This window comes from Anguilla anguilla, chromosome 17 (assembly GCF_013347855.1).
Source record: "Anguilla anguilla isolate fAngAng1 chromosome 17, fAngAng1.pri, whole genome shotgun sequence".
NCBI classification, from domain to species: Eukaryota; Metazoa; Chordata; class Actinopteri; order Anguilliformes; family Anguillidae; genus Anguilla; species Anguilla anguilla.
Window position 1 is genome coordinate 4,792,832 of NC_049217.1, and position 288,358 is coordinate 5,081,189.

Sequence of the window (288,358 nt, forward strand, 5' to 3'; positions counted from 1 at the left end):
TTAATGCATACTGGGAAGTTCTTCAGAGCATAAGAGTGAGCTTGTGTTTAAACTTGTTGATTAATCTTCAGTAATTACAATAACTGGGTATGGAGGAACCACCTGTGATCATTACATTGAATTGCACACACCTGCTGGACTGATGGACCTCATCATTGTTCCTAAAGAAGCAAGGAAGACACAAGACACTGCCAAATTTAATTTTTATTTTATTCTTCATAAATGCCTTCATACATATGCAATAGGGGTGGAGGGCAAATGCCACTATTTGTATTTGTAACTGTATACAAACTGAATGAGCGCCACCCCTACATACATTACATAACATTTATTTAGCAGACGCTTTTATCCAAAGGGACATACCAAAAGTGCAAATCATGGTCTGTAAAGGTGGGGGGTTTTGGAGAACCAGAAGCGACTAATAACGGGGTACGAGAAGCTAACGCTACAGGAAGCGTTAGCCGCCAAGTCCCGAAGGACAAACCTGTCCAGCCGCAAAACTGGCTCGAGAAACCAAAAACAACCCTTTACAAACCAGGGCGAAAAGAAAGGAACCAGTGATACAGAGACAGAGCTCTGATACCAAACCCTGAGACTGGTCTCAGAAATAAAAGGACAACTGAGTGACAAAATACTCCGCGAAAAGAAAATCCTGAGACATAGCTCAGAAAGAACAAACAAAAATACAATACCAGGGACAACGTCCCAGTACTAACCGGCTCACACAAGCTCAAAATAAAAGTTAAAATACTCTTCTCTTAGTGGGGCACCATAATGTAGAAGATAAACATCTATATCCTCACAGGTGCCGCCAGCCTGTAATAATCAGGCTCATAAATTAAATATACACAATGAATTATTATTATGAAAATTGCACATTAATAATTCATCTTAACCAAATCATGATATAATACATTCAGATAATACCAAATTAGTATAAATGATTCAGCTAAGCGGTGAAGATATTCATCTACAAAGTTCTTTTGACTACAAGTGGCTGACTCAATTCAACACAAGAGTAATATCAATACCAACCTTGTAAATGTAGTAGAGTGAACACAAAGTACCAAAAGGCACAAAGCACAATTCACTACTACAGGGTACAACAAACTATGTGAGTGCACGTGTGTGTGTGGGTGCTTGTGTGTGCATGCGTGTGTATGTTCTCCTGTGTGTGGGGTTGCGTACCACAGACACATGTTTTTGAGGGGTTTTTGAAACTAGATAAAAATAGTGGCTAAACAATGGCACATTGTATACCAAACGGATTAAGGATAACCATATGACTATTGGTGTGTGTTTCCCGAGATCAACAAGCCATGTTATGACCAGTTAGTAATTAAAATAGATCACATGCAAGATCTGTTCTGTGTGTGATATATATTAAAACTAACGCTTAAGAGCCAACCACATGAAAATGGTACCACATGAAACGTTTATGTTAATCATTAAAACAACAACTGTTAGCACCATCATGTACATCCAATCATAAATGTTGTTACATCGAGTCCGTCGATAATCATGCTATATGCCCAAAGTTATAGCCTTACTTGAGTCCTTGATATTTGTTCCATTGTTGGAATGCTTCCTGGTTTCCAGTGTGAAATATTTAGGAGTTGTTGTGGAAAGGGGGAAGCCGTTCACCCTTTTCTTCAGTTCTAAGACACGCAGCTTGATCCTGGTCACAGGCCGCTTGCCTCGTGTGACTTGCTCTGCAGGATATGTCCGTCATGCGTGGCTTCCCGAGTTCTTCGACCACCGCTAATCGCTTAGGGACACGAATGCAATTCCTAATGAAGACCAGCCGTGGCCAGACATTTTGCCATGGTTGAGTCATGACTGCCTTTTTTTTTAAAGCTATCAAGTTTTTCTTTTCTAAGATCCAGTTTTGATTGACATTGATTTGCTTCTTTGTAGCTAGGACTCCTTGTGGAGCCAGAACTCCAATAGCTGCAGGAAAGGCCTGTGAGGTAGAGACTGCAGGTTGGTTGGAGTTCACTGAATCAGTGTCAGTGGCTGCAGGTTGGTTGGAGTTCACAGAACCAGTGTCAGTGGCTGCAGGTTGGTTAGTGTCAGTGGCTGCAGGTCGGTTGGAGTTCACTGAACTAGTGGCAGTGGCTGCAGGTTGGTTAGTGTCAGTGGCTGCAGGTTTGTTGGAGTTCACTGAACCAGTGTCAGTGGCTGCAGGTTGGGTGGAGTTCCCTGAATCAGTGTCAGTGGCTGCAGGTCGGTTGGAGTTCACTGAACTAGTGGCAGTGGCTGCAGGTTGGTTAGTGTCAGTGGCTGCAGGTTTGTTGGAGTTCACTGAACCAGTGTCAGTGGCTGCAGGTCGGTTGGAGTTCACTGAATCAGTGTCAGTGGCTGCAGGTTGGGTGGAGTTCCCTGAATCAGTGTCAGTGGCTGCAGGTCGGTTGGAGTTCACTGAACTAGTGGCAGTGGCTGCAGGTTGGTTAGTGTCAGTGGCTGCAGGTTTGTTGGAGTTCACTGAACCAGTGTCAGTGGTTGCAGGTTGGGTGGAGTTCCCTGAATTAGTGTCAGTGGCTGCAGGTCGGTTGGAGTTCACACGACCAGTGTCAGTGGCTGCAGGTTGGGTGGAGTTCACTGAATCAGTGTCAGTGGCTGCAGGTTGGGTGGAGTTCACAGGACCAGTGTCAGTGGCTGCAGGTCGGTTGGAGTTCACTGAATCAGTGTCAGTGGCTGCAGGTTGGGTGGAGTTCCCTGAATCAGTGTCAGTGGCTGCAGGTTGGGTGGAGTTCACTGAATCAGTGTCAGTGGCTGCAGGTTGGGTGGAGTTCCCTGAATCAGTGTCAGTGGCTGCAGGTCGGTTGGAGTTCACTGAATCAGTATCAGTGGCTGCAGGTTGGGTGGAGTTCCCTGAACCAGTGTCAGTGGCTGCAGGTCGGTTGGAGTTCACTGAATCAGTATCAGTGGCTGCAGGTTGGGTGGAGTTCCCTGAACCAGTGTCAGTGGCTGCAGGTCGGTTGGAGTTCACTGAATCAGTGTCAGTGGCTGCAGGTTGGGTGGAGTTCCCTGAATTAGTGTCAGTGGCTGCAGGTCGGTTGGAGTTCACTGAATCAGTGTCAGTGGCTGCAGGTTGGGTGGAGTTCCCTGAATCAGTGTCAGTGGCTGCAGGTTGGGTGGAGTTCACTGAATCAGTGTCAGTGGCTGCAGGTTGGGTGGAGTTCCCTGAATCAGTGTCAGTGGCTGCAGGTCGGTTGGAGTTCACTGAATCAGTATCAGTGGCTGCAGGTTGGGTGGAGTTCCCTGAACCAGTGTCAGTGGCTGCAGGTCGGTTGGAGTTCACTGAATCAGTATCAGTGGCTACAGGTTGGGTGGAGTTCCCTGAATTAGTGTCAGTGGCTGCAGGTCGGTTGGAGTTCACTGAATCAGTGTCAGTGGCTGCAGGTTGGGTGGAGTTCACAGGACCAGTGTCAGTGGCTGCAGGTCGGTTGGAGTTCACTGAATCAGTGTCAGTGGCTGCAGGTTGGGTGGAGTTCCCTGAATCAGTGTCAGTGGCTGCAGGTTGGGTGGAGTTCACAGGACCAGTGTCAGTGGCTGCAGGTCGGTTGGAGTTCACTGAATCAGTGTCAGTGGCTGCAGGTTGGGTGGAGTTCCCTGAATCAGTGTCAGTGGCTGCAGGTTGGGTGGAGTTCACTGAATCAGTGTCAGTGGCTGCAGGTTGGGTGGAGTTCCCTGAATCAGTGTCAGTGGCTGCAGGTCGGTTGGAGTTCACTGAATCAGTATCAGTGGCTGCAGGTTGGGTGGAGTTCCCTGAATCAGTGTCAGTGGCTGCAGGTCGGTTGGAGTTCACTGAACCAGTGTCAGTGGCTGCACGTTGGTCAGGAGTTTGCTGAATCAGTCGCTGCAGCTGCATGTTGTTTGAGTTCAGGGATTCTGGGTCAGAGCCTGCAATGAGAAGCTCAGTCAGAACCCCAGTTCAGCAGAGCACAGTGTGGCTCATATCACACACTCAGCTCATATCACACACGCAGCTCATATCACACACTCAGTCTCATATCACACACTCGGCTCATATCACACACTCAGACTCATATCACACACTCAGGCTCATATCACACACTCAGCTCATATCACACACTCAGTCTCATATCACACACTCGGCTCATATCACACACTCAGACTCATATCACACACTCAGGCTCATAGCACATACTCAGCACATATCACACACTCAGGCTCATATCATACACTCAGCTCATATCACACACTCAGACTCGTATCACACACTCAGGCTCATATCACACACTCAGACTCATATCACACACTCTGGCTCATATCACACACTCGCACATTTTACATGTTTAATCTCATTCTACAACCAACCAACTCACTATGAGTCCAGAGTTTAATTAAGGTACAAGTTACCTCAGTAACATTCATTTCAGCCAATTAAAAACTATCCCAGAATTCCAGACCTGATTAAGATACAAACATTCAACCAAAACACACACACATACACACACACACACACACACACGCACGTTACACACACACACACACAAGGGACAACACTGCAACACACATCAAGACATGTAATCAGGAGTAATTAGTCTGAACCTTGAGCATTTACACTTGATTATAATGACATTCATAAGCACTGAGTAAAGAATAGGAGTAAATATACTCACTGCTGGTCTTCCCGTAGCCTGGAACAGAGACACACAGAGTTAGAATCATACACACAGCATGTCTGACTGTAACTGTGAAACTATTAAACTCTGAAATGTATTAGTGTGCCAGCTTTATTATGTGACTGTGCTGGTGTCTCTCAGAGTAAAGGTGTGTCAGTGGGTTTGTGTCTGTTACTCAGTCTCACTGTGTCAATATCTCTGTGTGGCAGTGACTCTCACCTGAGCTTCTCTTCTTCCACTTGACGACACCGACGGCACCGATGACGGCGAGGATGAGAGCGCCCACCACACAGCCGATGATGACGCCCATGGGGGGGCTGCTGCCTTCAGGAAAGTGCACTGCAGTCAGGGGGAATAACATAAAACACACACACACACACACACACACACACACGCATGTACACGCATACACACACACACACACACACATGCATGTACACGTATACACACATACACACACATGCACACACATAAACACACACACACACACACACACACACACACACACATGCATGTACACACATACACACATACACACACATGCACACACACATAAACACATACAACAATCACGCAATTCTTGATTAATACATTACATATTTCACATCTTCTATAATGAACTTGTGTCTAAACCATCCCTGACTATTTGTGTTAATCAGCGGTGAGTGTAGTGATTATACAGCTCACAGTACATAGTGTAGTAAGAGTCAGAGGTCCTACAGAGTGAAGCCCAAATGTTTTTCTGCACAAATTATTTACAGATCTATTCCTGAATCCTGGGTATCAGTACCATGATCTCACATCTCTCTCTCTCTCACTGTCCTCTCTCTATTTCCTTCCCTCTCTCCCTCTAACTCCCTACTTCTCTCTCTCTCTCTCTCTCTCTATCCCGCTCTCCCTCTTCCTATCAGTGTAGTGATTATACAGTGATTATACAGCTCACAGTATATAGTGTAGTGAGAGTCAGAGGTCCTAAAGACAGAAGCGCAGTGTGTTCCGGCTAAACCTCTCTGTGTGTTCGTCCTGTTTGTGGCGTCAGCAGGGGTGGGGGTAAGGATGTATATAGCAGGTCCAGGGGCCCCTAGAGGTGGGGTGTGTGTGGGGGGGGGGGGGGGGGGGCTCTTTCTCAAAACATTTTCTGCACAAATTATTTCTACATCTATTCCTGAATCGTGGGATGGACACTCGCTCACTCACTCTTGATATCTGTGTTCCTCTTGATGTTCTCCTCTTTGACAGGCAGAACGATGTCCTGTTTCAGGCTCTTGTGTTGTACAGTACAGGTGTAATTCTGGCTCTTCCAGTCCTCAGGCTTCACTGTCAGACTAGATGTGGTCTGGAAAGTTCCATCCCCATTGCGCACCATCTCCCCTGGCTCTACATCCAGGTCCTCTCCGTTTCTCTGCCAGGTTACCATGATGTCACGGGGGTAAAATCCGGTCACATGACAGGTAACACCAGGAGAGGAGGAGTCCTTCTGCAGCAGAGAGACCTCAGGAGCAACTGAGAGAGAGAGAGAGAGAGAGAGAGAGGGGAACAAATTCTATTGTTCAATCTAATTTACACAGGCAGTGGATGATTTTTGTCAGAGCATGCGTTTGTAAACTTGACAAAGGTGAAAGTTTTGATTTAATGTGTTGAGGTGGAATGGAACACAGGATTTGTAATGTTTTACTGATAATTGTTTTTTATTTTTGTTTTCTGTTTTGTCTTTTTTATTTTTACCTTTTCCTTTCTGTTTTTGTAAATAGTGGGGATTTGGGGGTATCTTTTCTGTTTTTTATTATTAATAAAGAGAACTTAAAAGTCAAAGTCTCTCTCTCCCTCCCTCTGTCTCCCCAACCTCTCTCTCTCACTCTCTCTCTCTCTCTCCCTACCCTCGCTCTCTCTCACTCACTCTTGATGTTCTCCTCTTTGACAGGCAAAACGATGTCCTGTTTCAGGCTCTTGTGCTGTACAGTACAGGTGTAATTCTGGCTCTTCCAGTCCTCAGGCTTCACAGTCAGGTTAGATGTGGTCTGGAAAGTTCTGTTCTCATTGGACACCGTCTCCTCCAGCTCTACGCCCACATCCAGGTCCTCTCCGTTTCTCTGCCAGGTTATCGTGATGTCACGGGGGTAGAATCCGGTCACATGACAGGTAACACCAGGAGAGGAGGGGTCCTTCTGCAGCAGAGAGACCTCAGGAGCAACTGAGAGAGAGAGAGAGAAAGAGAGAAAGGGAGAGGGAGAGAGAGAGAGGGGGGGGGAATAGAGGGAGATTTATTTGAACATCACACAAAATATAATTTCAGAAACAAATACATAAGCAGTAACCTTCATTCCATGGCAATGTTTGTAAAATGGACAAAAAAGCCAAAAAAGATTTTTAAATCAACAAATGCAGTCACAATAAAAACAAAACAATACAATAAAACCCTCAGAAAACAGACAACCAGTAAGACAGAGGTAAAATCAATAAATTAAATAAGTAAAAACACAATAAAATCAGAGTAAAAAACAAAACCATTCCAGTTTGAACCTAGTCCTACATACTGTTGCTTAGAAGCATACATTGTGGCCCCCTTTATCATCCACCACACAAATAGCTTCATTTACGCACCAAATTTTCTGGAAACTACTTACATTGCTATGCAAGCTAAAATATGTGTGCTGTATATGAAGACGTTGTAAAACCATCCCCCTAAATACCTGCAATAGATCTGTTACTGTTTTATCCTGTTCCTCCTTGTGATCCAAATTTCAAGCTTTGCTTGCCCAAATAGGAAATTAAACAATGAAACTTGTGTTTTGCACTGTACCCCGGACCCAGAATGAAGACTCTCATGTCAAAAATCACCCCAAGCCTCCCACACGATCACTCAACAAACCAAACAATGATGACAGACGATTACATTGCACAAACAGGTGGTGCACAGATTTCCCCCTCCCCACAGAAAGGGCAGCCCTCCCCTAGGGGATGGTCTACATGTGCCAGGTGTCTACTAGTGGCTATGGCTCCAAGGATAAGCCTCCACTGGAGGTCTCCTGACCACTTTGGTACTGGTGTCTTATACAGCAATGTCCAATTCCTTAAAGCCGGTATAAAAATTGGTCCCAAACCCTGCCAAACACCTGCCCTCACCTCCCCCAAGGAAAGAAGGTGCCGAACCTTCACACAGACAGTGTACAATGCCCTCTTGCTCACAGCCTTAAAAACCCCCAGCAAGGGCATCCTGAAGGTTAAAAGCTTCCCCTGTTCCTCCTGCCAGTCCCCCACCGCTGCGGGAAAGCAGGGGTCTTTATACACTGAAACACAAGCACAGCACCGTCTTTTTCAGATGACGTGGGTAAAGCTGCCCTTATTCCCACTAGGATCCTCTCCAGCAGCCGCACTGAGCGTGTCCCCACCGGTGCAGCAATGGCAGCCGTGTCTGTCCAGCCATTGTCCTCCAAGCTCCACAAGTGCGCCAGCTTCGTCATATAAGCCCTTACATAGTTTCCTTTGAGGCCAGCCAAGACTTGCGGTGACACCCCCAAAGGTCCCCCCGTTGCATAATAAAAATGTCCGACCATGCCCTCAGCATAGAGTAACAGAAGTCTGGAAGGCCTCCAGCTCTTGCCCCCCGTAAGTTCATTAAAAAAAGGTGCCGGTCCAGCCCCCAGCCCCTTGCCTTCCTCAGCAGAGCACAGGCGGTCTCCCTCCAGCTCACATCGGCATGATAGAGAAGCCTCTGTGCGGCCTGCAAGCGTAAAGTCCTCACACGGCTCTCCAGGTCAATGGTACTAGTGCGTTTCCCTCAATGCATTGACAAGCTTATGCCCTAGTATAATGAACAATACCAGGATTTGACGTGACGATATTTGCCATAGTTAAATGAGTGTAACATGGTTCTGTTTGTTCTACAAATACTTTTTTGCTTGTTTTCTGATTCACAGTGGTGCAGTGGGTAGCACTGTCGCCTCACAGCAAGAAGGTCCTGGGTTTGAATTCAGCCTGGGCCTTTCTGTGTGACACTTGAATGTCTTTAGCCTAGGTGTATGTAAACTTTTGGCCTCAACTGTATTTAGCTTGTTAAATGTTTAGTTGGCAGAAGTGCTGTGTGAACAATGGTGTAACTGATTTAGTCTAACAAACAAACCTGCTGTAGGTTATAGTCTAGGCTACTCCCACAACTAAATTGCCTAGCTATATCAATACAATACATTTCATCTTCATATGCTTTAGTGTAACAACACTTAAGCTGAGATATGAACCAATAATATTATTATGTACAAGACATAATTGAAATTGCCTTTATAATCGTTAGCTATCATTATCTAGCTATAGAGCTAGTTAGACTAGGAAATTTGCAAACTACCATGTAGCCAACAGGTTATATAGATGCTGTTCTCCCTTGGCCTACAGTAAATAGTCTGATAACACGTAACTTTAGATGTTCTGTCTTTGGAAATATAACTCACTTCAAAGCATTTGAACTTTTATTATTAACCACAAGGAAAAACACGAAGTTAGCAGTTGCTAATTCATAACTGTTAGTTGATAGCGAGTTATTTAGTTGTACCCAGTTACGCAAATGCAGTCTGAGAAGAAAATGAAGCCACTGTGCATATAGGCCCCGTCACATGATGAAGCTGCTATGGTTGTCTCTATGGTTACAAATCTCATCAGTTTTGTTCTTAACCAATCAGGGATCAGTGCGCCTAGTCAATGCATTTGGAATAGTTATCTCATGGGAGACAGATTATCAACCCAACCCCCCCAGGCTACCCATCCACAGGCCCAGAGCCCACCAGGAGCAGCAGCTCAACTATGCGGCGATCCTTAACCAACCAGCCCCTCGACGCCCCCCAGCCCCCGCCTTTTGAATATTTTTTGTCATATATATATAATGCCTTGAAAATATTTCCTGTACACATTTCTTGCCAATGAAGCATATTTAATTGAACTGAAATTGAGAGAGAGAGAAGGGGGGAGAGAGAGAGAGAGTACTGCAGTAGAAATCTGCTCTCAGTGATGCTGTACCTGTCTTCCCCAGGGCGATCATCCTGTAGCTCACGTACTTCTTCAGTGCCTCAACGCAGATCTGGGTCAAGTACTGCGTGTCATTCTTACACTTAGCTAAATTCCACTTCACTGCACTGATAAACATCTGCTGTGCAGGTGTAATGAAAGGCCAGCTTTTCATGTCTTCAGTAAGAACGTCTGTCTCATGGTATTCATAATGTTCAATCTGTCCTGGATCTCTGGTGTCATCATCCCGCTGACAGCCATACTGGAAAGTGTGCACAACTGAGGAGAGAAAACACACGGTCACTGCACACATCCCACACACACACACTGTCACTGCACACATCCCACACACACACACACACACTGTCACTGCACACATCCCACCCACACACACACACACACACCCATTCTCTCTCTCCAAGTCACCTGCAGCACACTCACTCACAGAGCTCTGATCCCACTAAGACTACAGCATTAAGCTCTGATCCCACTGAGACTACAGCGTTAAGCTCTGATCGCACTGAGACTATAGCATTAAGCTCTGATCTCACTGAGACTACCGCATTAAGCTCTGATCTCACTGAGACTACAGCATTAAGCTCTGATCCCACTGAGACTACAGCATTAAGCTCTGATATCACTGAGACTACAGTATTGGGACTGATTGTGAAATTATATAATCCTTCAGGACTTTAATTACTTCATATTGCAAATGCTGAGAGCACAGAGGGAGCTGTATATTTAGTCGTATTTTTTTTATTGAAAAGATGGAACAAAGAGCAAAAGTCAATACCTTGAACATATTGGGATGGCAGGTATGCCATCCCGCCAAGTTACGCCTTGGCAGGGGCAGGCCCCATACCTATACAGCACCGAGAGTTTGGCCACAGGCACTCAGCCCTTAAAAACATTAAATTCTGTACATTCTGACCCCATTTCAACAGACAGAATTCATAAACAACTTCACATGTCCACACAATAAAGCCCAAAACTAAGGGGATTTTGCGTTTTCTCCTTCTTCTTCTTCATCTCTTTCTTCTTCTACTTCTTCTCTTTCTTCTTCTTCTCATTCTTATTTTTCCTGCCGCCTATCCCACTAGCAACATGTCTCCCCATTGGACATTTCACTGACACCAGCCAAATCTTCACCTACACGACCCAATCAAAAACGCGCATACACACGCAAAATACCCATACCTTTTTACTCTGAAACATTTCTCTCTCTGTGTATGTGGACATGGTCATAGAGATGCTCATGTCGGATGCTCCGGTGGTGTGCTACACGCACATAAGGGATCTGAGCACAGTTCCTTGTGACTTCCATGTTTATCTCATTGATAATCCTCTGAGGTACGTCTGTTTGAGGCAGGAGGGTAGATGCGATGACTTTAGCTGTAGGATAGGTCTGTGTAGCTGTCTTCACCACAGTGGTCAGGGCCTTGGCCACATTAACTTTACTTGTGCTGAGGTCATTGGTCCCTGTGGGTAAGATGATGTGGGAGGGCTCTCCCAGCGATGTCTCTGTTAGCAGGCGCAGGGCAGACTGAGTGGTGGGACACCAGAGCTTCCTCACTCTTCTCCCAAGGAACAGCCGTCTCTCGTCTAGATGTTTCCCGTTAGAGTCACACAGGATGACAACACGGTCCTTTCTCCGCTGTCCTCTCTGTGGGCTGTTGGTGAGAGCAGTGCTGGGTGGTGGTCTGTTCTTTGTGGTGGTGGAGCCTCTTTTTTTAGAAGTATTATGAGAGACTGGGGAGGCTGGGGGGCTGGGGGAGAGGGTTTGGTGATGTGTGTTTGTGTGCTGGTGTTGTGGTTGTTGTGTGAGTTGGTGTCATGGTTGATCTGTGAGGGTGTTGTTTCTGTGTGGTTGGTAGTGGTAGTGCTAGTGGTAGTGTGTATGGGAGTGTGAGGAGGTAGATTCCTCTTCAGCTCCTCTAGCTGGTACTCCAGAGCCTGGCTGTGCTGCTCCCTCCTGAACAGTTCCTCCTTCACTCTCTTCAGCTCTCTACAGATCTCCTGGTTGGACTCTTCCAGCTGTCTGACTGTAGAGAAGAGCTGTTGGAGTTGGTCCATAGTGGGGTTTGTAGGCTGGCTGTGGATCAGGTTGAGGCTGCAGGTGGTGTCCTCTTTGAAGAGTACGTAGTCTCTCTCCAGTTCAGAGCAGGACCCTGGGGGCACATCTTCACTGTTAGGCCTCACCTCTGACTCTTGTTTGAGCTTCTGGGCCTCTGCTTTTAAAGGGAGGAATTTGGTTTGGAAGTCGCTGAGGCTGGACTCTGGCCCTTGTACCGTGACTGTTCCATTGTGGTAGATGTTGACAGTCATCTTGAAGTCATCTTCTCCTTCCAGAGTCAGCTGTCTTCCTTTACTGATGCCTCCTTTCTTAATACAGATCATAGCAGTACAGATAGCACTGTGCCATGCTGAAGGGTGGTGGGTGAAAAACAGTAGGTTGCACCTGGTTCTATTTTCTGTTGGCCAAACAAAAATGTCTTAAACCATTGCAATATTATATAAAACTAAAGATATCTTGAATCAGAAATCACTATATATACTGTATTGTTCTCTCATAGTTCCATACATTACCTACTGTGTGGAGGTATGGGGAAATACATACAAAACCAGCACTTATCCAGTTTTCACCCTACAGAAGAGAGCTATAAGAATTGTAAATCGAAAGGATTATTACGAACCAACCAAGGTACATTAAACTTAACTTACATGCTTTAAAATTTTATGATCTAGTTGATCTTAAAACTGCACAGAGAATGTACAAAGCACAATATAATTTGCTTCTTAACTGTATTCAGAGGTTGTTTGAAATTAGAGAGAGCCAGTATGAAATTAGGGGAATAGATATGTTGAAAAAATCAAGGGTAAGGACAAATATAAAGATGAGATGTATAACTGTCAAAGGGGTTAGTTTGTGGAATAGTTGTGACAAGTAATTAAGAATGTGTAGTTCACTTTGCAAATTTAAAAAAATGTTTAAAAATAATGTGATAAACAAATATAAAACGGAGTTATGATCATTTTTGTGTATGAAACGTTTGGAACTTTTGTTTTTGTTTCTGTTCTGTTTTGTTTTTGTATAGCCTAAACCTAGTAGTGAAAAGGTTGCCTATTAGAATATGTTATGTAAAAAGGGTAGGTATAATAAGCTAAAGCTTCAGCCTACACCTTTTCGGTCAATATTTTTTCTTTTCCTTTTAATTTAATTTAATGCCTTATTGTTATTTATTTATTTCTATGTGCATTATTTTTGTAAAATTGTTAATAAGGACCGAAATAAATTACTACTACTACTACTTCTACTAATGAATGAATGAATCTGCAATGTGATGTCTGAGAAAATGCACTGAATGAACAAATGAATAAGATCTGAAAAATGAAGGCCTGATCAGGAGTAAAAGTCATTAGTCAATGAAACAGTTTCAGGAGGTTTTCATCACAAGTGTGGTATACACGTGTGGTATACTGTATACACAGGTGTGTGACAGCAGGTGTGAGGGTTAAGGTCACTTTGGGTGTGAGTGTTGGGGTTCGGGTTAAGCGGAGGGGTAACGTTGCTGTTCTCCCATGATGCATCGGTGGCTGGTCTCTCGCCCTCCCAGGTGGAGGCCTGTTTGGGCTGGTGTGCAGGAACAGCCGTCTCAGACGCACGTCCGTGGTCTTCCTGGGTATGGTGGTGCACTTCGGCGCCTTCTACCTCATCTTCCTCAACATCCCGGATGACGCCCCTCTAGTGACGAGCAGCGTCACGCAGCACGAGCCGTACCTGCTGCCCAGGTTCTCCACCTTTTTCACCTATTTTAGTCTCCTCAAGTAGTTTTCTGAAAGTTCTAATAAAACCAGAGAGCAGAGGAGAAGGCTACGTTTGAAATGAGATTTGAACTCGAGCCTTTCTAGTGCATCTGTTTTGCCCTCCTGTCAAGATGATCATAGGTAGATGAGTGAGCACAAGATCAAAAGAAAGTTTGGTGACAAAAAATGTGTGTCTGTGTGCATGTGTGTGTGTATGTGTACCTGCATGTGTGTTTGTGTGTGTATGCGTATGTGTGTGTGCGTGCGTGCGTGCATGTGTGTCTGCTCGTATGTGCGCATGTGTGTGTGTATATGTGTACGTGTGTGTGCGTGCATGTGTGTGTGCGTGTGTGTGTATATGTGTACATGTGTGTGCGTGGTGTGCGTGCATGTGTGTGCGTGTGTGTGCACGTGTGTGAATGTATGTGTGTGTGCGTGCGTGCGTGCATGCGTGTCTGCTCGTATGTGCGCATGTGCGTGTGTGTATATGTGTACATGTGTGTGCGTGGTGTGTGTGCGTGTGTGTGTATATGTGTACATGTGTGTGCGTGGTGTGTGTGTGTGTGTGTGAATGTGTGTGCGTGTGTTTCTGTTCTCCAGCATATCCATTGCCTTGCTGTGCAGTTTCTTGCTGGGGCTGGGGGACAGCTGCTTTAACACCCAGCTCTACAGCATCCTGGGCTGTGTGTACGGAGAGGAAAGTGCACCTGCCTTCACCATCTTCAAATTCATCCAGGTAACAGCACTCACCTGTGGGCTCAGAGCCAGCTGCAGGGAACAGTCAGACAGACACCTCACTACTCAATATGGTCGTCAAATATACACATTATTTTGCACACTTTTTACAAAAGTACACGCTGTGAAATATATTTATGTTTTTGAATGTCATTTATTATACTCATTATTATTATACTGTATGTTGCTGTGTATTCCATGTCCTTAAAGTTGATCCTTGGGCTTATTCTCTGAAACATGCTCAGGGCCGGGTTTACTAAGGAAATGGTCACAGTTCAAAAACATTTTGTATATTGCGACTCCGTTGTCAAATAAATTATGACTAAATTAAAACTATGCTACAACATAAGTCAAGCAAGACACAGGTCCAGCCAAGAAAAGAACCGTTTCCAAATCTCACTGTCAAACACAAACACACATACCCAGGGTACCACGTAGTGACACCCCCATCATATGTTTTCTGGCAGTTATGAATATGTAGAATGTGTGATCTGAGGTTGTCATGGCAGTGGTGTGAAATCAATGAAGAGAAAGAGATGTTTGTTTTCAGGTTACTGTCACTTCCTGTCACAATACCCAAGATGGATGAAGGAACCAGTCAGATATAATAATATTACGCAGAATTATAGGATAAAGAGACACAGCTATGAGCTCTCTTGACAGCGAAGTGAAATCAATCCTGCAGCTATAGGTTGGAATTTGAAAGGTGACACAATTTCAGCTAATAATGATGTGTGAGTAGAAAGCACATTTTTAAGTGAAATATATATATTTACACTAACATCAAAGAGACAGACAGCACTGACAGCCAACTACCCCCAGTTTAATAATAGCAAAGGTGATAATCATAATTCTATTGTCACTGTGTAGTTGTGCATGTGTATCTGCACATATGTGTGTGTGTGTTTGTGCGTGTGTGCATGCGTTAGTGAGCGTGTGTGTGTGTGTGTGTGAGTACAGTATGTGGGTTTGTAAAGTAATTGTTTCTGAGTCAGTGTGCTGCAGCCGGGTAAATGTATTGTGTAAAAAAGTAGTAGTGGGTCTTAGCTAGCCTGTGCTAACGCTACATTAACACCCTGCTGAAGCTGCAGTGGCTCTGGGTTTAGTTAGCCTGCGCTAACGCTACATTAACACCCTGCTGAAGCTGCAGTGGGTCTGGGTTTAGTTAGCCTGCGCTAACGCTACATTAACACCCTGCTGAAGCTGCAGTGGCTCTGGGTTTAGTTAGCCTGCGCTAACGCTGCATTAACGCCCTGCTGAAGCTGCAGTGGGTCTGGGTTTAGTTAGCCTGCGCTAACGCTGCATTAACGCCCTGCTGAAGCTGCAGTGGCTCTGGGTTTAGTTAGCCTGCGCTAACGCTACATTAACACCCTGCTGAAGCTGCAGTGGGTCTGGGTTTAGTTAGCCTGTGCTAACGCTGCATTAACTCCCTGCTGAAGCTGCAGTGGCTCTGGGTTTAGTTAGCCTGCGCTTTGCTAACGCTGCATTGACGGCCTGTTTCTCTCTCAGTCCATATGTGCAGCCCTGGCCTTCTCCTACAGTGGATACCTGCTCCTCTCGTGGCAGCTGCTGCTCATGGTGCTGCTAGGATTTGTGGGAACTCTCTGCTTCTTCCTGGTGGAGAAGATTCAGAACCTGACCGAAGCCTTGGAACAACCGTAACCGTCCTGGACATCTCATCCCATCCGTTCACTTTCCGTTATACGGGGCCAAAGTTTGGTATCGTCTCAAACGAAGGATATGCACTATTTTATATCAGCTTTAAATGAAGTAACTCAGTGCAATACACAAATAATATTATTATACGAGTTATTTATGTGTGTGCAAATGGTCACTTGAGAAAGACTGTACATTTCAGTTTAATCTTTGTTAGGCTCATCATGCTGGCCTTCCTTGTACATTTTTCTCAGGGCTGTATAAGAATCATGACCTTTCTGCACCAGAGACAGTTTTATGCTCTAATAGTACTTTAACGTCAGATATTATTGGGACAATCACATAATAAAAATGATACTGTGTGCAGGAAGATATTTTTCACTTTAATGGATTTTGGCAGTTATGGTAATTTATGATTGTACTTAGCAGGTAAGTTATGGATATGTCCAGCTATGAAAGATGAAAGTCAGTTTGGCACCAAAGACACCTGACAGTAATGGAGGCAAATTCACTATGAATTCACTGTTAAATTCCTTTTAATTACTCCAGGAAAACACATTCTGAGGTTCTGCCGATTTTTACCAGTGCAATTGCTATATACAAGACTTCATAACTTCACAATGATAACTTTACTACATAATAATACATTTCACTACAACAATCAGTACCATTTCAAAAAAAAAAAAAAACGCAAAAATAAAGGAACATTGTTCGCAGTTCTTTTACACAAGGTCACAAGGTCAATGTAATATCACAACTTATGCCATTTGTTTTTGTTCACTGTAATGCTACAAGTCTAGATCAGAGTGAACATTTTAAAAATGTTTGTTAGTTATGCTTATTTTTATGACAGTATAGAGAGCTTCTTAAAGTGTGACCAAAATAACATTTTAATTTTGTGTTTCGTTTGTTTAATCAACTGACATTGGCCTAGATGGCTTATTTGTGTTTATTCATGTTAGTGTTTTGTAATACTGACATTGGTGTTTTTTATTGTGTTTTTTTGTGTATTTTTACACTTTTATATTGGAATAAAGATGTATGCCATTTATTTAAATACATTGAACTGTCCTGATTTGGTAAATCCTCTAGGTGGCAGCATAACATCTGGAACAGCATGTTGTGGAACCCATACATGCGAGACTGACACATCGCTGTAACATGTTATTAACCCTCTGGGGTCGAGAGCTCCGCCGGCAGAGCTCGACAAGATGAAATTAACTTTAGTTTCTATTTGGATGATTAACTTCACGTGCTGTTATCATACAGACGCAACAAAAACATTGACAGAAACCTTAGAATCGCGACTTTCCAATGCGCCCATTGGCAAATAATATAAATTGTTTTAAATGTTCCAAATTTGATTAATTAGATCATGTATGCTTCGCTAAACTTTACTCATTACTATGTGGATTTCGCTCAGCAGGAAGTCCGCCCAAATCGCATTCACATGTTAACAACATTTTAATTACTCTCCATAGAAGGAGACTAAAGGAGGGGCGATGCGAGATCCATGTGAGAAATGATAAGGCTAAAGCGGGATAGAATATCACAGAGTGTCGCCTAATTCACTTCTTTTGAGGTGAACATTTCGTTTAAGCTGTATTGTAGACTGATTAGCAGAGCGATTGTTGGCTGTGGCGCAGTGCAGGGTCTGTTCTCCCTCTGTGTCACAGGTGAGGCATTCGCTTCCCCTGCCGCACTTTTTTCATAACGTGGCCTATCTGTGCCGCTAGTGCTGTGTTGTTCTCCATATGATGTGCACTGTTGTGAGTCCCTGCAAAATATGTGTTTGCAAGTGACAAAAGTGTTTGCAAGTGACAAAATTTCATATTGTAAATTTGTAGGGCATTTGCTTAGTGCATCAAGTGGAGGACTAGTTTTAACAGTGTGATATTATAGGCACATCACAACCCCGATAGATTTCAGGTTTTCTTAAGGGGATGAAGATAATCTAATGACAGGGCTTAGGTGAAGGTATGGGCTATTAAACAGGCATGGGGCGGCTGTGTAGCACAGTGGGTAAGGAACTGGGCTTGTTGGTTCGATTCCTGGGTAGGACACTGACATTGTACCCTTGAGCAAGGTACTTAACCTGAATTGCTTCAGTATATATTCAGCTGTATAAATGGATACAACCTAAAATGCTATGTAAAAGTTGTGTAAGTCGCTCTGGATAAGAGCGTCTGCTAAATGCCTGTAATGTAATGTAATGTAAACAGCTATGTGGATGAGATATGGACATTTGGATGAGACATTAATTGAACAAGTGTGTGTGTGTTTGTGTGTGTGTGTGCGCGTGCGTGTGGTGACACCCTCCCTCACCCCCCAGTGGTCATCTCTCTGTTCGGCTGCTGTCCAGGCCTCTCAGTGGGTTGCTATGGAGACCTGTGCCCATCATTTTACGGAGCAAAGTGGCCGGCTCTGGCCAGCCCAGCTGCAGCCCCCTTCTCAGGGATATTAAAGCCGTGCGTTCACAGCGCTCTGCTCTGTCAGGTGATGCAGCACCTGCACCTCACACAGATCCCCAGCCACTCAGCTTATACCCAATACAGGCTGGGCCTTGTGAGTCACTGCAGATTTGAGCCCTGGTTGTGTCATTGGCTGACTACGGCCTGGAATCAGCGCTGGCAGGATGTAATTGGCCCACCCTGTTGTCAGATAAGGTAGGTTTAATTCCACCAGGGTTCCATGGGTTACCACTACATTAGTTTCTACTAACTGTGTGTCAGGAATCTGCTGACTCCTAGCTGTCATTAGTGAGAATTATAGGACAACCTCTCCTCCAATCAAGACGTCCTGTGTTCACGGTAAGATAAGCCTCTCTTCCAATCAGTACTTTCTATCTTCACAGTAAGGTAAATCTCTCCTCCAATCAGCTCTTTCTGTCTTGACAGTAAAATAAACCTCTCTCCCATCACCACTTTCTACGTTCACACTTAGATGAACTTCTTCAATTAGCACTTACTATGTTGAGTCAGATAAAATCTCTGCTGCAATCAATACGACAGCAAATTTATAGTAAGATGTTGAGTGTTAAATAGAGTTCATGTGGCTCCTGCTGGGCTCACATAAAGTCTGTTATACCCCTTCCACACTGAAGCAAAGACTCAGGTAAAACTCATGTTTGCTGTTTTTGCGGTGAAAGGGTCAACCCGCATTATCCAACTCGGGTCCAGGAGCCCTGCTCACAGCCTGGGATTTACGTGGGTTGGGCATGTCTCAACTTCGGTATGAAAGGGGGGATGCGGGTTACTCTGTTCAGCACGGATAGCTGACCAACCCTCAGTCTTGTCATGTGTTTTACTGGCCCAAATATCCTCGGTGCTCTATGTGTTTCAGTTGCCCTCGTGTAGAAAACAATGTTCCCGAAGCTTTTATACAAATTATGAAAACCATATTCATGTAAAGGTACACTATATGACCAAACATGTCTGGGGCTGTTGTTCATGGTTTAGGCTAGGCCCCTTAGCTCCAGTGAAGGCAAATCTTAATGGTTCCACATGCAATCACATTGTAGACGATTCTGTGCTTCCCCAACAGTTTGGGGAAGGTCCTTTTCTATTTCAGCTAGACAATGCCATGCCATGCAGGGAGGTCAATGTAGAAATGTTTTTTTTTTTTTTTTTTTTTTTTTTTTAGAACAGTGCGGAAGAACTTGACGGGCCCGCAGAGAACCCTGACCTCAACCCCATCCAACACCTTTGGGATCAATTGGAAAGCCAACTGTGATTCAGGCCCAATTGCCCAATCAGTGCCCAATCGCCCAATCAGTGCCCGTCCTCACTAATGCTCTTGTGGCTGAATGGAAGCGAATCCCCACAGCCATGTTCCAAAATATAGTGGAAAGCCTTTCCAGAAGAGTCGAGGTTGTTATAGCAGAAAAGTGTGAACCAACTCAATATTAATGCCCGTAATGCTGGATGAGATGTTGGACGTCAGATGTCCACATACTTTTGGCCATGCATATTAGAACAAAAGTCCTCAGGAATGATCTTAATTTTTGCTAGCTAGATTCACAGCTATATTTGTGCAAGAAGAGGATTGCTTAGTTGTAAAAGGCAAATATGTAATAGTGTATATTAAACAACAAATAAATATGTTACTTAAAATTATTTGTGACAGTTTTCACAAAACATTCGTAGCATTTGGAGCACATCACTGGGCTATTGGTTCAGGAGTTAGCATAGTGAGTTTAGCCAGCATAATGGCAAACTATATTATCTCCGTTAGCTAACTGGCTACATAGCTGTATTAGCAGGAAGAAACCAAACTACTACAGAAATACATTTGCAGACCCAGGTCTTGTGTGAACAGCGAGGACCTAGTACTTACCCATGACCATAGTGTGGTGTGAACTGGCCAAACGTAGGTTGAACCTGCATTCAGTATCCCCTGTCAACTCAAGGTTTATCGTTTGAAAGAGTAGTTTATTAAGGGGCTGCTGGGTAGTTCATTCTGTTAAAGCCCCACACTGTGGTGCATGGATGAGCCTCATGGTCTGGGATTGAATCTGGACTGGGCCAGTACTGTCTGTGGCTGATAGCTCCATTGGGCGATGTGCAATGGCCGATTGTATTGCCCAGGAAATGCGTTTCATTGCTCTTCAGCGACCCCCACTGGTCGATTGGCTGCCCATGTAAGGTCTCCTCCAATCATGCTCAGTGCAAGCTTAGCTGTAGTCTGTGGTGTAAAAAAAAGCAGGTGGCGACACCAAGTGTTTTGGAGGAGAAACGCAGACTCGACACTCTCCAGAGGTTCCCACGTAAACACGACTGCGCTTGCAGATAAGTGGAACATTCCAGATTTGGGCGGGAATTAGACATGTTCAGCCCCACGTTGGATGCTAAATTTATTTTTAAAAGAGTTCAGTTAATGCTGAAGGTTTTACTGTGGAATGGAAAACAATGAACTTAGAGGAGCAGAACAGTGCTAAGCCCAGGGGCTCCACCTCCATGTTCACATTCGGGGACAGCCCTGAAGTGCAAAATACAAATACAAAAAGAAAATGCAAAAAGGAGCAGCCCTGAGGTGCAAAACACAAACAAACAAAAACTAGCAGTCCTGTGGTGCAGATGTAACATGCAAAAATAAAAACTAGTACATACAAAAACAAAAACTAGTAGCCCCGAAGTGCAACAGTGCACTTCGGGGCTACTAGTTTTTGTTTTTGTATGTTGCATCTGCACCTCAGGGCTGCTTGTTGTTGTATGTTTCTGTTTTGCACTTCGGGGCTACTAGTTTTTGTTTTGTATGTTGCATCTGCACCTCAGGGCTGCTAGTTTTTGTATGTTTGTGTTTTGCACCTCAGGGCTGCTCCTTTTTGCATTTTCTTTTTGTATTTGTGTTTTGCACTTCAGGGCTGCACATTTTTGTTTTTGTATGTTGCATCTGCACCTCAGGGCCACTCCTTTTTGTTTTTGTATGTTGCATCTGCACCTCAGGGCCACTCCTTTTTGTTTTTGCGTTTTCTTTTTGTTTTTGTGTTTTGCACTTCAGAGCCACCTTACAAACATTCATCATAGCAGAATGTGTGTTAACGTGCGTTAAAAAAATGAGCGGCGTTAAAACGAATTTGCGTTAACGCGTTATCACGTTAACTTAGCCCTAATGTATTTATTTAATTTTGTCCAAAATATTCCTCTATATTTCTCATGTAATACAACTGGTAACTTTTAATGATTAATGAGTTTATGATAATTTCAGTCTTCCTGTATAATGAGGATATTTTTGATTAAACTCATTTTAATCTTACCAAAGTCTCCGAGTATTATTGAATGTACGCCTCCTTGTAGTTGAAAAGCAGATTAAAAGTCTGAATGTGGTCAATCGTTGTTATAACTTGGCACTTAAATCCCAGATGTAGTTGTATACCAAAAAATCATAATTCCTCAGGAAATTATGCAGCAGTGAGACACGTTACATTTTTAATAGGCTTAATAAAATGAGGCAAAAGATTTTCTTTAATCAAACATTCAAAAATAAATAAATTAAATTATACAGAATAGAAACTGGGTTTACCCTAACCCTAACCCTGGTGACACAATTTATGAGAGCAGCACATGCATTTGGGCAAAGATTGAGCAGAAGGCCGAGTTCAGTGGCATTTCCCCCAAGTGTGAATTCCAAGTTCACTGGATGGAAAAACTGTTGTAATCCTTTATTAAAACAAAAGGCATTTCTTAATTTAAAAAGTGTGTAATCTCATATGAATGTACACATATAACACAGGTAACAGAGCTGGGGTTTTTGTTTGTTTTGATTTCAGTGCTGTACTTTGAAAAATGCTCATTGTTTGCTTTGGTGATAGTCATTAAGTTCATGCCTTTTTGATGGTTATACACATAATTCTGAATATGTGAAAGGACTGCTGATTCCAGTGTTTTGCTAACTGAATACAGCACTAGCAAGCAACCCCAAATACAATTTAATGCCCACTGGTAAGTTCTTCAGAGCATAAGAGTGAGCTTGTGTTTAATCTTGTTGATTAATCTTCAGTAATTACAATAACTGCGTATGGAGGAACCACCTGTGGTCATTACATTGAATTGCACACACCTGCTGGACTGATGGACCTCATCACTGTTCCTCAAGAAGCAAGAAAGACACAAGACACTGCCCAATTTCATTTTTATTTTATTCTTTATCAGCGTCTTCATACATATGGAATAGGGGTGAAGGGAAATGCCACTATTTGTATTTGTAACTGTATACAAACTGAATGAGCTCCACCATCACCCCTACATGAGGGACACTGAAGTCAATTATAAACAGAAAAAATAAATTCCCAATTTAAAAAATAGTTTCCCATCTTCATTATGAACCACTGGATGCCATGATCTTTTAATGAAATAAAAACTACAGAATGTAAGGCTAACACATTCTCTTTACATTTGCAGGACAGGCAAATGCAAACGGTCAATGCATAGCTGTGATATTTGTATTCTCAAATGTATGTGCATAATCACAGTCCATTCAACCAAAAAAACATTTAAACAGAGGCATTTACACGCTAGACATTTGACAAATATAAACATATAAAAATAACACATTATCAGACATGTAATTCACCATTTGGCCGTTCTCAGCCATAGGAAGCTTCAAAGTGCTCGGCCAGCATAACCTGGAGAAGACAGGGCAGGAACTGGGGGGTTACCATCTGAGGTGTGGTATAGCCGCGTTTCCACCCAAACGTACCCAGGCTAACACATTTGCTTTACATTTGCAGTACAGGCAGAGGCTAACAATACATGGTGAAGCAGCAGTAAGGTCAAAGTACCCCGTGAAGTTTTTTGTTTTTTTTTACAGCACCCGTTCCCACAATGCAGTGCAAAATATGAACAGTGAACAAAAAATAAAAATACTAGAAAATAAAAACTACCTAACAAAAGGAAAAATAAAGAAAAATATAGCTGCAAGCAGCAATGCGGGGCCCTACGAACACGTCCAAGCCGGGTAAATACTAGGCGAAGGAGAAAAGAGTGCAAGTGGCATAGATTTCAGGATTTTGGACAATCTACATCCAACGATCCAACTTCCGGTTCATGAGAAACATTACTTCAAAATATGAATGTGCATTAGCATGACGTGCTAACTTTGTCACGCCACAAATCAAGCAATTTTTAACGAAACGACTTTTCCTTATCACCTTTGATGGAGAGAATATCCAAGAGTACACATGTGCGATGGTGACGGAATCAGGTAAAGCGTTCATGAGAAGATGACAATTTTAAATGCCTGTAATTTCCTTGTGTTTTGAAATATCTGCAAATGCGCCAACATTGTACAACATGGTAGGATCCTCTTCATGCCCAGTCCGTTTCAAGTCCCTATATTATTGTTTTAAAAAGTTATAAGCACTTGAAATTTGCATTATATTAGCATTAGCATTAGCTTCACGCCAAAATTTCAAATGCCTGTAATTTCCTTGTTTTTTGAGATATCTACAACTGCTTCGACATGGTACAACATGGTAGTGCCCTCTTCATGCCCAGTCCGTTTCAAGTCCCTAGATTATTGTTGTAAAAAAGTTATAAGCACTTGAAATTTGTGGCCAAATTTTGTTTTTGTAAAATACCAGATTCTCCGCCATTTTGGAATGGATCTCTTAGCTGTTAACACCCTATAGGGAGACATGCACCATACACGTGCATGGCCAATTTCGGACCAATCAGACTTACGGTTCTTTAGAAGAAACTTTTTATAGGTTTTGCCAAATTTTCAATCTGCAGGAAAATCCATCATGGCGGACTTTATGGGTTCTTACTGATTTAGTGTCAGTGGCTGCAGATTGGTTGGAGTTCACTGAACCAGTGTCAGTGGCTGCAGGTCGATTGGAGTTCACTGAATCAGTGTCAGTGGCTGCAGGTCCGTTGGAGTTCACTGAACCAGTGTCAGCGGCTACAGGTTGGTTGGAGTTCACTGAATCAGTGTCAGTGGCTGCAGGTTGGTTGCAGTTCAATGAATCAGTGTCAGTGGCTGCAGGTTGGTTAGAGATTACTGATTTAGTGTCAGTGGCTGCAGGTTGGTTGGAGATTACTGATTTAGTGTCAGTGGTTGCAGGTTGTTTGGAGTTCCCTGAATCAGTGTCAGTGGCTGCAGGTTGGTTGGAGGTCACTGAATCAGTGTCAGTGGCTGCAGGTTGGTTGGAGTTCACTGAATCAGTGTCAGTGCCTGCAGGTTGGTTGAAGTTCGCTGAATCAGTGTCAGTGGCTGCAGGTTGGTTGGAGTTCAATGAATCAGTGTCAGTGGCTGCAGGTTGGTTAGAGATTACTGATTTAGTGTCAGTGGCTGCAAGTTGGTTGGAGTTCACAGAACCAGTGTCAGTGGTTGCAGGTTGGTTAGAGATTACTGATTTAGTGTCAGTGGCTGCAGGTTGATTGGAGATCACTGAATCAGTGTCAGTGGCTGCAGGTTGGTTAGAGATTACTGATTTAGTGTCAATGGCTGCAGGTCGGTTGGAGTTCACTGAACCAGTGTCAGTGGCTACAGGTTGGTTGGAGTTCACTGAATCAGTGACAGTGGCTGCAGGTTGGTTGGAGTTCACTGAATCAGTGTCAGTGGCTGCAGGTTGGTTGGAGTTCACTGAACCAGTGTCAGTGGCTGCAGGTTGGTTGGAGTTCACTGAATCAGTGTCAATGGGTGCAGGTTGGTTGGAGTTCACTGAATCAGTGTCAGTGGCTGCAGGTTGGTTGGAGTTCACTGAATCAGTGTCAGTGGCTGCAGGTTGGTAAGAGATTACTGATTTAGTGTCAGTGGCTGCAGGTTGGTTGGAGATTACTGATTTAGTGTCAGTGGTTGCAGGTTGTTTGGAGTTCCCTGAATCAGTGTCAGTGGCTGCAGGTTGGTTGGAGGTCACTGAATCAGTGTCAGTGGCTGCAGGTTGGTTGGAGTTCACTGAATCAGCGTCAGTGCCTGCAGGTTGGTAAGTGTTAGGATATTTTGCCCTTATTCGTGGAGTCAAATGCAGGGCGATGAAGAACACGCTGACAAAGTTTCCTCAGAGGATTTGATGTTTAATTCAATGTGCAAGGGAGAGACAGACCCAGCACACTCGGGCGCTGCGCTGAGAGAATCTCTGCCGATCACGCTGTGTGGTGTCTGGATATACAGTTTGCAGTCATACATATCAAAAGGTTGAGTTAAGTGGCGGGCCGGAGACAAATGGTCTTGTCCCTTCCTGGGAACCCCCGCAGCCATTTAGCATAGGAATGTGACATCCTTGCCGCAGACACTAGAGGTGTTATACGGAGACACACTACAGAGGTGCTAGACATAGAGGCATGCAAACTACAGACACAGTATGGTATGAAAAGGAAACTTAATACACTACATACAGTCTAATATATATACATGGTGCTACATAGTTACATGAAACCTGTAACTAAAACAGGTGTCGTGTCTAGGAACCGACAGACTTCCACGCCAATCTGTAGAAAACAATTTCACGAGGGAAAAGACACAACAGCAGCAAGCTCTTCAGAAAGTTTAGACTTTATTGTACAGGTGCACAAAGCCGGATCAATTCAGGGGAATTGAACCTCGATTGTCAGTTTTGCATACATTTTATACACAAATTGTGCCCACAACCCCCCTTTAACACATTTCTAAAAATACTAGCCATCTGGTCTTTTCTGGCACAGTAAGGATCTTTTTTGGCCGTGTAAGGATTTTCAGTTTCCTGCTCGTGGGTCAACCTGACTTTCTTGGCACCACAATGATTTTCGGTTCTATGATGATCTTATCGTATCAATGGTTTTCGGTTCTATGGTAATCTTATCATAGTGGACAGTTACCCCAATTTTCCCTTACTCTGTACTTTCTCACTATGCATACACGTCATTGCTGTCTGTATTTTTCCAATTTTCCCTTACTTTGTACTTTTCCACTATGCATACACGTCATTGCTTTCTGTAGTTTTTCATTACGCCTACAAGTTCACAGAGTTATAGCCTCCTGTACCTTTCTACTGTATTCAGGTTACACAGGGGTCACTGTAAAGTATTAGTTTTCTAGCATGTCTATTTGGCACTAATTTTCTGCTGAGTAAGTATGGTTTTTTTTAAGCCTTCTGCGTTTGCCTTTTTTCTACGGTGGATACTGTGGTTTCTTGCGTTACCATAAGCTTTGCTGCAACTACTGATGTAGAGTTATTGGATTACATATTGATTATATTAGTATATAGTTATACACGTGATATATTTTTATCATGCAGCATCGAGAGTTTGGAGGAAACAGTCTGATCAACATTGATGGGAATACCTTAACTTTAACATGTGACGTCATCACACTCATGGGGAGTCTCACAATTCTCCTACACAGGGAACCTATCATAAGAGATTACTGATTTAGTGTCAGTGGCTGCAGGTTGGTTGGAGATTACTGATTTAGTGTCAGTGGCTGCAGGTTGTTTGGAGTTCACAGAACCAGTGTCAGTGGCTGCAGGTCGGTTGGAGTTCACTGAACCAGTGTCAGTGGCTGCAAGTTGGTTAGTGTCAGTGGCTGCAGGTTTGTTGGAGTTCCCTGAATCAGTGTCAGTGGCTGCAGGTTGGTTGGAGTTCACTGAATCAGTGTCAGTGGCTGCAGGTTGGTTGGAGTTCACTGAATCAGTGTCAGTGGCTGCAGGTCGGTTGGAGTTCACTGAACCAGTGTCAGTGGCTGCAGGTTGGTTAGTGTCAGTGGCTGCAAGCTTGTTGGAGTTCCCTGAATCAGTGTCAGTGGCTGCAAGTTGGTTGGAGTTCACTGAATCAGTGTCAGTGGCTGCAGGTTGGTTGGAGTTCACAGAACCAGTGTCAGTGGCTGCAGGTTGGTTAGTGTCAGTGGCCGCAGGTCGGTTGGAGTTCACTGAACCAGTGTCAGTGGCTGCAGGTTGGTTAGTGTCAGTGGCTGCAAGTTTGTTGGAGTTCCCTGAATCAGTGTCAGTGGCTGCAGGTTGGTTGGAGTTCACTGAATCAGTGTCAGTGGCCGCAGGTCGGTTGGAGTTCACTGAACCAGTGTCAGTGGCTGCAGGTTGGTTAGTGTCAGTGGCTGCAGGTTGTTTGGAGTTCACAGAACCAGTGTCAGTGGCTGCAGGTCGGTTGGAGTTCACTGAACCAGTGTCAGTGGCTGCAAGTTGGTTAGTGTCAGTGGCTGCAGGTTTGTTGGAGTTCCCTGAATCAGTGTCAGTGGCTGCAGGTTGGTTGGAGTTCACTGAATCAGTGTCAGTGGCTGCAGGTTGGTTGGAGTTCACTGAATCAGTGTCAGTGGCTGCAGGTCGGTTGGAGTTCACTGAACCAGTGTCAGTGGCTGCAGGTTGGTTAGTGTCAGTGGCTGCAAGCTTGTTGGAGTTCCCTGAATCAGTGTCAGTGGCTGCAGGTTGGTTGGAGTTCACTGAATCAGTGTCAGTGGCTGCAGGTTGGTTGGAGTTCACAGAACCAGTGTCAGTGGCTGCAGGTTGGTTAGTGTCAGTGGCCGCAGGTCGGTTGGAGTTCACTGAACCAGTGTCAGTGGCTGCAGGTTGGTTAGTGTCAGTGGCTGCAAGTTTGTTGGAGTTCCCTGAATCAGTGTCAGTGGCTGAAGGTTTGTTGGAGTTCCCCGAACCAGTGTCAGTGGCTGCAGGTTGGTTGGAGTTCACTGAATCAGTGTCAGTGGTTGCAGGTTGGTTGGAGTTCACTGAATCAGTGTCAGTGGCTGCAGGTTGGTTAGAGATTACTGATTTAGTGTCAGTGGCTACAGGTTGGTTGGAGTTCACAGAACCAGTGTCAGTGGCTGCAGGTTGGTTAGTGTCAGTGGCCGCAGGTCGGTTGGAGTTCACTGAACAAGTGTCAGTGGCTGCAGGTTGGTTAGTGTCAGTGGCTGCAGGTCGGTTGGAGTTCACTGAACCAGTGTCAGCAGTGGCTGCAGGTTGGTTAGTGTCAGTGGCTGCAGGTCGGTTGGAATTCACTGAACCAGTGTCAGTGGCTGCAGGTTGGTTAGTGTCAGTGGCTGCAGGTTTGTTGGAATTCACTGAACCAGTGTCAGTGGCTGCAGGTTGGTTAGTGTCAGTGGCTGCAGGTTTGTTGGAGTTCCCTGAATCACTGTCAGTGGCTGCAATGAGAAGCTCAGTCAGAACCCCAGTTCAGCAGAGCACAGTGTGGCACATATCACACACTCAAGCCGCGTTTCCACCAAAATTACCCGGAACTTTCAGTCCCAGGAACTACTTTACCAGGAACTAAAAGGTTCCTTCAGCCAATGGTTGTCTGCGTTTCCACCGGGGTCTAAAGTACCGCGAAGATTAGGCAAATTAGCCCACTGACGTTGTCGTCGGTCCATCTGTCATATGATTTCTTCTGTAACCCCATACTACCACCGAAGTAGCCTACATTATTTTCTAATAACCGGGACAGCCCGGAGGGGTTTATTCCACTTATATACAACGGGTTACCAACAATGACTATATATGGTTACTTTTGTATTTATTGATTTTCATATATCCTCTCACATTCATTAACAGCAGAAAACATGCACACGTTGTAAACAATTTGCTGTTTTATTACTTTCTCGTCGTCAATTCCATATAGGCTAATTGCAAAATGACAAGAATAGAACGAAAACTCGGACTTGCGTGAAAATGTAAATTAGTAGTGGTACAGCCACCGTTTGCTTTCCTTCGAAGTTACTGCTAGCCGAGCAGCGAAGTGTGCCCTCCAGATGCGAACCATGCACCATAAATGAGTCCATAGTCTTCCTGGTCTTTTCGTGGAATTGAAAAATGGCAGTAAAATTGAGTAAAATTACGGCAGTCTGAAAAAGCTAAAGGTAAGATTACTAAAATTAACCTGTTATTTTACCCGGATAAAAAGTGCGGAAGGTGATTTCCAGTTTGCTTGTACTGTATCACCAATGTTAATTATGCAGAACTACCGCATACCTCACATAACTGTATCAAACGTTTTGAGTCAATTACAACGGGCTAACAAAGAAAATCCGGAAGAAAATATTCAGCAACCGAATTAATCCGTTTGAATGTTTTGGTAGCCTACGTAATATGCTGTCCCAGCACGAATGCTTAGCATTTCATAAAACGAATACTAAAGCAAGAAAAGAACAGAAGAGCACACGTTATAATTCCAAGACGTTATAACCAAGAAGTAGGCTACTGCGCCGCATAACATACAAGTTTGATTTGAAGTTATTATGAAAATAAATTGGTTTGCCGCTGCATATTTTCAAACATGGCGGGTAATGGCGGAAAATAAATACAACACAAATGCTACGAGTACTCGACCAATCAGAAATGTTCAGCGCTGCAAGCTCCACCCAAAAGGTTCCTGTACTTTCGGAAAGTACTACCCCCCGAGCAGGAACGTTTTGGGGGGTAAAACAAAGCCCCCAGAACTAAATTTAGACCCTAGTTCCTGCGGTGGAAACGCACTGAGTTCCTCAAAAGGTTCCTAGTTCCGGGGTATAGTTCCTGCGGTGGAAACGCGGCTTCAGACTCATATCACACACTCAGCTCATATCACACACTCAGACTCATATCACACACGCAGCTCATATCACACACTCAGACTCATATCACACACTCAGGCTCATATCACACACTCAGGCTCATATCACACACGCAGCTCATATCACACACTCAGCTCATATCACACACTCAGACTCATATCACACACTCGCACATTTTACATTAATCTCATTCTACAACCAAACAACTCACTATGAGTCACTCAGTTATTCTATACATGTCCAGAGTTTAATTAAGGTACAAGTTACCTCAGTAACATTCATTTCAGCCAATTAAAAACTATCCTACTATTCCAGACCTGATTAAGATCCAAACATTCAGCCAAAACACACACGCTACACACACACACGCACACACACACGTTACACACACACACACACACACACACACACAAGGGACAACACTGCAACACGCATCAAGACGTGTAATCAGGAGTAATTACAATCTGAATCTTGAGCATTTACACTTGATTATAATGACATTCATAAGCATTGAGTAAAGAATAGGAGTAAATATACTCACTTCGGATCTTCCCGTAGCCTGGAACAGAGACACAGAGTTAGAATCATACACACAGCATGTCTGACTGTAACTGTGAAACTATTAAACTCTGTGAAATGTATTAGTGTGCCAGCTTTATTATGTGACTGTGCTGGTGTCTCTCAGAGTTAAGGTGTGTCAGTGGGTCTGTGTCTGTAACTCAGTCTCACTGTGTCAGTATCTCTGTGTGGCAGTGACTCTCACCTGAGCTTCTCCTCCTCCACATGACGACACCGATGGCGGCGAGGGCGAGGATGAGGATGACAGCGCCCACCACACAGCCGATGATGACGCCCATGAAGCTACGTGCTGCAGTCAGGGGGAATCATATTAAACACACACACACACACACACACACATGCATGTACATGCATGTACACGCATACACACATACACACACAAACACACACACATGCATGTACACACATACATACATACACACACACATAAACACATGCGCGCACACACACATGCATGTACACGCATACACACATACACACACATGCACACACACATAAACACATTCAACAAACACACAATTCTTGATTAATACATTACATATTTCACATCTTCTATAATGAACTTGTGTCTAAACCATCCCTGACTATTTGTGCTAATCAGTGGACAGTGTAGTGATTATACAGCTCACAGTACACAGTGTAGTAAGAGCCAGAGGTCCTACAGAGAGAAGCGCAGTGTGTTCGGGCTAAACCTCTCTGTGTGTTCGTCCTGTTTGTGGCGTCAGCAGGGGTGGGGGTAAGGACGTATATAGCAGGTCCAGGGGTCCCTAGAGGTGGGGTGGGTGGGCATGTGTGTGTGTGTGTGTAGGGGGGGGGGGGGCTCTTTCTAAAAACATTTTCTGCACAAATTATTTCTACATCTATTCCTGAATCGTGGGATGGACACTCGCTCACTCACTCTTGATATCCGTGTTACTCTTGATGTTCTCCTCTTTGACAGGCAGAATGATGTCCTGTTTCAGGCTCTTGTGCTGTACGGTACAGGTGTAATTCTGGCTCTTCCAGTCCTCAGGCTTCACTGTCAGGTTAGATGTGGTCTGGAAAGTTCCGTCCTCGTTGGGCACCGTCTCCCCCAGCTCTACATCCACATCCAGGTGCTCTCCGTTTCTCTGCCAGGTTACCATGAGGTCACGGGGGTAGAATCCGGTCACATGACAGGTAACAACAGGAGAGGAGTCCTTCTGCAGCAGAGACACCTCAGGAGCAACTGAGAGAGAGGAGGGGGGGAATAGAGGGAGGGCAGAGGGTGGGAGATAGAGGGATTGTTCAATCTAATTTACACGGGCAGTGGGTTAACCTCAATTACAATACTCAGTCAGTGCAGCTCACCCGTTTTTCCTTTTTATGCCACAATAAACAAAATTTTATCAGCGTTGTACGACCATTTAAAATTTAAAGTCAACTACTCATCATCACCAAGCTGGTGCTGTTTTTCCTAAAAGTCTCATCTAGAAAATAATTCCATCTCCTGCAACGAGTAAAGCTGCTCTTCAGTTATCTGAGAACCATGTTTATACATACTTAAAATATCAGAAAGAGCATCTTGACCCTTTTTTTCACCATCATTAACCTCTAACGGTAACTCGACAGACACCAACAAATCAGTATTTGTCCCCAATTTGGTACTCGTCTCTGGATTGGCTATGTAAGGTTAAATTCTAACTATCCGTGGATTTTGATCTTTGCCTGCCTTCTGGTGGAGTCGTAAAAATCAGAAGCCTGTAAACACAGCTGATAAGACAATTTCCCCACAATCTGGAGATTGCTGTGGGACAATCTCACAACCTTTTCACCCCACCAACACTTGTGTCGACAGGAACGAGGATAAACAGATGACCAGGACAGTGTCTGTTTTCATGTCGTAAAAGCACCCACAGGCACCGTTGGTTCAGACAGGAACCTGGTTGACCATTACCCACATTATGGACTGATGAAAGCACTATATGTATGTGCATGTAAAATACAGAATTATATGATAAATGTGGTGGACTGTGAGTAATATCATCTGAAATGCAGGGGATATTGTATGTTACACAGACAGGCACACTGAGCTGTTATAAGTTGGTACAGGGAGGTTTATCTGAAGTATGTATTGCCTACATAAGTGTTTGGATTATAGAAAGACCACTACCTTGGGCCTCCATAGAAAAGTATCTAAGAGCCAGATTAAAGCATAAGGTCACGTTCCATCATAGAAAGTATCTTATTACTGTCACTACTTTTTAATGGTTCCCCTGTGTCTGCAGGGGAGGGGGGTATGCTCCCTGGAGGAGAGTAGTAGGGGGGGTCTCTTGGTGGTGGGGAGGGTGTTCCTGTCCAGACCTTATTTGGGCATCCAAAGGGAACTGTGTAATGTGCAAGGCTTGCTCAGGATTGCATTTAAGGGAAGTCCAAGGAAACATTCAAGGAGAATCTGATTAACAACGCCATAAAACCGCCATAAAACTGGCAAAGCCAAAAACAAACACAACAGCACTAATCAACAATTTTGATAAATCTAAATGTTCACTCCTTTAGTTCACTTCTAGTGCTCAGCCTAAAAGACAGAAAGAAGAAAAGGGGAAAAAGAACCCTTAACAATCGCCATCTTACCAGCTCCCACCAGCTCTTAAAAATGTCATCTTTTAACTATATTCTTGATGAAACAAAGTCATATTTCACAACAGAACGCTGAAGACAGAAGCACTGACCATATTTAGAACAGGAAAATTAGTATACAAACTGAAAAAAAAAATCATATAGAACACAATTTTTAACAAAATTAGAATAAATTATGAAGTAAAGCTAATTTGTAAGCAAAGCTAATTGGACTGGACACCAGTAAATCAAAGAAAGGAGAATAAGTCAGACCAAAACCGAACACAGAACAGAGATGGTCGGCCTCTAAGATATATTAATAACAGAAATACAACATAAAAAACGAAAGACTCAAAAACAAGTTAGCAAGCTCGCCTACTACTGTAAACATTAGCCAGCAAGGAGCTTAAGAAAGTGACAGTTGGAGTTCCTCAATATAACAATTTTGGTTACCATGGCAACAGAATAGGCCAGGAAATAGTATAAACTGTCCATACTGATAAACAGCCCTGTACTGTAATTATGCTCACACAGAAGACAGGAAGACAACCTGATCTTCCACACAGAACACTCAAAAGCTTGGCACACAGCTCTGTGTAAACACTTGGGAGACATATTACCAGCCCAACCCCCCCAGGCTCCCCATCCACAGGCCCAGAGCCCACCAGGAGCAGCAGCTCAGCTATGCTACAGTCCTGAGCCAGCCAGACCCCCGACGCCCCCCACCCCCACCCCCAGCCTTCGCCCTCAGAAAAATCTAAAACCAAAGGGGTCAGCCCAGCAAAGTGTCCTCTCAGTCAGCTGGTTCTGAACTGATCTAAACTAACCAATACGAACACAAACCAGCTTCAGATCAGCATTGCTTCACAGCTGCCAATGAGAGTCAACCAGACTATGAAACAAATCAAAAGCATATATTTGGAACACTGGATGACCAGTACCAAATCACAAAATAAACTGAATTGTTATCAGGCCCTAAACATAAGCCGCGTTTCCACCAAAATTACCCGGAACTTTCAGTCCCAGGAACTACTTTACCAGGAACTAAAAGGTTCCTTCAGCCAATGGTTGTCTGCGTTTCCACCGGGGTCTAAAGTACCGCGAAGATTAGGCAAATTAGCCCACTGACGTTGTCGTCGGTCCATCTGTCATATGATTTCTTCTGTAACCCCATACTACCACCGAAGTAGCCTACATTATTTTCTAATAACCGGGACAGCCCGGAGGGGTTTATTCCACTTATATACAACGGGTTACCAACAATGACTATATATGGTTACTTTTGTATTTATTGATTTTCATATATCCTCTCAAACACATTCATTAACAGCAGAAAACATGCACACGTTGTTAACAATTTGCTGTTTTATTACTTTCTCGTCGTCAGTTCCATATAGGCTAATCGCAAAATGACAAGAATAGAACGAAAACTCGGACTTGCGTGAAAATGTAAATTAGTAGTGGTACAGCCACCGTTTGCTTTCCTTCGAAGTTACTGCTAGCCGAGCAGCGAAGTGTGCCCTCCAGATGCGAACCATGCACCATAAATGAGTCCATAGTCTTCCTGGTCTTTTCGTGGAATTGAAAAATGGCAGTAAAATTACGGCAGTCTGAAAAAGCTAAAGGGAAGATTACTAGAATTAACCTGTTATTTTACCCGGATAAAAAGTGCGGAAGGTGATTTCCAGTTTGCTTGTACTGTATTACCAATGTTAATTATGCAGAACTACCGCATACCTCACATAACTGTATCAAACGTTTTGAGTCAATTACAATGGGCTAACAAAGAAAATCCGGAAGAAAATATTCAGCAACCGAATTAATCCGTTTGAATGTTTTGGTAGCCTACGTAATATGCTGTCCCAGCACGAATGCTTAGCATTTCATAAAACGAATACTAAAGCAAGAAAAGAACAGAAGAGCACACGTTATAATTCCAAGACGTTATAACCAAGAAGTAGGCTACTGCGCCGCATAACATACAAGTTTGATTTGAAGTTATTATGAAAATAAATTGGTTTGCCGCTGCATATTTTCAAACATGGCGGGTAATGGCGGAAAATAAATACAACACAAATGCTACGAGTACTCGACCAATCAGAAATGTTCAGCGCTGCAAGCTCCACCCAAAAGGTTCCTGTACTTTCGGAAAGTACTACCTCCCGAGCAGGAACGTTTTGGGGGGTAAAACAAAGCCCCCAGAACTAAATTTAGACCCTAGTTCCTGCGGTGGAAACGCACTGAGTTCCTCAAAAGGTTCCTAGTTCCGGGGTATAGTTCCTGCGGTGGAAACGCGGCTAGAGAATACACAGAGTATCTCTTCTCTGTCAGAGATACAAAGCAGAGACAGATCCTGACCAAGTACAGGCTGTGGAAGTATGGGTTTTCTTCATTCTTTTAATGTTTTTACATTTCTTCTTATTAAAGATTGTACTGATCAAGAATATATTTAAATGTATGTGATTATGGGATGATCTCTGAAGAACAATAGGTATTCTGTGTTATGTCTATTTGTAACTAAGGAAAGACAGTGGTCTCCTTGTACTCTGATGCATACTACCTAGAGAATCTTTGAACCCCAGTTGTAGGAGAGAAAATTGTAAACATTTACTTGAGTGGAATTTTGTAAGTAACTTCTGGTGGGAAACAGTCTTGTGCAGAAGACCTTTGAGTTGTAAGAGAAGAGAAAGGATACTGATCTAGAAAGAACTGATTTGCTATATCTAGTAAATGTATAGATTATATTCTATTAAAATGAATGAATGAAAATCAAAGTAATCACGGCAACAGTAATGATATAAACATAGTTTGTTAGAACATGGTGGTGTGTATATAAGTCAATATTTCAGTTGGATTACAGCATGTAGTGAATGCATGTAAAGTGCATGTACTTTGGAACTGGAAGATGGAACAATTGTTAACCATGAGGACAAATACTTGTTATTCAAGTCATGCATATACATTTATCTGTAAGTGTGTGTAGTGAAATATCTGTCATTGATTAAAATGGAAGATTATATAATAGTTATTGTTAAACTAACTTATGAAACATATGTTTGACCTAGGCTGGGATTGGTTATTTTAAAGGGAAGATACATCAGGGTAGGAGGAGATCTGGTTGTATAAAAAGGATGTAAAAACATAATGGGAAGAAGCTCTCTATGTATCTTTATCGTACTAGAGACCTCCCGTAGGCCTACGTACATGAAAAAGATTATTGATTAAAGAGAATAAAAAGGTTATTAGAAGAAATCATAAGTTCTAGTCTTTATTCTTGCATCACCGACTCACCCACCGAACCTAAGAAGGGATTTTCCTCCACAAGGCTCAGTGACCACACCTTAGCACTTGAAAAAGGTAGACATAAAAAGTCATGGTTGCCCAAAGAAGAACGTTTATGTGGTCACTGTAAGACAGGAGAGGTGGAGACAGAGACGCACTTCCTCCTAGACTGTGAGAAATATTCTGAAATCAAAAAAACATATTTCAGTAAATTTTCTAAATCCATAAATATATTTCCTTCCCAGAAAAGCTGCAAATCTGCCCAGGAGAAGGGTGAACAGCCCCACTTGTTTCAGCCTGTAACAACCTGAGGGACAGTGAGTAAGCTCCCAGCAAATGTACCAACCATCTATCGATCCATCCATTATCTATACCCGCTTATTCCTGGTCAGGGTCATGGGAGGTGCTGGTACCTATCCCAGCATGCTTTGGGTGAGAGGAAGGAATACACCCTGGACAGTTCGCACACTCATACTCATACCTAGGGGCAATTTGGACTCTCCAATTAACCTAACCTGCTTGTCTTTGGACTGTGGGAGGAAACCGGAGTACCCGGAGGAAACCCACACGGACACGCAGAAAACATGCAAACTCAACACTGATTTTAACCAAAACCTTCTTGCTGTGAGACAACAGTGCTACCCACTGCACCACCGTGCCGCCCTGCTAAAGTACCGCTCCACAGATAAACGGTACAAGGTTTTACCTGTTCAACGTGTAAATGTTACAATTACAGTTAACTAAATTAAATAAAATAGTTAATATATATAGTTAATATGCATTTAATGCCTGTAAAGCACACATAATTGAACTGAAATTGAGAGAGAGAGAGTTCTGCAGTACAGTTGTGCTCTCAGTGCTGCTGTACCTGTCCTCTCCAGAGTGCTCCTCCTGTAGCTCACGTACTTCTTCAGTGACTCAATGCAGGTCTGGGTCTGGTTGTAATTCTCAAGCTCAGCTGGATTCCATTTCACTGCACTGATAAACAGCTGCTGTGCAGGTGGAATGAAATTCCAGTTTTTTATGGCATCAGGAAAAAACCTTTTCCAGTCGTATACATAATGTTCAATCCCTCTTGTGGTCCTGGTCATATTATCCCACTCACAGCCAACAGTCCACTCGAGAAGGTGTTGACCTGGAGAGAAAAAACACACACTGTCACTGCACAGATCCCCGCCACCCCCCCGATCCCACTGAGACTACAGCATTAAGCTCTGATCCCACTGAGACTACAGAATTAAGCTCTGATCCCACTGATACTACAGCATTAAGCTCTGATCCCACTAAGACTACAGCGTTAAGCTCTGATCCCACTAAGACTACAGCATTAAGCTCTGATCCCACTGAGACTACAGCATTAAGCTCTGATCCCACTGATACTACAGCATTAAGCTCTGATCCCACTGAGACTACAGCATTAAACTCTGATCCCACTGATACTACAGCGTTAAGCTCTGATCCCACTGAGACTACAGCGTTAAGCTCTGATCCCACTAAGACTACATCATTAAGCTCTGATCCCACTGAGACTACAGCATTAAGCTCTGATCCCACTGAGACTACAGCGTTAAGCTCTGATCCCACTGAGACTACAGCGTTAAGCTGTGAGCAGGGATTTGTATCCATATGTGTATTTTAATGTGTGTGTCTGTGCTTACCTTGAGTTGACTTGTAATGCTGCATTGCAATTCCAATATTGTCTTTGAAGATCTGATCTGCATAGAGCGCTTTCTGAGTCTGTTTGTCCCAGTACTGCTTGTCCACTGATTTTTCCATCCACTCAGTCTTGGAGATCATCCTCCTGATGTTGCTGTCATAGTGCACAAACTGCTCATCATCCACCAAACCCATGATGGTGAAGTCTAGGGAGTCAGTATCCCCAGTGACAGCAGTGTAGATGTACTTCAGAGAGTGAGAGGCTGTGGACACAAACACACCTTCATTAGAATCAAGTACAACATAAATTACAGCATATAGCAGACACGCTTACCTAAACAGCATCAGACTACACTTAAAAAAAAAAAAAAAATGTACCCAGTAATTTACCCGGATTCATGTAATCCAAGGTCATGGTTTAATACTCTGCGTATTCTGATACATCTATGGCATCAATTTAATGCCAAAAATCAGGGCGAGCAGATATTCACCGCGCGAGTAAAAAAAGCAGCCACGCGCGCAGATATTCACTGCGCGAGTAAAACAAGCAGCCGCGCGCGAGCTAGTTCTACTCCATAGCAAAATATTTATCCTCGCTCACGAAGAGCCACTTTCTCCTCGCGCGGAGTAGTTCCTATGCCTTCTAGCGGCAATGTTCTTGTTAGCTAAGGGACGATATAGAGACAAGTTGTGAGAGAGAGACTGCTTAGAGAGTGGCTGCTTAAAGAATGAGCTCTTAAAAATATCAAACAAATACAGTGTTTAGATGTGAAAAAAAATACATATAATCGATAAAAAAGCAGAATTAAAGAAAAGAAGAACATAGAAGAATATAATTTAAAAAAAACAAAAGAAGAATAGAAAATAACTTAAATACGGACATAACAAGGGAAGGTACAAAGCTAGGAGAAAGCTAGGAGCAAAGCTAAGCCAAAGTTAAAGGAAATAAAAAGCAAAGGTAAGCCTTGGGAGAAACTGTACACATTAGTCATAAATTAGAACATTTGGATAAATATATACATATTTTCTTTAATTAAAGTAGTAATATAATATTTAATACAGTAAAAAGAAAAAATCTGATCTGATAGCATTAGCATAGCTCAATAGCTCAACCCAAGGCTAGAAGGAGTGGCAGTTAAAGCTGTTGAATAGTATCAATTTTCTGAGCTGTCACCATGGTAACCAAGCACGCTGCTGTGGAGATTCCGTACCCTCCTAAGCTGAGAAGTGCAAAGGCTAAGAAGAAACATAAACTAACTGTTATGAGAAACAACCCCGAAACCCTATATGTGGACTTTGCTGAAAAGGCAAACAATAAGGTTAAAAACAATTTAATCTTTTTCACAAATAACACCAAGGCCTGGCACAGTGTTGTATGTAAGCACTACCCTCATATTCAGAAGGGAGGGATAGGAAAGGGGAGCAAAATAACAGTTTGTGAAGATGAACATTTGGACAGTATAGTGCTAAATGTGAACATTTACACAAATGGGACTGTTCTCATACAAAGTGCTACTGAGGCCAACCTGGATGCTTTTGAGAAACACTTCCCTGCCCTGAAAGAGAAGGCAGAGAAGGAAAAGTGTCCCCTCACGCTCCCCACAGAGCGAGAGGATTCAGATTCAGAGGAAACCACACCCACCACTGTACCTAACCTGCCCTGTGCTGCCCCCGCTTCTCCCCGATCTGACACCCAGCACATGAGGGAGACCCTGGCCTTGCTTGAGCTGGAGTTTGCAGAGTTCAGAGAGCTCACTATGGCCAGGCTCTCCGAGGCATATCTCCCTCTGCAGCAGCAGGAAGAGCAGAACCAGCAGAGCAGAGAGATCAGCACAGCCATCGCTGCCCTGAGAGCAGAGACCACAGAACTGAGGCAGGACAACCAGGCCCTGAGAGCCCAGCTGGCCTCTGTGAAAGAGGAGACGCAGCGCAGGGAAAGATCCTTCATCATGGAGCTACAGGATCTGAGAGAGCAGCTACAGACACACACATGCACACCCTGTACTGCCCATTCAAACACAGATACTGACAAACACTCCACTCCCCTCCAAACCACAGCCCACGCCCCAGCTGACCTGCAGGCTCATACTGATGCCCCCCCTGACTCACAACATTCACCAGCGCCAGAAAACCCCCCCAGCACACAGACCAACACCCCCTCAGACACTCCCCCCCTCTCTGACGCACAGCCCACCCCCAAGGCACAGCCCCCTTCTGCAACACAGCCCCCCACCAGCAGAACACCTGATCCACAAGTGGTCCTTCTCATGGACTCAAATGGGAAGTTTATTGACCCCAATAGGCTTTTTCCTGGTAAGCAGGTAAAGGCGACCCGCTGCAGTAACACAGCCCGCGCCCTGGAGCTGCTCAAGCGGGACACGCTGGGAAGCCCTCACTATGTCATACTGCACACCGGCACCAACGACCTGCCCCGCCTGTGCCAAAACACCGCCCACGCAGTGAGGAGGATGGCGGAGAAAGCCTCCCGAGAGGTCCCTGAATCTCGCGTGGTCATCTCCACACTGCTGCCACGGAATGATGTCCCCCCCCATGTCATCAGGGACATTAATGCGGAGATCGCCAGAGGCTGCGCTGCACTGCCCAATGTGCACCTGGCTCGCCACCCCACCATCGGCCCCTGGTACCTCTACGATGGATTGCATCTAGACAAGGAAGGTATCAAAGTCTTTGCTAAAACGCTAAAAGACGTAGCACTGGGACGCAATCCATCCAGCCCCGCCTCCACCATCAACAGGCCCCATCTCAGGCATCAGCCCCCCCACGCCATCGGTCACCATCCTCGGGCCCCACATCGGCCTGACAGCAGCGGTCATCACTCCAAAACCCCGCACCCACCCAGCACCCCGCAGCCCCCCATAAGGCCCCCGCTCCCCAGGGCTCACCCCCACCAACACCAGCCCAGCTACGCTGCAGCCCTCACAATGGCCCCTGTCCCACCTGCCCCTCCTTCTGAGTTAGGTGTGATCAAACACCTGCTCAGTGTGCTGTGCGATAGGTTGCTAAACTAATATGAATATATGTGATGTGAATATATAATCTAATATGTGAGTATACAGTATAAACCAGTTATACTGTGTACTATACAAATAGTAAGTTAAAATAAAAAATAAAATTTTTAAAAGACAGTAGTTTATTATCAACTATGTATTTTGTTTCACTCGAAATGCTGTGAATGATTAAAATGAGTTCATTCTGTGTAAGCTGTTGGAACATACAGGGTCTGTGGTCTTCTGTGTTTGGGCTGAAAAGCACAGACCCTGAATTCCTCAAAAACATTTCTAATGCTGACATTTTAATTTTTGTTGAAACTTGGTGCCGAGAAGATACCGTCACCCACTGCCCCTCAGGTTATGGCGAAATTATAGTGCCCTCTATAAAATTAAAAACAGTGCGACATGGCAGAGACTCCGGAGGGATACTGGTGTGGTACAAAGAGGAACTGGCTAAATTCATCACAGTAACCAAAAAAGAACAATCCCACTTATGGTTAAAATTGAACAAAGAAATTGCAGATTGGGAAAAAGATATATTCCTGTGTGCAGCTTACGCTGCCCCACATGAATCCCCCTATTATAATGAGGAATTCTTCAACGCTCTGCATACAGAAATATGCCATTTCCAGGCCCAGGGAAATGTGCTACTGTGTGGCGACCTTAACGCCAGAACAGGAACAGAACCCGACTGTATCGATCCCCAAGGAAACAATCATATATTTGGAAACACCCATTTGTACATTACACCAACCACTACAAAAAGAAATAATCCGGACAATATAATAAATAAGAATGGTAGGGAGTTAGTGCATCTCTGTCAAGCCTTAGGCCTGTACATCCTTAATGGCAGGATCAGAGGGGACTCTTTAGGAAGGTTCACATATTGCTCAGCTCTTGGGACTAGTGTTGTGGACTATGCTGTCACTGACATGGACCCTTCCTCCTTTAGTGCATTCACTGTCAGGCAACAAACCCCCCTTTCAGACCATAATCAAATAAGTGTATTTCTGAAAAGATTTGGACAATCCAGAAACTCAAACACACAGCCCTGTAAGCTGTATAAACTTAATAAATCGTACAGATGGGCTGAAACAAGCACAGATGAATTCACAAAAGCAATGAGATCAGCTGAATTAACTAACTCTATTAACACATTCATCAATACTCCTTACCAAAATAACAGAGAAGGCTTAAATCTGGCTGTTACTAATATCAATTATATTTTCCAGAAAACAGCAAATAAAGCTAAACTAAAAGTTCATAATAAAAGGAAGCTGAACAAAAATGAAAATTGGTTTGATATTGAATGCAAAAATATTCGAAAAAACCTAAGAAAATTATCAAACCAAAAACATAACCAACCATACAACTCTGATTTACGCCTCAGGTATTGTCAAACTCTTAAAGAATATAAAAACACCCTAAAACAGAAAAAACAAAAATACATAAATAAAACTCTGAATGATATTGAAGAATCAGTTAATCAAAACCAGTTTTGGGATTTGTGGAACAATTTAAGCACAGAAAAGCAACACGAATTAGCCATTAGTGATGGAGCCATTTGGAAACAATATTTTGAAAATCTATACTGTGAAATCAGTCAAAAAACACACCATACAATGATTAATAAACAACTAAACAAATTGGAATCAACCATCAAGGATAATCAAAATCCATTGGATAAACCAATTTCCCACAAAGAACTGATCGAAAAGCTCCAGTCTCTAAAATCAAGAAAATCATGTGGTCTTGATAGAATTAGAAATGAAATGCTCAAAAATAGCACCCCAGAAATGCATGACGCTCTGCTTAAATTGTTCAACCAAGTACTGAGTTCAGGATGCTTTCCTGACATTTGGAACCGGGGGCTTATATCCCCAATTTATAAAAGTGGAGACAAATTAGACCCCAATAATTACAGAGGCATTTGTGTAAGCAGTAATCTGGGGAAGGTATTTTGTAGTATCATCAATTCAAGAATTGTAACCTTCCTTAACGAACACAATGTCCTGAGTAAAAGTCAAATTGGATTTCTCCCAAATCATCGTACCACCGATCATATTTACACCCTACACACCCTAATAAATAAACACGTCCACAAAACAAAAAATGGAAAAATCTTTGCATGCTTCATTGATTTCAAGAAAGCATTTGACTCGATTTGGCATGACGGATTATACTACAAAATTCTCCAAAGTGGTGTAGGGGGTAAAGTTTATGATATAATTAAATCAATGTACTCAGAAAATAAATGTGGAGTGAAAATTGGCGACCAAAGAACAGAGTTCTTCACACCAAAACAGGGAGTAAGGCAGGGCTGTAGTCTGAGTCCAACACTGTTCAATATTTACATCAATGAGTTAGCGGTGCAGTTGGAACAGTCTACAGCCCCGGGCCTCCTCCTACATGACACGGAAGTAAAATTCTTACTCTATGCAGATGACCTGGTTCTGCTCTCTCCCACTGAAGAAGGGTTACAGCAGAACCTAGCTCTGGTAGAGGATTTCTGTCAGAACTGGGCACTGACAGTAAACTTAAAAAAGACAAAAATAATGATCTTCCAGAAAAAAGCCAGATGTCAGGAAAACAGGTTCCAGTTTTTTCTAGGCAACACCGCCCTAGATCACACTCTAAATTATACGTACCTTGGTCTGACAATTACAGCATCAGGGAGCTTTAACATGGCAGTGAATGCTTTAAAAGAAAAAGCTCGAAGAGCACTCTATGCTATAAAAAGAAAACTTCAAAAAATTGTTATACCAATTAAAATCTGGTTAAAAATATTTGATAGTGTAATTCAGCCCATTGCACTGTATGGAAGTGAGGTATGGGGTCCACTCAGCCAGCAGAACTATTCCAAATGGGACAAGCATCCAATAGAGACCCTGCATGTAGAATTTTGCAGAAACATCCTACAAGTACAAAGGAAAACACCAAATAATGCATGCAGGGCAGAATTAGGCCATTATCCATTAATGATTCACATCCAAAAAAGAGCATTAAAATTCTGGATGCACCTCAATTCAAGTCCTCAAGACACATTGCAATTTAAGGCAATGAAAGCCCAAGAGCTCAGTCATGAAAAGAGTCCCCTCAGTCAGCTGGTAATGAAGCTGACTAACCCATTAACCCAACTAACACAAATCACAGACCAGCTTCATACCAGCACTGCTTACCAACAAATCAAAGTAAACGAAGTAATGAAACAGACCAAAATCTCTTATCTGGAATATTGGGATAATGTAACCAAAACACAAAACAAACTAGATTGCTACCGGACCCTAAAAAGAGACTACAAATTGGCTGAGTATCTCTTCTCTGTCAGAGATACAAAGCAGAGGCAGATCCTGACCAAGTACAGGCTCAGTGACCACGCACTTGCAATTGAAAAAGGCAGACACCGGAATACATGGTTACCAAAAGAACAACGTATATGTGGTCACTGTAAGACAGGAGAGGTGGAAACAGAGATGCACTTTCTCCTACATTGTGAAAAATATTCAGAAATTAGGACACATTATTTCAACAAATTCTCTCTAATTATAAAGGACTTCCTTTCCCAAACAAAAGAGGAAAAAATGCAAATCCTGCTAGGAGAAAGGCCAACGGCTCCACTAGCAGCAAAGTACATCTCGGCCTGCCATAATCTGAGGGACACTGGTTGACCACCACAAATATATTTATTTTAATTATTTATTAATTTCTATCCCTTTTTTTTTTTTTTCCTTCTACATTATTATTATTATTACTATTATAATCACAATTATTATTATTTTTTTTTATTGTTATTGTTGTTGTTGTATAGCCTACTCGCTATGGGCATTGCCACACTGTTGATTGCATTGTTGTTTGTATTTAATGTTTCCTATTCCTGTTTCTATGTGTACGCTTTGGCAATAAGTACAAGTGTATTTCATGCCAATAAAGCATTTTGAATTTGAATTTGAATTTGAGTAGCCTACCGAACACAATGCAGTGTCTCTTGAAACCCAGCGTTTAGGTGGGTATTTAGTGGGTCGGCTGTAACGTCTTGACAGTTAGCTAACGTTACTAGCTAGCTAGCAAGTTAGCAACCGCTAACGTTTTTAGCTAGCTTGTAATCGTTATAAGTTATAAGTAACGTTATCTGAGCTGGCTGCGCTAGCTAACGTTGTTAACGTCTCTAACAACGTTAGCTATCTAAGTAACTAGCGATTGCTAGGCAGTTACTGCAGCTAGCTAGCTAACCAGTCACTACAGCTAGTTAGAAACAGGCCTAACAACGTTAAAAAATAATAATCTGCGGTCTGTAACAGCCGTTGCCCTAGCAATGACAATTCGCTTATATCACGCCGTCGCCATTTTGAAACTTTCCTGTGCGAAAACGAGGCTATGGTGGGAAGCGTTCTAGGAGCGGTGCTTACATGAAGCAGAAAAGCGATTTTGAGCCGGTGATGCTACTATGGCATATTGTTGTGTACCACGCTGTACGTCGTATCAAAGGCGAGAATGTGATCAAGGCTTGTCTTTCCATCGATTTCCGAGTAACCCGGACACCCGTCGCCAGTGGATTGCCAAGATAAGGAGAGATGTTGGACCTTATTTTCAGGTAATGTAACGAGCTAGCTAAGCTAGCGTCTAAGTTGGCTAACTTATCGTTAGCTTACCCTGATAATAACCTCCAAAAGTTCGTAAGATTAATTTATACGTCAACACTCACCTTAACACATCTCTCATCTCAGATCACAGACAACACAAAAGTGTGCTCCAAACACTTTCCCAAGGACTGCATATTAAGATCGCTTACCGGTTTGAACAAACTGAAAAACGGGAGTGTGCCGTCTTTGTTTACATGGTGTCAGCCCAAGACCAGAAGGACAATTCAACGCTTCCAGAGGTAACTGTCATCTGACATTAGCCAAATCATTTCCGTATCAGCATGAAAAAGATAATAAATGCACTGGTATTTGTCCCCAATTGTCATGTCTGTATAGGGATCCTGTTTGTGTCAAAGGGGCAAGAGCATCAACATCAGGATCAGAAAGGGAACCATTGTGAGTATTTGCAGTTATGTTTTTAAACCTTAGCTATACTGATAGGAACTGCCTGAGATCACTAAGATCATCAAGAATAATGTTTTTGCCATGATTTTGTAGTGCGACTGGTGACTTTGGTGAGGAAGAGGAAGAAGTGGACGTTTCAAATCTGCATGAGGAAGAAAAGTCATTACCAGTTATGTACAGGAAGATCAGGCTGTGCAAAATAATAATCATAGGATGAAAGTATACTGCATATTTGTATCTAGAATACTCCTGCGATATTTATCGAGTCTTCTGATTTCCTTCTTCACATGGATTTTTTTTTAGAGTAGTGTGGCAATAGCTTATCTACTGCCATATGCTCCCTGCCTCACAAAGCATGAATAAGTAAATCTGGTAAAATAAAAATTTGACCATTTTTACTTTTGCTTTTTTTAGTTTTTTTTTTTTTAATTATGTGTTAAGTTTTGCATTACTTTTATTTATTGTTTATAAAATATATTTGGATGGTTCCAGTCTTACTTTTACAATAACTTTTTTTTTGGTAATCCCATTTTATTTTCTCTCCTCTCTAACACACGGTTCTAAGCAGGTTTTGGAGGCATTATGCGATCATGACTATGAGGAGGAGACCCTGTCTGTGGAAGAACAGCTTGATGCAGCACAGAGGGAGATTGCTCGTCTGCAGGAAGAAAATGAAACCCTGAGAAGTGAGCAGTTTCATCTCCAACGCTTCCAATGTGAGCCCAAGTTGATCATGTTTTACACAGGATTTAAAGATTATGACACCCTCAAAGCAGTCTTACTAGCTCTAAAACCTACAGCAGAGTCTATGGTTAGATGGAGTCAAATGCAAAGGCTAAATCACACAGAAGAACACATTGTGAAAGCTGGGTTCCATGCACAACACCTATGCCTCTTCGACCAGTTCTTCCTGTTCCTTTGTCGTGTGCAGCAGGGGTTTTTCACTATGGATTTATCTGTGCGGTTTAAGGTATCACAAGCCACAGTAAGCAGGACTTGTATAACATGGGGCAACTACCTGTTCTTTATGCTTGGCACACTACCAATATGGCCAAGTAGAGAGGCTATAGATGAACTGATGCCACCACTCTTTAAAAATACATTCCCCAAAGCATGGGTGGTTCTAGACTGTACTGAGATCCACATCCAAACTGCAAGCTCAAAGGTTATGAACACGGTCACATACTCCCATTACAAAGGTACCACAATGCTAAAGTCACTGATTGGCATTACTCCTTCTGGGTCAATTTGCCTAGTCAGCAACCTGTACACAGGCTCCATCTCGGGTAAGTGTATAATTCGTCCAGGTGCGTAGAACTGCCGAGATCCGTCCTGCTAGAGTGGATAAGTATCTGCGTTCATTTACTAATTACATACCGCGTTAGATTTTAAACTTTTCCCTGTGTGGAAACTGGTCTTTGTTTTTAGGTTGCGTTAGGTGTCTTTGTTTTTAGGTTGTTGGGCTTCACTTTGATTCTTAGAATTGATAGATTGCGATTATTGCACTATCACAAACTGTTAACCTCTGTAATCAGTGCGTTATTCGACTCAGCTTTTCAGCTGCTAATTAGGTACACTCGGAGCGACGCTTTATTAGCCCTGCTAACTCCCAGTTTAGGCAGTAAGTGTATAATTCGTCCAGGTGCGTAGAACTGCCGAGATCCGTCCTGCTAGAGTGGATAAGTATCTGCGTTCATTTACTAATTACATACCGCGTTAGATTTTAAACTTTTCCCTGTGTGGAAACTGGTCTTTGTTTTTAGGTTGCGTTAGGTGTCTTTGTTTTTAGGTTGTTGGGCTTCACTTTGATTCTTAGAATTGATAGATTGCGATATCACAAACTGTTAACCTCTGTAATCAGTGCGTTATTCGACTCGGCTTTTCAGCTGCTAATTAGGTACACTCGGAGCGACGCTTTATTAGCCCTGCTAACTCCCAGTTTAGGCAGTAAGTGTATAATTCGTCCAGGTGCGTAGAACTGCCGAGATCCGTCCTGCTAGAGTGGATAAGTATCTGCGTTCATTTACTAGTTACATACCGCGTTAGATTTTAAACTTTTCCCTGTGTGAAAACTGGTCTTTGTTTTTAGGTTGTTGGGCTTCACTTTGATTCTTAGAATTGATAGATTGCGATATCACAAACTGTTAACCTCTGTAATCAGTGCGTTATTCGACTCGGCTTTTCAGCTGCTAATTAGGTACACTCGGAGCGACGCTTGCGTCGCTCCCTCCTAGTTTGAGCCAGTTCCCCATTCCAGTCTGTGCTCTCCCCCTCAGAAGGCGCTTCCAGCGACGTGGCCCCTCTCGACAACGGAACCCCTCTAACCTCTGCTACCCCCCGCTGACCCCCTGTGAGAACTTCACGGTCACAGGGGGACTATGGAACTGCCAGTCTGCTACGCGCAAGGCAGACTTCATTTCCGCCTATGCCTCCCTCCAATCCTTGCAGTTCCTTGCCCTCACAGAGACCTGGATCACACCAGACAACTCTGCCACTCCTGCTGCCCTCTCATCCTCCTACTCCTTCTCCCACACCCCCCGGCGATCTGGCCGTGGTGGTGGTACTGGTCTTCTGATCTCCCCCACCTGGAAATTCTCTGTTCTCCCCCTCCCTGACCTGTCCATATCCACTTTTGAATTCCATCCCGTCTCTATCACCTACCCTGCTAACCTTTATATTATTGTTATTTATCGCCCCCCGGGGCCCCTGGGAAGCTTCCTGGATGAGCTAGACACCCTGCTCAGCTCCTTCCCTGAGGACGGCACCCCGCTGATCCTCCTTGGAGATTTTAACATCCACCTAGAAGCCTCCCAGTCTGCTGCCTTCCTACCACTACTTCACTCCTTTGACCTCTCCCTACAACACTCTCCTCCAACCCACAAGGCAGGCAACCTCCTAGACCTGATCTTCCTGAGGACCTGCTCCAGCTCCAATCTTACGCTTACCCCCCTGCATACGTCTGACCATCATTTCATCTCCTTCTCCCTCCCCCTCTCTCCACACCCTCCCTCTCCCCCTCCCATCCCCACTGTCACTGTCTGCCGTAACCTCCGCTCCCTATCACCCTCTTCTCTTGCTCCCAGAGTGACTGCTTCCCTCCAATCATTTTCCAAGCTCCCCACTAACTCTGCATCCTCCACCCTGACGTCATCTCTCTCCTCAGCACTCGACTCCCTATGCCCCTTCGTCCCTAGGCCAGCACGTTCATCCCCTCCCAGTCCATGGATGTCTGACATCCTACGCACCTCCAGGGCCACCCTCCGCGCTGCTGAGAGGAAGTGGGCCAAATCCAGGGACCTATTTGACCTCTCAGCCTATCAGTCTCTCCTGACAGAGTTCTCTTCTGTCACAAAATTCTACCAAACAAAAATTCATAACTCCATTTCTAACCCTCGTCAACTTTTCTCTATTTTCTCTTCTCTCCTCAGCGTGCCACCTCCTCCACCCCAGTCTTCCTTCACTGCAGATGACTTTGCAGCATTCTTTGACGAAAAGATTGCAGACATCCGCAGCTCCTTTGCCCCCTCTGCGTCCTCCGCCCCCTCTGCGTCCCCCTGTTTCTCCACATTTTCTCTCCTCAGACACTGAAGTCTCCCAGCTTCTGCTCACCCACCGCCCTACCACCTGCGCCCTCGACCCTATCCCCTCATCTCTCCTTCAAGCAATCACACCAGACATCCTCCCTTTTGTCGCCTCCCTCGTGAACTCATCCCTATCTTCTGGATGTTTCCCCTCATCCTTCAAGAAGGCCCACATCACCCCGCTGCTGAAGAAACCCACACTAGATCCTTCAGTCATTCAGAACTACCGCCCGGTATCTCTCCTCCCTTTCCTATCCAAAACACTTGAACATGCTGCATCTAACCAGCTCTCTGCTTTCTTCTCTGAGAACAACCTGCTTGATCCCCACCAGTCTGGCTTCAGGCCTGGCCACTCGACTGAGACTGCACTCCTCTCGGTCAGTGAGTCACTCCATGCCGCACGAGCAGCCTCCTCCTCCTCTGTCCTGATTCTTCTAGACCTCTCCGCTGCATTTGACACTGTGGACCACTCTACCCTCCTGTCCTCCCTGGCAGCAACAGGGATCCGCGGCACAGTCCTTGACTGGATTGAGTCCTACCTCTCTGACCGCTCCTTCCAGGTTGCCTGGGCGGGTAAGGTATCACCACCCCGTCCCCTCACCACCGGAGTTCCCCAGGGCTCAGTCCTTGGTCCCCTTCTGTTCTCCATGTACACCAGATCCCTCGGCCCTGTAATATCTGCCCATGGCTTGTCCTATCATTCCTATGCCGACGACACGCAACTCTTTCTCTCCTTCTCCCCATCGGACACACAGGTCCCTGCCCGCATCTCCGCTTGCCTGAGGGACATACAGAGCTGGATGGACAATCACCACCTGAAGCTCAACCCGGGAAAGACGGAGCTAATCTTTATTCCTGCTCTAACCTCTCCCCTCCTCGACTTTTCCATTTCCTTAGGGGACACCGTAGTGACATCATCACCCTGTGCCAAGAATCTCGGACTGATGATGGACAACAGGCTGTCCCTCTCCAACAACATTGCAGCAGTAACCCGGGCATGCAGATTTTTCCTATACAACATCCGCAGAATCCGCCCCTTTCTCACCACCTACTCAACCCAGCTCCTGGTCCAAGCAATGGTTCTATCCCGCCTGGACTACTGCAACTCTCTTCTGGCTGGACTACCGGCATCTGCCACCAGACCCCTGCAGCTCATTCAGAATGCTGCGGCTCGTCTGGTCTTCAACCTCCCCAGACACTCCCACGTAACTCCCCTGCTCACTACCCTCCACTGGCTGCCTGTTATAGCTCGCATCAAATTCAAAACATTGGTCCTAGCATACCAGGCAGTCAACGGATCAGCCCCAGCATACCTTCACAAGATATTCAAACCCTACATGCCAGCCAGATCCCTCCGTTCTGCTACCTCAGGACGCCTAGCACCTCCCCCTCTTCGCACCTGCACTTCCAGAACACGTCTCCTGTCTGTTCTGGCCCCACGATGGTGGAATGACCTCCCTGTGGAGGTCAGAACAGCTGAGACTGTGACCCATTTCAAACGACGACTGAAGACCCACCTCTTCAGGCTACACCTCTCCCCATTCCTCCCTTCCCCCCTGTAAATGACTAAACTTAGGGTTGTAACTAGGCAGCTGTTTCATAGGTGACTTAGGCGCATCAACTGTCTTAACGACTACTTGTATTTTTATTTATTTTTATTTTTCCATAGATTGCGTTGTTGCCGTTCTCGTTGTTAGTGTTAATCAGTTTAACCATCAGGGTCCAAGTTGAACTATGCGGTTGTTCCCTGTACTTGGACCGGTACTTCTCTCTAGGGGTTTCGTCATACTTGTTCCTGGTTATGGTTATACACTTTGTTGTACGTCGCTCTGGATAAGAGCGTCTGCTAAATGCCTCTAATGTAATATAATAAGGAAATTACCAAAGAGTCCGGCATTCTGAGCCTCCTGCAACCAGGTGACGAGGTCATTGCAGATAAAGGGTTTCTTATCAGAGATCTCCTCACTGACATAAATGTCAAACTTGTAATCCCAACATTCTTGGGGCCAAGTGGGCAGTTCAGTAAAGCAGAAATTACACACACACAAGAGATTGCTCGCTTAAGGATCCACGTAGAGAGGGCAATCAGGCGCATCAAAGAATACCATATATTTGACAGTGTCATACCCCTTTCACTGTGTGGTTCAGTTAACCAGCTATGGACTGTTTGTGCTCTGCTTACCAACTTTCAGGCACCTCTCTTTTAATCCTGTGGTAACATCTATTTGAAGGGGGTTATCCAAAACTCATTCTGCATTTTCCTAACAATATACATAGTTCATGATTACAATGATTATAAACACAAAATATCAATTTTTTTTCTGAATTTCAGTATTATTTTTATGATTTCTTTTTAAATGCAAAAACTCTCCAATTTAAAATAACAAAATGTGATTTTTTTTCTCCCCAAAATGCATCAAAGTGGATTTTGTAAGTTCTGGATAATTATTCAGAAACTCATTGTAACACAACATTGGCAGTTCAGCTCTTATGTACTTTTATTGAACTGAAGATAATTAAATGTGATTAAATGTTTTTATAATTACATGAATTTAAGACAACCTGTATGCTGGATAATACTGAAACAATAAAACAATGCATTGACATTTTTTAATGAATTCTCATAATTCTCATAATAAAAAAAAAAGAAAAAATGACGATAGAATTGTAAACAGCCCAGCTCCAGTGTGTGAATGGTACCCACCCACTAAATACCCACCTAAAAATGCTGGGTTTCAAGAGAACAATGGACATTCCATTAACCCAGGTATTACCCACTTAATCTGATCTGAATGGGACATTAATTAATTAACATTTAATGACACAGCATTGTGTCGGTTCTGTGCAAGCAACTCTGAATTCAACTCGTTTGTGCATCACTAGACTACAGTTGAAAATCTGATGTTTTTCTGTCTACCGAACGAACCCGGTCGATAGATGCTCACACTATAAGTAGTAGGCTATTACTGAATATTATGATCTAGACTAACCAGTAATATCAGAAACTTTTTGCGAGTTAGCCACTTCAATTGAATTCTCCTTTTTGCTGTCAGAAGAGCAGTGGAAGGCAACGATAGCTTGGAAAATATTAATTGCGGTTTGGATAGCTTTCAGTGTACTGTCAACTCCATAATAAAGTTGCCATTTCATTGTAAACAGTCGTGTCTGTTTTTTTCATTATTTTCGCGCTGTATACCAACTGTGTGCGAACAACTGGGTACTCAGTTAGGCAACATTTATGGAGCCTGCCATGTTTGTGGTGGCTACTCCATAGGCAAGGGGTGTATTTCAAATTAAATGAAAAGATGGGCAGTGGCGAGGATAAAACGGCAGTTTATAATTCAAAACGGGACCCGACGATTAGCACCGATGTATTCAATATAGCTCGCTACATACATAAACTAAAAAAACAACTTTACATATTGCGTTATTCATTAACACTGTACCACTTTATTTATATACCAACTCCTGTGTACCATTTTCCTATAACATGATTTCAGTTTCCAATCCGAGAGAGTAGCCTACACTAGACTGTCATCCGCCATTACCGTTGGTTTTGACCGTTTTCGCGAAAGAAATTATGGGATTTTCCCCAGTCGGAGCATGCACGGATGCACGCTTCAAATTTTGATCAAATGGAGTGCGCATCCGGGTACTTTATCCGTGCTCCGCACTACCGAACTTCGGTTTGGACCAAGCGGCCAAAAGCAGACTTCGTTTCTGAAGCTCATTTCCTGGTGTTGTAGTTCCTGGTTGCTCACTAGCGCCACTACGGATGGCTCCAGTATAGGTGTTTTCATATCCGGTTTCCATGTCAGTCTACGGTACAAATGCGATCAAAATACAAAGTCAATAATTTTTTCTCACAATAACAAATAGTCATAATAGGTGTATTTTATTCGTCTTATGACTGTCCATGGGTCGATTTCATGATTTATTGCGTCATTTGGGCACAGTGCCAATATTTGTTCTGGACCAATGAGGTACAGCTTGCGTCACTTCCGGATTACTGCGGAGGACTGAGCTACAGTAAGGGCTACAATCAGAGACTGTAAAAAATATGGACAAAGCTACTGTGACGTCACCCATTGCCTCTCCGTGGGTCTGTAAAACCAAGCGGCCAAAACCAGACTTCGTTTTTGAAGCTCATTTCCTGGTGTTGTAGTTCCTGGTTGCTCACTAGCGCCACTACGGATGGCTCCAGTATAGGTGTTTTCATATCCGGTTTCCATGTAAGTCTACGGTACAAATGCGATCAAAATACAAAGTCAATAATTTTTTCTCACAAGAACAAATTGTCATAATAGGTGTATTTTATTGGTCTTATGACTGTCCATGGGTCGATTTCATGATTTATTGCGTCATTTGGGCACAGTGCCAATATTTGTTCTGGACCAATGAGGTACAGCTTGCGTCACTTCCGGATTACTGCGGAGGACTGAGCTACAGTACGGGCTACAATCTGTGGTCACTGGAGTGGGAGGTGGCGTCTCTTGGCCTTGACATTGCAGCTCCGACCACGGTCCACCTGTGCGAAGTCAGAAAATGCAGGCATCCCATTCTGTAGTGGTTTCATTATAGCGTGTGCTATTTACAGCTGCACTAGGTGACCATAAAATAATCCTCCTCTTAAGTTTTTCGGTAGCCGAGTCATTTTTACTATTTCCTTTAGCTTACTTAACCAAATAATTACTTGGCAGAAAGAGTAATCAGCGTGCTATATTTGGTAGTCCAGTAGTAGCCTATGCTAAAACAGTTCGCAACTTCGGCTACCAAGCCATTTGACTAGCTAGCTAACCTTAACCGGCAAACATTCAATCTGTCAGACGTGTTTGGCGGCTTGTCAGTCGTGTACATTCCGTAAATGTCTACCTGGGCCATGCTTCACGCATGTGACAAAGCTACTATAATCCCGATTTTGGGATAAACACTTTTTCAGTTTCACGAAGCGAATTAAGAGTCTCACGGTTCATTTGCTGAATATACAACACACGATGAAATCACACACAGAGAATTTAACGAAATTAACCATCTTTGCATTTAGAAAGGAATATGTTTTTAGCATTTAAGAGACCGACAAGCTAGGCATTTAAGACAGTGGTTCTCAGAATCGGTTCTGGGGGCTCCTCGCGTATATTGGCTTTTCTCCATTGGTTTTGATGATTTACAAGAAAAAAATAATAGCCTAATAATAATTAGAAATTCAACGTAGGCTACATTATTTTTGTCTTCATGCACCAGGTGGAAAACTTGCTGTACAAAGTGCGTTGTCATGTTTACACGCCTGCAGATCAGTTATTAAAATACTTGGTAGATTTGTTAATCACCGCTGACAGTGTTAATTTTTATTCGGTAGAAAGTGATTTGCGAACGATCGGTCAGCTAGCGTCACCCAGCAAGTGAACACCACAAACGGCGATGGAGTAGCTAGTAGTAGCAGTTACTGGCTCATTATCTGACTGGCGAAAACCTACGACGATAACTTGCTCGGTTAACAGCAGATCTACCAGACAGTTATACGAAAATTTGCCTAGTCAAATCACCAGTAGCCTACACATCTCCGATTGATTGACCATCAGTGTAGTCAATGTTCTTCCCCTGTGGTTCATATTGCTAACGCGTGAGCTAACCACGGACAGCCTACCTAGCTCACTGGCAAGCTGATATGCTAGCTAAGCATATTCGTTTTGCTGAGAAACATAAATTGAAGATAACTGAACATAGCCTAATTGTATTTTTAATGTCATACATAACGTGATTACATGACACAGTAAAGTCACGGATGGAAATTAAACTCCGTAAACATCTGATAATATATTTTAAAACATAACGGCAGACAGTCAGCTAGCCTCGTTCAGGTTGAGGGGCTTTTCCGCACCGGACTGTCAATCAAATTGTAAAAATCACAAGACCGCTTAACTCTATGGTTTTGGCTCCAAATCGAGAAAATGGCCGCGCCCGCCATTGAGCTTCAAAACGTGTTTTAGAGCCCCATGGAGAGTCAATGGGTGACGTCACAGTAGCTGTGTCCATATTTTTTACAGTCTCTGTGTAAAACACGTTTTGAAGCTCAATGGCGGCGCGGCCATGTTCTCGATTTGGAGCCAAAACCATAGAGTTAAGCGGTCTTGTGATTTTTACAATGTGATTGACAGTCCGGTGCGGGAAAGCCCATTAACCTGAACGAACGATTGCAGAACGAACTTGAGGCTAGCTGACTGTCTGCCGTTATGTTTTAAAATATATGATCAAATGTTTACGGAGTTTAATTTCCATCCGTGACTGTACTGTGTCATGTAATCACGTTATATGTATGACATTAATAATACAATTATGTTCAGTTATCTTCAATTTATGTTTCTCGGCAAAACGAATATGCTTAGCTAGCATATCAGCTTGCCAGTGAGCTAGGTAAGCTATCCGTGGTTAGCTCACACATTAGCAATATGAACTACAGGGGAAGAACATCGACTGCACTGATGGTCAATCAATCAGAGATGTGTAGACTACTGGTGATTTGACTAGGCTAATTTTCATATAACTGTCTGGTAGACCTGCTGTTAACCAAGCAAGTTATCGTCGTAGGTTTTCGCCAGTCAGTTAATGAGCCATTAACTGCTACTACTCCATCGCCGTTTGTGGTGTTTACTTGCTGGGTGACGCTAGCTGACCGATCGTTCGCAAGTCACTTTTTACCGAATAAAAATTAACACTGTCAGCGGTGATTAACAAATCTACCAAGTATTTTAATAACTGATCTACAGGCGTGTAAATATGACACCGCACTTTGAAAAGCAAGTTTTCCACCTGTTGCATAAAGACAAAAATAATGTACATTGAATTTCTAATTATTATTATTTTCTTGCTAGCTTCTAGCTTTGTCACATTCGTGCAGCATAGCCCAGGTAGACATTTACGGAATGAACACGACTGACAAGCCGTCAAACATACGTTTGACAGATGGAATATTTGCCGGTTAGGGTTAGCTAGCTAGTCAAATGGCTTGGTAGCCGAACTGTTTTAGCATAGGCTACTGGACTACCACATATAGCAAATAAGCGTTAGCTGATTACGCTTTCTGCCAACTAATTATTTGGTTAAGTGGGCTAAAGGAAATAGTAAAAATGACTCGGCTACCGCAAAACTTCAGAGGATTATTTTATGGTCGTCTAGTGCAGCTGTAAATAGCACACGCTATAATGAAACCACTACAAAACGGGATGCCTGCATTTTCTGACTTCGCACAGGTGGACCGTGGTCGGAGCCGCAATGTCAAGACCAAGAGACGCCACCGAGTCAATAACAGTCTCATAATCGTTCATGCGCGGTTATGCTCCGTGCTCGTCTTAGTAGGTACGCTCGCTGTGACGTAAAACTATGCGGACCAAATTGGAATGAACTAAATCTTATGTGGTTTATATGGAATTTACAAGATTGTATGAAGTACGGCTACAGGCCTACTGACACCTCTCTCCTCTGGAATTAGCCATAAAACAAACAAACAAGTGTTTCCTCCTCCTCTATTGCTATTGACTAGAGCTTCATATTACAGTAAAGGATTTTTCTTTGGTGAGAAGAATGCTGTGTAATATACAAATCAAAATTTAGGGATTTTGGGTTTCTGTCTATTTTGCACATGAAAACAAAAAAGTTGAAGTCAGGTACACCTAAAAAAAAAACATGGATTAAACAATATAATGAATCTGTCTGTGCTGTCACATTCTTGCATTGATGACCAATAGACTAGCTAGTTAGCTTCCTCGCTTCTAAATTAGCTCTCAGGATCTTTGTCTCACTTTAATCCGACATTCTAAACATTTTTACATTCAGAATTAACAACGACTTCCTAAATAGTTGTAAAAATGCTTCATGTAATGCGTATGCATTTGGTGTGCTGTGCTGTTGCATTTTGCCGGGTGCTTGATCATAAATGTATGTATTTACTGTCAATGCTATTAGAAATCCAGTACCGCCAATTTAATTGGCCTAAAAATTATCTTAGGCGCGATCACTCATGTAGGGAGGATTCTCAGTAAGAGAGTCGCTTTCACCACTCAAATCTTCTCATAACTGGTGTCAACAGTGTAACAGCTGGTCATAATAATAATAATAATAATAATAACCAAAATCTTGAGGGAAATGCCTTAATGGGTTAAATCTGAGAGAGCAAAAAGCACAGGAAAAATTTTGTTTTACTTAACATTTGGTAGGCCTACCCCATAAAATCCATTTAAAAATCAGATCGTCTGCCACAAAGACATCGTTAGTTTCGCCTCTATCAAATGCTGCAAGAATACAATATGTCTCAGGATCCTACATTGTCACCTCACTTCCGGAGACAAGATCGCAGAGGACCTTAATCTGCACCAGAGACTGTAAAAATCTGCATACATGATATGCGCTCAACCAATCAGTAGTGAACTTTTTCAGTTACAGTATACATCCTGTAATATGCGCTGAACTACGCCTGTAGTTTTGGGAGCATAAAAAAGACGAAAAAAATGTAATTAAAAACGAGAACGATTTTTAAAACTCAACAACCTTTGCTTAAACTATATTCCATTTTTTGTTATCCTACTGCGTAAATACAAAACATCTCAAACTCAAATAGAAAAGACGGCAATTTTCCGATTCCGTACGATGACGTCGAACACTAAACTGCATGCATTTCTAATCTAGGCTATGCATAATTCAGTTGAATTGACCCGAATACGGGTTTTATGGATGATTAAAAGTCCGAGCTAGAATATTTCAATGTTCCGAATCGTGACATGCCGATTGCCTCCAGCACATAGTCACTAAAAGCTGATTACTTCAATCCAATCCAGTTACGTAGTTACAGGTTGGAATGGAGCAAAAACCAGGGATGCCCATCCCCGGGACTACGTGTTCATGTTACTTTATTTTTATGTACAGCAAGACTCTTAGTGATCTGTAGTCACGTGGGTCACATGCCAGGCAATGGCTAGCAGGACATTCGCCATTTCTTTACTTCACTTAGAATTTGACATTTTTCTGGGTTCCCCCAGAAACACAATGACCTTCCGGAGGCTCGATCGCAGAGTACCTGAATCTGCGTCCATGATCTGCGCTCGAACAATCACTAGTCTAGCTTCATCAGTTTAGAATTTCAGGCAGTTTTCCCCCTTGCATGTCCGATACAGGCTTCGCGTATGCATCCTGTAACACGCCCTGAACGCAACAGGAATCGGTAGCTGCGAATCGGGAGCTAACTTCAGCGTCGTATTTATTTCTAATATAGGCTATGTATAAGTCAGTAACTTACCCGCATTTCCACCGCAAATGCCACATTTTACGACACAAAGAAGAGCGAGGACTCTCGTTCCGAGGAAAAGGTTCAGTAACATTATTCAATAAAACATGATCAGTTTTTGTTCTTCAGGTCTTCCGCGAACTCAGTGAGTCTTTATGAAAGCGATAAGAGCGCTTTGCCAATAATAAACACGCAGAGACGAAGCGTCACTAAACTCTGGGGAAATTTATGAAAATAGGTTCAGCACCGAAACTGAAAGTAAAGTTCGATTGAAGGCGCTCATAATAATAATAATAATAATAATAATAAAAGAAGAAGAATATAGCCTTCTTTATTAGGTAGCCTACACCTGCTCTTTAGCGCAAATAATCCTCCCAATAGGAGGCTGCAACTCACTATAAAAAGCATGCAGACATGATGAAGAATTGAGGCTATTAACGGCAAGGTTGTGCAGTGGGGAAGGAACTGGGCTTGTAACTGAATGGTCATAGGTTAGATTCCTGGGTAGGACACTGCTGTTGTACCCTTGAGCAAGATACTGAACCTGAATTGCTTTAGTATATACCCAGCTGTATAAACAGATGCTGTGTAAAAGTTGTGTAAGTCTCTCTGGATAAGAGTCTGCTAAATGCATGTAATGTAATGCTATTTTGGAGGCAAAAGGGGGTCCTACCCTACGTACAGTGCAGTGTGTAAGTATTGTGGTGACACAGTTTTTATTATTGTGGCTAAGTACTCCTGCACATGGGATTTGAAATGAAGCAGTCACTATGGGGCTATGACTGTCTAATCTGAGGGTATTTACGTCCATATGGGTGATCCATGTAAGAATTACAGCCCTTTTTATACATAGTCTCCCCTGTTTTAGGGGAGCAAATGTAATTTGACAAATTAACGTAATCAGAAATAAAGCTCTCATGTTTAGTACTTGGTTACAAATCCTTTATATTCGATGACTGCCTGACGTCTGCGACCCGTAGACATTACCAGACGCTGAGCATATTCCTTGGTGATGCTCTGCCAGGCCTGTACTGCAGTCATCATCAGTTCCTGTTTGTTTCTGGTTCGTTTTGCCTTCAGTCTTGCCTTCAGCAAGTGAAACGCATGTTCAGCTGGATTCAGGGCAGGAAATTGACTTGGCCAGTCAAGGACACCATCCACATTTTTTCCACAACTCATTTGCTGCTGTAGCAGTATGTTTGGGGTCATCGCCCTGCTGCAAGGTGAAGCACTGTCCAGTCTGAGCTGATAAGATATTTCTGTCCACTTCAGAACTCATCCTGTTGCTGCCCTCAGCAGTCAGTGAAGACAAGTGAGCTGTTTCAGTGACCGCTACACATGCCCAAGCCATAACACAACCTCCGTCATGTTCCACAGCTGAGGGGGTGCTTTGGATCACGAGCAGTTCTTTTACCATACTTTGTTCCTGAGGTTTATCAACGGTTGGCATGTTGCGGTGAACCCTCTGTTGTTGCAAGGCAATAATTAAACAATTTCAAATATACATGAAATAAATGAAAAGATGCAAATAAATAAATACATTTAAAAAAATAAAACCGTAAAATACGTAATTAACTAATTAAACTAGGACCATTCAGCAGAGTACATGGGTTTGGTTGACCAAGTTGAAGTTTTGACCAAGTGGTTTATAAATTACAGTGTGGATGTAGCTGTATTCCTTAAAAGATGACACGCCATTATACATTTTGCACAAAGCTCTGTTATTTCAACATGTTCTCCAAGGAGAATGCCCATTTTTTCATCAGTTCCTAAATATTGGAAATGTTTTATTTTTTCAGAAATATTTGAAAAAAGTGCTGTTCTAATGGCTTCATATTTGGAACAGGAGAGGAGAAAATGTTCCTCATTCTCTACCTCTCCTGAAGTACAATGTTTACATAGTCTGTGGTCTCTAGGTAACCAGGTTCTTTTATGCCGGCCTGTTTCTATGGCTAGCTGGTGGATGCTGAGTCTGTACTTTGTTAATAGCATCCTTTTTGTGGGGTCCCTAATAATGGTGAGATACTGTGCCAATTTGTAATCTTTTTTCAAGTTTTGGAAGCAATTAATTTTGTTTATTAGTTAGATTTTGTCTTGCCAATAGTGATAATATTCATTCATGCATTGTTTTTTCTATTTGTTTGAATTTTGCCAATGTGGACTATGTGGTTGCGTTTAGCTGGTGTTTTTGGGCCAGGTATTCCACTCTCTGGGTGTTGTGTCCTATATAAAAAAGCACTACTACAGTAGTTCTGTGGGGCAGTATGGGCCAGGTGGGTACAGAACTTTGCTGCTCTCTTCTCTATGTGGAGCAATAGAGGGAATCTCCCAAGCTCTGCCCTACAAGCCAGGTTTGAAGTATTTCTGTGTACACCCAACATGTTTTTACAAAAATCTAAATGAAGACTTTCTGTGGGGCTTTTATTCCAGGCCTCATGACTGCATTTGAAAGAGGGGCCCCATATTTCACAGCCATATGTGGCTATTGGTTTAATTATACTGTCAAATATTTTCATCCAGATCCTTATAGGAGGGTGAAATCTATACAGTGATTTTCTAATTTTGTAATATGCTCTACGTGCCTTATCTGCTAAATTTTTTATTGCTAGATTGAACCGCCCTGAAGAAGTGATTGTCAGTCCCAGATAGTTGTAGTTAGTTACATGACTGATAATTGTTCCACCCAGAGTGAATTGATATTTAATTTCCTGAGAATGTGATTTTTTCTCATTAATTTTCTCCATATTGATTGATAGTGCCCAGTTTTTACAGTGATTTTCTAGTAAGGTCAGGCTGTGATGCAGTCCTTGTTCAGTTGGAGATAAGATCAGTAGATCATCTGCATACAGCAGACACTTAATTTCCCTGCCCTCTGATTTTAGTCCAGGAGATGATGACTGCTCCAGTGTTGTGGCCAATTCATTGAGAAAAATATAAAATAATGTTGAACTAAGACTGCAACCTTGTCGCACTTCCCTACCTTGATGGAAATATTGTGTCCTGCTGTTATTAATTTTAACACAACATTTGTTTCCTTTATACATGTCTTTGATGATGTCATAGACCTTTCCTCCTATTCCACTCTCAAGAAGTTTAAGAAAGAGTCCATCATGCAACACCGAATCAAAGACTTTATGAAAATCAATAAAGCAACCAAATATTTTGCCTTTATTGGTTTGATGGACATGTTTTTCTACGAGTGTGTGGAGTGTATACATATGATCAGTTGTTCTATGGTTGGGGAGGAAACCAATTTGACAGTTAGTTACATTACATTACATTACAGGCATTTAGCAGACGCTCTTATCCAGAGCGACTTACACAACTTTTTTTTTTTTTTTACATAGCACTTTACATTGTATCCATTTATACAGCTGGATATATATACTGAAGCAATGCAGGTTAAGTACCTTGCTCAAGGGTACAACGGCAGTGTCCTTACCCGGGAATCGAACCTGCGACCTTTCGGTTACAAGCGCAGTTCCTTACCCACTGTGCCACACTCCGTCCTACAGTTAGAATATTGTTTTCTTTTAGGATGAGTAGTATTTTGGCATTGATAATGCTACAGAATAGTTTCCAAAAGTTTCTGCTTATTGTGATGCCTGTGTAATTATTTGGGTCAAATTTGTCACCATTTTGAAAAATTGGGGTAATATGACCTTCATTCCACATCTCAGGAAAGCGTCCTTCTTTCAGAACTAAGTTGAACAACTTAAGAATGGCTTCTCTGAGCTTAGGACTACTGTGTTTCAGCATTTCATTACATATGCCATCTGGTCTACATGTCTTTTTAGTTTTAAGTGTCTTTATTTTTTCATTTAGTTCAAATATAGATATAGGGGTTTCCAATTGGTTTAGCTGATTTTTTACTGATGATTCTAGATTGTATAGTTTCTCAATCACTGATTTTTGGGTGTGATTGAGTTCACTCTGTTGGGCTCTGTATAAGTTTCCAAAATTATGTTTCCAAATATTTCCATAATTAATGGTCATGTGTTTTTCTTCCGTAGAGGTGTCCAGTTTCCCCATAATTCCCAGAAAGAATTTTGGTGGATAGCCTCTTCTGTTTCATTTAACTTATTTGACATATAATTAGCTTTCTTTCTTCTAATTAAGGTTTTGTATTGGTAGAGTGTCTGTTGATATATGAGGTGCGTCTCTTTGTTTGTAGGGTCTCAATGTTTTTTATTTGATAATATTCGTAGATCTTTTTTTGATGATCGACGTTCTTTGTCAAACCATTATGTTTTGATACTTTTTTCTTATTTTCTTTGTAAATGTTTACTTTTTTCTAATTTGATTTCCTAGCCAATTCAGTGAATATTTGCATTAATATATTTGTTGCTGAATTGATACAGCTTTTTTCTTCATCAAATTTGAAAAGAAAGCTGTATATCATGTTTTCAGCATGAAGACTGTTGAGTGCTGCCTCATATTGAACAGGACTGTCTTCTCTCCAGATGAATCTTGTTGGAAGAGGAAACAGCTTAGGCACCATCTTGGAAGGTAAAGGTTGGTTCACTGCCTTTTTTTAGATTGAGTACAATCTGGCAGTGGTCTGACAAGGGCAGTTGTGGCATTACCATGAAATAATTGATGTTATCAGGATCTATATCTGTTATGACATAGTCTACTGTACTACTACCAAGAGATGAACAGTAGGTAAATCTACCCAGAGAGTCACCCTTTGTTCTGCCATTAACTATGTACAGATCCAGGCCTTTACAAAGTTGTAGCACTTGTTTCCCGCTGCTATTCACCATGCAGTCATAACTCTGTCTTGTATTTAGAAATTTATGCCTGGGTATCTCCGTGTTATACACATATTTATCTCCCATTGAATCAATGTAATCCACTTCTTTCCCAGTTCTTGCATTCATATCCCCCATTGGCAGCACTGATCCCATTGACTGGAAGTGGAGGATTTCAGACTGTAATGTCTGGAAGATATCTCCACAGTAATAAGGGGAGTCAGTAGGAGGGATATAAATGGTACATAGGTAAATGTCTTGGTCTGATGTAACAATTTCTCTTTTTAACTTTAGCCAGATATGTGTTGTCCCTTTCTTCACAGGGGAAATGTCATCTAGAAAATGTTCTTTAAACCAAATGATAATTCCTCCTGAATCTCTTCCATGTTTAGTGTGAGTGGTGTTTTACTGAAGGTATACACAACTCTCTGTAGTTTAGAGGAGTGTGTGTGTGTAAATCTTCTCTACTCCATGTCTCTAACAGTATGATCATGTCTGAATTATGTACAATATTTAAAAAATCAGGATCAGTGCTCTTTTCTCCAAAAGTGGAGGAGTACAGCCCCTGAATATTAAAGCTTGTGATTTTAAACCCTGAAATTGTGATTCAATTCTGTCTTTACCAGTAAATATATGTAGTTGTTTTTTGTTTGTTTTTTCCAAATCACTCAGTCCATCTAATTTAAAAGATTATTACATATAAATGTCAACATGTGTTTTATCTGACTAAGTTCAGTAGCAGCTTTGGTACCTCCCTTTGACACTACAGCAGCTAAGCTTTCTGTCTGTCTCTTAGGCTGGAGCCTGTTCATCTGTTCTCCAGTGTCAGGCTGCCTGGGCTGGTGGGAAGAGAGTCTGTTGTCTCAGCTTCATGTCGCCTGGTAGTTGGCCATGGACTGCAGGTCCCTGATGAAGATCTGTCTTCCCTTGTGGCTTTCTGTCCAGTGCTGTGTCTTTGAGCACTTCAGCAAGAAGTCTCATGCCCTCTCTGTGTATGTGGACATGGTCATAGAGATGCTCATGTCGGATGCTCCGGCGGTGTGCTACACGCACATAAGGGATCTGAGCACAGTTCCTTGTGACTTCCATGTTTATCTCATTGATAATCCTCTGAGGTACGTCTGTCCGAGGCAGGAGGGTAGATACGATGACCTTAGCTGTAGGATAGGTCTGTGTGGCTGTCTTCACCACAGTGGTCAGGGCCTTGGCCACATTAACTTTCCTCGTGCTGAGGTCATTGGTCCCTGTGTAAGATGATGTGGGAGGGCTCTCCCAGCGATGCCTCTGTTAGCAGGCGCAGGGCAGACTGAGTGGTGGAGTAATCTCTCATGTTACACAAAAACTTTTTAGGGTTCCATAACTCCCCCAACCCCCCCTTTCTCTGTTATTGTAACGCATGCAGACACCGGAAAAAACAGTACACCGCTCACACACAAGTGAGTTGAAGAGCGAGCCTGTTGCGTTAGCTCCGTCTACCCTCTCTGGCGGACCAACCACTGATGGGTGATGAAAAACGCGTCACTAACTGTGCGCCACTTGTGATTTTTTCCCGGGAATGTCGCCACAGACACCAAGTTTTTTAATCATGAATTATGATAATAATAATAATAGTATAAATTAATATAAAAATAGTCTCAATCACCATTGTGTTACCCAATGCAGCGATAGATAGTGACTTAAAAGACATTTATTTTAATGAAAATCTTCGAGATTATTACTTTAATACACTTGATTTGTTTAGGGTAGATTATGTCAATCTCCACTTCATTTTTGAAAAATGCCTCTGCTTCAGCCTACTCTAGATTAACTTGGGCCTCCATTGTGACATCACACATTCTGATGCTAACCGCTGTTGTTGTTTTTTTAGCTGTTAGCTAGCAGTTGCCTTTCTTCTTTTGTTATTTTTATCTCTTTCCAAAATATTTTCTGAGGTCTTACCGTGGTAGTTTTCTGCCTCTGTAACTTACAGTTCTTTGGTAAATGAACTTGATGTACTTGGAATCAAAAAAACATACATTTTCCAGTAAAAATTTAAATGTTTTGCAGGAGCTCATGTTTGTTGCTGCCAGTTGCCAGGTACCTCTCTCTATCTCTTTTCTCCCCCCTCTCTCTCTCTTTTCTCCCCCTTTCTCTATCTCTTTCCCTTTCTCCTCTCTTTCCCTCTCTCCCCCCACTCTCTCTCTCTCTCTCTCTCTCTCTCTCACTCTCTCTCCCCCCTCCCCCTCTCTATCCCTCTCTCAGGAGAGAGCAGCCGATAACAGTAAGGAAGTGGAGGACTTTCAGGAGCTGCTCCTGGCTCGGACGCAGGTGAGGAGGCGCGAGGCCGCTGGACTGAAAGGGTTAAATATGACCTTGCTTCACCCACAGGAAGCAGAGACTGTCTCACACGCGCACACACACACACACACATACACACACACACGGGGGGGGGGGGGGGGGGGGGGGTGAAATACTGAACTCACTTCAGCTCCCTGCTGTTAGTCTCTCCAGGTTTTTGCTCTTGGCCTATTCTCTCTCTCTCCTTTTTTTTCCATACTCTTCTCTCCTTCTCTTTATTTCCCCCTCCTGTCCCCCCTTTATATGACTCTCTCTCTCTCTGTCTATGTAGAGGGACTAGGCTTGGGGGGGTCGGATGTGGATGTACAGGGGATGAAAGGGTAGGAGGGTGGGGTGGAATAAGGGAGAAAGGGGACGGAAGAACAACTGAACAGAAGAGGGAGGGTAGTGGTGGGAAAAAGAGGCCCTGTGAAAGGCGAAGCTACCCTGAGGCAGCTTTTCATTGGTCTGATGCCCGTGATTGACAGCTCTCTATATCTCCTCCCACTCTGGGGTTAGGGAAAACCAGTCATCATCACTGAGTCACTGCACAGCTTATTCCAGGTTCCTCTTTCCTCCCTCCCTCCATCCAACTCTGCTTTCCTCCCTTCATCTCTCCTTTCCTTTCCTCTTTATCTCACTATTCCATGCCTTTCTGACCAGGAGATTTTATTGGAATTCTCAGCACTGTAATTATAATCAAGTAATGAAGGTCAGAGGTCATAGGTCAAAGCTCATAGGTGATAGTGTAAGAATATCACATTGAAGACACTCCAAACATCTGAATCAGTCAGTGTCTGTGCAAATATTGGTTCGGCCACGATAGCTAAAAAATACATCACACCACATCACAGATGCCCTTCAGAGCATGTATTTTTTTAATCATAGTTGTTTTTCCCCCCCACATGAAAGGTTTTTTTCAGGGCATGAAAATGCCACTATCTTATTCTGAAGTGGGGGAAACTGCCCTGGTGACACAATTTATAAGAGTAGCACATACATTTGGACAAAGATTGAGCAGTTGGTTGAGTTCAGTGGCAGTTGTACACCCTTTTCCCCCGTAAGTGTCAAATCCAAGTTAATTGAATGGAATAACTGTTGTAATCCTTTATTAAAACAAAATATGTTAAAAATTGTGCAATCTCATATGAATGTACACATATAACACAGGCTGGTAACAGAGCTGGGGTTTTCGTTTGTTTTTATCAGTGCTGTACTTGAAAAATGCTCATTGTTTGCTTTGGTGATAGTCATTAAGTTGATGCCTTTTTGATGGTTATACACATAATTTTGAATATGTGAAAGGACTGCTGATTCCAGTGTTTTGCTAACTGAATACAATACTAGCAAACAACCCCAAATACAATTGAATGCATACTGGGAAGTTATTCAGAGCATAAGAGTGAGCTTGTGTTTAATCTTGTTGATTAATCTTCAGTAATTACAATAACTGCGTATGGAGGAACCACCTGTGATCATTACATTGAATTGCACACACCTGCTGGACTGATGGACCTCAAGAAGCAAGAAAGACACAAGACACTGCCAAATTTCATTTTTATTTTATTCTTTATCAATTTCTTCATACATGTGCAATAGGGGTGAAGGGAAATGCCACTATTTGTATTTGTAACTGTATACAAACTGAATGAGCTCCACCATCACCCCTACATGAGGGACACTGAAGTCAATTATAAACAGAAAAAAAAAATTCCCAATTTAAAAAATAGTGTCCCATCTTCATTATGAGCCACTGGATGCCATAAACTTTTAATGAAATACAAACTACAGAATGTAAGGCTAACATTTGCAGTTCAGGCATTCAGCAGGCTTACACAACTTGATTTCCTCATAGCATTTACATTGCATCTGTATGGGTAGCACCGATAGCCAGAGGCTAACAAAACGCGGTGAAGCAGCAGTGAGGTCAAAGTACCCCATGAATTGTTTTTTTTTTTTTTTTTTTACAGCACTGGTTCTCACAATGCAGTGCAAAATATGAACAGTGAACAAAAAATAAAAATACTAGAAAATAAAAACTACCTAACAAAAGGAAAAATAAAGAAAAATAATACAATGTAGCAATTTGCAAAATTTGGCTATGCCTACTGGCCCAAAGTTTGCGACGCAGGTTTAGTCAGGATTGGCTGGTGGAACTCTAAACTCATAACTTTATACTAAGTAGCTCCACCCCTGACATAAACCACCATATATTAAATCAATTAACTTAACAGCCAAACTAAAATAAATTAACAATACAAAAAACATGGTACCAATAACAGAAATAATGTATAACATAAGATCAACGGACTTGAAATGAATTACACGCAAATTATAAATAAATAAAAAATTCCCCCCTTTGAATGTAGACTGCAGTGGTAGCTGCCATCTACCCCCGCCTACATTAACTTGGTTTGTCCTTCGCCCCCTTTGGCAGTGCATGGAGCTGAGACGTGGAAGTGAGTAAGAGTTTACCCCCCCAGACTTAATGCTAAAGCAAGAAAAGAACAGGGGGGGGGGGGGGGGGGGGGTTAGGACCCAAATGCAGACGGGGAAAAACTCAAATTCCAAAAGGTAAGAACAAAAGACCTTACTTAACAAAAAGGGAACAAAAGGCCTCGCAGGGCAACTCTTCAAACAACACAAAGGAAAACTTCAAAAACACAGGGAACCCAGGAAATCCAAAAATCCAAAAGCGCGTGGAACACAGAACATGGCAGGAACACACAGGGCAGGAACATGAGCGACCAAACACAACCAGACACAACCAAACAACCAGGGATCCAGCCCCTGAGTCTGGGAGACGGGAACTTAAATAGACAAGACACTGACGAGACACAGGAGGGCACCATGAACAATCAGGCCACAGAGAGGGAAGGGAAAACGAGACAACCAAAAACCAATAATTGAACAATTAAAAACAATAATACAATTAAACAAGGTACAAGCAGGACACAAAACAGAAGTGCCGCCATCTGGCAGCCCAACAAGGGAAACACAGACAGGAACACAGAACCATGACAGTACGTACCCCCCCCCCCCCCCCCCCCCGCCCTCGGCATTCACGTCTTACTTCTTGAAGTATTTATGACATAAAAGAGGTAGTCCATCATGTTGGATATCAGCTTCATGAGCTTGACAGTTCAAAGCCAGACCAAAAGCGCATATTTAGGGTGGAGGGGGGAAAGGTCAACTACAGGAAAGGCCAGTGAGATAGAGACTGCAGGTTGATTGGAGTTCCCTGAATCAGTGTCAGTGGCTGCAGGTTGGTTGGAGTTCCCTGAATCAGTGTCAGTGGCTGCAGGTTGGTTGGAGTTCCCTGAATCAGTGTCAGTGGCTGCAGGTTGGTTGGAGTTCCCTGAATCAGTGTCAGTGGCTGCAGGTTGGTTGGAGTTCCCTGAATCAGTGTCAGTGGCTGCAGGTTGGTTGGAGTTCCCTGAATCAGTGTCAGTGGCTGCAGGTTGGTTGGAGTTCCCTGAATCAGTGTCAGTGGCTGCAGGTTGGTTGGAGTTGTCCGTCATGTGTAGCTTCCCGAGGAGTTTGCTCCGCAGCCACACGTGGATTGAGTTTGGGGATTCTGGGTCAGAGGCTGCAATGAGAAGCTCAGTCAGAACCCCAGTTCAGCAGAGCTCAGTGTGGCTCATATCACACATATCACACACTCATATCACACACTCTGGCTCATATCACACACTCAGACTCATATCACACACTCAGCTCATATCACACACTCAGCTCATATCACACACTCTGGCTCATATCACACACTCAGACTCATATCACACACTCAGGCTCATATCACACACTCAGTCTCATATCACACACTCAGCTCATATCACACACTCAGACTCATATCACACACTCAGGCTCATATCACACACTCAGTCTCATATCACACACTCAGCTCATATCACACACTCAGGCTCACACACTCAGGCTCATATCACACACTCAGACTCATATCACACACTCAGGCTCATATCACACTCTCAGCTCATATCACACACTCAGACTCATATCACACACTCAGGCTCATATCACACACTCAGACTCATATCACACACTCAGGCTCATATCACACTCTCAGCTCATATCACACACTCAGACTCATATCACACACTCAGCTCATATCACACACTCAGACTCATATCACACACTCAGACTCATACCACACACTCAGCTCATATCACACACTCAGACTCATATCACACACTCAGGCTCATACCACACACTCAGCTCATATCACACACTCAGTCTCATATCACACACTCAGCTCATATCACACACTCAGGCTCACACACTCAGGCTCATATCACACACTCAGCTCATATCACACACTCAGCTCATATCACACACTCAGACTCATATCACACACTCAGGCTCATATCACACACTCTGGCTCAAATCACACACTCAGCTCATATCACACACTCAGGCTCATATCACACACTCAGCTCATATCACACACTCAGACTCATATCACACACTCAGACTCATATCACACACTCAGACTCATATCACACACTCAGACTCATATCACATACTCAGCTCATATCACACACTCAGGCTCATATCACATACTCAGCTCATATCACACACTCAGGCTCATATCACACGCTCAGACTCATATCACACACTCAGGCTCATATCACACACTCAGCTCATATCACACACTTAGGCTCATATTCCACACTCAGACTCATATCACACACTCAGCTCATATCACACATATCACACACTCATATCACACACTCTGGCTCATATCACACACTCAGACTCATATCACACACTCAGACTCATATCACACACTCAGGCTCATATCACACACTCAGCTCATATCACACACTTAGGCTCATATTCCACACTCAGACTCATATCACACACTCAGCTCATATCACACACTCAGACTCATATCACACACTCAGACTCATAGCACACACTCAGGCTCATATCACACACTCAACTCATATCACACACTTAGGCTCATATTCCACACTCAGACTCATATCACACACTCAGCTCATATCACACATATCACACACTCATATCACACACTCTGGCTCATATCACACACTCAGACTCATATCACACACTCAGACTCATATCACACACTCAGGCTCATATCACACACTCAGCTCATATCACACACTTAGGCTCATATTCCACACTCAGACTCATATCACACACTCAGCTCATATCACACACTCAGACTCATATCACACACTCAGACTCATAGCACACACTCAGGCTCATATCACACACTCAACTCATATCATACACTCAGCACATATCACACACTCAGACTCATATCACACACTTGCACATTTTACATGTTTAATCTCATTCTACAACCAACCAACTCACTATGAGCCACTCAGTTATTCTATACATGTCCAGAGTTTAATTAAGGTACAAGTTACCTCAGTAACATTAATTTCAGCCAATTAAAAACTATCCCAGAATTCCAGACCTGATTAAAATACAAACATTCAGCCAAAACACACACACACACACACACAAGGGACAACACTGCAACACACATCAAGACGTGTAATCAGGAGTAATTACAGTCTGAACCTTGAACATTTACACTTGATTATAATGACATTCATAAGCATTGAGTAAAGAATAGGAGTAAATATACTCACTGCTGGTCTTCACGTAGCCTGGAACAGAGACACACAGAGTTAGAATCATACACACAGCATGTCTGACTGTATCTGTGAAACTATTAAACTCTGTGAAATGTGATACTCAGTGGGTTTGTGTCTGTAACTCAGTCTCACTGTGTCAGTATCTCTGTGTGGCAGTGACTCTCACCTGAGCTTCTCTTCCTACACATGACGACACCGATGACGGCGAGGATGAGGATGAGGATGAGCACGCCCACCACCCAGCCGATGATGACGCCCATGAAGCTACGTGCTGCAGTCAGGGGGAATCACATTAAACACACACACACACACGCATGTACACGCATACACACATACACACACATGCACATAAACACATACAACAAACACGCAATTCTTGATTAATACATTACATATTTCACATCTTCTATAATGAACTTTTGTCTAAACCATCCCTGACTATTTGTGTTAATCAGCGGTGAGTGTAGTGATTATAGTGATTATAGAGCTCACAGTATATAGTGTAGTAAGAGTCAGAGGTTCTACAGAGTGAAGCCCAAATATTTTTCTGCAGAAATTATTTCTACATCTATTCTTGAATCGTGGGATGGACACTCGCTCACTCACTCTTTATATCTATTGCTCACTTACTCTTGATGTTCTCCTCTTTGACAGGCAGAACAATGTCCTGTTTCAGGCTCTTGTGCTGTACAGTACAGGTGTAAAGCTGGCTCTTCCAGTCCTCAGGCTTCACTGTCAGGTAAGATGTGGTCTGGAAAGTTCCGTCCCCATTGCGCACCGTCTCCCCCGGCTCTACATCCAGGTCCTCTCCGTTTCTCTGCCAGGTTATCGTAATGTCACGGGGGTAGAATCCGGTCGCATGACAGGTAACAACAGGAGAGGAGGAGTCCTTCTGCAGCAGAGACACATCAGGAGCAACTGAGAGGGGGGGGGGGAATAGAGGGAGGGCAGAGGGTGGGAGATAGAGGGATTGTTCAATCTAATTTACACGGGCAGTGGTTAACCTCAATTACAATACTCAGTCAGTACAGCTCACCCGTTTTTCCTGTTTATGCCACAATAAACAAAATTTTATCAGCGTTGTACGACCATTCAAGTCAGCTACTCATCATCACCAAGCTGGTGCTGTTTTTCCTAAAAGTCTCATCTAGAAAATAATTCCATCTCCTGCAACGAGTAAAGCTGCTCTTCAGTTATCTGAGAACCATGTTTAGACATACTTAAAATATCAGAAAGAGCATCTTGACCCTTTTTTTCACCATCATTAACCTCTAACGGTAACTCCACAGACACCAACAAATCAGTATTTGTCCCCAGTTTGGTACTCTAGGGTTAAATTCTGACTGTCCGTGGATTTTGATCTTTGCCTGCCTTCTGTTGGAGTCGTAAAAAATCAGAAGGTTGTGAACACAGCTGAAAAGACAATTTCCCCACAATCCGGAGATTGCTGTGGGACAATCTCACAACCTTTTCACCCCACCAACACTTGTGTCGACAGGAACGAGGATAAACAGATGACCAGGACAGGGTCTGTTTTCATGTCGTAAAAGCACCAACAGGCAGGAACCTGGCTGACCATTACCCACATTATGGACTGATGAAAGCACTATATGTATGTGCATGTAAAATACAGAATGATATGATAAATGTGGTGGACTGTGAGTAATATCATCTGAAATGCAGGGGATATTGTATGTTACACAGACAGGCACACTGCGCTGTTATAAGTTTGTACAGGGAGGTTTATCTGAAGTATGTATTGCCTACATAAGTGTTTGGATTATAGAAAGACCACTACCTTGGGCCTCCATAGAAAAGTATCTAAGAGACAGATTAAAGCATAAGGTCACGTTCCATCATAGAAAGTATCTTATTACTGTCACTACTTTTTAATGGTTCCCCTGTGTCTGCAGGGGAGGGGGGTATGCTCCCTGGAGTAGAGTAGTAGGGGGGGTCTTTTGGTGGTGGGGAGGGTGTTCCTGTCCAGACCTTATTTGGGCATCCAAAGGGAACTGTGTAATGTGCAAGGCTTGCTCAGGATTGCATTTAAGGGAAGTCCAAGGAAACATTCAACGAGAATCTGATTTAAAATGCCATAAAACCGCCCTAAAACTGGCAAAGCCAAAAACAAACACAACAGCACTAATCAACAATTTTGATAAATCTAAATGTTCACTCCTTTAGTGCACTTCCAGTGCTCAGCCTAAAGACAAAAAGAAGAAAAGGGGAAAAAGAACCCTTAACAATCGCCATCTTACCGTGAACACACCCCGCCCCATCCCCCCCTTGCTCGCCCCCAACTTACCTGAATTCCCCAATCTCAGAATGCAGAAAGAAAGAGAGAGAGACACACCAACTCTTAAAAATGTCATCTTTTAACTATGTTCTTGATGAAACAAAGTCATATTTCACAACAGAACGCTGAAGACAGAAGCACTGACCATATTTAGAACAGGAAAATTAGTATAGAAACTGAAAAAAAAATCATAGAACACAATTTTAACAAAATTAGAATAAATTATGACGTAATAGAGCATTGCGTAGTTCTGGCAGGCCACGAGAGTCAAGCGCTCCGGCTGAATCAGCTGATGGCTCAGCTGAGTGATGTTCGCCTATCACAGTACATTCACTAACAGGGCGGTCTACTTAAACAGCCTCCCTCTACTCATTCGGCTGCTCCTCCTGCATGCAAGCGCTGCACGTTGCTTCGTAAATCCCCTCCACCACCCCTGCTCCATCCCCATTCGTCAAGAATTTGCATTTCTCCATTCCTATGTGTTAAGAATTTGTATTGCTCCATCCCTATGTGTTAAGAAATTGCATTGCTCCATCCCTATGTGTTAAGAACTTGCTTTGCTGCTGGATCTGTTCTGTGTGTACCCCTCTAGGGGGGTTTGGCTGCTGGCCTCCCGGCCTTATCCACGCGGGCTGCGTGGTTGGCGGGAGAGCTCCAGAACAGAGCCATACCGCCAAACATAACTGTATTGCCTTATTGTCAATAAAGTTCTACTTTGATGACAGTGGTCCTGACAGAAAAGCTCATTTGTAAGCAAAGCTAATTGGACTGGACACCAGTAAATCAAAGAAAGGAGAATAACACAGATGGTAGGCCTCTAAAGCCTACCGCAGGAACTTTACCCCGGAACTAGGAACCTTTTGCGTTTCCACCGCAGGAACTAGGGTCTAAATTTAGTTCCGGGGGCTTTATTTTACCCCCAAAAAGGTTCCTGCTCGGGGGGTAGTACTTTCTAAAAGTACAGGAACCTTTGGGGTGGGGCGCAAGCACTGAAAATTTCTGATTGGTCGACTACTTGCAGTGTTATTTTTTTTTACTTTCAGCCGCCATGTTTAAAAATCTCCAGCCGCAAACCCAATTTATTTTCATAAAATCAAACTTGCATGTTATGCGGCGCAGTAGCCTAGTTTTGGTTATAGCCTGCCAACGTCTTGGAATTATAACGTGTGCTCTTCTGTTCTTTTCTTGCTTTAGTATTTGTTTTATTAAATGCTAAGCATTCGTGCTGGGACAGCATATTACGTACCAAAACATTCAAACGGATTAATTCGGTTGCTGAATATTTTCTTCCGGATTTTCTTTGTTAGCCCGTTGTAATTGACTCAAAACGTTTGATACAGTTATGTGAGGTATGCGGTAGTTCTGCGTAATTCACATTGGTGATAGCCTACAGTATAAGCAAATTGAAAATCACCTTCCGCACTTTTTGTCAGGGTAAAATAACAGGTTAATTCTAGTAATCGTCCCTTTAGCTTTTTCAGACTGCCGTAATTTTACTCTGCCATACTTCAATTCCACAAAAAGACCAGGAAGACTATGGACTAATTTATGGTGCATGGTTCGCATTTGGACGGCACACTTCGCTGCTCGGCTAGCAGTAACTTCGAAGGAAAGCAAACGGTGGCTGTACCACTGCTAATATAAATTTTCACGCAAGTCTGAGTTTTCGTTCTATTCTTCTCATTTTGCGATTAGCCTATATGGAATTGACGATGAGAAAGTAATCAAACAGCAAATTGTTTACAACGTGTGCATGTTTTCTGCTGTTGTTGCCAGTTATACATATAAATGTGAATGCATTCTGTCGCTTCGGATGTCAAGACATGAAAGAGAATGTTCGCATAAAAATATAATGAAAGTGTTTGAGAGGATATATAAAACAGTTAAAATCTGACTATTGGCCTGTTATATCCTATTTGTTGCATAACAACGGTCCAAGTTCAACTACCGACATTTTTGCTTGACAACGGTAAAATATGCCCAAATGGCTGCAGAAGAATCTTTCAATTCCAGGTGATTAAATCGAATAAAAAAAAAATAAATACAAAAGTAACCATATATAATCATTGTTGGTATCCAGTTGTATATAAGTGGAATAAACCCCTCCGGGCTGTCCCGGTTATTAGAAAATAATGTAGGCTACTTCGGTGGTAGTATGGGGTTACAGAAGAAATCATATGACAGATGGACCGACGACAACGTCGCTTTTTCATACGTCAGTGGGCTAATTTGCCTAATCTTCGCGGAACTTTAGACCACGGTGGAAACGCAGACAACCATGGGCTGAAGGAACATTTTAGTTCCTGAAAAGTAGTTCCTGGGACTAAAAGTTCCAGGTAATTTTGGTGGAAACGGCTCAATTTTGGCTTAAGATATATTAATAACAGAAATACAACATAAAAACCGAAAGACTCAAAAACAAGTTAGCAAGCTTGCTAACTACTGTAAACATTAGGCAGCAAGGAGCTTAAGAAAGTGACAGCTGGAGTTCCTCAATATAACAATTTTGGTTACCATGGCAACAGAATAGGCCAGGAAATAGTATAAACTGTCCATACTGATAAACAGCCCTGTACTGTAATTATGCTCACACAGAGGACAGGAAGACAACCTGATCTTCCACACAGAACACCCAAAAGCCTGGCACGCAGCTCTGTGTAAACACTTTCAAAATATCAAAAAGAGAGGCATCTGTCATGGGAGACAGATTACCAGCCCAACCCCCCCAGGCTCGCCATCCACAGGCCCAGAGCCCACCAGGAGCAGCTATGCTGCAGTCCTGAGCCAGCCAGACCCCCGATGCCCATACTCATACCTAGGGGCAATTTGGACTCTCCAATTAACCTAACCTGCTTGTCTTTGGACAATGTTTTACCTGTTCAACGTGTAAATGTTATAATTACAGTTAACTAAATTAAATAAAATAGTTCATATATACAAATTTTTATTTTCTTTCCTTTTGAATATTTTTTGTTATATATGATATATAATGCTGTTGTGCTCTCAGTGCTGCTGTACCTGTCCTCTCCAGAGTGCTCTTCCTGTAGCTCACGTACTTCTTCAGTGACTCAATGCAGGTCTGGGTCTGGCTGTAATTCTCAAGCTCAGCTGGATTCCATTTCACTGCACTGATAAACAGCTGCTGTGCAGGTGGAATGAAACTCCAGTTTTTTATGGCATCAGGAAAAAACCTTTTCCAGTCGTATACATAACGTTCAATCCCTCCTGCGTTCCTGGTCTTATCATCCCACACACAGCCAACAGTCCACTCGAGAATGTGTTGACCTGGAGAGAAAAAACACACACTGTCACTGCACACATGCCACACATCCCACACACACACTCTCTCTCTGAGTCACCTGCAGCACGTCCACACACAGCTCTGATCCCACTGAGACTACAGCACTAAGTTCTGATCCCACTAAGACTGCAGCATTAAGCTCTGATCCCACTAAGACTACAGCATTAAGCTCTGATCCCACTGAGACTACAGCATTAAGGTCTGATCCCACTGAGACTACAGCATTAAGCTCTGATCCCACTGAGACTACAGCATTAAGCTCTGATCCCACTGAGACTACAGCATTAAGCTCTGATCCCACTGAGACTACAGCATTAAGCTCTGATCCCACTGAGACTACAGCGTTAAGCTCTGATCCCACTGAGACTACAGTATTAAGCTCTGATCCCACTGAGACTACAGCATTAAGCTCTGATCCCACTGAGACTACAGCGTTAAGCTGTGAGCAGGGATATGTATCCATATGTGTATTTTAATGTGTGTCTGTGCTTACCCTGAGTTGACTTGTAATGCTGCATTGCAATTCCAATATTGTCTTTGAAGATATGATGTGCATAGAGCGCTTTCTGAGTCTGTTTGTCCCAGTACTGCTTGTCCACTGATTTTTCCATCCACTCAGTCTTGGGGATCATCCTCCTGATGCTGCTGTCATAGCGCACAAACTCCTCACCATCCACCAAACCCGTGATGGTGAAGTCTGGGGAGTCAGTATCCCCAGTGACAACAACGTAGATGTACTTCAGAGAGTGAGTGGCTGTGGACACAAACACACTTTCATTAGAATCAAGTACAAAATAAATTACTGCATTCAGCAGACACGCTTACCTAAACAGCATCAGACTACACTTAAAAAATATATATATATTTACCCAGTAATTTACCCGGATTCATGTAATCCAAGGTCATGGTTTAATACTCTGCGTATTCTGATACATCGGTTCTGTGCAAGCAACTCTGAATTCAACCCTTTTGCGCATCAATGAGTCAATAACAGTCTCATAATCGTTCATGCGCGGGTATGCTCCGTGCTCGTCTAAGTAGGTACGCTCGCTGTGATGTAAAACTATGCGGACCAAATTGGAATGAAACAAATCTTATGCGGTTTATCTGGAATTTACAAGATTGTATGAAGAACGGCTACAGACCTACTGACACCTCTCTCCTCTGGAATTAGCCAAAAAACAAACAAACAAACAAGTGTTTCCTCCTCCTCTATTGCTATTGACTAGAGCTTCATATTACAGTAAAGGATTTTTCTTTGGTGAGAAGAATGCTGTGTAACGTACAAATCAAAATTTTGGGATTTTGGGTTTCTGTCTATTTTGCACATGAAAACAAAAAAGTTGAAGTCAGGTAAACCAAAAAAAAACCAAAAAAAACCCCAATAAATTAAACAATATAATGAATCTGTCTGTGCTGTCACATTCTTGCACCGATGACCAATAGACTAGCTAGTTAGCTTCCTCGCTTTTAAATTAGCTCTCAGGATCTTTGTCTCACTTTAATCCGACGTTCTAAACATTTTTACATTCAGAATGACAACGACTTCCTAAATGGTTGTAAAAATACTTAATGCAAAGTGTATGTATTTGGTGTTCTGTGCTGTTGCATTTTGCCGAGTGCTTGATCATAAATGCAAGTATGTACTGTCAATGCTATTCGAAATCCAGTACCACCAATTTAATTGGCCTGAAAATGATCTTAGGCGTGATCACTCATGTAGGGAGGATTCTCAGTAAGAGAGTCGCTTTCACCCATGAAATCTCCTCATAACTGGTGTCAACAGTGTAACAGCTGGTCATGATAATAATAACAATAATAATAATAATAATAATAATAATAATAATAATAATAATAATACGCAAAATCTTGAGGGAAATGCCTTAAGTGGGTTAAATTTGAGAGAGTAAGAAGCACAGGAAAACTTTTACTTGACATTTGGTACCCCATAAAATCCATTAAAAATCACATCGTCTGCCACAAAGACATCGTTATCCTATCAAATGCTGCAAGAATATGAACAATATGCTCATGTCTCAGCATCCTACATTGTCACCTCACTTCTGGAGGCAAGATCGCAGAAGACCTGAATCTGCGTACATGATATGCGCCAACCAAGCAGGAGCGAACTTTTTCAGTTACAGTATGCATCCTGTAATATGCGCTGAACTACGCCTGTAGTTTTGGGCGCATAAAAAAAGACGAAAGAAATGTAATTAAAAACGAGAACGATTTTTAAAACTCAACAACCTTTGCTTAAACTATATTCCATTTTTTGTTATCCTACTTGTGTAAATACAAAACATCTCAAACTCAAATAGAAAAGACGGCGACTGTTCATGCATTCCATGATTTTTGCATGCATTTCTGAATCTGCGTCCATGATCTGCGCCCGAACAATCAGTAGTCGAACTTTATCAGTTTTGTATTTCAGGCAGTTTTCCCCCTTGCATGTCCGATACAGGCCTCGCGTATGCATCCTGTAATACGCCCTGAACGCAACAGGAATCGGAAGCTGCGAATCGGGAGCTAACTTCAGCGTCGTATTTATTTCTAATATAGGCTATTTATAATTCAGTTTAACTTACCCGCATTTCCCCCGCAAATACCACATAGCACGACACAAAGAAGAGCGAGGACTCCCATTCCGAGGAAAAGGTTCAGTTACATTATTCAATAAAACATGACCAGATTTTGTTCTTCAGGTCTGCCGCGAACTCATCGAGTCTTTATGAAAGCGATAAGACCAAGAAATAAACAGGTTGGTAAATGGGTAGCCCTTTGCCAATACTAAACACGCAGAGTCGAAGCGTCACTAAACTCTAGGGAAATTAATAAAAATAGGTTCAGCACCGAAACTGAAAGTAAAGGTCGATTGAAGGCGCTCATAATGGAATAATAATAATAATAATAATAATAATAATAATAATAATAATATAGCCTCCTTTATTAGGTAGCCTACACCTGCTCGTTAGCGCAAATAATCCTCCTAATAGAGAATCCTGTGGCTGCAACTCACTATAAAAAGCATGCAGACATGATGAAGAATTGAGGCTATTAACTGCAAGGTTGTAAAGTGGGGAAGGAACTGGGCTTGTAACCGAAAGGTCATAGGTTTGATTCCCGGGTAGGACACTGCTGTTATACCTTGGAGCAAGATACTTAACCTGAATTTCTTCAGTATATACCCAGCTGTATAAATTGATACAATGCAAAATGCTATGTAAAAGTTGTGTAAGTCTCTCTGGATAAGAGTGTCTGCTAAATGCATGTAATGTGATGCTATTTTGGAGGCGAAAAGGGGGTCCTACCCTACATACAGTGCAGTGCGTAAGTATTGTGGTGACACAGTTTTTATTATTTTGGCTAAGTACTCCTGCACATGGCATTTGAAATGAAGCAATCACTATGGGGCTGAAGTGCAGACTAACCTGAGGATATTTACGTCCATATGGGTGATCCATGTAAGAATTACAGCCCTTTTTATACATAGTCTCCCCCATTTTAGGGGAGCAAATGTAATTTGACAAATGAACATAATCAGAAATAAAGCTCTCATATTCAGTACTGGTTACAACTCCTTTATATTCGATGACTGCCTGACGTCTGTGACACGTAGACATTACCAGACGCTGAGCATATTCCTTGGTGATGCTCTGCCAGGCCTGTACTGCAGTCATCATCAGTTCCTGTTTGTTTCTGGTTCGTTTTGCCTTCAGTCTTGTCTTCAGCAAGTGAAACGCATGTTCAGCTGGATTCTGGGCAGGTCAAGTCAAGAACACCATCCACATTTTTTCCACAACTCATTTGCTGCTGTAGCAGTATGTTTGGGATCGTCGCCCTGCTGCAAGGTGAAGCACTGTCCAATCTGAGCTGATAAGATATTTCTGTCCACATCAGAATTCATCCTGTTGCTGCCATCAGCAGTCAGTGAAGGCAAGTGAGCTGTTTCAGTGACCGCTATACATGCCCAAGCCATAACGCTACCTCCCTCTTGTTTCACAGCTGAGCAGGTGCTTTGGATCACAAGCAGTTCTTTTATCATACTCTAACCTGGCCATTTTGTTCCTGAGGTTTATCAGTGGTTGGCATGTTGCGGTGAACCCTCTGAGGTTATGCTGGTGTGCCCTTCCCTTTAAGGTAGTCTATGGTAATGAGCTGCTTTACGCATTCTGCCAAAAGCAGAGCATGCCCTTCTCTCCCAGCTGATGAGTCATGGGGCCGGGGGGGGGGGGTGTGAGCCTATGCAGGGGCATATACATCTCCCATCCAATCAACAGGCACTCTGGGTAAATGACTAACAGTTAGCTGGCTTGTCCAAGAAGGTGCTTTTCTGTGTTCCATGTGTGTTATTTGGAAGAGATGGCACATACCAGTAGCAAGCTTGCCAAATGGTTACACACCAGTAGCAAAGTTACCACACAATTACACACCACTAGCAAAGTTAAAACACAGTTACACACCAGTAGTAAACTTACCACAGGGTTACACACCAGTAGTAAACTTACCACACGGTTACACACCAGTAGCACACTTGCCTGACAAACTTGCCTCATGGACCAGGTAGCTGCCAGTGAAACAAGGTATAGTACATTTACATGGCCTTAATGTTTTTATCAGATTAATTTTGACACACTGACTTGACTGACTGAAATGTATCAGTTTGCCTTTAATCATTTAGCAGATGCTCAGTGTAAATATCCTGAGTTAGTTAATTAGGAGTTAATCAGGAGTGACTCAAATGCATTGTGCCTGTGTGTGTCAGTTTCCCCCCTGGTTTTAGTTGGCCTCAGAACGTCTTCTGTTTGTTTTTGAAAAGACATTTTCTTTTTCTCTGCTTCGGGTCGAAGTAGTTTATTCTTCTTTTCTTTTCCCTGTTCCTTTATTTTCTTTATATACTCCTTCTTCCTCAGTTACCCGTTTAGGGGTTTATTCATTTTTTGGGATACGTCCCTTAGGAGTATAGCACTCCCTTCTTATTTTGTCTCTCACGAGACTCAGTGGTTACTGGAGTGCCCCTTTAGTAACTTATAGATCCCCTGTTTGGTCGCGTCTGGTCTTCACACTTCCCCTCCCTCACAGAGTGGTGTTTTACTGAAGGTATACACAACTCTGTAGCTTAGAGGAGTGTGCGTGTGTAAATCTTCTCTACTCCATGTCTCTAACAGTATGATCATGTCCGAATTATGTACAATATTTACAAAATCAGGATCAGTGCTCTTTTCTCCAAAAGTGGAGGAGTACAGCCCCTGAATATTAAAGCTTGTGATTTTAAACCCTGAAATTGTGATTCAATTCTGTCTTTACCAGTAAATGTATGTAGTTGTTTTTTGTTTGTTTTTTCCAAAGCACTCAGTCCATCTAATTTAAAAGATTATTACATATAAATGTCAACATGTGTTTTATCTGACTAAGTTCAGTAGCAGCTTTGGTACCTCCCTTTGACACTACAGCAGCGAAGCTTTCTGTCTGTCTCTTAGGCTGGAGCCTGTCCATCTGTTCTCCAGTGTCAGGCTGCCTGGGCTGGTGGGAAGAGAGACGTGTCTGTTGTCTCAGCTTCATGTCTCCTGGTAGTTGGCCATGGACTGCAGGTCCCTGATGAAGATCTGTCTTCCCTTGTGCTTTTCTGTCCAGTGCTGTGTCTTTGAGCACTTTAGCAAAAAGTCTCATGCCCTCTCTGTGTATGTGGACATGGTCATAGAGATGCTCATGTCGGATGCTCCGGTGGTGTGCTACACGCACATAAGGGATCTGAGCACAGTTCCTTGTGACTTCCATGTTTATCTCATTGATAATCCTCTGAGGTACGTCTGTTCGAGGCAGGAGGGTAGATACGATGACCTTAGCTGTAGGATAGGTCTGTGTGGCTGTCTTCACCACAGTGGTCAGGGCCTTGGCCACATTAACTTTCCTTGTGCTGAGGTCATTGGTCCCTGCGTGTAAGATGATGTGGGAGGGCTCTCCCAGCGATTTCTCTGTTAGCAGGCGCAGGGCAGACTGAATGGTGGGACACCAGAGCTTCCTCACTCTTCTCCCAGGGAACAGCCGTTTCTCGTCTAGATGTTTCCCGTTAGAGTCACACAGGATGACAACACGGTCCTTTCTCCGCCGTCCTCTCTGTTGGTGAGAGCAGTGATGGGCGGCGGTCTGTTCTTTGTGGTGGTGGAGCCTTTTTTTTTAGAAGTATTATGAGAGACTGGGGAGGCTGGGGGGGCTGGGGGAGAGGGTTTGGTGATGTGTGTTTTGGTGCTGGTGTTGTGGTTGTTGTGTGAGTTGGTGTCATGGTTGATGTGTGAGGGTGTTACATTACATTACATTACAGGTATTTAGCAGACGCTTTTATCCAGAGCGACGTATAACAAGTGCATCAGTTCAAGGTGCAGAGGTGCAGAAAAACACACTAGAGTGAAGTAGAGATCATAGTGCCAGAAGTGACCACATAGATCAGGACTCCAACCCTGTAGGGTAACCTGTTCAGCAAATAAACAAGACAATCCTGCCAAGTACAAAACTAGCACTGAAATCACATTTGCCTAATCAGAATCTGTGTGGTTGGTAGTGGTAGTGGTAGTGTGTATGGGAGTGTGAGGAGGTAGATTCCTCTTCAGCTCCTCTAGCTGGTACTCCAGAGCCTGGTTGTGCTGCTCCCTCCTGAACAGTTTCTCCTTTACTCTCTTCGGCTCTCTACAGATCTCCTGGTTGGACTCTTCCAGCTGTCTGACTGTAGAGAAGAGCTGTTGGAGTTGGTCCACAGTGGGGTTTGTAGGCTGGCTGTGGATCAGGTTGAGGCTGCAGGTGGTGTCCTCTTTAAAGAGTACATAGTCTCTCTCCAGTTCAGAGCAGGACCCTTGGGGTACATCTTCACTGTTAGGCTTCACCTCTGACTCTTGTTTGAGCTTCTGGGCCTCTGCTTTTAAAAGGAGGAATTTGGTTTGGAAGTCGTTGAGGCTGGACTCTGGCCCTTGTACCGTGTCCGTTCCGTTGTGGTAGATGTTGACAGTCATCTTGAAGTCATCTTCTCCTTCCAGAGTCAGCTGTCTTCCTTTACTGATGCCTCCTTTCTTAATACAGGTCATAGCAGTACAGATAGAACTGTGCCATGCTGAAGGGTGGTGGGTGAAAAACAATAGGTTGCACCTGGTTCTCTTTTCTGTTGGACCGCTGTAGTCAGAGAGCAGAGTCTCTGGGTGCTCTCTCAGGATCCTCTCCTTTATTGCTTTTCTGGTCTTAATACACTTGATTTGTTTAGGGTAGATTATGTCAATCTCCACTTCAATTTTGAAAAATGCCTCTGCTTCAGCCTGCTCTGGATTAGCTTGGGCATCCACTGTGATATCACACATTCTGATGATAACTGCTGTTGTTGTTTTTTTAGCTGTTAGCTAGCAGTTGCCTTTCTTCTTTTGTTATTTTTATCCCTTTTCAAAATATTTTCTGCCTCTGTAACTTATTGTTCTTTGGTAAATGAACTTGATGTACTTGGAATCAAAAAAACATACTGTGGTGGAGTGGGCGTGGTTTGAGCGTCGGCTGCAGAGAGAGAGAGAGTGAGAGGAGCGGCTCTCGGACCCTTCGTCACAACTGTCAGCTGGAGGTAATCAGCGCCGATAATTGTTAATTGTTTAATTGCGCTGATTGCCTCTGATTGCTTTCAACAGTGAGCCTGGGGTTTTTAAAAGCACGACCGGAAGCCGGAGGGAAGGAGAGACGCGCCGGCGAGAAGACGGCGAGAGAAAGAGCGCTCTTGATTGCTTGTAACGGAGAAAAGCCACGGGCTTTAAATAAAATAGCACGCGAGTGCTACGAACTGAAAACAGTGTCTCCAGTGAGTGTGTTTGGGTTAGGAGGGGTGGCACTCATTTGCCACAGTGGTGGCCCGTGCGGGGGGCTCGAAGTAAACACACTGCACAAAGGAGAAAAAAAAAAAAAAGAAAATAAAAATGGAACACAGCCAGGAGCAGGGGGAACCGGCACAGCCAGTGATAGCGCTTGCGAGGATGCTGGAGGGGATGGCAGCAATGCAAGAGAGACAGGCGCTGATGCACGCCGAGCAACTTGAAGCTCTGCGAGCACAGACATCCCTGCAGACGCAGGCTCTACTGCAGCTGGCTGCTGCGGGAGAAACTAGCTCCCGCGAGCGACAGAACAAACCCCCCGTAGCTCTTCACTTGCCTAAAATGACCCCGGAGGACGATGCTGAGGCATTCCTGGAGGGGTTTGAAGTGGCAGCGAAGGCGAGTCAATGGCCGGAGGAGGAGTGGGTCGTCCGCCTCCTGCCCCTCTTGACTGGGGAAGCCCAACAGGCGGCGCACAGCTTACCCCCCACCGCGCGGGCTGTCTACCAAAACCTAAAGAAGGCGGTCCTGGACCGCCTGGGGTACAGCCCGGAAGAGCACCGGCGGCGGTTCCGTCAGACGGCTCTGGCAGGAGAGGACCGGCCATTCGCCTACGCCCAGAGACTGCTGGATATGGCCCGACGGTGGCTCCGACCGGAACTCCGGTCAGCCGACGGAGTGGTAGAGCTGGTGACACTGGAACGATTTATCGATGGCCTCCCGGGGGAAACAGCGAACTGGGTGAGGTGCCATCGACCGACCGGGTTGGCGGCCGCCGTCACCCTGGCGGAGGACCACCTGGCGCTCTACCCCCGCGGCCAGTCCCAGCACCAGCAGCAGCAGCAGCAGCAGCAGCAGCAAGGACGGGCAGACACGGCTCCGCGCCGAAGAGCCCCTCCTCGTTCCCTTCCTCCCCCCCTTCCTTCCTCCCTTCCCCGTGCCCAAACCCCTTCCTTTTCCCGTAACAACCCTTTTTTTGTTTCCCCAGCCCCAGGCTCAGTGGCGGCGGGGTTCGAACCACAGAGAGCTCCTCAGACGCCCGGACCGGGGTGTTGGCGGTGCGGACAACCGGGTCACCTGCGCCGAGAGTGCCCGCTCATGGAGGTGGGGCAGGTGGTTCGTGTTGTCGGCCCGCCCACCTCCGCTCCCGACCCAGACGGAGCGTACTGTATTCCGGTAAGGATTCAAGGGAGTGAACACCAGGCGCTGTTGGACTCAGGGGCTATGCAGACCATGATTCGACAAAGCCTGGTTCGACCCGAGGCGTTGTTAGAAGCATCAAGGGTATCTATAAGGTGTGTGCATGGGGATCTACACGAGTATCCTATTGTCTCAGTGGAAATTCGGTGTCAAGGGAAAAAGCATAAAATAAAGGCTGCGGTTAGCTCCCGCCTCTCGCACCCTCTGATTTTAGGCACTGATTGGCCGGGGTTTCGCCAGGCAGCTGGTAAGGTAGGGGGGGTGCGTTCACGACGGGTAGGGCTGTGTGATGTGTGTGCTGCTGTCAGCGGTGACGCGGGGTCGTCCGACACGGCAGAGGGGGAGCCGGCACCAGTGGAGCCTCCGGGGGAGACTCCGCAGGTACCGGTGTTTCGCCCCATGGAGGATTTCCCACTCGAGCAGTCTCGTGATGACACCCTACGCTTTGCCTTTGACCGCGTGATGTCCATTGATGGTCAACAGGTGCGCCCTGATGCAACACTCACTCACCCGTATTTTGTAATAATTCGGGATAGGTTATACAGAGTGTGTCGTGACACTCAGACTAACGAGGAAATCACCCAATTGCTGGTGCCTAAAAGCTCTCGGGAAATGGTTTTTCAGACGGCTCATTTTAACCCCATGGCTGGTCATTTAGGGTATGAGAAAACACTGAACCGGATAATGGCCCGCTTCTATTGGCCGGGCATTTGGGCCGACGTGCGTCGGTGGTGTGCGTCGTGCCCTGAATGCCAACTCGTAAATTCCCCGGCTATACCAAAAGCGCCGTTGCGCCCCCTTCCGCTAATGGAGGTCCCTTTTGAGAGAGTGGGGATGGACCTCATCGGGCCGTTTGATCGGAGCACGCAGGGATACCGTTTCGTGTTAGTTCTGGTGGATTATGCGACAAGGTATCCCGAAGCAGTTCCTTTGCGCAGCATTTCGGCAAAAAGTGTTGCGCAGGCATTGTTTCAAATAATCTCCCGAGTCGGAATCCCGAAAGAGATTCTGACTGACCAGGGCACCCAGTTTATGTCACGCACACTACGCGAACTGTACGGGTTATTGGGCATTCGTTCTATTAGAACTAGCGTGTACCATCCCCAAACGGATGGGCTGGTTGAGCGGTTTAATAGAACGTTGAAGTCTATGATCCGGAAGTTCGTTCATGAGGATAGCCGTAATTGGGATAAGTGGTTATCTCCTCTGGTGTTTGCAGTGCGGGAGGTTCCCCAGGCCTCCACGGGATTTTCTCCCTTTGAACTACTGTTCGGTAGGAAACCCCGGGGGATATTGGACCTAGTTAAAGAAAACTGGGAGGAGGGTCCGAGTCCTAGTAAAAATGAATTACAATACGTGCTGGACCTGCGAGCAAAACTCCATACACTGGGTAAGTTGTCACGGGAGAATTTGCTCGAGGCGCAGGCACGTCAGCAACAGCACTATAACAGAGGAGCTAAACTACGGCAATTTTCACCGGGAGATAAAGTTCTTGTGTTACTCCCTACCTCTAGTTCTAAATTACTCGCCAAGTGGCAAGGGCCCTTTACGGTCACACGGCGAGTGGGGGAGGTTGACTATGAGGTAGAGCGTACTGATAGAGAGGGGGCAAAACAGATTTATCACCTCAATCTCCTGAAAGCGTGGAAGGAGGTAGTGGCTGTCTCTCTGGTTACGGTGGATAAGGAGAGAGATGAGCTGGGTCCGGAGGTACCAAATTCACCCTCTGTTCGGACCACGCCCCCCTCCAATGGCTCCACCGCATGAAGGATACCAACGCCCGGATCACTCGGTGGTATCTGGCTTTGCAGCCTTTTAACTTCAAGGTGATCCATAGACCGGGTGCACGGATGGTCGTGGCGGACTTCCTCTCTCGCCCCCAGGAGGAGGGGGGGGGGGGGGGGGGGGGGTTGGTCATCGGCCGGATGGCTCCCCGGCCTAAGTCGGGCGGTGGGGGTATGTGGTGGAGTGGGCGTGGTTTGAGCGTCGGCTGCAGAGAGAGAGAGAGTGAGAGGAGCGGCTCTCGGACCCTTCGTCACAACTGTCAGCTGGAGGTAATCAGCGCCGATAATTGTTAATTGTTTAATTGCGCTGATTGCCTCTGATTGCTTTCAACAGTGAGCCTGGGGTTTTTAAAAGCACGACCGGAAGCCGGAGGGAAGGAGAGACGCGCCGGCGAGAAGACGGCGAGAGAAAGAGCGCTCTTGATTGCTTGTAACGGAGAAAAGCCACGGGCTTTAAATAAAATAGCACGCGAGTGCTACGAACTGAAAACAGTGTCTCCAGTGAGTGTGTTTGGGTTAGGAGGGGTGGCACTCATTTGCCACACATACATTTTCCAGTCAAAATTTAAATGTTTTGCAGGAGCTCATGTTTGTTGCTGCCAGTTGCCAGGTTACCATGACTACACTACATCTCTCTCTCCCTTCCAATGTCTCTTTCTCTGCCCACCTCGCTATCATTTTTCTCCCCCCTCTCTCGCTCTTTTCTCCCCCCTTCTCTATCTCTCTCCCTTTCTCCTATCTCTCTCTCCCCCCTCCCCCTCTCTCTCCCTCTCTCAGGAGGGAGCAGCCGATGACAGTAAGGAAGTGGAGGGCTTTCAGCAGCTGCTCCTGGCTCGGACGCAGGTGAGGAGGCGCAGGGCCGCTGGACTGAAATGGTTAAATATGACCTTGCTTCACCCACAGGAAGCAGAGACTGTCTCACACGCGCGCACGCATATATGACTGAATGTACGGTGAAATACTGAACTCACTTCAGCTACCTGCTGTTAGTCTCTCCAGGTTTTTGCTCTTGGCCTACTCTCTCTCTCTCTCTCCTTCTCTTTTTTCCGTACTGTTCTCTCCTCTTTATTTCCCCCTCCTGTCCCCCCCTTTATATGACTGTCTCTCTCTCTGTCTATGTAGAGGGACTAGGCTTGGGGGGGTCGGATGTGAATGTACAGGAGATGAAAGGGTAGGAGGGTGGGGTGGAATAAGGGAGGAAGGGGATGGAAGACGAACTGAACAGAAGAGGGAGGGTAGTGGTGGGAAAAAGAGGCCCTGTGAAAGGCGAAGCTACCCTGAGGCAGCTTTTCATTGGTCCTATGTCTGTGATTGACAGCTCTCTATATCTCCTCCCACTCTGGGGTTAGGGAAAACCAGTCATCATCACTGAGTCACTGCACAGCTTATTCCAGGTTCCTCTTTCCTCCCTCCCTCCATCCATCTCTGCTTTCCTCCCTTCATCTCTCCTTTCCTTTCCTCTTTATCTCACTATTCCATGCCTTTCTGACCAGGAGATTTTATTGGAATTCTCAGCACTGTAATTATAATCAAGTAATGAAGGTCAGAGGTCATAGGGCAAAGCTCATAGGTGACAGTGTAAGAATATCACGTTGAAGACACAAACATCTGAGTCAGTCAGTGTCTGTGCAAATATTGGTTCGGCCACGATAGCTAAAAAATACATCACACCATAAATGAAAAATCTGATTGCAAGATGCCCTTCAGAGCATGTATTTTTTTTAATCATAATTGTTTTTCCCCACACATGAAAGGCTTTTTTCATCTTATTCTGAAGTGGGGGAAACTGCCCTGGTGACACAATTTATAAGAGTAGCACATACATTTGGACAAAGATTGAGCAGTTGGTTGAGTTCAGTGGCAGTTGTACATCCTTTTCCCCCGTAAGTGTCAATTCCAAGTTCATTTAATGGAATAACTGTTGTAATCCTTTATTAAAAGAAATAAAAAATTGTGCAATCTCATATGAATGTACACATATAACACAGGCTGGTAACAGAGCTGGGGTGTCAGGGTCCTGTGTCTTCCCCTTGTTATTCCTGGTTGGGCCGCCAGATGGCGGCACCTCTGCTTTGTGTCTTGTTTAATTGTTTTATTGTTTCCAATTATTCCATTATTGGTTGCTTATTGTCTCGTGTTCCCTTCCCTCTCTGTGGCCTGATTGTTCATTGTGCCCTCCTGTGTCTCGTCTGCGTCAGATCTATTTAAGTCTCCATTTTCCCTGACTCAGGTGCTGGATCCTTGCCGGTTTGTTGCCTGTTCCTTGCCTGCCCTGTGTCTGCTCCTTGCCTGTTGCCTGTTGGTTGCCTGCTCTGTTCTCTTCGTTTTTTGGGACTTTGGTATTTTTGTTTTCTCGAGTTCTTTGAGGTTTTTCTTTGTGTTTGTGATAACCGCCCTGCGAGGCTTTGTTCCCTTTCCCCGTTAATATCAGTAAAGTTTTTGTTTTGCCTGTGTTGGAGTTTTGCGTTCTTTCCCCGCACTCTGCATCTGGGTCCATTCCCGCGCTCCCCTGACATGGAGTTTTTGTTTGTTTTGATTTTAGTGCTGTACTTTGAAAAATGCTCATTGTTTGCTTTGGTGATAGTCATTAAGTTCATGCCTTTGTGATGGTTATACACATAATTCTAAATATGTGAAAAGACTGCTGATTCCAGTGTTTTTATAACTGAATACAGTACTAGCAAACAACCCCAAATACAATTTAATGCCCACTGGTAAGTTCTTCAGAGCATAAGAGTGAGCTTGTGTTTAATCTTGTTGATTAATCTTCAGTAATTACAATAACCGGGTATGGAGGAACCACCTGTGATCATTACATTGAATTGCACACACCTGCTGGACTGATGGATCTCATCACTGTTCCTAAAGAAGCAAGAAAGACACAAGACTGCCAAATTTCATTTTAATTTTATTCTTTATCAACTTCTTCATACATATGCAATAGGGGTGAAGGGAAATGCCACTATTTGTATACAAACTGAATGAGCTCCACCATCACCCCTACATGAGGGACACTGAAATCAATTATAAACAGAAAAAAAATTCCCAATATAAAAAATAGGTTCTTCATTATGAACCACTGGATGCCATGAACTTTTAATGAAATACGAACTACAGAATGTAAGGCTAACACATTTGCTTTACATTTGCAGTACAGGCATTCAGCAGGCTTACACAACTTGTTTTGTTCATATAGCTAATTTACATTGCATCTGTATGGGTAGCAGCGATAGCCAGAGGCTAACAAAACATGGTGAAGCAGCAGTGAGGTCAAAATACCTCATGAAGTTTTTTTTTTTTTTTTTTTTTACAGTGCTGGTTCCCACAATGCAGTGCAAAATATGAACAGTGAACAAAAAATAAAAATACTAGAAAATAAAAACTACCTAAAAAAAGGAAAAATAAAGGATGCCATGAACTTTTAATGAAATACAAACTACAGAATGTAAGGCTAACACATTTGCTTTACATTTGCAGTACAGGCATTCAGCACGCTTACACAACTTGTTTTGTTCATATAGCTAATTTACATTGCATCTGTATGGGTAGCAGCGATAGCCAGAGGCTAACAAAACATGGTGAAGCAGCAGTGAGGTCAAAATACCTCATGAAGTTTTTTTTTTTTTTTTTTACAGTACTGGTTCCCACAATGCAGTGCAAAATATGAACAGTGAACAAAAAATAAAAATACTAGAAAATAAAAACTACCTAACAAAAGGAAAAATAAAGGATGCCATAAACTTTTAATGAAATACAAACTACAGAATGTAAGGCTAACATTTGCTTTACATTTGCAGTACAGGCATTCAGCACGCTTACACAACTTGATTTCCTCATAGCATTTACATTGCATCTGTATGGGTAGCAGCGATAGCCAGAGGCTAACAAAACGCGGTGAAGCAGCAGTGAGGTCAAAGTACCCCATGAAGTTTTTTTTTTTTTTTTTTTACAGCACCGGTTCTCACAATGCAGTGCAAAATATGAACAGTGAACCAAAAAAAAAAACCCCCAGACTTAATGCTAAAGCAAGAAAAGAATGGGGGGGGGGGGGGGGGGAATTAGGACCCAAATGCAAAGGGGGAAAAACTCAAACTCCAAAAGGTAAGAACAAAAGACTTTACTTAACAAAAAGGGAACAAAAGGGAACAAAAGGCCTCGCAGGGCAACTCTTCAAACAACACAAAGGAAAACTTCAAAAACACAGGGAACACAGGAAATCCAAAAATCCAAAAGCGCGTGGAACACAGAACATGGCAGGAACACACAGGGCAGGAACATGAGCGACCAAACACAACCAGACACAACCAAACAACCAGGGATCCAGCCCCTGAGTCCGGGAGACGGGAACTTAAATAGACAAGACACTGACGAGACACAGGAGGGCACCATGAACAATCAGGCCACAGAGAGGGAAAGGAAAACAAGACAACCAAAAACCAACAATTGAACAATTGAAAACAATAATACAATTAAACATGGTACAAGCAGGACACAAAACAGAAGTGCCGCCATCTGGCGGCCCAACAAGGAAAACACAGACAGGAACACAGAACCATGACAAGAAGAGCACACCTGTTATAGGCCTGAATCAGTGTCAGTGGCTGCAGGTTGGGTGGAGTTCCCTGAATCACTGTCAGTGGCTGCAGGTTGGTTAGTGTCAGTGGCTGCAGGTTGGTTGGTGTTCACTGAATCAGTGTCAGTGGCTGCAGGTTGGTTAGTGTCAGTGACTGCAGGTTGGTTGGTGTTCACTGAATCAGTGTCAGTGGCTGCAGGTTGGTTAGTGCAGGTTGGTCAGGAGTTTGCTGAATCCGACTCTGCAGCTGCATGTTGTTTGAGTTCTGGGATATTGGGTCAGAGGCTGCAATGAGAAGCTCAGTCAGAACCCCAGTTCAGCAGAGCACAGTGTGGCACATATCACACACTCAGGCTCATATCACACACTCAGGATCATATCACACACTCAGACTCGTATCACACACTCTGACTCATATCACACACTCAGACTCATATCACACACTCAGCTCACATCACACACTCAGACTCATCACACACTCAGGCTCATATCACACGCTCTGACTCATATCACACGCTCAGACTCATATCACACACTCAGGCTCATATCACACACACAGACTCATATCACACACTCAGCTCATATCACACACTCAGGCTCATATCACACACACAGACTCATATCACACACTCAGCTCATATCACACACTCTGACTCATATCACACACTCTGACTCATATCACACACTCAGACTCATATCACACACTCAGGCTCATATCACACACTCAGCTCATATCACACACTCAGACTCATATCACACTCAGACTCACATCAGACTCATATCACACACTCAGAGTCATATCACACACAGACTCATATCACACACAGACTCATATCACACACTCAGCTCATATCACACACTCAGCTCATATCACACACTCAGACTCATATCACACACTCAGACTGACATTCATAAGCACTGAGTAAAGAATAGGAGTAAATATACTCACTGCTTGTCCTCCCGTAGTCTGGAACAGAGACACACAGAGTTAGAATCATACACACAGCATGTCTGACTGTAACTGTGAAACTATTAAACTATGTGAAATGTATTAGTGTGCCAGCTTTATTATGTGACTGCGCTGGTGCCTCTCAGAGTAAAGGTGTGTCAGTGGGTTTGTGTCTGTTACTCAGTCTCACTGTGTCAGTATCTCTGTGTGGCAGTGACTCTCACCTGAGCTTCTCTTTCTGCACATGACGACACCGAGGATGAGGATGAGAGCGCCCACCACACAGCCGATGATGACGCCCCTGCCTTCAGGACTATGCGCTGCAGTCAGGGGGAATCACATTAAACACACACACACACACACACACACACGCATGTATACGCATACACACACATGCACACACACATAAACAGGGTTCATACACTTTTTCACCAATGTTTTTCAATGACTTTTCCATGACTTCTCCACAACCTTTAACTGAATTTCCATAACCAAAACAAATGACTTTCTCAGTCGGACGATTTAAAATTATTTAATGTAACACTAAGTAAAATTAGGTCTGCATCTGAAACATATGGTGCCTCTCTAAAACAAATAAACACCAGACAGACACACTTAGATACATTCTCTCATATTTTAATTCGAATAGTTGAACATTTCTGCCAATGTCTCAAAAGATAAATAAAAAATGGCATCACATTTTCTATCAGAGAGCATGAGAAAAAGAGAGAATGGATGAGAAAGACAGAGAGAAATAGTGCATTGGGGTAGGAATGCCAGTGCTAACTACTGATTCCCCAGCTCACAGTATATGAGTTGTCAAAATAAAAAACACATAATATAAATAAAATAAATAATTCTTCCAAAGTGAACTTCCACTCCTAAACTTAGAGATGGAATATGCAAAGTCTGGAACTCAATGTGGAACAAATCTTTGTACTGTGAGTGTCCTTGTATTCACTTTTAACAACATTTTAAATGGTAACAGTCACATGGCAGCTTAGTGCTTCATCTCAGCGAGCTTCTCATCAATTTTCTTTTCAAGGTCTTGAAGAGATGCCTTCTTTTCTTTGGCAGTGCGACGCAAACTGTTAGATTTTGTGATGAAAGTCAGTTTACCAATGGATTCAGCTTTGTCAGCGTACTCATCTGCCGACTTCTCCAGTGCACTAATGTCGTTCTCTACTCTGGCCCTCTTCTTTTTAAGTTCATCCAGCTCATCTGCAAGAGCCTTTCTTTTTTGCACACTCTTTTCCTTATCAGTGGCCCTCTTCTGGTCATCCAAGTAGCTGTGGTACCTTTGTCTTGCTCCAGAAACCGAGATCAAAAGCTCTTTGGTGAGTTGCACATTAGTTACACCACCAACAGATCTGATATGGCCAACGATGAGCCTCTGAGCAACCAGAGAGGCCTCCTTCTGATTCTCCACAATCAGCTCCTTGTTGATTGAGAACCCTCTCTCAACACTCGCCTGTCCATGAGAGAGAACTAGCAGCATCTTCACCACATGCCATACCTTGGAGAAAGCTTTGTTGGTTCCCATTGTCTCATGTAGTTGAGTGTCCACTCTGTCTGTCTTGGGGTCAAACTCCCTGAAGCTGGCTTGAAGGGCAGCAAAATCACAAAACTCTCCAAATTCTCGAAGCATGTCATCGCACGCTGACTCCTCCACATGGTTAGCCCCAACAAGGTGGTGTAGCATCCTTTTCATTTGAGCCAGGCACACTTCTTTGGATTCAGCCATGCATCTTGGGTCAAGGCACCGCATACTTCTCACTAGCTGGTGGTTCACAGGAGCCTTATTCTGTAGCTTCTCCAGTATTGTGATCAAGAATGTTTTGCATTCCATCTTAAGTTCCAGTACCTGCCTCTCTGATATATTGTTGGTGGATTTCAGTTGGTTAAGACAGGTTTCAGCTAAGAATCCCGGGTTGATTTTGGTGGTATCCTTGTGTAGGCTGCTGTCCTGCAGAGGGATATGGAGAAGCTTCAGGATTGAGGTGGCCTCCTTCAGGGGTTTCTCTTTGCAGAATCGCCTCATGAGTCCTGTGAATGACATAGAGTTGAAATTAGTGTGTAAAATTCAAATGCAACTGCCAATATGTACACAAAGAGATGGAAAAATATTTAGTCTATCTATACAAATGAAATAAAATAGCATATTCTGTACCAACTACATATTTAAACTCACTATGCTGAAACAATTAACAGAATAGATTAATCAACAGAAAATGTATTTAAATTTTATTTTAATAGTTTTGTAATGTGTTTTTTACATGTAATCATGTAAAAAATTCTGATATGTGCCATTTACAACTTCATCAAAATTGTGTTTGTCTTTGTTCCATATAATAAAATGAAGTTAGGTTCCTGACTGCTGGATAAAAAATAAGTTATTTCAAGATGATTGTTTTATCATAATATTGTACTTTACCACCTTATTTTTCTGGCATTTTATAGTCTAAATCAATTGCATAGATTACATTACATTACATTATAGGCATTTAGCAGACGCTCTTATCCAGAGCGACGTACAACAAGTGCATAGGTTTCATGATGTAGAGGCGCAAAAGAAACACTAGAGTGAAGTAAGGATGAATCAAACAATTGTTAGTTGCAGCCCTACTCACGCTTACTCTGAATGGAGTACTCTGTTTGGGGTGTGGTTTTTAATCCAGGCCTTCATCCCTGCCCTGATTCTGCTATATTTTAATGTGATTATTTATATTTGTATCTAATTTTGTATGTATTATAATGCGTAATGTAACATTCCTACTGGCACTACCATTTCTTGTACCAGGTCTCTACTGAAAAAGAGATTGCATCTGAATGACACCTGGTAAAAATATAGGTTAAACTTTAACTGTATTACTTTCATAAAGCCATATTAAAGGTTTGATTATTTCAAAGGTCTGTCCGATGCTGAGCCACGCTCAAGCTGATTAGTCAAAACCTTCAAATTAAATTCTAACGATTGACGCTGAACCTTTATCCAACCTTCAATAGGCTATGGCTTTAGGAAAGTAATCAGGATGAGATCTCTAATGTTTAGCTAATTACGAAAAAGAAGAAACCAATTAAGCCTTGTTTAAAACCTTGAATTTAACCAAGCTAAAATAATCTAAACCAGACAAAATAGCTTCTCTATTTTGAGCAGAATTTAACCAACATATGTAACCATAGCTACATGCTGAATCGGTAGCCAACTTAATGGAAGTAGCCTAGTTAGTACCTGCAAAAAGTTTTATTTTGAGGGAGAATTACCCAAACATATTATCGACCTGTCTATATTTTAATATTTGGTCTGTCGGACAAATGGGCAGTCACTCTCTCCCGCCATGATTTAGACTATTTTCCAGGGGGGAAAAATAGGTGCGTCGACAGTGCGTCTAGTTAATAGAATGAATAGAAACACAATGCTAATATGGAAAATTCACTAACCATTAGAGTCAAGAAAATAAATACAAAGATGCCCATAATCGCCTAAAATACTGCTTTTGTGCTTGCTCACCACTAATTTCGAGAAAATACCATAGACACAGGTCAAACTAAATATTAGGCCTATAGCTACATATCTTCAGATAAACAGAGGGAGAGACAGAAACAGAGCACACACATATGCTATGAGATTCCTTACCTTTCATCAGTTGAAACATATCCTCGCTGAGGAAGGGTAACATAGGCTTATCCGTCTGATAGAGGGTGAGGAAGGGGGCGATCTCTCTTGCGATGCTGTTGAAGATCATCACTTTTGGGATGAACAGAGGATCCTTGGAACTGTTTTTCACAGCCTCAAAAGACTTAACCTTAGGATCCGTTAGATCACCCTTACACACCATCTCTACGAAGGTTGTCACGTAGGGCCAAAGCTTCAAAGCTCGGTCAGACACACTAACATTTTCAAGCCAACGGTGTCTTCAGAGCTTGAGCATCACGATGCTGCATCCAGTGGCGGTGACAAAGTCCTCATGACGAGCAGGACAATCGTGGAAAAGCCAGTATAGGCTTGAGAGTGTATGCTCAATGTCCCAGCCGGTAGCTTTGCATCCATCTCTGAACGCGTTGTGCAAGATATGCAAACCGCAAGAACCAATGTTGAGAAGCGATTTGTCCACCTGCTTCTGCATCTCTTTCTGTGTAAGTTCAAATGCTTTCCAGTTCACGTGTGGCCCGTCCATAGACAGCTGGATGAGGTTATTAACTCCTGTCTCGGACAGCGCTTTGCTCATCTTTTCTACGATATCAACTGCAGTGGAATGTCCCAAAAATTCCGAGCCAATGTATTTAGTCTTTACTTCTGCTCCATCCCACAGCCTCGCGTGTAAATACATTTGTTTAGACTGCAAATGGTGGTTTAGGCTTTCGTCAAACAGCACTACATATGCCGTTTGTTGGGACACTTCTGCCAATAAGAGTCTCTTAAAATACGGAGCAAGCCCAAATGTGCAGACATATGCACACTTTCTCTCACCGCAGGAAAATCTGGCTGCAATCTGGCTGTCCGGGAACATGGCGACGAAAAGACGGCTTGTGTCCTCGGATGACTTGAATGAGTAGTGCGAATTCATGATTTTTAATGCCCACAGTATCTCCGCTTTGAGCGTTTTTTGTTGAAACGTCTAAACGGGTCTGTTTCTTTGCTGTGGAAACTGCAGTAGCGTCACTGGATGTCTTTGCAGCATCACCGTTCATAAACTCACGAATGGGAATTGCGCGGCTAGCAACAGCGGCTGCGGCCTCATGCTTTTCCCCTTCATGTGGCTAGCAAGCGCCGCCTCGCCCATATTCGAAATATCGAATGTTTTACAGCATAGTTTGCATTTAGCACGTCTTGGGTCAGTGTCTTTTGTCAGCCATAATTGGTACTTATCCTTAACAAGCCATATATTACTGAAGCTGCACTTCCCAGGCATACTGTGGGCACAGTAGGCCTACGTTTCCTGACTGCTACATTAACGGAAACAACTGTAGGCTAGTGCGCGTGCCTGTAAACAGACTGAGCCAGACCGAATTAACTTCTCACACCACCAAAATACCGCGAAGGTTACGTGCCAATTTACGTTTTATTACTAGCCTATACATACTATTTTTTTATGATTGGATTAATTAGTAATTATATTTGGTGCAACTTTAGCTATATTTCCATTACTTTTCCAAAACTTTTCGAAAAATATTATTTTACATAACTTTTCCAGGGCCTGGAAATTGCATTTTAAATTTCAATGACTTTTCCAGGTTTTTCATGACCGTACGAACCCTGCATAAACACATACAACAAACACGCAATTCTTGATTAATACATTACATATTTCACATCTTCTATAATGAACTTGTGTCTAAGCCATCCCTGACTATTTGTGCTAATCAACGGTGAGTGTGGTGATTATAGTGATTATAGAGCTCACAGTACACAGTGTAGTGAGAGTCAGAGGTCCTGAAGAGAGAAGCGCAGTGTGTTCCGGCTAAACCTCTCTGTGTGTTCGTCCTGTTTTTGGCGTCAGCAGGGGTGGGGGTAAGGACGTATATAGCAGGTCCAGGGGTCCCTAGAGGTGGGGTGGGTGGGCATGTGTGTGTGTGTGTAGGGGGGGGGGGGGGGGGGGGGGGGGCTCTTTCTAAAAACATTTTCTGCACAAATTATTTCTACATCTATTCCTGAATCGTGGGATGGACACTCGCTCACTCACTCTTGATATCTGTGTTCCTCTTGATGTTCTCCTCTTTGACAGGCAGAATGATGTCCTGTTTCAGGCTCTTGTGCCGTACAGTACAGGTGTAATTCTGGCTCTTCCAGTCCTCAGGCTTCACAGTCAGGTTAGATGTGGTCTGGAAAGTTCCGTCCTCGTTGGGCACCGTCTCCCCCAGCTCTACATCCAGGTCCTCTCCGTTTCTCTGCCAGGTTACCATGATGTCACAGGGGTAAAATCCGGTCACATGACAGGTAACACCAGGAGAGGAGGAGTCCTTCTGCAGCAGAGAGACCTCTGGAGCAACTGAGAGAGAGAGAGAGAGAGAGGGGAACAAATTTTATTGTTCAATCTAATTTACACAGGCAGTGGATGATTTTTGTTGGACCATGCATTTGTAAACTTGACAAAGGTGAAAGTTTTCATTTAATGTGTTGAGGTGGAATGGAACACAGGATTTGTAATGTTTTACTGATAATTGTTTTTTATTTTTATTTTCTGTTTTGTCTTTTTTATGTAACTTTTTATTTTTACCCTTTCCTTTCTGTTTTTGTAAATAGTGGGGATTTTGGGGGTATCTTTTCTTTTTTTTATTATTAATAAAGAGAACTTAAAAGTCAGTCTCTCTCTCCCTCCCTCTGTCTCCCCAACCTCTCTCTCTCTCACTCTCTCCCTACCCTTGCTCTCTCTCACTCACTGTTGATGTTCTCCTTTTTGACAGGCAGAATGATGTCCTGTTTCAGGCTCTTGTGCTGTACAGTACAGGTGTAATTCTGGCTCTTCCAGTCCTCAGGCTTCACAGTCAGGTAAGATGTGGTCTGGAAAGTTCCGTCCTCGTTGGGCACCGTCTCCCCCAGCTCTACGTCCACATCCAGGTCCTCCCCGTTTCTCTGCCAGGTTATGGTGATGTCATGGGGGTAAAATCTGGTCACATGACAGGTAACACCAGGAGAGGAGGGCTCCTTCTGCAGCAGAGAGACCTCAGGAGCAACTGAGAGAGAGAGAGAGAAAGAGAGAGAGGGAGGGAGAGAGGGGGGGGGGGGATAGAGGGAGATTTATTTGAACATCACACAAAATATAATTTCAGAAACAAATAAATAAGCAGTAACCTTCATTCCATGGCAATGTTTGTAAAAGGGACAAAGAAGCCAAAAAAGATTTTTAAATCAACAAATGGTAAATGGTAAATGGACTGCATTTATAAAGCGCTTTTATCCAAAGCGCTTTACAATTGATGCCTCTCATTCGCCAGAGCAGTTAGGGGTTAGGGGTTAGGTGTCTTGCTCAAGGACACTTTGACATGCCCAGGGCGGGCAAATGCAGTCACAATAAAAACAATACAATAAAATAAAACCCTCAGAAAACAGACAACCAGTAAGATAAAAAAAAAGGTAAAATCAATAAATTAAATAAGTAAAAACACAATAAAATCAGAGTAAAAAACAAAACCATTCCAGTTTGAACCTAGTCCTACATACTGTTGCTTAGAACCATACGTTGTGGCCCCCTTTATCATCCACCACACAAATAGCTTCATTTACGCATCAAATATTCTGGGAACTACTTACATTGCTATGCAAGCTAAAATATGTGTGCTCTATACGAAGACATTGTAAAACCATCCCCTAAAAACCTGCAATAGATCTGTTACTGTTTTATCCTGTTCCTCCTTGTGATCAAAATTGCAAGCTTTGCTTGCCCAAATAGGAAATTAACAATGAAACTTGTGTTTTGCACTGTACCCCGGACCTAGAATGAAGACCCTCATGTCAAAAATCACCCCAAGCCTCCCACACGATCACTTAACAAACCAAACAATGATGACAGACGATTATATTGCACAAACAGGTGGTGCGCAGATTTCCCCCTCCCCACAGAAAGGGCAGCCCTCCCCTAGGGGATGGTCTACATGTGCCAGGTGTCTACTAGTGGCTATGGCTCCAAGGATCAGCCTCCACTGGAGGTCTCCTGACCACTTTGGTACTGGTGTCTTATACAGCAATGTCCAATTCCTTAAAGCCGGTATAAAAATTGGTCCCAAACCCTGCCAAACACCTGCCCTCACCTCCCCCAGGGAAAGAAGGTGCCGAACCTTCACACAAACAGTGTACAATGCCCTCTTGCTCACAGCCTTAAAAACCCCCAGCAAGGGCATCCTGCAGGTTAAAAGCTTCCCCTGTTCCTCCTGCCAGTCCCCCACCGCTGCCTGCACACAGATGGGTGGGAAAGCAGGGGTCTTTATACACTGAAACACAAGCACAGCACCGTCTTTTTCAGATGACGTGGATAAAGCTGCCCTTATTCCCACTAGGATCCTCTCCACCTCGCATACCCACCGGTGCAGCAATGGCAGCCATGTCTGTCCAGCCATTGTCCTCCAAGCTCCACAAGTGCGCCAGCTTCATCATATAAGCCCTTACATAGTTTCCCTTGAGGCCAGCCAAGACTTGCGGTGACACCCCCAAAGGTCCCCCCGTTGCATAATAAAAACGTCTGACCACGCCCTCAGCATAGAGGAACAGAAGTCTGGAAGGCCTGCGGCTCTTGCCCCCCGTAAGTTCATTAAAAAAAGGTGCCGGTCCAGCCCCCAGCCCCCTGCCTTCCTCAGCAGAGCACAGGCGGTCTCCCTCCAGCTCACATCGGCATGATAGAGAAGCCTCTGTGCGGCCTGCAAGCGTAAAGTCCTCACACGGCTCTCCAGGTCAATGGTACTGGTGCGTTTCCCTCAATGCATTGACAAGCTTATGGTATAATGAACAATACCAGGATTTGAGTTGACGATATTTGCCATGGTTAAATGAATGTAACATGGTTCTGTTTGTTCTACAAATACTTTTTTGCTTGTTTTCTGATTCACAGTGGTGCAGTGGGTTGCACTGTCGCCTCACAGCAAGAAGGTCCTGGGTTCGAATTCAGCCTGGGCCTTTCTGTGTGACATTCCTTGAATGTCTTTAGCCTAGGTGTATGTAAACTTTTGGCCTCAACTGTATTTAGCTTGTTAAATGTTTAGTTGGCAGAAGTGCTGTGTGAACAATGGTGTAACCGATTTAGTATAACAAACAAACCTGCTGTAGGTTATAGCCTAGGCTACTCCCACAACTAAATTGTCTAGCTATATCAATACAATACATTTCATCTTCATATACTTTAGTGTAACAACACTTAAGCTGTGATATGAACCCATAATATTATTATATACAAGACATAATTGAAATTGCCTTTATAATCGTTAGCTATCATTATCTAGCTATAGAGCTAGTTAGACTAGGAAATTTGCAAACTACCTAGCCAACAGGTTATACATGCTGTTCTCCCTTAGGCTACAGTAAATAGTCTGACAACACATAACTTTAGATGTTCTGTCTTTGGAAATATAACTCACTTCAAAGCATTTGAAACTTTTATTATTAACCACAAGGAAAAACACCAAGTTAGCCCACCAGTAGCAGCAGCTCAACTATGCGGCAATACTGAGCCAACCAGCCCCCCAACGCCCCCCAGCCCCCGCCTTTTGAATATTTTTTTTTATATATATAATGCCTTGAAAATATTTCCTGTACACATTTCTTGCCAATGAAGCATATTTAATTGAACTGAAATTGAGAGAGAGAGAGAGAGAGAGAGAGAGAGATAGAGAGAGAGAGATAGAGAGAGAGAGTTCTGCAGTAGAACTCTGCTCTCAGTGATGCTGTACCTGTCCTCCCCAGGGCGATCATCCTGTAGCTCACGTACTTCTTCAGTGCCTCAACGCAGATCTGGGTCAAGTACTGCGTGTCATTCTTACGCTTAGCTAAATTCCACTTCACTGCACTGATAAACAGCTGCTGTGCAGGTGTAATAAAAGGCCAGCTTTTCATGTCTTCAGTAGGAACGTCTTTCCCATGGTATTCATAATGTTCAATCTGTCCTGGATCTCTGGTGTCATCATCCCGCTGACAGCCATACTCGAAATGGTGCACAACTGAGGAGAGAAAACACATGGTCACTGCACACATCCCACACACACACACACACACACACTGTCACTGCACACATCCCACACACACACACACACACACACACACACACACTGTCACTGCACACATCCCACACACACACTGTCACTGCACACATCCCACACACAAACACACACTGACACTGCACACATCCCACCCACACACACACACACACACTGTCACTGCACACATCCCACCCACACACACACACACACTGTCACTGCACACATCCCACACACACACACACTGTCACTGCACACATCCCACACACACACACACACACACAGTCACTGCACACATCCCACACACACACTGTCACTGCACACATCCCACACACACTGTCACTGCACACATCCCACACACAAACACACACTGACACTGCACACATCCCACCCACACACACACACACACACTGTCACTGCACACATCCCACACACACACACACACACACTGTCACTGCACACATCCCACACACACACACACATTGTCACTGCACACATCCCCCCCCACACACACCCATTCTCTCTCTCCAAGTCACCTACAGCACACTCACTCACAGAGCTCTGATCCCACTGATACTGCAGCATTAAGCTCTGATCCCACTGAGACTACAGCATTAAGCTCTGATCCCACTGAGACTACAGCATTCAGCTCTGATCCCACTGAGACTACAGCATTAAGCTCTGATCCCACTGATACTACAGCATTCAGCTCTGATCCCACTGAGACTACAGCGTTAAGCTCTGATCCCACTGATACTACAGCATTAAGCTCTGATCCCACTGAGACTACAGCATTAAGCTCTGATCCCACTAAGACTACAGCATTAAGCTCTGATCCCACTGATACTACAGCATTAAGCTCTGATCCCACTGATACTACAGTATTGGGACTGTTTGTGAAATTATATAATCCTTCAGGACTTTAATTATTTCATATTGCAAATGCTGAGAGCACAGAGGGAGCTGTATATTTTGTCATATTTTTTTTTATTGAAAAGATGGAACAAAGTGCCGCGATCCCATCTCTAACTGTAACTCCCCTTGCATTCCACCCATCTGAATAATGTACACGCAAAAGGAGAGCTGTCCACTCTCCTTTTGTGGGGAAAATACATGGAAACTGGTGTTTTTAACATGAGAAGAAAACAAGAATAGAGAAAAGTAAATAGTGATATACGTAAGACATAATCCCCTACGAGGTTTGGTTACAGAAGCAAAGTTCCCGATAGCTGACCACCTCTGAGGGAATTACCCTGCTGATTACATGGCTAATTACCTTATACAACAATATACGTTCAGACATCAAGCTACGGGGTCAGTATGTGTGTATACACATGTTTTTGTGTGTGTGCGTCTGTGTGAGCATGTGTGTCTGTTTGTGTGTGTTTAGGAGTCTGTGAATTTGTGAGCAGGAATATGTATGATCCACATGTGTATTTTAATGTGTGTGTGTCTGTGCTTACCCTGGGTTGAGCTGTAATGCTGCATTGCAATTCTGACATTGGCTTTGAAGGTCTGGTGTGCATCAAGCGCTTTCTGAGTCTGTTCGCCCCAGTAATCTGCTCCCTCATTCTCTCTTATCCACGCAGTCGTGGGAATCATCCTCCTGCTCTTGCTGTCATAGTATGAAAACACCTCATCATCCAACAAACCCTCGATGGTGAACTCTGGGGAGTCAGTACCCCCAGTGACAGCAGTGCAGACGTACTTCAGAGAGTGAGAGGCTGTGGACGCAAACACACCTTCATTAGAATCGAGTACAAAATAAATTAAAGCATTTATTAGGCACGCTTACCTAAACAGCATCAGACTACATTTTTCATTAAATTAATTTACCCAGCTTGACATTTCGGAAATCCTGGTCCTGTCGCACAAATGCGCACAGATTCAAAGGTACGTCTGAGAGACTACGCACGCCATCGCTTGGCAAACAGGCCAATGGATGCCTGTTCTGAGGTCTCCGGGACCGTCGCAGGGCGGCGATATTAAAAAGATGCCGGACTATATATTTACGATCTGCATCTTTTTAAGTTAGTCTTGGTTAACCTTAGCCTACAGTTCGGAGTTGCCTACTGCCTACGGTCCACGTTGTCTGGATCTTGTTAACGACCACTTCAGTAACGTGTTAAGTTACTAATAGTATCCTTTGTGATGCTTTTTAGTTATAGAGAGTGCATATTGTAGTGATTACCCCAGTTTCTGACTCTAAACATCTGTAAGGAACAGGAGGACGGCCATTCAGGCCAGAGGATCATCTTGCTGGGTTACGTCTACCTGCCCGGTGAGATCCTGCATCCTGTGATATACCTGTACATATGCTTATATCTCCTTTAGCACAAATAGATCTACTCCCTGCTTTCCTGTAAAATAAACGCCTTCTCGCATTTTACATATCACTTTATGCTTAACTGGGTCTTCGTTGATACTGAGGTGGCTTAGTGTCACGTCTGGTAGCGTACACCTGGTTATTAAACGCAGGTGAGTTACAGGTCGTAACAGCTACTGAAACCTGCTTAACCCATTCTATTTGCTGTGACAGATCCCTTTTTATAGCGTTTCTGCTACATTCCAATCTACTGCTACTTCACACCAGGCTGGCCAGTGGAGGATGGCCTCCCCCTCTATAGCTGGGTTCATCTCAAGATTTATTCCCATTGAGTGTTTTGGATGGCCCCACTTTTTTCCTTATGTACTTTCTTTTTGCTCGGTCACTTGCCTCGCTACTATGTAAAGTGTATTTGTGACAGCTTGTGACTATACAAATAAAATTGAATTGAACTGAATTGAACATACACACAAACACCAAAACAGGAAATGTACAGGGTGCCATATTCAAAAGCAGAAAGACAGGACTGTTCCCAAAAAAGATGTGAAACTGCAGGACAGGGAGGTATAGCAAAACCTCCGAAAGACACACAAATGCCCATGTGTCCCCACAAACAAATATAATGTTGAGAATTTCCACGGCAGATGAACAAAATTCCTGCCAAACCCACACCCAAGTAGCGCGTATATGTGTGTTAAACCTGTTCAGTGATAATCCTTAAATACTGTAATGCTACTTCCTCAGAAAGGTGCTCTTTAAGGTAAACCACTGGTCTTCATTGAAAACTTCTACAAACATTAATCTTTTTAATCTTATCTAAGATAGTATTTCAAGAGGTATATTAGATTACATTTCCCTTACATACCACCGGGATGTGTGTCATTACCAAAAACCTGAAAAACTACATTTACGGAGTGATTTCACGGTGCTAAACTAAGGGCTACGAATCTAGTCCAGAATTATTCCTACACACTGCCATTGGTTACTAATAATTACCTTTAACGCCGGGCACCCACCGCACGCGTAGCGTAAGCGGCGTGTAAGCAGCACGGCGAAGCAACACGGCGCGGCGCGTAGCGTGTCTACACAGGTTCCGCTTGTGTCGCGCAAAGGCTTGCTTAAAGCTCTATATTCCTAGTAGCTCTCGCAGTCTGCAGTGGGATTACATCGTGTATTTCACGTTTGTTCACGACTGTTGATTATGGGTTAAATGAATACTTGGTGAGAGACCTTTTTCAGTTTAATTTGGTAATATTTTGTTAACTCATGTAAATACGTGAGAAAGTAGGCCTAAACGCTTTAAAGAATTACCATAAGCTTAAATCGCAACGTAGCCTACATAATAATCAAACAAACTGTATTAATTTATTTGCTTGGTTAACAAGTGTGCCAACTTTATGAAGAATATGTAATGGTCATAATAATAATAAATAATCCATAATCAACCATTGGGAATTCCCGTGTCGTCTTGTTATTCACGTCAAAACATTTATATGATCAGATTTAGTAAAATCAGTTAATCGTCAAAAAGATAGCGTAACAGTTTAAACTTGAAGGGATATGAACACCACAACGCCATGAACACCGGAAGCTTTGACGTAGCCTACAAGTGCAATAAAGGCTTGCTTTACAACTTAATTTATAAATAAAATAGAACAGAAGCGAACAGAAGCGAAGAACTACGCTTCAGTTCGCTTGTGTCGCACAAGTTTCGCAGCCGGTCCGCGACCCGTTCGCATCTGGTGTAGAGGACGTCGCCCGCTGCCGTTACAAGTAAAAAAGATACAAATGAATATTATCTATTGTTGGCTAGGGGGACTGTTTTTTTTTTTTACCTAAGTCTATAGGGTTGCATCCTACAAGTGTTTGCACCTTTATATGCACTTTTTCTTTCCAAATTCAATTCAAAATTCAAAATAACTTTAATTATCCGTTAGAAACTTAATTTGTGTAAAAACGTCAGTGCATACAGAACACATTACCGGACAAATGACAACACAGGGTAGACAACATACAAGTGCAGCTTAAAACAGTTTAAGATGTCCACCAATAGGGTTAAGTATGCTTACAAAAATGTCCATAAGTAAAATAGTAATAAATAAGGTCAAGCACCCAAGCTAGCTCAGGCATTAATGAGTCTGACGGAAGTAGGCACAAAGCTTAACATGGCCTGCTTGGTCTTGAATGGGAGTGACCTGTATCTGCGGCCTTAAGGTAGGTGGCTGTATTGGTTGTGTAGTGTGTGTGTAGTATCCAAGGCTATTTGTAATCCTTTTATTTTAGCCCATCTGCTGCTTAGTGATTCTAGGTCCAGTCCAATGATTTTGCTGCTCATTCTGATGATTTTGTTGAAAGGATTAAGGTGGATGTTACTCAAAGCACCAAACCAGGCTGTTATGTTGAAGGTGATAGTGGGTTCAATGAAGCACCTGTAGAAAGCTAATAGAACTGATCGGTGGACCTGGAGTTTATGGAGTTTCCTCAGAAAGAAGAGGCGTTGCTGACATTTGGAGAAGATGATTTCACTATCAGAGATATGATATGCGAATAAATGCAGTTTAAAATACGTACTCTGACAAGATGCAAACTTAGAGCGGACAGGCAGGCGTTAAATAAACTAATTAAAAGCCCTGTCATGGTAGTGCACTGTGAGGACACCATATTTACAGCCCACGTTTTTTCACAAAAAATACAGAAAACGACAAAACTGTCCCCATGCAATTTGTCTATATTCTCACAATCCTTCTAACTGTTTATTGCATTAAAACAGAATCTATATGCCCACCCCTCCAAAAAAAGCAATTATGCGACATTCTTTTCTCTCCACAATATACATATAAAATAGTCAAACTTTTCCCGGAGGAGGCAGCGTGGATGCCTCAGTGCCAGGAGAACCAGCTTTCCCATTCTGTCGAAAAAGTCACTTTTAAACCGGTTGCCTGCATATGAACAAGCTCAGACGTGCAAGCTCAGAAATGCCAACTCACCAAAAGCCTCTCGTTCACCAATATAAAATAAAGAAGCGAACCAGCGTCATCAAGCTCTAGGGCCAAATCAAACAGGCCTACGATACAGGCCTACTGGTGTATCCTCCATGAAACTATTTTATTTTGTTTATTATTTAATGGTGTATTTGTCTATGGGCTAAATTGCTCTTCCTTTCTTATTGGTTACACTAGTAGGCAAAATAATTTACACAACTAAAAGTTACATAAATATTTTTAAGCAATGAAGAAACCCTTTTTCACAATTTAGAACGACAGCACTATGCTGTGGTTAGTATCCTGTTCAGCCACAAGTCAGCTATATTTCTCACAGATTAAAAGATCATTTTATTGAGAATGATTGATTAGTAATGTTTACACTTCCAATATTCTGATGGGCTAAAAGGTTTGACGTTCATTCAGAAAGTGAGTTTGATGGATTAAACAACATAATTAATCTGTCTGTGCTGCCACATTCTTGCATTAATGACCAATAGACTAGCTAGTTCCTCACTTTCCCTCACTCTCAGGATCTTTGTCTCACTCTAATCCCACATTCTGAACATTATACATTCAGAATGACAACGACGTCCTAAATGGTTGTAAAAATACTTAATGCAAAGTGTATGTATTTGGTGTGCTGTGCTGTAGCATTTTGCCAGATTCTTGTTCATAAATTGATGTATTTATTGTTCATACTAATCAGAATTCCACGTAATTTCTTTATTACCAATGTGTTTACATAATAATAATAATAATAACAATAATAATAATAATAATAATAATAATAATAATAATAATAATAATCCATGATCTGTGCCCTACCAATCAGCAGTCGAACTTTTTCAGTTTTGTTCTGGGCACGATGTTTTAAATCAACAAGCTTTGCTTAAAACTATATTCCATTTGTTGTTATCCCATTTGTGTAAATAAAAAAACATTTGAACTCCAATTAGAAAAGACGGCAATTTTCCGATTTCATACGACGACTTCTAACAATAACCTTGCAAGCGTACTAGCTTGTGCCATACAGCCACTACAGATGATTCAGAATGCCGCTGCCCGACTCATCTACAACCTTCCCAAATTCTCCACGTCACTCCTCTGCTGCGATCACTCCACTGGCTACCGGTAGCTGCCAGGATCAGGTTCAAAGCCCTGACCCTTGCCTACACTGCAGCCAACAGGACAGCCCCCATCTACTTGTAGGACATGATTCGATCCTATGTGCCTGCTCCACCACTCCGCTCTGCGGCAGCAGGGCGCATTGTAACCCCTCCCACCCGCCCAAAGGGATCACAGAGCTTCTCCACCCTAGCTCCCCAGTGGTGGAACGAACTCCCCGTTCTCATAATCCTCACTTTGCCTGACATTATGTACACAAAACTTTCTGCATGTATTACTGAACCTGTGTTTAGTAGTTGTCTATGACCATGAAATGCACTTTTTGTACTTTTTGTGTATAAAAGCATCTGTCAAATAAATGTAATGTAAATGTAATGTAATAACCTGCATTTATTTCAAATAATAGGCTACGCATAATTCAGTTTAACTTACCCGCATTTGCCGCGAAAATGCCACACAGCACGACCCAAAGAGGAGCGAGTACTCTCATTCCGAGGAAAATGTTCAGTTACATTATTCAATAAAATAGGACCAGCTTGTGTTCTTCAGGTCTTCATGTCACCCCTCGCCGAGTCGCTTGAGGAGCGATAAGTATGGCGTCAATTTGCATCTGCACCTTAGGACCGCTCCTTTTTTTTTGTATGTTGCATCTGCACGTCAGGCAGAAAGTTTTTGTTTTTGCCTTTTCTTTTTGTTTTTGTGTTTTGAACTTCAGAGCCACCGTACAAAACCACTTTCACGCACGCAAATTTCAACACCGAGAGTAACGCCGGGCACCCACCCACGCGTAGCGTAACGCCGGGCACCCACCGCATGCGTAGCGTAAGCGGCGCGGCGCGCGAAGCGTGTCTACACAGGTTCCGTTTGTGTCGCGCAAAGGCTTGCTTGAAGCTCTATATTCCTAGTAGCTCTCGCAGTCTGCAGTGGGATTACATCGTGTATTTCACGTTTGTTCACGACTGTTGATTATGGGTTAGGCTAAGTGAATACTTGGTGAGAGACCTTTTTCAGTTTAATTTGGTAATATTTTGTTAACTCATGTAAATACGTGAGAAAGTAGGCCTAAACGCTTTAAAGAATTACCATAAGCTTAAATCGCAACGTAGCCTACATAATAAATCTCAAACTGTATTAATTTATTTGCTTGGTTAACAAGCGTGCCAACTTTATGAAGAATATGTAATGGTCATAATAATAATAAATAATCCATAATCAACCATTGGGAATTCCCGTGTCGTCTTGTTATTCACGTCAAAACATTTATATGATCAGATTTAGTAAAATCAGTTAATCGTCAAAAAGATAGCGTAACAGTTTAAACTTGAAGGGATATGAACACCACAACGCCATGAACACCTGAAGCTTTGAAGTAGCCTACAAGTGCAATAAAGGCTTGCTTTACAACTTAATTTATAAAATAGGTGCATTTTCATCGGCAAGACCACTAAATCTGATTTTTTAAAGCTCTGTGGATTATCTGATTTTTATTAACAAGCCCTTTTTGAAAGCACGGCGAACGAAGACATCGGAAAAGTCAAATAGGCTGAGCAATGGTTGGTTAAAAACTACCTTCCAACACTCGAGCTAACAAACCGCTGCTCGGTGCATTCACTTCTACATCATTCAATAGTCTACGTCTTTCTGTGGTGTATTTTCAAATTTACCCCACCCCCTCGGCCAAATAGCCTAAGATAGCGAAACTAAGTTTGCTTTTTTTTTTTCTGCAAGGACAATGCAAAAACGAAAAGGCTTGTGTTTTTTTAGCTGCTTATAAAATATATGGTAGGGAACTAGGGACACACCCCCAATAGCCTAATATAAGGATTCAATATAAATCAGAGCATGTATACCTAGCATTTTAGAGCATATTTCTGTGTATAAACAGGTCATCATGACGCGCGGCAAGCAGAAAAATAGAACACAAGCGAAAAACTACGCTTAAGTTCGCTTGTGTCGCGCGAGCTTCGCAGCCGGTACGCGACGCGTTCGCATCTGGTGGAGACGACGTCGCCCGCTGCCGTTGTAATAACAGTACTTCAACTACGCTTCAGTTACGCGCGTAGTGCGCTCGCGGTCGATACGCGTGCGGTGGGTGCCCGGCTTTAAAGAACCGTGTGTCTGTGGCGACATTCCCGGGAAAAAATCACAAGCAGCGCATAGTTAGTGACGCGTTTTTCATCACCCATCAGTTAATTAACACAATTTAATGTCAGCTAACAATTAGAAAAAACGCTAGCTAATGCTACCGACTGGTACCGATCTCGCAAAACGTCTCTCGAATGCAATGCTACCTTGTTGCAATGTAGCTAACTGAAGGTCAGTTCAGATCACAACGAGACTGGATGCAACTTGCAAAATTCCAAGACGTCTGATTGTAAACGTTCTAACTGCACTTGGCAATTTGACAAGGTGGGTCTTTTGAGACCCCAGGCAACGGCTTCAGACGCTCTGCAACTAACCAGTTCACACCGCTGCAATTTTCTCTGCAACATTCTAAAACCGCTTCGTCTCATTGCGAATCATTGATCTGAATTGGCCTTAACGTTACCGTTATTTACGTTGCCATCAAGTTCATTAATATATTATAATGATCGGAATAAAGCCGTCTTTACACAGAGCATTAACCAGGGGTATAGGTGGAGCAGAGCCAGGTCTGATTTCAGTGTAAAGATGTCAAACCGGAGAAAACTAAATAAAAGAATACAGCAGTGTGGATTAGCGTTATTATTTTATTACGCTTCCTCATATGGTCCTTCAGCCTTGCCCTTTTTTGATGAAATCTCCTTTGTTGTTGTTTTATTATTCTTGTTCTGATTGCTAATTTAACACACAGCTCAGCTTTATTCTCGAACAGTTTGCTAGCAAAACCAGAAACACCAGCGGTAACATTATGCAAGGCAGTTGTTTCAAAAATATCACACAACAATCATTCAGGAGAAAGACTGTTTAGTGTGCACGAGATACATAATTGTACGAGCCGCAGCGAATCCCGCAAATTCTTCTCTGCACTGTAAAGATGTTCATACCGGGCAAAAGGTGGATAAAGAACGTCTGTGGAAATTGATCATCACTGATTCTAACCCAGGTCTGCTACAGCATTTTAACCCAGCTCGGCAGTGTAAAGGCAGCTTAAGTTAACCTAATGTTAGACAATGAATGAGTGTGTACATAACGTTACTCTTATAACAACCATTTTTGATTCAGTAAATAGTAAGTGTTATAGTTGGCGTGTCCCAGGTGCCAACTGACTGACGTCACACAGGCGACACTGGTTGGATCCGGTTGGATCTCTGGGAAGTGAGGTCCAAAAACACACCGGCAATTACTGTTTTTCGCCATTGGTACCGCCAAAGAGAACGAAACAGAAATCTTCGAGATTGTAACTTTAAAGCCCCATTCAGATCACATTTAGTGGGTAATACTTGGGTTAATGAAATGCCCATTGTTCTCTTGAAACCCAACATTTAGGTGGGTATTTAATAGGTCGGTACCATTCACACACTGGAGCTGGGTTGTTTAAGATTCTATCGTCATTTTTTCTTTTTTTTTTAGACAGTCAATGTGTAATGCAATTCCGGAATACATCATTATAGAATCTTACAAAAATGGACAGTGGTTATATTACAATATTGAATTATAAATAAAATAAAGGGAATTATAAATTTAGTGTTTATATTCTTGTAAACTGTGCATGCTAACAAAATTCCGTGTGACAACATGCGCGGTGAACTGGCGGGAGAAGCCGAAACCTGTGGTGGAGTGGTTAGTAGGCCATAAGCTAGCTAGAACATGTCTCGGAAGAAGTCTAAAGTATGGAGGCATTTCGAAATTTTGAAGGACAACTGAACTGGTGGAGAAAAAATGAGGACCGCTATCCAAAGCTGCCAAAACGTGTGCTCTGTATCCCCATCCACACCATTGGAGAGAATGTTCTCAAAGGCTGGCTTCATCGTTAGCAAAACCCAAAGTTCACTTCTCCCAAGTAACGTGGACAAGCTTGTGTTCCTCTCCCACAACATGTCAAGGTTCAAGAAGAGCACTGCATAACTTGGGAAAGTAAGACCACCCCAGTTAAATCGTTCATTTTATAGGCCTATTATTTATTTTGTTGTGTACTGTTTTAGCATACTGGACTACCAAATATAGCAAATAAGCGTTACGCTTTCTGCCAACTAATTATTTGTTTAAGTAGGCTAAAGGAAATATTAAAAATGACTTGGCTACCAAAAAAACTTAAGAGGAGGATTATTTTTTGGTCGATCAGTGCTGGTGTAAATAGCACATGCCATAATGAAATCACTACGAAATGGGATGCCTGCATTTTCTGACTTCGCACAGGTGGACCGTGGACGATGAGTCGGAGCCGCTATGTTAAGGCCAAGAGGCATCACTTCCCACCCCAGTGACCATAGACTGTAGCCCCTACTGTAGCTTAGTCCTCTGCAGTAATCAGGAAGTGAAGCAAACTGTACCTCATTGGTTCACGACAAATATTATAACAGTGCCCAAATGACACAATAAATCATGAAATCGGCCCATGGACAGTCATAAGACACATATTGTGACTATTTGTTCTTGTGAGAAAAAATGATTGCCTTTGTATTTTGACCGCATTTGTACCATAGACTTACATGGAAACCGGATATGAAAACACCTATACTGGAGCCAACCGTAGTGGTGCGAGTGAGCAACGTCTCTCAAGAACACTAAGAAGTGAGCTTCAAAAACGAAGTCTGGTTTTGACTGCTTGGTGCCAACCAGTGGCTCAGTTGTACAGCACTGTACTCCGAGAGGCTCTCGTTTTAAGCATGCACTGTATGTACCAAGGGGCCCAGGTGTTACGCTCAATGTATGCACCGAGGGGCCTGGGAGCCCTAGTGGTCAACTCACACTGTAAGCACCCAGGGACCCGGGGGCCCTAGTGTTCAGCTCATGCTTTAAGCACAGAGGAGCCTCACACTGTAAGCACCCAGGGGCCATAGTGGTCAGCTCATGCTTTAAGTGCGGAGGGGCCCAGGGACCCTCACACTGTAAGTGCCGAGGGGCCCAGGGGCCCTAGTGGACAGATCACGCTTTAAGCCCCAGGGGCCTGGGGGCCCTCACACTGTAAGCGATGAGGGGCCCAGGGGCCCTCACACTGTAAGTGCTGAGGGACCCAGGGGCCCTAGTGGTCAGCTTACGTTTTAAACACCAAGAGGTCTGGGGGCCCTCACATTGTAAGCGTCGAGGGGTCTGGGGGGAGTAGTGGTGAGCTCACATTTTAAACGCCAAGGGGTCTGGGGGCCCTCACATTGTAAGCGCTGAGGGGTCTGGGGGGCCTTAATGGTTAGCTCATGCTATAAGCACCCAGGGGCCTAGTGGTCAGCTTGCGCTATGCGCACTGAGGGCCCTGGCGTTCAACTTCTTTCGGAAGTCTTGGGCCACGCATCGCGCACAGCCTGAGGAGGCCTGGAGGCCCCCTGGCAGTCCGAGGCCCCGGGGCACTGACCCCACTGGCCCGGTCCATAATCCAGCCATGTTGTTTTCTGAGGACAAATAGAGCATGCTGGGTATTTTATTATGGAAGTAAATGTAAGGGCCTCTCCCAAAGTGCCATGCTTCAGAGGCAGTCTGTGAACCCATACAGGCTGTTTTCACTCCCATGAGCTACTGTGCATGTGTACCTGTGCATGTGTTCATGGCTGTGTGAATGTGTACATGTGCATGTCTACATGGCTGTGCATGTGTACCTGTGCATGTGTACATGACTGTGCATGTATACTGTGGTACCCCGAGCCACACTCGGTGTCCCACTGGAGGAGCCACAGTCAGCACAAGAGCACAGCGCTGGAGAAGGCCTCTAGGCCAGGTAGTAGAGGAGAGCCAAGGGAAATCCTGGAGAGCATTAGGACCCTGGGGGAGACGGTCAGACAAGGAGAGCACAGGTGAGGCCCCTGATTCAGTCAGTGACAGGATTAACTCTCCACACCTGTAGACACACCTTGACACACCCCCCACCACGCCCTACGAGCAGCGGAGCTGCGTTAACAGAACAAGGCAGGAGAATTTAAAAAAGGCCAGAGACTTCAGGAGTGAAGAGAAGGAATGAGGGGACTGAACTACAAGGCAACTTTCTGTTCTTGTGTTCTCAACTACAGACTGTGAAAAAAGGAGAAGGACTGCTTAGGCGAAGTTGGAAGCCGGGCACCTCTATGGTGTTTGTTTTGTTTTGTCTCTCTCACCTTGTCTCTCTCTCTCTCTCTCTCGCTGGTTGCCACAGAGCCAGCCCCTGAAGCCTGATGGAAGAGGTGATCCCCTAGAAGAAGTGCGACCTTAGTTTCTATATTTCCCGTACCCCTGCCCTTTATTAATAAATAACAACCTTGATTTTGAGCACTAAAATTGTGTGATAGACTGATCTGTTGGTCATTGTTGAGCTTGGGGTGCCACAATACCTGTGCATGTGTACCTGTGAATGTGTACATGACTGTGAATGTATACCTTTGCATGTTTACATGACTGTGCATGTGTACCTGTGCATGTGTACATGACTGTGCATGTATACCTGTGCATGTGTACATGACTGTGCATGTGTACACGGCCACGACTGAGAAACTGAGGACCCAAGTGCAGAGATGACTCAGGAGGCCAGTTAAGTAAACAAGTACAATAAACCAGGACTTTACTAAAACAAGGCAAAATAACATAACGGAGAGAAACACAAGGAATAAACTCAGACCATGATATACAGAACTGAGCGGCTAGGAAACCAAAAAATAAAAGCAAAGACCACAAAAAGAACACGCAAAAGATAGGGAAATTAAATACAAGGAAAAAAACAGGCGAACATACTAGAACCATTGACACAACACATGCAGCGCAGAGCTAATAATGCATTATGAATGGGAGACTGCCGACCTCTGGTGGTCATCAGCCGGAACTGTGACACAACATCTGTTAATCATCGGTTTTTGAGTAATTTCCTATTTACTATAATACTCACAGACTGTGAGAAAGCACCAGGGTCATTGCATTTGCAAAAATACCTTATTTAGGGAGGTGGTTAAGACAGTTAGTGTAGCAAAGCTCCTTGTTAGCATTGCCTGGCTTTTTCATAAACATTTGAACTTCATTCAAAGTCAGTTGTTGCTTTTCATAACAAGTCATTAATAATTCAACAGCAGGTGCTGATCACATGCTTGAACATGTAAAGCAATTAAGTGCTCAACACTTTTGAGAATGACTTTCTGCATGTGTTAATCAATGTATTTGTCTTTGGAAGTTTTTTCCTATGAAATTGATTTTGTGGCAGTCTAAAAATGATTGCTGTGTGTTTGTCATTGTTCTGACCATACATACATGTTCTAAAAAGCTAAAAACAGAAGCCAACAGACTCCAGGACCAGGACTGCAGACCTCTGTCTTATGGTATGGTATATTTCCTTATGGTACACTCACTGAGCTGTACAGACAAGATGCACCAATAATTAAACTGAACTGGTTTGATTGCCTAGTTTTTTATTTATTTATTTTTTTACCAGATGATGGATTCTCACAGTTAATGATTTGATTGTCTTCTAAAGTTGGACAAGGACCAACCTGTGCAAGACCTTTTAATGACTGACATCAGATGGAAGATTGACAGGCAACCACCTTTTCCAACTTTTAGCTTTACCCCCTACAGACAGTGTTATGGAGAGACTACAGAAATAAACCGACAGAGTTTCATCCATTAAAAACCATGTCTGCTGCCATGCTGAGAAAAAGAATCAGGAAGGCCTTTAGAAACACTTCTTGCCCGGCAATTTGGATTAATTATCTTGCTGGGAGTACGAGTCAAGACCAGTTCTTTTTGCCTACTTTTTTTTTTTGTTGCCATTCTTCAACACTTGCCTGACGCCCTTGCATTACAATCACTTAGCAGATTCAGGTAAGGTTAATTACTGCCTTGGATTTCCGTGACTACGTGGTGCACAGTGGCTCGAAAGGATTGAAATGCCAGCGATTTGCATAATTGTCGCATTGCTGCATTGCTTTGTGTGAGCTGGTCTTTCTTGTGGAAAAACAATTGCAAAAAGCCAAAAGTAATTTGCTCTTGTGTTTTTGCCTTTCAGAAAAGTTTTTGTGCTCCCACCCCCAGCAGCCACCTTTCAGCTCTGCTTCTCAATGGGGGGGGGGGTGCCAAAGTGGAATTCCCATTAGTCTCAATAAATATCGCTTCATTCAGCGTAATACTTTATACTGAGTACTTTACGCCACTTTGCTCTTGATATTTAATGCCAGTTTATTCAATACGTGACACTCCATTCCACACTTAACTCCACATTTTATACTTTACTTCATGCGTTACTACATGCTTCACTGCATACTTTACTCCATACAATCCTCCTAACTTTAATCAATACTCCATACATCAAGCCACATTTATTCCATACTTACTTATTCCATACCTCACATTTTACTAAACACTTGAGTCAATATTTTGCTTCACGTTACTTTACTCCGTACTTTACTCTGTACTCCACACTTTGCTAATCACGCTGCACCTGTTGCCGCTGGTGCAACATTATCGGCCTCACACACTATGTACCAGCGGTCCCGTATATATGCACCCCGCTGACGGCTCGAGAGGTTCCCCTCCGAAACATGCACTGCCAGCCCGCTGCTTCTGTTCAGCACCGCAGCCTCAGGCCACACAGGCCTCAGAGCGGGAGCGGAGGAGACCCAATCATACGCGTGCCCTGAGAGACAGCCAGACGGACGGCAGCGGTCACGCGAGCAATGAGCGCTGCTAATCCCTGACCGCTAATCCCTCCCGTATTACCCCTCAGGAGACGCGAACCCAAGCGTGCGGCGCCCCTGCGGGGTCACAGCTGGCACGGGCACGGGCACAGGCGGGATCTGATCTGATCTGAGACTGCGGGGCTCGCTCACGCACCGCCAGCGCCACCTTTACCGAATGCGCCACCCAGCAACCCCGCGTTCGCCACCCTCAGAGGAAAGGTGCAGTTCACAGATTTTACCTCATTCAGATTCAGATTTATTTGAAAACATCATTGCATACAAATATGAATTAAGATGCTTTTTACAAGTTGTTGAGGACCGCTCTGGCATAATAACTGAAAATAACACAATAAAATAAATTAACAGCACGCAGTAGAGCTACATGATAGATTCCCCCCCACCCCCACCCTTTATTGTACTTTAAGTTTTTTCAGGAAATCATGCACTCTAAGTTGAAGTAAACAATGAGAGTTTGTGTTACTGCTTGTGGAGCTTGTATGCTCTTGGGAGGAAGGACATCTGGTACCTTTTGGTGTGACTTCTAGGCTGTGTGAGTGACCTCCCATTTCGTAAATTGTGGGCCAGTCTGACATTTGAGTTTGCAGAAAAATACGAGACTGTGGAACAAGCAAAAATCCGCAGGTCACTGCTGTTTCGCTTTTTTATCATAAAACAATAACCCTCACCCGCAGAGCTGTTACATACCACACAGAGCGGTTTACACACAAAAAAATTATTAAGAAGATTAAGAAGAAAACCGAATATAGACAATAAACATTGAATAAAACAGAAATCCAGCTGACATAGTTTCATCATTGTTGAAAGCAAATTTCAAGTACATCGAACTCAGAGGCCTGGATAAAACATGGAAAATCTCAGAGCCCTGGCTACAAATGCCATGTCTCCTCTTTTTAAAAAAATCAGTGGCTGAGACAGTGACGGGTCTTTATTTGAGGCTGTAAGGGAGTGTGTGGAGGGGTGTGTGCTTTTAGGGGTTCGACAATGTGCGGCCAGAGGAAGCACTGCCTTAAAAGTGCTGTGCAAACTTTTGAAATAAACTCTAAAAGAAACTGTAAGGCAGTGTGGTTATTTTGGTAAGAACCCTAGCTGGTGAATTTTGAGCTCGCTGCAGATGGGGTAAGGCAGTTTGGCTCAGGAATGAGTTCAGAGAATTGCAATCACGCTGAGAATTAAACGCTGTCTGACCTTCTCAGTATGAACCACAGAGAGGAAAGGCCTAATCTTAGATACTGTATAATTCTCACATCGCAGGAGTGGACTAACTTTTTTTGTGTGGGTGTGGGTCATAGCATAGAGAGGTTCAGACCATAACAAAAAGTCTAGCTCGTCAGTGAAAAGTGTTACAATGAAAACATATTCTCTACCACCCTGCAAACCTTAACGCCCTAAAAAGATGATGAAAAGTATACACGTAAAGATGGCGCAGCACTTTTGCTTTGCTCTGGGTTTGGATGAGTGTTTTTCAACTGTTTCCTGACTCTAGGTTTGTATAAAATCTAAATCAAACTAGAGTCCCCTTCCATTTTTGAGCCTAATCTTGAAGCTCCAGAGCTGATTTGAGTCACCTCTATGAGTTAATCAGTAACCAGCTTACAGAGAACAGTTAAACATGAGCAGAAAACTGCAGTGTTATACTCTCTGGTAGGAGCTTTCAATGATAGTTTGAATAACAGGAGGAGTATTCAAAGCAGAATGAGGGGAACTTTCCATGCTACTTTTTGGCGTACATTGGGACAGGAAATGGCAGGGAATGACGGAATGTGGAATTCCCCCTTTGGGAATCTGCGGGAGGTTCTGATCTTGTCCGGTGCAGCTTTCCGGACCTTCCACTGACGATGCCTCCAAATCTGTTTTGCCTGGTGCTAAAAACTGGTGTTCTATGTGTTCATCCACGGTCCGGAGCATCTGATAGCCTTCTTCACAGGGGCCCAGAGTGCATGCTGGGAAATTAGCCTGGACCTGAGAACTTCTGGCAACAGCTTCACCAAAGGACTCGTATCCATCATCTGCTCGGCAGGGAAGCACGCAGGTGAGCGCACAGGTGTTCTGCAGCAAAGTCTCTAAGGTATCTCCTTTGAAGGAGGAGGACAGATCGGCGCCCTCTGCTGGAGGAGCGTTGGTATTGCCGCCGTTACACGACCGGTACTCAAAGTCTGTGGACACGCTGGGAGCTTCTGTGAGCGAATCAGGGGCGTGCAGTTTTCTCTGCAAGTGCGTGAGCAGATCGGGGGTCACCAGCAGACCGGGGTCGCTGCAGACCAGGCAGGGGTCGGCGTCTGGCCCGGGCAGGGCGGCGGGGCTGGGGGTCTCGCAGCCCGCGGGCTCCGGGGGGGGCGTGCCAGGTGACCTGAGGCACAGGACGTTCCTGTAACCGTGCTGAGAGGAACCGCGGGAGTCCGCAGAGCCTCCCGGCCCCGCCCGACTGTTCGCGCTGTCTGCCGCCGGCTGGAGGATGCCGACGTTTTTATACAGATCATCTTGGTCACATTCCGAACTCTCTGGAGGATCACTGAGAGAGGAACACAGCAGGAGCCTTTACATTAGATGAGCAAGCTCAAGGCTAATCAGCAGCAGCTAATAGAAGCAGCTGTCCTTCATAGAACTAAATTTCCTTTACAATGTAGGCTTACAGTCTTTGGGTGAGATTCTTAAGTATTCATCAAATTTAATTAATAATAGTGCATGACTTGAGATAGATCAATTTGTGCAGTTAACCCATCGCAAAAGACACAAACATGCACTTTAAATACAGCATATTACTGCCAATAATAAATATATTGTTTATTATTGGAAGTGATATGTCTTTTGGCGATTTCACTGCAGTCTCTGGTCTACCCTGCTAATGCGCTTCTGTATCCATACTATGAATACCGTAACCGTCCTCTTCCCCACCTCCTCGGAGTACAGTGGGTCCTGGTCAAAAAAGGGCCACAGAGGGCACAGAAGAGCAAGTCCACTACGCTAGCTAGCTCACAAGCTAATACTATTTACAGTTAATTAACAGCAGCTACCCCGAATCTAACCTGAGTTCGGTCAAATGCCCCTTTCGCATACATTGGAGGCATCTCCAAATTCAAATTACCCACCCATTGTAGTTTTTCCAGAAATGAGGAACTACTATATCTCTACCAAAATGTCCACCTGTAGATGACTCTGTACAGAGATTGCTTTGGCTAGCTGCACAGAGAGAATTCATCAGTTACACCTTGATCTGTTAAATGAGTTAAATGTCGGTTTGCAGTGGAATTCCCCTTTAAGTAATACAATGAAATCAACAGAAGCACCCGTTCCCCAGACACCCGAAGTAATGTCACCCAGCTCACCGTGACTTTTCCTCCGCGTTGGCAACGGTCAGTGCATCAGGCTGGATGGACCAAGGGTCATAAAGCTTTGGGGCAAAAACCTGGCCGCAACAACAGGGCAGAATTGCGATCAGTGGTGCAAATCTGGAAGGCCTAGATAGGTTAATTTTCCCGATAAGCCACTCTTAGTACAAAGTTCTCAGTTCAGAACACACCTGGCTGTATCCCTACTTTACTAAAACGCTCGCTGGCCTCGTGCCGCCTTTACCTTGGGATTCCCCGGAAGCATGTACTTTATGTCGTTCTCGGGGGAAGGAATTCTGTCCCACCACTGGGTCTTGAGTCTGCAAGACAAAAGGGGGCATTAAGGATAATATTTCTGCTTAATACAGTGTTGCTTTGGCTTCATCTTTGCGTTTGCTTGACCATGAAGGCTTTTAATAACAGAATTGTGAGCTCGAGTCACATGACTTGGGACTCTAGTCTGACTTGAGTCACAAATTTCGCAACTTGCGACTTGACCTGGCAGGGAAGGAAATGACCTGAGCCTTGACCTGGACTTGCACTCCCAAGTCTCGATACTTTACTTTAAGCTGTGGCATGAGGACTGGAATGACTTTAAATTGTATTTTAAAAGCAACTTGCTTTCCAATTATAGAATAAATCGCAGCCAGTCTGACAGTTTTCTGAAAGATTCTGAGCAGACTGCCCTCAAAAGCAACAAGGCCAGGTGGTGCAAAGCAAGATTCCAGCCCTCTGATTGGACCAGCAGGTTTGTGCCCTCTGCAGGTTTGTGCAACTCTGTGGTGGTCACATGGTGCATTTTATCAAATCAAGCTGGAAAGTGGAAATTATGCTTAACAAACCGAAGGGCAAACCTCCCCTGTATGGGCTACTTTGTAATAATGTATCCTCTTTGCAAAAGTAGCAATACTAGCATAAACTACATTTAGCCAAATTCCATCTCGTGACTCAACAAGAACTTCCATCAGTCACAGTAGCTAAATGCAAAAGTAGCTCATATTCACTCAAGAGCTCCATAAATTACTCTAAAGGAAATAGGAAGGCATTTTAGAAAGAAAATCAAAAGATTGAGACTTCACTTGTGATCCAAAATCACGCTTGACTTGAGACTCAAAGAAGACTTGCGATTTGACTTCCAAAAATGTGACTTGGTCCGACGTCTGTTAAATAACATAAAGCACAAGCGATGTGGAAACTTAAAGGCGACAGGATTGTTCTCTTACCGAGTCCAGCACTGATAGGAAGCACAGATGATTATGACGAGGAGCACAGAAAGCACAGGGATGATGGTCTTCCACACACTCTGCACTGAGGCAGCTGGAGGAATCAGACAAGAACAGAGCATCTGTCATCGAAAGCAGGAAATGACTCAGTAAACTCAGTGAAAGATAACAGTAAGCTGCAGAATTTGCGCAGTGTACCTTCCAGAGCAACAGCTCGATACCAGGTACAGGGAGTCTCACACTGCCTGCGCTACTTCTGCACAATAACAACATCGGGGCTGCGCTCCAATCCAAATTAATATGCCCCCTACACTTGTTCCCTCCACTGCAGGGAGCCCTCCAGTGACGTATCGTATGACGTTTATGCGAGGGTCCCCTTCCTGAAAAAGTGGAGAGATCGAGGGGAGCGGTCGGAGCTGTTTCAATTCGGAACACCCTCACGCTTATTCTTCCTCACTTCAACGTTCATCACCAGAAAAAAGGACGTTTCTACAGCTGGCATTTGAGGACATAGGTTTTAAGCATTTGATGTCATTATTTATGTGTGATACAATTTATATAAATGCGTATGCAACAACATCAAACATGTAACTTATTGATTAAAAAATGGGTATGTTATAAATAAGTATACATAAAGCTACTTGCAAAAAGACAATGATAAACATGCATTTATATTGTCAATAAATGTGTTATCAAACTTTATTAACAAGTTTTAGTATTAGTACAATAGTATGGAGATCATCGATATGCTGCTTAACATTTCTATTCTTGCTGTAGCTAGCTCTTGCAAGCAGTTAGTGAAGACTGCTAACTTATGTTCAAAACGTTATTGCGAACAAACAAAAAACGGATATTCTCCCCAAAAATAACACTTTCATATATTCCATGTTGACAAACTAATGTCAACGTCACCACACTTCTTACACTCGTAACTTCGCTTATCCGAGAATGAAAGATGGCGTCAATTAAAACCAAAGTCATAAAAAGCGAAGGGAGCATCGCAATGCATTCTGGGAAATATCACCGCTCAGAGGGATGTTTTTTGTTGGCTCCCCTGGAGGGAGGGAAATCGAGGGATTGAGGGCGTCTGGATCCTCCCTCCACTCGCTTAATTTGGGTTGGAATGCCCTTCTAAATGCTGCCATCTTACATCCTGGTCACTTTGTGGATTCCCCCCTCCAAACTAGGGTGAGTTTGTTTTCGTATTGGAATGGGGCACTGGCCCTTTGTGTGAGCCTCTCCTCTCTCAAGCTCGGCGTCTGACTTACGAACAGTCCACTCCAACTCCCGGCTCCAGTCACTGAACTGGGTGTTGTAATCGGGGGAGTGTGATCTAGCCTTCACAATGTATTTGCTGTTGGGCTCTAAATCACCGCCTGGTATTTCCTGGGATGGCAATGTGGCATTGATGGTCCTCCAAGACTGCAGGAAGATACAGAAAGGCATCTCGTACTGTAAAAACACACTATGCACTGCCTCTGTGTGGGCATTTGATGTCCTGAACTATGTTACAAAACCACAGACTTCAAATCGCCTTACATGGCCAAAAGATTATACGAAGCAGATAGTATGAGAGAGCTAGAATTAGAAAGTTAGTATGAGAGAGCCAGAATAATAAAGTTAGTATGAGAGAGCTAGTATTGGAGAGTTAGTATTAGAGCTAGTACGCGAGAGCTAGTATTAGAGAGTTAGTATAAGAGAACTAGAATTAAGGAGCTACATAGTATGAGAGCTAGTACTAGACAGCTAATATTAGAGCTAGCATAAGAGAGCTAGTATTAGCTAGTATGCTGACAATGTCAGAGCTAGTATGAAAGAGCGAAGTATTAGAGACCTAGTATTGCAGCGAAACTATGAGACAGCTAGAATTTAAAAAAAAGATTTTTATGAGACAGCTAGTATTAGAGAGCTAGTATAAGAGCTCCTAGTAGAGAGCTAGTGTGGGAGTTAGCACAAAAGGAGAACTAGTATTAGAGCTAGTATGAGAGAGTTGGTATTAGTGAGCCTGTAAAACAGAAATAGCAAATGATGTAAGATTTGTGGGTTAGCGCTGGGGAGTTTACTGCATGAGCTTGCGTACCGCGTCTGCTTCTCCTTTCTTTCTGTAGCTCAGCTGAATCTCCAGCCTGGCATACAGGAAGCTGCTCTCATTGTAGCGCAGGTCGCACAGGATGTTGTAATTCCCATTCTCCGTTCGTGCCACAGACAGTATCTCAGGAGCTCTAGGCTTGACTGCAGAGGAATCGGTTATTGGTAATGGCAGCTTGCAGCACAACTGTACACTGTATAAGGGTGGTTCATTCATGCACAGCAAAACGCTCAAAGTTAATTTACTCTTACAGATTTTATATGAGACTAAGTGGGACAAAATGTACTCTAATAGAGTAAATTGCACTCTGTCTGAGTTTATTTAATACTGACTGCTTTACTGTATAATAGAAAGCAGATCCTGCTTTTCTTTTGAGTGTCCAACATTATAAAACTGATCATTTTTTAAAGTAATTTCTGCTGGTATTTGCTACTATGGAAACACATTTCTGACAGATAATGCCCATGGTCCTGAACAGTCTGAAGAACAGCAGAGATAATTAATATAACTGAGATTACAGCTTCTGAGGTATTCATAACAGGGATCAGCCAGTAAATCCTACTCACTGTTGTCAAGCGCGGTGATAGTCATTGTATTTATGACCCTCCGTCCTTCCAGAAGGTTTCTGGTGTATTTTTGTTCGTTTACCATCAAAGGCATTTCAACTGTACATCCACATCTGTACAAAGAGTCTCTGCTGCTGTTCACGAATGCACACATGAAATGCCTGAGGGGAAGGAGATTGATATTTTTATTTGATTCGTAAATCATCCTAATACAATGGGCATATCTGAATCAAAAGTGTAGGTTATGACATATTTTCCATCTCAAAATTACAATCTGAATACAAACACACCTGCACACACATATATTAAAATAACATATGAAGTAATGTTATCACCACTAGAAATTGAAAGAGTCAACAAATAATTAAATTATAAGAATCTAAGAGACACAGATAGACATAGAGATATAGATACACAATGGATAGATATGTAAAGAAATTATAGGCTATAATTTACTTTACATTCTCAGGAATTTAATCCCCCCATACATTTTCCATTAAGGTTCAATCATCTCCAAAGAACCATGTCTGCCTTTTTCTACTATTTTTTTTATCAACAAATTAAAAAAGGAAAACTTACTCCTGATCTTCTGACACAAAGTCTACGCTGTAGGCACTACAGTTGAGAAGCATTTCAGAGGTGAACTCGCAAACCATTGTGCATTCATAGTCATTGAAGCAATTTAGATTGGAAATATTCAAATGTGCTGTAAAAAAAACACAAAAAAACTGTGAGCAGTGTAAGACAATTCCCTTGGGATTCTTGCATGATAAAACTCAAAGAAAACCCAATTTAAAACCAAACAGAGCATTATTTTAACATGTATTCACAATTATTCATAGCTGAAATAAATGGTTCACCTTTAACACTTACCCACACAAGTGTAGGTAAGGAACAAAAAACACTTGTAATCCACCCATGTCCTTACTGGGATTGCACAGTACTACTGCCCATTGTCAAAACAGTAACTACTTTTAAATAGAGCTTTTTTTATAGAGAGTATAATGGGTTTTGAAAATAAGGTATGAAAGTACAAGGACAGATAAAACGTTTCACAATAAATTCCTCTAATAATGTATGGTTGAACATTGAAATGCCACAGAATTCAAATAGACATGACTCACCATAAGACAGTGAAACTAACTCAAGTAAAAACACCAGAATTATAAACGGCATGCTTGAAATATTTCTTCTTTTTGAGGGAGGTGTGACGTTTGTTTCTGAAGACATAAGAGAAAAGAGAAAAGCCTATTCATTTAATATTACATAAGTAGGGAAAACATTACACAATTCTCTGAACATGTCTCACACAATAATGTACAATAAAAATAAAATTACAGAGTTGACCCTAAACCAGGGCACAGTAAAGCACTTCTTGCTATTTTGATCTCTCTCTTACTTGCTCCCTCTGTCTCTTGCTACCTCTCGCTCAATTTCAAAGCGCTTTATTGGCATGACAAATATAGGCACTTGTGTTGCCAAAGTTGAGGTTACAAAATAAGATATGTACAAAACAGATGCTAGATATAGATTACAGATTAAACTGCAAGATTATGGATTAGTTAAGAAGAAAAAAAAACAAGCCTGTAATGAAAATGGCAGTAAATGATGTGTGTGTGAGAGTGTATGCATGTCTGCTTGTACGTGTGTGCATGTATGTGTGTGCGTGTCACTCATTGTCCCTCAGAGTACGGTAAGAGAACACAAATTGTGCTGCTCGTACACAGCAATAATTTCCCCCTTAATAGGAAGGGTAGCCTATCTGCATCAATGCATGTGCTACTGAATTGGGGACATTTCTATTTCTGGCTAATTTTGGGGTAGAATCTATTGCGAATTCGGCACATTCTATCGGGAAATGTTTCTCTGTTTCAGTTTCGTTGTCTTTGCATTGTTGGCACAATCTTCTTTCTTCTGGCACCCATGACTATTTTGTACCTGCCAGTCTCCATGGTTAGGTGGAGCTCTGTCTCTCTCTCATACACACAAACTGCAGAATTCTCTATAGCACAGTATATAATTTATTTGACTCAGTTTTGTTATATAGTATTGATATTATAGTACACTACATAATGTAACTAATCGCTTATACTGTTTTGTTATGTTATATAGGATAGGCCTCTTGATATTGTGGTACAGTAGGCTGATGTATTTGATTAAGACCAGTTTCGTAAAACAACTAATCTAACCGTAAACGTAAACAAAAACGAACACTCTGACAACAACAAAAACAACATTTTACCTTAAGCGTTGCTCCAATTAAAGTTTGGGAAAGAGCTTCGGTAAAGTTTTGAACTCAGTATTGAATTGAATTAAAATCGGTTAGGACTCTTTTAACATTAGCATGCTTCCCTATGCTATGTTATTCTGGAAGGAAAGGGGAAGTGAGGCGCTTTTAGTGGGCGGATTTACTCGGTTCCAGCGAAATTACTGAGAATAATCCTCCCAAATATGACGTGGGCATATTTTACGATCGCCCCAGATTGTTCGAAATTCTCTATAATCTTTGAGTTAGCTATTGTTTGGAGAAACAATACATATTTAAATTTGCAGTGCTTTTAATTTGATAAATTGAAGTCTTTTTCTCGAGTGAATGAAAGTTCAGGACCTTCGCATCGGTATGATTAGCCTACAGCCAACTAAACCCTGCTACGGGATTGGGATCATGGCTGGACATGCTTAGGCTACGGGCGATTAGAATTAAATTTGTGGGATAAACTCGGGTCCGCGGGATGATGGGTCTGTCAATTTTAACCTTGTGAAATAATATGTTTTAATTGCGGCTTAGTGAAGCTGCCCGTTCTGTTTTAAATACATGTTAAAATGCCCCAGTGTAGGCATATATTGCTGATTCATATTAAAACCATATTAGGAGACAGCACATTGTTTTATTCAGTGTGCTTGGCCACAAAAACTCTTGCCCAATGTAGACTCATAGTACTTACACAAATGTTCCTCTTTCTGAGTACAATTGCGAAGGTATAATTAAGCAGAGGTTCAAATGTGACACGTACATTTTGCTGTTCATCTTGTATATCGTTTTTGGCAGAGACAAAACAGCTCTGAGGCAATCTTACGCTCAGAAAACCATGTTTGTTGTGCCAAAATGCAGTTCCTGTGTCTTTGGACTCTTCACAAGTCGCACTAGTTGTTGCTGAGGGGTATACAAGTATTTTCCCCCTTCCCAATTTCCTCTATTATTGCATATTAGACACACGTCATGGTTACAGGTATTTGGACAAAATGTGAAATTAGACAAAGAGAACCTCCGTAAACACAAAACACACAAAAAATATATTATTTCACTTATTTTATGAAAAAGGTTATCAAGCGCCGACATCACCTATGTGGAAATATAGTTGTACCCTTAAACCTAATACCTGGTTGCACCACCTTTATTGGCAATAACTGCAACCAAATGCTGCCTGTAATTTGATATCAGTCTTTCAGTCACATTTCTGTGGCGAAATTTGGCTCTTTGCAGAACTGCTTTGATTCAGACAAATTGGTACATTTTCCAGCATGAACTGCTCGTTTCAGGTCCTGCCACAGCGTCTCTGTTGGGTTCAAGTCAGGACTTTGACTAGGCCACTCCCAAACTTTTAATTTAGCTACATTTCAACCATTCAAATGTGGACTTGCTTTTGTGTTTTGGATTATTGTATTGCCTCTGTTTCAGCTCACTGATAGATGACCGGTACATTCTCCATAGAAATGTTCTTGTACAGGGTAGAATTCATGGTTCCTTCAATGGCAATTTGTCCAGGTCCTGAGGCAGCAAAGCATCCCCACACCATTACACTGCCACCACGTTTCACTGTTGGTATGAAATGCTGGATTTGCTTTACACCAGACATAATGGGACCTACAGTATTGTGCAAAAATCTTAGGCACCCTAGATTTTTAAATATGATATATAGTATATATTTGGTCTTAGATGTTTATTTTTTAGTTTTCTGCAGTAGTGTGTCAGTAGAAAAGAGAAAATTTGAGAGTTCCAAACATGGATTTTCCAAAAAATGGAATTTTACAGATGCATTTTTGTATTTTGTTAAATAAAGTAATATTTTAAGTAATAGACTACTTTTCAGATAAAAACTTGATCAAGGGTCTCTGGGATAACCTGGAGAGCCAGAAGCAAGCGAAACAACCAAAATCTGCAGAAGAACTGTGGCAAGTTCTCCAAAATGCTTGGAACAACCAACCAGCCGATTTTCTTATAAAACTGCCGGACAGTGTACCTAAGAGAATTGATGTAGTTTTAAAAGCGAAGGGTGGTCACACCAAACATTGATTTTTAGTTTTTAACTATTTACTGCTATTTATATTATTTTTTCGATATTTATAACCTTTCATTTCATTATTTTTGAAAGCATCTTAGCTGTACAGCATTTTTTTTACAGGTGCCTAAGACTTTTGCACAGTACAGTATGTCGTCCAATAAATTCCACGTTTGACTCCTGTCCATAGAACATAATCCCAAAATGCTTTGGGATCATCTAGGTGCTGTTGTGAAAATGCGAGATGAGCACTGATGTTTCTCTAAGTGATTAGCAGTGATTTCCACCTCGCTACTCTCCCATGAACCTCATTTTGGCCCAGCCTCTTTCTTATTGAGGAGTCAACCTTAGCGGAGACAACGGAGGCCTGTAGTTCTTTTTATGTCTTCTGGGATCTTTTGTAACTTCCTGAAAGAGTTGGAACTGTGCCCTTGGAAAAATGTTGGTAGGCCGGCTCTCCTGGGATGATTCACCACTGTTCCATGTGTGCTCCATTTATGGTAAGATGGTAAGAGTGGTTGTCTAGCAGTCGGAGGGCTGCCGGTTTGATCCCCCACCCTGGGCGTGTCGAAGTGTCCCTGAGCAAGACACCTAACCCCTAATTGCTCCAAATGAGCTGATATTATTATTATTAATAATAATGCTAACCATCCTAGTAGAGTGATTTAGCAAAATGCATAATATCATCATTAAGTCAAAAATGGAGGAAATTGCATATATGACAAATGAGAACAAACCTGGTGCGCATATCTTGTGCGGGTAAGATGTGATGCATGGAGGTGGGATTCAGATTTTCATGGTGTTGCTGCTCCAGCTTCAGTGAGCACATCTGTCCAGCCACTCCCCTCTAGCTAGGTTCCTGCAGCCTTCCATTCTGCCATTTCCATATGGAGCCCACCAAAGTCCGGCACAAACCTGTCCTCAACAAACTGTGTGAGCCATGTCCACTGGATATTTTTAGCAATGGCAAACAGGCAAGGATGGGTGTTTGATTTGGATTTAGATGCTGCACTGCATTTTGCACCAAAGTCATTTCATGCCTTAGCATCGCAGTTGTGCATGCAGAGTCCTCAAAGAGTGGGAGCAATGCACCAGAATTCTTAATTGTACTTTCCCCCCCACATTTGTTTTCATGATATGCAGGCCACAAAATCTTCCAATCGGTGTCTTTAAAGGATGCAACTGTGATATCCACATGCTCTGGCCACGCATGTTCCTCCTCAATATAAGTGTGGTTAGAGGAGTCATCCCCACTAAACAGTGGACTAATGGGAAACTCTGGGTGACATTTGTGTAGCAGGAAGGGAGATGGTGAACCTGCTTTGATGGGCTCGATTGCATTAACCAGATGTTGATATTTTCAGTACTCTCTCCCTGGCCACTGTAACCAGGGTGCTGAAGGAGAGCTATTTCTGTTCCATGGAACAAGCCAGTGGCTGTGGCTGAAGATGAGTTGCGATCTAAGTTGTCTGCAGCAGCTGCTGTACAGACCCAAGTCCACAAACCACATGGAGCCACGATGCCTGTTTCTGTGAATTTCCCACAAACAGCATTTCAGTCAGGACAACTCAGATATTAAAATATTTACATTAATATGTAAATACATTTTTGGTTTGGCGTTGGATGGATCTTCTTCAGGTATTAGTGCACGCATACAGGATTGGGGACACCCTGTGTGGTAGGGAATAGTCACAGTGGAGATGCAACAGCATGCGCTGCCCTATGTAACAGGGAGTACTATACATCTCTCCTACTGAACTGAAGGAATACCAACCCAACCCACCCCCCCCCCCCTCCCCAGTAACAAACAACAGGTGGTGCTGGGGTGGTGGAGGCCAGGTGAGGCCTGAGAGAGGTCAGAGAGGTCTGACTGTCGGTTTGAAAAAGGAGCTCCATTGATGATGTGTGCCTGTGATTGGATGGGTAAGAGAAGAGGGTTGTGTTTATGCAATTGGTTGATTGTGGAAACACATGAGTATGTGGTTACTGGGGTCGACCGATTGGTCGGCTGTAATTAGAGTTTCTTGACAGATCTTGCTTTGCACATTCCATGCGTGCCGCTCCTATGCCAAGTCTGAGGACAGTTTTGAGAACTCTATCATAAGAACAGCACATTCCCATTTCATGCACATTATCAATTATCCCTTTCTTTCTTGTTTTGGCATTTATCATCAGTCCGTTGTAATCATAATCGTTTTAATGCATTTTTGGCCATAGTATTACTCTATCTCCAATGTGAAGCTTATTTAAAACTGAGGAATCACTAAATTAATATAATTAAAATTAAAACATGGATAAAAATAAATAAATGTTCTTTAATCATGTAATGATTAGGCCTTCAAATAAATCTTGCAGTCATGACATGTTAAAATGTTGTTTAATTTCAATTCATTTATTTTTAATTTAATTGCCTATTAGCTATACATGCTGTCGTTATTTTCTCCCATAAACGCACCTTCGGCTTCTCTCATAACCCACGGCATCACGTTATCCAGATCTCCAACGAGGGCGTGAAAATGTGACGTAAGCTAAAATTGATGAAAAACTGATATTTGTGTCAGTGTGATGAGAAAAAAATTCACATCGGAAAAATAATACTTGATTTTTATTTTTGATATAATGCACAGAGTTAACATCAATATATGAATGGAAGTATTTTTATTTTGCTGTCAAAAATGAATTGAGCCCAATGGGGAAACTGGTTTTTTGAGCAAAAATGATACATATCAGCAGGGGGCGATATTATATCCGGTGGTGAGGTTGAGAAACGAAAGCTGGCCACTAGGGTTGTCATAGGTTGAATGGAACCCTATGACCGCGTTTCCTTTCCATTCCTGTGACAGGTAAGCGGAAGCTGTCGCCAGTTCCTCTGTATCTCAATTTTTTCGCGGCAGTCTGGTTGTGGTCATTAACTATTTGAATCAAAGCGTCCTTGGGAATAAAAGATATAGCTCAAGCTTTGGTGAGATTTGTGCGTAGCATTCAGTATTTATTAGGTTCCGTGATTACCATGTTGCTATCAACCATGATCAACCATAGTTAACGTTAGGTAGTCAGCTGCCAGAGTAATTTGTTAAATTTATGTTATTAGTATAGTTACAGTCCATAAATTAAAGCGTCTTTTCGATAGCTTGTGAAGTGTGGTTGCCTGCGACTTACTTGTTTTAGCTAGTTTGTCTACTAGCTTGCTAGCTGGGTATTTTGCTACAGGTTCGAACAGTTCAACTTGAGCAAGACAATATTTAGGCTGGTAGCAAGCTTCCACAGCACTGAACATCCGGTGGATGTGCAAATAAGTAATCAACATTACGTTTGCATTGGTTTTATTAGTGAGCGGAACTAAAACCGAAATCTAGTCCTGTTTAATTAATGAACGTTTACTAAGCCGTATCGCCCCGCTACCAAACTTACTCACTTGCTCGGTTACAGATCTAACGAAATGACAGAAAGTATTGTCGGTGAGCAGTAACTAACTTTATATGTACTTATTTCGGCGTTAAAAGTTATCAATGTGCTTGACAGCAGTTGCAACGCGGAACGACCGCTGGGTTCGTATTCTGAAGCATGGCCAGACAGATGACAGACAGTCACCGCAGGTTTCTGCAGACCATGATGAGCAACGGAGTTATGGAGTCCTCCAAAGCGAACGCTCTGTGTCTACATTTCTGTCGGGACCAAAGCGGTGAGAGAGAGAGCCCGCCCGTCGCAAACGCCCCCACGCTGGTATAGCAGCCATCAGTCACCCGTAAACATGAGGCGTAACTGCCAACATTAGTTTTCCTTGGTTTCAGCTTTCCAAAGAGAACTAGACCTCTTGCCAAATATGTTGTAGTAGTTGAAATTCGTATCTTTACTCGTGCAATAAGATGATTTTAAGGATGCCCAAAACCATGTCTGACAAATGGCAACACCAGTCCAAATGGACCGCTGCAGTGGTCTGCTTGTTTTTGCCTTAAAATTAGCAGCCTATTTAGGAACCAAGGGGGGTTAGTTACTTGTGTAAACTGCTTCTATTGTTCAGTTAAATGCTGAGTGAAACCTAGTACACCTGGTAGCTCTCTGGCACCAGGGCTGGGGACCCCAGCAGGCCTGGTGGCTGTGTGACCAGGGTTGGGGACACCTCTATGGTAGGGAATAGTGACAGTGGGGATGCTATTAACATGAATTTGATCCTTAAATAAATTTTACTTAACATTCTTTTTTTGTTTGACCTGATGGGCCTTTTAAGGTCACATGGCTCTACTTCCCTTTCTAGAGACTTCTATATGATTTGCTTATGTTTAGATTCATGATTTTCTTTATTACGTTTTTTGGTAAGGGAGGACGTGTAGCTGTGCACACTGAATAAAATGAATCTGATGTTTGAAGCGGTACTATTGTTTAATATTTAACATTCAAACAGTGCGCTTTCTCTTTGTACCTGAGAGATAAACACATATTAGCTTGTTTCTCAGCAAATGTGAACTGAAGTTGAAGTGTTTGTTTTGCATGGTGTAGTGCCTGCCCAGCTGGATGAGTTTATCGGCGTCATCAACACGGAGCTGCAGCCGATGTTCATGCACATCAGGAAAGGGATGTGTGAGGACAACGGGCACCAGTACTACGCTTTGGTCAGTGGAACAGCTGATCCGGCTCACCGGGCCTACTGGTCCATTCCCGCTGTTTCTCTGTGTTCTACACCAGGGTTATTTCTCACTGCCGTGCCTGTGATCACTCTTATCTGTACAGCTATGGACGTGGCTGCATGCTTCCCTTCTTTAACTCGATCAATGGTAACCAGCCCAGTTCCTGGAGATCTTCCATCCTGCAGGTTTTCACTTCAGCCCAAGCAAAGTGCACAGCGAGAGGTCTTGTTGAGCTTCTAATTAGTAGAGCCAGATGCGCCGAGCTAGTTTTGAAATTAAAACCTACAGGATGGTAGATCTCCAGGATCAGGGTTGGTTACCACTGGTCTAGATGCATTCTGTTCCTGTTGCTATGGTCCCTAGGAGGCTGTGCTAAATCACGTGTCAGGTGAAATTATAGCCTAGGGAAGAGGCTATGCTAAAGCACTTTAAAGGTTAAATTAGCTTGTATGACTGAGCCAAGAGGCTATGCTAAAACACTTTTAAGGTCTGAAGTGGGTAGTGACTGTTAGCATCTGAAGCGAAACCGCTGTCTTGCCTGGTCTCGTAATGCTTTCAGCATTTAAGCATGGCTGTAAATTCTGGCCGAGCCGAAATGGGAAATACTCTCAATGGTTCCACATAAGGGCCACTTTGCATTTTTGTTGGTGTTATAGTGACTTAGCCAAATCTCTCCTTATCGGTTGTTTTTCTGACACCATAATGCGTGCGCAGCCGCCGTGCGGTAAACGCACCATACGCTCCAGAACGATCTGCGAGCGGGTCCTGGAACGAGTGTGTCACAGCGAGCAGAGACTGAAGTCCTTTCAGAGCCTAGTGTTTCAGGTGAGAGGTGTGAGCCTCTGTCCCTGCTATTTTGGCACGCTAGATCGGAACCTTTCTTCTCTGCTCTTTGTGCCTCTCAGGTGAACATGGCGGAGACGGACATAACCAGAATGTCTTCCGATTACGCGGACAACGAGCTGGAGCTCTTCAGAAAAACGGTGAGTGCCAGTCCCTTGCATACATATGGTACATTAAAGGGGTTATTTAATTTTATTCAGTTTGTTCTTTCAAATGCAGTTTGTTACTTTTGTGTCTTGAACATATTCTTTGTTACTGTAAGGATAGGAATATTATATTAGGCACATTTAAATAACACTGTTTTGAACCTACCTTCACACGGGAAAAGTAAAGACACTTTTAATATCCTTTTAATGTTTGTAATTATTGTGCATACAAATTTGTCATATTTACACTCCTTATAATTAATTTCCCTCCACCAACAACGATAATGTAATTCACTCAGCAGTTGACTAACTCTTCCCACACACAGGGCTAAGGTAATAGGGGAAATAAACTATTGCTGACAGTATTGAGGAATTATCTCTGGACTAAACTCGCCTAACATTTATGCCAGTATGTTGCAGATTTATGTCATAGAAAATGGACATTTCAGACAACATATCCAAGATGTGAATTGGGAGTAAATTTGACTGATCGGTGAAAATCCCTCGATCGCAGATGGACTTGATTGTGGATTCTGAGCGAGGAAGAGCCAGCTCCACTGATATTCTCAACTGCGCCGACCGACTCCAAACCAAGAAGATGAAGAAGAAAGAGGTGGAGAATCTGCTGGACAGGCTGGTCCAGGACAAGTGGCTGAATGAGGTATGTAGATATTAAGGATGGTGCTTTTCAATTATTTCACAGATCGAGTGGTCACATGATGCGTTTGATTCCAAATCGATTGCTTACTTGGGGAAGAATCTATTTTTAGAATGCTTCTTGGCCGGGCAGCACCACAGGTTGTATAGAAAATGTACAGTACTATGCGAAAGTCTTAGGCACCTGTAAAAAAAAAAATGCTGTACAGCTAAGATGCTTTCAAAAATAATGAAATGAAAGGTTATAAATATCGAAAAAATAATATAATGAGCAGTAAATAGTTAAAAACTAAATAAAATCAATGTTTGGTGTGAACACCCTTTGCCTTTGAAACGACATCAATTCTCTTAGGTACACTGTCCTGCAGTTTTATAAGAAAATCGGCTAGTAGGTTTTTCCAAGAATTTTGGAGAACTTGCCACAGTTCTTCTGCAGATTTTGGCTGTTTCGCTTGCTTCTGGCTCTCCAAGTAATCCCAGAGACCCTTGATCAAGTTTTTGTCTGAAAAGTAGTCTATTATTTTAAATATTACTTTATTTAACAAAATACAAAAATGTATCTGTAAAATTTCATTTTTTGGAAAATTCATGTTTGGAACTCTCAAATTTGCTCTTTTCTACTGACACACTAATGCAGAAAACTTAGGTGCCTAAGACTTTTGCACAGTACTGTATGTTCCTGTAAGAAGGCACATCAAGACCCACATTTTTCCATCATAATGAACCCTTAGTGCTTAGCCTATTGGGTCAATAAGCACCAACAGTTTTATTCTCAACTCACAAATGTTGCGCACCCACAGAACCACTATACAAGGGCTTGCCTGAATACTCAATTCTGATTGGTTGGGACATGTGCAGTATTTTTCCATATTCGGCGGGCTAGGAAGTAGCACCCGCAAAAGTTCAGTCACCATTCTCAATAAATGTGCTTTGGTCTGACTCGATTAAGTGGAAATTTGTAAGAGCTAGTGAGCCAACAGTTACAACATCATACTTGCAACAGTGTCAGCTTGAAGTCCATGAATGAATGTAGAGTAGCTCATGATAGCTTGACTATTTTTACAGTTTAGCCTCTGTTTTGAATATAATTCAATAGTTGGCTAGCTCTCCGTGATAGCAAACGTGCTGTGAGACCATTTAGAGAGAGACTAGAAAGGTGCTAAGTGGTATAGGGCATGGGGTATTGCTGTAATACTTAAGTAACATTTCCACTGCAGTGAAATCACATATTTTCAAATGTTTTGATTGCAATTATGTTTTTTGTTGGTAAGCCGTTGTATAAGTGCGGTAATGACCGAGTGGCTGGGCGGTAAGCAGTTTGAAAGTCTGATGGGGAGGAAGTAAATTGGCAATTTCCTTCAACTCAGGGCATTCAAACTGCATAATGGCCAGCTTATACAATGGCTTACCAACAAAAAGCATCATTGTAATCAAAACCTGCTTTTCAAAATATATCTTTGCTTTATTCTGTGCACATGAGCTAAAGTATGCTCTATTTTAATATGTTTCTCCTTTTTTGCATACTGTATGTTAAATTAATGAATGGAGCCAAGTTCATACACCTAGTTGTGCATGCATAACCTTTGTGAGGGGAAAAAAAAGATTGAGTCGGCACGTGTCCTGCAGGTAATCGATTCACCCGTTGCTCATAACCGTCTGTAGCAGATGTGCAAAGATGCACCACATTTTCAGAACAAACAACATAAAACTTTGTACCGGTACATTCAATCCCAGTGGTTTTTTTAAACTTCCATTGTTACAATAGAACCGAGACAAGGTCTGCAAGAAGTGTTAAATGTTTTTCTGGCGAGTGGGTGTGTAATGTTGCTGTGAGGAGCAGGCTGAGTGGGTGTGTAATGTTACTGTGAGGAGCAGGCTGAGTGGGTGTGTAATGTTACTGTGAGGAGCAGGCTGAGTGGGTGTGTAATGTTACTGTGAGGAGCAGGCTGAGTGGGTGTGTAATGTTGCTGTGAGGAGCAGGCTGAGTGGGTGTGTAATGTTACTGTAAGGAGCAGGCTGAGTGGGTGTGTAATGTTACTGTGAGGAGCAGGCTGTGTGGGTGTGTAATGTTACTGTGAGGAGCAGGCTGAGTGGGTGTGTAATGTTACTGTGAGGAGCAGGCTGAGTGGGTGTGTAATGTTGCTGTGAGGAGCAGGCTGAGTGGGTGTGTAATGTTACTGTGAGGAGCAGGCTGAGTGGGTGTGTAATGTTACTGTGAGGAGCAGGCTGAGTGGGTGTGTAATGTTACTGTGAGGAGCAGGCTGTGTGGGTGTGTAATGTTACTGTGAGGAGCAGGGTGAGTGGGTGTGTAATGTTACTGTAAGGAGCAGGCTGAGTGGGTGTGTAATGTTACTGTGAGGAGCAGGCTGAGTGGGTGTGTAATGTTACTGTGAGGAGCAGGCTGAGTGGGTGTGTAATGTTACTGTGAGGAGCAGGCTGAGTGGGTGTGTAATGTTACTGTGAGGAGCAGGCTGAGTGGGTGTGTAATGTTACTGTGAGGAGCAGACTGAGTGGGTGTGTAATGTTACTGTGAGGAGCAGACTGAGTGGGTGTGTAATGTTACTGTGAGGAGCAGGCTGAGTGGGTGTGTAATGTTACTGTGAGGAGCAGGCTGAGTGGGTGTGTAATGTTGCTGAGTTGCTGACTGGTTTGTTTGTTCCACAGAAACGTGGCGAATACACTCTGAGTACGCGCTGCATCATAGAGATGGAACCGTACATCCGGAACATTTACCAAGACCTGGTCAAGCCCTGCGCCATATGCCACAGCCTCGCCTTTCAGGTAAAGAGTCTCGGGCCAGCTTTTAAAGGGGAACTGCATCTAATGAAACTGTTTACTTATGCTGCTTGTGCATAGAGTGGAGGTCGTGTCTGCATTGGTCTGTTTTCACCTGTAATGAGGATATCAGAAAAATGATCTTGAAATTTTACAGGCCTTTTCAAAATGCGACAACAACAAGAGTGTGATGGTGTTTGTTGAGCGCTGCTGTATGTTGTTAAAACGCATGGCAAGCTGGCAGCGTTTTTGTTTCTTTCTTCTGTGGTCCTAAATTGAAATATAACCTAATTCACTGGCCAAATTTGCTGATGTCGATAGCACCCTTTTTTTATATAGCGCAAGTGCAAACTGCAATCAAGTTTCCATATTCATGGAAGACCATCAGCACAGCTGTCAACTTAAGAAGGATAAAATGGAGCTTTATTAAGCAGAGCTACTGACAGTGCTTGACAGTAGCTTTTTTGTTTAAGGAGCATGTGCTCCTGAGTTTTTACATTTAGCAGCAACTATTGCATCCCAATTAGTAGACTAGAGCTTCTAAAATATTATTACAGTTGGCACACATGCATTTTCAGGATCCGGTTCTTCTAAAATGGGAGCACTGACTCCATCTCTTTATAGCTTTGCTTGTGTGTTGGGCTGGCAAAAATGATACATTAAGTTTTATAAGAGGTTTGGTTGATTATGATTCAGCTACTTTTTCAGTATGATATTTTCACTTAATTTACAACATCAGTGGCGCATCAAACGCGTCACCTCTGGCCCAGGTGTGTTTCGTCATCACAATGCCCATAACTTGGGTCGATATTGCTATCATACTACCCAGCACCCCTGGCATTTCTCTTTTTTTTGGAGGGGTGGGGGTAAATGAATATTAAAAATCTTTAATAAATATAAAATCTTCATTTAAGCCCTGGTGCTCATGCCAGTTGGTAGTCTTATAGGCTCCCGCTGGTCACGGTGTTCAGGTCAGTGAGTCAGGCTTCATAAAACAGCCGTCAAATATTCTCATCACACGCCCATTCGGTATATGAGCGTTCTCTTTCCAGAAACGCACCGTTTTATAAGCTGCGGTTGCACGTTAAACGGATTGCAAGGCACGCTGCTAATACTTTCCCTCCGAGAAGCCCAGCTGTAAAGTTCAGCAGCCCTGCTTTATCTGTCAGAAATTCATCAAAGGGAGGAAGGCCCTTATTTGAATACGTCGAACCAGTGCCCCCTTCCCTTTGGAGACAAAATCATTTCCCTGTTGCTGGTGAAAAGAGCCTCAGGAAAAAGCGAATGGTTTGTCTCTTCGGTGCCGACGGAGAACAGAAAAGACTGGAGCGTAATGTCCCTCTCCCCTCTCCAGAGCCAGACGTGCGAGAACTGTGGCGTCCGAATCCACCTCCCCTGTGCTGCCAAGTTCTTTAAAAACAACACTGACCCCCGGTGCCCCAGCTGTAAAGACTACTGGCCGCACGAGATTCCAGGTAACAAACCATTTTATCGCTGTGAAAAGCCTTTGAATAGGAACAGTTGTAATGTAAGGTGCTAAATTTAGGGCGTTAGCGCTTTGCGGGTCTTAGCAGCTGTAATGTAAGGTGTTAAATTTAGGGCTTTATCGCGGTTGCGTTGCCCTGGGTACGGGCAGGAGTCGGTTAGGGTTCCACGTTTCGATTGGGTGCCTGTGGACTGCGTGCCAAAGCTGCGTATGAAAGGTCTTCCTCTGACTCCACTCTGTATGTAAGCTTAGCTGCATTCTGCGGTGTGAAAAGAAGCAGCTTTGTGACATGTTTCGGAGGAGAACCGTGGATGTCTACGCTGTGCCAAATCGGCGGGGAGGGATCGCACAGGAATTCAGCTGCTAATTGCTAATTGGAGATTCCAAATTAGGGTGGGAATTGAACATGTTGAGCCAATTGTTGGGTGCTAATTAGAAGGAATTTTTTTCAGGGCATTAAGCACTTTGCTTGTCTTAGCAGCTGTAATGTAAGGTGTTAAATCTAAGGCATTAGTGCTAGCGCTTTGCTAGTCTGAGCAGCTGTTAATTTGTGATTTCATGCCTCGATGTTCCTCCTGGGCAGGTGTGTAATTGCTAGAGAATGCTCTGCTTTATGATTGCTGATAAATCCTTTTAGCGCCATGGCTACCGCAAAGTAATTACATGCACAGCAATGCACCTTGTAAAACACCGGTTTAGTGCTCATCACATTATCAAATCTGAAATTGGTTATAATATAGCTGGAAATGATTCAGGAAAAGAAATAAAAATTGAAAAATGACTCAGATGATCTCCCTTGTTTGCCAAACAGTTGCAATTTCTCTCTGCTATCCAGTGCAAACAGTAAGAAATGAAAATGTCAGTATGAGTGTCTAACAAGGAGTGTGTTGTTCTCAGTCTTCCAGTCTCAGACTCTCAGCCAATCAGCTTCCTCCCGAGCCAGCACAGCCCCTGCATCTACAGCTTCCCGGACACGCAGGAAGTGATGTCACTGGCGCTTTATTCTGTTCATTTGGCTTCTAAGCCTTTTCTTTCCCGGTGTTAAAAGTCCAACTGTGTCCTTATTAACATCTTAGGCCCTGGAGGCTTCTTGTAGATTACAGTTTTACATGTAGAACATATTTTTGTATACCTGCACTGTGTTTCAGTTCGTTTTTGTAGAAGAGTTGAATGAGACTCTAACAGAACATAAGTAGGGGGTGGTCTGCCCCAACCACACACTGCTTATTATTTATACTTTGTGATAAATTGCATTAATGTCAACAAGTTTCCTTCACGTTCATTTGAATTCTTACCCATTCAGTCAACTATATTAAATGCGTTCATTTTTCTTATGTTCTTATTAAAAGAAATTAAAAGCTCTGTTTTCAAAAATGGGTGCACCTGAAGTTTATTAGACTGTATAATTTGATTCCTGCTGGCACAGATTACAAAAACAAATGATTTAATCACTACTGAGTGCATGCAGGAGAAAAGAAAGCACAACCCAATATTTTAATGACATAGATCTATAAACAGAAGTTTTTTGCACGTGTCTTTCAGCAATTACCCCAGACACTTCGATATAATCTTAACTGACACAAAACATGAATGGAACCAATCCTGCAAGATTGTGTTTCCGCTAAAACAAAAAGCCTGCAAGAGCTTCACCTCAAACTCGGAGTGGTGTTATCTGTAGCATTGAATAATGCAGTGGTGACCAACCCCGTTCCTGGAGATATACCATCCTGTCAGGTTTTTACTCCAGTCCAAATAAAGCACGCCTCATTCAACAGCTAGGGATTGACCGTCCTCTCACTCCAACCCTAGCAAAGCACACCTCATTCAACAGCTAGAGATCTGCCGTCCTGTAGGCTTTCACTCCAATCCTAACAAAACACACCTCATTCGACAGCTGGAGATCTGGTTGAGCAGCTAATTGGAATCAGGTGTGTCAAATTAGGGTTCAGATGAAAACCCACTGGATGGTAGATCTCCAGGAACAGGGTTGGTTACCACTGACCTGATGAATACTTTCACTCTGTACTAGTGAAAACACAAACGGATACTTCATCTAAACTGAATAGTAAGTGTTGTCCATACTGAATGGTACATACTGAGTTCTGAAAGCTGTGAAACTGTTTCCATCACTGTGTTTTACCTTTTTTGGAAGTACTGTCAGTTGAGCAGGATCCACATTTTTAACTAACGGTTAAATAACGGTATGAGGGAGTTCTAATGCAGCTTGGAGTTTAATTTAATTTGTTTCCCCTTTGACTTAATGTGCGTTTATCGCTCATATAGCACTCTTCCCACAAGCAAACGGTTTAATTACTAGGGACTGTTTTCAAAAAATGTATAAATAAAGATGCATTAAAGATGGAGATTGGTGTTAGTTCATGCCACTGGAGATGTAGGTAATGAGTGCCAAAACATGACGACGAGAGCACACCAACATTCGTTTGGAAAAATGTTTTTATTTTCTGCAGGGTAACGCATCTATAGAAACGCACCCTTAATGAAGAGTGGGTGGGGTCACTTTTTCAACTCTGAGCGCACATAATGCAGTAACAATCTATGTGCAAAGCCACACTGTACCTGTACCCCTGTATCTTAAAGTACAATGGGGACCAAAAGTCTGAGAACACTATCAACAAGAATTGATTGTTTATCATTAATTAACAAGGGCTAATACTATTATGACGCTCTGTTTATGCTTCTTGTTCAACACGTTTTGTAGGTATTTGAGAGCACTAAAAAATAGCAACATCAAGTACAATGGCAGATTCATTCAATTAAATAGATGGTTTTAGTTAATAGCCAAGATGTATACATATTCAGTTTTAGGAACACATTTGTTAATCAAAAGACAAATCAGGAACCAAGGTACCCTGTCCACATAGTTAAAATGACTTTATTGAACTGGCAACTATAAAATCAAAATAGAAACTATAAAATACTCCCAATGCATTTCGGTTACCTTCATCAGGGAGTAGACCAGAGTTGCAGAACTATGGTGTTTAGATGACAAACAATAAACCTTCATTAGCTACACCTCTCTCTAAATCAATAAGCAGAGGTGTGGCTAACGTGTTAACCTGTAGAATTCATTCGGCAAAAAGTTCCCGATAAGTGAATAACTCACCGGCCTAACAAACCATGCATCAATATTGATTCACAGTTTGTTATTAATTCTATAGGTGAACATGTTAGCCACACCGCAACCTCCTGATTTAGACAAAGGTGTAGCTAATTAAGGCTTATTGTTGCTGACGTACCATTGTTCTGCAGGTATAGCTTATTCCCTGTAGTCAAAATGTGTTTGAGTATTTTATTATTTTTATTTTGAACCTGCCAATGCAACAAAGGCATTTTAACATTATATTGTCAGTGCCTCTGTTCTTGTTTTGCTTTTTGATTAACGTTTTTCATCCCCACAAAAAAGCTCTTCCTAGCCACCAAGAGTTCTTTTTTTTTGCTGTGTACCCATGTAGCACTTATTTCTCACGTGTTATATTTCACACGTGTTAATGCTTGAATGGGATAAAGGATGCAACAACCTTATGGTGGAGGAACCACATATTCACAAAGCCTCCCGTTTCATACGAGCATTTGGAAATGTTTTTTCTAATTTTGGTCTGCAACTGTCCTCCTATAGCGTGCGTATTCCTGAATAAGACGTGTAATTGGAGTCGCATTATTCCTTGATGAATGAAGACGAGCAGGACTTGTGACCAGTGTCCTCAGGCTTTCGGTCTCCGCTGTGCGTCAGGCCCGTGTTTGTCCGAAAAAAAACAGTGTGACGCAGTAAGGGTTCGACGGACAGCTCAGCAGCAGGACCCAAGCCGGGGCCGTGGGTCAGGACCACCAGAAGCTGACGGAGAAGCTGAGGTCCAGGGCACGGACGTAGTGCCAGTGCTGGACCGGGATGAACAGCACCTCTCCGGGCTCCAAGACGCACTCCTGATAGGGGGCCTTCGCAAACTCCGGGAAGCGATCCACATCTGGACGCTCCACGTCCACCTGAGCCCCACAGAAACGCATTGCATTGGATCAGAGGAACTTTATTTTTCTCCGAAGGAACTTCTTTTGCAGTGTCAGGTGTGCAACCGAGCAATCATCCCAAAAAATGACCTTGGGACACTACATAAATTATACTTAAAACAGCATTGATAATACTTTCAGGCAACTTTTCCCATAATAATACAATTGACTATTTGGTCATTTGGCAAATGCTTTTTACCAAAGCCACTTAGTAAAGTGGTAAGCAAACCCCACTAGAGAAAAATTCAGTCATATAAAAATGTCTTCCAATGTTAACAACTACATTTCGTCTAAGTTACAGTGATTAACTTTTTCTGTAGGCTAATTTTAAAGCCTTTTCATGGTGCCTGAATGTCTATAAAAACACATGGCAGAACATTTGTATTTCACCAAGATGTGTTTAATTTGAAATTACTATACAGTGGAACCTCATTTATCTGAACCCCATGGGAATGATGGTTGCTGGGAAACTGAAATGTTCTGTTCAGTGAAACATGACTGAGTATACATGAGAACTGTTCCTAAATCAATTCAAGTCATTTATTTAAACTCCGCCACAAGTATTCATATGAATATCCTGTTATTTACTCACCGTGAGACCCTTAAACATAAAATAAATACTGTACAGTGCAGTACGGTCTCTCAGCATTGCCACGTTTGTCTTTACTAAAAGGTTTGTGACCACTGCATATTTAGGGCTACTCAACGAAGCCATTAACAATATAAACTTGGTCACAAAGAAACATCAGTCTATCCGACACTACTTACCCACATCCATAAACATAATATCAATATACATGAATATTTGTCAGAAATATCTGAACATTGATACACAGTAGAAGATAGAAGAAGATATACTTTATTGAACCCTGTGGGGTAATTAGTCCTCTGCATTTGACCCATCCTAGTTACTTAGGAGCAGTGGGCATCTGCCTCCCTGTTGCTGCGCCTGTGGACCAACTCCAGTTCTGAGGCAAGTGCCGTGGTCAAGGGCACCTGCAGGAGCGCACCTAACATGCATGTCTTTGAGTGTGGGAGGAATCCGGAGTACCCAGAGTAAACCCACGCGAACACGGGGAGAACATGCAAACTCCGCACAGAAAGGCCCCAAGCCGAGATTCGAAACCACAACCTTCTTGCTGTGAGGTGACAGTGCTAACCACTATGCCACCATGTCCGCCCATCTATGGCCTAACTTTAGCCTGCATGTGTCGAGTCCTGTGAGGCACATTAACAGGGCCATAGTTGACGTTTCACTAATTTACAATGGTTTCTTTTGCTATAGACCACAAGATATTTGGCTACTATGTCTTGAACTTCCTGGTATTCTCCTATTAACATTGCTGCCCATCAGCTGGACCCTTCTGAGTGTGTACTGAACACTGCGCCTGGAAATCCTAAGCTTCCTTAATAACCTTTGCTGCAATGTTCACCTGGCTCCACACATCTAAGCCGAACACCTTTGCCATATTTCTTACAGCTTTAGTGCCTGTTTTACTTACACTACAGGCCAATGGTATTAGGCTACCTGTGGGTTTTTAAAAAAACCTGATGTAGATAAGATTTCAGTCAATTTAACCACTTCTCCTCCCTCTCCCCCATTTGAAAAATGATTGGATAAACTTCCAATAATGTTTCACTGTAATCACAGCCAATTTTTTATTTATTTTTTTTGCTATTGGAGGTATACATTGAAAAAAAAGCATATACTTTGGTTTGTAATTCAATAAATGTGCATATATAACTGAATTCTTCTCTACGTTATGTTTTTTTTTTTTTTTTTTTACCTAACACCTTTAGCCTATACTGTATATACATACATACATACAAGCCTATATTCTATAAATCAACCATAATTCTGTGATTCTCTGTAGGAGCAAGCAATGACACCACTTGTTGCTGTTGTAGCCTCAGTGGGTGGGGTTAGAAACAGGAAGTGCTCTCTATACCTGGCTGGTGTTGCAACTCCAGTGGGAGGAATCAGAAGCAGGAAGTGCCTGGCGTACCTGGCTGGTGTTGTGGAGTAGGTGAGACTGGTGTGGGTACAGCTTCTCACTGTCCTCTGGGGAGTAGAGCCGAATGTACTTCCTGCCGACAACCTGTTTGGAGAAACCAGCCCAGGCGTGAGGAATAGGGGAGACAGGCTCGGACCGCGGTCCAACATGCTTCCCTGTGAAACGGGGTGTCACCTGACCTGGGCCAGGAAGTTCTGCTGGGGGTCCTGGTGGAGGGGAGACACTGTCCCTGCGGGCCCAAACCAAGCGTTGATAGTGATGTCGTCTTCCTCTCCCTCGCCAAGGCAACAGTAATCAGGGATACGAATGTCTTCTTTCAGTTCAGGAATCTTGGAAATTTCATATTGACATAAGTTAAACCAGGGCCACATGAGTATCCCTCGATCAAACCTGTCCCTTTAATGACAGGACATGTTTCTGTGCGCTGAGGTTTCTTTGTAGCCAGCATTAAAAGCTTACAGAAGTGGCAGCACTTTCAGTTGGTGAAAAATAAAGGGAGCACAGCAGATATGGGGCTTCACTTGAGGACCAGCAGCTAGTGTAAAATACTGTAGGGGGCACACAGCTCCATTCCTGGGGTACTGGTTTTTAGGGGTCCAAGCATGAAGTGCTGGAACCCTATTGTTTTTCTTCAGATTTTATTTATCATTATTTTATTTATTTTTGTGCTCTAAAGCTGTTTGCTTATAATGCTTCTTCTCCAACAAAAATTGACCGATTTGCACAAAGTTTGCATAGCCAATATTTGTACAGCCTCTTGGATTGGCCACCATTTTCTTAATGTCCCCAGATTTAGCCTAACCTAATGGCTAATTAACCTAATGGGTGAGACCCATGAAACTTGAGACCTTGCCACAGTGGAACAAGATACCTCTTTATGGCCACTGAGTGATTTTGGCATGGATTGACCACTTGTTAACTGGCGTAATATTGGCTGTGTGTGCTTGGACCCTGTGCATCGCTGCTTGCAGCTATATTTACTATGGTTTTTGTTTCAACCAGTTATTCTAGCTTAAGTTTCTTAATTCATTGGAACAAGCCAGTGATTGACAGCTCAGTGCAGCTCTACCCAGCTGTTCCAGGGTCAGTGTGAGGTGAACAGGCAGGTCTGACCTGATCAAAGAGCTGATGCTGAGCCAGGTATCCCACAGGACCGCCCTCTTATAGAGACAGACACACCCACATAAGAGAGAAAGCGAGAGAGAGAGAGAGGTCAATACATCATTGAAGTGATCCTCCTTTCACACTGACAATGTGGACAGTTAAGCCACAGACACAGATATGCCGAATCATGTACCTACTGTTCCAGTGATATAACGGTCTATAAACTCATTGACTGTGATGAGTGATTGCGACCATTCTTCATCGGTGTACCGGGAGCCCAGTTCCACAGGAACGGTCCGGCAGCCAGCTGTTCTCCGCAGGTAGTCAATGCTTGGAGAGGAAGGTCCAGAGAACACACTGTTTAGAGAGACTCGTATGCACGGGACCTCAAGTGCTTATTTTATGCAATGCTAGAACACACTTTTATTAATCTTTTATTGGAGATAAAGAGATAAACAAAGGGAAAGGGAGAGATTCTTCAAATTGGCTCAACACATCTTGCATAGCAAAATACTAAATGAACATGCTTGATTCAAGCTAGATTCAGCCCCTGAAACATGAAATGTGGCTACAATATTATTAACTGATTGTGTAAAATGCTATATTTATATTTAGGCAATGACCAGATGCTCTTATCCAGAGCAATTTACTTTCAAAAGGGTTTAGCTAACAAACAGTGCTAATGCCAAGTCATCAGTGTTGTAGCTGATAGCGGCAGTCAGTACATAAACCTACAGCTAATGCTAACTGCCACAATAGGTACAAGAGGGAAACTGAGGATTCAGTGCTTTTAAGTATTTTGAGGGCACATTGTTAGATGCAGCATAGGATGGGCTAGTTAACCCATAAGTGCTCTGAGTTCGAGTCTACAGTAAAAGACAGACAATGATTTGGCCGTTCTAAAGGACAGGTGATGCCCTTTCAACACAAGTTGAAGCAGGTTGTTTTGATGACCTCAAGCCCAGAATGGGTTTTACAGGGAAGGCAGGACTCTGCCTGACCTAGGAGGAACATTACCTCCACCGATGGTCCTTGCAGGCAGGCCAGTGGTCTATGACACCCTGTAATATGACCGGTTTGCGTGGAGCGAGGAAGAGCGAGCCAAAACTCTCCAGGGAGGGACACTGCATCCTGGGGACGGCCGTTTCTGCGCCGACCTCAGGCGCGAAGGCACGCTCCGTCCTCAACCTCTGTCAAAAAGGAGCCGGAAAACGACTGTCAGCAGTCACTCAGCACAAGGTCACCTAGTGGCCATCAGATTAACCGTCAACCAATCACACAAAGGCATGGGAATAAACCAGGGACCCTCAACCTCATTTTCACCTTAAAAGCCAGTTCAGTTCCAAGAAATCAGGTGTGGTGAGCTACATATGTCATCAACTGATTTCATTGATTAATTAAGTGCTGAGTAACAACAGAAAGCAGCATACCCTGTGGTTCCCCAATTAATGGATTTATATCGAAAAGCAAACTAGACTTTCACAAAAATTAGCCTAATTGGTAAATAAAACTACTAATGTTAAGTTGTCAGACCTTGCACTTTTCATGAGAAGAAAATGTTAATTTCAGACAGTGCCCAGTACCCAGTATTTTATTTTACCAGACCCCAACACATTTCTGAACAGAAATGAACCTTCATATCTGGGCCTTCATTGGAATCCTCCTCTTCAGGGCATCTCTTCCTAAATTTCCCATGCAGGATTCCCACCACAGTCTGCAGTATGTTATCCATGATGGCTGCCCCCATCAGCAGTCCCATGTCACATGACCTAATGGCTTCCTGCCCCGCGGCTTCGGAGGCTTCTCCCCAGCAAAGGCTGGCAGCTTTGAACAGGCAGCCGTAGGAGTACACGCGTCTCCACTCCTTGTCCACGTCTCGCCAGGTTCCCGTGTTGAGCTTTTCCCAGGCGAAGTCCACGATGACCTGGGCGTTTTGGGCGAGCAGGGAGGGTTCTGCGCTGCTGTACAGCTGCTTCCTCGCCAGTTTCAGCACGGACACGATGCTGGGCTCCACCTTCTCACCGAACTGCAGTGGAAACTTCGCCTCAGAGCCCGGGAAAACAGCCTGCAACTCCGGATATATGTGCGCCACAGTCCCAGACATCCTCCTTCAGATGCAGTGGCAAATACAGGAAAATATATTCAGTCAACGCACATTTATTCTTTTTATTCTGAAAGGATGAACAATTTACTTCATGTCCGGCATCAATGCATGAAGTCAGCCAGTGGTCACCAACCCTGTTCCTGGAGATCTACCATCCTGTTGGTTCTCATCCGAACTCTAATTTGGCACACCTTACTTTACTAATTAGCAACTCAACGAGATCTCTTGCTGTCGAATGAGGTGTGCTTTGTTAGGGTTGTAATGAAAACCTACAGGACGGTAAATCTCCAGGAACACGGTTGGTTAACACTAATATAGGCAATCTCCTGAGTACAATCTCTGCCAGATGTGGTATTACGAGAGTATGCTCTATGTATTTGCAACGGAGCCGTGCACAAGAAAGATATAACCTGAGTAATAACCTACATGTCTGTCCACCACTACTGCCTATTCATCACAGAACACTTGAGAAGTAGATCGCATTCTCTGTAACCATTACAATCTGGTAAAGTTATTTACTGGTCATAATCCCTGTAGTTATTACTATTAATAACACGAATTTGATACATTGTCAGCCATGGATTCCGAGTCAGCTTCGACCTGCCAACTCAGCACTAATATAAATTAGGTAACAGCTTTGACATGTAGCTAAAACGTATTAATACATACGACAAAGTGGACACAATGATAAGCATATACTGAAATCCAAAACTTAAGAAGTTGTAACAAACTAACTATGTAAGGTCGCTAGTGCTAACCTCGTCAGCTATAAGACGTTATCATGTTAGGTCGCTAGCGTTCGATAAATTTCGCAGCTCGAAAAAACTATTTGATTTTAAAACACGCTTGTGATCTATTCAAGTGTGCAAGGATACCACATAAACATATCGTAATAAACTTACTTCACACCGCTAGCGACTAGCTAAAAACATATCCTCCTCCATTTCAATTGCGTCATGCACTACCTGAATGATGTCCGTGTAGAAAACTACGCAACCACACCAGCGTTCCAACCAGCAGGCCGATTCCAAAAACCGGGGTTTTAAAATACTAGCTGGATTAAATTGGGTTAACTACGATACGACGTTCGCTTTAGAGAAACAAATGGCTCTGTGAACAAGCTTCTTACAACCAAAGTACGTAGACTCATGACCATAAGTTCTATTATTATACCACAGAAGTCATCCTATTAAAAAAGTTACATTTAGTCGTTAATAAATTGACAGCACTGACAGAAAAATGGTTGCTAGGTGTTCAGTTCCATCAGAGGCTGAACAAACCATAGTGGAAGCCCTGGCAGCACCTTTGCAATGAGGACAATGCCAAAGCAGGTGTTACAGTAAATTACGCTCAAAGTTATGAGGCTTTTAAATCACATCTAACAATACAGTTCATTATTTCAGGGGCAGTACGGTCAGACATGGAAATTCTGAAATCTGAATTCAAAAGAAGCGTTTAACATGAGCAATGATACCTTCAAATTTTGCAGACTTGGGTAAATTTGTAGCCTACTGTACTTTTGAGCGAGAAGTACTGTATTACACATGTAAACAGTGCAATGTCAATTAAGTACCACAGAGTACATTTAGCTGAAAGCTTATCCCTACATGTAATTATCTGTATTTATTTTGCCTGCAAATTTGGAAGGTGCATTAATGGCTGTTGACAGCAACAAACTCACTTTTGGCTGAAAGCTGATTATATGTTAGCTGAAGTGGTTTAACAGGCTGTTCAGAAAGGGAAAGTGCAGCAGCTGCTCTATATAAAAGGTTCTCGCATACGGACTACAACTTGCTGACAAAATTTGAAGGTTCTCTAGTTAGCAATAAATATTGAAAGTATCACTGTCATTTAAAAAAAGCTGTTTCATAAATCAGTACGTTTTTCAGCAAATTGATTAGAAGTAACCGGTTGTGTATAGTTTGGTAATTTGCTGGCAATAGCTCCAAAGATGTAGGAGGATGTTTTTCATTTTGTCAGGTAACCATTACAATAGTCACAACAGTAGTCTTGGCTTGTTACACACACACACTACTTAGTTGAGAGTGTAAAGCAACTTCCAATGGATTTGGCAGAACACTCTTTCAGTCTGCAGAGTTTGGTTTTGTATGAAAAAGGAGTCATTCATTTTGTGTTATCTAAGTTTGTTATCTAAGTTTAGGGGGACAGCATTAAAGCACCCACACTGAAAGCTCACAAGTAAAACAAATAAAAGTAATTTTGACAGCAGGGAAAAGCGGAGACTTTTAAAAAACATTTTAGTTCTGATGTGGCACAGAAATAAGGTTCTAGAAAGAACAGGTTCTGGGATTGAATGACACTAGGAAGGAGAGCATGTTTGAAACCAGCAGGGTGGTCTGTGTTCCACTAAGGGGCAGCAATGTAGTGTAATGGTTAGGGAACAGGACCTGTATAACTCTGAGGCTGTAGGTTCGATTCCAAAGTGGGAATGCTCTTGTACCCTTGAAAAACATTTTTACCCTGAATTGTTTCAGTCAATTTCCAGCTATATATGTCATATGTAAATAATGTAATTAGTGCAAGTCCCTATGGATAACAGCGTCTGGTAAATGCCTTAAATGTAATGTAAGACGATTGAGTCTCTGCATGTCCACACTGCACTTACTGTACATGGGGACATGTGGTGTTCCACCTTAATTGATGCAGTACTGATGAGTCAATTTCTGTGTAATGATTGACAGCTATGTTCCAGTCACATGCTGCATTCTGTGTGACTATTAGAACCACATACGTGTGGCAGTACCATATTTTTAGTATTTAGCATTTTTTTCTTATATTATTGCTATCTTTTAGTCAGTGGGTGGTAGCCTATACTCATAAAAAGTACAGTTGTATCACTTGCAAATGATTAATAGAAGGTTATTTACAATAATGAAATGGTTTGGAGCAGGAGCATGTTTGTAAAAACGTGTAATAAAATAAATTCAAATAGATGACCTGGAATTGTAACGATTAAGCTTTGTGACTGAATTTAATCATGGCCAATTTTGGAACAGTGTTTCTTGACAATATTTAATGCAAACTTATTAACATGAAGACACGTATTTCTGCATCTGTGGAGCGCCCAGAAAATAGATGACATCATGAGGAGGGAGGATTATCTAGAATACTGAAGCAACACCTCAAGACATCAGCTAGAAAAGTTAAACCTTGGCCGCAACTGGGTCTTCCGGCAGTACAATGATCCGAAGCATGCCTCCGAAGTTGTAACAAAATGGCTTAAAGACAACAAAGTGCAAGTATTGGAGTGCCCATCACAAAGCCCTGATCTGAATCCCATTGAAAATTTGTGGACCAAATTGAAAAAGCATGTCCAAGCAAGGAGGCTCACGAACCTGACTGAGTTACACCAGTTCTGTCATGAGGAATGGGCAAAAAATCTGTCAAAGTATTGTGAGAAGCTTGTGGAAGGCTCCTCCAAGCATATGATTCAAGTTAACTAATTAAAAGGCAATTCGACCAAATACTAACACAGTGTATGTAAACGTTTGACCCACCGAAAAACTGATGCGCATAAAAAGTGCATAAAAGCTGAAATAAATCTGTCTCTTAGCTATTATTTTGAAATGACCTCTTATGGAAATAAAGTATACACTAATTGACGTAACACACATTGTTATGAAGTTACACCATTGGTCGGCCGGATGACATGTGTTAGGTCCAGCCATATACTAGGTTTTGACCTGGTCTTGTTTGTATGTGGTCCCCTGTGCTGGACTGTGACATGCAGAGATCTGGCTGTACACTGTCCCATCCGGAGATCTCCTCTGACCACTTCTCAACACAATGACAGACAGCAGGTCCTACCTTCGGATCCTGATAAGGTGTCTTGTTGAATACAAGAATAGTGAACAGGAATATTGATTAGGTATCAGTTTTTTTTTCTATAAAAAAGAACTATCAAAAAAAATTACTTTTCTATTATGCTTATTATTCTATTATGCTCTATCATTTCTATCATTACATTGGACAACAGACCAATCAGGATTGTACTCCGACACTAGCTGTAAACCACTCTTTATAACAAAGTTGAATCTTTACTTTTGTACAGAATATGGTATATTTCCAAATATAGTTGAATAAGTGATTGAATAAGTTGTTGAATAAAATTTTAAGTTACGTATATTTGAACGGGGAATTTTTCACTCTATTTTTAACCTACAAAGACTTTGGTTCAGTTTTTATGCACAGAGGTATATTTATTCCTAATGTAGCCCAAGGCAGATGGATTACAGAAGCAGTCAAGAATGAGAATAGGCAATTTCATTGTTGATTGCATCTATTAGTGTAACATTACCAATATTGTAGTTTTTGCATCCATATAGCCATAACATTAGCTGAGAAAAGAGCATGTAAGGTACAGGATATAATAACCAGAGTAGTGACCTTACTTTACTCAATCCCACACTCTCACAGCTTTTATTTGTTTCTGTATTATTTGCATGAATAAAGAGCAAATGCAAGTACACAAAGTAATTTAGAGAATCACATGCTCTGGAGAGATTTGAAACCCTACAGGGTTTATAGTAACACTTCACCTTAAGAAACAAAATCACATTCATTGAAGAACAAAAAAAAGAAATAAGATACTAAATACTAATACTAATTAAAATACTAATTGTACTAAAAAACTAAAATACTAATTGCGAAATTAGAAGAGAGAACAGATAAGGGAAAGATGAGAAAAATGCTACTATTGCATTGTACTGAAAAAGACTTGAAAAGTTTCATTCCATATGGAAGGACCCCTGTATTTGAATAATAATTGACTGCGTGATGTGTGGTGCTGCAGGAGATGAAAATGATTTAAAACATGATTTGATTGCCTTGTCTTGTGTGTATGAATATCTTGGTTAAGACCGAAGCAGTGAAAACATATGGGTAGGGATTGCCTCAGAAACATAAATTTGTACATAAAGGTATATATTTGGAATTTGTCAATATCATATGTCAACAAATATAAATGTTTTTATCATTCCAACACAGATCTGCAGAAATTACGGCTGATCATCAAAGCACAGGTGTTTTTTTGTTTCTTCCATAAAAGCCCTGACCAATATAACATAACATTCACTCGCATTTTCCATCCATCATCTATACTTGCTTATCCTGGGCAGGGTCGGGGGGGGGGGGGGGGCGGGGGGCTGGAGCCTATACTAGTGTGCATTGGGCGAGAGGTAGGAATACACCCTGGACAGGTTGTCAATCTATTGCAGGGCACACTCACCATTCACTCACACACTCATACCTATGGGCAATTTAGAGTTTCCAGTTAGCCTACATGCATGTCTTTGGACTGTGGGGGGAGACTGGAGCACACACACAGACACAGGGCGGACCTGCACATTCCACACAGAAAGGCCCAGGCAGGGATATGAACCCAGGACCTTCTTGCTATGAGGCAACAGTGCCACCCACTGCATTATCACAAGTTGATTTATCAATACGCCAAGATAGGTGGGGGAGGGGTGGGGAGAGGTGCAGCCTGAAGAGATGAGTCTTCAGTCTGCGTTTGAAAGTGGTGAGATTCTCTGCTGTTCTGACCTTCACGGGGAGGTCATTCCACCAGCGAGGGGCCAGGACAGACAGCAGACGGGAGCGGGAAGTGTAGACGCGAAGAGGGGGAGGTGCCAAGCGTCCAGAGGTGGCAGAACGGAGAGGTCTGGCTGGTGTGTAGGGTCTGATGATCCTCTGAATGTACCCTGGTGCTGACCCCTTAGCTGCCTGGTATGCAAGCACCAAGGACTTAAATTTGATGCGAGCATGTCTTTGGACTGTGGGGGGAGACTGGAGCACACACACAGACACAGGGCAGACCTGCACATTCCACACAGAAAGGCCCAGGCAGGGATATGAACCCAGGACCTTCTTGCTATGAGGCAACAGTGCCACCCACTGCATTATCACAAGTTGATTTATCAATACGCCAAGATAGGTGGCGATATTGTGAAATGATCCACGTGTGTCATGACCAACACCTCGCTCTCTCACCCACGCTGTCGTTGGTTTGTTTGAAGGCGCCGTGATGTTGATGAAGGTGAGAGAGCTGCTGCACAGCTGCTGAAGGCGCCTGCTTGGCCTTGTGATGTCACTTCCGCCTTAGTTCACACTGCTCCGATTTTTCTGCCATCTAGGACGGTGTTCGACCCAATCTGAAGCAGTCCGACGCAGATCCGTCGAAAATCGGCTGTAGCCGAACATGCCCAAATTTTTTCACGCCTCGTTGTTCTCTCCTTTCCTCCACTCGATTCCTCCCCCCTTTCGTCCACATTCATCCGGTAGGAGATGAGTGGTAGTGGAGAAGTGAAGGAAAGGAGGTGAGGAGTGAAAAGTAATGGGACGCACTCCACATGTTGGGTTAATTGCTTCTATGAAGGTCTGCCACTAATCGTCTGATTAAACAGGTACTTGTGCTAATCCACTACCTATGGTGGCTGTTACGTCCAAAAGTTACGTCCAACTCAAGTTACATTAGCCCGAGGAACAACAGTTTGACTTAGCCCCTAACAGAGTCCCATTAGCCAACAGCAAGGTTCAAAAGAAACCTCCCTAAACATAATACTAGCACATTTATTACAAAGACACACACAAAAACCAAAATCATGAAATACATATGAAGAGTTGCAGAACACAAGGTCAATCTAATAATCTAATGCAAATAATTATTCTTTCTCCTGAAAAAAAACCAAAATGGCGAGTCTTCCACAGGATTCCTACTCTGGCCTAAAACCTAACCAATAATGCGCAAAAGTGAAAGCTACCTGTTCGTGGCAGCGCCGGATGAAAAAGTGAAAAAAGAAACCCTGAAACAGCCGAGCCCCTGGGCCAGCTGCAGGGCCGTAAGCAGGCAGAGCTAACCAGGCCATCAGCAGCTGATTAAGGTGGAGCTCGGAATCACAGGCAGAGAGAGAAACATAGCATTACCAGCAGGGGGCAGTAAAGCCACCAGCATGTTACAAGGACCTCATGGGGACATTGATTGTAATGAAACTTTAAATTCCTGTGGGTCATACACACTTTAGAAAAACAAAATGGTATGACTCATAGCATAGGGAAGAAAGAGATGCCCTACAGGCCCACCATAAAACCCTGCACTGAATGAACATGATGACACAAATCTTTTTAAAATTGAGACTTGATGCAACAAAAGGATTGTTTTGCCCCAGTGTCACTGTTGTCTGTGTGACAACATCAAATTTCAAACTGACTCACCAATTCACTCACGCTCTTAGGCACTCACTGACTCACTCATGCTCTGAGGCACTCACTGACTCACTCATGATGTGAGACACTCACTGACTCACTCATGCTCTGAGGCACTCACTGACTCACTCATGATGTGGGACACTCACTGACTCACTCATGCTCTGAGACACTCACTGACTCACTCATGATGTGGGACACTCACTGACTCACTCATGCTCTGAGACACTCACTGACTCACTCATGATGTGAGACACTCACTGACTCACTCATGCTCTTAGGCACTCACTGACTCACTCATGCTCTTAGGCACTCACTGACTCACTCATGATATGAAGCACTCACCGATTCACTCATGATGTGAGACAGTCACTGACTCACTCATGATGTGAGGCACTGACCGATTCACTCATTCTCTGCTCTGCAGTAACCTGTGTTTCCACTAGAGGACCAAAGGCCCGCAGGAATTCCTGCCATGTTGAACAGAGCATCTAGATTTTATGGGTATGGTTATATTAAAGGAGAATTCTTTGGTAAATCCTACAGAATGCATTTCAGATTTTGACCAGTACAGGTGTATTGAAAAAAAATAGAGTTAATAATTTTTTTTTTTAAATGCATGGGTTTCAGTTTTGAAACGGTAACATCTGTTGTGCTGTAATGCATTACTGATTGATTCCTCCCTAGACGATTGGGGCGGATGCTAGGCGGAAACGCGGCAGCTGTTTAAGACAAACAGTAGCTGATCTATGAAGGATTTTCTGAGCTGAGGTCAGGATAATAGAGTCACGCCAGCTGTGGTTAATAGATTCTCCACGGGGGCAAATCACTGGGGGAGTAAATAACCAGCACTTTGCGGGTGGAAATGGCTGTAACGACAGCCATCGAAACAATAAACAAAGACAATGAAATTACAGCAGCAATGGAGTAAAGGCTGCCATTCAGCAGTTTGGATATCCATATTGTAAGGGAAATGAGCCAGAGTCCTCATTTGCATGCTGGGTAATCTCAGCTATATACATTCCCCTCATTTAAAATAAATAATAATCAGCTGACTTTCCCTTTAATGTCTCTTTTGCCACATGTATCATGAGGAATGTTGTTACTGAAGACATGTGTCCAAAATGCATGTCTGCATCAGTAACCCCAGTAACTGGATGTTATTCCTGCACGGTCGAAAATGCTTGCGTTAAGTACTTCCTCTTTTTATTTTCAAACAGGAAGGAAAGCGGACAACCTCCTGGGCACCCATATCCTGCTTATGGCTTCTCTGGAAAAGTCTGAAATCTGTCTAAAATATTTTGCCTTTTTTTTGCCTCTGAGAATTTTAATAAATCTTGCATTACATATAACTGTGAAAATGACAGGCCAGACAATGGAACTGGAATGTTGAGCAGCAGCTTCAAATCTAAAAATGATCTACTTAAAACACCAATGCACACATGAGAAAATGTTCTAAAATGCAACTGCATTTCATATTTGAAATATGGGTAATATAGCATTATCTGTGATTGTTATGACATTTCAAATGAATGACAGAGATAAAACGTGATTATAACACAGGACCAGGATGCCCTGGCCAACTCCTTCAGAATGTGGGCAGACCTGGAAAGGTCTCTGAATTATGTCTCGCTGCTCTGTGCATCTGTTTGGAGATCTCTCCTGATGCGAGCCTTTCTCCCTCTCAGGCATAACAATGAGAGTGTCTCCGTCATTGTGCAGGAGATGTGGCAGACGTACATTCTGTCCCCTGCACTGACACGCTGAAGCCTCCAGGTGATTGGCATGTCTGGACCTGGTAATGCTAACATGCCTGTTCCAGAAGAGAGTGCTCCCCACTCTGTCAGTGAAACCGTCTCCTGCTCAAACAGGGATTTCCCACTGGTCCGCTCCTGCTGTGGATGATGGAAGCCTGCAGGCTGTCAGACAGAGCTGAGAATGATTCAAACCTCCACAGTGAGATTACCACAAAATATATGCGTGGCAGAATTCCCTTTGCAAAACAGTCAAGCCATAATTTTCTGTTTCTGTTGGAAATGTATTTATTAAAAAAATAAAACATGTGGTACCCAAGGAGTCTTTTTCTTTTTTTTGGTTTTGTTTTTCTGAGATGTCAAACAGGGCCTGATGCAGCAGCGTTACTAGGGTTGGTGACACCCAGTTGTCGACGGGGGGGGGGGGGGGGGGTGCGGGCGAGGGTGCTGTTGGATGTTGTCAAATGGGGAGGGTGGGGTGGGGGTGGGGGTGCTGGTGGGTGTGGGCGCAAGGAATTGCATGTTATGCATTCAAACGACAAAGCGCTTCTCGTTAATTAATAGCGCTAATTAAATCACCCGGCAGTAAATTGCATCGGAGAAATTAGCAGTTTCAACTTGTCGCTACACAAAACGTTGCACAAAAATTATTGCCAGTCATTTCGGTGTCACCCCCCTCTGATGGGGTCACCCGGTGCGGTCCGCACCCCCTGCACCCCCCCTAGTGACACCTCTGGCCTGATGCCTGAATTCGGCAAGTATCAGTATCTGTCCAAAGCGAAAGGGGCATGTCGAAAGCATGTTTCTATTGGTTGATAATTCAGTTAGTTACAGACATTATCCAATCAAAAGCAATCTCCGAAGAAGATGGCGTATCAAAAGTGTTCAGATGTTTGTGACCAAGGAAGTACAGTATTGTTATTGTTTCTATTGTTGTTCATGCAAGCAAGAAAACGTGTGAATAATGCTTGAAAACAAAAGTTGCGGTATTTGTATATACAGTTGCATTTATTACTTGAAAATGGCGTTTGATCATTAGTAAATGTGTGGAGTATGTATTTTATTTTACATTGTAGCAAAGTCAAAGCTATTAAAAGTGAGGCTATGAATTTGACGTTAGCTAATATCAGGTAGCTAGCTAGCTAACAAGCATCAATACATCAGCATGGGAAAAATGGAACATGCCACTTAATTAGCTAAAATTAGCAAAGTTTTTCTTAATGAAATGCTATTCTCATTATTTTTATGAAAAGAAACACATTACAGTTCAATGTCAAGGCCAAATACCAGCGACAGAGGAACTCTGTGTTGGTGGTACCCCTTGCCCAGTTTGTATACCCAGTATACCCGCTAGCTAGAGCTCATGAACCTTACACCTTATACAGGATATATGAAATATTGCCTGAATCAATCACATCAAAGTTTATTCATAAACTCAAGAATTACGGGACTCATTGAGAAGTTATTGTCCCATAATTAAGGGAAGTAAATATAGATGCATAGCGTTCAAGAAGCTTGCACATGTAGCCTACTGTGCTTCCTCCATTGAGAATCTATACCTTTCAAATAGCGTATCTGCGGAGAAAGCCAGCGGATTGATTAGATTTCTGAGTTATCTCCACCCTGAGCTCTACGGGATCCTGCAGAAAGTGAGACTCCCTTTTCCAAGCTGATTGGTCAAAGGGCAGTGCTATATGTCTTCTATATGTTTCAGTCAGGGGACCAGCGATTGGCAGCGACTTATAGAATCTATGCCTAGGTGCATATGGTGTTATGGTGGCTAGTTCTGGCCCAACACCTTACTGAGACGCTTTATGTTGGTTTTTCCTTTAATTTGTCACCCGTCTGTAGCCTCAGGCAGCGATGGAGGAGCCAAGCACATTGATGGCAAAATGTTTGATTCAGCACCCTGGGTACAGTGGCACACTTTTGCTATCCAGACTCTTACTGGTGCATAATCTGAAAATTCACTGAGGCAGGATTGATGGAGCCTGATGCATGGCTAACTGGGCTTTAGCCACTAGATGGCGCTACTGAGTTTGCCCAATTCTGTCTGTGCAACCCCAGGACATCCAAGACGGCTGAAAAACATAAATGGTACATTAAAAGGTACATTAAAAGGTACATTATTTGATAGGCCCCTTTACTGCAATGGTCCACAACAAGTTTGAATGAAAAGTCTGCATTTGTTACATTGTACTCGTCAGGAAAAATTGTTCTGGTATTGTGCCCAAATTTAATGAAACCTGGACTTTGCCCCCAAGGCCTCATTGCAAGCATCGGTACCAAGTTTGTTGTCAATAGACCAATGTGTCACAGAGATAGGGCCATACAAATTACAGGCATTTAGCAGGACCTCTTATCCTGAGTGACTTACACAACTTTTGCATAGCATTTACATTGCATCCATTTATACAGCTGGATATGTACTGAAGCAATGCAGGTTAAGTACCTTCCTCAAGGGTACAACTGCAGTGTCCTACTCGGGAATTGAACTTGTGACCTGTAAGTTACAAGACCAACTCCATTATACTACACTGCCGCCCAGAGTATACACACAAGAATGTGCATTGGCGTGGATGATAAATGAGGGCCCTAGTATCAGTAAGCCTACCATAGTGTAGGTACAATATTAATGCATCAGGTCTGATTCTCTGCTTTTATAACACTCAGAGACTCAGAGTGCTTTATGTGTCAGTGCTCTATGTGACAGTGCTCTATGTGTCAGTGCTGTATGTGTCAGTGATATATGTGACAGTGCTGTATGTGTCAGTGCTGTATGTGTCAGTGATATATGTTACAGTGCTGTATGTGTCAGTGCTCTATGTGTCAGTGATATATGTGACAGTGCTGTATGTGACAGTGCTCTATGTGTCAGTGCTGTATGTGACAGTGCTGTATGTGTCAGTGCTGTATGTGACAGTGTTCTATGTGTCTGTGCTGTTTGTGACAGTGCTGTATGTGATAGTGCCGTGGTCTTGTGTTTGTGCCCCATCTGCAAACTGTCAGTTGGTTATAAACAATGGCACAGTGCCTAAGTGCATCTCCAAATGTATGCACATGTAAAGCTATCAAAGGTTAAGATTCCTACCATAAAATCCTGCTGAACATTTCATGGACGTGGTGAAAAGCACAGATGTAATGAATGGGGATGCATAAAGTTAAATGCTCTGTGCAGTCTTATATGGGGCCGTACGGCCAGCCAGTATAATTAACTCGAAATGACAGTCGTTTGCTTTAACGCTTGGAGTCTTACGCCTTTCATTAATAAAAGGCCACTGCCGCATCGGTCATCAGATGCTTACAGAATATGCCACACTGCTTGGCCTTTCGATTTAGGGACTTTTGCACCAAAACACCTGTGAATTGACAATATTGCTCCAATAAATGCAAGCTGAAATGAAATTAAAAAAGATGGATCCTAAATTCCTTTTTTTTTTGCATTGATAGCTGTATGTTCCTACCTCAGTATGTCGAAGATTAAAATAGAAAATAGAAGATTCCATTGTTCTCTCCATAGCATTTACAAGCGCATTTTATATGCCCACTAATTCACAAATTCTATTTTATCTGTAGAAGCATTCATACACTGTACATGTGGCAAATGGCCTTTGATATCAGCATATGAATTGGACTATCGCTGCATGAAAGGCAGTTAGCCCCATTAGGGGTACAGTACAGAAAGGAAGATATTCCTGATAACACTGTTCACAAGATTTTTTTTTTTTTTAAATCATCGCAGTGCTGGCACGCAGATCGGATTTCTATGTACAAGCCGGCGCACAGAACGCTGGCTAGCGTCAGGCGCTAACGTGACGGGAATGTCACGGAGCGGCAGGTTCCCCCGTCAGCGGGGGGGGGGGGGGGGGGGCAGGGGGATGCGCGGTCTGTGTGGAAGTGGAGAATAATTGGATTAACCTACAGTAAAGAATCCAATTTCGAAGAGGCCAAGAGGAATCAAGAGCAGAGAATGGCTCTGTCAGTCGCAAAGAGCGGTCCCCGCTTTCCCGCGTGTCTGGCTGTGACCGTGGCTCCCCCTCGCCAGATCGCGCCCTGTCACGGATATTAGCGCCGCTCAGAGCCGCGGCGGCGGCGGAGGACGTGGAGGCTGTACCTGTACCGCTGTGGTTTCCGCGCGGTGCCCCGCCCTCCGCGCTGGCGCTGAGAGTGCGCCGCGGGCTATCTCTGCGACGGCGCAGGCGGCTTGTTCGGTCGCCCGCGCAGGTACCACCGCGGCCGGTCATGACCCCTGCTGGTTTAACGGCTGCATCGCGTACGGGGACGGAGCTGAACAGGAAACCAGAAGGTTTTGGGTTTGAACCCGATGTGGAGCACTGGAGTTCTGAGCCAGCTGGCTCGTCAGTGGACAGCCCACAGGAGGAAGCTGTGTACTGTAGGTGGCAGTGTAGCACAGTGAATAAGGAACTGGGCTTGTAACCGAAAGGACATATGTTTGATTCCTGGGTAGGACACTGCCGTTGTACGCTTGAGCAAGGTACTTGCTGCACTGCTTCAGTATATATCCAGCTGTATAAATGGATAGAATGTAAATGCTGTGTAAAGTTGTGTCGCTTTGGATAAGAGCGTCTGCTAAATGCCTGTACTGTAAGCTAATGAGCACGAGCCGTTAAAAGAATGCTACGGCAGTAGTGGACTGCTGTAGTGCCTCTTTGCTCCTGGACCAACACCTGGTACTGATGCTGGTGCTACAGGTGCTCATTGGCAATGTTATGTAACTGCTTCAAATATATAAATAACTAAGAAAAAAACAACAAGACCCCCCATGAATAAATGTATAATAATATAACACTCCATCCAGAGTGTGGCCGGCATCCAGCTGGATGTTGTATACATAGGAGGGTTTGGCGTCCAGGACTTTGACCGGTACTGCCTTATGATTACCCTCAGGTACTCTGGCTGCAGAGTAACCCACCTGTCATCCAGTAAGACCATAACTGCAAATCCATGCAGAAAATGTGAGCAATTCAGAGGCAACAGGGCACAGCGAGTACAAAGGCATAATATACTGCCCAAACACACCAAAGACAGTATAAAAGGCACAGTGGCTGGAGGACATTAAAAAGAAATGTAACAAATACAACTTGTTTATACCCTTTTGTAAATAATATTTTAAAATTGCTGCATCGAAGCATGTGCCCAAGAACCCTAAACTCATTCAATTCTTCTTTCTTCATTTTTTCTCTTCTGTCCTGTTTTTTTTCAATCATTTTCCCCCTTCCTCCTGCTATTTTCAGTCCCCCCCCCCCCCCCCCCACCTCCCCGACCCAGACTACTGTTCCCCAGCCCTGTCATTGTGCACAGTTTGATAGGCTGTGATTGTGCTAAAAAAATGGGAGGGGCCTTCAGCCTGCAGGGGATCATGGGATTCTGAGGAGGTTGGACTGAGAACTTTGATTGGGGTGAGAATTTGAGAAATGCATTCCTAGGTGCACAGAGGATGCTGGCAGAAGTCCTCCAGGTCGTTCCAGAAAACTCTGGTTACCTGCTTGGCGCATGTTCCTTGTTAAAGCAATATATTTCACAGGAACCTATTTCACAGAAGACAAATCTGTCCATGTCCCTCCTCTAATTTTTCTCCCTGTGAAACAGGCTATTGATTTGAAGGCCTCCATGTGTAAAGCCAATGGCCCTGAAACAGTATTTCTGCCACTATAAAGCTGCACAGGGATCCCAGAATTCCCTGCCCTCTAGTATGAACGTGAGGTGAAAATGCGGTTTTCTGTGTTCTGCAGAGGGAAGTCAGTGTTTACCTGTTTTACTGCAAAGCCCATGTAGCCTGGAGCAGCTAATAAAATCACAAAAGGAATTCAAATTATCTCCTGTTCTTGTATATTTTTCTTGATATATTTTCCACAGCAAAGGTAAGGTGCACCATATTATAATTTACATTTCCACTAAAGCTGCTCTTAAATGTCTTTTAATTCCTCTCCAGTCTGGAATGCTGACATTGCATTTGTACGCAACACAGTGGTGGCTTCACCAGGAGAGAGTGCAGGGGCGCATACGCGTCTTTGGAAGTGCGTAGTGCCGGTTAGGGTTAGGGCTAGGCCTATACCGAGCCTGTTCTCTCTGCAGTCTCTCCCACTTGGCTGGTCCTGGCGGCATGTAGGTGTGCGGTCAGGGCGGCTTTTTGGGCGAGGAACGAGGGGGAAACCCAGCAAAGTGCCTGCCGCTAGTCATACAGGCAGGGTAAAGATTATATTCGATAATGGGGGCCACATCACAGCATCAAGAGATAAAGGTGTAGCCCAATAAGGGGAGTATTTCAATTGAGAACTTAAAAAAAATTAATTTATTACTTTTTAGCATCAACAAGATCTGAGTTTGCTGAGAAGACAGCTTTAGTTTTTGTGAAAATGAGAAAGTGAGAGTGTGAGAAACTGAGAGATGGGTACAGACTTTTCTTTTTTATACATTTCCTCATGGATAAAGCAGTACAGTAGATAAACAGATAAATGGTTATACCTTGGCTACTGGCTACAAGCTATTTTTCGTAGTGAGCACCTTCTGAAGGGAATTATGACTGCAGCATCACAGGTGTGCAAGCGAATTACAGAGGAACTGCCAATCAGATCCATTCATTTCAAGTAGTCTATTAATGAGTATTTAACTTGGTGGCAGTAAACTGAAAATGTAATGTACATTTAAAAAGAAATGGACTGTGCTCTCTAATTAGCTTGTACACCTGTGGTGATACTGTTAGGTATCCAACACTGTCTCACTGATGGAGGCAATATGCTAAAATGTTTGAGTCCTTTAGCCTCATCCAAACCAATAATGCTGTTCCACAAACTTTTCTGAATGTAGTTTTTGTTATGTATGTAAATACATTGTATTATCAGTTTATAAGGTTTGATATTTACTGATGTAATACAGGTTAAGAAACTACATTTTTTAAGGTCAAATGAATGCGTTTTAGATACTGAAGGAACACACAGTGAAAGTGAACTGTGTTGACAACTGCGGTGAAATGTATTGAGCCTGCCCTGGTTTTGAGACCTTGCCTTGTACAACCTAGGGGTGGTGAAGATTGCAGCGGCTGGTTGGCATGGAGATGACCGTCTGGTTGCAGAGAGATGCAGCCGGCAAATCAGTGGCTTAGGGGGTGAATTTTTGAGGAGAAAACTAACAAATTTCTGAACAGTTATCACAGAGAAACCTCCAGGTTGTGGCCACTGAACTCACAGCAGATGCAACACTGCCTTGTTAGACGTAACTCTCTCCCGCTTGTGAATCCTGAACATGCAGGGATATGAATGTCCAGCAGAGGGCAGCAGTATTACAGCGTGTTAGTGATAGAGGCAGACGTACACGCAGATATAATTACTGCTAGTATCGATTAAATGAGAGAATGTGTGTACACCACAACAGTAAATTTTAAGCTTAACAGAATTTATGGTTAGCAATATCACCAGTTTTCTCCCAAAAAACATTATTTTATTGACATGGTCACATTTATTGAAAAGATTACACAAAGATCTGTGAATGAAGAAGAGAACCTTGGGCCAAAAAACGAAATGTGCTGGAAGGACTAAAGACTTGTCATGTTGGGTCAAACTCACAATAAAGAACCATTTTTTGTGGTTACAATATCGCATGTCCCCGAACAGTAATTGTGCGAATACTTATTTACAACTGGAACAAAATGTGCCAAATCTGGGAGGGGATATCAGAAGTGAAGCCAGCCAGTTCTTGTGTTGAATGTAACACTGGAAACCCGGGCATGTAGTCGAAGAACAGCCATTATCTAGCTTCCTGAGCACAGCCAGTTCTCGTACGAATCCCAGCAGAAACTCAATACTTATTTTAAACTTGGAAATCAAAGAATACTGTTCTGTGGTCCAAATCAGAAAAATATGTCCAACACAGTTTCTGTTTTATCTTGTTGTATCTGAGGAAAGATTCTCACTTGGGTACTTATGTCTCTTATGGATATTATCATCAAATATTTTCTTGCAAGCATACAATTGAGTGTATGGGGGGAAGAGATAATGAATTGTCATCTTGACACTGGATTTCTCATCATCATCACCATTACATTCATCAATATCACCATCATCATCATCATAATCATAATGTGGCTTCTTTGTTTATGTAACATTGTGTTATAGGATATAATAAGTTGTAAGATTAAAATGAATAATCCTTACTAGATGATGTCTCCTACAGTTGCCCCCAGAAATGAAAATGCGTATCATGGGAAGGGAAGCACTGATGCAGGGTGGGGGTTGCGAATGTGGAGCAGTGGGGGGAATTATCTCTCTCTCTCTCTCTCTCTCTCTCTCACTAGGGCTATCTATCTATCTATCTATCTATCTATCTATGTATCTATCTATCTATCTATCTATCTATCTATCTATATATCAAGTGAGTACAGACAGGAATAAGTTACTTTACTTATTACTCCTCATTGAAAGTAGTGTAGTTATGTTGCATCATTACTTTCTGTACACAAGCCCTATCCGAGCTGAACTAGTTTCACCCAGACAGGTTATGTGATCAAGATGCATGATTTTAATCCAGCTCTAATTTTCAATGTGTAGTTTTCACAAGTTTGAAATGTAAAAACATGTGAACAAAATCTCCTGTGTGTAACATAAACGGCAGTGTGTGCATGTCAGTTTGACAATACATTTCTCACAGAAAGATTAGCGTGTTGACTGTTTTTTCTTAATTGTAGTGGTTATCAAACTTGCATGAAGTAAGAGCTAGTTTGGTGGTAGCCTTTAATGATCAAAATTCTATGAAGCTGTATGATGCAGCTAGCACAAACTAATAGTGCTAACCCATAAAATAGATTTTTAATATTTCTTGTTTAATTGAATGTTCAATGTCAATTGAATGATTACTGGAGGGTCCATGGGAATTAATTATTGTTTAAATTACAACCTGGTTGGACGTTGGGGAAACTTGAAACAGTTCACTGACAACTGCATGACTGCAGATTTTTCTGTAGACTTAAAAAGGGCCCTCCTGTGTAGAATCTTGAGTGAGAGAGCTGACCTTTTTAACAGCCTCCCCCAAATTTGTCTCGATCAAAAGTGTCAGCTGGGGATGTCCTGAGGAATGGCTGGAAGTCTTATGAGCCAGAAGCAGGTTCCATCTTTGAATTGAACCTGAGCTATCCTTATTTTGCCGTCTGCTCCAAGGATGACCTTTATGACTTCGCCCACTGGCCAGACGGAACGAGGAAGCTGTTGATGAACTATTATGATGACCTCACCAACTGACTTGCTGCCACTTGTGGTGGGCCTGAACAGCAGGTAGATAACTCTGAATTAATCCAGAATTCACTCACCAAGGCCTGGCTGTGTCTCCATCTGCAACGGTTTAGAAGCTCTGTGTCTGGATACACTATCCGAGGCAATAATGAGTCCAGCCGACCCATAAGAACAGCGGTGGGTGTGACTGAGTCAATGTCTGCAATATCGGAAGAGACGTAGCCTCGAGTTCTTGAGTTGATTATTCCTTCAGCTCAGTACTTCTTCTGTAACGATCTGAGCACTCAAAGTTGTGTGTCAGGCTGCTTTCATAGATCGGATTGTTCTCTTCCAAAAGCCAGCAAAGTGTACAGCATTGGGAGGGATAAAGCAGAAGAATATCTGTTGACTGGCCAGCTGAGCTCCTATGGTTGTTTCCAAGGGGCTGAAGGCCTCTCCTAGTTCTGAGCTGCCACCTTTGAAGTTTGTCCAATGGTCTGATTAAAGGTTTGTGCTATGAAACAGCGGTGTGACATTAGGAATGAATCTGTGTCTACACTGGTCAACACGTTAATGCGCACTGCAAGGGTGGTAAGAAACTTTAACAAGGTTCCCCATCACTTTTCATTTCATCTGTCCATTTGGACGAGGAATGTACCAAAACAATCTACACCAGTAGAGTAGAATTAGGGCGGTGCAGGTGTAGCCTGAACAGAGGCAGGTCAGCCATCTTGGGGATTACTGGTTTAACTGTCACTCAGTGTTGTTGCTTCTGTACAGCTTCTTTGCCTCACAGAACCCAATACCTTCCTTGCAGTTCAGCAAAAACTCTCTCAGAACTGGATGTAGAAGTTGACTGGATGATTAGTTTCATCATGGGGTGTTGAAAACCGAGTACCACTGGGTGAAGGACATTGTAGTCGAGGTGCTCACATCTATGAATCTGCCCCCAACACAGATAAACTGGACATCTTAGTCAAGCTCAGGTGACAGAGTCAGCAGGTGGCTGTTTCAGAGCACAGGTTTCCCTGCTCTTAACTGTGCATACTCATTTGAGATACCTTCCATCAGAAAATATCTGAGAAGATCAAGCTCAGCATTCTTATTGTCATCTGTCTCACTGGTCGCCCTGTGATGTGCTTGAGTTGTGACTTCTACAAGCTCCTTGAAAATTTTGAATGAAGTTGCTGGGACTGGTTGACACGGAAACGCATTGATGGGCAGATGCCCACAAAAACTGGACTTGCGAACTTCAGCTGGGTCCTGAGACAAGTCTATATTTCAAGTGGCAGAATGTCAGGTTTCTGTTCCTGTTTTCTGTTTTTTCCTTTTTGGGCCGCCAGATGTCGGTATTTCTGTTTCTTTTCCCTGTTTAATTGTTTTATTGGTTCCTATTGTTCTGTTATTGTTTTTCAGTTGTGTCTAGTTATCCCTTCCCTCTGTGGTCTGATTGTGCATTGTGCACTTCTGTGTCTCATTAGTGGTCTGTCTATTTAAGTTCTTTGCTTCCCTGACTCGGGTGCTGGTTCCTTTTGTTTCCATATGTGTTTCCACGTGTCCTGCCTAAGTCCTGTTTTTTACATCTTTTGGATTCATGGATTTTCTTTGTTTCTGTGTTTAAAGAACCTTTGATTTGTTCTTTGAGACTTTCCCTGCGTGGCTTTGTTTTTGAATTCCTTGGTTTTTGTTCTTATGTTCTTGTATTTTTCACTCTGCGTTTGGGTCTTATCTACCCATTCCCTGACACAGAATGCCACAAGAATGTGAGGCCTTGGCTCCAGTGATTATCACCCAGGGGTTGAGAAAGGGGGTTTCCCCAGAGTTATATAATTTGTTGGTGTGCTGCAGACTCCACATACCTCTAATACTGAGGATCAGTTAGCTCTAATATGTCAGCCACCCTGGTGCCCACAAACACTTTGCATCGGCATGATTTGGACAGAAGCCACTTCAAAACCGTTGTGTAATCAGTCCAGTATGTGACACCGCTGATGGATGATGCTCTGGATAAGAGCGTCTGCTAAATGCCTCTAATGTAATGTAATGATATCACTTCCCTTTTCAGGTCCACAGTGAGCAGCACTGTGGGCGACAGAGCTCAAGTCTTGGTACTGACAGTCGGTGCTCTAGTGTAACCCTGGATCTTGCTGTGAGGAATGTTACCTGTACTTGCCCTTCTGCATCTTCTGTGTATAGATAAGCCACTAAGCTATACACGTTCTCTGAGGCATCTGAGAAGATGTGGATGCTTTGGGTACAGGAGGAGCAGTCCATCTGAGGGTGGATGTAACACTTTTGCAAAGAGATCTCAGGCAGCTGCAGAAGCTCATTTTCCCAGGTGGCCAGGACCGGACGAGATCCTCGAGCAGCTGTGGGTCATCACAATTTTTCCGCTTATCCCAAGGTCTCTGCACAGGAACCTGGATGGAATGGATAGTGAATGGAATGATATATCCGAGTGGATCGTATTGGCTCGCCAGGATCTTGTAAATACTATGCGTGGTAGGTTCAACACTATACACATGGCGATACTTGAAATGTATGATGTCAGACATACACAATCTCAAAGTCTGCTGTTGAGGTCCTGCACCATCTCGAGAGAACCACAGTTCACTGCTTTCTGATCTCAGCTTGTTAGGCAGATGGACAATGGCTGAGGGACTGTCTTGTCTGATTGTCGGAAATAAAAACCACCTGACTAGAGGAGGTGCTGAAGCCTGTGAACTAACTTCAGACTCTGCTGGAGGTTCTTGATGTAGAATCAGTTCTCAATAGAGTGATGAACATCCTCATACGAAGAGCTATGTTCAAACATACACTTCTGAAGAGCATAAGTATCACAGCAAGGGTTACAAGTTGTCCTGAAAGGGAGTACTTACCATTCGTAGATAGCAGGTGGTACACTGCAATTCATGTTAAAAACTTTAGAAAGGACTAGTCGTCAGGATGGAAATGCATGTTACTTTAAATAGTAACTGCAATATTATTACTCATTTTTAAACTGTAACTCGTAGCACTACTCCAGTTGAGTAATATTATTATGTAATGCCCAAACTGGAAATAGACAGATCACTTGTGGCAACTACAGCTGGCAACTTTACAACCTTTTCAGACAAGCTTTCAAACTCCACTAGTTTGTCATCCTTCTTAAAGAAAGTTTGAAACTATGTCTACAATCTGATTTTGCAAACAACATATACAAATCATGAAAAATGATATTTTGGCGTCATTTACACTTGGTCGTTTCATAAACCTTGAGCATCCGGATTACATTTGTATAGGGACTATCCACATAAGAATGCAGGTGTAAATGCATACAAGATGCATTAGGAACAGACTGAGATCTGATCGCCTAAACCACTTTAGCGGTTTGAGACACATTTGAACAGATGTTATACAAGTGTAAATGCATCCATCTCTCCTAAACATATGGGCTAATCAAAACTCCACCTAAAGTATAAGGTTATTCAATGTAGCTGTCCCCCAAAGAGGAACTCATGTAGATTCACAATCACAGCAAGCATGAAGGACATAGGCTACATGCTAGAGGTTTGAACTAAATGTTTACTAGCAATATGGACAGATACTTCTGTTCAGAACAAACCAGAGTAGTTACAGAAATCAAACTAGAGTCACTGCTGTATTACATGATCTAATCAGCCATCTCTGTTTTACATTGCCAGCTGAATATGGCATGTTCCCTAAGGAACTGAAAAATGGCATACAAGCTTGATATTTTGGAAGAGGCTACCATCTTTTGCTCTCCGAGAAGCAGAAGAAAACAGGAAGTGGGTTGTCACAGTTTTGTGTTTTACATAAAAATGTGGCTAAAGGGGAGATGCGTCGGACTTCCAAGTGTAAATGCAGCATGGCTAAATCTTAGCCAAATACAATCTAGATACAATTTGCATGAAATGCCCAAGTGTAAATGTGACATTTGCTTTATGAAAAACAGCTAAAAATGGTCCGAGATTTTGCTTTTGACATAAAACCTTGTTTATCTGAAAATATGCCGAGGGGGCAGAATAATTATTCACAAAATGGTATCCTCCCGGTAAGAGAACAAGAAAGTGCTGAACTCAATTAGGCGTTTGTGAGCCATTCCCATGAAAAGTTTAGCCGCGGGCAAATTTTCTCAGGCAACATCAGTTGCTTGAGTCACATAGCTTTGTAGAAAATAAATAGGCTTCTGGCAACTGGTCAGCCTGGCTGCTCGCTGTGTGATCTGGGGGTTCCTGCAGTGCCCTGTGATTGCTAGCTGTAGGTCACTCACTTGCTCCCCCTCCCCCATGATTCAGTCACACGCCACTCATCAATGTACACTGTGCTGTGCTCTCTGCCTACTCCTACTGCTGCCAGGAGAAGGGAAACAGGAGTTCTAATGCCCCAAAAATAATGTTGAAAGATACGTGTCATGAAAAATGGCAGAAGAATACAGTGGCCCTTCAGACCTGCACAGCTGTAATATATAAACGTAGACTCTGGTTTTGGCAGATAATTTGTTTTTCTGCATCTAGTCAGTATGGTATCTGCATCTCTGGCCAACAAACAATTTCTATTTTTTTTTTAATGTCCTGCCATCTTTTCTTAAAGCCTTCAGCCATTGTTCTTTATTTTTTGCACATTTAATTGACTGCATTCAAATTTTGCATCTGTATTTTAGATTTTTCAGCTACAGGAGAAGGATCAACAGGATCAACCTTTATTTCAGTTCTCAGAAGATGTATTGAGGGAACAAGTCCTCATTTACATTACATTGCATTTATTTTGACACTTTTATCCAAAGCGACGTACAATAAGTGCATACCGAAGGTCATTGGAACAACTACAAAACACAAGTCCGATAAGGTACACTACTCATTATCTAACAGTTATTCATAGCAATGAAAACATTAAGTCCAGTTCACACAGTAAGCATAGGCTAGGTCAGAAAGTTATTGTAAGTCAAACAAGGATACATGAGGACAAACTACAACATCAAGATAATGATACAAGTGCAATATAAGTGCTGGATTGAGGTATTGTGTACATGAAAGCACTACAGGAACAAAGTGGAAGGATATGAGTGATGAGAGCAATCCTTGATTGGCAGTGCCCTGCGGAGTAGTGGTAGTTAGTCCAGGTACAGTCTGAAGAGATGCGTCTTCAGACCATGGTGGAAGATGGGCAATGACTGAATGGTTTGTAGAGGAATGGGGAGTTCGTTCCACCACTAGGAAAAATTAACAATGATGCCAAGATTACAGAATGCATTAAAACAACAACAATACTTCAAAATATATATATACTTCAAAATATGTACAAAAACAATTTTAAGAAATAAATAATACATTTTAAAAAACAATACAATAATAGTAACAATGCTAATAATAAATACATTTAAAATAAATGAATGGTATAGAGCATCTAGGGATTGTAGAGTCGTGGAAGCTGCATTACATCCTCATAATCAAGTACTGAAAGAAAAGTGAATTTAATTCTTAGTTGAATGTGAAAATATCAATACAGATGCCAAAGTATTTATTATAATGCTTTCAATGGCATATCTGGAGATTTCTATAATTTTTGTTCTGGTAAACAGCAATTTTATCTCTTAGTTTTGTCACAATTTAATACAAGTTTCTGACCTATGAATGCGGTTTCTAAAGCAATAAATGCTTCAGATTTTTAACAGGCAAAGGAATGGAGTGGGAAAAGTAATACAGAACTGTATCATCCACGTACAGATGAAAATTACAGCCATTCAAAAATAACAATGATGGCGAACAGGACTGGACCCAGTATTGGCCCTTGAGGAACCCCCTTTGACAAACGTAAAAACTCTGAGAGGTAATTATGGAACCAGTTGCGGGGCAGCAGAGTCAAACCCAGTAAGTGGCAGTGATGGTACTATGCTTACCCCTGAGTCGAGTCCGGACTGACAGGAGCTAAGCATAAAGTGGCTACAAAGAAACAATTTTTTAACAGAAATTTGGGAATTGGCTGACAGTCGTGTAAATTTTTTATGCGAAGGCAACACAAGCATTTTTCCAGACTACAGGGATAATGCCAGGCACAGTTTATTGGTTAAAATGTGCAATGCTCAGCAATCAGAGGGGAAGGAAGTTTAAGAAAGAAGGGGTCCAGGTTATCCTTGCCAGTGGGTGACCTACTATAGGGTTTTGACAGAAGTACATCTTCGACCTCACTGGGTGTGGGAGGACAGAGTAAAGTGTCCCCAAACAGACAAAGAGTCTTCATCACTCAAGGAAGAGGGCCCCTGAGTGTTTGTCATAAATACATAAAAGGTGACTGGCAGATCTGGCAAGCAGTTGTGAGATGCTTATTAAAAGCTGTATGTATCTCCTTTTGACCAGATAATGATGTATGGCCAGAACTGACAGACAGGCAATGATGTGGCATTAATTTGCTTTGTAGAATTTGCATTCTTCCAGAATCAGTCCAATAAAAGTATAGTCCAGTAAAAGTCATTTTCCTCACCCTGTCCTGTAGCAGCTAAGAGTTTGCTGTATGAATTGTGTTTGGTTGTGTATAGTGACAGATCCTGCCTGACAACACGCTCTTTCCCTGAGTTTCGCACAGTTGCTTTGTACAGTGAACATTACTCTGCACCAGAACTAAACCCTTACCTTACAGTAAACAGAATGTACTGAAATATATTGCAAACGTGTAGACTTTTTTAAAAAACAAGTAATGATAGATATATTTCTCAGCAATGTAATATTTTGCAGTGTCAGAAAAAGGCGAGGATTTGTTTATTTGCTCATATTTTGTGAAATGTCTTCATGATATATTTCACTTGAATGTATCTTCAGTACATTCTGTTTCCCTAAGGGATGACGGAGCCGGGGGTGGGGGAGACAGCGCAGCCTATATCAATGCTGGCAACAGCCTCAGTCTTTATCTGCTGTTGTGTGATATGATATTCATGAGTATTAATGAATGCTTTAGTTTGATTATTCATGTAGGCAGGCAGCTTTAAGCGAAGGCTGGTCCATCTTTTGATGTGCGCTCTCTCCAGCATTCTGAGAATTTCCACCACTTTTCAAGTTGAGTCTCAAGTGCCTGCAGATATTGTTTTCATTTCTGACTGCATCACTGATGTGAAACAGAGTTATGTGAGAAATAAATACCCGTTTATTTGCTAAAAAATAAATAACTCCTCGTTACCTGGCATTCACAGCAGCTCAGACCGACGCTCGTGTTTCCCCCCCTGCTGTCCTCCTCCCACTCAAACCTCTCTTTTTCATTTAGGGTCCTCCCACATTCACAGCCCCAGCACCTGGTGTTGGGTGGGGCTGGTAGCCACGCCTCCTCCCTGGCACAAGAGGGGCTGTTCTCAGGGGTCCCACTCTGGAGAGGGGCTGTTTCCAAACCTGTATCCCTGGAAACTGGAGCTGGTGCGTTTCTTCAGCTTCTGTGACCTGGCTTGGTTTCTAGAAATCATCGACCTGCCCGGGCTGATTAGGTATGGGGGGGGGCATGCCCCGGCCCTGGGGGAGGCAGGGGTTTTTGGCACCACCTGCCACGTTGTGTGGGGCGAATTGGAGCACCCACTCCCCCCCCCCCCCCCTGGAAAGCAGAGGGGGGGGCTCTGGGTGATTGCTTAGCCCTCTTAGCTCTGATTCCTCCCCCACATGCTAAATCAAAAAGTCCTGCACTGCTAGATTAGGTCTAATGCTGTCTGCTGGCTCTGATCCTACCTCAGCCAGGCCGGGCGGCCAAAAAACCGCCCAACTGCTTCTTCATCCAGCCACACAGCAAGCCTGCATGTATGGGCTCACATTGGGCCTCTCCAGTCCGCGGGATTACGAGGAGCCGGACCTCTTTCGCTGACAGCTCTGTCGTGACCCGTCATGAAATTGCTAGCGCGTCCCGGCCGAGCGCTAAAAGCTCTCGGTCCCCCGTTTGCGTGCCGAGACGTCACCGCGCGTGTTTCCTGATCACCGTGAGAAAGCCGTCGGCTGTCACTAGCAGATCTGCAGGCGTGAAGCTATCCCCCAGCAAGCCTTTTCTTCCGGCATTTAAGATACGGGTGGGATTCTCTTCTTTGAGAGGTCTTTTTCACACACGCTCACGCGGCGTCAGGCGCTGCCGCCGTTTGGGCTATTTCAGCCTCCGGCGTGACGTCCATGCACAGCGGGGGGGCTCTCTCTCTCCTCCGGGGGGAAAAACTGGACAAAAGCACGAGCTGACAGCAGGGCGGCCATTTTCAATCGGGAAGACAGCGGCGATTAACACAGAGCGCCGAAGTGTTGCGTGTTCGCGCGAGAGAAACGCCGGCGTTTTCGGATGTAATTTTAGCCTTCAGGCGTCGTTGTTCGTTGTGTCGCGGGCACATCAACCCATAAGGTGACTGTGCCACGGCGCTGGTTTTGGGAGAGGGCCAGTTGATATTTGGAAGGTGACCCCAAATGTTCTTATTTTTGGCTATATGCCCTCCTCTTTATGATTTTGCTGAATTGCCTTGTAAAATGCCAACTAGACTGGACTATAGGGAAATGGAAAGTTCCAGAACACCTCCCCCCTCCCCCCCTGCCCCACACACCTTTGTACAGGGGCACAGATGGGCCTGTCTGCAAACTCTGAGGCTTTGTGAACCTTCCAATGGGCAGAGCTCCCATCTGCTTTTAATTACTGGCTAATATCAACCAATAAATTTGCTGCCGATTTTACTGGCTAAAGCAACCAATCAAAGTACTGCTGTGTTAACTGGCTAATATCAACCAATCAAGTTACTGCTGATTTTCTGCATAACAGAAAATGATATCTGTCCAGATCTGTGTGTTTCTATTTTGGGACCCATGAAGTGCCATTCTCCAGTTTATAATTAAAGAGGAATGGATATGTGATTGTCCCCTTGAAAGTACCTTGGTTTATTTAAGCCATATTAGAAACACACATGGCTTAAGACTTGTTAGTTGTACAAGATATTTAACTAGGGCTTAGTGGAGTAAGGCTGGAAGAGTTGCGATTTGTGTAAATGTGGATTCTTACATGCAAAGTTTATGTGACAAGTTTAATGCTGCCCCTGGGATCTTGGATAATAGAACCCAGATCTGCTCACTTGGTAACCAAGGAAACAGACTGATGAATGGGGTTATAAAACACATATTCTAGGTTATTAAACATCTGACTGAAAACCTTCTGGATGGGTCTGAGGCTGGATGGACAGAATTGCCACATCACAGGAGTATAGTTGAAATAACTGACCTGGATAAAATATGAAATGAAAACATTTGCCAGCTACATTTTCTCTGTCCTGGACATTCACTTATTATTCAGATGCAACAGAATGGGGCAGGCACTCAGTTCAAAAAGAGCCTAAACTCAAGTGTGTCAAGTCTTAAATTAAAGCACATTTTCTCTAATTTTTTGCCATATTTTTGAATGTGTTATTTTCAATTGGAGGCTGTACCCTTACCCACATTTCAAAGAGGGTTAATTGCTTTTCATATTTAGAGAACTCCATGGCATTTTTTGGACAGAATAAGACTAAAAGGCTACTGATTCACCATAAATGGATAATTCAGAAGGGCTTGTTTTAGTGGAAGATGGTATAGCTCTGCTGGAGTAGGCTGATCTCAACCACTCAATGACTCTCCTCACAGGACACTTTTTTATTTAGGCATTTAACTGACACTCTTACCCAGGATGGCTTAGACACCTTACATTTGTTTTACACAGAACCCATTTATCCTTGATATTTACTGAAGCAATTCAGGTTAAGTACCTTGCTTACAAGATACAACTGCCTTGCCCCACCTGGGAATCATACCCGCGACCTAAGATTTACGAGCCCTGTTCCCTCACCACTATGCAGCACCGCTACACAAAACACAGGAGCATTGTATTTTATATCTGTTTTGATGGATATAAAAGGCTCTGTGCTCTGTCTGTCTGGTCCAGGGAAAAATATTGCCTTTTAACAGAAAACCTCTGGGCAAACTTTCTGGCAAATCCTTTGTTCCAAAAGTCTATCTGAGATTTGTGCTTTCTGTTCACGTCCCGTACCAGGGAGAGGAGCTGTGCTCTCTCTCTCTCAATGATTGGACAGGGCTACTACAATAGAACCTACAGCTCAGCTCAACGATTGGACAATGCTACTACAATAGAACCTACAGCTCAGCTCAACGATTGGACAATGCTACTACAATAGAACCTTCAGCTATGCTCAACGATTGGACAATGCTACTACAATAGAATCTTAAGCTGAGCCACAAGCTAATTTCATGAATACAGACAGTCAATGTAAACTAATGCCATTGCATTTTGTAATGAAAATATGGAAGCCATCCAAAATTATCTTCTATCTCTTTGCTACACAAACCATTTTCTCTTCGAAACGGGACTACAGATTTAAAACATGCACTGTTCTTCATCTTCTTATGATATGATTGCCAACCCAGAAAGTAACATAGGAGGGCATCATCTTTAAACCACAGTGAGGGCAAAAAGTCTGTAAGAGATATGAATGAATTCTTCCTAGGCCTGCAGTACTTGCCAAACAATCGTAACCAAGTGGCACATGCTCTCTGTGAAAGAGAGGGAAATTTGAGGATAGTCACAGACATTAGTTCCATTAATATTAAGATAATTAATTAACACCACAGCAAGACTGTGACTGTGTCAGTTTTGTTTGCTTCGTAATTATGGTAGCTATGAGTGAATAGATCTGATGAGAGTTGATTTTTGGCTAGACCACAGTGGGGCCAGCCCTACAAACGTGAATGTCTGTGACTGACTGAGTGAGTGATGAAGTTACACCATTTGTCGGCCGAGTTATGATGTCACACCATTGGTCGGCCGGTCCAGCCATATATTAGGTTTTGACCTGGTCTTGTTCATATTACTGTTGGATTTCATGTCTGACAGTATTAGGAGTGTAAGGTGTCCCAACCCACTGTAGTATTAGTTGTCCATATTTTCCATGTCAGCCCCTGGAATACAATGTTGCCAAACTCTTGACATGGTATGACACCAAAAAGAAACACTAAAAATTTTTCCATAGTAATGTTGTCATTGATATAATTAATTTTATACTTTATTTAGGATCATTCAATATTTTGAGTTTAGCATGTTTCTTTTCTTAAGTTCCTACTGGGAATGATCTGTAATACCCCATAAGAAAATGTGATATACTGCCATTTAATTGAAATAAAAAAAAACATGTCTGCATTTCACTAAAGTGATATGTCTCTACCTCCACTTGCGGATTAAATTTTTTTTTTTTGTTGCTCACAGCTAGACCAATACATTTGGACCAGAGATGGCACTCGTGAGCCCGACTCCTTTTCAGAAATTGAATTTATTTCAAATGTTTAAAAAAAGTGGTGTGACTGGCTTTAAGCTGAACCCGTTGAGATTAATTTTAGAATTATTGATACAAAATTGTAAGAGCCTTCGTTAGGCATAGTTCTTTTTCTTTGAAGTTGTATGTTTATCCTTATGCAATGTTTAATGTTTAATATTTAAGCTACTGGGATTCAGCACAAAACACCAGTTTTTTTAATTGAGCTCATAAACATAAATAAAAAAGTTTCTTTTAATTTCTGTATAAAAGTAAACATTGTTTTTACTTTAATTATAATGACTGACCTCATTAACTACATAATGAATGAATAAAATGGCATTTAGTTTACTCTTACTCTTAGCTGTCCATCGTGTCCGATGATGACGCTTGCTCCGAGGGGGGGTGTGCCGCTGGTGCCGCTGGTGCCACTTCATGTGGCTGTGGAGGCCAATGCGTGAGCCACACACTTGTCCACAGGTGGGGCAAGGGAGCCCAGATGTTGGGTAATGCCGGCAGCCCTCTGGTGTCGTTGGGCACGTCTTTCGTTCCTCCTGTGTTGGATGGTGTAATGTATTTGTTCGGTCACCCTGGCACAGGTGCCCTGCCATGCCGATCTATCGAATGCCAGAGGTTCTAGTTGGATGGGGTTTATGTTGCAGCGCTTCAGGAGGTCTTTGGTGTAGTCCTTATAGCGCCTCTTTTGTCCGCCAGCAGCCCGTTTTGCAGCGCTGAGTTGCCCATAGAGGGCTTGGTGGGGTAGGCGGTGGCCAGGCATGCGGATAGTATGCCCTATCCAGCGAAGATGGTTTTTAGCCACTGCTGCTTCCATGCAGATGGAGTTGGTCATGGAAAGAATCTCAGTATGGGGGATTCGATCTTCCCAAGACAGGCCGAGGATCTTTTGAAGGCATCGGATGTGGAAGGCCTCCAAGTTTGTGATGTGCCGTCTGTATGGGGTCCACGTTTCTGCCCCATAGAGCAGAGTGGAGGCACATACCGCATTATATATGAGAACCTTGGTGCTGTCCTTCAGGTTTTTGTTTTCAAAAACCCTTCTGCGGAGGCGCCCAAAGGCTGATGAGGCTTTGTTGATGCGGCGGTTTATTTCAGTGTCAAGGGAGCAGTCTGAGGAAAGTGTGGAGCCAAGATAGGTGAACTGGCCCACTACTTTGAGTGGAACACCATTGATTTGGAAGCTGGGGGGTGAAGGAGGTTGGATAGTGAATTGTGCCATAACTTCAGTTTTTTGAATGTTAACCTGGAGACCAAAGGACTGGTATAGGCCAGAAATTGTGTTTAGGGCATGCTGCATGGGCTCTGGGCTATGTGCCAAGACAGCGCAGTCATCTGCGTCTTGAAGCTCACAGATTTGGCAGGTCTTTGTCTTTGTATAGGCCTGGAGCCGTCGGATGTTAAATAGACTTCCGTCAAGGCGGTACTCCAGGTGAACTCCATCTCTATGTCCCAGGGCATGATGGAAGAGGTGGGTGATGGCTGAGAGGAGGAGATTGAACAAGACCGGTGCCAAGACACAGCCTTGCTTCACCCCAAAGTCGACCTTGAAGGACTCTGACTTGAGTCTGGCTTGCATGCCATCATGCAGTTGCTGCAGGATGGAGAGAAACTTGGGTGGTACCCCAAGTTTGGAGAGCTGTTTCCAGAGCATCTCATGGTTTATGGTATCAAAGGCTTTGCTGAGGTCGATGAAGGCTATGTACAGGTCTTTGTGCTGCTCTCTGCTCTTCTCTAGTAGCTGCCGTAAGACAAAGATCATGTCGGTAGTGGATCTAGACTTCCGGAAACCACTTTGTAAACACCTCACAGCTAGACCAATGAGGGTTTGTAGCTGGAGGGGAAGGCACCGCGTGTTTTCCCTTGGCTGGTGTGATTCAAAACCGGAGATGTTAGTTATTTTTCCTCTGTTCGTAAGAACAGGGCACAATCATACTTAAGAATGCACTGGTTCCGTTGCCACGGGTCAGATATGAATGCGTTGCTACATATCCCGCTTAAGACGGGCCTGAAACGGACCAGTAACATTCTTGTTACTCTCCGTTCGTAAACGGGGCTATGTTGTCATCAGAGATATATCTGAATTGTCGCCGGACTGTCAATATTCCAATGGGAGCATCAGAATACTCACAAATGTGCGGAACAACACATCAAATATAGGATAATTAATGAATTGTGATGATTTCATGTTCTAACCTCGATGCTGCAATCTAACTAGCGCAGCTACTACAAGGAGAACATCTTTTGTATGACAAACCGGAGACTTGGCGTCTGCGCAGTCTCTGCGCAGTCCCAGTGTCCATTCCTCGAAACTCCGATCAGGAAGCCATACAATCGGCCTCCGCTCGCGCCTGTCGAAGACAGCGGCGTCCCGGCGCCCATTTATGTGCTGCCAGTGGTTCTGGGGCTGGCTGGGTTGCCATTGCCGTGGCTGCAAGCAAAGTTTTGATCTGGGCGAGCTCAAGGGGTCATGCAGCCAGCCATACGGCTGGGTGATGTGTTTGTGATTGAGGGGTTCTGAAGCGATAATGCTGGTAAAAAGCACTGGGTAGTGGGGGGGGGGGGGCAGAAGGGAGGATGCATGGACATGATCAATCAATCAGAGTGTGGAGCAAGGTCCTGCCAACCTGTGGTGTTCCAGTACCTTGGGGTGGGGCGACGCATTACAGGGGGCTTGATATTTTGATATTATTGGGCTGGGCACAGTCCCCCAGTCTTGAACTGTCAGATCTCCATATCCTACCTGAACAGTGGTGCAAACCTGCAGGAGGGTAGATATCCACGAGTGGGAATGGTTAGCACTGTTGTAGTAAATAATATGAGTCACAAGGTAAGTGTCAAATAAATTAAAAAAAACTCAAACATTCCCAGCAATTTGCTGTTTTCTTTGTTATTCTAAAACGAAAACTTAAGCTCCCAAAAAATATATTCAGGAACAGAACATATCATTAAAAAGAGGAGATAATTCCTATTTTCAAAGCTAAACATTCTCTAATATTTCACACATTGTGTAGAAGACCATATGTCTCGGATAGATTGTATTATGATTCATGTGACAGCCCAAATCATTGGTGTCTGGTTTGAAAAACATGAATAATCTGATTTTGTCATCACCACTTTTGACAGGCATTCACGGCTGAAACAAACTGACAAGGGCTTGAGCGAACGGAAGGAGTGTTCGCAGAGTTTGCTGTGATCTCCACGGAAACGGTGACCTACGTAATGACGGTGGTGATGCTTTCTCAACTGAAAATAACACCACAACCATAACAGTGCTGACAGATTCCCATCATTCCCATGCTGGTGATGGATTGCTTTTGGCTTCAGAAAAACCATTTCTTTATTTGATTAAGAATGCTTTATTAGAGGACGGTGGCAGGGTCATAGGGCTTTCAGTAAGTAAACCTATGACAACAACAACAAACATTTGGTTCAAACACAATTGGCAAGTTCATTTTAGGTGGTTGCAGAGCGAGCCAAAAAGTTTTTTTGAAGAAAAAACTGAAACTGACCTTTGTTTGTGAATGAGAGTTGGGGACAGATACGGATCAAATCCAATCCCGAGTACACCTAGCTCTCCCTCCCATAAAAGGCCCGAGTGTCATGTGGAAAATCAAATAAATTCATTAATAGACGTACTATGTCAGTGCAGAGTCATTTTGGGAGTGCAAATCAGTATTGCTTTTGATGTGTTCTTTTTTGGGGCATTAGGCCCATATGATTATTATGGTTGGAAAGAACTGGCCAGATTATTGTGGACTTAATCCCCGTGCAGGTGTGGGTTTACTGTGGTTGCAGTGCTCTTTCTGACTGCTTTTGGAAGAGCAGAAGCATAGTAGCAGCTCCACAGGCACAATAAAACACTTCCAACAGAGGATGTAAACCCTTGACCTTTTAAGACCTCGCAGGTGAATTTCTGCAGTGTCTTAAAGCATTGGTATGAGTCAGACAGTGTCTGTCTGGCAAACTATTGGTATGCTAAACACTGACTTAGAGGTACGCTTCTCATTAGCTGTTTGTTTTGAGTCGCAGAAACCTGTGTTTGCGACATCTGTTTCCAGTGTGACTTCATGACCTGCATGAGTTTCCTATCGTCAGTTTTCCCAATACTGCCACTTTAACACAACATTCTGCATCGGTTTAGGTCACCTGGGGGTCGATATTCAATATGTGCTCAGTGTGAAACTCTTCATGTGGGTGAAATATAAGTTTTTAAACAGCACAGGTACTGATGAATGAGGGATGTGGTGGCAGTAAAAATGATGTATAACTGGGCCGTCCTGCCCGTCTCCATGCCGACAGAGCTGACAGCTAGCAGGCACAGTGGTCTGTCAGGATTTCACACTGCAGTGGCATGCTAGCGTACAGCTGAGATGAGCCGATTGTTATGAGGAGCTCAGTCATTAAAATAAAACACAAAAAAACCATATACCCCAGCTATCTGTCTCCATTCAATATGGAAGAGGGTGTGGGTGAAGTACTGCAAATACAACCACTGGGGGGTGCTGGTGGAAAAAAGGTTGAGAACCTCTGCACTAGCTAGAGAGACGAGGGAGAGGAACACGCCACAAAGACCAATAAAATCAAATTTGACATTGCATCTCTCCACCTCGATGCTGGGTAGCGATGTAGAATAATAGATGAACATTTTAGTTTGTTTATATATTACAAGACATATCTTTTGTTGTTTTTAAAATTTATACATGGATTTTATTGTTGTGTCTCAGGGGACGTGAGCCATCAAGTATCCGCGGTGTATTATAGCAACGGTCCATGAGGCTCAGGGCTATAATAGTATTTACTGCCATTTGACATACCATACTGACGGGAAAAATATGATTTCTCAGAAACAAAGTGGAAGCATATACGTATAACTGAAGGCCATAAAATAACCCTATAGTTTTGTTTAATTGTCCAGGAGAATCCTGTGATTCTATGTGTAAATCAAAAGTTAAATTTCCAATGGAAATGTGGATCTGGAAAAACACTTCCTGAACCAGTGGCTCTGCTCTTCTCCAACCAATGAGAATGTATATGAGCAAACACACATTGGTCAAACACACAACATACTTTCATTGCTTTAGCACTTTTGCCAGTGATTTTGCGCAGAAAATTTGAGAGCAAGGAGCGCGAAATTTGAATGCACGCACATACTCTTCAAGGGAGAGAACAGCAAATTTGCACAAGAGCAGAGTATATTTCAATGTACAATTTTGTGCAAGCGTAGGGCACACATATATTTTTACATAATCTCCAAGCTTTCATATTTAATTATTCTGTTCTCGACAATTGGCAGTAAAATAACACAATATACACCATATCTGTGTAGAGCCCTGACCCACACCCATCTAGAACCCTGACCCACACCCATCTAGAATCATGACCCACACCCATCTAGAGTTCTGAGCCACACCCATCTAGAGTTCTGAGCCACACCCATCTAGAACCCTGACCCACACCCATCTAGAGTTCTGAGCCACACCGATCTAGAACCCTGACCCACACCCATCTAGAAACCTGACCCACACCCATCTAGAACCCTGAGCCACACCCATCTAGAACCTTGACCCACACCCATCTAGAGTTCTGAGCCACACCCATCTAGAACCCTGACCCACATCCATCTAGAACCCTGACCCACACCCATATAGAACTCTGAGCCACGCCCATATACAGCCCAGACATGCCCATCTAGAGACCTGACCTACACCCATATAGAGCTCTGAGCCACGCCCTTATATAGCACTGAGCCACACCCATATAGAGCTCTGAACCACACCCATATAGAGCTCTGAGCCACACCCTTATATAGCCCTGAGCCACACCCATATAGAGCTCTGAACCACGCCCATATAGAACACTACATGTGTATCCGTGTCTGCTGCCCATCTACCCCAGAGACTGGGGTAGATGGGCTCTGCTTTCAAACCACAACCATTTTCCCTCGAGGTGTACAAGCCAAGTCTTTAAAACAAAAATCTTGCTTTTATAATACAACACTACTTATCCTATTTTGTGTTTCAAAGATTTGTAAAGATTTTTTGGAAAGCAAAGATAGGTAAAGATTTAGTGTAAGGACTTCGGGGACACTTCTGTCGCCTTCAGTTTGTGAGCTGTGACAATTGAATCAACATGGCTTTTGTAGGAACAAGTGACTGACAAGATTAAGCTATGTGAGACGATCAATGTAGCTGCTTTCTGAATCAAATAAATTTTCATAGCATCACAATACAGTTTATGAGCAAGTATACCATTCACAAGACACTAGTTAGCTATTAGCTGACTTGCTGTTACCCTGCAGTGGTTTTTAAGGAGGTAATGTGCTGTGAATATTCAGTTGCAAACAGACTATGTTCAGGCACGTGCTAACACATTTGTTTGTTTTAATCTTTAACTTCAAGCTGTAAAATCACAAATATGTGATTTGAATGTTGTTAACTGAACATTCTAGTGCTGATGTAACAATCACTGCTGGTAACTGAAACAGTGTTTCCCATACATTGACTTTATTTGGGGGGCCTGCCAAAATAGATTTTCTCCTGCCCAAAAAAGTTTGTAATTCATTTTTCATTTCTGTAAGTAACACCCACTAACCTCCAACCCCCCTGTCAACAGTTTCTAGTTTAGTGCAATGCAAAATATATACTGTGGTTCAAAATATACTATAAACCCATATGTAGAACAAAAGTTCACTTTACTGAGGCATATAATTATAGATTTTCCAGAGAATTATCTCAAGCTCTCCGATTGTTATTTTGTCCACAAAATGTGACTTCATAGGCTATCATAATAAATCCATCTGGATGATTGTTGTTGCTGTTGATAGCTTGGATGTCACCTCTGGCCATGGCATTCACCAGACTACAGGGGGTGGCTGAACATGTTCTAAATTCTGTATTATTATTTTTCTGCTTTGCATTCCACATAATTTAAAGTCTAGATCTGACCAATGATTTGCAATGCAGCAAGGTGCAACGTGCGACTCCTTGCAATAATTTTGGTTTGCAACATTTAAAAACTTACTCGTTCACATCAAAAGTGATGAGATGTTCCTTATGATTACCATGGCAACAATTATATCCACTTCCTTGTTTACAGTTACTTCCTTGCTGGTTGCAATAATAATCAGACAAATATCAAGGTCAATGGTCAGTGAGATGCTTACTGGAGCAACAGTACTGCATATAAAAGCAAGCCTTAGTAGCGGCCATGGGCTAATTCGGGACAATACCATGTGCTCTTTAATTAATTACCACAGAGAGTTTTTTAAAATTTATGATCACCAGGGCAAACAGCACCCCTCGCCTCACACACCCAACCCACACCTTCCCCCATCCACACTACCATCCGATAAACAAAAATTTATCTGGGAAACACTGTGAAAAGCACTGAAGTTCTTTGACACTGACTTTGAATTTTGAAAAAAAAAAAAAAAAAAAAAAAAAAACACTGAATTTTAAAATAAATAAAGGTGGTGCGCACAGTTTTCCAGCCGTAAACCACTCACTCACAAAATCTTGATACCACAACGCAACCAGGAAAAATGGACTGAGCTGAGGCGATTACATATGACAGGCTATTGACCAATAAATGATTGCTATTGATTGCACTGATCAAACAGGTCCAACAAATCTGGGTTACGATTGGTTTTTAAATTGGTATGCTTAGTGGTCATTTGAGTCCTGTTCCAGCAAAAATTCCACTCTCCTCTCCACTCTGCAAACTACGTGGGACAGTTACATCACCAGAGGAACCCCCACAACCAGGGGGACTCACCGCATCACCAGGGAACCCACCCCATCACCAGGGGACCTACACCATCTCCAGGGGACCCACCTAATCACCAGGGTACCCATCCCACAAACAAGAATAACCATCCATCACCAGGGTACCCATCCCACAACCAGGAATAACCATCCATCACCAGGGAACCCATCCCATCTCCAGGGGACCCACCACACAACCAGGAAAACCACCCCATCACCAGGGGACCTACCCCAAGATGCACCAGAGTTCTGCCCCCAGTGTCAGTTGTCTAGCTAGCAGCAGGACCATTCATTATTTTCAATTTCCTTAATTTAAATGAACATTTTCTGGAATTACATAGATCGAATCGAGTTAAGAAAATTGAGTTTCATCTCTAAAATGAGCGTAAACTGCTACTGAAAACTTCAGGGCAGGATTTCAAGGTCAAAAATAATTGAACTCACTCTGATGTCTTTATTGGTTGGCTAGATTCATCTGTGGGGATGAAGAAAAAACCAAAGTTTAAACCAATCACTGGGGCCTTTTTTGCAATGCGGTCCTCCATAGGTGTGCTAGTTAAAAGTCCTCATATTCCAAGGGTCATTTGCTGCCTGTCAAACTGCTGAGGCAGTACCATCTCTGAACGTTCTAAACGGAGGTCATTTCACGTTCTACATCATTTCTTGACTCAAAACCAAGAATATTTCCTGCTTGTAATGTGAAAAATGCCAGCATTTTATGATGTTAATGTCATTTTCCCTTCTGCTGTAAAAGTCAATGTCCCCTTTTAAATCTTAACATCCCCCTTTCAGTTATTTTTGTTAAGCTTGTGAAACAATCACAAACAAGTTGCCTTGCCTTCCATGTCACTGTGACACTCAGAGCTCAAAGTAGTTTTTAAATTATTCATTTATTAGCTACATAATACAATTTTGAGGAGTGTCAAACAGATTGCACTTAGGGATGTGCTAGTCTACGGTGTTTTAAGCTATTGTTAGCATTAAGATAATTAGAAGTCGAGCAGCAGTTAAGCTAACTGCATTTCTGGGAGGAATAACTGAATGTCTAATATTTGAAGTTGTATGCCAGTAAAGCTATCTGCCTGGCTATTTCTCTAGTTATGTTTAACGAGGGCAAATGTCTGCGGAAAGCACTTTCTAACAGGAAAATAAGCTTCATCCACAACATGGATAGTTAGAATTATAGACCACACCAATAACGGTGGCCCGAGACTAGAGGACTCACTGTCTCGATCGAGCCATTGTCCGATTATTGCCCTTAATCTGCCCTCACTAAATGTAACTAGAGAAATAGCTGGGCAGATATCAAACTTATGATTGTGCCATAAAATAACATTTCCAATGCTGAATGGAAAAAATACTTCCTGAACCAATGGCTCCACCCTTGTCCAACCAATGAGAATGTAGAGGAGCAGTAGGCTTACGAATTTCATTGGTCAAACCCACAACCTAACCCTAACCCTAACCCTGAAAATCTGAGAGCAAGAAGGGGGAAATTTGAGAACACTGATGTTTGCAAGAGCATGGGCTGAATTTTAACGCGTGCACATGCTCTCCAGCTAATTTGAGAGAACAGCAAATCTGTGTGAGAGTACAGTATATTTGAGAGCGTGTGTATAGTTTTGTGCAAGAGCTGGGTAAATTTGAGGGTGCACATACATTTTCGCATGAGAGAAAAGGACATCTGCGTGAGAGCTGGAGGAATCATGCTTTCGCATTTAATTTGTAAACACCTCACAGCTAGACCAATGAGGGTTTGTAGCTGGAGGGGAAGGCACCGCGTGTTTTCCCTTGGGTGGTGTGATTCAAAACCGGAGATGTTATTTATTTTTCTCTGTTCGTAAGAACAGGGCACAATTATACTTAAGAATGCACTGGTTCCGTTGCCACGGGTCAGATATGAAGGCGCTGCTTCATATCCCGCTTAAAACTGGCCTGAAACGGACCAGTAACATTCTTGTTACTCTCCGTTCGCAAACGGGGCTATGCTGTCATCAGAGATATATCTGACTTGTCGCCGGACTGTGAATATTCCAATGGGAGCATCAGAATATTCACAAATGCGTGGAACAACACATCAAATATATCCATGACCACAGCAAGTAAGCGTAACAGTTACTAGGTTTTACTCTCGTAATAATCTGACTCCAAATGAAATTAGAATTTAAAATTTGGTTTTAACTATACGTGGAACTTGGAGTGGTTACACTCGACTCTATCTTGTGCCATCATTCCTCAATATATGCTCCCGGGTTTAGCACTATTGTTAAATCTCAGTTTGGTGAAGCACCCAGAGGGTAGGAGGCTGACCACCATAATATATTGCCTTCCTTTGTGCATAGATAGTTATGGGCCCAGTACAGTGTGTATCTATCAGGCTCCTTAAGGCGAATTTGACAAGAACCGGCGTATAACGCCCATGGGTCCTCTTAAGCCAAAACACCAGAACCAATACAACACCAATCCCGTTAGCGGGCAGATCGTGGTCGCCTATCTAACTTGAGGACCTCACTAAAGACGTTCACTGTACTAGACCCCTGATCAGTAGGTCCTAGTCATAATTGTCCCCCTGAGTATTTAATCGGAATTTCGGCTGAAAAGAAGATAAAATGGATTAGAGTCATGAAGACCACGCAAGTTAAAAATAAGAAGAATTTATTTAACAGGCAGGTAGGTCATTAGCTTCAAATTCTGTCAATTATAAAATACGGAAGGTTTAAAAACATAAATACAGAGTAAAAAGTTCTTACCCAGCCTGTTCAGCTACACACGAAACACATAGTATGCGCAGTGTGGGAATTCGATTACGATCTTCCTTGTCCAGCTACACACAGAGCACAGAGTATGTGCAATGTGGGAAGTCGATTACGATCTTTCTTGTCTAGCTACACACAGAGCACAGAGTATGTGCAATGTGGGAAGTCAATTACGATCTTCCTTGTCTAGCTACACACAGAGCACAGAGTATGTGCAATGTGGGAAGTCGATTACGATCTTCCCCAACAGGATTGTCTCCCTTCCTTTTAGGCCAAATCCCGCGTTTGATCGAGGCGGCATTGCCATAAATTAACCTGGCCGAATAATAAAATCTGGAATTTCGGCCCCCACCATTTGGAGGCGGCTGTTAAAACAATTAGTAGGGAAATCGGGAAAAGGAGATGATTACCAGAGAGGAATCATCACTATGTTTTATGAAATGTTATTTGGTATGAAACATATTTCATTCAATTTTTTGAATTTCCCTGAATACGCCCATACCAAACATGTCCAGGGGATGTAATATTATGGTGCAGTTGTCATGAAAATACCCTTTTGTTGAACCATTTTACATGCAATCCATGTTATTATTACATAAGGCATAATACAGCAATATAATGAAAACATGTGCATGGTTTGTAAGGTTTTCCAGGGTTTGTAAATAGGATAATCAGATGGTTTAGAGTCCAGATCCAGAAAAGAAATAAAAAGTGTAATGACAGAGGGGCCCACATAAGGGCACTGTGGTACTGTCAAGCGCAGTTGCCCCACCATTTTGCCAGAGGCCTGATGATCTTTTTACCCTTAATGGCCCCAACACACACACCCCCACAACCATAGACAAAGAGACCAGTTCCCCTTATCTTAGTTGTGTCCAGATGGCAACATTCCAGAGAGCCAAATGGCCTGCTCATCCATAGGAAGTCCGAGTAACTTATTGTTTTACCACACGGCTCTGGGTTCTTTGAAGTACAGGATGAGTCCCCGCCTGCAGGCTCGTTCAAATGCCAGCCTTTTCCGGGTCCCAGTTTGACTCCCCTCTACAAATTGCTCTGCTCTCGACAATTGGCAGTAGAATAACACCATAGGTGCCGAGCTCTGCATGGGTGTGCCACAGAGCTCTGCATTATCGCGATGTATTTATGCCTGTTCTCCTGCTGTTGCTCAAGCAGGAGTGCTTTTAGAGAGCGCGCCACTAAATCGTTCCTGCTAATCACAATGTGAAAGCCCTTTTAACTCCATTTCCTGCCCACCTACCTATCTCCAACTCAAACTGTGTGTGTATGTGTGTGTGTGTGTGTGTTTGACAGAGTTTTGCCCTGAAAATCCAAGAGCAAGGAATAAAATTTGAGGGGAACACAGCTGAGAGCTGGGATGATTTGAACGTGCACCAATACTCTCCAAGTGAGAGAAAAGCAAATTTGTGTGAGAGTACATTTCAGAGCATGTAACACAGTCAGCTATGTATCGCAGCCCTGAGCCTAACATCAGGGAATCTCGGAACAGCAGTGGGCCCCAGATGTTGGGAGCACAAGCCCTCTACAGTGTGGACATGTCCTGGCTCCCACCATCCACAGCCCCACTACCTGGTGGGAAAATCCCTTTTGGATACATGGTTACGGAAGTACACCTCTAATGTCAAATCTCTGGTGAGGACCTGTGTTAGGCTGACAGCAACACACTGGTGTTCAGGCAGTCCTATGCAACTCCTGCAGTAGGTCGTCATGATTTTTCTAATGCCACTGGAAGGGTAGGGCCAAGAAAACAGTGAGAGATGGGAAAGCGCTGTTATACCCTCACTTTACTCAACTCTCCATGTTGGCTCTTCAGTCTCTCTCCTCTCTGTTGCTGGGAACCTGCTCGCTTGGATCATGCTCCGAATAATTTCTGAAGAAAATTGTGGGAAACATCCTCCCTGAAACACAGTATGGCTTTTGAAAAGAAAGGGTAGAGCACCGCAGATTTGATTTTTGTGACAAAACAAATCAAGGAAAATTACACAAACATAATAAAGACCTCTACACGCCTTTCATTTACCTGGCAAAGACGTTTGACACATCAATGGAGACCTACTGTGGACTGGGAGTCCCACCCAGATTCCTACCAATCCTTAAGCAGTTTCACATAGGTATGAAAGCCCATGTAGTGATGGGTGATCTCAAGTTGGACCCCTTCAGTGTAGAGGTTGGACTCAAGCAGGCCTGCGTCCTTGCTTTGGTCATCTTTAATATGTTTCTGGGTCACCATGACCCAACTCCTTCATAGCAACCTCAACATTAGTGATGGTGTCAAGCTACAATTTCAACTGGATGGTAATCTTTTCAACCTCCGTGGACATCAAGCCCACACCAAAACCCTTTTGCTCTGCTGATTTATTCTGATTTATGTATATGTGTTGTGGAGATGTTCTTGATGATTGCAATCTAAGGGTGTGGAGGATTTTTAAGTAATCGGGTTTTTTAGATTTTGTATGTGTACAAAATTAATATTTCAGGTTTCGTTCAGCTTTACGTATATGTGTTGAGAAAATGTCTTGATGAATATTATCATGATTGTGGAGGATTTTTTAATATTGAGGACCATGTTGGAAACAGGTGTTAAACACTTCAACATGTTATCCTCTGGGCAGTACATATTTTAAACAAAAAATAGAATCAACCAATCAATCAAACAACACAGATCTTTGAGCTACAATATGTAGATGACTGTGCTCTCTTGGCACACACCGCTGTGGCATTGCAGAATGCCCTGAATATAGTCTGCACAATTTACGAAGCTGTTGGCCTCCAAGTAAACATCCTGTTACGACCCCATGGGTCTAGGGGTGCATGGGGTATGTAACTGGATGTTAATAGCCGGGAGATGTTAATGCTGTAGATATGGTAACAACAAAAACACAGACAAAGCAGCAACTCAGTGCACGGGTGTTTTACTGTGATAACAAACAAAAAGGTGCAACAACTACTACCAGACATACAACAACCCAGACACACACTACCAGGGTCAACGGACGCTGGATGTTGCCAAAAGAACAGAAAAACAAGCTAGCTAAACCAGAGAGTAAATTAATCTAGTGTATCAAGTACACAAACAAAAGGTCTATCTACTCTAACTAGCAGACTGAAAACACAATTGGTTGGCAATCACCCCTAAGGACTAGTGAATCTATACACAACATAGCCTACGGGCCTATGTACAGCAGCCCCCAGTCTTACCTGTCCCAAGCCTTGGAAGTGCACACAAAACAAGACAAGTTCAAATGAGTGGTTAACATAGTCAAATACACAACACAGAGCAAACAGTCAGACATCCATTATTACAAACAGTCAGGGTTTAAATAGTAGATGTGGCGAGTTCTGATTGGTTGTCCAGAATTGACACGGAGGGTGGGGATTGGTGAAGGTGGGACTTGGTGGATGGTGATTGACAGGTGAAGGCAGGGAAGTCCACACAAAAGAAACATGGCACGTAACACATCCGGAAGACCGAAATCATCTCACAGCCTGCTTCTTCACTAGCTGAGCTACACTATATGACCAAAAGTATCTGGACACCCCTTAGTCTGGAGATGTTTATCAAGGTTTGGGTTAGGTCCCTTAGTTTCAGTGAAGGCACATTTTAATGCTACAGCATACAATCACATTCTAGACAATTCTGTGCTTCCCCAACAATTGAGGGAAGGCCCATTCTTGTTTCAGCATGACAATGCCCCCGGGCACACAGCAAGGTCCATATAGAAATTGTTTTGTTGAGAATGGTGTGGAAGAAATTAACTGGCCTGCACAGAGCCCTGACCTCAGCCCCATCCAACACCTTTCAGGTCAATTGGAAAGCCAATTGTGAGCCAGGTCTAATCGTCCTGGCCGACCTCACTAATGCTCTTCTGGATGAATGGAAGCAAATCTCTGCACCAAAGCATCTAGTATAAAGCCTTTCCAGAAGAGTGGAGATTGTTATAGCAGCAAAGGGTGGACTAATTCCATATTAATACCCAGAATTTTGGGTGAGATGTTGAATGTTAGGTGTCCATATACTTTTGACCATGTAGTGTACCAGTCTTCATGATCAATAACACACCACTCAAAAGGGGTGGATCACATTACATATCCCAGCAATGTTCTTGCTGCATCCTGCTCCATCACCAATGAAGTCCAGACCCATATCAGCTGTGCCTCAGCAGCCTTAGGTTGGCTGTGCTCCAGAGTCTTTGATATTAAGTACCGGAAGACCAGAACCAAAATAGCAGTATACAAAGCAGTCTGCTTTCCCACCCTCCTGTACAGCTCAGAGACATGGACTCCCTACAAATGACACATCAAGATACTCGAGGGCTTCCATACAAGATGCCTTCAACGCATCTTGGGGATAAGATGGGAAGACCGCTTGCCTCACTGTGAGATTCTGCTATGGACTCTATCACCATCCGTTGAAGCTATGCTCGCAAAATACCATCTCCGCTGGGTTGGGCACGACATTTGCATGCCTCCCTATCGGCCACCACTTCAAACCCTGTATCGTGAACTCCCTGATAGTAAACGGTCCACAAGAGGTCAGAGAAAAAGGTGCAAAGATCATGCCAGAAACCTACTAAAGCAGCGCAACATGAAACCCACTGCTCCGGAAATACTCGCCAAGACTCGCAGTGGCAAGCCTCAAGATACTCGCAGTGAGTATCTTGAGGCTAAGCTTTCCCTGAAAGGAAATGTGATGCAGGAAAGATATCATCAATGTGCGCTTGAAGCAGAATTTTTTACTGGACAAGAATGCCCCTTCCACAGCCCCATAAAGTGGTGATTACCCGAACATGCATGTCTGTGTGTGAGAGAGTCTGTAGGTGCACGTGAGCATGAGTGTGTGTGTAAGAGTGTCTGTGTGTGCATGAGCATGTGCATGTGTGTCTGTGTGTGTGAGAGAGAGTCTGTGTGTGTGTGCATGAGCGTGTGTTTGTGTGTGTGCAAGTCTGTTTGTGAGAGTCTGTGTGTGTGTGTGTGTGTGTGAAAGAGAGGCCATGTGTGTGCATGAGCTTGTGTGTGTGAGAGAGTCTGTGTGTGGCGTGAGTGTGTGTGTGTGAGCGTGTGTGTGTGTGTGTGAGAGAGGCTGTGTGTGTGCGTGAGCATACGTGTGTGTGTGTATGTGACTGAGCCTTTGTGTGTGTGTGCATGTGTGTGTGTAAGAGGCTGCGTGTGTGCCTGAGAGTATGTGTATGTGCGTGTGAGCGTGTGTGTTTGTGTGAGAGAGGCCTTTCCCTTTTCTTTACTTGCTCATAGTTTGAGCAGTACACCAGTTAGAGACTGCACTGCTGAGAGAGAGCTACATAAATTATTGTATCTTGGCAACTGGCTGCAAATTATAATTTTTTTCAGAATGCCTTTTTGTTCTCTCTGTCCGGTTTTAAGGGTGGCTGTTTACAGCTTTCCCTGAGGGATTTGTTATTGCAGAAAATAAAACCCCCTTCAACAAACTCATCTCACTCCGTCAAACCGTGAGCTGAATTCAGAAGCGTCGCAACACTTACCCACTTACTGAATTCATAAGTGTATATGCTGTCCTCTTTAGACTCGCTGTGTGTGACTGACCAGAGACAAGCCTTCCCTTCTGCCACATATGTTCAGCTGGACCGGTTACAAGTGACTAATTCATTCACTCCTACCCACTCCTGTGTGTTGGTTAAATGTAGCTGGCGGTCAAGCAGCATCATATGGGTGAAGCAAAACAAAGCAGACAGATGGACAAGAACCTGTTGAAAGGGTTGCTGAACATGGGGAGAATACCAATTTCATCCCCATGTCAAGGACAGATGAGCTGGTAATCGTGCGTGGTGGAGGTTACAATTTACATACAGTATGTGATTAAGGAATCATGTGTACAGTGTCCAGTTTATATACAGTAAGTGATTCTGTAATTGCATGCATAGATCTCCTTTTGATCCACTTGGATGTGCAGTCACAGCATATCTCCTTTTGAACCACTGGGATGTGCAGTCACAGCAGATCTCCCTTTGATCCACTGGGATGTGCAGTCACAGCAGATCTCCCTTTGATCCACTGGGATGTGCAGTCATAGCAGATCTCCTTTTGATCCACTGGGATGTGCAGTCATAGCAGATCTCCTTTTGATCCAGTGGGATGTGCAGTCATAGCAGATCTCCCTTTGATCCACTGGGATGTGCAGTCATAGCAGATCTCCCTTTGATCCACTGGGATGTGCAGTCATAGCAGATCTCCCTTTGATCCACTGGAATGTGCAGTGATTGCAGATCTCCTTTTGATCCAATGGGATGTGCAATCATAGCAGATCTCCTTTTGATCCAATGGGAAGGGCAGTCATAGCAGATCTCCCTTTGATCCACTGGAATGTGCAGTGATTGCAGATCTCCTTTTGATCCACTGGGATGTGCAGTCATAGCATATCTCCTTTTGATCCACTGGGATGTGCAGTCATAACAGATCTCCTTTTGATCCAATGGATGTGCAATCATAGCAGGGTGTTGCATGCAATGGAGGAGGTTATTTAGTATTCCCGTGCAGTGGTTATGAGCAGGGGTATTCTGGATGCATAAGTGGTGTAATTGTGATGGAAGATTGCCTCTGTTGTGATATTAATGAAAACTCCTTGGTTCGCACACGGGTGAGCTGTCAGAAATTAGATGGGATGGAAACCGTGTAACTATGGAGCTGGACAGGGCCAAGAAGAGCCAATCAGGGGAAAGCCAAGATGCAAATGAAGCCCCACCCAAATATCCGGGGGAGAGAAATCCAAGTGGCCAGAAATTATATATGGGGTGTTGATTTTTCTTAACCAATATAAAATCGTATAAAGCTAGTGACTGGAATTATTAGCACATGTGCTAATGCAAAACAGAGGCGTGTGTGTGTGTGTGTGTGTGTGTGTGCGTGTGTGTGTGTGTGTGTGAATCTGCCATTTATAAAATACCCGCTGGCCATCCCGTGTTTCGCGAATCCATTCATTCCATACTGCGTACAGCTCCATTGTGATAACTGTATCTCTCATTTCTTGTCAGTCCTTGTTTGTGTGTCATTAGGTGCGTTCTTGTTTCCCTTTTTTATGGCCTGTTGTCGTCCCTTTGACTGCCACACCAAGGTATTGGGACAGGTAAAATGGAGGCCTCTGTACACCTGGACCTAGGATTGATAGTTGCTACTATATACTCACAGCAGGTTAAGCATATTTTCCACCCCGTGTATTTAGGTTTAGTTAGATAGTGTAGGTTGGTGGGCATTTGTTTTTGGATTTTGTAGTTAGTTAATCTTCTCAGACTTTTTGTTTTAGCCAGCTCTGTTTGATTTTATTGTATTTTTTGCTTTGGCAATACTCCCAATCCTTGCCTGTCTTGTAAATATTGTATATATATATATACAATATTATATATTATTATATAAAGGTAGACTGAAAAAGTGTTTACTTGTAATAAAAAAGTGACAAAGATGTGTATAGGGGACAAGATACAATATATATATATATGTGTGTGTGTGTGTATATGTGTGTGTGTGTGTGTATATTGTATCTTGTCCCCTATACACATCTTTGTCACTTTTTTATCACAAGTAAACACTTTTTCAGTCTACCTTTTTGGCATCCAGTTGTTATTCTTCCCCTGCACTTCACTGGAAGTTACCAACTTTTCCACTATCCCGGTCATTCATTATTATACCTAATGTTCTACTCCTACCTCACCTACCCCTAGACAGCCAGGTAACAGTGGCCCTTGATTTTTCCAACTCATAGCCAGCACACTCGCAAAGTTGTATGCAGCGAAGATTTAAAAAAAAATACACATACAGTGTCCTCTGCAGCCTTTGGTACAGCCATATGTTATTACAGCATGACATGCTACTCCAGCAGGAGGCAGGCTCGTCCATTTCATGTCCCATGTGGCTGTTTTGGATTTCCATGTCCATCCAAAATCCCTGGGCTTGGCAAGAGTGGCTCCTCAAATCTGTCCCCATAAATGGCCAGCCTGGTATCCCACACAAAACAGGTCTTTCTGGAGAGCGTCCTGTGCTGGAGGGATATTTCCCTTCCCTTTCTTTGCAAACAGAATCTGCCTCGCATTGTTTACGCGATCATCAGAGCTTCCTCTGTCATACAACAGCACAGTAATCTCTCAACGGTTGGCCGAATTTAATGTATTTTGTGGTTATTGGTGTCGGTGGAAGTGTGCACAGAGCTGGCGTGACATCATGAAAAATTCTCCATAGAGACCAGGCAGTGTGCATTCCTCTTCCAGTGAAGGCCGACGTAGTGTCACGCCCTGTAAGTGCATGGAATTCCGGCAAAGCTCAGTCTCTAACAGGCTAGAAATGTGATTAGCATTGACGTAATGAAACGACGTCCCTGATACGAATTCTGTGCTCATCTTTTCACATCCCAGTTCCTCAGCCAGACAACCGCATCAGTGGCAACCATTCCTATTGAGCTCCTGCTTAAAACTTGCATTGCATCATCTGCAGCATGCAGGAGCATTCATGTGTCTGCCTCTTCATGTGTGACTGGTGAAAGTGCTTCTGAATGGACTTGCTCAGTCATTATAACCAGGCCTGGATATCGCTCCCCTATCACACCCTCACTCAGGAGACTGAAGAGCTCGGTCTGTTTTCCATCTCCTCTGGGAAAGTGTGGCCAGCTTCCTGGGAGCCTCTTCCTCTCCTCCACACTCATCCATCTCCTCTTTTCTTCCATGCGGCTGTTTTGAGACTGTCGGCGCTGTACACATCAAATACTATGTCATCTTGGCAAACAGAGACTTAAACTGTTGCCATATGCAGTTCATGAAATCTTTCACATAGTCATGTATGTATGATGCCTCATGGCTTTCAGCACCAGCAACAGTGCATTTGAAAACCCAGCCTGCAAAATACCAGCAAACGTTGCAACTGTGTGCTGCAATGAGCCAGAAGCCAGGAAATGCAGCCTGGAAAGGAGTTTTTTTTTTCTGCAGGGATGGTGTGGCTTCATTTTGTTGTTAGCTCCAGATCATCTCTAAGATCACCCAGTGACTCGAGTATGGCATGACTTGCTGGTTGGTTATTCTCACGTTCTCCTGTGAGATGCCAAAAAGCGATATTCGATTTAGAATGACTCTCTACTTTTAAAAATGCACTCTACCGTTCTGATGATGTCTCCTCTTAAGAACGGCCATTCTGATCTTGTGCCGGAAAGAAGTTAAGACCCGTTTTTCGCAGGCATTAAAAACAGAGCAGAGCTTAAAAGGAGCAGTTCAACAACAACAACAAAAAAACTCTTGTTTAGTGCATTGAATACACAATAAAATGGTCAGTGTTAATTAAATTCAAGTGCACAGTGGACTTACATAAACTCATTAAGAGTCGATTTAACACTGAACATTGTACTGTGTATTTGCTGTGACTGCTTTGTGACTTGGGCAAATATTGTCAGTGACAAACACCCAACCTTTATTGCTTAGCTGCAATAATTAATTAATAATAATTGATATTAATAATCTGTACATTTTGATTTCTTGCTTCCTGAAGTTGAAATAATGTGATTCTTTCAGTGCATCTGAAAAGACTAAACTTGTGTCTTCCTCTTGCTTGCACCTTGATTTACACCCACTCTTTAGAGACTGAAAATTTCATTCAAAAATGGACCCTTGTTAATTGTGTGAACTTTATTCATTTGAATTTTGGAATAAATCGTCAGCCACACTTACGATATCTTTGCCTGTTATTTTTGCGGTTCTCCCTTAGTGAGTGCACCTTGCGATGTCCCACATAGATCACATTCATACTGCGCTTCCAGTCCTGTGCGCATCTTTGATATATAAGACGCATGTTTCTGGGGCAGAGTTTGTCATATTTCCATCTGAAAATAGTCGCAAAGGCCCTAGTAAATCTGACCCTAATTTCTGCCCATTTGGACACTTACTTAGTGCTCAAACTACCTGCACTTAAACTAGCAAAAGTGGAGTGACATGCCTTAAGTGCGCTTGCACCATGTGCTTTAGACCACAGACCAAGATAATTCAAATAGAGCCCACATTGTTGAAAATAGATTTCGATCTCATTTCTTGGATGGCAGTTTGTCCTTCCCTGCGCCAGATTTCTCCTTCTGTGGACACCATTTAAATAATGGCAGGCTGTTCATTAATATTTTATCACCTTGTGCTGTTGTGCATTTCAGAAGATCATTCTCAAAGAACTCTTTGGGTTGTTTATCTCCAAAATGTCCCATTTTGCTGACTTCAACAACTGATTCAACAACTGCAGCCTCAACCACCTTCCTTGCTTCCAGAACCAACAGATCCTCATTTGTGTCACTAAATGGGTTGCCCATGTCCTTCATTGCCTCAATGACTGAATGTATTCTTGGGAAAGAGCATTTGAGTGCCTGTGAAAGATAGGAAAGTAGGTTATTAATTATGTAACATCGCCTATAATATTTTAAATGGAATGTATCACTGCAAAGAATGATGATGGTTTTCATGGCTTCCATCCAAACGCATCCTGGAGAGTAGTCTTTGTATCCCGTTAGTAGTGGACTTCCCTCACACAGAGAATAATATGTGGCAGGGTGCTTCTCAGGCAACATCGTCGAATCTCGCAGGTGAACTGCCACAGCTCGAGTAGTTATAGCGGTCAGGGGCATGGAAGAACCACTCAAAGCGTGCCATGACCTCCAGATACATAAAGAAGTTGCCCTCGTGGATAGATCTATCCCAGGTCAGGCAGTCCAACTCTATCCTGAGGATTAAGTTCCAGAAATGAAACTGTGGAATTTACTTGCCTCTGTTTGCACCCCACTTCAAATGAGACAGAAATGGTTTGTGACCAGACCTGGGTCAAATACATATTTGTTTTGGATTCAAATACTTTTCTTTTATTTATCTTGTCTGGTGTATTGGAACCAATGAAATACTCTCAAAAAATGCAAACCCCACCTTCTGTCATATTGGCAGGCTCAGTGACACCAGGCAAGATCGATAGAGCACAGAAAAGTGTTTGAATCCATAAAAAGTGCATACATACATTCTATTTGTGACTGAGATACAAACTCAGCATAAGACTCTTGCTTAAGCTTATACAGAGCACAAGCTGCCACTTGATGTGCTCGTGCAGTTCTTTTGACATGAGCTGCCTGTAGAAAGGAATTTGCTGTCCCTGTTGTGGCTATGTCTGTGCGAACAAGTGCTGATGTCCAGCCACTGCCATGCAGCAAATCACCTAGTGACTTCAGCAATGCCATCTTCACACGGAGGCCACATAACAAAACCACAAATGAGACTTCTCTGTATAACTCAGGACACATCCACTGTATCTTTTATTTTTTGGCCAGCTTGAATAGAGGTTGGTCAAAGGCAATGACTGGTAATTGTCCAGGACTGGGCACTGATACAGATTGCTTCACAGCATCCATGTGGTGAATCACTGCTATTGATTTTGAGGCATAGGGGGAGTACACTGATATGGGCACTGATCATTTCGCGGCTCTTGTTGTGTTCTTGTGACATAATGTGCTGCCCGCGACACATGCAGGTTTGTATCTGTAATTACATTATCATAACTGTTTGTAACAAGAAGTTTGCTAACCTTTGCGCACCATATGCTCTTCTGTCAAAGGTCATGAACCTCTGGGACGAGAGGCTGTTTTTGTACTGCGGCAACTACAGGGACATGTGAGTAACTGTGTGGGAGTCATTCAACCTTCTTCCCTGATTTGGTGACAGACACACCACGTTTGCTCACAATTGAGTAGTGTTGCCAGAACTTTATTGCGTAAATAATGGTGACAATATGTTAAGCATATGGTAGCCGGCTGTATAGCTAACAAATAACAAATGTTAAATGTATTACAGTGTTTCACCATAAATAAGACAATTATTTACAGTTTACAATTTCATACATTTGCAATTTTACTGACTTTTACTATGAAATTCCTGGACATTTTTTACAGTGCAGTCCCACACATCTGGGTATCTGGGTGCTGAAATAATGCTATGTCTAAGGAAGGAGCTATGTGCACTGGTTGCTGTTGGATTATGACCAATGTTGTCAAAAGCCGATGTTGTGAACACACCCATCTTCAGTCTAGGGCTGAAGACTCCAACATTTTCAAAGTGGTGTGGTTAATGGTGTGAGTAATCTAGACCTGCAGACATGCCAAGCACAAGATCACATGACACAGAGAAAGCCCAGCTTGTGAAAAGTCCTTTGATCTTGTTCTTGAGTGTAGTAATCCACCAAGGAAAAGTGGTGGAGGAGTCATGTTGTTCAATGTGTTTGGTTTCCATGGATTCCCATCTGGTACACACATCTGTTATATCTGAGTTGTGATAGAGATAAAGCCTGTTGTTACATGCAGTTTACATTATTCTTCGTATTTGTTCCACACATTTGTTGTGACCAATGCAAGCAGGAATTGGGTACATAATTTTCCTGGCAATCACCATGTTTTTATTTTTAATTTTGGGGTTTGCATGTTTCCAGCACCTGTGGTCTACATAGTTGGGTGTGCCATAACCATACTTCTTATACTTAATATAATCATCATAAATGTTGATAATCATCATGAGAATGATCTTCTGAAATGCACAACAGCACAAGGTGATAAAATATTAATGAACAGCCTTCCATTATTTAAATGGTGTCCACAGAAGGAGAAATCTGGCGCAGGGAAGGACAAACTGCCATCCATAAATGTTAGCTCACTTGTTAGCAAGCTATCATGTCGGTAATGCTAGCAATAAGAGGTAGGGATCAGATCACCAGTATGTAAAGGTTTTTAAACCAAAATGTATCATGCCAGTATCAAAGATACCAACAGTGGTTTTTAGATTAGGGGTCCACTTAAACTGGGTTCGGGGAAACAGTCCCAACTGCAATTTGCACAAAGGTTATCAAAAGTGACAGTATGAAGCCTAGTTGCCACCTCAAAACAAAACACCATGCACTGATGGGCAAAACCCGAGACTACACGATTAATCACAATTAATGCATCATTTTTTTTTTTTACTGTCAGAAAGCGCGGTCAGATATTCCCTTTTGAACATGTCTTTGTTTTCTTGATTTGGCTCTGTATTTGACAATTTTAGATTGTCAATTTGTTTAGATAGCTAAAATGCACATTCTCAGCTTTCATTTAAGGGTATTTTATAAATTTTGGTTTCACCGTATCGAAATTACTGCACTTTTTATAGTTCCCCCATTTCAGGGCATCATAATGTTGGGGACATATTAATATTATGTAAATGAAGGTAGTCATGCTTAGTACTTTGTCGCATATCCTTTGTATGCTTTAAGTCAGTGTCCCATAGACATCATTAGGTGTTGCATATCTTTTCTGGTGATGCTCTGCCAGGCCTATACTGTAGCCATCTTCAGCCCCTGCTTGTTTTGGGGGCTATTTGCCTTAAGATTTCAGTTAAGCGTATGAAAGCACATTCATTTGGATTCAGATCAGGTGAATGACTTGGCCAGTCAATGATTTTCCAGTTTTTGGCTTTGGAATACAACTTTTGTGCTTTAGCAGTATGTTTGGGATCATTGCTGTAGGAGCGTCATCCAATTTGTTTGAACTTGAGCGTGTAAGATGCTTCTGTACACTTCAGAACTCTTTGTGCGGCTATCAGCAGTTACATCATCAGTGAAGAGAAGAGAGCCAGTACCTGAGGCAGCCTCCCCATGGTTCCCAGATAAAGGGGATGCCTTGGATCTTTGGCAGTCCTTTCAGTCTCCACATTTTGCTCTTGCCATCACTCTGCTACAAGTTAATCTTGGTCTCATCTGTCCGTAAGTTTTCCAGAACTTTGCGGACTCTTGGTGCTTCTTAACAAACTGTAATCTGGCCATCTTGTTTTTGTAGCTAGTGGTTTGCATCTTGCAGTGTAGCCTCTGTACTGTTTCTGCAGTCTTTTGAGGTATGTTTAATTTGGGAAATGCTGTAATTTGTACACGGTGAAACCAAAATATATAAACTACCCTTTAAAGAAAGCTGAGAATCTGCACTTTAACCACATGTAAATTGTTTGATTGATTAAATCTAAAATTGTAGAGAACAGATTTAATCAAGAAAAAAAAAGTATTTGTCCCAAACAATGTGGAGCTGAAACTCACTATTTATGCTGCTTGTAATGTTTATAGCATGTGCCATTATGTCTAAAGTTTAGCTTGACTGCTTTTAGTTTTAGGCACACCTGGTTGCCCCCTAATTTTTCAGTGACGTAGCAGGTGGCGCAGAAGGCATTGTGGTGAAATTCTGCGCAATCCAAGTTTACGTACCAGGTTAGGGACGTCTAATCTGGAATCCAGTGCTTCTTCTGTGATCCGCCATTTATCCTGGCTCACAGGATCAGAAGCCGGGGGCATCTGAGGGTAAAGAAGCGATGTTTGATCTTCCTGTGCCGCTGCCAGTCTGGAGTAACTGCAGAAGGATTTGTGTATCAAAGGAGTCCTGTGTATGCTGTACGTACAGCAAGGCTGTCAAAGTCGTCGGCAGATGATAGCTATCTAATAAGAGGTTGTTTAAAGTAACGTCCTCGATTACGTTGGTCAAACAAGGTATTCAAACCCATTCATCTCAGTGTCTCACCTTATCTTTGCATAAGGTCGTCAAAAGTAGGCGGAGCACCTGGCCTGATTTTCAACCACCTACATCTTCCAGGAAAGGTTTTCATTTCGTGTGCTGGGTGTGCAAATCTAGCTTTCAAGCACATGGTTTTGATGGGAGTCGTAGTTAAATTCAAATAGTGGCTTTGCATCAGACGTGTGATCACATTTCTGTCTCACATCAAAAGCCACATATTTTCATCTGCAACAGTAAACGCTACCGAGGTCCAGAGTCTAGTCTACTTGAAGTAGAGACAATGTGCTTTGTTCCTAACTTTGAATCGTGAAATTAAGCAAGTGCTACGGCTTCCGTGACTTTCATCGAAGTCTTTCGTTCTTCTGAGCCCCTGCTGAAACCGTGTGTGAGAAGAGGAGCGGAGTGGCTTTAATTTGCTCATTGAGAGCTGCAGAAGAAGTGGCCTGCGTGTGGATTTCATGTGAGCCTTGCACTCTGGAGCCTTCTCATTGCGTCAGAGTACTCCTTCCAGGGTATTTCTTCTATGTAACTGCAAGCCAGTATGAATACGGTCACATGCAAATCAGCCGGTTTAATGATCTCCATTACTTAATTAAAATATGCATGTGTGCAAAAGAAGGGCATATGTACTCAAAGTGTATAATGTTTTCTTAATAACTTCATTCACAAAGCAAATGATCGTGCAAGGCGCAATAACACAAATACATATATAATGTACTTTGTTGTCTTGGTTATAATTAGCAAAAAGGGAGAGAAATCAAAGCTTTTGCTTGCGGGAATTGCTGCTGTGCTAACTGCAACAGCAAGGCCCTTTGAAGTCTCAGACACAATGTTGCAGCGCTGATAACTGACATTCCGCACCCCCCCCCCCACACACACACACACACACACACACGCTCGCAGATTAGCTACAGGTCATGGAGCTGCACAAGTGGGATGAGTAATGCCAAAAGTTCAAAGACTCCTGTAAGGTCTGAGGATTAGTTCCGGAATCACGGAGCAGCAATTTAACCAAACTTCAGTTTTTCATTTGTCCGCATTGTGACGTTTCCTGCAGGGATGCAGTATCCAGTTTCAGGGTGGCTCGGTCACTGAAGCTGCTCCTTGCCGGTGCATTCTGGGCCTTGTAGTCTCAGGGTCAAGGCTTGGCTGTGACTTGCGTGGGCTGTGGTGCTGAGTGCTAAGCCTATGAGGTCACTGCCGCGCGAGAGCGGGACTGAGCTGGCCTGGGTTCCTCAGGTTAGAGCTGACTTAAGTCAGGACCACCGTCATCAAAGTTACAATCTTTTTTTAACTATCTTCAAAGGCAATACGGTTATGTTTGCTAGGATGGCTCTGTTCTGGAAGCTCTCCTCACCATCCGCATAAGCATGCATGGATAAGGCAGGGAGGGCAGCAGCAAAACCCCCAAAACAACCATTAGCCAGCACACTGCTAGTAAGGTGGTCTCCAGATGGTATGATGACTGTAACAACCTTTTGGCTACCGGAAGCCATTCGTCTAGTCAGCTTGAGACCATTCTAATATTACAAAGATCAGTGGCTAAGTGTTCCAACAAGCATGGTGGTCTTTCCCCTGAAGCAGAAAACATTAAACTAAACCAGGGAAACATACGTACTAGCCTGGGGCAGTCTAACTAGTGAACTAATATTTATATCAGTTATATTATTAATATATATTCATTAATCATATATTAATATATGAATCCTCACTAGTTGCCAGTAGAAGAAGAAGCAGTCGCGCCTCTACTCTGCTGAGCTCATTGCTTTTGAACGGGAATGATTTAGTCAATTCCTGATTAATGTCATGATTGTAAGAAGCAGATGACCAGCGGCCCTTTTGCTGTGGACACCGGGGGACACGGTGCTGCTGTGTTCTCCGAGCCCCAAGCAGGAGTCTGGTTTAGCTCAGGGCAGACCACAGTGTTGACCAATGAGACGCACAGCAACCAGGGTCATATTTCATGAAGCAGGATTACTGAGTTAGCTGGATAGCTGTGCCTAGAAAAACCCAGAACAGCAGTTTTTACTTGAGTCCATGTTCCAGTTTTGGGGCGGGGGGGGGTTCCGGGTTTTACTCAGTGCAGTTATCCAGCTGATCCTGCTTTGTGAAACACAACCCAGGATCTCGTAATGGCAGTCCCAGCACGGGAGAGGTACCTCTGGGCTCGTGCAGCATGCATTTCAAAGCAGGATTAGCCAGTTGCAATAAGTCAAAACTTTCATTGAACGCTGGCTTCCCCTGAGGATACAAGTGACAGTGACATTATAACTCGAGCAATGCTGCAGATTGAATACTATAAGGCAGAGTTAGCAGCTTCTTTGGCAATACAATACTGCCTGTCACTGCAATCCCCAAAACCAGTGGAAGATGCTGCATTGTTGAAAACCAAAGGATTGCTGACAGTAACACAATCATAATAAAAGAATGAGATGCCTTTCCAGACTTCATATTGGCATCGACCAAAACTGCCGATTGGATCTGTAACCTGGGTCTAAATTATGGTTGTGTAGAGTCTGGCAGTGGATGGGGCCATATTCATATGATGAATTACAATGCAAATTGGAAATTTAAAATTTATTTCTAGGACTCCGTCAATATGTTAACTGGTGTAAAAATGATAATTGAACTGTCATTTACCTTGTAGATATCGCACTCTCTAATTCTATGTGTTCAACCATTCCCCAAAAACTGCTAATATCTTTAATTCTTTTCAAATATGAATCTGTGTGACAGTAATTTGTTTATCAGCTAGTTTTTTTTTTTTTAAACTATTCTTACCACTGTTAATGTATCCTTTAGCAATATGAGAATTACTTGTCATGCCAAAAGTTGACTGAAATTTAAAAAAGAGAAACGCAAGAGGGAGGAAATAAGAGAAAACAAAAGCGAGGGAGAGAGTGAGAGAAAGCAAGAGGGAGGGAGAGAAAGAAAAGCAAATGAAAAGCTAGAGGGAGGCAGAGAAAGCAAGAGAGAGAGAGAGAGAGAGAGTGAAAAGTGTGAAAGAAAAGCAAGAAGGAGGGAGAGAGAGTGTGATATTGTACCACAGTGTAATAGGCCCAGCCCTCTGCAGCCTCAGCTGTGCCATAGGCTTTGGAGAGACCCCACGGTTCCATTGTTTGCTGAAGGCCAAATTCAGCAGCTGCTTGTGCTGAAACTCCAGCTCCTTCAGACGAAAGGCTTCATTCTGCTTCACTGTGTTTCGCGAGGACGTCTCCTAAGAGGCCAGAAACAGGCGCTTTACTGCCGAAAAGAAACATTTTAAACTACAGGGCTGGACAAACATTACAGAAAAACCACACAAACAAGGACTTTGACTTTTAAGTACTAAATCCTAATTACATTAAGGCAGCATCGCAGGTCCGACATATTAAGCTGAATGTTGGTCCTGGCACAACCTTGGATTACTTTGGGACAAATGGGCAGTGGCTTGGTCTCTTCTTTTTCATTAATTTCTTATGTGACTGTCCATGTCTGTAACTTTTAAGGTAGTTGAACCTTGTTTTTAGATTTGCCTGTAACTTAATAAAATTTTTATTAAGCTTGATCCAACAGTTTGCTCTGCCTATCAACAAATTTGGCGATTTAATTAATATCTTTTTAATTGATTTAATTGATTGATATCTTTGATAATAATTACCAAATAAAATCGGATAAATATATTTCACGTTGGATAAGTGAGGTGTTTTAACTGTTGATGCACTTGTGTTCGGCATTCAGAGTGCTGGATGTCAATCGAGGGTGTCAGCTGTTAAAACTGCTGGGTTCGGAAAATGAAACATATTTCTCATAGTCTTCACTTTACTGATACCAGTATGAAGTCAAATGCCTTCCATGACCTCCAAAATCACAAGATCGAACCATAACCTTTATGAGCCTGTGTGGAGCGTTCTGGAGCACGGAGTACGAAGTAGATCTCCTCCTCCTTCATCCCTCAAAGAACTGGACTCTTTCTTGAATAGTGGTCCAATATCCCTACCAAGGGTGTAACTGCAGTTTGAATTTTGGAGGGAAGGGAGGAGGGATTGAAATACATACACCCTGAGAACTGCAACCCTCTAGGGGGGTCCAGGGGCTTGCCCCCAAGAAGAATTTTATCAAGAAATGATCATTTCTGGTGAATTGTAAGGGAGAAAATACTACAGATTACTCAGCAGCACATCTCAATCACATCATGAAATACCCAACTTTATTATATGAAATAATTTTTCATACCATCACACCATATGTTATGGGGAGGGGGAGGGGGGGTGGTTGTTGGCCTGTTTTGTAATATTGGGGGTGTTGTAACCCCCCCCCCCCCCCCCCCCCCCAATATATTATGGCCTTGATCCCTACACAACTTCATTTATGCCAAAATTATATAGATGCAAAAATAAAGTATTGTAAACAGTACAAGTGTCTTGCTTCATTATGATGCTCACATATGGAGTTACAAAGCCTTAAATAGAACATTACCTAAATGGGTGAGGATCTGGCATCTGTGCTGAGGGGTTAAGGCAGAAATGGCAGGTTATTGGTGGTTATTTATAAAAGAGCATTAAGCCCAAAATGCAGGGGATCCATGGCAGTGGGTGTATGGCCGCTGTGTGATCCGAGCCCTGTGTACTGGCCTGCCCTCTTCGCTCGATCACACAACTTCGGTCACAGACCGCTGCACCACCTGAGGGGGTGCGTGGCTGTACAACAGAGCAGAGAGGCAGCTTCCTGCTCCCAGAGGCCTCGGTTGAGTTTCTGGGAAATTCAGCGTCGTTCAAAAATTATGAAAGTCGGCATGAGGCCGGTTATAAAAAAAAAAATCCTCCTTGTTCTTGACCTTTGAGACAACCTTTTCCCTGGCAACCTGTTTCTTTCAGCCCTCTTTATAGTTCTGACACACTGCCTTTCTCACCTGAAAGAGTCACTTGAAGCCCCAAAGGAGACTATCGTTGGAAGCGAACACTGTTATTTCACAGACAGGAAGAATAAAACACATCCCCACAGTTACCTGACATCTGCCGCCATGGGAGAAGTAAGGAGTATTTTGTTTACTTATTTTTTTTTCACAGGGAGAACATTTCAAATAATAATTACCTTCAACTTCTGTGTCAAGACTGCTGTCATAACCCCTAATTTCTATGACAACAAAAAACCTTTCTTTTACTTAGTGTAAAACTGAACAGCACCCCTCATCTCTTTAGACCTGACTGCTGTGACTAATTCCATAAGACTGTTCTATTCTTTGGCTTTCGGGCTTTGTTTCTTCCTTCGTCAGTTGAGAAATTAATAATAGCAACTTGTAAAAAGAATGGATGTAAAAGCCTACAGCTAATCCACTTAGAGTTACAGATGGGAGAAATTAACTAAAGGTCTGATAAGACCCAAGGTCTGATAAGACATTTAGGCCACAGAGGATGTGCATCTTGTTTTATTTATTGGAAGCGACCCAGAGTTGTTCTGTGAGAAAATAGAAAGGATGGAAGGTAACTAGGAATGCACCAAGCGTTTAAAAATCTACCTTCCCAACTGCCACTTATACGCTGTTTGTACGGTGCATTCGACTGGGCACTATCCCAATGGATCGCTTTCAAATGCATAATTATTTTTTTCCAGAAGACTTGAGAATTAATTTCAAGCTCCAATTCGATATAAATCTTTTATGTGAGTAGCGTGATACTGCATATTATAAACCTGGCCATAAGCACCAGGTAGTTGGACATGAGGTATAGCATATATAAAATATATAATAAAGTGTACAGTATATAAAATACACATAAAAGTCAGAAAAATGCAGTGTGAAAGGAAATCACTGCTGCAGTCAACAGCGTTGCCGTAGACAATCGAACTCCAGCTGAGGTTGGAATATTTAATTTATACATCTGTGATATATATATATATATATATATATATATATATATATATATATATATATATATATATATATAATAGTAATTAGCTTATATCGTAATTCTTTAGGCTACATTTAGGTGAAGAAAAAATGGTCAGACCTCAAACTCGCCACCAAAAAGCGTGTTGCAGCCCGTAGGCGCAGCACCCAGCTGACTGGAGGAGGCCAGCTGGATTCCAGGCTTGCATTGACGCAGACTGAGGAGCGAGTGTCCGCGCTTATCGGGTCTGCTTCCATTTCGGGCATAACAGGTGGCGGAGGAGACACAGACGCACCACCTGTGTCCGAGCCAGATAATTGTAAAAATTTTATAGCCTAGGCTACTAGTATTTAAATAATTACACGGTTGCAGGGTTAATTTATTTCTTCATTTTAATGATGTTTTAATGATGTTATAAACATGCTTTCGTTTTGTTCGTTTCGTTTTCGTCTTACGGGAACGTAGAGGGCTTCTAACAGAGCCAGATCTGCCATTTCTGAGATTTGATGACTGTCAAAGCACTTGTTTAAATAGGTGACTGAATAAGCATCTAACCTAATTGCTTCTAATGATGTCATCAGTAGCGTAGCCTAACAAGTAGGCTATCTCAAAATGAAAGAGAAATGAATCTCATAGCCTACACCAAAAAACTGTTAACCCTGTTAATTGCAAACAATTTGAAAATAACTATTTATGTTAGGGATATGACACAGTCGATGTAGGCCTTTACAAAATAGAACATTTTGCCATAGGCGACATATTTTTAAGTGATGAATATGTGGCTGCATATGCTTAGATGCCAATCAGAATATGGTCTAATAACTATTCTCGGACTCGGACCAATCAATGGCTTAGGTGCCACATGTTTGGTAGTGAGCTAGATAAACAGCAGTACTCTTTGGTGGTAAGCTCTGTATACAATAATATGCCTTTTTTAGCCCCTTCGTGGATAGGCAAAATGGTTATTTGTTTTAGAATGTCAGAAAGTTGCTACTACCTACATGAGTATGTATTTTTGATGCTGTTAGGAGTAATTGCACTAGCTAATGTTGGAAGCAACTTGAGTGTGTAGCAGGCAGTGGGTAATACAAAGCCTGGCAGTAGAGGTGGTTCATTTACAATAGTAAATGCAGTTTCTTGTGAAGACTGCAATGATGCGGGATATTAGCTTTAGTATTAAGCTCACAGCCAAAACTATTTTCGTAGTAACTCTTTCTGAACGCATAGAGTGACATTGATGTTAAGTCAATAAAGACTTACAAAACATATATAAAAAGCAAAAATAGTACAGCTTAACTAAGCACAAGCAAAGTATTAATCGTAGGGAAGTTAATGCCAGTGCAATTTAATGTGTCTGGTTTAAAAACTTCAGAAAGAATTAGGTCCTCAAAATTTGGTGTAATGAACATCAGAGTACATTAGTCGGAAAACAATTACAGAAAATATAATGCAGTTTTTTGTTTTTAAAGTTGACGTGTCGTCATACTCAATCATCGCCTGTCATTATTGTTCAGTCTAGTCATTTTCCATAACACTGTATACATTTGTAAAAATTTGGGGCTCTATCTTACACCCGGCGCAAAGTGGCACCAAGTGCAACGCAAATGTCTTTGCTAGTTTCAGACCGACGCAGTTGTCATTTTCCCGTCCAGCGCCTACGTTGTTTAAATAGCAAATGTACTTGCGCCCAACTAAGTGCCCATGGGCATGTTGGTCTTAAAATGAGGTGTGGTCAGGCGCATTGCTATCTTGAGGCAGCTGAAAGTGATTGCGCGATTGACCAACAAAAACCTGGTCTTAAGTCAATGGGGCAGTATTTTATTTCCTCTGCAGATAAGCGTTCTTTCCTACTACTTGCCAAATTCACCATTATAATCACAATCCGCCAAGGTGCAAGCCCAAGGCTTTTAAAGGGAATGGCAGATGACACTCTGATTGGTTTATTTCATGTTACGCCAAAAACACACCTATGATTAATTAAGAGACTAAGTACAACCCCTTTGAACCATGCGCCTTACTTTGCGCTCAGATTATCCGCCGTTAAACTAGCGAAACTGGATTTGGACACTCCCTAAATGCACTTGCGCCATGCGCTTTAGAACATGCGCTTAGATCGTTAAAATATAGCCCTTGATGTTTTAGTGCCATTTTCAAATGCTTGAGATAGCCTCCTATACAGCAGGACTTGGCTTTTTAAAAATCAAAAGCAGCGTATTCTATACTCACACCGTCATATCAGTCTTCTTGCATAACCCAGCCTCCTGGAGAGGGCAATTAAACAAACACATCTAAACTATGAGCTGTATTCACTGTCTGCCTAATTGGCATTACGTGCTTTCAGGTAGAAAGCGTTCAGTTTTTCCACATCGTGTCAAAAATACTTTAGAAGTTCTGAGATTTTCTCTGCTTCCACTGCTTGTATCTAGCGCTGCTGTGATTCACTTATATTCCACCGTCAGAATAAAAACAGAGAATTTTAGACAAGTTGTTTTTTTTGTATCTTTGGGCTTTGAGCCTTTTAGAGGGAGAGAGATAATCAATAACCTCTGTGAAACAGGGAGAGGAAAACTCTTTGCAGTTTGAAGGAGTCTTCCACCAAAGCGATGCATCAGAAAAATTTGGAATTCCACAGAGGATCATGGGCCTTTCATCATTGCACTCAACCTGCCTGTGCAGGGCAAGGCAGCAGCTACTCCAAGGACTTAGCTCATATCAAAGCAGAGATATCAGTTTTTGTTTTTTGTTTTTTGGTATTTTTGATTTATCGAGAAGATCTGAACTTTACTTTGTCTTCCTCGGTCTCAAAATGGTAAATTGGAACATCGCAGCATTCAGCTGCTGCAAAATCATGTGTCTGTGATGCTAAAAAAGCTCATTTTGACTGCAATGTTACTGTATTATGAACAGTACTTTGCTGTTCATGCTGTATACAACATGTTCTTGTAGATCAGGGATACACAACTCCGGTCCTGCAGGGCTGATCTGCGTGTTGGTTTTTGTTTCAACCGATTACCATTTCTTACAGCTCTGTAAACTATGCTGCTTCACTCCTGTGCTTGAGCACAGTGAAATCTATAGCATACACTTGCAGACTGTGACTCTAGCTGTTGCTTATACACATGTCAGTTCAAGATATGATTGGGCCAATTCAATAAATGTTGGGAAATGTTGGCACAAAATCCTGAAATGGATTGGCCCTTGTTGTGCACCCCTGTTGTAGATTTATAGTAGGTTTTGTGTGAATTCCTTATGGCTGATGAAATATTACAGCAACCATCCTTTACTGTAATCCAAAATGTGACCGGCTCCATGCTTCAGACAGATGTTTCAAAATGAGACTTTTTTCAATTTTTCATCTCATTGAATTGTGCAGAATTAGAGCTGTGACATGATCACGATCATGATAGGGGTGACATAGCTCAGGAGGTAAGAGCGGTTATAGGGGCGACATAGCTCAGGAGGTAAGAGCGGTTATAGGGGCGACATAGCTCAGGAGGTAAGGGCGGTTATAGGGGCGACATAGCTCAGGAGGTAAGAGCGGTTATAGGGGTGACATAGCTCAGGAGGTAAGAGCGGTTTTAGGGGCGACATAGCTCAGGAGGTAAGAGCGGTTTTAGGGGCGACATAGCTCAGGAGGTAAGAGCGGTTATAGGGGCGACATAGCTCAGGAGGTAAGAGCGGTTATAGGGGCGACATAGCTCAGGAGGTAAGAGCGGTTGCCTGGCAGTCGGAGGGTTGCCAGTTCGATCCCTGCCCTGGGCGTGTCGAAGTGTCCCTGAGCAAGACACCTAACCCCTAACTGCTCTGGTGAATGAGAGGCATCAATTGTAAAGTGCTTTGGATAAAAGCGCGATATAAATGCAGTCCATTTACCATCACAGCAATTAGAGCTATGAAATGATCACTTGAGATTGAGTAAATATTTATATAGACATGACTGTTTGAAGAAAACTGGCTTTAAAGATTTTGTTGTGAATTTGGTCCACTCTTATCATAAAATACACCCTCAATGAACTGTTGTATAAAATTGTAATATTTAGGTAGTCCCTAACACATTGCTTGCTGTGCATTTGAATAACTTATGATGATTTAAATTAGTGTTTAAATTCATGAAAATAAAATACACATATCTCAAGTTTAACCGCTAATTTAGCTTTAAACCCTGAACCTTTTTTATTCTTACAGTTTCCTAATTATTTTGGCATGAGTCCTTCATTATCATGTAGCTTCAAAACACTGCTCTCCCTATTGAAATATAACAATAATACTTAAAACAGTAACCATAAATTGTGATAGCCCTTATCAACAGTAATTTGCTTATTGCCAGGTAGTCATCCCACAATATCTTGCATGTAAATGTGTGGAGAAGAAAGGCTTCCTTCCACCTCTTTCGTCTGCTCCCAAACCACAGAACTGTATAAGAACTAGAAGGGAAACGCGGCCATGTGGTTCTATTCAGGTCTATTCAGTTCGGTACTTCCACAAGTGGCACCACCACAAGATGGCTGCCACGGCCCAGAAATATTACTGATGAGCTCTGGCATGTATTTCTTATGAGTGCTGCAGAAATTCATCAAACTCGCTCCAGCATGAGTTAGGTGCCAAAAGCTCACATGGTAATCAATTGTTCTATGAGCTGTCATTACTTACAGCTCCTAGCAAAACGTAAGTGCTCGATACAGTGTGGTATAACAGTTCTGGGTAACTGTATTTTCCTTCTCCTGCTAGGATACTAGGCTTCATTTTCAGAAAAATGTGTGCTCTTTTAGCTGCTATGGGGTCTTTCCCACACACAGCCAACTCTCACATGGTGTGAAGACACCCTTAGTTCAATAAATATCTACAGAGAAGCTACTTCTCAGAACACTTTGCTACTATAACACCTGAGCATTTTAGCAACTGTAACAACATTTATTCTGCAATATCAGTCTTATAATCTTGATGTGCTACTTAGCAGTCCGGGAAAGTGGGCGGTGCTAACTGGTTGCTACAGTATGAAACTTGAATGAAAGGCTATCGATGGTGATGAGGTCCCTAAAATGTTTGACAGCAATGGCCATATTTACTAAGGATTTGTTGGGCTTTTATAGATGCCAACAAGACAACTAGCGTTTATCCACACTTAGAAAAGTGCCGCACCTGAGACTTGATTTGGGTTGATTTATTGTGGCTCGTGGCCGTTGCGGCAAAGGTAGTTGTGTCTGTTTTTTAACGTCTACTTGGGAAGGGTCACCGCAAATCACGCTATTCTGAGTGATCACCTTTATCCTATGATGAAACATTTCCAACCTGATGGGAGTGATCTCTTCCAGGATGACAATGCCCCCATCTACAGGGCACGAGGGGTCACTGAATGGTTTGATGCGTATAAAAATGATGTGAATCGTATGCTATGGCCTTCAGAGTCACCAGATCTCAATCCAATTAAACACCTATGGGAGATTTTAGCTCTCCACCACCATCATCAAAACACCAAATGAAGGAATATCTTTTGGAAGAATGGCGTTCCATCCCTCCAGTAGAGTTCCAGAGACTTGTAGAATTTATGCCAAGGTGCATAGAAGCTGTTCTGGTGGCTCATGGTGGCCCAACACCTTGCTAAGATGCTTTATGTTGGTATTTCCTTTGATTTGTCACCCATCTGTAGTTGATAAGGCAGGTGTGACAGGGACAGGATCCGGCCGTCTCAGTACTTTCCTGCTGTGTCACAAGGTAATTTGCATCACTGATTACCTGAATGTTAATTGAGTACACCCCCTTTTGATTCACATAGGCAACTGCCCATGTTTGCAATTGATGGCACCCAAAACCCTGGGAAATCCACATTTGCGCAGACAGTCTTGTTTAGTTCTGAGATGGTGAGCGGGTGATGAAGGAACTCACTGGCAAACAGGCTAATTCTCCTCCTGAGCGATTTCTCAAATCCTCCTGAAATCTTCTCTGCAAATGGCCTCTTTGATTCACAGGAACATCATGTACAAATCACTTAATCATAGCCACTTTTATATTAGAGCTGATACTGATACATCTGTAGATGTAAGCAGTGCAATTAGTCAACTGTTAAGCCTTTCACAAAGATTAATTTTTTCAGAAAAATTCATATGAATGTTGTTCTTGGTGCATCATGGCACACACATTCATTTTAACTACACGCATATAATTAAAATGAGAAATATTGCTCAAGTCAAAGTTGCGTTTATTGTCATTATTCTCCTTACTGATGAGTGTAAGAAAAAGAATAGAATCCAGTTACCCCTGGACAGCAGTTCAGTATAAACTTTTAAAAACAGAAATAAATACAAGAAAGACAATGAACAATAAATGCAAAGTATACATTTTTTTTCTGCTTGTGCGATTTATATCAAAGTCGAATTGGACAGCATATAATCCACGAAAAACCATTGATTGGTTTTTGAACAGGCTGTGATCATGCGCATTGCATGGGAAAGTTCAGACGTTAGCAATCCACCCTGCGTTGGGCTGCGATTTGCATGCAGACCTGGCCTGAGCGGGCGGGTAACGAGGGCACAAAGCGCACACCAGACAGACCAGAAAATTGCAATGAGCTGCACCAGAATTGCCTTACACACCCCCAGCAGCGACTCTCCTCCCACTTCAGCGCACGGGCAGGTCAGGAAATGACCAAACGGCCCAGGCGCATCAAAATCCATGACAAAGACGCCATTTTGCCAGTACGACGGCTCGCAACACACGACGTGCCAGCTGGAAAACAGAGACCAAAGAGTTCAGTATCTCACCCCGTTTGCTCTGTTCAGTGTGGGGACTTGGACGAGACTGGATTTTAAATAAAACTGCCTCAACGGCTGCTCATTAAAATCCTAAATGCGCAAAATCACATCAGATTAGATGTGGTACGCTGGAACATTAGAGTCACGTTCATAATCAGCATGTTTGTAATGTAATTAGGGACCGCAATGAATGGTAATATAACGTGAGGCGTCTAATGAATTCATCACAGCTGGGTTCATGTCAATATTTCCAATCCGTGAGCGTGTTTATATGGTATGCAGAACTCACAATTTTACACAAATAATTTTAGGTATACGAGTTCATGAATGCAGTTTAAAATGCGAATGCCATAATCCTTTATACATTCCTGAACTCGCACAGATATGTCATGTGAATGTGTATGAAACCTGTTGAAATATAATGCGATGGTATGATAATGCATCCAGTGGGATTGCAGTTTCCTGTTTGCATGTTACCTTGTCCATCTGGAAAGAAACTGCTTGTACAGACAATCAGAAGCTGTTATTACCTGGTACTGTGTGATCCTGTCTACAGATGCATGTGAAGCACAATTTCTGTTTCTGTCAGCACTGCACCTAGAGTCCTGCAGACCTGTGTGCATGTTAAATGAGTAAACCTTGCAGATGTGACATATCGTTCATGTGTCACATTATGCTTGGGCATAATGTGTCTGATAAAAGATGGCACTGGTGGAAGGTTGTGAGTGGGCAGTGGGTTTCTGCGGGGCCCACACATCACACATCCACAGAAACAAGTCCCCATTAAAGCAGAAATATGGGGTTCATATGTTCTCTCCTCTCCTGTCTTCCTACCTTTGAGCGAATGGATCGCTTGAGAATGATAAATCAGGTCTGCTGTGCGCTTATTATTTCCCCGCTGAGCTCTGGACAAATGCTTTCCTTGGCCCGGCTGAACATCCTAAACATATCACTTCCAATCTTTATGAGGCAGAGGGGGACTGTCTGTACTATGCTTACACTGTGGCAGACCTCTGATATGGTCTGCTCTGTGCCTACACTGTGGGAGATCTCTCAGTGACTGATGGTACTGCGTTGACATTGTAGGAGATCTCTGAGATAGTCTGTACTATGCTTACACTGTGGAAGATCTCTGAGATTGTCTGTACTATGCTGACACTGTGGAAGATCTCTGAGATTGTCTGTACTATGCTGACACTGTAGGAGATCTCTGAGATTGTCTGTACTATGCTTAAACTGTGGAAGATCTCTGAGATTGTCTGTACTATGCTTAAACTGTGGAAGATCTCTGAGATTGTCTGTACTATGCTTACACTGTGACAGATCTCTGGATTTCTGTACTATGCTTACACTGTGGAAGATCTCTGAGATTGTCTGTACTATGCTGACACTGTAGGAGATCTCTGAGATTGTCTGTACTATGCTTACACTGTGAAAAATCTCTGAGATTGTCTGTACTATGCTTACACTGTGAAAGATCTCTGTGAATTAATGTACTATGCTTACACTGTGACAGATCTCTGGATTTCTGTACTATGCTTACACTGTGGAAGATCCCTGAGATTGTCTGTACTATGCTGACACTGTAGGAGATCTCTGAGATTGTCTGTACTATGCTTACACTGTGAAAGATCTCTGAATTTATGTACTATGCTTACACTGTGGAAGATATCTGGGATTGTCTGTACTATGCTTGCACTGTGGAAGATATCTGAGATTGTACTATGCTTACACTGTGGAAGATCTCTGAGATTGTCTGTACTATGCTTACACTGTGACAGATCTCTGTGAATTTCTGTACTATGCTTACATTGTGGAAGATATCTGGGATTGTCTGTACTATGCTTGCACTGTGGAAGATATCTGAGATTGTACTATGCTTACACTGTGGAAGATCTCTGAGATTGTCTGTTCTGTGCTTACACTGTGGAAGATCTCTGAGATTGTCTCTATGCTTACATTGTGGAAGATCTGAGATTGTCTCTATGCTTACACTGTGGAAGATCTCTCAGTGACTGATGGTACTCACACACCGTGGGAGATCTCTTAGTGACTGATGGTACTGCGTCGACACTGTGGGAGATCTCTTAGTGAGTGCTTTTTAATGAACAACTCTGGGAACTCTGGCTCCTTGTGTTGCCAACAGTTTCCAAGGGCTTCTGTGCTAGCCCAAACAGCTGACCAATGGGCATTTCAGAAACATTAATCGGTCATCCAATCAGCTTTCAATGAAAGTGAGATTTAGCTGGAAACCTTTTCCTTCTGTGAGAATGGCATATTTCTGCTCGAAGACACTCCCGGACTCCCAAACAGGCCACACAGGTTCAGTGTCAATTCCACTTCAATTCTGTCAATTCTGGAAATGAACGGAAATTCGGTTTCTTCAATTGAAAATGCACCATAGAATATTACATTTTTGTGTTCAGTTATTGCATTTCAATGTATTTCCTGAAATGTCTTCTCATAATGTTCAGCTGTTTGGTAGGAAAAAAGCTATCAGTGAAGTGCACAAAATGGTGAGAAATCTACATTGTGACGTAACCATGCTTCTGTATATAACAGAGCTGCTTTTATTTAATTTGATTTTAAAAAGAACTTAAATATACCTCTTTCATTTTATTTTTATGTAAAGGTGCTGGTTGAGGTTTGCCTAATCAAAAAACTTTATTAAAAACAATTCAGCATTTTAGAAATTGCTCTTAATTTCCAAATGTGCATAAAATGTAAATAAATTAATACTTTATATGTTATTGTCTTTGCTTTATTTTATGGGATATACACTTTTGTTTCTAATATGCGCAAGTTGAACAAATATTACACTTGTCATATGGAAATAATATTAAATAGTGATATTAAAATGAATGCGCCTCAAGCATTTAGACCTTACCATTCGCTGTTGTTTCATTAAGGCTTTTTTATTGTGGTGCTCTAAAGAAATAAAAATTTCAACGATATGATCAGGTTTCCTGCAGGCAGGGGTTATTTCACAAGTGCGTCATGCGCTTCTATTGTTTCCTTTAGTGCAAACAGTGGGCGTTTGCTCATAATACTAAAATACACAACTGGACTCCTGTGGGCAAAAAAACTGACCCTACACACCTTAAAACTGCGGCTCCATTGTACAGCTCTGCAGTCTCCAAAGCTAACATTTATTACATTCTCAGAACTGAAGGAAATACAGGAAAGTTAAAGATTGTTTGAGATGCCTTTTTTTTGTTAAGTAAAGTAGCCATTGGGAAGACAATGGACAAGTAAAGGTTTCAAAAGGCACTACGAACAAATGTGACTCAAATCCTTTCAGTTTTTTTTTGATTTTGCTCTGCTGGTTTTATAGACTAGAGAAATTAATCCCTTTATTATGAAAATAACCTTGATTGAGCAGACAGGCATAACTTAATGAAAGTCTCCTTCCTGTGCAAACATCACCTCCAAATATGGTATATGATTTTAAAGCTAATTTCTCCTGTTCAATATGGACACATTTTCGTACCAACAAAAGCATGAAAAACAACATCAACTATGTCAAATTATTATGGCACAAATACAGTGTAATTACACAGATATCAAGGTCTGTATTTGCAGAGTAAATATGTTCCTCTGGTGTGCGTAGCCTGTGTAGATACAACTGTGTATCTTGCTACAGCACTAGTGTATAGGCGATTGACTATGGGGTGCAGATATCCTGAGTTGTGTACGTTAGGATCTAAGGTGTGCAGTGGCAAGAGTCAAAGAGAAATTCCAGGTTAAACTGAATGCAGTTTATTTTAGTGTGTTCAATGATGGCAAGATACAATGGTGCAAAACGTGTGTGTAGCGGAATGGCTATGCGTAAATGGTACACAGGAGAGCGTGCTGACAAGTCTCCTCGAACCGTTACACGTTTCCCCTTATCCCCGTATCCCCATGGATAAAAGAAAAACCCCAAGTCTTCAAATAAAGACAGTCACAACAAAACAGTACATCAGTTATCCTGCTAGCCCATCTATGATCTCTGTAAGCCTATCACACCAGGTTAACATTTGTAACTGGCAGCTGACTCATAACTGTTCACTTATGAATGGTGTTCCTCAGTCAGTGGCCACTGCACCTCTCCATCAAAGACACTAACTTAATGTTTACATAATGCTGGTCTTGTCCAATTGCCTTTTTATCAAACCCAGTTGACCCCCTATCAACACAGCAAACACAGCCTGTTTACTTTGGGGGTCTGATAAGAGGCACGCTTGTGTGAAACCCCCCCACGGAGCTGATGTTATTGCTGGGTTTGACCCCGGGAGAGAGGTGGGATTGGCTGGGTTACGGAGAATCCTCGTCTGGAAAAAATCAATATGACAGAACGCCTAATGTCATCTTTCAGGTCTGCCGATCTCTGTTGCCCTCCGCTGCCAAAGGATACTTATACTTATACTTTATTACATTCTGAGAGGAAGAGAGGACCCCCAGACTGTGGAGCCAGAGGCCCGGCATGGCTAAAGAACGCACAAAGATCATGCTTCTTTTGATTTTAACTTTGAATGCAATCTGGGACATTTATATGAAATCCATCCATCCATCCATCCATCCATTATCTACAACCGCTTATCCTGAGCAAGGCTGTGGCATAAACGGTTGTTTAGGGCCACGAACGCTAGGGGGGGCCACACGACCATGAGGGGGGCCACACAATCCAATGTTTATAGGTAAATAACATTATTTTTGCAATTAGCTACGTTATTCATCCCCTATCCCAGAACTAGCGGTATAAATTTTAAAGGGAACCAAGCATTTCATAACAATGTAATGTAAGAAGGATTTTACCAAGCGAACCCCCCCGCTCGACAGAATCCAACAACACCCCCCACCTCACTCGGACAGATTTTCTTAGGGCCACCAAAATCCTAGGGCCGGCCAATCTATCACAGGGCACACACAGCATTCACTCACACACTCATACCTATGGGCAATTTGGAGTTTTCAATTGGCCTACCTGTCTTTGGGCTGTGGGAGGAAACCGGAGCACCCAGGGGATACCCACGCGGACACGGGGAGAACATGCAAACTCCACACAGAAGGGCCCCAAGCCGAGATTAAAACCCACAACCTTCTTGCTGTGAGGCGACAGTGCTACCCACGGCACCACTGTGCCACCTTTATATGAGGCCTGATAGATTTAATCCAATTTCAAGCGAAAACTAATGCAATTTAGTTTTGTTACATGGAAAATATTTTGCCTGAAGATGGAAATTACAACAGGCTGTATTAAACAATTATTTGTCTTCAAATATGACGTTGTTAGAAGCAGAAGTTCCTGTCTATGTGTTCCATAGCTGAGCTGGACTACTCCCTAACATATTCATGTTTGCTGTCTTTGTAAAGAGACCAACACCATGAATATTTTGATAATAATATCATAGCCTTGGTTCCAACAACATAAGACTTCTTTAATATATAAATTTGTTTGCTTTTAGATAAAACAATCCTTGTCTGACCCCACTCCTGCACCTCCACCCTTCCGCACCTCACCCAGTCAGCACAACCATATCCACCCCTCTCTCTCAACCATTCCCCCCACTCTCTCTCAACCATCCCCCCTTCCCCTCTTGGAACAAATTTAAAATGTTGGCTTCACTTTATGGTCAGTTTTAGGGAGTTAACATCTGGTGCAGTGGACATTCAGGGGTTAATATCTGCTGTTGCCATCTGAGGAACCTGAACCTTGCATCTGGGCCTGGTGTTTCTTGGTGTTTGGTGTGTACAATGTCTGAGGATTTTGTCTTACAGCTCACCTGGAATTTTTATATTTTCATCCTTGGCTTTTTGAAATATTCTGCTTTTTTTTTTACAGACCCAAATATCTGTGAACTCATTCCTCACTGTCCCGACAGTAATTGCACAAATCTTAGGGTCTGTATTTACAGTTTAATTACACACATTAGTCTCTGTAGTTACTGTGTAATTACACTGCTATTAGTCTCTGTAGTTATTGTGTAATTACACTGCTATTAGTCTCTGTAGTTACTGTGTAATTACACTGCTATTAGTCTCTGTAGTTACTGTGTAATTACACTGCTATTAGTCTCTGTAGTTACTGTGTAATTACACTGCTATTAGTCTCTGTAGTTACTGTGTAATTACACACATATTAGTCTCTGTAGTTACAGTTTAATTACACTGCTATTAGTCTCTGTAGTTACTGTGTAATTACACACATATTAGTCTCTGTAGTTACTGTGTAATTACACACATATTAGTCTCTGTAGTTACAGTTTAATTACACTGCTATTAGTCTCTGTAGTTACTGTGTAATTACACACATATTAGTCTCTGTAGTTACAGTTTAATTACACTGCTATTAGTCTCTGTAGTTACTGTGTAATTACACTGCTATTAGTCTCTGTAGTTACTGTGTAATTACACACATATTAGTCTCTGTAGTTACTGTGTAATTACACTGCTATTAGTCTCTGTAGTTACTGTGTAATTACACTGCTATTACTCTCTGTAGTTACTGTGTAATTACACTGCTATTAGTCTCTGTAGTTACTGTGTAATTACACTGCTATTAGTCTCTGTAGTTACTGTGTAATTACACACATATTAGTCTCTGTAGTTACAGTTTAATTACACTGCTATTAGTCTCTGTAGTTACTGTGTAATTACACTGCTATTAGTCTCTGTAGTTACTGTGTAATTACACACATATTAGTCTCTGTAGTTACAGTTTAATTACACTGCTATTAGTCTCTGTAGTTACTGTGTAATTACACTGCTATTAGTCTCTGTAGTTACTGTGTAATTACACACATTAGTCTCTGTAGTTACTGTGTAATTACACACATATTAACCTTTGTAGTTACTGTGTAATTACACACATTAGTCTCTGTAGCTGCAGTGTAATTACACAGTGTTAGACAGAATCCTGTCCACAACACACTGCAATGCATTTCTCCCACTCAGGTCACTCTGGGCAGCCCAAAGGGTTCTGTGTTGTGTATTAGAGGGAGATGTGGTGTGTGTATCTGTGGGACGTGACGTGGGGGGTGAGGGGGGGTTGGTGTGTGTATCTAGGATGTGACGTGGGGGGTGGGCGGGTGTTGTGTGTATCTAGGATGTTACCTGGGGGGGTGTTGTGTTGTGTGTATCTGTGGGATGTGATGTGGGGGGTGTTGTGTTGTGTGTATCTGTGGGATGTGATGTGGGGGGTGTTGTGTTGTGTGTATTTGTGAGATGTGATGCGGGGGGGTGTTGTGTTGTGTGTATTTGTGGGATGTGATGTGGGGGGTGTTGTGTTGTGTGTATCTGTGGAATGTGATGTGGGGGGGTGTTGTGTTGTGTGTATCTGTGGAATGTGATGTGGGGGGGGTGTTGTGTTGTGTGTATTTGTGGGATGTGATGTCGGGGGTGTTGTGTTGTGTGTATCTGTGGGATGTGATGTCGGGGGTGTTGTGTTGTGTGTATCTGTGGGATGTGATGTGGGGGGTGTTGTGTTGTGTGTATCTGTGGGATGTGATGTGGGGGGGTGTTGTGTTATGTGTATCTGTGGGATGTGATGTGTGGGGTGCTGTGTTGTGTGTATCTGTGGGATGTGATGTGTGGGGTGTTATGTTGTGTGTATCTACGATGCGACGTGGGGGGGTGTTGTGTTGTGTGTATCTGTGGGATGTGATGTGGGGGGTGCTGTGTTGTGTGTATCTGTGGGATGTGATGTGGGGGGTGTTGTGTTGTGTGTATCTGTGGGATGTGATGTGGGGGGTGTTGTTTTGTGTGTATCTGTGGGATGTGATGTGGGGGGTGTTGTGTGTATCTGTGGGATGTGATGTGGGGGGTGTTGTGCTGTGTGTATCTGTGGGATGTGATGTGGGGGGGTGTTGTGCTGTGTGTATCTGTGGGATGTGATGTGGGGGGTGTTGTGTTGTGTGTATCTGTGGGATGTGATGTGGGGGGTGTTGTGCTGTGTGTATCTGTGGGATGTGAGGTGGGGGGAACCCCGACTCTGAAGTAAAAGTACTAATATGACACATCTTTGGGACTGCATTCAACAGCCACCTCTGTTTAAAAACCTATACACAGTGTCTTTTGCTTGTACTTCAAAAATACCACAGAATCCATCTTCTGTGAGCAGGTATGAGCACCATATGTTACTGAGGGAGACTCCTAGGAACATATTGAGAGTAACAAAATGAATCCCATTATCTCCTTTAACATGTGGGTTGACTGATCGCCATCAAAGTGCTGTGGTGTCAAAAGAAGCCTATTCACAAATACACAATACAGAGCTCTTAGCTGTTCCCCTTCTCCTCTGGAGACTTACAGACACAAAAGTAGAGATGCGCACCAACGTGTTTTGATTCCTGAATCACTGGCATTTTCAAAGACTCCACTTCTTTCGAAAGTGAGAGTGAAGGGAGTCGAAAAGGATAAGGATTTCACAGCAGATGAACATTCATAAGCACCAGGCTTTACCATATCCCTGCGGTCACACGGGGCGACACGGGGGGGGGGATAAACCCTTGTCGCTTGTCGCTTATGGGCGTTCCTGGCTTGTGCTTACCAGGTTAGAGAACTAAACAAGTAGGCTAGACACGATTGCACACTTGTTCCAGCAACGTCTGTCATGCTGCCTTCACTCCCATTGGTAGTCGCCGTGTCGCATCGCTCAGTATTTGCATAAGATAGACCTCTAGTCTATTTTCGCCCCGCCTACTTCGCTTTCCAATGGCCGCTTGTCTCTTGTCGCTGTAAATCGCCAACTCTCACTGAAAATGAATGGTCGCCGGTCGCTTGTCTCTCTCCTGTGTCGCCCCGTATGTGCACGCGGTAACAATGAACAGGCTTTTGAGGGACAGAACTGCTCATTTAAAGCATTACTCTAAAAATACATTCGTATATGGCAGCAATATCACGATCCCGTGTGTACAGTGCATGCATGTAATAAGATTCTCTGAAAACACGCCGTGCCGATACAGTCACATGACTGCACGGGAGGACTTTAGGACTGATTGGCAGCTCCACAGAGCCAATCAGACCTGTTCTGCTCCGGGTGTGGAGCTACAGGAGGGTATTCATAAGCACAGGGGTGTAATAAAACTCTAACCCACTGTAGCTCTTGTTGTTGTGGGAATATGCTGGGTGGTGCACCTGGAAGCCTTGGCAAAGACCAACGTACAGAGATTTCACCATCTCCACTCGCACCCCCACCGAGCCTGAAGCTCTTTCATACCTCTCTTCAGACATGCGCCATGTGGCCTGGCTGAATCGACTCTGAGACACGCAGACACATGCCTATGCATGCACAGACACAGACATGCAGGCACATACATGCACACGAATGTAAACACATGCACGCATGCATGCATACACACACACGTGCACAAATATGCATGCATAGATGAATACACATGCATGCATATGCACTCAGACACATATGGAAGCATTTAGATACATGCATACACCCACAGAAAACATTTCCGCTACACAAGCACACGTATGCACACATGTATTTGAACATGCCCCTCATATTAAATATGTTTTTATTGCTTGTTTCATGTGTTCATTAAAAAGCTGTGGGGCTCTCTTCCGAGGGTCAGTGTAATCCTCTTATTAAAAATAATATTTGTTTGTTGGGGGGCGAGCTCCTCGGCGATCTTGGCGATGCATTGGCAGTTTTGATCGATCGCCACTGCGTCCCACTGCTGCCGCTGAACTGCTGGCAAGCAGAGGGAGAATACTGTAAGAGTGTGGAGACTGAAGACATTCTGCTTTCTCATGGCGTCTTCTCTGTTGCCATGCCCACAACACTGCGTCTGACACCTCCTGACCCGCCCCCCCCCCAGTCCCCGTCCCCGTCCCCGTCCCCGTCCCCCATTCCACACGGCGGAGGAAGCAACACTGCTCTCCAGATTTTTGAAGTCAGAGGTGTGGGACAGTCTCCGAGATTTTAATTTAAACCACAGCTCATTAGCTGGAAGCTGTGCTTGAGCAGCAATTTCAGACCGTGCAGAAGCTTCTCCCCGTTCTGTGCGCGTTCGCCAGGCAGACCTGAGGAGAATCCAGCTAACAGAAGTCAGGCAGTGCAATGCAGCTTCCCATAGCTGCCATTACACTCAAAGGCCCAGCCTCGGCTGTTGAAGGGGCCGCTGAGCCTGTTTCGCACCTTTTTAATTGAAACCTTGGGGAATTAAAAAAAAAAAAATCTTTCGAAAAAAAGCTAATAAATGACAGTGAACAGTTCTGAGACACACTTGATTCTTTTTGTTGAAAACAGCATGGTAGAAAACCCACTCCATTTCCACTTCTGTTGTCTGAAATTATAGTGCGTGCACACACACACACACACACACACACATGCGCACGGGCGGTTAGGTAACTGCACAAGAATAAAATTGCAGTTCCCTAACCCCTATTCTCAAAATTCTATTCGGCATTGTCACCCTTATATAAAAACAGGAAATAGAAATATTTGGAAAGCAGAGACTGAACGCCATGAAACCAGTAACTGAGGTTAAAAACTCCCCAGTGGGAAGAAAAAGCTTGACAGGAACACAGATATAGACAGGGATTTGGTAAACATATACGAGGGTGGTAATGGCAAAAATAGGTCATTTTTGCAATACATTTCTCAATATCATTTATTACATTTATACAATTTCCAGTGCATCATACATTTCAATAAATAGTTTATTTTTTCAGAAATGACTGTTATATCTTGATGTCATTCGTATTTGTAGGCAAATATTGAAAGTCATTAGAGCAGCCGTCCAATGGCACAAAATATTACGAAGGAAGAAAGCCAATGTATTGGATCTCTATACATAAGAAAAATGAAGTTTGGGTATGCATATTCTGTAATTGCACATTTCTGATGTACGAGGCATCTCACTGCTCACACATGACAAGCCTCTTTAGAGGAGTCTGCTGCCCCTCCCTTCCTGTAGCTCCTCCCTCCACGAAGCCCATTTCTCCCTGTAACACCTTCCTCCCTATAATCCCTCCTTACCCTGTAGTCCCTCCCTCCCCAAAGCCCATTTCTTCCTGTAACTCCTCCCTCCCAACAGTCCCTCCCTCCCCGAAGCCCATCTCTTCCTGTAGCCCCTCCCTCCCTCCCTCCCTGAAGCCCATCTCTTCCTGTAACTCCTCCCTTCCAACAGTCCCTCCCTCCTTGTTGCCCCTCCCTCCCCAAAGCCCATCTCTTCCTGTAACTCCTCCCTCCCAACGGTCCCTCCCTCCTTGTTGCCCCTCCCTCCCCAAAGCCCATCTTTTCCTGTAACTCCTCTCTTCCTGTAACTCCTCCCTCCCAACAGACCCTCTCTCCCTGTTGCCCCTCCCTCCCCAAAGCCCATCTCTCCCTGTAGCCCCTCCCTCCCTGAGCACAGAAGCAGATGTTCCATGCTGTCTGGAGGGAGAGGATGGAAATACTCTTAGCTGACAGCTCTGAAATGATTTTTTAATTGCAGTACCAGTACATAAATAACACAAGCTTTCTGCTTTGAATATTTATGTTGCATTTTATATATATATGGGATGAAGGATAGAGTAGGTATGTGATTTATATATATATGGGATGAAGGCTAGAGTAGGTATGTGATTACCAAAACTAGACTATTGAAGATTTAAAAAATCGTAGGCACCATAACAGCAATTGAGCATAATCTGAATGCCACAACACCCCTAAGCATTGTTCCTGACCATGTGCATCCCTTTATGGCCACAGCCTACCCTTTTCCCAGATGGATACTTCCAGCAGGATAATGCCAGAGTTGGATGGCTTAAAGACAGCCACAAAATTGGTAAAACATGGAACATTTACAACAACCATTCAATACATTAACCATTTAGTCACACATGTTTCTGTTGCTAAATTATGCGATATGCCCAGTGTTACAGCTTTACTTGGGTCCTTTGAATTTAATTTGTCGTACGAACACGTTCTGGTTTCAAATTCTTCACAAACTGGTGAATTCTGTAGGAGTTACATTAGGTCATGGGAAAGGGGAAGGGGCTCACCCTTTTCTTCAGTCCCAAAACTTAATCTGCAGCTTGATCCTTGTATTGAATTACAGTGCTGGAAGTCACAGCTGGGTCAGTGTCCTGCATCACAAAGTAGTTGAAGAGTTTCCTGTGGAATGAGTGGAAATGTAGTTCTGTTGTCCCTACGCCTACATCTGGGTGGGTTTGTTTGGAAAAAAACCAAGGGAAACATTTAAACTCACAATGTCTTTTTGCACCTGTTGGTGATGGATCTATAGTAGTGTGGACAACCATCTCATGGGAGTCACTGGGCCTGATGATTGCTCTGCATAATCATATAACGATCAAGGAATATGAGGCCCTTTTACAAGACCATTATATGCCCCCAAATTCCAAGTTGAACATGCTATGCCACAATCAAAGGAAATTCAAGAAGAGATGAGATGACACACAGCAATGGTGAAGTCTGGAAAGAGTTAAAGCCATTTCTAAGGCTCTGGGACTCCACCGAACCACAACCTCCAAATGCAGAACACTTACTAGGTGAATTATCCCAGGATTGGTCGGCCTGCCAAAATTTCTCCAAAGGTGCAGCGACAACTCATCTAGGAAGTCACAAAAGATCCAAAAGAACATCCAAAGAACCACAGGCCTCTTTAGCCTCGGTTAAGGTCAGTGTTCATGACTCCATAATAAGAAACAAACTGGACAAAAATGGGATTCATGGGAGTGTAGCAAGGCGGAAACCACTGTTAACCAAGAGAAACATCTCACATTTGGAAAAAAGCACCTGGATGATCCCCATGCCTTTTGGGATAATGTTCTATGGACAGATTAGTCAAAAGTGGAACTTGTGGATGACATGGATGCTTTGAGGCCTTAGGACCAGGATGAATTACCATTATTGAAGGAATCATGAATTCTGTTCTGCACCAGAATATCCTTAAGGAGACTGTCCGGTCATCTGTCTGTGAGCTGAAGCTGAAGTATAATTGGGCTATGCAGCAACGCAATGATCCAAAACACAAAAGCAAAAGTTCATATCTGAATGGCTGAAAAGAAACAAAATTAAAGTTTTGGAGTGGCCTAGTCGTGACTTGAACCTGACATGAAATGTTGTGGCAAGAACCTGAAATGAGCAGTTCATTCTCAAAAACCTACCAATTTTCTGAATTAAAGCAGTTCTGCAAAGAAGAGTGGGCTAAATTCCTCCGAAGTGATGAGAGAGTGATACCCAGTCCTTCACTCCATGGTCATGGACTGCTTCGGCCCTGTTCCTCCCCTGCCTTGACACAGCCTGGAGCTTCAGATCCATCATCCGGCTCCTCTAAACTGCTCTACTCTAACTGTATCATTTGGTCTATTCCTGTTAGCTTTCACCTGCGCTGTAACCTGCTTAACCCATTTTATCTGCTGTCTGCTACTTTAAAACCAGGCTGGCCAGTGGAGGATGGGCTCCTCCTCTATAGCTGGGTTCCTCATGAGATTTCTTCCCATTGGGGAGTTTTTTCTTGGCACTATCTGAGGGTTTTCTCCCCACTGGAAGTTTTTTTTTACCTTATGTATTCGCTATTTTGGGGTTCAGGCCTGGTGTTTGCTCTTTTCGCTCTGTGTCTTGCTACTCGGGGAAGTCTCTTTGTGACAGTTCTCTGTAAAAAGCACTTTACAAATAAATTGAAATTGAATTGAAACCAAACTATAGGGAGTGTTTGGTTGCAGTCATTGCTGCCAACAGTGGTGCAAACAGTGCAAAGTTTATGGGGGCAATTACTTTTTCACATGGGGGATATGGGTATGTGATTACTTTTTTCATTAAATAAATGAAATAATAATTATAAAAATTGTGTTTGTTCAGGTTCCCTTATGTCTAATATTACATTTTATGGAAAGATCTGAAACAATTTAGTGTGACAAATATGCAATAATAGAGGAAATCAGGAAGGGTGCAAGGGTACTTTTTCACAGCATTGTACTTCATCTCAAAAAAAAACTGGAGGCTTTCTTATTTGAATAATGTTCCAATATCCCACAGCACACACTGCATGACAACATTCCAAAAATCACTGAGGCTGTGCTAAAGGAAAAAGGTGATTGGCCCTAGTCCTTATCAATTACGTTATGCTGTTGGGTCCTTCCATTATTTTGTCCAGCCCCTGTATATTCTAACAATCAATAAAGACAGGCCATAAGAAGTTGCCTGATGTTTTTTTTTTTCCAGTTTAGATTTAAAAAATCCTTTCCAGCTGAACGCATGTGGTATTAGAGAGTTGTCATAAAACACAGCCATCAACCAATTACACTGTCACCAAGAGAAACATGATTGCAGGTCCTTTAAGAGCCAGACTCAGCCACATTTCAACAAGACGAGTGCTCACAAATCACCAGTTGGAACAAATCAATAGAGCTGGGCAAATGGATTGAGCTTGTAGCTCAGAGACCAGACGGGAAGACTCGTGTCAGAGAGCAAATATACGTTAAATAAAACTGTCTAGTGGTGTCCTGCTATTACAGACCTGCTGACCCAACACTTTTGGGGGAAAATATATTTTTATCCAGCCATTCATGCATTGAGTCTACCTGCCAAATGTCTACATTTCACTGACAGAAATGAACTCTACTGCACTAATATCTACATTTCACTTTCAGACATGAACTACTGCACTATATTTTTTTATGTGAACTACCGAGAAATAGTAGTTCACATAAAATTTTTTTCGTAGGGCGGAGAGGTCACTGAATGGTTTTATGAGTATGAAAATGATTTGAGTCATATGCTATGGCCTTTGCAGTCACCAGATTTCAACCTAATTGAACACCTATGGGAGATTCTGGACAGACGTGTCAGACAGCGCTCTCCACCATCATCATTAAAGCACCAAATTAGGAAATATCCTTTGGATGAATGGGCTTTTGCTTGCCTTTGGAGTTTTTGGAATTTTTCACCATAAAGACCAGAGTAGTGCCATTAAAGTCAAGGAAGCCATTTTGAGGCTGAGAATTTAATTTAATTTTTTAAAATTTTTTAAACAGTCAGGGACAGTGGCCAAACCTTAGGCTTACCAAACTCAACAGTTTGGAACATCATACATAAAGAGAGCACTGTTCTGCTCAGTAGGGCCTGCTAGTCTAAGGAAGAACTCTACAGTTTATAACTGAAGAATTCTCAGTATATTCTATTTCTATAAGGGGAAGCATACTGAGAGATTTTAACATGGAACTATAAAAATTGGCAGGTGCTACATATTGCACATAGAGCTACAATTTGCTATGTCAGTCAGTTCATGCTAATTAAGATCAGCAGTTCAGTGATGACAGAGATGGCTTATTCAGTCTATTGTGTGCATACAATAATTTGAATGAGTTATCAATTTACATGCACTGAATATCATCATAAGGTCATAAATACAAAAAAACTGTGTGTCCCTTTAAAATTGAATGGCACTTTGTAAAAACTTTGTTGTACATCCAGTCAGGTCTACCAATCACAGAGTCCCCACAGTGGCGGCAAGGCTGTTGATCCATTAGTGTGTGAGGCCAAGCATGCTGGGGATGGGGGAATCAAATTACAATTTAAACTATTTATGCTCCTTAGCATGTATATTTATATATTTACAGTGTATATAGCCCCACTTTAGAGGGGAAATCCCTGAGTAGTGTTTATATAATCATCTGTAATAATCATCTGTAACACCCTGATTGAGTCTGAGTCATAGCTGTGAATGATTCAGTGAATAATAGTCTGGTGAGTGATGTTTGGAGAATGATCATTGCTGAATGATAGTTTGGTGAATGATCAGTTCAGTATCTGTTCACAACTGCAGGTGATATTTGGTTGATAAATGTCTTGCATTTTAAAATCACACCTGCTACATGGAATCCATCTGCACATCTCTGCAATATAATTAAGAAAAAAAAGTGTGTTGATTTGCAAGATTGTTAATCATGGATTGAAATACATGTAAGCCATAATATCAGGAGAATTTCTATGGACATTCAAATGATTCATTACGGGTGTGCATACAATTATTTAGAGAGTGAAAAACAGAGTACAGCATGAAGCACAGGAAATCAAAGAAGTATTTGTCAGCATGATGGAAAATGATTCCCGAGGCATTTCCTTCCGTTGATTTATCAAGCAGTGCATAGTGCTTATCTTCAGAGCCTGGGGCATTACAGGGGCAGGCTGCTGTTCAGTATGCCTGCGATCAGAAGGGTTTAATTTAACAGGAAGTGTTCAGGCAGGGTCTGTCCTCCAGCTCCTGTCCCCTTCACCTGATCACCCCAGAGAGGGAGGGATGTTCCTCTTTTCCATGTTTTAATGTGCTGGCTCAGATACGTTCCTCATACATTTATATTTTGGATTTTTATTTGACTGTTTTTTAGTTGTGGCTTCTGTTTTGAATTAAGTGTGAACATCGCACCTCTTTTTGGTTCTTTTTTCTTCACTTGCACCTTTTTCTTCTTGGGACACACAACTGATATCTTTAAGATCACCTCACTATCTGATGCTGATCCAAATCCAATGCTGGTTTTAAAACATTACTTAAATTATTATTAAAATATGAAATCATATGCTAATATAGTCAGGTGGTTGGCACACAGAAAATAATGCTTGAAACTCTTAAAGCAATGCTTAGACCTTGATTTAAAATGGCCGTCTTCCATGATCTGCAATCCAGCAGAGACATTAGGCTGTAACTACGTGCTGTTGTGCTGTAACAGATGTACGGCTGCACTGTTGCTGGTTTTGAGGGCAGGAGCCCACAGAACTCTGGGAAGCAGGTTGTCCCTGTAGATTACTGCTGTGAGCTGGGACACCACATGGAAAAATAAAGGGGCAAAAACACTAAATCATGTTTTTTGAGTTATAAAGCCAAGTATCTGTAAGGGTTGGGGCACGGAGACCAAGCGCAACTGAACAGGGATCTTAATAAAGAGTCTCACTAAAAGCTGAGCACGCCACAAAAATCTCTTCTGAGATCGAGGCAGGGTAAAGATACACGAACAGAAACGACTACTACTCCACGGGAATATCCCAACTAAATAAGGGAACCTCAAAAGGAGGACTCCGAACTAAGGAAGAGGAGTAGATGGGTTCTCCAAAACTCAGAATGAAAATAAAATAAACAATAGCCGAACGGAGCGAGCTGATGCAGACCCAACCTCTGGGCACTGCACTCAAAAATCTCTGCAGCTCAGAGAGAGACAGAACTGCACAACTCGCAGAACTGATCTCCTCCTAAAGGAGTCACGGACATGCTAAACCAGATACCTCCCTTATATAAGTTTCACGCAAGAGATTATTAATGCCTATGGGCATAATTCTTGGACGTGCATTTTATATAAGGTACGAAGTGCTGAAAAGCACTGTTTGGTTACCAGTACCAGCTCTTGTGTGTAGATAACACTAAAGCGCCGTCTTTCTGTGAACCCACTCCTTAAGTAACGTTAGACAGGTGCTGCAGCTAACGAAATCAACACGCCTGCCAAGCTCTGAACCAATCAGCGCAGAAGGGGTCTGTAGGCAGAGTGAATTCTGCATGCGTTCAGACAATTAACCCAAATGAGGTGACAAACTCCAATTAGAGAAGCAGGGGTAGAAAGGAATAGAGCAGAATGCTCAAGCCACCCAAAACCATGACAATATCTTGTCTCCATTTGAAATCGCATAAGTCCTATAGTAAGAAACAAATGCACTGCCACCCAAAGGTGAAAAGTTTCATTTCATTTCACCTGGAGCCCCACCCCCATATGTTACACAAAAGAAGAAAATACATTTTTCTATGCTCAAATTGTGGAATTGGTGAAAATGTAGCAAAAGCTGGTGTCACTGTCTGGGAACCAGGGATAGCCATTCTCCATGATGCTCGCACTCTCCAGTGGTTAGCCAAGGTATTTCTGTTCAGTAAGCCTCTGGTGCCAAAAAGCAAATGTCCCCATTGAAGTCCATTGAAAACTATGAATTTACCCTGGCCAAATTAAACTATTTTGGACCAAACTAAGTACTCTCCAGGGACCTTTTATTCTGAGCCCCGCAGAAGGAGATTTTTAAATTCCAGATTCGGTCGGTGTGTGTTTACGTTACAGTGCGGGGACATGCTTACACCACTGCATTAACAAGCATGAGGCTGTGACAACTATCGGGAGAGGGGTTAGGCCAACAGAGCCTTGAAGTCGCCTGTACAGAACCGATGTGTTGATTTTTCCACCTAGGAGTGCTAGGATGAAGCCACCTACAGTGTCATTATTGCTTAGATTATATTTTTATTTCGAAATTATTACTACTAGTGGTAATAATGTTATCTGCTATGGTGTCATGTTCTTGTTTGCTGAACGTAATGAAAATGATGATGTATGTTCTATATCAATATTGCATTTAGATGAAAAGCTCTTATTTTATTACAATGCATTGTACACCGTACACATAACCCAATAATATGAAGGACATTCTATGTTTTCATTTTAATTAAAAAGGTTAATATTGATGAAATTGTTTGCTTTCTTTCATGCACCACACAAGCTTTCAAGACAAAGCTAGTAAATACATCCAAGTCAATTATATTAGTTGTTCCGGTCTGCAACCAATTTTCATCAATTCATTTGATGCACTTTCTGGAAGAGATCAGGGTAACATTGGCTAAAGGACTTCACCACAGGCTAAGAATAGCTAGGAACCATAGCGAGGTGATGTATGGCTATAGGCAGCTCCTGCTTATGTTAGACTACAATTGACTGACCTTGTTACCGACCACATTTATATTTATTTTGGAAGAAAAAACTGCATTCAGAATGTCTTTGTCACAATGAGTCATTAGTTTTCTTCCATAAAATCCTGTAGCTAGCTGCTTTATGCAATATTACTCGACTTGGAACTCAGTTTCAGAGCGCAGCTCCACTGGGTGCAGTGATTCACATCGTTGCTCTGTGTTTACTAGTTTACCATGATCCTTCCTGTTTAGGTACCCAGTGTGCATGCTCTGGTGCCAAAAAGCCCCTATAATAAAACATGGCAGCCTCCATGAATTGGCTCCTTGCACCAATGAGGAGCTCCGTGGATCCGGTTAGTGGATCCGGTATCCAAGTTCTTGTATTTCTCAACAGTTGCGGTTCTTACGCGGTAAGAAGCTCTAAGTGAGGATGGGAAGCTCACAGAGACAACGTTTATTTAGTAAGTACATTTTATTTATAAAGCACATTTAAAACAACTGCTGTTGAACCAATGTGCTGTACAAAATAAATACACATAAATACAATCGTGAACAGATGAAAGATAAAAGTGGCCAATTTAGGACAGGGGTCCACAGCCCCAGTCTAGGAGAGCCACCTGCAGGGTCTGCCGGTTCTCACTGTTACTCAGCACTTGACTGATTAAAGCAGCTGATTGCACAGTTAGCTCACTTCACCTGGTTTCTTTAGTGTGAATTAGTTGCTGTGAAAGCAAAAACGAAAACAAGTAGACCCCTGTGGCAGAGTCGCAGACCTCTGTCTCAGCAAATACAATCAGGGACCCCTGATTTGCTGAGGTTCACTGTGTAATCAACCATTTTAAGTGATCGGCTAGGTGCTAAGTAACAACTCATACCTGCACCTTCTGTGGCTCTAAAGCACCAGGGTTGGAAGCCCCTGATTTGATTCAAAAACAAAGATTATTCTGAATAGAACAAAGGGAGATCTGAATAGCTAAGGGATAAATGTAGCAGATACCCTCCATTCCTTACAAAAACGATGCCTTGTGGGTTTGCTTGCAGGCCCTGGAAGTGACTGATTGGGTCAGGACCGTCGTACACTTGGCTTCCGTAGTGACACCCGGCCTGCGTTGCTGTCTCTTTTCTCTGTCAGTTCTCTGCGCTGACAGATTTGCACAGAATCTCCTCTCACATATCAGCACGCCACAGCTCCTTCATTTGCATAACTCATTTCTTAGCGTTCTCTGAGGTAGCATTTGAGAAAAAGTCACAAAAAAAGGACTGAGGAGTTCTGAAAAATGTTAATAAGGCAGACAAAGCATGGATGTCAAGTGTGACCAAACAATGAACAATGACAGGCTCTCTCTCTCTCTTTTTCTCACATCCCCACTTCTAAAGTGAATAGCAATGCAATGAGCAATGCCATCTGTATCACTAAGTATGCTTTATTTTTCCCTGAGTGAAATATTATGGAATAACATGCTAGACGCCAACATCAATCTTGTTCTCCCTATCTTCTTTATTTGATTGATTGTTCTGTTTAGGGAAACAGCATCAGGCATAATCCTGTTCCTTAGCTATTCTAAATAATGTCTGAGAGGCACATTAATGCATGTCAATAGAGCAATTCTACAATGACTGTAAAGGACAGTGCAGAGATCTGTTAATAAAGATCTGTTTTTGATTTTCTGTGCACAGAAATCATTACTGTCATTATACCCTTTCCTGACATAATTACAAAAATAGGGAGACTGAGTCAGAGTATAACAGTGTGTGTTTGTTTATTAACCTCCAGTTTCCTCTCACTAATCACACAGAACATCCAGTATTTCACATGCGGGGCATAGGAATAATGCACGCTCAGGCTACGATGGCTAGGTGGCACATACCCACTATACGATAAGCCTATCAATACACTCCTCCCCTTTTAATAAAGGACCCCCTTCTGTCACGGATCACAGGAGGAATTTGGACCCATGCACAGAGTTCGAGAAGGAAGCAGGGATAGGTAAAATAAAATGATTTTACTGATTATTAATTGTGACTTCAACAAATCAACAAATAGGGCAACACGAGGAAACATGGTAAGTAAAAACTAGACTCAAAGGAAAAAACATGCAGGAAACACAAAGAACAGATGCCGAACGGAGGAAACCCAGGAAAAGGAACACACAGTGAAACAGGTGAAGACAATCACAGGGAACAAGCAGACAAGGGCAGACTGGGAAACCGATAATCCAATAACAACACAATGCAGACGCAAGACATGAAACACAGGGTTCAGAAATAAACTACTATTCACTTAGTACTAGTCACAACTCAAAATAATAATGTCATATTTAAAAAAAAAATTTTTTTTACTGTTTTTTAGAACATAACACTTCTTCAAAACATTTTTAAGCTAGTAAGGCAAAGTCGACAGCTCCAGCCTTGCCACAAGTCTATGGCTTTATTCTGCCCCTCATTCCTCAAGAATTGTTCCCAACTGTGAATCTGAAGGTTCAGTCTCCTCGGTGTGGTGCAAACTCTTTTAGGGCATGCAGTATGCGTGCCACCATCTGTTGCACGGGCAGGCTGGCTGGTGAGCTGAGCCCTTGCAGAAGTGAGAACAGGTTTCTCCAGGTAAGTAAATGCATTGCAGGAGTGAGAACAGGTTTCTCCAGGTGAGTAAATGCCCTTGCAGAAGTGAGAACAGGTTTCTCCAGGTGAGTAAAGTGGGAAGTATGCTCCAAATGACATGAAAACTGTTAGTTTCGTTGCAGGAGCAATGAATGCCAGAGTGGAGCAATCTGGGGATTCCGGTGTGCTGGTCTCATTTGTCAAACTAAAGATAAATCATTTGGACAGAAAGGTAGTCAAATAAATGATGAGGAAACCACCTATGAAAGATGGGGAAACTAGTAACAAGGTAGCTACCTAACTACTAAACTACCTACTGAGCCTTACTAGTTTCCACATATTTTATTCGGCTATCTTTCTGTCCAAATGATTTATCCTTAGTTTGGCTAACAAATGAGGTCCAACTTTCCTCCTGGGAAGACGAATAAGGCACAATTTAATTATTTTATTGTGGTGAACTTTCGGTTTAGTCACCACTTCCCAAAATCGCCCATATCCCATCTAGACACAACCTGGTACATGACAGTGCAGCAAGATGAACAGGAAAATATAGTTTAAGTTCAAATAAAGTGAACTGTAAGGCAACCAACCATGTGATATTTGGATGGACCAATTGCTGATGGGGAGGTCTGTGAAATTGCAGACTGCTTGCAAACAGTTCACGCTGGGGACTGTTTGAAACGGGTTGTTTTGTTTTGAGAAAACTGGTGTCTTAAGTGTCTTTGCAGGAATGTGGGCAGGTTTATTTGGGTAAGTGTCCTTTCTAAAGTTTCACAGGTTTCTCTGGGTAAGTAAGTGAAGTAAGTGTTGCAGGTTGCAATGCGGTGAAGTTTTCCTCCACAGTATAATACTGTATATTCTGCAATACATGCCAGTATATTGTCCTTTTTACTTAATATTAGATTGTGTTGCCTATATTCAGAAACATCCTACTGAGACCAAAGTGGTACATTTAGCAATTTGCTAAATTTAAGCAATAAGAGGCCCTTTGTTGTGTAAGCATTCACGTTAACCATTCAATCATTTGTGTGTTGTCGAAATCTTCTCTGGCTGTAGGTCACAGGGCATGTGCTATGGAAAGATATAAAAGTAAGTATTTTGCGCCAATCTCCATAAACATAACACTGAACGAAACTGTTCTAAATACATTTGACAATCATTTAATGAAAATCAGGTTTATATCATTTCTACGTGCTTCTTGCGGGTTGATGTGTATTTGTGCAAATTAAGTCTGTTTCCTCAGCTGAAGAAGGAATATCCTCTTGGGTAAAAAGGAAAATATATAATCAGGTAAATGAGTACTTTTGATGTGTGGACAAAAGATGCAAAAGTGGCAAATCCTAGTTCAGGATTTTCAGGAAGTGAAAGACCTCCCCAGTAGTTTGTTCCAGTCACTTGGTTTGCTCATCAGCACAATTCATCAGTCAGGAGGTAGAACTAATTAGTTAAATCAGCTGGCTGAGTTCATGGGTGGCAGAAACACATAGCAGGACTTTTACTTTCTGACCCCTGGACATTCCACCTCTGGAGAGATGGCAGACCATACTCTTGAACTCAACCCACACAGATATACAGTGCCTTCGGAAAGTATTCAGACCCATTCACTTTTTCCACATTTTGTTATGTTAGTCTTATTCTAAAATTGATTAAATAAATTTTTATTCTCATCAATCTACACACAATATACCATAATGACAAAGCAAAAACAGTTTTTTAGAAATTTTAGCAAATTTATTAAAAATAAAAAACTGAAATATCACATCTACATAAGTATTCAGATCCTTTGCTGTGGCACTCAAAATTGAGCTCAGGTGAATCCTGTTTCCATTGATCATACTTGAGATGTTTCTACAACTTGATTGGAGTCCACTTGTGGTAAATTCAATTGATTGGACATTATTTGGAAAGGCACACACCTGTCTATATAAGGTCCCACAGATGACAGTGCATGTCAGAGAAAAAACCAGCCACGAAGTTGAAGTTGTGTCGAAGTACAGATCTGGGGAAGGAAAAAAAAAAATTTCTGCAGCAGTGAAGGTACCGAAGAACACAGTGGCCTCCATCATTCTTAAATGGAAGAAGTTTGGAACCACCAGGACTCTTCCTAGAGCTGGCCGCTCGACCAAACGGAGCAATCGGGGGAGAAGGGCCTTAGTCAGGGAGGTGACCCAGAAGGACAACCATCTCTTCAGCACTCCACCAATCAGGCCTTTATGTTAGAGTGCCCAGACGGTAAAAAAGTAAATGGCACATGACAGCCCACTTGGAGTTTGCCGAAAGGCACCTAAAGGTCTCTCAGACCGTGAGAAATGAGATTCTCTGGTCTGATGAAACCAAGATTTAACTCTTTGGTCAGAATGCCAAACGTCACGTCTGGAGGAAACCAGGAACCGCTCATCACCTGGCCAATACCATCCCTACGGTGAAGCATGGTGGTGGCAGCATCATGCCGTGGGGATGTTTTTCAGCGACAGGAACTGGGAGACTACTCTGTCCTTGAGTTGCCCAGCCCGAGCCCGAACTTGAACCCGATCTCTAGAGAGACCTGAAAATAGCTGTGCAGCAACGCTCCCCATCCAACCTGACAGAGCTTCAGAGGAGCTGCAGAGAACAATGGGAGAAATACCCCAAATACAGGTGTGCCAAGCATGCAGTCATACCCAAGAAGACTGGAGGCCATAATCGCTGCCAGATGTGCCTCAACAAAGTACTGAGTAAAGGGTCAGAATACTTATGTAAACGTGATTATATATATATATATATATATATATATATATATTTTTTTTTTTTTTTTAAATTTGCAAAAATTTCTCTTTGCTTTGTCATTATGGGTATTGTGTGTAGATTGAGAATAAATTAATTTACAACATTTTATAATAAGGCTGTAATATAACAAAATATGGAAAAAGTGAAGGGGTCTGAATACTTTCCGAAGGCACTGTACGCTGATTCTTCTGCCTTCTGTTTAAACTCAACTCACACAGATATGCGTCTGATTCGGCTGCTTTGTTTGAACTGAACTCACACAGATATGTGTCTGATTCGGCTGCTTTGTTTGAACTGAACTCACACAGATATGCGCCTGATTCGGCTGCTTTGTTTGAACTGAACTCACACAGATATGCGTCTGATTTTTCTGCCTTCTGTTTGAACTGAACTCACACAGATACGCACCTGATTCGGCTGCTTTGTTTGAACTGAACTCACACAGATATGCGCCTGATTCGGCTGCTTTGTTTGAACTGAACTCACACAGATATGGACCTGATTCGGCTGCTTTGTTTGAACTGAAATCACATATATGCGCCTGATTTGGCTGCTTTGTTTGAACTGAACTCACACAGATATGCACCTGATTCTCTTCTGCCCTGCTTCCTGCAGGGCCTCTTTTTTCCAGAGCAGAAAGGTTAGAAATTCTGCTCCTCTCCAGACTGCTGGGGATTCTCACCACCTGTCTGTCAGTCAAATTGCATGGGCTAAAGCTTGCTCTCTAATCCTAAAGCTTCAAGACAGCAAATCCATTCATTAAAATCCCTCTCTCTCAGAGTTTTGTATTCCCGTCTCTGTCTTTTTTATAATCCAAAACTACACAAAACAAATTGATTGAGACTGAAAAAGCCGATAAGTCCTGAAACAACAATGTGCTTCATCCTTAATTCTGTTCTTGGCATGGGGGATAAACGATGTGTTACTTTTCCAAAGTCCAACTTCCTCCAAATTAAGAAATAGTTCTGATTGGCTCTCACAGGTATCAATCACGAGGCAGCTGTTCTTACCGCAATGTTGCAACCCAACCGATCCATCAGTAGTGACCCCCAGTGTCAGGTCAAGCTGGCTAAGATGAGCCTGTTGTACGACCATATCCCATTTCTGTTGCATAGCAACTATAGCTGTAACTATAGCACTCACAGTAAAAAAGTACCTTTTTCATTTATTGATATTCAGTTATGTCATAGATCATACAGAAGATCTGGTTTAACCAACAGTGATACACTATATGACCAAAAGTATCTGGACACCCCTTAATCTGGGGCTGTTTTTCACAGTTTGGGCTAGGCCACTTAGTTCCAGTGAAGGCTGCCGTAGATGTATTCACTGCTACATTGCCTGCCCCAGCACACCTCATTCAAAAGGTGCTGCGTTCACCCCTAGCTGCGGCCATCACCCCCGTGAAGGGAAGACGCCACATTCGAGCCCTGGAAGCCTACAGGCATGTCTCAGTCATGCTCAGTGAAAGTGACCTCAGACTGTCTGAAAACAATACCATGACTGAAATCGGTCCTGCTTCAGGTGTCCTGGGACACTTATCGGGCATTGTTTCTTACCTAGCTATGTCCACGATGGAGTTTTTTAAAAATGAATATCACAAGTCTTTCCACTAAAGCAGCCACATTTGTCGAACAATGCATGGTTTACTTGAACTGAGACAATAACAAAATTATAGTTGAGGTGTTTTACTCATTGCGGAGTCAATGCTACATGCTCTTGAAGCTAAATAATCCCTGGTGTGAATGGTTTACTATGGAATGAGTGATTTACTGCAGCATAGAACAGCAGACTGGTTGGGTGCTAACATTAGTTATAACGCTCGTAGAAATGAAGGGTGGCTACAGTCAATGCCGGCCCGTCCTATATGCCAGGTACGCACAAGGGTGAGGGGTAAGAGTTGTGCTACACAGGAATGCTTAGGCTGCTAGTATTAAACCATGACCTAGAAAAACATGAATCCATGGCTATTTTTTTAAAAATATTGTTATTTTGATATATGGATATTACTAATAGTAATGTTACCTGCCATAATTTTCTTTCACCATTGTTCATGGTGATGACTCGTGACAAATAAATAAATAGTTAGTAGCTAATAAAGCTAGGCATATGTTAAATTAAGATTCTATTATGTGTGGCGTGGATCGGGGCATGCCCCCGCAGTGCCCCTCCCAGCCTTATATGCATCAGCTCAAACCTGCCACCAGGCCAGCTGTTCAGGACCCAGGACAGCACCACTCTGTGAAGCCCAGCCACAGGACCCTGGAGAGCGGCAACCTGGAAATTCCCCAACTCCCTCCTTTGCACTCAACGCACCTGAAATCAACGAGGCGACACAGCTGCCGCCACTCCAGGGAAATGGGCTGGGAGCTTAAGAGGAGGCCTTTGTCTCCCTTGAGCAGAGGGGTTTTTGGGCTGCAGCAGAGCGGTTAATAGCTGTTTGTAACTTTTTACTATTTTTCAGAATCCGGTGGAGACGCAGGATCACATCCCTCTTCCTGCTTTGAAGAGGGATCCCCTCAGCTGTCTCCCGGTCGCCGTTACCCCTAATTTCAGTTACTTTACTTTAATTTAATTTAGACAAGAAACTTTAATTGTTGAGTACGGTTTTGTTTTGTGTGCTTAATTTTTGTTAAATAAAAGGCCCTGTTGGGCTATTTTTCCCCAAACCTCCGGTCTGTGTATTTCTGTGCCGCCCCACCTGCCCCGTCACGCCCAGTGCGGTGCCACATATGCTAATGCTACAAATAGCCTAATATCATTAAAATGTTATTAGTTGTAGTATTTCTGTCTTTGCATGATGATGGTGCTGATGATGACAACGTAATCACATATGAAAAATAAATAGGCCATTATAAATAAAAAAATCAAGATTAGCTGTATTTGATTTGCTCTTAAATTATGTTTCAAATGATGCTGATTAAGATGAAGTGGTGATGAAGATGATAAACATGTCATTTACTAAGATGATGACTGATTCATCAAGATTTTATGTAAATCTCTGCATTTTGCCCATTTATTTATTATTATTATTTCTTGGCTAACTCATAGTTCAGTGCGCTAAGTAAGCGTGGAGATTTGCCTGTGTGCTGTGATAAACCGACCAACACGTCAGTGGCTACGGCTTTTTTTGGCTACCGCTGTTTTAGAATTCGCTTCGCTTTTGATTGTAGGCTACTACTCATCACTTTTCTAAGGATAGGAATGGTAATTTTTTCAGGGGATTTGTCATATCTTAGGAGTGTATTTCATGCATGACCAACAACAGTACAGTACAGCAAATCGTATCAAAAGGTTGTCGTTGCCCATAATGTCCTTTTTCCTGTAAACAATGTAAACGAGCCAATATTGCAGTAGGCGACAAGCTCTTATTTTATGTATATCCATTTCCTTAAAAAGTGACAATGTCAAATACCCCGCTCTGCTGTTTCACTAGGCATGGCTATACACTACAATGCCACATTTCTACATTTTCATGTTAGCTTGTGCCATATATCCCCTACCGACATACAAACTATGAGTAGGTTTATCGTGTACAACAGCCCATTGAAAACGCTTCCAAATAAAAATATGAATACACAAAAATCCTTGAATCCATATGTGTTTCTTTCAGCTATAATGTATGCTTGCATGCATGTATGTGTATGCATGTCTCTCAGCCTACATTTACATGAATTGCTATTATCACTAACTCATACAAAAAAAAAAATATCTGATGAAAAACACATTTTCAATGTACTAAAATGCCATGCACTGTCTATATGTCATTCATTCAAATCTAGGCCTTCCATTAAAAGTATTGATATCAAAATTACGTGAAGTTACATGAAACAATATTGTCTATCTTAGCTCAGACACATTAAACAAGCTGTATTCCAAAGTAATGCTACCCAATGTTTCCTAAAATCTTTCAAATAACTTGGCCCTGTATTTTTTTAAATCTTAGCATCTGAAGACAATTTCGCCATTCAAGGTTTGTGTCACACCAAAGTGTCTAATTAGAGAAAGTGCCTCATGCAAGGAATTTAAATGCATGTATGAAACTGCTGGTCAATACCTAAAGAAAGGATATTCCTCCAGGAAGGATATGCTTATGCTTTGTTCACAAGTTAATTTTACAAAATGTACAAGGCCTTGTATATTTGCTACTTGAAATAAATACTGATTGTAAAATAATACTATACATACATACATACATAACCACACACATGGAATACTTAATTATCCCCATAGCGACATTTCCCTTGCAGAATGTAACATTCACATTTATAAATAGACACTTATACCAAGAAACATGCAATCATTCACACTACAGAAATACATAAATGCAGATAAAACAATTACACATTTAGAGGCCTATTAAATAAATACACAATCTTACAAACCTATCCACACATATGTTTGCCAGGGCCAAGCTACTTGAAATAATTTAGGAAACATTGGGTAGCATTGCTTTGGAATACAGCTTGTTTAATCTCATGGAAAAATACGTTTTCAATGTGCAAAAATGCCAAGTTACTCACACATACAAAGCACTGTCAAAGTCATTAATGCAAAATGCAAACTCTCAGGGTCCTATTCATGAGTGAGGGAAAAAGGGATTCGTAGATCGACTGATGTGTAGGATGTACCTCTATCACATTATATTGATATATGTATCAAATGCATTTTTCAAAATAAATGACATCACATTGATATTGAATTTGTGATATTTTGATTTGTTTTCATCAATTTTAAATGAGTAATAAGATGTTTACAGAAATGCCTTTGGCCACACAGGTTTTACAGCTCAGATTAGGGTTGGGCTAGGGTTAGGAAAATGTTATGTTTTCGGGTGGAGACAAGGTTACGGTGGCATTCAGGAGCATGAGAAAAAGACAAGCCTAAATCTTTGATTTTGGATGAGCCAAAATTTTTCATGAGTAGCATGTACCCCTATCACATTATATTGATATATGTATATGCATGTTTTTTTTTCAGACAAATACATTTTCCAAAATAAATGACATCAACCATATTGTTTAGAATTTCTTATATTTAATTCATGACATTTGGGTTTGTTTTCATGAATTTTAAAAGAGCAATCAGATCTTAACAGAAATTCCTATGGCTTTACAGAAAAGACTATGGCCTATGGTTTTACGACTTAAATTAGGGTTGGCTAGGGTAAGGAAAAAGGTACATTTTAGGGTACAGACAAGCTTACGGCAGTGTTCAGCAGCTTGAGAAAAGGTTAGGACAAGCCTAAGTCTTTAAATGAGAGTGAGCCAAAATCTTTCACTAGTAGGATGTACCCCTATCACAGTATATTGATATATCTATATGTATATATTTTCAGACAAACTTTAAAAAATAAAAATGACATCAAACCTTTTTTTCCCCAGGGCGCACAGGAACTGGCGCCGTGGGCTATGCATGGCAAATTGTGGTCACTCACGGACGACCTTTGAGGGACGTTTTGTGGGACGCATGCGCAGGTGGTGCTTCGTTTAGTGGGACGCATGCGCAGGTGGTGCTTCGTTTAGTAGGACGCATGCGCAGGTGGTGCCAGCTGAAATGTGTCTGCGGAAGTGAGTTGCACCGTGGGTCTGGACGGTTCTGTGCTTGTTTTCTTTTTTTTTTGCATTTCTCATATTGAATTCATAATATTTAGGTTGTTCTTCATCAGTTTTAAAATGAGTAATCAGATGTTTACAGAAATGCCTATAAGATTTATATAGTGCCTTTGGCTTGGTAAACCATTTGTGAACTGCTCCTGCTGTTGTCTGTATATTTGTGTGTTAGTTATCTATATCCATAGAGAATAGCATAGTTCCTTGTTCCAATTTAATGTTCTTTATTTTTTCTATAAAGTCAAATCTGTCTTTGATGTAGCTAGGGTGTCTGTTTGACAATGGATTAAGGAAGTGGTATAAATATTCTGTGATCTTATACCTTTCACTCCCACAGACACAATGGGCCTACCGGGTGGTATTTCAAAGGATATCGTCCAAGTTTCTGGTTGTTTATAGATTTTTGATAATAAGTAAAATGGTTCGGGTTGTCCTTTGAGATAGGTATTTTGTTTTTTGGTTATACTTCTATTTTTTGTCAGTTGGTTTAAGATGAATTGAATCATGCCCATTGTTTCCGGGTAGATATATATTGTTTCCTATCCATGATTACTTCTTTCCCAGCCTCCACTCTACACCCTCCTTCCCAAATTGTACGTAACTCTTCCCTCCCATATTTGCAGTCTGTGCAGCTCTCATCTGTACCGTATGCGCCATCACACCCAGCTTCATCATGTCCCAACCCAGGCCATTTCAACGCATTCACAACCGCAACTCCCTGAGTGCATTCACAACCACAAACATCTGAGTGCATTCACAACCACAAACATCTGAGCACACAACCTTCTGACTGCATTCACAACCACTACTGTCTGAACATATTCACAGCTACGACTTAATGCATTTACAACCATGACCATCAAAAAGCTGTCAGAACCATTACAGTCTGTGCTTTAATCACAACCCTGTCCACCCGAGCACATTCACAACCTCCTTCTGCGAGCATTCATAACCCTGACCATCTGTGTGTATTCACAACCGTGACTGTCTGAACACCTTGGTCACCTGAATTTTACCTTGCACATCATGCCACAAGATCCAGCTTTCATTTCCCATTGGCTTTCTCTCACTTAAGCAGCCTTCTCACTCCTCAGAACGATCACCTGAGACAGTTCCAGGAAAGCCAGACTTCATCTGTGGCAACACTCCTTCGCAAACTGGATCAGAATTTCACTCGTCTACGATGATCGTTTAAGCATCCCTGATGACATCCAACTTAACACAGATGCTGCCACGTCTGCCTGTTTTGGGGGTTTCTATGGAGAAATTCTGAGCCTTAGCCCCTCAGGCAGGCAAAGATACAACAACAGTTCCAACATTTTCGACCATGACGTTCAATGTCTAAATCCGACCTTAATGGACGTCCTCGACTTTTCCTAATTAGCCATCATCAGTAGTGTGGCACCATCTACCCTTCCCACATACTGGATGGCATGGAATTCCTTCTACTATTTCCATAACCAATTCAGCCATTCATTCAATCTTATAACTCTAACCAGCTTTGTTACATATGACCACATGTCTTTGTCCATCAGAATTCCTACCATAAATGCAGGGGCTCCTAAACTTTTTTCTGATGCAACCCCACATTAACATTTACAAATTCACGCAACCCCAACACCCAGCACACGTGCATGTACGCACGCACGTCTCTGTTGAAAATGCCATAATTAACTGTAAATCACAGTGTAAGATGCAATTATGTCACTCACCCGGTCTAAAGAGATGCATGAGCTTTCTGTGATCGAGTTTTTCTAAATCTGGAAGGGAGCTGGATATTGTTCATCTGATTTCAGTTGTGATGTCCAGAGTGGAGCGATACTAAATTTAAAAACAAAGTAGGCTATCCGACCGGTAGCTCACCGCGTACAAAACTTTTCAGGGCTGAAATTGTACCAATAAATGCAAGGACCATTTATAATTGTTTTACAGGTGTTGTTTTTTTTGTGCATGATCGCTCGTATAGACAGCTTCGACGGCTTTTAAAAAAACTTTTGAAAAAAGTTTTTCAAGACATTTCAATGCAGGAGAAACCCTGAAAGAGAAAAACATATTAAATTTTTAATGATTTGGTTTATTGCACTTGAATAACAATTGGACCCAACCAAAAAAAACCCCAAAAAAACAAGAAGAGTAAGGCTAAATATATATTTTTTGCCAACAGCACAAATGCAAAGCAAGCCTTGTATCCACACACGAGGCCATAACAATTTGAGTTACCACCCAAGCCTGTGTGTATATCCAGAGAACCTCAGCCCATATGTCATCCTGATCTTCAGATTTAATCTTGCCTCTGTATCTGCTGAATTATATTTACATTACATGGAGAACAAAACATTAAAATATTGAAGGGTAATGCAAATGAAGCCCTAATTTATCTCAGCAGTGGCTTGTAGCATTACTGCAAACACATTTCGCATGCCTTCAAACCTGGCTCACAGCACTTAGGAATATCTGGAGATTGTGGTTGTAATCAATAAAAAGCTCAAATGTACCAGATTCCTTCAGAGAGCGAGTTGAAAAATAACAGAAAGCAAATGGGTAACAAGGCGAGAGCCTCTCCTGGAGTCCAGTTACTGCCTTATGAAAAGGAAGCGAAGACAGGGAAGTACAGAAGGAAACGGCTGAGTTTTCGGTAATGCCTGGCATTGTGTTCGCACCGGTTCAGCGGGTCCCTCGCTGTTCTGTGAGTAGGGTTCTCAGCCTCCTCTCTCCGTGTTTACAAATGCATTTACTCTCGTTCATTTACACGTACAAAAAACAGCTGCTTTTAACGTCAGTGAGTGCTGCAGGTAATGTGAGCGCTGACCCAGGCAAAGGCCCAATCGGCTGATGAGAAGTGACTGCAGATGATTGGTATCATTTAACCGGACCCATTTCCTTCTTCTCTCACAGTGATATGCTGCTCCATCGCTGCCTGTCTTCTGCTTCATAATGACTGAGCTGCAGGCTACGTGTAGCCATGCACGTCAAATGCTCTGGCAGTCAACGCCCAGTAATTCATTTAGTGTATCATCTCTGGTAAAAGTGTTTTTGTAGGTGCCAAAATTACACCCCTCTGACGAGTCTTTCTATTCTGGTGGAGGTGCCCCTCAATGTGCCTGTAATATTTGTAAGTGCTGCTGTTCTTTGGTTTTGAACACAACATAGTTGTGAGCTATGGATATCTCAGAAGGTGTTTCTAAAGTATACTGTGAAATTGTGATGGATTTATTTGTTTTCCTGCTGTGAACTCACTGCATCTGCCAACCCGTTTGCCCCCGCCACCCATTGCCCCACTGCCTCTTCACCCACCAACCCCCACCCCAACTGGATGTCTCTCTGAAATGTACCTCTAATTCTTCCAGAAGCCCATTTCGCCAGGATGAACTGAATGTCTGACAGTGAAACATGAACTTACTTAACACTCGAAATGCCAGAGGTGATGCCATTGGGTATGTAGGCTGTCTCCTCCGGCATGCCATTCAGCAACTGGCGCTTTTCGAATTTCTATCAAAACTAATTTTCCACATATAATCCCACAAAATTAATTCATTGCAGTGGTGTGATGAAGTCGATAAAGGCTTTTGGTTGGGGATGAATAATTGTGGGCGTTGTAGAAATTAACTCCTTATTTTCAGTTTTTTTCTGCAACTGAGAGTGAATAAGCTGAAAAGACTACCTGACAACTGCATGAAATGTAACCGAGTTTTGAGCGGTCCCTGCTCACACAAACCACCAAAGCTGTGCGTATGTTAAAGCGCACACCCAATAGCAGAAGCAGGGCAAGACAGAAGCATGCTGAACTTGTAAAAGAAATGATGACACTAATGCCACTGCATTCCTTTAACTACTTTTTTGTTTTGTGTTTCGTCTTGCTTAGCACAATCAACAGTTTTGTCAGTGTGCCTGTAATATGCCCTAATACATTTTTCCCTTAGCCTAAAAAACAAAACTGCTATAATTTGGAAATACAAATGTTTAAATTGATTCAGTTGTGTCGTCATTTTTTTTCAGAGAAAATTGTTTTGCAACATATGGTTTCATAATCTTTAAGAAATTGTGGGTGCAGAAATTGATGTTGTAATGCTGGACAAGCCTGATATAGCTGGATAAAAAACTGAAGTAAACAAAAATTTTAAAATGCTGTTATCACACACACACACACACACACACACACACACACAGTTACCTTACAACCACACCCCCACCTCCCCAAGACTAACCCTATAACCACACCCCTACCTCCCCAGAATTAACCCTATAACCACACCCCTACCTCCCCAGGACTAACCCTATAACCACACCCCTACCTCCCCAGAATTAACCCTATAACCACACCCCTACCTCCCCAGGACTAACCCTATAACCACACCCCCACCTCCCCAAGACTAACCCTATAACCACACCCCTACCTCCCCAGAATTAACCCTATAACCACACCCCTACCTCCCCAGGACTAACCCTATAACCACACCCCCACCTCCCCAAGACTAACTCTATAACTACATCCCTACCTCCCCAAGATTAACCCAATAACCACATCCCTACCCCCCCCCCCCCCCCCCTCCTCCCCCTGGAGGGGAAGGAAGTCATTCCCAGATTAGACGTGTGTGAAGAGGCAGGGTGCCCTTAGCTCAGTACCGCTCATATAACGCTCTGTGTGTCTTTGCCTCCACAACGCAGTTCTGCCATGCAAGGCATGCAAGCCACGTGCGGCAAAGAGATGTGACAACTGCGGCAAGGTTCGGTGATACTGGGATAATTGTATTTCACAATCCAGCTCCCGCGCTACGGACAGATCCCCAAGCAGTGCTCTGAGAGTCTGACAGGAACCCTGGCAGTGCAATTTAGGTTTCGGAGAATTGTATGACTTGGGTCATATTTTTTCCCCCCATTTCTTCCTTTAGTCGATTTTGCTGATGGACGTTGTATATTTTATAAAAAATACAGCCTCAACCCTGCAACCATTTTATGTCCCCTAAAGCCTTGTTTTCTTAAAACCACTTTACGTGAGCACGATGGGTAAAAGCTGTGAATACATGTTAATGCATAAATAACAAACCAAAATGAAGAAACAAAAGGGGTTATGTGCAAAATTTGAAATAATATTTCTTGACATGATTACCGCAGGCTTACTTTACAGCCCCAGTGTGAACGAGCATGTCGTCGTTTTTCAGAAACGACATTATTCAGTTTGTACTGTGAATGCAACTATTCAGCTCCTGAAACAATATGACCATAAAATAAGATTAATACTTTGTGTCCAAAGTGTAGTCTCTGCACAGTTTGCTGCAGAACCTGATCAATTATTCCTCCTTTGATTCAGTTCCAGGTATTCATGCTCTATGGTGCCAATTCTGGGAACATTTATTGTAATTTTCGTGTCACATACAAAGAAGTGATCTCTCTTGGGGGAGATTCGTGCAGCTGCTATTCTGTGTGGTTCTTTACTGTTGGATCTCATTAGCAGCATGAATGCTATGAAAGCATCAAAGTGAAGTCATCACATTGTCAGTATTGTCTGCCTGCTCTTGTGTGATTGGTCTATAAATGTAGCACGGTAGCATTACAGAACAATTAGGTACTTATCCTCATCTCAATCAGGAAATGACTCACTTCAAAATAAGTTTTTCAAAATGGCCTAGTATCACAGAATACCTCCTGAATGCTTTACCTTTCCAAAGGATGCCAAATCACTGCTTTGGGCAGACAGTGTCCTGGATTTGTTTGCCAGCTAAATTTACGATGTTACCTAACCAATAAATACTTAATAGTTAATAAATGTTATTATTACTAGGTAACATTAAGTATGGTCATTACTAACTTGGTTACAATAGCTCTCCTTTTGGCTTTTTAAACTTCCCTAGCAAGCGAGAGCCTTTCAATGTCATTTGCTTTTATATTTCTTAGCTTTCAATGTTGATTGCTATTTTCTTGTTGCTAGTGAGTTCATATTTTCACCATTGACACCGGGGAATCCTGCAAATAACAGTCAAGTTTTTTTTTTTCCTGTTTAAAAATTGTAATCCTATCTCTCTTGTCACTTGGTAGAAACATGAGTTTCAAGCTTTCAGAGAGAGAGAGAGAGAGAAATTGCAAAATATACAAGAAAATAATACCACACCCACTACATTTAGACAATTTGACAAGATCGACAAAAAACTGTACATTGACAATAGGCATGAAGAAACATAATTAAACAATAAACTGGAAATTTACTGTGCTCTAGGCCCAGATTACCTTTCAGAATACCTCACTAGAGTTACCAAAAACAAAGATACACATTAACAGTGTACACAGTGACCACAGTCTTGCCATCAAAATGGGTCGCCACAAAAAGACCTGGCTGGCAAAAGAGTTCGATCTGGCAGAGGTGGAGACGGAGGCCCACTTCCTGCCCGAAGTACCACTCAATCAGAAACCAATATTTTCCAGATTATTGAATTGATTAATTACAGATACCTATCAGAACCAAATCAATTTAAAATTATTCTGGGGGAAGAGTATATCGCAGCCCGGTATGGCTCTGCCTGCCATAAATTAAGAGAGGGTGTGGACTAAATAGTGGTACTATACACGATATTATCTGTGTTCATTACTAATATCTACAGGTTCATAAATTGTTATATTACAAACTAAATATGTTTTCATCTGGGTGTGTGTGCATGTGTGTGTGTATGTGTGTATGTGTGCGTATCTATACTTGCATATGTGTATGGGGGGTTGCTTTCCCCCCCGTCTCTTTCCCCTCTTCTGGTTTTAGGGGTCTTCTTCTGATTTTGTATATCCCATTGCTTTTGGAACACAAGTTTACTTGGCATGCAAATAAAGCACATTTGAATTTGAATTGAGAGAGAGAGAGAGAGAGCGAGAGAGATCATGTTCTCCTCTTGTTATAGAATGGGGAAAAATGAGTTGGAATCATGGCTGTCACCATGCAGCGGCTAAATGTAATGAAAAGGTTATGACTCAGAATATGAGAAAATTGTCTTGGTTTTCGGTGTCACAGTAATATCACGGATAATTGCCCGGGACTGGCAGGGGTCTGGCAGGGCTTGAGGCCAGGGGACATTTATTACTGTGTTATTATCTGGGGTCTGTGGAGCTCGTAGAGCCCTGTGGTGCCGTGTGGAGACGATGACATCATCCCCAGACCGGGGCGGAGGATCAGAACGACCCGCGTCCCACAATCCCCGGCGCCGCGACGGCAGACCAGCGGGAAGCGTATGTTGTGAGAAAAAGTGGGGGGGGGGGGGGTTCGCCGTCTTCGTTGTCCCCCAGGGCGCCGCGCACAGCGACGCAGCGGGAGACTTTCCCAGTCACGCTCGGCAAAGTTCAGGCCTTCTCAGGTGAGTCAGGCTGAGAGGAGAGAGAAGGGTGTTTTTTTTACGCCTTTATTCTTGTTCGGAATCTTTAACCGACGGCATCCACACCTCCACCCTTGAACACCTCTCTTCCATCAGCATTTACCTCAATGAGACAAAATAAAACACAAACATTGCATTTGTTTCTTGCAGCTGCACTGTTTGTGAGTTCATGTTTGTGACTGCTGCTCTTGCTTGTTTAGAGTTGTGCAAAACAAGTGATTAAACAGTTAAATTAATAAACACACTTGCTTGAATGCATTACTCATAAAAACAGTTTTATATGGAGATATTTAATGGGTAAGTATAACAGTCTATTTGGTGTGCGTAGCCCAAAATGATTTCAACTTGCATTACCAAATAAATCCCTGTGGGGTCACTGTAGGCATTGGATTGTCACAATCACCTGACTAATTACACAATTAGTGATTCATTTTGACCTCATAATAGCAGTTGGTTGACATAATACAACAGGCACAGGAAGGAATGTGACATAGGTGGAATGTCAAACACACGCTGCACACCAGTGGAGTCCATTTATTTTGTACAGTTTGCATCAAATCCATACACGCTAAGATTATAACAGACTGGCATTTACAGATAAACAAATTAATCACTGTCTGAAATGAACTATGAGGGGGAATTCTCTTAGTAATTCAACTGAATTGGGAAACAGAAAGATGTTGTCCAAGATTTGATGGATGCATTTTGAGTGCAGTCATTCCACTTGAGAAACTTGCCAGATCCTAAATTACCTGCATTCTAAAATATGCATGTAAGAGATCGTGGAGCTGGTCAAGTCAACAGACAGCATGTCCGTCTCAGGTAAGGAAAGGTTGAAAGCACACAATGAACCCCTTAAAGGCATGATGTCAAATGCCGGTCATTTGACTTGCAATGTTCCCACTGGAATGCTCACATTCTACCACTGCTAAGTGACATTCGGGCTAGCAATCTCCCAAAAGTTGACAAATCTATCCAACTAGACCAAAAGATTTCAAAGCATTAACCAAGCAGAACGTTGCACTACAAGGTGCTACCAAATGTAAAACAAGATATTTTGGTGTATTTTGTATCATTTTTATTTATTTATTTATTTATTTGTCTCTGAATTGTTTCATTGTATGTATGTATGTATGTATGTATGTACCACTCATTGTAAAGCGTCTTTGAGTTCTTGAAAAGCGCTATATAAAATAAATTTATTATTATTATTATTATTATTATTATTTCTGAGGCGGTTCCATTATGTTAATTAAGGGACCGCGAACGCGATTCCAATTTACGACTGATTGGGATTTATCAACATACGCACGGGGATACGATTGAAACTAAGTGCCTCCGAACATTTGATAAATGCGGCGGCAGCTGGTGGTTCGTATAATTTTACGGGGAAACTTATAGGCATATTTACAAAATAATTGAGAAATGAGGCCCAATGTGCGTAAAACTGCAGCTAAACTGTCATAGCAAAATTGTAGCAAAGCCGTCTTCATTCAGTTGAGCACCTATGTGATTAGTGTCAACATAGCCTAGACACCTAGCACAACATAGCTACTACCTAAACAATTGCAAAATTGAGGAAATATGGCACATACACCAAACTGTTTAGCTAGCTCAGTGTTGATTCAACTAAAATATTTATGGTACAACAAGTATAATGTAAGCATTTAATTACTGTTTTATTACTGGATACTACTACATTTTTGTCGATTTGTGTAACCCCTGCTGAATATTCCTCCTAAGACTGGGATTCTGAGCTTGTTTAATATGGTTTAAGTTGTGTGTTTGACACCTCTAGCTAGTCATAGCTGGTCAGTGGCTGGTAAAAACTGGTAAAGCTGGTGGTCAAACTGGTGCTCTAGCTGACTATATAGGCTGATCGACTAACTAGAGAAATTTTCAGCGGAGAAGTCATTCAATTATTCTTGCCTGAAATACAGTTTTGTATTTTGGAAATTTTTGAAATTTTGGAACTTGTCAAGTCACATGATATGAGGAGCCCCTCATTTGTATGGTTAGTACAAATTTCAGGGTGCTGCAAGTCAAATGTTGATTTGTGCAAGCCCCTAGTGACCAGGATGCTGGCGTCCTGAGATAGCTCAACTCAGGCATTCAGGGGTCCTGCAACCAAACTATGAGTTTGTGTTCATAGTTTGAACACACATACTGTGTTCTAGCTCTATTAGTTGATGATACAAGACAACTATGCAAAATAAGGAGTTTGTAAGTGCCACCCATCATTGTCTCGTACTTTTTTAACGAGCACCCCCTCCTTGCAGTTTCACCTGCAACTATGACCCCTAAGCCTGAAACACTGGACAATAGTGTTTATCTGGGAGTTCATGAAAGTATTCTTTCACTACCAAATATTTGTATTTCATCATAGCAACAAGATACAGTAAAGCCAAGAATAGCCTGAAGGGATGCCAATACAACGTTGAAAAACTCTGTTCGCTGAATAGCAAAATGAGAGTTTGTCAATCATTGTATCCAGTAGGGGAGAGTATGAGCTTTCTAACAATGTATGATCTAATAATTAAATTTTATGTTTGAAACAGAGATTTAGAAGTTTCGTCATTTCGTCATTCGTCGTTGCTGCTTTACACATTTGGCCACAGCGTTAGCATTAAAACACACACCCAGCCGGACATAATCATTGTTTTCGGTCATTTTGTGGGAAATATTATTACTCTTGAGAACTTCTGAGCATGGACATGGCATGTCCTTGCTTTGCTGATATGGACTTTGGGAGTGAGTGGGAAGAGGAGAGTGAGAGAGGCTCTTTTGAGCCCAACCACATTGATTCTCTGGAAGAGGATGCATATGAAAATGGCAAAGATGTCCTTCTCGAAATGTAATTATTGTTTCGCAATATTTCAATTATATACTTCATTTTTTCCACTCCACCTTTGCCATATTTTGATATTGTTATATTTGCATTGGTCATTATGGACAACCATTAGCCTTCTCCAATAATGTTGAACATATTTATCTTGGGGTGCAAGCTAATGGCTGTTACAGTGGTATAGTTCATACCACACACATTGAAATTCAGCATCTTTCAAAAGGTTTGTTCTATTCTCTAATGCGGGCATTTCACATACTGTACTGTAATCATTCATAGGTCATTCAGTCATGTTTGCTAGAACATCACCAACATTTTTCTGATGGAGGAATATTTTATTGTAATTTAATCGTACATAATGTAGGGTATTAGTATCTCTATTGGCTATGCTTGTCTCTTAGGGCATGGAAAATACTAATTCAAATTTACTGTGTGCTGATATGTACTAGACTAATGTAAAATTTCTCTTGGAGTGATTATAAATAGTAACATGTGTAAAATGTCCCATTCTCATGCAACAAAAGATTACATACTGTAGAGTACAGAAATGCATACAAGTGAATGATTACATATTTTGGTATGTGTACCACTGTGTGTTACAATGGGTTTGCATTATTTTTCAATGTGACATCAATGAGAGATTTTGGATAGGTTTTTGAACCCCTATATATCTTTGATTCCTATGCTGATGAAGAGATAACAATTCCCACTGGTAAATTATACAAAAGTGAGTTTTTTGCACACTTGTGGCCAATGACTTTATAATCCAGTGCATGTATAATTTATCTAGTTGTACCTATTTTTTATGTGATCTCTCAGTGATTAATTACAAACTAAAGAACAACGTCATTTTTGCATTTTCACCAAGATAATTGCATTTGTGGCACTTCATGTCTTTCTAAATTATGAATGTAAACTAATTTAGTATTATAGATAGTGCTAGTGTCTTGTTTCATTTAAGCCATTTTCCAAGTCTCTCTGATGCAGACATCAGGAATTATAAAGCCGTAAATGGACTAGATGGTCTAAATGGACTAGGATTGGCCAGATTTGACCTCTACGTCTAGGGGTTGAGTGGCTTGTGCAGGCGTCAAATTGTGAAGCACTCAGAGTGCAATTAGGGTGTTGGAACTTGTTACCAGGTAAGGATTGCTATAATTTTGACCACTTATAAAGAAACCGTTTCATAGTCTATGCAGGTCTAGTAGACCCGTGAAAATGGGTGCAACCATGAACAATTACTATGAAATAAATATTTATTTCGAGGAAAGTAATATACGTAAAGTATATACGTAAAGCTATTGCCAACCTACAATAAATGTTTGATAATGACAGTTGAATTGATTGGCAATAGAGAAAGTGTTTCCAATGAAGAATTGTCTGATTTCCCAGGAAGTGCACCTAGGAAGTGCAAGCCTGAAGAACAGCAAGGTAGCCACTTCAATTGATGGGTAGTAGAGGTGTTTCTGTGTTTTATTTTTAGTTTTGTAGGTAATCTCGGTCAGTCTGTTCCATCCATATGAAAAAAATGACTGCCTCTTGAACATGAAGCACATCTGAGGCACATCTGATGACATCTGATGAATCACGAATCACTCATTCTCTTCCTGACCTTTGACCCAAGGTGCTATTGTCCTTTGAGTGCCCACATACTGTGGAACTCCTACAGGTCTAACTCGAGTTCTCACAGCTCTGTAGAACTGCAGTTCCAAGGCCTGCAGAATGCCTGAGATTGCTGCTGTTGCTGACTTATCTGAACGTGCAGATGAAGTCGCTGTACGCAGTAACCAGGTACTGCCAGCTCACCTGCGGGTACTAGGCCTAATCCATCCGCATGGAAACCAGCATACAAAAGGAGAAGAACCTTTCTTCCATAAAAACCTTGCTTGTTATAAATCACCACCCATATAATTAAACTGCAAGTCGTGATTACAAGTCTGACCTGTCCATCACTGCCGTCCATTGACCAATGAGGTTAAGGACACGGCTACAGTGTAAAGGTACATAACTGTATCCCTCCCAATTGATCAGTTTGCCATCCAGACAAGAAGAGTTCCTAAAACAGCACAGACAATTCCTTAGGGTTTTTAATACAGGCGGTGCTCATCAATACTAATGTAATTACAAAAAATGTCATATTCATGTTATTGTCTGCATGGGAATACAGTCAACTGTATTAAGCTAATATGCTTAATAATTATAATTCTTTTTATCCCTGTAATGGCCTACACGTGAATTGCGTAATGTATGGGCATGCAAATGTTATTTAATTATGGGCTGTTAAGTACGTTACTGCCGGAGGAACAAACTCTTATCTGATTTAACAGGACTATTTTATATATAACAGTGCATGCCTGTAATCCTTCTCTGATAACTCATGTGCACGGTTCACATTTCAGAAGCATATTACAATGCACATGCGTAGATCGGACAATATGGCAATGCCCTGTGTGTTGTTTTTAGCATAGCCACCTAGATTGCTACTGTGAGTGTTTAGCATGCAACAGCTAGCACATGTGGCCACTACACATTAGCACTGCTATGTTCAGATTCATAATAAGCATAATTTAAATAGTTACATTGCAGTCATAGCTTCCCTCTGTTAAAATGCTTACGTTGGTTTACTTAGGTAGATAAGCTTTCTTTATTTATTACACTTTAAAATTTAACTTTGTGTAATGTATACATTACTTCCTTCTTCGGAGTCACACCCTGAAATACAGCCATGACGCCAGATTGTGCTCGTGTTGTTATGTTGTGTGTGTCATTAAAATATAAACTGGATGTCTGGATCCAGTGGGGGGACTTCCACCAACTCACATCTGCAACCAGCCGGCACAAATAAACCAATCTTAAAGGGAAAATATCAAGGGCTTCTTTTCTGTTGAAAATAATTTGTTTTTATCAAAAAAGCAAAAGTGTCCCTGTCCCAGTATGCTCCTGTGCATACACTGACGAAAACTGAAAAGACTTCTTTTCTTTCCGAGCACAAAGGTCTGAAGAGATAGGGGGTCCCCGAGAGTCACCAATAACATTTACCTGCGATAGCACGTAAGCACACTCTCTGAGACTGCGTTCTCTCGAGACATCAACACAGAATTAATAAGACCCTGAATCAAGGGCTTTAGCCCTGACAAATCGGGATTCTTCATCTGCATCATCCCTTGTGTTTCCGAACATCGACCTGTGGCTCTTCATTGGATTCATTTATGTAACTTCTGAAAGAAGAATTGTTTTCCCGAAACAAATTTCACTCACTCGTTTATCTTTACCCTTCCTCGATCTCAGAAGAGATTTTGTGGCGTGCTCAGCATTTAGTGAGACGCTTTATTAAGATCCCTGTTCGGTCACGCTTGGTCTTCATCCCCCAACCCTTGCAGATACACAACAAAGTATTAAACGTGACTACTATAATTGCCAAGCATTATTGTACCCTGATATGGAGGGCTATGTGTAAAAAATGATGTCATTTCTAGGTGGTGGAGATCTAAAATTGTGGAGTATAGAGCCAAATGAAAAATGTCTTTGTCCTAAACATTATGGAGCTCACTGTTTATACAATGATAATTTCATAATTATCAACAAATAGACACTCTGTATTAACTTCAAATGTATGTTCAACAAAAGTATTCATTTATTACATTGTTAAACTAAATATTCTCACAGAGACACACACATTTCTAACAGCATGTTTCTGCTCTCTCAAGGCTGTTGTGTACCACTGGCCTGTCAGTTTCAGTGAGTTACAGAAGAATGTCATCCCAGACCTGCATACAAAGCAGAGTGTACTGTATGAATGCACAGTATCTACTTGTTGCATTCTGATGCAAGGCCTTCCTTTAAATTTCATATGGAGCAACAACCATGACAGTCAGAGGATCCAGCAGTGAGTATAGCTGTGGCAGAGAGTATAGTTCCAGCAGTATGACTCCAGCAGTGAGTATAGCTTCAGGAGTGAGTATAGCTGCGGCAGTGAGTATAGCCTCAGCGGTGAGTATAGCCCCAGCAGTGAGTATAGCTGCGGCAGTGAGTACAGTCCCAGCAGTGAGTATAGCTCCAGCGGTGAGTATAGCTGTGGCAGTGAGTATAGCCTCAGTGCGTATGACTCTAACAGTGAGTATAGCCCCAGCAGTGAGTATAGCTGCGGCAGTGAGTACAGTCCCAGCAGTGAGTATAGCCCCAGCAGTGAGTATAGCTCCAGGAGTGAGTATAGCCTCAGCAGTGAGTATAGCCCCAGCAGTGAGTATAGCTGCGGCAGTGAGTACAGTCCCAGCAGTGAGTATAGCTCCAGCGGTGAGTATAGCTGTGGCAGTGAGTATAGCCTCAGCAGTGCGTATGACTCTAACAGTGAGTATAGCTGTGGCAGTGAGTATAGCCCCAGCAGTGAGTATAGCTGTGGCAGTGAGTATAGCCTCAGCAGTGAGTATAGCCCCAGCAGCGAGTATAGCCCCAGCAGTGAGTATGGCTCCGCCAGTGTGTATAGCTCCAGCAGTGAGTATAGCTGTGGCAGTGAGTATAGCCTCAGCAGTGAGTATAGCCCCAGCAATGAGTATAGCTGCGGCAGTGAGTACAGTCCCAGCAGTGAGTATAGCCGTGGCAGTGAGTATAGCTGCAGCAGTGAGTACAGTCCCAGCAGTGAGTATAGCTCCAGCGGTGAGTATAGCTGTGGCAGTGAGTATAGCCTCAGCGGTGAGTATAGCCCCAGCAGTGAGTATGACTCCAGCAGTAAGTATAGTCCCAGCAGTATATAGCAGAGTATAGCTTCTTAAATGAAAATTCTGGGAAAATAACCTTTTGAATTATGAATTAGTGTTTAGGTTTTGGAGCTGCAGAGCTTTCATTCTACCAAGTAATTGATTAAGCCCTACACTGGATTTTTTATTCCCTTTTGTGTTTAATGTAAGAAAGCGCATGGGGCTGCAGATAATTATTGCTCGCCACTGCGTTAATTAGTGTGGAAATGGGTGCCCCCCAAAATGCACTCTGAAGATCGTGAATTTTGGACTGAATTGGAAATTAATTTGAAACATGCTTCATTCATTTCATGAATGAAGGAACAATGCATGCTGGGACGGCGGTGTGGCCTGTGAAAGCTGAAAGCAGCAATGCTGGAAATGTTGGGGGGGGGGGGGGGGGGGGGGGGCAGTAAATATCCAATGCTCTTAAAGGAGCACAAAAAATCTCCTGCTTATGATTTATGCTTCCTTCACTTTCATTGTTACACTCAAGCCTGACACTAAAAAAGGTGACAGAGCTTCAGATCAGGCTTTGAATTAGCTGTCTGCTGAGTCGTATAGCTACAGAATGGGGCACGCTTACATTGGGGGGGCTGCGATGTGGAGGGTGTGATGTTGTGTCCAGCAATAACCTATTCAGTGCTCACCACCCCCAGAGGAAAAACCAATGTCAGCCACTAATTCGCCCATAATCTGAAATAAAAGGAAATGGTGGATCATTACCCACATGGTGCTTACTCCTTTAATTGATTGTAACATCCCTCATTAAAATAAGCCGCCCCTTTGACAGACAGACAGTTAGCACAAGTTTGGTGTACATCTTAGACGTTGGCAGTTGTGTGGCACCCTATTCCACCACAGACATCGTCATTTTGTAGTTTCCTAGCTACATATTAAGGGCATCTTATGGAGGGCGAGTGCTTTTTAATTTTAATGCTTTGTCTTTTCACCTCTTTTAGTATGACAAAATGTTGGACCTTCCACATTTATATGTCTCATTTAAATTTACTGTAATCAGTAACAAACTAACTGAAACGCATGTATACACAGCTTTTTTTCGTATACATGTGCGCATGTTGATTAATACCAATAAATCGTAAATGAAAACCTTTGATTTGCACGAATTGACGGCCCCTAAAGTAACACATATGAGGAGGTTGGAATTCCATTGCAGACCATTTAAAGAGATGACTGAGGAAAGACAAGAAGAGTCTATGGAATAACAAAAAAAACTTCTTTGAAGTGGAAATTGAAGTGCTGTTAATGGAAGTACAAGCCAAAAAACATATTTTATTCAGCAGTGTACGCACTGGAGTGTCAATGCTGGGGAAGACTAAAGCCGGGCAAGATGCAGCTGTTGTAAACTGCATCTCAAGTTCCGCATACTAAGAAACTGGTAAAACGAAAATAGTCTGACAAGAAACTGGAGTCAAAGAAGGAGATCCACGCCCACAAACAAAGCAAATCAGCCACAGGGAGAGGTCTGTGTTTGGCTCAGATTTCTATGCTGGATGGACGCATTGGCCGAATTATAGGAGATATCTGGAATTACCCCGAAGGGTGACGCCGATATGCTTTCCCTGTCCTGTGCCAGGCACCGAAAGCACCGAAACGTGTTCTGGAATTGCACGGAATCGGTGTGCGGATCTTCCGAGCTCTGGCTCCAGTGTGGTGCAGACCCGGGTCAAATCCGCATTTGTTTTGGATTCAAATACTTTTCTATGCTTTACTGATCTTGTCCGGTGTATTGGAACCAATTAAATACTCTCCAAAAGTGCAGACCCTGCCTTCTGGTCATATTGGCAGGCTCAATTACACCAGGCAAGATCAACAGAGCACAGAAAAGTATTTTAATCCAAAACAAATACGTATTTGGACCAGGCCTGGTGTCTTGCACAGACTCAGACGGAGGTTTCTGGCCAGTCGAAAGGACTTAGGAGCCATTCGTCCTCCTCAGCAAACAGATCAGCCCTGTCTTTGAAGATACGCCCTCCCAACCCATGCACCAAATCTAATAGGGGCCATAGCAATGATAGCCTAAGCTATGACTTCTGCACCCAGTTAATAGCGAACTTTGTTTATGTGTCTTATGGGATATTCAATTGCAATTAAGCATTAATTAGATCAATCAGGATTACGCAAAAGAAATGTCACCTGTTTTATGGTGAGTCGAATCGTGATTTTTATACAATAATTACAATATTCAGTTGACTTCTAATTCAAAATTTTTTTGGAAACTTTTAAAAAATCGAGATATTACACACACAAAATGCAAAAAACAGTTTATGAATCGCACATTGTTGTAAATGCATTTACAAATAATTTCAGCTCACATTTGATAAAAGAAGCACATTGTGAAAGAAACAGCCTGTAGCAATTAAACTTTTCCAGCAGAACAATCCATGTTTGCCTCATGAACTTATGTACATCTAGCCTCTTTTCCTAACATATAGGACCAGTATAAAATGACAAAGGATGAGCGGGTTAGGACAGTGCAGACAGGCAGCAGAATTTCATCTAGTTAATCACAGAGAGCTATAACGCATTAGGAGTCTTTCAGTGGCTGCAAAGTTCTCTCTCCTTTTTCATTTTAAACTTTGATTAGTTCTTGATAATACCATTATGCAGTAATTGCCCGATGTAGACTGAATATCTCTGTCTGGAAAACTCAAACTTAATCTTGTATCCATGGTAACATCAAGCAACCAGGCATATTTCCATGGCTTGTGAGATGTGTACAAGCAAGTCAATCTTTATTATCCTGGAGGGAGCTCTGTTACACAGGCAGGGTCAATAACGCAGGAACGCAGAAGGAAGGTACAGTTCTCACCAACACATTCAATAATGCCTGCTTTGGAAATGACTCCCCACTGCTGGTTTTAATAATAGCGCTGCACTCCTCAGCTTCATCTAGTACCAATAGCGCTGCACTCCTTAGCGTCATCTAGTACCATTAGCGCTCCACACCTCAGCTTCATCTAGTACCAATAGCGCTGCACTCCTTAGCTTCATCTAGTACCAATAGCGCTACACTCCTCAACTTCATCTAGTACCAATAGCGCTGCACTCCTTAGCTTCATCTAGTACCAATAGTGCTACACTCCTCAACTTCATCTAGTACCAATAGCGCTGCACTCCTTAGCTTCATCTAGTACCAATAGCGCTGCACTCCTTAGCTTCATCTAGTACCAATAATGCTGCACTCCTCAGCTTCATATAGTACCATTAGCGATGCACTCCTCAGCTTCATCTAGTACCAATAGCACTGCACTCCTCTGCTTCATCTAGTACCAATAGCGCTGCGCTCCTCAACTTCATCTAGTACCATTAGCGTTGCACTCCTCAGCATCATCTAGTACCAATAGCGCTGCACTCCCCAGCTTCATCTAGTACCAATAGCGCTGCACTCCTTAGCTTCATCTAGTACCAATAGCGCTGCACTCCTTAGCGTCATCTAGTACCATTAGCGCTGCACTCCTCAGCTTCATCTAGTACCAATAGCGCTGCACTCCTCAGCTTCATCTAGTACCAATAGCGCTGCACTCCTTAGCTTCATCTAGTACCAATAGCGCTACACTCCTCAACTTCATCTAGTACCAATAGTGCTGCACTCCTCAGCTTCATCTAGTACCAATAGCGCTGCACTCCTCAGCTTCATCTAGTACCAATATCGTTGCGCTCCTCAGCTTCATCTAGTACCATTGGCGCTGCACTCCTCAGCTTCATCTAGTACCAATATCGTTGCGCTCATCAGCTTCATCTAGTACCAATAGCGCTGCACTCCCCAGCTTCATCTAGTACCAATAGCGCTGCACTCCTCAGCTTCACCTAATAGCAATAGCGCTGCACTCCTCAGCTTCATCTAGTACCAATAGCGCTGCACTCCTCAGCTTCATCTTGTACCAATAGCGCTGCACTCTTTAGCTTCATCTTGTACCAATAGCGCTGCACTCCCCAGCTTCATCTAGTACCAATAGCGCTGCATACCTCAGCTGCATCTAGTACCATTAGCGCTGCTTCTGAGCTCCTGGTTACAGATAGGCAGATAATACAGGGGAGAAGAGCTTTGGTACATTACAATAATCATACTGGTGGCGGCATGCTTGGCATTACACGGGTTGCGGATGGTTGCGGGATGGCAATTTGGATGTGCATATCTATTCCTCTCATAGAGGCATGCATTTTAAGTCATCGACAGTCTTTAACCTGCAGCAGCACAAAGGTCTGGTCCTCCTGAGCATTGGCTTTTTGTGGATGGACACACAGAATCAGTACACACCACACATGTATGAAGGTTTTCTCAAAGGCACCCTATATCATTAACGATACAAGATATACCAGGACACAACCTTTATTTTTAACCACGACCTGTATTGATTCTCGCAACTCAGAATCAATAAAATTTCTCATTTATATTTTTCTATAGAATGCTATAGTACAGGGATCTCAAACTGAAATCCTGGTGGGCTGCTGTCTCTTGCTGGTTTTTGATGTGTTCCTGCAGTCAAGTCATTAATTTAAGGCATTGGTTGGCTAAAGAGGTTGCACACCTTGTTTCCATGTCCTAAATTGGCTACTGATCGAAAGCAAATCACAAAAACCAGCAGAGACTGTGGCCCTCCAGGACTGGAGTTTGAGAACCCTGGATAATTTCATATGAACTGGTATGCTTAACAATGTCCTAAATAATTCACTTTTATGTTCATTCCTTACGGTGGATTGGGGAAGGAGCAATTCCTTCTGACTTGGGAGACAATCTCATTTGAATCATCATTTAAAAAGTAATTCTTAAAAAAAACTCTATAGTATGTAATTGAACACTTAAAATATAGTCTTTTTAATGCAATGGACAAACTTCGGGGAAATTGTGTAAGAAAGGTAATTTAATTCTCCTTCTATATCTGGTTAGAAATGGGTTTCTACTAAGAACCAGCTAATGTATGTAATTATCCTTTTAAAGCGTCTTAAAACATTTTCCAACTTTAAGGTACCATTCAGAATGAATTACTCATTTTCTTAATTATAAACTTGCATAGAGAAATTAATATACTTTTTCAATTAACAGTAAAAACCAAATCCTTCCTTTTACAAAACTCACGGTAGATCTTGGTTTTTGGTTAAAATCGCTGCAATTGTTCCCCCAGAAGAACATGTATCCAGAACTTTGAGTGAACAGAACAATGACTTCAATGTATTTAATTGTTTGTTACACATCAGATTTGATAAGGATTAACAGAAATTCACAGAAAAACTTGTTAAACAATCTTACATACAATAAAGTGTACAATAAAATTTTGAATCAAACTCTGATAAAGTGCATCTTTTTCCTTTTGGACTTTTATAAACAGTGTTTTTCAACGACACTCAAAGATAAGGACAATGTGCCATGGGGATACAGTACATTAAATATCCTCCTCAACTTCAGGAAGTATTGTGAATGAAGTCAGGCATCATATAGTCCTTGTTTTATGAAGGTTAATGAGATCGTTTTGTATTTTTGCTGGTCTTTCAACATCCATAAGGAACACATGTTCCAGAAAGTTAGTGAGGAAAGGAACTCCATAGCCTACAAAATGAGTGAAGGAAGGAACTAAAGTGCAGCATAATCTGTGTACACTCATATAATAAGTTTGCACAGAAGCTGTTGCAATGCCATTTCAAGTGAAACAGTTACTAACATTTTGCTCCAGTATAGAAGGTTTTGTAACTCCAAGCATTATTTCCACTTAAAGTGGCTCGAAAACATTAACGGCCGATGTCTGATTGATAACAAACTCCTGTGAGGCAGTATAAAATCGTCATGGTGAACTGGTTCCTTATGGTTCCCGCAGTTTCTTTTTCCTGAATGCGGCAGTTTGTGTCCCCAGCCCAGTTCATTTAAATTGGATCTGCTGAGATTGCCATTGATTGGTCCATGTTTAGTGGAAGGGGGAAGACAAAAGAAATCTTTAGTCGTGCAGGATCAATATCTTCAGGTTTATGGGCTATTGACATTGTTGCATGGAAGTGGACAGTACATGGTTGTCTGAGTGTGTTTCAAAGGATACATTTCAATTTTAATACAGTTCTCTCTTATGATGCAACATAGCATGTTACAAGGCAAGGGAGATCTAACAGGAATGCAGTACAAGATCTCAATTGAAACAAATACAGGTCCTACACTTTTAAGGAGTGTCTGAAATAAAGAGAAAAGAAAAATACTTTGGATTCAACAAGCGAAGGTCCTTCTTTCTTAGCATCTTCCAGAAAAGTGTAAACAACTTTAAAAATGACCATGCAAATTATATAGAATGCCATATTAAACATTTGTCTCTGTGTGTGTGCACAGAACTTGCAGAATCAGTAAATGCATTGCATACATATATGTCTCCTATACATGATTGCTAATTTAGCCTGTTAATAAAAACTGCATTAAATGCAGTGGTTGTAATGGTGTTGTACAGTAGATCCTTGTTTAGCAAAGCAGCTCAGCGTTGTATTTGCTCTATGAGGAAGTCCTGAGGAACTGTTGCTGGGCAACACTGCTTTACTCACGCGGTCATGTTGCATGGCCCTGCGGGTGAGTTTACCATTCACACCATCTGCATCTCTGTCCTGCAACATCACTTCTTTAGTGACAGTCCAATGGAATGGACATGCAGTAAATCTGATCAAAATGTCAAAAATGTTCTTCAAGTTAAATCAAAACAAGACAGAGGTGCTTGTTGTGCATTCAAAAACCTGAATCCTGGAGGTAATCTTCGAGGCCCACATTAAGCACTTAAATAAATCAGCATACACACTTTTATTATTAGTAGACTCGACTACTGTATTGCCATTTAAAAAAATTATCAATCAGTTCAGGTTAATCCAAAACTCTGCTGCTCGTTTATTAACAAATATCAGAAAGAGACCACACAACTGTCCTAAAAGTAGTTAGTGTAGTAGTTACACTAGTGTCCTAGTGTAGTTTAAAAGAATATGGCCTAGCATCCCCTACATATCTGACTTTTAAGGTATGTGCCCAGCAGTGCCTTTAGATCCTCTGACAGCAACTTCCTGTTTGCACCACGATACAGGACCTTTGGCAGGGCATCAGTTCGCATCCACAGCCCCAGCCTTGGGAACAGTTTGCCAGAGGGTCAGGGCTGCTACATTCTTGGACGGTCTTCAGAAGGAACTCAAGACATACCTTTTTAGGATTCTAGGATTCTCACATCATGGTTCCCTGTCTCATTGCATTACATTACATTATAGGCATTTAGCAGACGCTCTTATCCGGGGCAACTAACACATCATTATCACATAGCATTTACATTGTATCCAATTATACAGCTGGATATATACTGGAGCAATGCAGGTTAAGTACCTTGCTCAAGGGTACAACGGCAGTGTCCTACCTGGGAATCGAACCCGTGGCCTTTAGGTTACGAGACCAGCTCCTTACCCATTATACTATACTGCCGTCCATGTTTCCCTGAAGAATTTTACTTATGGCGAATCATAATTTACACCCCTCCTGTAAAAATGCATTGTATAATGATAGCATTATTAGTAACATCTATATATTCAAGTGCAAAATCATTACTCTGTGGCGTGAACCGAGCCTTTCTTGACATTAACAGTGTTGAATCTTATCTGCATGCACTTTAAGAGCACAAAGTGAACAGGTTTTCAGATAGTAATGAGAACTCACTTTATAAATATTTTTCTGATTAGAGGCTTACTCTTGTGGTTACAAATCAATTTGAAATTTGACAATTTGAAGAATAGCAGCTTGTATTGACCTTGGAATTACTCAAGAGAAGTCCCTCCTTCATTTATTTCAGACTAGTATGCCTTATAAGGGGGATATGCAGTTGCAGTTAACATTCTAAACACACTACTGTGTGAAAAAAGGTTCTCGTAGTGGCCTGCTCTGTTAGAATTCATACCACTCACAATTAAATTGAGTGTTTTTCAAGAAGTTTATGCTATTCTCTACTACAGGCATTTCACATACTGCATAGTATGCATTCATTAGTTGCTCAATAATGTTTTATGTTTGATGCACAGACTTACTATGAAGCTGCTATATATAAGTGATCTCTCAGTATTTAGTCAGTATTTGCCATTAGGAGAACAACTTCATTTATGCATTTTCGCCTAGACAACTGAATTTGTGGTACTTTATTTCAACCTAAATTATGAATATGATCTAGTAACGTTTAATGTAAATGCTACAAGTGTCTTGCTTAATTTAAGCCACTTTCCAAGTCTTTGTGATGTTCACATCTGGAGTTATAAAGCCTTAAATTGAACACCCCCTAAATGGTAAATTATTGGCCAGATTTAGCATCTGCACAAAGGGGTTAATAATGACATTAAATACATTAAAACAGTATCTAAAGCTCATGTTGGGAACTCATAAGCTTATTCATATTCATATTTTTACTGATAGATGCCTTAACAAGCCTAGTTTCCTGGGACTTTCTGGAGATAAAATGTTTCATTTTTGGGAAAAAATATGAAGCCATATTAGGAAGACTAAATTCTGTTAAAATTGCCCATTTGCCCCTGTCTAATTACCAAATGCCAAGCAAGTTCCAATCTGTTCTTTTGTATTCCATCACAATGGCAACAGGACACAGCTGGATCTCATATGGAAATAAATTATAATAATGTGTGAGTTATGATGGTGGCCAATTGTTATTTTTTATAGTTCTGCATGTAAATCACCTCCAGTTCCATTTTTGTCCAAGATTAATGTTATCAATCTTTTCTGACAGAGACTTGACTAATAATGGGGAAAAAAATGACCAGACACCTGCACAGTAAATATCACACAAGCCCTGATGTCTTGGCTGCGTACATTTTAGTGATATCTATCAGTGCATTGGAAGTTACATTTAATCTGAAATACACAATGTTTTTAACAAAAGCAATTTTTTTTTGCTCTTCCCATTTTTGGTTAATTAAACAATAACTCTTGAATAGCAGTGGTGTATTGTGATTATATGACAGCTAATACCTTAGCTATGATATAACCACCATATACCACAGCCTGGAGTGAGTTATTACTTTTATAATACAGTTACCAAATATGATAATATAGATATTATCGACACAATCCAATTAAAATTGTTTGTATTTATTTCAATGCAAAAATAATTTACAAGAAAGTAGTTCCTGACTGCCTGCACATAAGTGCCCGGTGGTTGCTATGCAGTGTTAGTAACCTATTTTGCTAGCTAGCAAGCTAGCATTAGTGAGCTAACAGGAGATTATGCCTCATTGATCTTTATTTGTACAATTAGTATTGGGTGTAGGTATAGTATAGGTCTCCCCCACCTCTGTGGTCCAGCCCCCCTTCGTCATTGCCTCCACCCTGCCCACATCTATCGCCACCTGCTGTTCCTCATCACCGCCACCCGGCCCCACCCATCATCTGAGCCACATCACAAATCATATAAAACTGACTGACATGTTTGTCACCAGTCGGCACCCTGAGCCGACCAGAGGAGGATGGGTTTCCCCCTTGAGCCTGGTTCCTTCCAAGGTTTCTTCCCATCTGCCACAGGGAGTTTTTCCTTGCCACTGTTGCCTTAGGCTTGCTCCTGTGGGGGTTTAGGCCAGGGTTGTCTGTAAAGCGTATTGTGACAACTGCTGTAAAATACGTTATACAAATAAAATTTGATTGATTGATTGATTGATTGATTGTTCAACCACAGAAAAACTGCCCAGCATCAGTGGGGTCACGCTGCGTAGGTCTACTCGTTTTGCTCGGTGGAAGAGGCGCATTGCTCAGCGTGGTGAGGATCCTGCTCCGCCTTCTCCTGTCCCTGAGTTTCGGTCGCCAATAATTCTGGAGAGAGTTCTTGCACTTGTGCCTGCTTGCAGTCATAATCTCTCTCACCTCACAACCCGCATCAGACGGTTTCAAACGGTTTGTAACTGATGATGAGCGTTACAGACAACGTTTTTTTATTTAGACCTTGAATAACCGCTTAGCCACAGAGTGATGATTGAAATAGAACTGTAAAGGAACATTATTACTATAATACCACAGCTATTGACCAATCAGATTGCTAGATTTGTTGTAACTGTTTTATAATGTGGAATAACCAATGTTTCGAGAAATATCCTGAACCACTCCCATTCTGCTCTGATGTGTCTAATGGAAATATTGGATCGTGGCTCCTTTTCCACCTCCACAGCAATTAAGCTCTGCAAGCAGAACTCTGGCAGTACCACCATTATTTTATACATTTGATCAATGGTTTTTATTGAAGTCAATAAAAAAAAGTGTGGCCAAGATCCTCCCACACTGTTCTGAAATACACAGATGTGGTCGTTTAGGGAAAAAAAAAAAAAACATTTAGGATCCTTCTCAGGGCTCGATAGACGATTTAGCGTCTAATGTATTTGACACGCATTAAAAATACGTGACAGAAAAGCAATCATCATTTACAGCACAGCACGCACAAATAACTGTTTCACACAGGAGCACACAGGAGAAGGCCGTGAGCGGTAATATGAAATGGAACTCCGCACAGCCGTTCATGATTAGCACAGTCATGGCTACGGGTAAGCGGTGGAGCGGAGCTGACCCTGGAGGCGGGGGGCACACGCAGCTCCAACCCGCCCCCCGATGCACGCTTCATTAGGTGCTTTTCCAAATGACCGGGTTCTCATCGGAGACGGTGATGTAGCACCAACAACGAGAGTCAGCAGCCAAAGAGTAAACAAAAGAATCCGCGGCTTCATCGAACTTGGGGCAGCGAGACGCTGGCACACGTGACACGTGTCTGACAGCTTGTCGGACTGTGCGGGCTGGGGAAGGGATATGGATATGACCCAGCCGGAATGAACATTTACATTTTACAATACAGGGTGACAAACATATCAAAAGTCTATTGAAGAAAAAGGAAGTGTAAGTATTTAAAATGTATCCAGCGCTATGGAACAAAATCAATAGTTTTAGGTAAAAAGGTTAAATACATCGTTAATGTTGCAGGATGGTTGGACATGCAGCTGTAAAAATGTAAACATTTGCAAACAAGCAGAGGATGGGGAGCAGGGGAGATGGATTCTAGAAGGCAGACTTCAGAATGGTCAGTCGTGTTTTTAAATAACCGACCCTTGTAAAATATACTTTTTTTCCTTTATTACCAGACTTCCATTTGCTGTTCCAAAAGAAATATGGCCTTTGGGTTACATAAACTTTAGTTGAAACTGATGATTCAAAATGTTTGATAGCAGGTAGTTTATAAGAGTTGAATGCATTTCTCAACATGTGTTTAATTTTTGAAACTCACTACATGAGGCTTTTTTGGGGTAAACTTTAACCCCTTTGCACAGATGCCGAAAAAGCCCAATCCTTGCCCATTTAGGGGGCGTTCTATTTGAAGCTTTATAGCACCAGGTGTGAGCATTACAGAGACTTGGAAAATGGCTTAAATGAAGCAAGACAGTTGACAATACTAACTAGGAATATTTATATTCATAATTTAGGTATAAACAAAGTTCCACAAATGCAGTTATCTTGGCACAAATGATATTGTTCTGCTTCAGTTTGAAATGGAATACTATGAAATCACACACACACACACACACACACACACATATATATATATATATGTAGCAGGTAAAACTATACAAGTCCAGGATCATGCTATGCAGAACTACTAAAGATCTATGAAGCAAAACGTAAGCAGTGTACTCTAGTGTCTCTAAATCTATTCAAAATATCTAAATTGTGCATTGCATTGTAAATCATAACATAATATATATATAACAGTATATTTCACAATAAATATAACTGTTTTGACTCATGAAACTCACTTTGGCATAATTGTCAAATGGGAGTTACTATCATTTCATCAGAATAGGGGTCTAAGACATCTTGGAGTCTTTTAGATTTTTGTCCATTATAAAGCATATAAATGTGCACATTTATGACGGTTTAAGATGAATCATTAGTAAGAAATTGAAAAATACTGTTCATGATTCCTGTTCTTCTGGCCCACTCCGCAGAGAATTTGCTTTTGCTATGCTGATGAGTGGCAAAATGAGTAAAATCTTCCAAAAACCATGGGGATAAATTACTTAAATTACAACATAAATTACTTCTTTCATCATCCAATTTAATCAAAATCTTCAGAACAGAAAGGAAACATAGCCTGCCATGGGAACATATATATTTATGTTAATTACAAAACGCGGGATCCAAACTAATATTCGTATGCTCAAATTTAGGTTCAAACTTAAAAAAAAAAAGATTTTCGAATAGTTTTTAAACTTAGAATATTTTTTGACAGCCCTATAGCTAATGCGAGTTTCTCTGTGGCCCGCCAGCCCAGAATGCAACGTGAGGCTTGACTGAGCAAATGGCAGGTGCGGAGCGGGTGTAATCCTGTTGCAGCCAATCACAGCACATAGGTGCTTTAAAAAGACGTAACCAATGCCATATTGGTTCAGATCATACAGTCTGTGGTTCAGATGTCTCAAAGTAGCTCAGAGATATGTACCTTAGTTTTATTTATCATATCACACACATGCCCGCCTGATTTGCAGGCAGCCTCTTGCGGGCCATAGAAAAATTCAAAAGGGCCGTACCCGGCCCGCGGGCCGCTAGTTGAACAGGCCTGCAGTAGAGGGTTTGCGTAAAGGGGTTAGGTCTTCCTATTTCTCTGCTCCCTTTGCTCATAGTCTTGATGTCACTTATTTCAGAATCACTGCATGTTTCATCATGGGCAGTCTCCTAGCTTCATTTCTGTAGGCTTTCTGGGCAAACTGGATGGTGTGATGTTCTGTGGTATTACACGATGATTGGCTGGATGGTGTGATGTTCTGTGGTATTACACGATGATTGGCTGTGTGGTGCAGCGCTGCAATGGCTTCCTGTGATCTTGAGGCCAAGATCAAGTATCAAATCAAAATCCCATTGGCTGTTTCCCCTACCCCTCTCCCTGCTGTTTACCTCCAGAAATACACTCCTCTGCAAGTGACTGCTTGTATGATGGGAAGGTTCTAGAAAAGTCTTTTGAATGCCAATAATACAAGAGCAAGCAGAAAAACGAATAAAAAGAAAGATGTTGAAAGATTATGCCCGAAAGCTCTGTAACTGGTAGCCAGACCTGGGTCAAATACATATCTGTTTTTGCTTCAAATACTTTTCTACACTTTACTGAGCTCATCTGGTGTATTGGAGTCTATGACATACTCTCAAAAAGTACAAACCTCACCTTTTGGTCCTATTGGCAGGCTCAGTTTCACCAGGCAAGATCAACAGAGCACAGAAAAGTATTTGAATCCAAAACAAAAAACGTATTTGACCCAGGTCTGCTGGTAGCTAATGAGTTGACATCTGTAGCCATGCAGAGGACGGAGACCAAAGAGGGAGACCTCATAATCGCTGCTCTCACCTCTCAGACTCTTATCCTGGTTTCAGTTCCAGCACCTCTACACCACATAAAAAGCCGTATCTGCAGGCAAAACTCCAGCAGCGGGGGGTTCAAGGGACATCAAACGTGTGCAAACTGACCTGAAAACTGTACTTTTGAAGCAGATGGTGCATTATAAAATGAATGACCCTGGGGGGGCTTCCACAACCTTGTGTAATAGTTCAGCACAGGTAACCCCGAACAGTGGGTGGTGGTTCCCTAACCTGGGGGTTGGGAAATTCATGGTGGCACAGAGGCCGGATCCTCTCTGCGTGGAGTGTGCATGAAGTCCCTGTGCATGTCTGCATGTAGTCCCCGTGCATGTTTGCATGTAGTCCCTGTGCATGTCTGCATGTAGTCCCCGTGCATGTCTGCATGTAGTCTCCGTGCATGTCTGCATGTAGTCCCTGTGCATGTCTGCATGTAGTCCCCGTGCATGTCAGCATGTAGTCCCCGTGCATGTTTGCATGTAGTCCCCGTGCATGTTTGCATGTAGTCCCCGTGCATGTCAGCATGTAGTCCCCGTGTTCTCTGGGGTTTCCTCTGGGTACTCTGAGAGCCTGACAGGTGCATCTGCAGGTGAGAGGCAGGGGAGCCTCATGCCCAGCACTGGACTGTGAGGAACATTGCTGATTACAGCTGTCCATACATCTGATCACCAGCAGTTCTCACCACTCACACTGGACTGAATGCAAGGCAATGTGATATTGTGGTCAGAGAGGGAGTGTTTAGAGTAGTGTGTGTGTGTGTGTGTGTGTCTTTACCCCTAATGCAAGTGTCCATAACATTATTATGTACTGTGTGTCTCTTCTGTTTTTGGTACTTTTGTATTACTTTGGTATGTGGACATGAATAAAAGTAAAAAAATGTGAATGTACAAATGGATTTAGATCATCTGAGAAATAGCTGAAATGTAACAGATTATGGGCCATTTGGCCACCCATCTCTAACCATTGCAGTGTTTTGCTTTGAGACAGCTTTGAGACCCAGTTCATATCAGCGAGATGTTTGCTCATTGACACAGATTCTGAGGGGGGGGATGGGGGGGGTTGAGCTAATTGCTCTCCGCTCCATGGTTCGGGCATCATTGAGCCTTTATCCCGGCCTGCTGCGGCACACACAGCCTTAGCACGCCGACGGCCATTACTGCTGCGCCACCTCACTCAAGCTTTCAAACGTTTACCTTCGGTGGGGGTTTCTTTGGGCAAATAGCGGCCAACGGCTCGGCTAAGCCCCGTTCGCTAAGGCACCCGCCAGCTTCCCGCCGCGTATCTGAGCTTGTTCATCTCCAGCCTCTCTCTGTCTGACGGCCGACCGGCGGGGTACGGCTCTGTGGCTGTACCGGCACACCCGAACCACACCTGTACAGGGATAATATGCAGGTAAAAGAACGTACACTCTCCCCAGGCGCTAGTGTCTGGTCAGCATATAAATAATGCATATGTTTAATTTACACGAAGCACAAAGCAGCCGAAATGAACAGCCCTCCGCCTGTTCTTTTACCTTGAAGAAGGGGGCAGTTTTTGCGGCAGAGATTCTTGCACTCTTAATACTGTACCTGACTGTTTTTTTTTTTTATTAGAATATAATGATGTAGTTTTGGACTTTGAGGCTTTCTTCTTTTTCTTTTTTTTCCTTGGTTCCTTTTAATAAGAGTTGAATCGTATATTAAATGCGTGAATACTATCTTCAAGTACCAGAATGTGATAGAAAAATTGTGGGTTCCAAGCTTTAGCCTATTCAAGTCTCTTCCCTGGCTGTGCAGAGCTTGGCAGCTTGGAATTTTACTGCCAGATAGATTCAGAATCCACACGTCTGAAATTATATAGTACCTGACTACACTGACAACAGAATTTGGAAGATTGCAGAGCAATACTCTTCTTTTATGATAAGGCTATTGCAAGCCATCAATCAATTTATCTGAAAGTGTTTTGAAACCCTTAAACTGGTGGTGAGCCAACTAGCAATTTTTTGCTCTCAGAACATTGGGGAAGTTAGTTAGCATTGTATTATGTATTATAAACGATCCCAGGACATGCATTTGTCAAGTTAGAGTCCGGGTTTGTCATTTTTATTGTTTTCTTAACACTGTAGTAGCAGCAATGGCATGTTACCCACTTGACTTTATCGTATCCTCCATCTGGAGGTTTTGACAGTAAGTTTGTATGCGGTGTGCCAGAACATTGTTGTAACAATACAATCTAAAGAGACTGTTTGCGTTAAATTCGTAGCACTGTTTCACAGTCTCTGTGGGAGTCTAACCAGATTGTCCCCAAACATTCTGGAAACATTTTATTTCAGCTGAGAACTGAGTTATCACCTGTTCAGGTGGACAGGAGAAGCTGGGTTACGGCTACTTTAAATTTTTATAAATCTAATTTGATAAGGGCACATGCTGTACATATAATGATCTGCGTATTCACGGGTGATCGGTGCTCCCTACGGCACAGCAGAGCTTCTGAGGGCATTTTTTAAATTAACACTGATGAAAAAAAATACTGCAACAGAATAAAAGTTTCACCGCTAACATAATGAGTAATTAGACAGTGACAGGAGCACAGAATTACTCTGCTGGGTATTCGTAATACAAGCTGCTTCAGGATACCTGCTATTCTGGAAATGCACAATTCTAGTTTTGGGAGATCTAACGTGCTTGTTTGAGGGAAGGACTTGACAAAAGGTACTTGGAGGGTATGACTGGTCATAAGAGAAATGGCGGCACGAGGAATTGAAAGGCGCCTACCTCAGGGTTCAATGTTACAATTCACTCTCTGTACTTTCGGTCGGATTGCTAGTGAATGGAACCTGTATGTCCCAGACATTTAATTGTGGTGTGTAATCATAGCCAAGAGAAGTAGGTTGTGTGTATTAAAAGATGATCCATCTATCTCTAGTAATATTTTCAGAATTAAGCCAAATACGAAAACCGTTATTTCCTATATAGCACAGTAATACATGCTGCCTGTGCTGATCCCTCTGCATATAGCACAGAAATACATGCTGCCTGTGCTGATCCTTATATTCTGCATATAGCACAGTAATACATGCTGCCTGTGCTGATCCTTATATTCTGCATATAGCACAGAAATACATGCTGCCTGTGCTGATCCCTCTGCATATAGCACAGTAATACATGCTGCCTGTGCTGATCCCTCTGCATATAGCACAGTAATACATGCTGCCTGTGCTGATCCCTCTGCATATAGCACAGTAATACATGCTGCCTGTGCTGATCCCTCTGCATACAGCACAGTAATACATGCTGCCTGTGCTGATTCTTATATTCTGCATATAGCACAGTAATACATGCTGCCTGTGCTGATACCTCTGCATATAGCACAGTAATACATGCTGCCTGTGCTGATCCTTATATTCTGCATATAGCACAGTAATATATGCTGCCTGTGCTGATCCCTTGCATATAGCACAGTAATACATGCTGCCTGTGCTGATCCTTATATTCTGCATATAGCACAGTAATACATGCTGCCTGTGCTGATCCTTATATTCTGCATATATCACAGTAACATATGCTGCCTGTTCTGATCCTTATATTCTGCATATAGCACAGTAATACATGCTGCCTGTGCTGATCCTTATATTGTGCACATAGCACAGTAATACACATAGCCTGTGCTGATCCTTATATCCTGCATGTAGCACAGTAATACATGCTGCCTGTGCTGATCCTTATATCCTGCATATAGCACAGAAATACATGCTGCCTGTGCTGATCCTTATATTTTGCATATAGCTCAGTAATACATGCTGCCTGTGCTGATCCTTATATCCTGCATATAGCACAGAAATACATGCTGCCTGTGCTGATCCTTATATCCTGCATATAGCACAGTAATACATGCTGCCTGTGCTGATCCTTATATCCTGCATATAGCACAGTAATATATGCTGCCAGTGCTGATCCTTAGAGCCTGTGCTGATCCTTATATCCTGCATATAGCACAGTAATACATGCTGCCTGTGCTGATACCTCTGCATATAGCACAGTAATACATGCTGCCTGTGCTTATCCTTATATCCTGCACATAGCACAGTAATACACATAGCCTGTGCTGATCCTTATATCCTGCATGTAGCACAGTAATACATGCTGCCTGTGCTGATCCTTATATCCTGCATATAGCACAGAAATACATGCTGCCTGTGCTGATCCTTATATTTTGCATATAGCTCAGTAATACATGCTGCCTGTGCTGATCCCTTGCATATAGCTCAGTAATACATGCTGCCTGTGCTGATCCTTATATCCTGCATATAGCACAGAAATACATGCTGCCTGTGCTGATCCTTATATCCTGCATATAGCACAGTAATACATGCTGCCTGTGCTGATCCTTATATCCTGCATATAGCACAGTAATACATGCTGCCAGTGCTGATCCTTAGAGCCTGTGCTGATCCTTATATCCTGCATATAGCACAGTAATACATGCTGCCTGTGCTGATACCTCTGCATATAGCACAGTAATACATGCTGCCTGTGCTGATCCTTATATCCTGCATATAGCACAGTAATACACATAGCCTGTGCTGATCCTTATATCCTGCATATAGCACAGTAATACATAGAGCCTGTGCTGATCCTTATATCCTGCATTTAGCGCACTTTCTGTCTTTGCTTTGTAGAACTGTAGTGCCAGGCCTCTGTAGCTCCCTGTAAAAGTACTACCTTTGATGTGCTTTTTTAATGGTCACAGTTGTGCCTGTCCGTCACTTCAAAGCACGAGGAACGGTGGCACGGGGGAGTGAAAGGCACCTCTCATTACGACGGGTTTCCATTTATTTTTTAGGGGTTTATAAAGAGCAGTTCTCAGCGGGGGGAAAGCTAGTCCCTTAATTTTACTTACGCTGAGCCGCGCGCCATTACGCCGTGGCGCTCAGAGCAGGTCCTCGCCCCTGCGTGCGCTTTCCGCCCCTTACGGCGAGCCCTCTACGGCTCCATTAAAGAGACAAAGGCGCTAAAGCGGGACTCGCCGCTGCAGGCGCGGTTCAACAGCTGCAGGGGCCGGCTGTGAGCCCGCGAGCGTCCTACTCACTGGCGCCGCTGCGATCCTCCGTGGGCACGATCAGTCCCCAACTGTTTGGGCTTCTTTGAGTGGCTGATCCTCATCGCAACCGTCCCACATCAACAGCCCAATAGCTGGCATGTACTGCCGTTTCAGAAAACGCAGGACTGACAGCGGTGCCGATGACCTGGCGAATGAAAGCTCGCTAGCTGGGTACAGTTTTGCCATTTGAAAATGAATCATTCATTTATTTATTTAATTTATGTAGGTGTCACATGCATTAGTATGTACATTCAAAAGCAAAATTTTAAGACAGTAGCATATTTCCAGTATTTGTAATTTTTTAAAATCAGGACCGGTATGGTTCACGTCAGGAATATTTTTCTTTGCTCTGATATAAATAACATTTCGATGTGGTATGTGAGGTACCACTGGTAAATCACGTGGCGGTACTTTGTAAAGAGCTGTGTCGCTGTTTAACCTTTCCACACACTGTTCCAAAACATTCTAGGCTGAGCCAGTATTCTCAGGGTACCTGGGATATGAATGCTTCCAAACCACTGGTGTACAAATTTTTGCATTTCCACCCTAGGTATGGACATCTACATGTCAACATGTCTGCAATCTGTTCATTTTCCCGTTCTGAAAGTCCTGGGGTTTCAGGAAATCACCACCATTGAGTTTACACAGTAGGAGTAAAGTAATGGAGTATAACACTGCACTTATTACAATTACATAGCAACCATTTATCAGAGTGAGTGACTAACAAAATGTAGTGTTAAATTGTTTCATATTCATATTGTATTTCACATACTGAAAAGGAACAGCAGTGCGACTGAAGAGAAAAGGCAATAAATTGTACCTTTTAAACCCCCTGGCACGGATCAACTCAATTCAGTTTTCAATAACATTAACATTTATGAAATCCATGCAGAAATACAGGGAGATATGCATGGGATAATACCGTCAGAAACATTTTAATGAAATGAGAAAAATCACTCCATTTCATTCATACATGTGTTGCTCTGTATGTTTAGTGGTAGTAATACAAACCAATGATAACTTGATTCATTTTCATGAGCGTGAAATGGTTTTGACCATTCTTCCTCTGCAAGAAATTGAATTGCAATATGATTCCCCATCAAACATTTCACCCACAGACAACATTGTGCACGCTGACGAGCATCCACACATACACACGAGACATTTCAAACAGGAAGTAGGCATTCAAGCTGGAAATATGCATTTCATACAGGAAGTGTGCATTTCATGCAGAAAGTATGCATTGTATGCTGAAAGTATGCATTACAAGCAGGAATTATGCATTTCACACAGGAAGTATGCATTGCAAGCGGGAAGTATGCATAATAAATAGGATTTTGCATATTCCAGTCTTGCTATTGAATACATAATAATGTCCCCAAGTGAAAAGAATTGTACACTCAAGTGTATTATAAATATTAATTTAAGTATACATAAATGTTTCAAACATACTAATAGTTTTTCGACTTGATTTATAGCATGCTTATAATATGCTATATATATATGCTCGCATATACTTACAGTGGTATTTTAGGATACTTATAAAACTATACTTTGGTTTAAGTTGTACTTTAGATACTTCAATTAAATATACTAAATCTCATACTTATAGTGGTATACTAGTGTACTTATAAAAAATATACTTTATTTTCATCACTGGGTAACATTATATTAGTATACTTCCTTAAAATCTACTTTAACTTCACTTGCCTAAAAATGTATTGTAGTATGCTTATTAAAACTGCACTTTAATCTTTTAGTTTTAATAATTATATTGTGTAACAGTTTATATATTTCATTCTATTTATGTGTATAAGTATTAGTATATTCTTTAAGTTATTAATTGAGAAGAACAAAGTTGTGCATTTCTATTTCTTGAAGTGTTTTTGTAATGGAATACCTGGTTCCCTGGTTCGAATCTCAGCTGTGTGTGCCCTGCAATGGACAGGCGACCTGCCCAGGATGAGTTATTCTGAGTGATCACCTTTATCTTATGATGAAACATTTATATCCTGATGGGAGTGGTCTCTTCTAGGATGACAATGCCCCCATCCACAGGGCACGAGGGGTCACTGAATGGTTTGATGAATATGAAAATGATGAGAATACTATGCTATGGCCTTCACTGTCAGATCTTAAGCCAAGTAAACACCAATGGGAGATACTGGACCGAAGTGTAAGGCAGCGCTCTCCACCACCACCATCAAAACATCAAATAGGAAGGGAATATCTTTTGGAAGAATGGTGTTCCATCCCTCCAGTAGAGTTTCAGAGACTTGTAGAATCTATGGCAAAATGCATTGAAGCTTACTAAGACACATGAGACACTTTATGTTGGTTTTTGTTTTAATTTGTCACCCGCCTGTGCAATATATATATACATATATATATATATATAGTATTGTGATATTATAACACTATGGAAACACTTATATACTACCATCAAATTCAAATAATCTTTAATGCTAATTAAAGTATATTTTGGACATGATAAAACAGTAGTGATTACAATAAAATTGTAATAAAATTGTATTTCCAAAAACTGCAAATTACCTTTTAATATACTATACTGAATATACTTTAAGTTTATAAAAAGTGTCCCAATTTAGTACACTTATGCACACATATAATAAAGCTGTAAAAAACTTAAGGGTATTCATAACACTTAAAGTGTGGCCAATTTAACACTAAATTGGTAGGGTTAGTAGTTGATTAGTAAATATGTATTAAAAGTTTTTTTTAAGTATACTTGAAGTATTTTTTTCACTTTGGTCATGTGGCTTGTTGAGCTGGGTATTTTTTTCTCTCATTTTAATTAAGTAATCATCAATCATTTGTTCAATAATTCTATCTTCCTGACAACTTTCATTGGAATCAAAATCTGCATTTAAGAGGTGCCAATACACCTTTCATTACTACTTCCCAAAGATCGCATGGTGTTGGCAGCTGCTTTTGCTATTGATTTGCTCTTTTAATTAGACTGTACGGCACTGTCTTTGAGACACCATTAGTCAGCAAGATTCATTTTACTCTCATGCAGAAGCCAAAAAGTTTGGATGTGTCACTCAGACTTTTTGAAGAGTCATTGCCAGTCAATGCTGATGACAGAACATATATACATCATACTGTATGTTGTAGCTTCATTTAATGGATGAGTAGATGATATTGTCACTGTGCTAATGTCTCTATGTTGATATATTCCAATTACACCTACTCAATGCAAGCATTCTAAAACAAGGAGGAAAATAACAGCCTCCGTGAAACTAGATTTTACAGGCCAACACAATGATATCTGGCTAATATAGAGTTGTTTTGATAACTAGCAGTATGCCTTGTTCTTTGCTGTTTTTTGAGCTGTCAATAGGTCCCTTGGTAGTCAACATTTGAACATGTGTAAATGAAGAATTCTTTAAATATGATGGCTGATGAACATACAGCTATTTACACACACTCGCACACACACACACACACACACACACTGTAAACAACAAAACTCTCTAAACAACATTTTTGATGCATGAACCATCTGCCTAGTCCTTCAGTGCACTCTTGTAAAAATGTGGGCTCTTTCACAAGGGCCTGAACATGGCATTCACAGTGTTCCTTAAACGCGCGGAGAGAACGGCACATGCTGTTCTGAGCAGGAGCTCCAGCATTCACACGCAGTAATAAGGCCTGCGCCGAAGGCCACTCTGGGAATCTTAAGTGCGAATGCAGCAAGAGGCTACTGCTAGCGCTACTGTTAGCGCTGTGAAGCGAAGGCCGCTAGCAAGCTGGGAGTTAGAAGGCGGGAGAGCTCTCTGTACCCACACACCGTCCTGACAAGCTGCGGTGGAAAGATAACGCCACGACAAAGATGTCACAAATAGTTACAGCCCCAGAGTTATTCCCCTTCCACCGAATATTTATTATTTTGGAAGCCATTCATAAGACCCATAGAATTGTCAGTGTAAAGGACAATACATATGGAGAATCCTGGTGGCAAATACAATTTCTACATAAATATTTTAGTGGAGAGTGTAGATTTGTAGTTTTGATACATGTTTCACTGTTACAGTGTTTGCCAATATGCAAATAAATAATACTAGATGCACAATGTTTTGACATAAAAAGTGCATTAAACTAGTACACAACAACTACAACCTTTCTGATTTTAAAGTGGGATACCTGTTATTATAAGCCCTATTTTCACTTTACTATTCCTATATCTTCACCTTATGAAGTTTAAAGTGTCTTGCGAACAAAGAGGACATATTGTGCTTTTGAATGTACCTTATCAGAAGCTAAGAAGTGACCTACATATGGTTTGTTATTACAATAACCAAGGCAATTACAGGCCATTGTCCCAACTATATTATAAGTAGGGGGTTAGATAATGGTTTTGAGTAACCCTTCTGTACAGAGATCCCTTCTTTGGAAAATACTGAAATATGGTGATTAGAGGAAATTCAGGTTAGCTCCACACTCCTCAGACATTACTTAGATCAGAATGAGTATCATTCATTCATTTGCGTATATGTTTCTGAGGAAAATGACGACAATTAGATTATACCGCCAATGTGCTCAAGAACACGTGTGAAAACTATTTCAAATAAGCAGCCGTTCGTTGAACTGGCATGAAAAATAATATAGGCCAATTATGAACCATGATGAAGATAATGCGTGAAGAATAAAAGATTAGATTTACATGGATCAACTTCATCATTTACTTGCTAGTGCTATAAATAACAAGGATTACAAAATGTATACAAGGAGTGTACACACCATAGCATAACATACTGTTAAATCATTCATAATATGTTCATTAACTCCTTTCAGATAGATGACCTTAGTCAAGCTACTGTTTACTGTTACACCAGAAAATGAGAATATCATTTTATATAAGTTTTTGTAAGTTCACAGTGCCATAAAAGTATTTGCTTCCTTCTTGATTTCCTCTGTTGTTGCATTGTTGTTTCAGATCTTTAGACAAAATGTAATATTAGACTAAGGGAACCTGAGTAAAAACAAAACAAAAAATTTTTAATTAATATTTCATTTAATTCATGAAAAAGGTTTTCAAACACCCATATCACCAATATCATGCAAGTAATTGCCCCCTTAACCTTAATAACGGCTTGCTTCTGCTTTAGCAATAATAACTGCAGCCAAACATTGCCTATAATTTTATAGCAGGCTTTTACATCACTGTGGAGGAATTTTAGCCCACTCTTCTTTGCAGAACTGCTTTAGTTCAGACAATGATGACCAATTTTTGAGCATGAACTACTTATATCAGGTTATGCTAGAGCATCCCTGTTGGGTCCAAGTCTGGACTTTGACTAGGCCACTCCAAAACTTTAATTTTGTTTCTTTTCAGCCATTCAGATATGGACTTGCTTTTGTGTTTTGGATCATTGCGTTGCTGCATAACCCAATTACACTTCAGATTCAGCTCACAGACAGATGATCGGACATTCTCCTTAAGCATTTTATGGTACAGAGCAGAATTCATGGTTCCTTAAATAATGGCAATCGTCCAAAAAGGTCCCAAGGTAGCAAAGCATCCCCACACCATCACATTACCACCAACATGTGACTGTTGTTATGATGTTCTTACTGAGAAATGCTGTATTTGCTTTATGCCAGACATGATGGTACCCGTGTCTTCGAAAAAGTTTCACTTTTTCGCTCATCTGTCCATAGAACAGTATCCCAAGGTTCGAGGATCATCTACGTGCTTTCTTGCAAATGTGAGATGACCTTTGATGTTCCTCTTGGTGAGCAGTGATTTCTGCCTTGCCACTCTCCCATGAATCCCATTTTTACCCAGTCTCTTTCTTCTTGTAGAGTCACAAACACTGACCTGAGCTGAGGTGACAGAGGCCTGAAGTTCTTTGGATATTTTCCTTGGATCATTTGTGACTTCCTGGATGAGTTGTCGCTGTGCTCATGGAGAACTTTGGCAGGCTGGTCACTCCAGGAAAGATTCACCACTGTTCCAAGTGTTCGGAGATAATGGTTCTCACTGTGGTTCAGTAGAGTCCTAGAGCCTTAGAAATGGCTTTGTAACCCTTTCCCAACTGATATATTTTCAACAGTTTTTTTCTCATCTATTCTTGGATTTCCTTTGATCTTGGCATAGCGTGCTTGTAGAAACTTTGTGGTGACTACTTCACTATGATTGTAAGGTTCAATATGAGTGAGGCTTAGATTCAACAGGGCTGGCTGGCTGTGTTCAACCAGCTGACTAATTATCAATTAAATTTGGTTAATTGATTGGTTGAGTAACTAAGGGGGCAATAACTTTTTCACATAGGTGATATGGGTGTTTGATAATTTTTTCATTAACTAACTAAATGAAATCATGTTTTAAATAAAATGTGTTATGTGTTTTGTCAGGTTTCCTTTGTCTAATATTACATTTTGTCTAAAGACTTGAAACCGTTCCATGTGACAAATGTGTAATAATAGAGAAAATCAGTAAGGGGGCACTGTCCATTCTGTATTACTTATTGAATGTATAATGTGTAGCTCTGCCAAAACAGAACAAAAAACTTAATCTATTAAAATTGTGCTGTCAGTGGTTCCTGACTGCAGTTCTGCCTATTATTTATTAATTTTTAGAAGAATAAAAACATGTTTATCTGCATTTACTGTATCTCTATACTCAATGTAGAAAAGAAACATTTCTATTAAAATAAAACGGATAACATGAGATGGGCAGAAAGATTTCACTGATCTATCGCAGTTGAATCTGTACATGGGTCTCTAAGTGCAGGCTGCAGCCAACAGTATTATCATAGATACTGTGACAAACCTAGATATCCCTGCTATGGACATGCACAGAAGTCTAAGCAGGTTTCAGCCTACAGTATCACCACAGATACTGTTACAAAACCTAGATGAATGACTATACATACTGTGGTAAACCTGTTGTGGGAGGAGACATTCTTGGGGGGGTGTTGCACAATCATGAACTGATTGTCTACAGCCGTCTTGGGCTGCAGGGCGAGTCAAGTTTTAACCTTTATCATTTCATGTTCACTGTTTGTGTAGTCTTTGCATCCCCTTCCTACCCTTGTCTATTACTTTTAGAGTTAGGTTTTAATATTAGGGGAGAAACCTGTGAGGGTTAATGTGGGTGGACATACAGGCCCGTGTGTGGGGTTTCATTTCGCTGCCCCCTTTTTGAAGTGTGTGATACGGGTGCCTAGTGCGCAGCCCCCTAGTGAGCGGTTCCGGGGTTGGCTGTGTATTTGCGTGCGCTGAGTGCGTACTGAGTGCCGTGCTGGAGCTCGTCCATAACGCCGTGTTTAATCTTATTCTCGAGCGCTGTGCTGTTTCATCACCTGACTCGCGGCGGTTCACATAACGGCAGTCTCTAGAGGTTCCATACCGGGTCGTGTGCGGGGACTCTGTGACCCACCCTTACATCTCTCCCACATTCTATGAACTTGTTGCATATAGAATGTATTGTGGCAGGCTCACGGGTGTGGGGTTTCCACGTCACCAATTCAATAACTAAACAATCACACGAAACACGACTGGAGTGAAATTGGGGGGATTTATTTAGGGAAAATTTACACAAGGAGGGGAAGGGGAAATTCAGCAACCAATCCAAAGTCCACAATCCGTTCTCGTTGTCCTTTTCCGTAATCCAGGGATATCCAAAAACCAGGTCCTCAGCCAAAACAGTTCGGTACACAGCGGGGTTTGTCAAACAGTCCGGGTCACAACAGGTAATCACACAGATATTTTTCGCTCTCTCTTACTCTCCACAACACGCGTTTCCCTCGCGGTACTTTGCGCCATTTGTGCACTTCGCTTCCCCTTTTATCCCTCTGCCCTTAATGGCTTAATTAGGCCCAGGCTTGCCTCGTTGGGGCAGGAAGTCCATATAAGGCTCGGGGGTGGAGCCAGCGGGCGGCAACGTATCTGCCCTCAATTACCACTCCCCTCACCTCTCCCTGCCGTCTGCCACAGTATATAATAAAGAAGCATCTATTTTTCTCTGCTCTTGACTGGTGTGTGTTGTGTGTTCAGCCTCCGACAGAGCCCTTTCCGGGCTGGTTTATTACAATGCTGTAGTTTGCAAATGACTCTCTGCACTGCTAAACATGAAGTTAAACAGAGAAATAGTTGCATTTCCTTTTCCTTCAGATGAGGAAAAAGCAATGCGGAGCTGGTTGTCTCCCCTTGTGATATACAGTCTGGTTTATTACAGTTTGCTGTTATTCTGCTCCCAGGAGTTCGGTCTCTAATCAGTGCTCCTGCCCTGAGGTTCGTTCCCTGCTGGTCCACACACGAGGCGGGGACAGGCTGGAGGAACCTGCTGCTCTTCTCTCCGCTCGGAACCAGACCGGCCTCGCTCTTTCAGATGCCCCAAAGGTCAGCAGGATTCCAGCACTCCAGTTCTGGCTTTAAACAAAAACAACCAAAAAAAAAACATCAAAGAAAAGTGCCTGTGTGCTGTATGTTGAACAAAGGAGTGAGAATCTGTCTGAA

The 288,358-nt window shown here is 42.5% G+C and overlaps 8 protein-coding genes and 3 long non-coding RNA genes across 28 annotated transcripts; 5 read left to right on the top strand and 6 right to left on the bottom strand.

Annotated features, from left to right (window-relative positions):
* Positions 1–2,295: 2,295 nt before the first annotated feature.
* Positions 2,296–2,689, top strand: LOC118216224. The gene is made up of 3 exons (XR_004762986.1): positions 2,296–2,367; positions 2,509–2,547; positions 2,665–2,689. It is a non-coding gene; the product is annotated as an uncharacterized LOC118216224 (long non-coding RNA).
* Positions 2,690–4,905: 2,216 nt separating this feature from the next.
* Positions 4,906–58,975, bottom strand: LOC118217078 (H-2 class I histocompatibility antigen, Q8 alpha chain-like; the record flags this gene model as incomplete). Its single annotated transcript, XM_035398875.1, has 7 exons — positions 58,828–58,975; positions 37,907–38,167; positions 37,117–37,383; positions 31,306–31,596; positions 6,550–6,843; positions 5,850–6,155; positions 4,906–4,991 (listed from the first exon to the last, which is right to left on the bottom strand). Coding segments are annotated over exons 1-7 (1,587 nt in total), but the record flags the coding sequence as incomplete, so codon positions are not given.
* LOC118216220 lies at positions 24,407–28,062 on the top strand. Of its 10 annotated transcripts, none has more exons than XR_004762983.1 (6): positions 24,407–24,440; positions 27,168–27,269; positions 27,309–27,371; positions 27,474–27,512; positions 27,795–27,857; positions 27,897–28,062. It is a non-coding gene; the product is annotated as an uncharacterized LOC118216220 (long non-coding RNA). The 10 variants fall into 10 exon arrangements; XR_004762978.1 differs by lacking the exon at positions 24,407–24,440 and adding an exon at positions 26,734–26,783; XR_004762974.1 differs by lacking the exon at positions 24,407–24,440 and adding an exon at positions 26,834–26,885.
* Positions 44,877–46,388, top strand: LOC118216222. Its single transcript, XR_004762984.1, has 3 exons — positions 44,877–45,506; positions 45,640–45,794; positions 46,054–46,388. It is a non-coding gene; the product is annotated as an uncharacterized LOC118216222 (long non-coding RNA).
* An 8,857-nt stretch (positions 58,976–67,832) lies between the features above and the next one.
* On the bottom strand, positions 67,833–79,889 carry LOC118216217 (class I histocompatibility antigen, F10 alpha chain-like). Its single transcript, XM_035397292.1, has 7 exons — positions 79,725–79,889; positions 77,630–77,890; positions 76,854–77,120; positions 72,170–72,457; positions 71,706–71,810; positions 71,534–71,551; positions 67,833–68,376 (listed from the first exon to the last, which is right to left on the bottom strand). The coding sequence occupies exons 1-7, from the start codon at positions 79,780–79,782 to the stop codon at positions 68,357–68,359; spliced, it is 1,017 nt and encodes a 338-aa protein (XP_035253183.1). The 5' UTR covers positions 79,783–79,889; the 3' UTR covers positions 67,833–68,356.
* Positions 79,890–82,692: 2,803 nt separating this feature from the next.
* On the bottom strand, positions 82,693–110,256 carry LOC118216211 (H-2 class I histocompatibility antigen, Q8 alpha chain-like). Of its 3 annotated transcripts, XM_035397285.1 has the most exons (9): positions 110,026–110,256; positions 104,622–104,882; positions 102,856–103,122; positions 99,859–100,152; positions 99,162–99,467; positions 93,702–93,797; positions 93,478–93,495; positions 92,747–92,813; positions 92,403–92,567 (listed from the first exon to the last, which is right to left on the bottom strand). In XM_035397285.1, exons 1-9 carry the CDS (start codon positions 110,081–110,083, stop codon positions 92,531–92,533), a joined length of 1,404 nt encoding a protein of 467 aa, XP_035253176.1. In that variant the 5' UTR covers positions 110,084–110,256; the 3' UTR covers positions 92,403–92,530. The 3 variants fall into 3 exon arrangements, with proteins under 3 accessions (XP_035253177.1, XP_035253176.1, XP_035253175.1); XM_035397284.1 differs by having other exon boundaries at positions 92,503–92,813; XM_035397286.1 differs by lacking the exons at positions 92,403–92,567; positions 92,747–92,813; positions 93,478–93,495; positions 93,702–93,797 and adding exons at positions 82,693–82,703; positions 88,974–88,989 and having other exon boundaries at positions 99,154–99,467; positions 110,026–110,254.
* On the top strand, positions 85,043–88,359 carry LOC118216216. Its single transcript, XM_035397291.1, has 2 exons — positions 85,043–86,147; positions 88,290–88,359. Exons 1-2 carry the CDS (start codon positions 85,077–85,079, stop codon positions 88,290–88,292), a joined length of 1,074 nt encoding a protein of 357 aa, XP_035253182.1. The 5' UTR covers positions 85,043–85,076; the 3' UTR covers positions 88,293–88,359.
* LOC118216214 lies at positions 94,098–98,073 on the bottom strand. The gene is made up of 2 exons (XM_035397290.1): positions 97,115–98,073; positions 94,098–95,523 (listed from the first exon to the last, which is right to left on the bottom strand). Exons 1-2 carry the CDS (start codon positions 97,314–97,316, stop codon positions 94,478–94,480), a joined length of 1,248 nt encoding a protein of 415 aa, XP_035253181.1. The 5' UTR covers positions 97,317–98,073; the 3' UTR covers positions 94,098–94,477.
* A 6,840-nt stretch (positions 110,257–117,096) lies between the features above and the next one.
* Positions 117,097–127,978, bottom strand: LOC118217354. Its single transcript, XM_035399290.1, has 10 exons — positions 127,823–127,978; positions 126,705–126,800; positions 126,160–126,286; positions 125,581–125,741; positions 125,006–125,157; positions 124,194–124,347; positions 122,926–123,019; positions 121,947–122,022; positions 121,700–121,779; positions 117,097–120,885 (listed from the first exon to the last, which is right to left on the bottom strand). The coding sequence occupies exons 2-10, from the start codon at positions 126,754–126,756 to the stop codon at positions 120,006–120,008; spliced, it is 1,776 nt and encodes a 591-aa protein (XP_035255181.1). The 5' UTR covers positions 126,757–126,800; positions 127,823–127,978; the 3' UTR covers positions 117,097–120,005.
* Positions 127,979–132,601: 4,623 nt separating this feature from the next.
* Positions 132,602–141,755, top strand: nsmce1 (NSE1 homolog, SMC5-SMC6 complex component). 6 transcript variants are annotated; one of them, XM_035398661.1, is made up of 8 exons: positions 132,602–132,703; positions 133,383–133,542; positions 134,358–134,470; positions 135,391–135,468; positions 135,989–136,135; positions 138,796–138,912; positions 140,261–140,381; positions 141,290–141,755. In XM_035398661.1, the coding sequence occupies exons 2-8, from the start codon at positions 133,425–133,427 to the stop codon at positions 141,376–141,378; spliced, it is 783 nt and encodes a 260-aa protein (XP_035254552.1). In that variant the 5' UTR covers positions 132,602–132,703; positions 133,383–133,424; the 3' UTR covers positions 141,379–141,755. The 6 variants fall into 6 exon arrangements, with proteins under 6 accessions (XP_035254552.1, XP_035254555.1, XP_035254551.1 ...); XM_035398664.1 differs by having other exon boundaries at positions 132,636–132,703; positions 133,386–133,542; XM_035398660.1 differs by lacking the exon at positions 132,602–132,703 and adding an exon at positions 132,707–132,822.
* A 1,073-nt stretch (positions 141,756–142,828) lies between these two features.
* kdm8 (lysine (K)-specific demethylase 8) lies at positions 142,829–150,718 on the bottom strand. Of its 2 annotated transcripts, none has more exons than XM_035398659.1 (8): positions 150,604–150,718; positions 149,168–149,642; positions 148,552–148,724; positions 147,728–147,864; positions 147,544–147,590; positions 146,610–146,759; positions 146,422–146,514; positions 142,829–144,394 (listed from the first exon to the last, which is right to left on the bottom strand). In XM_035398659.1, exons 2-8 carry the CDS (start codon positions 149,636–149,638, stop codon positions 144,230–144,232), a joined length of 1,236 nt encoding a protein of 411 aa, XP_035254550.1. In that variant the 5' UTR covers positions 149,639–149,642; positions 150,604–150,718; the 3' UTR covers positions 142,829–144,229. The 2 variants fall into 2 exon arrangements, with proteins under 2 accessions (XP_035254550.1, XP_035254549.1); XM_035398658.1 differs by having other exon boundaries at positions 150,541–150,683.
* Between the last annotated feature and the right edge of the window lie 137,640 nt (positions 150,719–288,358).

Coding starts and splice junctions, on each gene's coding strand:
- LOC118216217 (XM_035397292.1), bottom strand. CDS start 79,782: ATGGGAGTCCTCGCTCTTCTTTGTGTCGTGCTATGTGGTATTTGCGGG. Junction 77,121..77,629: donor GCATTACAAGTCAACTCAGG/GTAAGCACAGAC, acceptor TTTTCTCTCCAG/GTCAACACATTCTCGAGTGG. Junction 71,811..72,169: donor CAAAGAGGAGAACATCAAGA/GTAAGTGAGCAA, acceptor CCCTGACTGCAG/CACGTAGCTTCATGGGCGTC.
- LOC118216216 (XM_035397291.1), top strand. CDS start 85,077: ATGGAACACAGCCAGGAGCAGGGGGAACCGGCACAGCCAGTGATAGCG.
- LOC118216214 (XM_035397290.1), bottom strand. CDS start 97,316: ATGGTGTGTAAGGGTGATCTAACGGATCCTAAGGTTAAGTCTTTTGAG. Junction 95,524..97,114: donor TATGTTTCAACTGATGAAAG/GTAAGGAATCTC, acceptor TGTCATTCACAG/GACTCATGAGGCGATTCTGC.
- LOC118216211 (XM_035397284.1), bottom strand. CDS start 110,083: ATGAGAGTACTCGCTCCTCTTTGGGTCGTGCTGTGTGGCATTTTCGCG. Junction 104,883..110,025: donor CATTTTCGCGGCAAATGCGG/GTAAGTTAAACT, acceptor TTGCGTCCACAG/CCTCTCACTCTCTGAAGTAC. Junction 103,123..104,621: donor GCATTACAGCTCAACCCAGG/GTAAGCACAGAC, acceptor TTCTCTCCTCAG/TTGTGCACCATTTCGAGTAT.
- LOC118217354 (XM_035399290.1), bottom strand. CDS start 126,756: ATGCCGTTTATAATTCTGGTGTTTTTACTTGAGTTAGTTTCACTGTCT. Junction 125,742..126,159: donor TTTGTGTCAGAAGATCAGGA/GTAAGTTTTCCT, acceptor CCTTCCCCTCAG/GCATTTCATGTGTGCATTCG. Junction 124,348..125,005: donor AGAAAGGAGAAGCAGACGCG/GTACGCAAGCTC, acceptor ATCTTCCTGCAG/TCTTGGAGGACCATCAATGC.
- nsmce1 (XM_035398661.1), top strand. CDS start 133,425: ATGGCCAGACAGATGACAGACAGTCACCGCAGGTTTCTGCAGACCATG. Junction 136,136..138,795: donor AGGACAAGTGGCTGAATGAG/GTATGTAGATAT, acceptor TTTGTTCCACAG/AAACGTGGCGAATACACTCT. Junction 138,913..140,260: donor GCCACAGCCTCGCCTTTCAG/GTAAAGAGTCTC, acceptor TCCCCTCTCCAG/AGCCAGACGTGCGAGAACTG.
- kdm8 (XM_035398659.1), bottom strand. CDS start 149,638: ATGTCTGGGACTGTGGCGCACATATATCCGGAGTTGCAGGCTGTTTTC. Junction 146,515..146,609: donor AGCAGAACTTCCTGGCCCAG/GTCAGGTGACAC, acceptor TTCTCCAAACAG/GTTGTCGGCAGGAAGTACAT. Junction 144,395..146,421: donor TACTCCACAACACCAGCCAG/GTACGCCAGGCA, acceptor TGTGGGGCTCAG/GTGGACGTGGAGCGTCCAGA.